The 288358-nt window shown below is 37.9% G+C and overlaps 1 protein-coding gene across 9 annotated transcripts; it reads left to right on the top strand.

Annotated features, from left to right (window-relative positions):
* The first annotated feature begins 108786 nt into the window (after nt 1-108786).
* Nucleotides 108787-257142, top strand: GULP1 (GULP PTB domain containing engulfment adaptor 1). 9 transcript variants are annotated; one of them, XM_087919822.1, is made up of 14 exons: nt 108794-109250; nt 110560-110688; nt 136292-136396; nt 168167-168293; nt 184890-184951; nt 203632-203693; nt 229240-229311; nt 234622-234720; nt 235354-235491; nt 236482-236598; nt 238292-238384; nt 250339-250477; nt 250975-251069; nt 254333-257142. In XM_087919822.1, exons 5-14 carry the CDS (start codon nt 184924-184926, stop codon nt 254402-254404), a joined length of 915 nt encoding a protein of 304 aa, XP_087775948.1. In that variant the 5' UTR covers nt 108794-109250; nt 110560-110688; nt 136292-136396; nt 168167-168293; nt 184890-184923; the 3' UTR covers nt 254405-257142. The 9 variants fall into 9 exon arrangements, with proteins under 9 accessions (XP_087775950.1, XP_087775954.1, XP_087775953.1 ...); XM_087919824.1 differs by lacking the exon at nt 110560-110688 and having other exon boundaries at nt 108787-109250; XM_087919828.1 differs by lacking the exons at nt 110560-110688; nt 136292-136396 and adding an exon at nt 251493-251503 and having other exon boundaries at nt 108793-109250.
* Nucleotides 257143-288358: the final 31216 nt, after the last annotated feature.

The raw sequence follows: 288358 nt of genomic DNA, 5'->3' as shown, positions 1-288358 counted from the left end.
TGTCCCCCAAGGCAGTGTTCTAGGACCAACTCTTTTCATACTCTACATAAATGACCTCTGTGATCATATTAAGAGCAACTGCATTCTCTTCGCTGATGACGTAAAGCTGTTCAATACTACAGACAATACTGCTACCCTTCAAAAAGATCTTGACTATGTATCAGAATGGTCAAACAAATGGCAACTTCAAACAAATAAATGCTCTGTCTTACATATTGGCAAAAAAAATCAGAAAATAAAATACAAGCTGTATAGTGAAGACCTTCTTGATGATCCAAGCTCTGTAAAAGACCTTGGAATACTCATCTCTAATGATCTAAATGCTAGAGCCCAATGTAACTACATAGCCAAAAAGGCATTAAGAGTTGTTAACCTAATCCTAGGTAGCTTTTTCTCTGGTAATAACACACTACTAACTAGAGCATGCAAAACATTTGCTAGAGCAATACTCGAATACAGCTCATCAGTCTGGAACCCACATTACGTATCTGATATTAACACAGTTGAGAAAGTCCAGAAATATTTCACAAGAAGAGTTCTCCACTCCTGTACTCGTTGTAGAATACTTTATGCCACCAGACTTGAAATTCTCGACCTAGAAAACCTTGAATTATGCCACCTTCGGTCTGATTTAAGTATGGCATATAAATCATACATTGCAATGATTTACCTGTCAATGAATACTTCAGCTTCAACCATAACAACACAAGAGCACACAATAGATACAAACTCAAGGTTAACCGCACCAAACTTGATTGCAGGAAATACGACTTCAGCAACAGAATGGTCAATGTCTGGAATACTCTACCTGACTCTGTGGTTTCTTCCCAAAAAACTTTAACCTTAGACTGTCTACTATTGACCTCACCCCTTTCCTAAGAGGTCTGTAGGGGGCATGCATAACTTTACCAACATGCCTACCGTCCCTGTCCTATTGTTTCTTTTATTTTTCTTATATGTACCCATTTCATGTATTCATAACTATGTATATACTTATACCTATTATCTTGTAAGCATTTAACAAATCAAAATAAATAAAATAAATAAATAAATTGACAAAAAAATACCATCAAAAATTGCAGTCACTACAAATGGCCACAAAGGTGAGCTAGTTGCCAAGTGCCCAAAATCAGACCATGTGATTAGGGGACTATGTGAGTTTGTGTGTGGGCATGTGTGAGGTTGTGATAACTTCAAAACCAAGTCATAAGTATCTTGGGGGTGGGGGTGGGCTGCTGTAATTTGTTGCGTAACTTAGTGAGCAGTTGTATGTTGAGGTCTGCCTATAAAAGAATGAAGGAGCATTAGGTATGCATGCTACTTTGAGTTATTTATAATAATAAAGATGGGATAAAAATAAATATTGAATGATGGTATGCCTAGTACACCTTTATTATTCTCGCCTGTCTCTTTGTGATGATTTATAACATCAAAGAAGGTTTCTCTCTTTTGTTTCTTTTGACTACTGCATGGAACAGCTCTTAAATTTCTGCTCACATTCAGAGTAACTCGTGGGATCTTGGCCCTGGCTATGGATCTTTGAATACTCATTGTCATGCAGATGTGTTCCTTGCTACATTTCTGTCAGTGTTCAGTTCCCCCTTACAACTGAAACAAGGCTTCAGAATGAAATTCCATTCATAGAAGACAATAGCTGTTGTAAGAAACCAAATGCCTGCACCAATTTAAGAAGAACATCAAAAGATTGGGCAAGTAAGAAAGAACATAATTCTCCTGTTCCAGAAAGTCCAATGAAAACCAGTTAGCTTTTCATATAACACTCACTGGTATAAAATTAATGATGGCATTTGGAGATAAACAGCATTTTAATATGGGACAATATTTTGCTTTCTATTATGAACTATGAACTATTATTTAAATTCTGCAATAAACAGTGGAAAATGTTATTTTGTAACACATCTAGTATTCATCTTCTGTTTCAAATCTAAGTATTTTTGGCTGCAATCGAAAAACTTCCGGTTTGTCGGCTTCGGTGACAGCAGGGATTCGCCTTCTCTGCGATCCCTGCTGTGCTAGCCGCCTTGGTGCCTCCGATCCTGACGGATTTGGAGGCTAAGGCTGCCCTGTTGGGGCAGCTGAAGAAAGGGGGGATCCGGACAGGGGGTGTGGGCTATCGCAACCCCCCCCAGCCGGCAATAACCCCCTTCTCTCAAGACAGTGAAGCGGCGGTCTTTATGGCCGCCATAAAGAAGCCGGCAACTGGATAAAGAATGCGCAGGAGGAAGGAGTTTTGAAACAAAAGTCTTTTCTTGGTCGAACTGGGACCTTAATGACATATTTAACACCTGGGAAAGTATTGGCTTGGAAGCTATAATGTTCCCGATTGATGTTTTCAGCTGCGAAGAAAAGTGACGAAAAGGGGAAGTTACTCTCCCTCCCTTATGGAATTAACAAATGGACAAGGGAAATCAGCCTTTTGATAGAAGGTAAAACCTAAACTCCTTTGTTATAAGTGGGAAGGGAGAGGCATGGGAAAACAAATTTTTACTCTAAGACTTTGCTGGAGGAGATGCCTTGAAGATAAAGAGAATAGAAATTAATTCTAAGAAAGACTTAAAGCACAGATTGGACGTTTTTTCTTTCCCTAATTTGACTTCACCCCTAGAAGAGAAATTGTAAAAAGAAGAAGCTTGTACTCTGCCTGGACTGTTTGATGACTGTGGGACTTTGGGACTTTTGGGAACTGTTTTAAGTTTGGAAATAACTGATTGGTTTAATAATAAGAGGATACAGAAAGAGAAGAAGAAACAGTTTAAAATGGCTCTATCTCTTGATGAACTAAAAAAACAATATTTAAAAATAAAGAAAGAAGGCAAAGATGTTATGGGAGAAGCCCTTTGTTTCCTAGATATGGTGCTTGTCATGTGTCAGCAAATTAAACAACAGCTGGAAGAAGCCGAGGAAGAAGAAGCCATTTTTAATGAACTAAACGGTGTGACTAAGAAAGAAAGGAGAAAGAGAGGAGCGAAAAGGAAAGACTTAAGAAATAAAAAAATGTTTATGAAAGAGAAAAAGAAGATGCAAAAACAACAGAATGCTAGAAAGCAAAAGGAAAGAGGAATGCAACAGAAAGGGGAAATCAAGAAGGCAGAGGTTTGGAGAGGAGAGGGTAAAAAGTTTAGGTGGGCTAACAAGGAAAGGGAAAAGGGGGAAAAAGTTACAAAGGTATAAAACAAGATAGAGAAAAGGAAAAAAATTTTTTAGGGATAATGGGTAATATAAGGGATTTTTTTTTTAAAAAAAAGGGGGATTCTGCAAAGTACACATGAGTATTGTAATAGTGGTATTTGTATTATAAGTAGATAATCAGAACTTTTTAAGATCTAATAAAAGACTAAAATATTAAGGTATAACTTTAAAAGGTTTAATAATGAATGATATTAAGTTTTAATAAAATACTAAAGGGAATGTTTAAAATATTAGTTTAAATATAGAGTTTAATGGACTAATGTGTTGACTGTTATGGATTTATTATTGTAGTATTGGTTTCTGAAATAGTAGAATGTACTAAGCAGAATCTGATTGGGATTTAGGTGTTATTTTAAATTTTAATTCAGGGGAATGATAGAAAGGCATCATACTCCGATTAGTGATTCCAGGGGAAACTATTCTTTTTTAAATTGGAAATGAGACAGATGTAAATGGAGAAATGGACAAAAGATATAAAAATATTTTTCTTTAAAGCAAGATTAAATATATAAAACAGAATTAAGATGAGTCAAAAGTGGAGAGGAGTTATATAATAGATATAGAATGGTAAATAAGAAGGGTAATGGTATATAAGAAGAGCATGAATTCAATTGAAGTCCATACAAAAAGAGGTAATCTGGGGCCAAGTTACTTTCTAGAAGAAAGTTTTATGTTTTTATGTTTATGTCTTATGTGTGTGTGTTTAATTAAGAATTAAATAATAAAATCTCGGAGGAAGACTAGATGAGAATAATTATAAACAAGCCAGAGGAAAATATAAATGTGATGACTGAATACCAGATAAATTAGAAAGGAAATATGATTGAATAATGATTAAAGAGAAACAATGTGGAATTTGGTAAAGGGAATTTATGTGTTTATATGGAAATGGGATAAATTATAAGTACGTGATATAAAGCAATGTGTTACCTGCCTTGTAAAGATCTACAATGGAAAGAGGTTTTATGTTTTTAATGTTTAATGATGTTTTGTTTTGTTTGTTTGTTTGTTTGTAAAATCAATAAAACTTGTTTTTTTTTTAAAAAAAAGAGCACCAACGTGCCTACCGTCCCTGTCCTGTTGTTTCTTTTATTATTCTTATATGTACCCATTTCATGTATTCATAACTATGTATATACTTATACCTATTATCCTGTAAGCAATTGAGAAATCAAATAAATAAAAAAAAAGTATTTTTGGCTGCAATCTTTGGTTAGAAGAATGGCACCATATCCCTTTGAGTCATCAAAGTCCAATAAAAAAACCTTAAAAAGGTTTTATTGTTACTAAAAGTGTTTACCTTTGAGGTTCATATCCTCCTGTATCAGTCAAGGTGCTTGTATATGAATTTATAGGTCTACAGGTGGCATAACTTTTTTGAACTTGCTAGTAAAAGTCTCTTGTTTAGGGGCTTCCCAGAGGTATATACCATATTTCCCTGAAAATAAGCCCTAATGCACAAAGCGTAGTCACCAAACCGGTAGTAACACCGGTTGAATCCCACCCCTGATACACACACACACACACACATATATGAGGGGGAAGATAATGATTCATGTCTTTAATCTCTCAGTTTAACCACTATAACTTACTTTACATGGAGCTGTCTTTGAAGAAAATCCAGAAGTTGCAGCTAGTACCAGATGCCGTTAGGAATCTGTACACCAATTAGTTGGGTTGGCAATACATAAACCAACAATGTATGTTTGTAGCTTTAAGACAAAATCACTGTATTGATTTATACTATATTCCAGTTGGTTGATTATATTGCAAATTACCATAAGAGGGAGCTAGAGATCATAGCTTGCTTTCTCTGACATTCTGTTGCTATCTAAGGTTCTCTGTTGTATTTATGCTGTGCTTATACTTTGATATCTTTGTTTACTGTAAATGACAAAGGCAACCAGTAAGAAGACTTTGTAATTGGATATTCTTTGGACTGTTAAATGTATATGACCTGGAACATTTATTGGACTGTGCTATTTCTTAAAGTAAACTTTAACTCAATTTAGTGTATCTCTGTGTGGCTGAATAATTATTCATAACTACTCTCATAAACGTTTCCATGTGCATATCCTTGTTACTCAAGAGTTATTCTGTACATATCATAACATTGGTCATGGGCCCAGAGAGATATTGAGAATCAGTGTGAATATACAGTTTCATATTCAGACAGCTGATTGCGGTGTATTGTTAAACTACCAATGGCACAAGAACAGTCAACCAGTATATCCCAGATAACCCAGTTGGATGGAACAAACTATGTTTCCTGGTCTATGAAGTGCAGCCTACTTCTGTGTAAAGATGGATTATGTACTGTAGTTAATAGTCCACCAGATGTAACAGCTTGGGACCCATTGAATGATGAAGATAAAAAGAAAATAGCTGACTTTAACCAGGATAATGAAAAGGCTCTTAGTATAATTGGACTGACACTGAGTGATCAGCAGTTAGTCCATATTCATAGTGAAGAATCTGCTGCTAGGTGTTGGGACATTTTGAAGAGGATTTATGTTCAAGATAGTGTAGGTGTACACATACGCCTTACACGTAAACTGTTTAGAGCTCGTCTTATAAAAGGAGGCAATATGTTAGCTCATTTGGAGTTTATGAAAAGGACTTTACAAGAGCTACAAGAAAAGGCGCTGATTTTCTCAGAGTTGCATCAAGTTTACATCATTCTTTCTTCTTTGGATGAAACATGATGATTATGTGTCTTCACTGGAAGTTTTAAACAGAGATGAACTTACATTGACTGGCATAACTGGAAGACTGTTAGAAGAGTCAAGAAGAAGGCAGGATAGAAATCAACTGAGAGAAAGATAACCACAGGAAGAAAAACTGTCTTCAACTGCCTATATTGTTAGGAAATGTTTTTCTTGTGGGGCTAAAGGTCATATAGCCAGATACTGTAAAAAGGGTAAGAAACAGAATGCTATTAATATGCAGAGAGCTTATAAAGATGTTAGTTAGGCATATCAAGTACAACTACAACTGTAAACCATGATATATGGGTAGTTGACAATGGAGCATTGCAGTGTATAACTAAAAGTAAAGAGAGGTTTGTTAACATGACAAAGAGTAAACAGCATGTATCATTAGCTAATGGATGGAAATTGAGAGCATCTGGAGAAGTACTGCATATTGTTCATGTATTAATGAACATTTACCAGTGTTATATGCACCTAAAATGATATTTAACTTGCTATCCGTAAGAGCAATGGTAAAAGCAGGATTTGTTGTAACCTTTCAGGGAGATAAATGTTTAATTGAAAAACAGGGTAAAAGCATTACTGCAAGATTGGATAATGGTTTGTTTATTATACATGATAATCCATTAATTAATGCTAACTCAGTTTATGAGAATAAAAAGCCTCATGATGAATGTATTCATCTGCTCCATAGACATATGGGACATATAAATTTCAAGATGCTAAAGAAAACTGTTGAGTTATCTAATGGTATAAAAGTAAAATCTTGTACAAAGTATTTAAATTGCAATGCTTGCAATCAAGAAAAAAGCAAGGTAACTCCTGCAAACAGGGTAAATGGATTCAAAACTAGTGAACCATTAGAGGTTGTTTCATGTGCACAGCATGTGATTTTGTCCATATAGGAAACAGCTTGCTGGTAACTGACATGATGTGGGAGAACTACTTAGCTTTCTCTTTGCTGACTTTCCATTGGAGGGAACTTTCAGTAAGAGGTTGATTCCCTTATCGGTTCGGTAGTTGTTCCCTTATCATGTACAGTTGCTTTCAGGACCTGCATACAGTTTTGGTACCTTAGGTTGCATTTATTGAAATTGGTTTCAAGTGTCATGTGAAACCATGATCATTAGACCATAATGGCAGGATTCATACAACACACCAAGCCAAAAGCAAACTTTATGATTTAGTGTAATTTATTAACCCAGATTTACTGGGAGATTTAAAGAAATGAGTGCAATGTCCATCTTAATTCACAGAAATAAAAACAAATTCAACTTTGCAACAATAATCAGATAGTGCTAGAATTCTGAAGAATGCTAAGGCAATTTCAATAACAGTTAACAAGAGGAGGTGTTCTTCATCTCTTTTCATAGCACTTGATATCTGTATATAAAATAAATGTATTTACAATATATGACAATCGTTAGGACTTTTTACTGATTTCTGTTGGTATAGATCTCTAGAGACAAGTCATGCTGTTCACTGAGCAGTGTCAGAGTTTCAGGCATGAAAAACTTTCAGATGTTTTGAACAGCTCATGGCAACCAGATCAATACTTGCAATTCTCGCATCCATCTTTCCTGGATCTTTACATTTATTTTTTCATTTGGAAAGTAAGGCATTCACAACTTCTTCCTGCTAAATCAAAAAGCAAGTACAGGCAGAACATTGTTTTACTGCAAATTGCCCCCCCAAGATGCTTTTTATTCATGGTGTAACTGATCCAGACAGCTGCTAAATTTCAGGGTAAATCACCACAGCATATGATCAACTCAATCTGCCCCAATTAGACTGAATTTTGATTGATACCTTAGCCTCCTTTGTAAAAATTAGCCAATTTTCTCTTTCTCTTTATTCTTCTTATAGCATTATCACCTTTTTATTATTTAAAAAAATCTCTACAGTGGTCTTATTGGGATGAGAGCTACGACTGATAGTAGAGTGAAGACTCTTTCACCCATTTTCTTTCCTGCTTTTCTCCCAATTTGTCTGCTCCTCCTATATACACCCTCTGGAAAATCAAAACAGAAAAGGGAGGCAGTGTGGGATACTAGTCAAGGTACTGGGTTAGGAATGGGAAGATATAAATTCGTGTTCAGCTCAGCCCTGGATGTTCCCTGGGTGATTTTGGAGCAGTCACTCAGTTTAACCTGCTTCACAGGACAGTTGTTGAGGGAAAATAAATGATCAAAGTAGACATTTTTAGGGAAGCCCACATTTTGTGGGTGCATCGCAAATTCCAGCCTGTGTCAACCTAGAGAAAAATAATGTGATTTTGAGTTAACCTATAAAACTGAGTTTATATTCAAACAGTTTGACAGATCAAAGGAGAAGAGTTTAGCACCAAACCAAGTTAGTTTTTTACTCTAACTCTCACTATTGACTGGGTTACTAGGTTCAATGACATGCTAATACTGTCAGTCAGCTGAATTAAGTTTCTCATGTGAATATAGTCACAGTTTGCAAAATATATTAAATTGAAGTTGCGTTGATTTCAGAATTCAAGCTTGTTTTTCTAGATTCTAATATTAGAAGACCTTTCCAAAAATCTGAGGGGACAATTTATACATATAATTTAATATTAGTTTAGAAAAGGTTTATAAAATAGCAGTACGCAACATGTCTTCACACAGAGTTTCCCAAATTCAGCTCCCAGCAACTTCAAGGCAGTTATATGTAATCAAAAATATGGGGAATAACAGAGATAGGCATTTTAAAAAAATTAAGTGAGAGCTTTCTGCCTAGAACCTGTGGTGGATAAGCAAACATAGAATGGGCTAGAGCCTAAAATGGATAGGATTATCCCTTTGCCCTATTTGGAGTATTCCTTTTCTTCCCATTCTTCCTGTCGTTCCTTTCTTCCCTACCTCTCTTTCTTCCTGATATCTCCTTTTATCTCTATTTTCAAACTCTTTTTTTCTCTTTTCTTCCAAATGAACCAGGCTCACTTGGATTGCTGAAGGTCTCTCTAAGTCGGCTCCATTCAGATAATGCTTTAAATCAGATCATAGGCTAGATGAAATGAGACAATGCAAAACCAGACAGGCAGTTTAATCTGACTTGGTGTGAGAGAAGCCCCTATAATGCTGATTTTTTTTTTTTGCTGGTACTCCTTAGAAATTCTATTTCTTAATTTGTTTATATCCCATCTAGGTTACATTTATCTAAGCATATTTTTATCCTACTACAGTCAGCAAGATTCTCAGAGGCATTCTCCAAATAAATAAAATACCCAAGGTACAATTTTAAAAACCCAACAGTCATAAACAGGAACTATAAAATAACAGTGTCATAAAAATAGAAATAAAGGTGGCAATAGCAAATCTGGGGAAGATTATCAAAAACAGCTTGGTTTTCAAGAGTTTTTGAAAAATTAAAAAAAAAAAGGACCAGCCTGATCTTCAGGGAGATGCTACTCCATGTTGTCGATGAAGCCACAGAGAAGCAGTGCTTCCTTGTTTCAGACCCCTGGATCTCCCAGAAGTGTGGGGCTTGTAGTAATTTTTCCCTAATAGATCTAATCACTCATATTGATAATGGTTTAGTACTTTAATGACTGTTCATAATTTAAAAAAATAAAATGGAGCACGAAACACAAAAAATGAAAACAGAAGGCAAAAATCAGTTCCACTAGGATCTGAAAGCTTCCTCCAGGAAGGATTTTTTTTAATAAGCTGATCACAGTGACTTCTCTGTTTTAATTTTTTTTTAGCTGTGCTAAAAAGCAGACATCCATGAAAAATCAATTGCGCACAAGAAGACAAGCAAAATAGGGGCAGATGTTGTCATCAGCCATAAAGTCACTTGTGATTTATTGGCAGGCTTGATTACATTCAAGAAAATACTTGGAATGCTGAAAGAAAGAAATTCATTTGAACGCGCTGTTTATTAAAATGAAGATAGAGAAATGTGTTTTTAAACATATAACATATAGTAAGGATTTTATAGTAATAATTAATATATTGTATTATATACATTATATTGTTCTCCTCCTTATATTTCAGTTTTTCACATATTGATATATTGTTCTCCTTTATATATGACAATACAACCAGAAAAAGCTTCTTGTTTTAGAGTAACATTGGAGTCTATTCTTCACAATCAAAAGAGTTTGATATTTGGAGGGCAATACAATGCCTCACTGACGGACCTGACATACAGTTTTTCAGATATGGAGTCCATCCTTCGCCATAAAATGCAAATAACAGTTATCTACTTCACTTTTTCTTTGATGACTTTATTATATCTTACAATGGGAATTAGCTTTAATAAGAATAAGTGCTTCATCAAATCCAATGAAGAAAGTTCATAAAGCAGAGAACGGTTCCATCTTTCAGAGAAATCTGAAGACTGGTACAATGTTGATTGTCATGTAAAGAGCATTTTGGAAGAGATTATAAACAACCAGATCTATAGACAGTCTACTGATGTGGTTATTATTACTGACACCCCCTCCCAAATGCTCCCTATAGTTTCTTTAATATCTAAAGCAAATAAAACAACTTACTATTATTTTTAGTTTTGTAAACTTCTGTGTTTTAACAGACTGTGACACAATCTGCCTGCCTACTGCATGAAAAATAAAGTCAGGGTCCTCTCCTATATAGCTGAAGGCAACAAGAAAGTAACATTCCCTGTAGGAGCTGAATCACTGCAGTTGTAATTTGTTATTGTTTTTGGCTTTCCCATTGACTTTGCTTGTCAGAAGGTTGCAAAAGGGGAATACATGACCCCAGGATACTCCAACAGTCATGAAAGTGAGTCAGTTCCCAAGTCTCTGATTTTTGATCATGTGACCAGATGCTGAAATGGTTGTAAGTGTGAAAAACAATTGTAAGTCACTTTTTTCAATGCTGTTGTAACTTCGAACATTCACTAAATGAACTGTTGTAAGTCAAGAATCTACCTTTACGTTGTACATATCTAATGGACTGGCATATCTTTCTTTTTATTAGAAATAGGAAAAAAGTGGGAATCAAATCCTAGATAATTTGATACCAAGAAGATTTCAATACTATATATAGACATAGTGTCCTAGATGCCAAAATCCTGGTTCATGCAAGACTACAGATGCATCTTAAGGATAAAAGCAACCAACAACAGAAGTTCTTGAGCTCAAACCCACATAGGCTAATCATTAGATCTGGCTTCAGATAGTCCAAACTCTTCTCTTGCCTTGTCTCTACCAAGAAGAAAAGGGTGTGATATTTTATTTATGGTATAGCAAAGTTGCCCATCATGACTGATGTGGAATTGTAAATGCAAAATGAAAGGTAATGCTGAAAAATGCAACTCTTTCAAACAGCATTTTTGAAGTGTATTCTGGGCAGTAGGAATAATGTTCCTTTCAATTGCCCTTGTAGTCTTTTAGCAAGTAATGATCAGATATTACTTTTAGTTGTTTGTTTGTTTATCACATTTATTTAGTTTCCCAGCTCACAGAAATGATTTGCGGGGGGGCATACAACAATCAATAAAAACAACAAATATATAAAAAACAGTCATTATAAAAAATATTAAAAGCATTATAAGAAAGCATAAAAAAATTAAAATCTACAGACCACATAGAAAAAGTATTTCTTCATTTCCTTGAGATCCCCCAGCCCTGGTGATATAACCAGGTCTTGAGAGATTTCTGGAATGAAAACAAGGATGGAGCTAATCTGAGTCTGGGGGAGAGCAGGGAGATGTTCTGTAAGACAGCTACCATGAAAGAGAAGCCCTCCTCCTGGGACATACCAAATGTGTCTAGCAGATGGTACCCATAACATCCTTTCTCTGAAGTTCCATTCTATACAGGTTAAAACTAGTATCTTGAATTGGAGGTGGCAGCAGATCAGCAATGAATGCAGCTTATGTATCAAGGGTATCATATGTGTTCTGCCCATAACTGCCCATGATGTTGCATTCTGAATCAGTTGGAGCTTTCAGATACACTTCAAGAATAATGGCAAACCATTTCCAAACTCTTGCCAAGAAAACTGAAGTAACTAGTCAAAGCAGTCTCCAAGAATTAAGCCTGACTCAAAGACACACACACACAATCATGTCTAACCAAATTGGTTTATTTAAGCATTGACATCAAGTTTAACAGAAGCTGTACTGTAGAATTGATAATTGGCATTGAAAGCACTTTCTAGTGTTGCATAGGATATCTCACCTTAGTATTTGGCATTTCTTAGGTATTGGACAGTGCTAATCTTACTATCATATTCAAGTCTTGTATGGTGGTCCTCATATACGGATAATTTATACAATACATATGGAATTCCATTATTTCTAAAATACATTTTCAGAAAGGTAATGAACCATTCAGAGATTTATTTGAGGAAGCTCTTTATTCTTCACTTTAAGCTTTATGGATTTTTTTTTAATTTGCTAGAGTTTAGTTTATAACATAAGGAATGCCTTTTTCAAGTTTCAAAAAAGCTGAAGAGGCATAAAGAATGTCCATCTAGATACTAATTAAAACTAATATGTGATCAGTTTTCATTAATTGAGCATATGAGCAGTGAAAAAAGCAGAGTGGTAATGTCTTCTCTTTAAATATTCTTTGATATCTAAGTGTAGGCTGATACATCTATAAGTGTCATTATCTCCATAAGAAATTAATATGTACTTTACAAAATAGTAAGGCTGTATTAACAATTTATTTTAAAAAATTAGACTATATTATATGTATTGCATCTATGTAACTTTTAGGGTGAAATATGGATTATTAATTAATTGGTGGAGATCTGGAACTTATGATATTGATATAATGCACAGTATTCATATGCTCATTTTTATTGAGTGATTGATTGGTTATGTCGACTTAATTCATTTTACATATTTATTTGGTTCTGGAAAGTTCATTGATCTTGTAGAAATAGATGCTCTTTTGAAATGCCATATCAATGAATTGGAAAACAACAAGAGGACAATGAAATTGGTATCATGCAATATAATTATTACACACAAATATTGATATTAGAGAGCTAGAAGGACTTACTCTGTCGGTTTTACAATAGTCTGAAGAAAGCATAACTCTTTCTCTATCGGACAAGATTTCAGCCCCAGTAATTAAATCAATGGAAAATAAGTTGTTCATAACTCAATACTTTCATTCTTTTTACAGCACCTTTCTGCCTACTATTTACCAAGAAAGAAAATATATCAGAACAAGTACCATGGCCTGGTTGCTGTCAATTTCAGAATAAAATTGATAGAATGGATAATAGCAATCATGTCAACTAGGTGAATATGTGTTCAAATTATGACAGAGAGATGAAATTCTAAGTTACTACAAAGGACTACGTGCTAGAAGAGTTGGTTATGAAAGTGATGAGAGAGTGGAAACTGTAAGGCAGAGCTGTCAAATTCCTGGGCCGTGGGCCAGATACATCACACATTGACCATACCCACACCCAGTTTAGTGAGAGGAAAAAAGTCCTGATACATCATATGACATAGCTATGACAACATGAATTTAACATCCCTGGTCTAAAGGTCTAAAAAGTTTGGCTCTTATTTAAAGCTGCAATAATAGAACTCCAAGCACAATGTATTTCTAAAATTAGGAAGATGGCCCAAAGTCCATGACTGGTTGACTAGTATTTCAAAGAAAACTATTAGGGACAAAAAAAAGAATGATTTAAAGCAGTGTTTCTCAACCATGGCAATATCCATATTTGTATTCCTCAACTGCCAGAATTCTTCAGCCAGCACAAGTTTTTAATAAATAAACCTATGCCTTAATTATTTAAAAGCAGAACAAATGTTTGCATTGTTTTATTATAGGCCATAACAGAAGTTAACATAGCAGAGATAAACTTGGAAAAACAAGCAATGGAATCCATTTTTCTCTTATGGCACTGCATTTTGTAAAGCTCTAAGGAAATGCTATTGCCAAAGAAAATCGCTGAACACTTTATAAACCTATCGGAAAGGACATGAAAAATTGAAGACTTTTTACAATATAAATTTGGAGTTAAAATCATCCTGGCCTCATTTATCTTACCCTAGTTATCAGCAGAACATTTTGGCATGTATGACCCAGATGTTATTAATTTGCAATATTTTGTGATATATTAATAGCCAAGATCATCTTTCTTTGTAACCTCAATTTGAACTGAGTCGTCAAATCCCATCCCATCCTTTTCCATTCCAAAATAATCCATCTCCCCAAAAGTGACTCAGATTTGAAAACCTGCAACAATTTTACCTGGAAATAAATTCTGCTGATTTCAGTGAGTCTTGTTCTTGAATAGGTTTGTGTAGCTTGCTTTATGTATTTGACAAACATCTGGTAAAATTAAGGCCATTCCAAATAAAACTGTACTTTAAAGTTTTCATAACTTCCTGTGATGAATCTTGCTATTCCAAAGTCTAAGTAACTTCTGAACAGCTCCCCGCTTTCATATATAGACAGGAATGATTATTACTATCTGTTTTTGAAAAAATAACATTTAATTTCTGCTTATTTGCCTTACTGTCTCTTTATATTTACTACATGGCAGGAGTCATCTAATTTATAATCCCTGCCTTCATTACTAGATGAGGGTCATTTCTCTTTTCTGCTCTATTTAGTCTTGAGAATTATTCAGCCAGTGCAGAATGAAGGAGAAGAAATGAAAGCATTTGAAAACAACACTTTGTGTTGTTGAAATGTATGAGACCATAACCTAAAAATCAGATAAGCATCATTGTTGCAATACAATAGAGAGCCCAGCTCAAGGAGAACTGATTCATGTAAATTCCCGGGGACTGATGTTTGTTCATATGTAAGTTCAGATTGTCGTCATCATCATCACACCACCACCACCATCATCATTTTAGCCACTGTCTATCCACTGCAGGATGAAGTTCTCTTCTGCATATTTTCAACCAACACAGTCTAGAGTTTTCTTTTACCAATTGAGCCTGCAATACTTGATGTCGTTGATCCATCTTGTTTTAGGTCCCTTTCATGGACTCTTTTTGTCAAATGGGATTCATCATAGGACTGCCTTGGTGCATCTGCCATCAGTTCTTTTTGCTATGTGGCCAGCCCATATCCATTTCAGTTCTTTTACTCTCTTGATGGTATTGTATACTTTTGTTTGCCCTCTAATCCATGTGCAGATCTTTCTATCTTATCTTCTAATGCCAAGCATGTATCTTTACATGGCTTTTTGCACTACTCGTAGCTCAGATATCATGGATATATCAAGCTTCTTATTGTCTGAAATTATGCTGTGCAGCATTCAACCAGAGATCAATGAAGCATTTCAATTAAGAACTATGTGACATTCCTGGAATTTGCCTGCAGGAAAAATGCAAGATGGCTATTCTCAACAGGCATTCTACATTTAAATCATGGTTGTTTCGGAGAAAAAAGTAAACAATTTTCTGATCTCTACAGACATACACACAGACATGCTTAATCACACCCCTTGGAAATAATTTTTGTTTGTCAAACCCACCTCCAAATGGTGTCAATAAATTCCTCATCATTATTTTTTTTCTACTGTTCCAGCTCCAGAGAGCAGCTGCATTTAAAACTTTCTTTTTTAGAAGCATAGACTTCATTACCTTGAAAGCCATCTCATTTAAATGCTACTATTTCTCCTTTTGCCCTAGGATGTATTTGCTTTGTTCCTATGTTTGTGAATTGTGCTTGGCTTCCTTTCTTGAAGCAAACTGCTAAATCTACAACCTGTTATTTACACAGTGACAATAGCTTTCTAGAACCTATTTTTAATGAAAATCAGAAATGAAGTAAAGTAAATGCTGCTATGTTGACAAGCACTTACAGAGTTTTGAATAGTGCTCTTTTAAATGTTAATGAAAAAAAACTTTGTATTTTGTTTGGTCTTTGACATGCTGTGGTATGAATAATTGCTTTTTTTCAGCACCTTGAATTCACCTTTCTTTAGAATTATTTCACTAGTCTTAACTCAAATTAATGTGATAGTTCACTATTTTTCTACTTTGCCTTCTTACCTTCTGTATAAAAAGTAAAAAGACTTCAACAGACACTTAAATTGGCTTGTTTATTTGCTTCCTTCCTGACCTTAAGATATTTGGAGGTGAGGGTTTTTTTCTCTTTGCTCAAACAAATAATAGACCATTTCACAAATACAAAAATGAAATGTGTATGAGTTTCTGTGTAACTTTTAGTAACAAAATCAATTCACAAACTTGAAATAGGCACAAATGGATTTATATTGCATTAATGAAAAGGCAAGGAAAAGTTATAGTTATATGATTTCTGGAAAGGAAGAAAGTTGAGTAACTCAAAGAACAGTCTGAGAAATGCACTTCATACTAATATTGCTCCTAAAGTAATATCCAGCCCTGATGATTTTATAGAACATTTGGAAAGAGTTTCGCTCAGTGCCTTAATACTTTTGAAATCTTTCCACAATTTCCATACATTTCACTTGTAATAAATAATTACAGATAAAACTAATGTTTTACTCTATGACTTAGAACCATGTTTTGTGTGAGTTGAACAAGAACATATGTGGAGTGAGATGGAGTTGTTAGAGATCAAAATGGCAGCCACAATCATTCAATCAAATCCCCACCCATTTTTATGTATATCACATGTGCAAGGCACATTCTAAAGTGTGGGTTGGGAGCTATTAGTAGAAGAGAAATTGGTCCATGTGGACAGAACTTCTGTTTGTCTGCTGTTATTTATTTTTTTCAAGTTTTTTATTTTATTTTACACATACAGATCAGTGAGTGAACAGTGTGGCACCTGGGTGTCATACATTTTAGTACAAATAGATATAGCAATGTTAATCATATTTGTTACATTCACCAAGCTTATATGGTTCTAATAGTAATACACATGTATTACTGGCTTTAATTATTTTAAATGTAATTAAATTATAAAAGCAGAGTTAACTTTTTAGGTAAATAATTCCAGCATTTTAAAATGCCTTCCCGATACAATACCTTTCCAAATTAAGAGTCCAATTTCCTGTATTTTTAAAAGGTTTTTTGTTTTATTTTTCTCCCCTTAATTATTTTCTTTCAGTTCTGAAATTTTCCTCAAAGTGCTTAATCACCGCTTTAGCAAATAGTTGTGAGCCTCTCTATTCCTGGATTCTTCTTTTTGAGGTTAGGGTTTAAATTAAAAGGAATCTTCTCACACAGTTTCAGACACTATTCTCCAAACTCCACTCCAGCACCAGTCTTAGCTCTTCCGTGGCTGTCCCAGCTTCATGACAGCCATCTTTAGCTGTCTTTTCTCCTCGTCATGGTTGAGAGGAGGGGAAAAAAACAGGTCAAGCAGGAGAGTTGCAGCTCTCTGCGACCTCACAGGGAGGTCCTCTTTGCTTCACTATTCCTCAGGGCAGCTTTGGCTCCTTCCAGAGCCCACCGATGGGGAGAACTCGGTACAGGAGCATGGAGACCTACTCATGTTGGTCTCTGCTTGTTTGCTGTTATTTTTGTGAATGGAAGAAAATCCTCTCTTTTCACAAGGGCAAACTGGGAACCAGTCTTCATTTCTTTTTTTTTAACTTTTAACATCTTGGAGTGTAGCTTATATTGAAAGCATTAGACTCTGCAGTGATCACTTTTTTCCCCCTGGAATTCCCAATTGATGAAAATAATATAACAAATACTATAAACCTTCTTGTCTTGGTAATGAATCAAAATAACAACTCTCTGCTATATTTGTTCTTGCAAATAATCATGCAATTTTTCCCATTTTGGTATCTGCAGGCAATATAACAGTGCTTAGCAACATTCAGATAATATATACTAGAGCTGCAATAAATCTGGATTGCTTAGATAATTTGCTACTAATGGTATCAAATATGTGCATAATACCTTGATTTAATGGGCAAGTATGGAAGAAAATGAGCAGTGGCTTCAACATGACCAGGGCTACATGGTCAAAGCCGTTCACTATACATAATTATTTTTATGCCTCCTTATCAATGCATCTATAGGCAAAACATTAAAGATACCAAAATAAAAGCCCAGCTATATTTAGATATTCCAAACTGCCTCAGAGATCTAGATGAACTAATGGTTTGAACACCAGATATACCCCTATAGCAACAGAGAGTTGAGTTTCCTGGTTGTCTGTATCTATTATTCTCTGCCTTACTAAAGCTAGTATGGCTTTCAGAGAGTAACTATAATGATTCAACTTGTCTAAGATGGAGAGGAGCTCAGGAGGACCATATTACTATGGGATGCAACTCTTTTTAACCAATAGTTCAAGAAATTAAACCATGCCATTATATAAATGTTAACAATGTTAAATATTTAGATGGCAGGGGTGCATTTATAGGGAAGCTACATTTAGCAATGCAACTTTAGCAATAAATAATTTAAGTGCAGCTGGAATACATAAGGCTCTGACATCTATAAAAGATTTGAATAGCCAAGGTTGATCTCTCAGCATTCTGTAGAGTGTATTCCTATGCTTTAAAATATGACCCCCAGGGTGCTTATATAATTTGAACTGTTGCAGTTCATGCCCATTCAGTCTCCATTTATGGACCTTAGGGCACACTTAAAAACAATAACTTTGGTCTTGTCATATTCAATCTCAAGAGTTTCCTCCAAGCAAAACTCTACAAGGGACTATAATGCTTTTCTCAGATCAATCTATGTTAATGCCAATACCACTATAACATCTGCATACAAGAGAGATGAAACATGCTTAGGTCCCAATCTTACTAGGATGTGCCAACTCATCCAAGGCTGAGACCAAGAGATTTAAATAATTTTTGAATACTATAAAAACCAAGCTTCCCTAACTCCCTTCCTCAGGAGGACGCCCCTAGAAAAATGACCCTAGTGGATTAACTTTATTACCTTTATTTTGGGTCTGACATGGAGTTTTTTGCAAAGGTAAAAGCAAATGTCTATCAGTAGCAGATCCTTCAATTGTTGCCACAACCTATTTTTGGAAATTGGATCAAAGACAGGCTTAAAATCTACAAATCCATATAATAGACAATTTAGTATTAGGGCTTGGTCTACAATACAAGGGAATGTCATGCTTTAAAACCAGCCTGTTCATCTGCCCTAATATACTGTATATGCCTCAACCTAATCTGGCAGCTTCTCTCTTAAATGAATTGCATATATTAGTTGATGATAGTAAGTATTCTAATAGATTGATAATTGGGTTTCCTAACCCAATTTCTTAGTTGGAAATATTTATTTTATTGAAAAATTATTATGAGAAGCAATATTACCTGGCATATTTAAATATGCATGATGAAGTCATCTGGACTTTCATGAATGTTACTATGCTGGCTGGTTTTTTAAAAAGGAAAAAAGAAGTTTTTTGAAATAAAATATCTTTTTTTAAAAAATAAACAGTCTATAAGCAGTGGCTGATTCAGAAGACATGCTGTACAATTTTACTTCTCCTGTAGTTTCAGCAAAGAAAATTATAGATTAACTGAACTGCTGTATTCCATCACACAAATGAAGCCCGACAAGGCAAAATAGCTGAGTTGGAATGCTGTGCTGTAAGATTAATCTTAATAACAGCACTAGACAGAAGGAGTACATCAATATACTTTAATCCTGATAGGTTGGATTTGAAGAAAGTGATCTCCCTCCCGAAGAGCTACGTGTGTATGTTCATAATTTATCCATCCAGGAAAATATTGACGCATATGCATGGAATTCTCTACAAATATTTTCAAAGAAATTTCTATCTATGATTTGTGTATATATTTCTAAACTTTCAGTATTTCATCAAAATACTGCTACAGCTGCATATTGTGAATATGATGACTGGAGATTTTACAGTCCTGAATGCCAGTTTGGAAATGGTGTGGTATTTAGTCTCTTGTAGTTCAAAGGATGGTCTGCAGTACCATTCAAATGGATTTTTGCTTTGTCTATCTCTTAGCTCCTGCTGGCATGATTAATAGCAATAGCAGGCTTAAATAGCAGTGCATATGCTTTTAAAGCCCTCTCTAAGTGGTTTACAGAGTCAGAAAATGCTTCCAATCATCTAAGTCCTCATTTTACTGATCTTGGAAGGATGGAAGGCTGAGTCAACCTTGAACGGGTCAGAATCGAACTTGACAGTTGGCAGAGTTAGCCTACAATACTGCATTCTAACCACTGTGTGCCACCATGCAAGAAAGTATCAAAATAGATAATTGATGTTACGCTGTTACGGTTGAAGGGAAATGAAAAATAATGAAGCTATACTGTCAAATATGGCAAATATAATACAGTGCCTGGAGGCTGTTAGGGGCTGGATGGGGAGCAACAGGTTGAAACTAAACCCTTGCAAGTGGCTGTGGGTTTGGGGTTTGTTGGCTCAAGGAGAATTAAAACCTTTGGTCTTGGGTGGGGTGGCACTACCACAAACAGCCCCTGTGCATAACCTAGGGGTTTTCCTGGACTCACGACTCCTGCTCGAAGAGCAGGTGGCGGTCATGGTCCAGGAGGGCCTTTGTGCAACTGTGGGTTGTGCACCAGTTACGCCCTTTCCTGGACCAACGGTCCCTACTTACAGTCACTCATGCCCTAGTCACTTCCCATCTTGATTGTTGCAATGTGTTCCACATGGGGCTGCCCTTGAAGAGCATCTAGAAGCTTCAGTGCAAAATGCAGCAGTCCACATGGTTTTGTGCATATGTGTCACCTCTCCTGCAGGGGCTGCATTGGTTGCCAATTTGCTTCCGGGTGCAATTCAAGGTGCTGGTTGTCACCTTTAATGCCCTTCAGGGCTTGGGACCAGGCTATCTGAGGGACCATCTCTTGCTGGTCACATCTACCCGACCCATTAGAGCAGAGAGGCAGGGAATGTTGCAGGTCCCATCCCTGAGGGAGATACACCTGGTGGGACCCAGAAGAAGGGCCTTCTTCATGGTGGCTCCCTCTCTCTGGAATATCATTCCCCCAGAGATTAGAATGGCCCCCATTCTAGCACTCTTCCGAAAGGCACTGAAGACCTGGTTTTGCCAGTGGGCCTGGGGAACCCCGAGTGGGATGGAGCCTATCAAATGGCTAGTGTGATCTGCTGTCGTTGGGGTGAGGGATGAGGGGGGGGGTGATTTTTTTTTCCAGATTTTGTTCTATTGTACTTTATTAATTTATTTGATTCGTTTTGTTAGTTTTTATTGTTTTTTTATTTTTTTGGTTTTAAATATGGTTTGACATTGTGTAAGACACTTCGAGTCACTATGGGCGAATAGGCAGCAATATAAGTTAAATAAATAAATAAATAAAGCTTTTGAGTGTTTTGAGTTGTGTTTACCATCTTGTTAGATTTTTTATAATTAAACTTCCTTTACACTGTTTTTTTCTCAGACTGCCTCTGAGATTTCTCCCTCTAAACAAGGAAATGTTGGCATGTATCTGTTCAAAATCAAGGGTAAAAAAGGAAGATATTAAGCAGTTTATTTTCCTTATGTAAGAATTGCCTCCACAACTGATTGTGATTCATAAGACTTTCATATACATTGTTATATATAAATCTGTTATGCAAGATTCCCATTACCTGGAGTTGGCCGAGATGGTGAAATTGATTGTTTTGCTTAGAAACCATAACCTGAGTAAATTTCTTGTGACTTGGAGACCATTGTTAGATATTTTTATAATATAAGAAAAAAAAAATTAACTTTTGACTTTGGTATTTGAAGATTAAATTTGATTTGACTAGATAAATACTGTTTTTCCAACTATATGGTTATTCATATTTGTCAATTTATTATGCGTTAGACTAAAATCATGAGAAGAATATAGAATGCATGTTGATCCTTTAGAATGCTTGTTATTAGTATTTTAAATATCAATTATTCAATTTGAGATTTTGTTATATTATTATCTCTATATCAAAAAAAGTTGAATAATATACTTTGATTATGTATTTGTTTAATGTATTTTTACATTAAACATTAAGCTGTTCTGTTTTTCCACTCCCTTCCCCCTCCTTTATGTTAGTTTGTATTTTAATGTTTATTTCAAAAGCTTAATAAAGCTATTTAGAGAAAAATAATTCTTAATTTGCAATGAAGAGATCTTACTGGTTCATCAAAAGGTTGTGAGGGTTAGTCTCTCCTTTAATGTGCATAGGAACATATGAATTGAACATTAAAAATAATTCAGATGCTGGAATTCTTGTAACTACATGTAGTTGGGTTAGACAGAATCTGTTATTGCCCAGTTTGAAAGCGGGGATTGCAAATGACCAGGCTGAACCCTGAGAGAGGGGTCAAATGTGTCATAAGTCATGAGTCCCTTCACATCCACAAGAGGTCTAAGTCCAGCCCACCATGCATTCCTGGGAGTTTTATCTATTGCCAATTTCCTTGGACTGTTAGTAGTTCAGATTTCTGTCAAGAGCCAGGAAATCAGGAGATCCAGACAATCCAAATGTGTACAATTGCTTAAGCTTTCTATAAGAATCTGAACTATTAATGGCCCAAGCAAATTGGTGGTAAGAGTCCCAGGAATTTGTTGCAGGCTAGACTGAGACCTCTTGAGGGCATGAAGGAACTCATGATTGGTGACTTGTTTGACCCTTCCCTCAGGCTCAGTCTGGTCATCTACTATAGGGAAGCAATGATTAATGAGGTAACAATTCTTACATGCACTGATTAGCTGATGGTTCTGTACAAAGTCAAGACTAACAAGCATAGTATAAGATAACTGATTCATGTTTCTTGTTATCCAAATTGCCAAAGGAGTCCAAATCTGTCTTAACTGTGTTGTAAGCTGGACTGAGAAGGGTCAGGAGATAGCAAGCTTTGTTATGTAAAAGAATGCTCCACTACATATTGATTAAGCAAGGATGTCTAAAAATGTAAAAATAATGAGCAGTCATCATATCAACTTTCAACATCAAGAAATGTTGAAATTTGTTAAAGTTTGTGATGGGGGAATCTTATAGGTATCATATTTCAGTTTCAACTAATAAAGATGCATTCCTGTCACTTACAAGGGCATAAGCAGAGCACAGGAGTTACTTAGGTAGAAGATACTAGTTTCTTTTGGCCAGATGTGGATAGGAGGTTGGTGGGAAAGGTGAATGTGATATGCCTGTATCTTTTCCCCAGTTTTGGCTTAAGTTTAGCATAAGATGCTTGGCAAAAGAAAAAAGGTCATTAGATTTGATCAAGACCATTAATTACAAGCCCAATGATGTAATAGCTGGACAACATTCCAAGTTCAGCTTCCAATTTTTGTGCTTGTCACAAAATTGTGTTCTACAAAGACAGAACAAAGAAGCACTGGGAAAAAAACTCTTTTTTCTCCTGTCCTGGTTTCAGTATAAAGATCCTTCGCTTGCATTAGCCCTGGAATCCCCAGAAGTCAATTCATTTCTTCATCTCTGTGTAAGAAATAAGGACAATATGTCAGAGAACAGGTTAGTGAAGTCTGGAAGGATGATCAGAATTGGGCTGCAATGCAGTATGTAGATGATCTGCTTTATTGCTGAAATTGTCACAGTATGTATTACTAATTCTGTGTGTAGATACTGGAAAGAATAATACAGCTTTTTGATATGGTTTGCCCAGAATGGGCACCCAGACTAGTGCTCTGCAAAATATCCAAGTGAGCCTGAAGGAGGGAAACACAATTGAGGTTGTTGAAAATCACAGTCAGAAAAATGTGTTGATAGGGACTGAAAGCAAATAGCAAAACAAGCATTGCATTGGAATGGCACACTCTCCACCCCTTTCCTATAGTTACACATTACACACGTGTATGAAAGGGACAGGGCTTGAGTTCTTCTGTCCTGATGCTCATGTCATTATTCTGACAAAACGGTCAGATTTCTGCATGTGCTTCTGGTGGTTTCTGAAGTGTGTGTAAGTGGGGGTATCAGTGTGCTGAAATACCTCTGGAATTGTTCTCCAGGAATCTTGTTCCTGTTAATTGACAATCTTTCTGAGTTGTGGAAGGAAAGACTCAAGATTGCTAATGTGAGTTTTCCTTCCTTGTGGTTTTGTGTTTTTTTTTGGGACTTTAAGAGCACAAAGGATCACACCTGTAATGCAGAGAGATAAAAAGAGAAAGATGGAAAGCACAGGATGTGGGTACTGGTTGAAGAGAGAAAAGAGACTGAATTGGAGAACTAAAGAAGATGCTAGCTGTGCATGGTGGACAATGAAACTGGAATAATTTGGTGAGATAAGCAAAAAGACTATGGAGTTATCATAGCAGAGCAAGGAGTAACAAGGCCGTACAGCCTTACAAGTCTTCCATAGATGCAGACCAGCAAAAAGTACAGATGATCCCCACTTAGAGATTGTCTTGTTCAGCAGCCATTCACAGTTACAATAGTGATGAAAAAGTAACTTTATGACCAACTCTTGAATTTATGATCTTTGTAGGGCTGTAAAGCAAAGGAAAACTGAAGTAAGGTCATCGGCGCAATTGCAGTTTCACTTAGTGACCACTTTGTTGGTCCAGTCACAATTGTGTGGTTGCTAAATGATGTCTGTATTTGTTTTCTCCCAGGTATGAACTAATAAGAATTGAGTGATAGAGAAGCAAATCAATAAAAGGGAGAAATTATCAGGTAGAATCTAGTAAAGCATAAGGGCTATTGGGAGGATGATTATATAGAGTTAAGTGTAAGCTAAAAGGATTTTGAGCGCTGGGTGAGAGGAACAGAATCCTCCCCCAATCTCTTTTTTTGCTAAGAAATTAACACAGGATAAAAGGGAAAATTGTAAAAAAAATATTGTTATATAAATATAATAATGTCACTTATGTTATTAAGTACGGAAAGGTTGTATATATTAAGCTCACACATTGGAAGTGTAGCACACATTTTCTAAGTGTATTTTGTATAATCTAGTTTGAATAAATATCGAAGGAAAACATTCAGACTCCTGGTCTGTGATTTATACCATAACTTAATTGTAATCGTGTCACATGACACATGCATTCCTGGCTAAGCATACTGTTTTTATAGATTCTATTACAATAGATATAATATAAATAAATATACATATTTATTTCACAGATTTCTCTCCTGATTGCCACATAAGGGGGGGGGGGGGCAGAAAATAAGGACATCAAGCAATAACAGATTCAAATGCATAAGATTCATCTTCATTATAAGAACCAATTCAAAGTAGCTACTGAAATGATTAGGCGCCTTCCTAAAGTAAAATAAGTGTTTAATATAGCAGATTAATTTCAGTTCTGTTCCAGTACTTGAAAATATATGTAGGGGCGGGGAGAGAAAATGTCTAGCTTAGGAGGCTTTCAGCATTCCATGAAGATGATTAAGGAGGAAGCAACATAAGCTTCCCTAGGAAAACAGAACTCAGCTACCAAAAAAAAGCCCTTCCATTGTCTGTTCCTTGGATGCTCCAAGCCAACCCAGAGCTGGCCCAACATACGTTTTGCTACCTTAAGCAGAGAAGACAACCCACTCACCCCACCCCAAGGCCACTAACACCATTTCCTCTGAGCCTGGCAGTAATAATTAAAATGTAGTAGCTGTAGGAATGACAACCAAAACAGGAACACTGGTGAAGTATTTGCAGCAAACTCTGCCTGCAGCCAGGACTTATAGGGCTCAAAGTTGACTCAGACTTTTATTCCTCCAAGATCAGTAAAATGGCGACCATGATTGTTGGGGGCATTATGCTGATATTATAAACTTCCCAGAGAGTGCTGTAAAGCACTGTGTATCAGTATATATGTCTAAGCACTATTGCTATTGCTAAAAAGAGTGCAGAGAAGAGCAACAAAGATGATCAGGGGACTGGCAGCTAAAACATATAAAGAATGGTTGCTGGAACTGGGTAGGTCTAGTCTGATTAAAAGAAGGACTAGGGGTGACATGATAGTGGTGTTCCAATATTTCAGGGGCTACCACAAAGAAGAGGGCATCAAGTTATTCTCCAAAGCACCTGAGGGCAGGACAAGAAGCAATGGGTGGAAACTAATCAAAGAGAGAAGCAACTTAAAATTAAGGAGAAATTTCCTGACAGTTACAACAATTAATCAGTGGAACAACTTGCCTCCAGAAGTTGTGAATGCTCCAACATTGGAAGCTTTTAAGAAAAGATTGGATAGCCAATCTTTTGTGTTGTGGCTCCGGGCTTGGATTCAGCTTCTGTGATTGATATGAGTTCAAGTGAAGAGGTCATGGCAGAACGATATGAGCCAGCCTGGCTTACTGATTGGACTGATAACCAGGATGAGGAGATGGACGTGACAAAGGACGACAGACCTGATGTATTAGAATTGTCAGGACCTTTGACCTCCTCTGGTTCCTTATCTGATCAACAGCCGGGAATGGCTGACAGGGAAGTTTTGAGAGAGTCTTCTAGTGGAGATGAGAACTTGGAAAATTTGTGGTTAAATGTAAAAAATAGAAGATGGTTGAAAAGGCAAAATCAGCTGGAGCGAATGAGAAGGGCAAGTCAGTAAATTAGCACGTTGCCTTAATGAGTATAAAAGGACACAGCTGGGCTGGTACATTTCACCAGGAACAAAATAACTATTTGAGTGAAGACGTTACAGCAAAGAGCTCTGAGGCTGAAGATTTATTGCCAGGACTGGTTTGCCGGACAGAGTAAAGATTTATGCTGTGGTTTCTGCCAGCCGTTATCTTGTAAGACTTCTTTCCATTTGATTTAATTGTGAAACGGCTGCTTTCTGTTTTGTTCGTTTGAATTTCGAAGGGGAGTCATAACACATTTGTATGAAGTGGTGTAGGGTTTCCTGCCGAAGCAGGAGGTTGGACTAGAAGATCTCCAAGGTCCCTTCCAATTCTATTCTATTTCTATTTCTAAAACTACTGACAATTTGCAGCCTTCTGCAACCGACATTCTGAGAAGAGATCTGCGGCATCATTGATTTTGATTGCTGGAGTGAAATGTCACAACAACTTATAAAAGTGAGGCACTTTACCTTGAATCAGCATTCCTTTTCATTTTAGCCATTTCATCTGCTTTGATGCAAATGTCTTCAGCATCTACACAAGAGCAGCTGTGCACTTCAAGGCAACCTGTAAGTGGGGTCCTGCTTAGCTCTACCAAATTGTATTGAAAGGGGAGTTCATTGAAAACTTGGTTAAAGGAAAGCAGCCTTTTGATGCTTCACCCAGGTCAAACTAATATAATATCAGCTGCTTCTTGACTATTCACTGGGGCTGTTCCATTTCCCTTTCTCAAAGAATAATTAATTATTGCTGAAGGTGTGAGGCTAATACAGGATACATGCCTAGAATCATTGTTCAGGGGTACAGGAAACTGGCTTACCTCAGCAAAGTCTCAGTTTCTTCATATATTAAAGCCTCTCATTCCATCTTTGATCACAGCCACTTTGAAACCTCAGCTATAGTGGTGAATATCAAATAATGAAGAAACAGGCATCCAGCATTTTAGGATATATCATACACAGTGATATTTTGTGCTAATCAACGAAGTGCTGAGCAGATGGTGTTCCATCCTTGATGGCATTATTTGTGAGTCTTTATTTTTAGATAAATACATTCTTCATGAGTTTTGATAAAACCTTTCAAAGTAAGCAGCAGCAGCATAATGTGATCTGATCTGACTGTTGTGAAAATAAACTTAGGGGAGTGAGAAGATCCTAAAGCAGAGTTGTTTGATTATAATCCCTGTAAGTTCCAAATAGATGTTAAGACTGACTCTGGAACTGTAAAAACTGAATACATTTCTGATAGCTTGCTTTCCCATTAAAATTCTAAAAGCTACCACTTTAAACTCACAGCAACCTCTGAAGTAGATTGGACTTCAAATGAAGTGAGAGCTGAGACTCCAAGAACCAAACTAGAGAGAAGCTAAACTTGAAATGTCAGGGCTATTTATGTGTATCTATATGTGAGGTATGTGTGTGAGAGAATATGTTATACACTACATTATTAATATTATATAAGGAACCAGAGGGGGGGATTTTTGTTTGGGTCCTGCAGAATTCCTTAACCTGATGCCTTCCTAACATGTTAAAAACTCCACAGTGCTGCGGTGGTGCAGTGGTTAGAATGCAATACTGCAGGTTACTTCTGCTGCCTGCCAGCTGCCTACAATTTGGCAGTTCAAATCTCACCAGGCTCAAGGTTGACTCAGCCTTCCATCCTTCTGAGGTGGGTAAAATTGTTGGAGGCAATTGGCTGACTCTGTAAATTGCTTAGAGAGGGCTGCAAAAGCACTGTGAAGAGGTATATAAGTCTAAGTGCTATTCCTAAGGCAAAATGAAGGAAGAGAAAATTATGGGTGCTCAGCAATCAGTACAGATAGTCTTTGACTTACAACCACAATTGAGCCCAAAATTTATGTTCTAAGCAAGACATTTGTTAACTGAGTTTTGCCCCATTTTATGACTTTTCTTACCACAATTATTAAGTGAATCACTGCAGTTCTTAGGTTAGTAACATATTTGCTAAGTGAATCAGGCTTCTCCATTAACTTTGCATGCCAGAAGGTGATCACACCACCCCAGGACACTGTGACCATCAGAAATATGAGCCAGTTACAGAATGTCTGAATTCTGGTCACATGACCATGAGGATGCTGCAATGAGTGTGTAAAAAATGATCATAAGTTACTTTTTTCAAATGCTGTTGTAACTTTGAATGGTCACTAAATTAACTGTTGTAAATCTAGGACTACCTGTAGCTGCTTTACCTCTGCTTTAAACACAGGGGGAACCCAACGCTGTGATTGGTGGATATGCATACTACTGTTGGAAGAGATCATAAGATACTTTCAAAGCCATCTTAGTAAGACATACTTCCCCAAATAGCATTAAATCATGAAAAGAAAAGGGCATTTCAGTCACTTGAGTTTTGCTGGGATCAGCCTTCCTTGTAAAGAAAAGCCAAAATATTCCCTCAGGGTCCTCTCCTAAGTTTATTGGCTAAAGGAAGGATTCATCCAGATGTACCCAAATCAGCTGATCCAATTCAACTGCTCTCTTTCTTGGACAGATCTGCATTATGAAATCCAAAAACCTAATTGCTTTCTTTTGAGGGGCAAACTAGAGCTGGGTCTTCATTAAGCTAAGCAGGCACGTCTCCCTCAAGGTTTCTTCTGGATGTTCCAAGATTAATGCCTGCTATTTCTATAGTGCTGAGAAATGCAAGAGGGGAAAGAGGAGGGGAAGTGGGAATAAAGATAGGTGGGTTGGGGCACATATGGGCCTCAGTGTGTCGTGTCCTCTTTCATCCAGAAAATCATACTGTCTCCCAGCAAGGGGGAAGGGATTTAAGAGGCTCTTTTTTTTTTTTTGACAAATTGAGTTTGAATCCAACAGATGAAAGCAGTTATATATTTCCTTTGAGATGCTTAATGTTACACGTTTATCATTCAAACGGTACAGGCTCAGCATCCTTAACCCACCAAAATGTGAAATGTGTGTGTGTGTGTGTGTGTTTGTGTGTTTTCCTCCTAAGAGAAAGCATTATTTCTAAAATGAGGTTGAAAATTATACATTTTCTTGTGTAATTTTTTTAACTTGCATATCTCAGCAGGGAGAAAGAACAAAAAAAAATCTCAGCAGTCTCTCATCTTTGCTTTATGGTGGATTTTTGTGTGTTTGTATGTGTGTGTGTGTGTGTGTGTGTGTGTGTGTGTGTGTGTTCAAAGGTCAACAGAAGAGGTAGCTTGAATTCATTTTGTCCATTTCTTTCTACCTGGAAGGCATTTGTTGCACAGCAGAAAAAGATGGAGAGCCCCAATAATGCGTGTGATTGGATAGTTTAAGGAAGAAAAACATTAAAGCAACCAGACCATTTCTGTCACATTACTTTTGACAGTGAAAAAAAAAAGCCACATTGTTCACAGAAGAGAGGAGGACTCTTAGTTTTGCTTTAATCTCAGTGGAACACCAGATTCTGGTCTGGTGTTGTTATTTTTCAATTACGTAGTATGTTCTGCTATGCCTTATTACTACGATGCTCAGCTTGATATTCCCAGATGAGTTGCTATTAGACAACTGTCAGCATTGCAATGCCTGCCAAAATTGTGCAGGCTCAACAAAGCCACAGAACTCTGCTTGAGGAGTTCATTCTAGTCCTCTCAAAGAAATTTCTGGCCCCAGAAAATTTGCTAAACAACAACAAGAAGTCTAGCATGTGTGATTTGGAGACTACCATTACATTAATAATATTTAGACATTAACATTGTTTGTGATAATCAGAGCTTAAATCAGGCTTGTATGAGGAACATCATGAGTCATTTTACAAAGTGTCCAAAAGAAGAGAGGAGGATCTATATCAAGCCAGAATCATTTGGTTCATATATTTTTTATTCCTCCCAACAACATCAATAGAAAGATGGAAAGATGAAAACAGGGTTTTTCCATCAAAGCTGCAAGCATTATACTATTGTGACCAGATACTTGTTTTATTTTACATCATCACGTAACAAAACAACTAACTAAGGGCAATGAACTGTTTACCATCTTTATAGATCATAGTGTAGCTTTTGATTTTATAGACAAACATTTTGTGGGAGAAACTGGCCAACTTAAATATAGAATCCAGACTCTTACTTTTGATTTAAGGCCCTATACTCAAGAACCCATTTGAAATTCCATACAAGTGTAAGTGGTTCTCCAAGAATATGTTTGCCCATGATACTGTTAGATAAAGTAGAATTCTAGCACCAGGTCTTTTTTTAACCTTTATGTTAATTATATTTCAGGATGCCTGTATGCTTTAGATACTCATATTCCAAATATTTGTGATAAATTTGTTAATATTCTTTTATATGTTGATAATATGATTCTAATGGCACACTCTCAAAATAGATCTTGAAAAGACTGTTGTGAAAGCTAAATACCTACTGTGCTCTTAATTTTTTAAACATCAATAAAACCAAATCTCAAGTGATAGTCTTCAGAAAAAGAAGTATGAAATGTAATTGGCAGATAAATGGGGAGTTTTATTTATTTAGCAGTGGTTTTTAGTAACACCGGTTTATGGGTAAATCATTTTAAAAGAAGCTCAGGAAGTACTAAATGTTTATATAAACTATTTAATTATAATGTACCTTTTCGCTATATTAAAAGTATTCAGTGCAAAAACAGTTCTAGTGCTGATTTATGGTGCAGAATTGTGAGACTTTACAAAAGCTACCTAACTTCAACATGTTCAGATTATTTTTTTACAGTTTTTTTTACAAATACTGGACACTGATAACAAGCCATCAGCCCCTGCGGTCAGAGCAGAAACAGGTATACATTCTATACATAGTCAACCAATAATTAAAGTTTTCACACACTGCCAGATGATCCATTTAATGAACCCTAGCAGGCTACCTAAAATATTTTTACCAGAACAAATAAGTATGGTTCAGACCAATTCATGGTTAAGCCAACTTATCAAAGTTATTTCCCAGCATGGGATTTTTCATCCAGTATTTACTCACAACTTCTTCCTAAGCAAGGGAAATATTTAAAGAGAGAGTTCTCAGTGTTCAAACAGAGAGGAGCTTATTGTCAAAAGAGAAAAAAATCTTTAAGTTGATTGTCTAAGAACAAAACTATTTTTTAAATTTGAAAAATACCTGGCAATGAGTTTGACACAACTTTCAAAAAGGGCTTGCTCTAGACCAACATTGGAGTTGTTGGATTCCATGGCCAAATATGGGCATTTCTACTACCTGCCATATGATAAGAGGAAGAATATATGTGATGATATTGCTCATGTTTTGTTAAACAAAACTATATGGCCATCTTAGACTAAAATATTTAGCACTCCTACTTGAAAGAACAGCTCACTGGGATCTGAATCACAGATTTTCCTATTTCCTTCTGGGCTCTAATGTGTACATTGTGAACAGATTTGCTAAATTTATGAGCCATGATGGCACAGTGGTTAGAGTGCAGTACTGCAGGCTACTTCTACTGACTGCTGGCTGCCTGCAATTTGACAGTTCAAATCTCACCAGGCTCAAGGTTGATTCAGCCTTCCATCCTTCCGAGGTGGGTAAAATGAGGACCCAAAATTGTTGGGGGCAATATACCGACTCTCTAAACAGCTTAGAGAGGGCTGTAAAGCACTGTGAAGTGATAAATAAGTCTAAGTGCTATTTCTAAGTGCTACAGTTAAGGCAGTTGAGCTAAAAACCCATTATATCAAATAGATTGGACTATCTTGTAAATATCTGGTGTTATATTTGCCACATATTTATTTTATTAGTATATTTTATTTATTTTACTCCACTGTTAGTCTTTTATTTTACTTTTTTATTTGGTCATAAGGCAAATGAATAAACTATCTGGTGTCTACCATAATGACACAAATCCTATCCCTTTCATATATGTGGCATGTCGACTCATGCGTGCATAAATTAGAAGGAATTATAGTAGAATTCTGCTTCCATCATTTGGACAAAAGCAGCAAGTTATGACTGTGCCCATAATTTATTCTCTCCAAACATGATATTTCAAGCAGTAGCCATCTCACCTGCATTGGGAGAAATCCAAAACAGTCTATCAGCTCATAATAGGCTCCTTTTGAATTCATAGAAAACCAGACTGAGTTTCGGCACATGGTTAAAACTGTCAGATTAGTCAACTCTCGCCCCCTCTCTAGCCCAGATTAAGAAATTGATTAATTGCTATTTTCCCATTGAGAAGGAAGAGGTATAAGGCCATTAGCATGGCCTGTGCATTATAAATAAGGATAGCTTTGTTCATTAGTACTATGCCTGGAACAGGCAAGAGAATGCCAGAGGGGACAGCAAATTCAGTACAATACCAAAAATGTATATGTGTTAATCATCAACAGATTCTCTCTTGGACTGGATTATTTGTACTTGCTGCTCAGGGCTGCTTTTTCACTGTTTTGTTGTATTTGCATTCTTTACCATAATATTATAAAAATTTTCCGATTAAACTGTATCCTTCTTTGGCTCATTCAATAAAAAGCATAAAATAAATTATTATTGTAAGTTAAGTGATATAAACATGTGATGAATAGTATGAATCAGAAATATAGCTTGGAAACTGCCTGGAGATCACCTCAAAAGATGCCAACTTTTGCCTTGTTTATTTTATTGATTCATCATATTTCTACATCACTCATCTCAACTTAGTGACTCTTTATGCCAGAGGAACACAACTCAATACATTAGGATTGGAAGCTGTTTCCAAAAGCTTTGGACATAATGTATCAACATTTGCAGTTATCTTGTACAAAAAGCACAAGAAGAATTGGAGATTAAAATATTAAGGAGTAGGGAAACCACAAAGCTGACAGATTTGTCCACCTACAGTTTCCTTCCTTCCTTCCTTCTTTCCTTCCTTCCTTCCATCCATCCATCCATCCACCAGATACAAAATTAAAAGAACTGAGAAAATCAAGCTACTGTTGATTCTAGAAGAGAATCAAAGACCTTTATTTGATAAAACTGACCTTTCCTATTCAGAGAAAGAATGTAATGCTGGTGTCCAATATTGCCCCTAAAAAGGTCATCACAATTGTGAAAGTTCTTGAATGGACAATGAAATCATACAGTGGTGTAAATACAGATAGAGTCTGCAGTACAACATCTGCTTTTTAATTCTTTCCCTTGGTAAGCTAATAATGTAGACCGCCTCCATTTGTCCACATATCACAAAGGCCTACACAATGAAGCACCTTCTAGCCACCTGGTGCAGGACTATCAGGGTCCTCTGACCCAAGAATTTACATCTCACTTAAGTGTGATTTCAATGTTTCAATGAAATAACTAGCTACCTTTAGCCAAGAGTAAGGCGAGCTAATGTGTATGCTTATTAATCCCAGTATGCTCTGTTTGTTTAGCTGTGTGACAACTTAATTAAAGCAGATCAAATGCAGGAGATGTTCTTCCCTTTAACCTTGAGCCCTAACACAAACCTGAACTGGCAGAATGCAGGGGGTAGATAAAAACAACTTGGAACAAAAGCCAAACAGCTGAAGACACACACACACACAACATACACACACACTTCAAGCTTAACAATACAAACTGTATGTCAATATTCCTGAATGAAGGGTGAGGGAAAAGATGTCTGGAGAAAGCTGAACATAGAAGAGAAGGGAATGCCACAAATTCCTCTGCTCTCTCAAATCTACAGCAACAAACTACAGCCTCACTTTGGGCAGCAGTGCATTGTTATGTTGGAAGAAATATCCCCCTGTTTCAGTTCCAAGCTGGGATAAAGGTACTAGAGACAAAATGGAGGGTGGAGTCTGATTGGAAAGAGGGTCCATTTATGATGAATCAGAAGCATGTGGATGATTCTAGACAGCTGACCACATGGATATGAGAGTGGGGGCTTTTTATACCTTCTCTTAGGGTTTGAACGTGAGCTTCCTGTTCCTGTTCAAGAACATGTACTCAATTGGCTGTTGTAGGGGTCATAGCTGGCTCTGTAGATCGTCTGAGCTAAGTTTGGTTGAAGTTTGGAGGGTTCTTAGGAGATTGTGCAATGTGGTGAGCTCTGCTGCTAGATGCTAGTTAATCCCACCTTTGTTCTGACCTTGCTGCAGGGAGTAATGGATTACCAAATCTGCATTTCTAAAAGCTGGCCTCAGCTTAGTAGCTGCTTGGGGCAGGGAGCTGGGGCTCTGAGTTTGTCTCCCTTAAGATTTTTTATTTCTCTTTTAGGGGAAATGTTTTATCCTGCCTTTTTAAATATTTCTCAAAATATTTCATTCTTCTAGAAGAGAGATGGATGCTAACTTTCTACAGTTATAAAATTGTATCCTTATTTCATTTCTCCGTGGGCTAAGAAATATTCCCTTCCAGAATGGGACTGGAGGCACATTACAGATCCTTTTTAGCAAGAAAGTTGTTCAGAGTAAAAAGTTGGTCTACTGAGGTGAGAAGGTGAAGTTTTTCAGAGTATAAAACTAATCACTGTGAACATCTGCACATCCTAGAGTGGTTAGAAGCTCAGAGGCAGTTTCTGATTTCAGCATTGGCAACCCTAATTTCTCTCCTGGGCTTGCTATGTAAATAGCCATCAAATGTGCTCTGTAACTTCTCTGCTTTTATGGTATACCTTTTACCAGTTTTTTTAAAAAAACACCCTACCAACTTTTTTTGCCTCTGCTTCTGACAGCAGCTTAGAGCCTTAAGAGTAATATTGGATAGCACAGGCATGATTTCAATCAGAGGCTGGGTCAAGAAGCCACACCCAGGGGAGCCAACTCTGCTTACTCTACCATTTATCTTAGCTGCTGCAAACAGCTCGGGGATGTAGCAACCCCCTTTATGCATCTATCACTCACACTCTTGAGCCATTTGGCCAGTTTTAGCAATTATGACACAGGGGAAGGAGAGGCTGTTCTTTCAGGATGGAGAAAGACTCTACAGAACAAACAGTAGCAATGCTGACTGCATGCTGGAGCTGAAATACAACTGTGCTCGTGTTTTCTGGACCGAGATTTCATACAATTTGGGGAAAATGAGAAATTTCTCTAATTCAATAGACTGCCATCTGAAACTCCTAGGAGCAACTTCAAGAGGCCTTCTAAAACTGCAGCTGAATCACTTAATTTTACAGATGGGAAGGGGGAGAAATAAATACTTGAGGAGTGATCACATTAAATGGATTTAATTCATTGACATCTAAATTAATCCCAATATGAGTTCTCTGCCACTGAACTCACTTGAAGGGAGGTTTTTGCCAGTTGTTCTAGAATATTTGCTAGATATTCTATAATATCCATTCTTGTGGTTTCACTTTGCTTTATTTTTTCTGATTCTTTTAGGACAAAAATTGATATACAGAAAAAGAAATTCCCCTGACTCACAACATAGGCAGAAAAGATGCAGTGAGTTTCTTTGCAGTCTCCATATTATAAAATAGTCTTAAGACACCTTTCACTCCTTTATTGTTCTAGTGGCCCAACCACTTTCCTGGCTGGTTTTCGGCTTTGATGATTTTTATTGTGCTCTTTATACTTTTGGTTACATGTTCCTCAATTCTGCATTCCTTACTTCTGTTCTTGAACTTTTTCTGCCAGTTTGTGATCTATTTTGTTTCCCCACTTTATATTTTACTGCTTCCTGAGACATAAAATAAAGGTAAAGGTTTCCCCTATTCAGTCATGTCTTACTCTAGGGGGCAAAGGTCATCTTCATTGCTTAGCCCAGAGAGCAAGCATTATCTGAAGACATTTCCCATGGTCATGTGGCCAGCATGACTATATACATGATATATATATTTAGAGGTACATATGGCGGGACCTAGAAGAACGGCCTTCTATTTGGTGGCTCCCTCTTTCTGGAACATCATACTTCCAGAGATTAGACTGCCCCCCTCTCTAACACTCTTTTGGAAGACCCTAAAGATGTGGTTCTGGTAGTGGGCCCAGGGAACCCAGAGAGAGATAGAACCCATAAAATGGTTGGTATGACTGTGTATTGTTGCTGGGGTAGAGGGTTATTATTATTTTTTTGTTATTTTTATTTCTTTTATATTGTGTTTTTATGTCCTTGTAAACCACCTTGAGTTGCCATGTGTGAGTAGATATCAATATAAATTTTGTAAATAAAAAAATTGAACTGTTACCTTCCCATCAAAGTGGTACCTATTTATCTACTTGCATTTGCATGCTTTCATACTGCTAGGTTGTCAGGATCTGGGGCAGAAATGGGAGCTCACTCCATCATGTAGTGCTCAGATCTTGTACCTGGGCTGTCAACATTCAAGCTGATAACTCATTAACTCCTGAGCCATCATGCCCCCACCCCTTAAGAAACCTCCTTGTGGCTTCTTGGTTATGGTTAATTCTTTCTTACATTGTGGGAAAGACTTTTGTTGAACTTGAATTACTCTGATTTTAAGTATTCTCTGAGCATTATGAAATGGATTTGTCCCTCTTGAGCTTTCTTTTTGGCATCTTTTTCACCAATCCTTCATTTTTTTAGACATTTTCCTTTTATAATAAAAAGCTGGCCATTTCTCACTTGTATGTTTCGCAACATTTATATCTTGCATGAGATCATGATTACCTTTTAGAATTAAACTAGGCTTGCCTCTCCTTTGGCCAATTCCAGGACTCATTCTTCTAAGGCCCTCCTATAAGCCTATAGCCATCTGATATTCTTTGGCTTCTGATGGAGATCTTCCTTTGTATCTTAGCTATTCAAACATTAGCAATATCATTATTCCAGATGCAAGGAGAGTCATGTTAAGTACCATCTCATTCATGTTTCCACAACCTGAAAATGGCGGGGGGTGGGGGTGGGAGCTCATTTACTCTTCTCATCATCCAGTCTGAAAGCAACTCCTGTTCTTAATCATTCTTCTCAGTTGGAGTGATTGATATTGACAGAGTAGAATTAGGAGGTTTAAATGGTTTACTCTCAAATGTTTGCATTTCACTGTTAGAGGCAATGCATGCCAAAACATTGGAAAGGGTTGACAGATTCAAATCAGCATGGTTGCCTACTGTTTTTTAAATTGATTGTTACCATCACAGTCCAATTATTTCTCAGATATCCCCTTTTCATTTAGATAAAGCTGGGCACTTAGCTGGAACAAGTAAATTTCCATTTTCTTGCACCAGTTATTATCCCAATCTGGTCACAAGATGCTTCAATTAAGTTCATTCAACAAGCCATATTAAGGATTATTAAGGTTTATGTACAGAGAATATAAATAAATCCTTAATTTTCAACACATTTACAAAAAAGTTCTTTGGTGCTGAATTTTCAAGCTAGTTCACAGTAAAAAAAAAAGATGCATTAACAAAACAGAGGTGTAAGAAAAAGATTATTATTAAAAAATATTGCAGGATCTTAAGATTTAGTGAATTTGAAATACAAACAGTAAACATCAATTAGACTATGTATAGCTTACAGGATTGCAGAATAAATATACACTTATGTGTTTATATCACTTTGTTATAATTATGTTCATACAACCTTCGAAGCTTTATAACTTAATCTTCCTTTGGGATGATACATAATATCTTTCTTTCCAAATTATTCCCATGACAATTCTTTCAAATTGATACAATTGATCTTAGCCAAAAGCTGAGAAGAAATAGTAACTTTTCCCATCTAGAACTGAATTCTGGAGAGATAAAAAAGAAAGAGCTCACATACCTAAAGGTGAAACAGAGAATCAACAAGAACTTTGTCCATCCATCCATCCATCATCTATCTATCTGTCTGTCTGTCTTTCTGTCTGTCTGTCTGTCTGTCTGTCTCTATCTATCTACCTACCTACCTAACTACCTATCTATCCATCCATCCAGGGGTGGGTTTCAAATTTTTAACAACTGGTTCATGTTATGTGCTAGGCATGGCCAACTCAATATCATTCACATCAAGGCACACATCTCCTCACCTGGCCTCTCATGACTGTGGGGATGCTGCAACAGTCATAAGTGTGAAAAATGATCATAAGTCACTTTTTTCAGTGCCATTGTAACTTTTGAATGGTCACTCCACACAAGCAAAGTACCAGCAAAGGAGGAAAAATAACTCCAAAGATGTTCCTGAAGCAGGAAGTCTAGTCCTGCCAAGAATGTAATAAGGGTTAACGGAGAGGCAGTTTCTGTAAGCAACACCAGAATGTTTCCTTCCTGCCTTCCTTACAGGATTAGGCCAGTAATTTCTTCTAACAACCGGTTTTCCGAACTGCTTAGAATGTTAACAACTGGTTCTTGTGAATAGGTTCTAACCTGTAGAATCCCACCCCTCTATCTACCTATCTATCTATCTATCTAATGCAGAGATGACAAACTCATGGCCCATGGACTGGATGCATCACACGCTGGCCACGCCTACCCCCAGTTTAGAAAAGGGGGGGAAAGTTGTGATATGTTATGTGACATGTCATCGCAAGTTTGACACCCCTGTTCTAACACATTATACTTTCCCAATGACAATATTTGAGCAATATTTAATCCACAAGACAAAATTTAATCAAAATTTATTTCAATATTGTAATGCAGAGCACAATGCAGTTTAAGATAAGTATTTTTATAGTTTAATCAAATTGACAGGAGGAATAAATATATGGTTGAATGTTTCCATAGAAAAGAATTGGCATCCATGACAGGGATGGAGGAAATAACAAAATGTGCACAGCGACATCGTGATGCAAAATCCTTCCCTTTTGCATTACAATGTCACACATATGTCATGACACATCATATCATTGTTGGAAGCAGTGCTATGAGAACATTACATAACATAAAGTACTTTAAGTTGGAAATGAATACATTTTTCATTGTTTTTCATTTTCCTTTTTTTAAATATTACAGATTGCACAAAATTTTTCATATACTTTTGTGCAGTTTTACTTAAGGACCTATATAATGCATTTTTGTGGGATTATATGACACACCTATTCAGTAATGCCAACTGCAGTACACATTTCTAAAATAAGATGATTGATGTACAAGTTCAAGGCATGAAACCAAGTTAAGTTTATGTAAGTAACCTGACTGAACAAAGGTCTCATCTGTTCCTAATTTAAATGTGGAATGATAATTGGTTTTCTGTACTGAAACCAAAGTATAATCATTTGTAGACTATTGTATGCTGCTAATGAGCATACCATTTAATTACTTTTCTGCTGATATCATTTTTCCTTAATTTCAGTTGGCGTTCTCATGTAAGATTTAAACACAGAGGTCCTCACATAACTTGCTATACTACCTAAATTTGCAACATTCATTATTCTAATGGAGAGATATCTGTGCACTACTGAGATGATAGAAAATATTTGCTTAGGAGTGTCCATAAGGCACAGTCAAAAGCTCAAGATGGCAGACACCAGGATAAAATAGAAACTACACTTGTTTTTTATGTACATCACACATATGATGCCATACCCTATGGATATCCTACATATGTGAGGTTAATATTGTGCAAGATATACAACTAGGCATTACCCCAACTGATTAACTAATTAACAGCCAATAGATTTATTTCTTGGAAGGATCTTCACAGAAAAAGCTGAATTTAGATGCACACAGATTGCTGAAAAGATAAATGGCCTTAACCTTTTATGTAGCTCTTTGTTCTTGGTCAGTATGATGAACATAGCATTAGTGAAATTTTATTTCTACTGCTTCCTTTTGGAAGGTAGTCTTTGAATTGTAACAACTTGTTTAGTGACCATTCAAGATTACAATGGTGGCTTATGACCATTCTTTACACTTAGAACCATTGCAGCATCCCTATGGTCACACAATCAAAATTCAGACACTTGATACATACTTATGAAGGTTGTAGTGTCCCAAGGTCAGGTGATCATTTTTTGTGACCTCCTGACAAGCAAAGTGAATGGGGAAGCCACAGTCACTTAACAACTGTGTTACTAGCTTAACAACTGCAGTGATCACTTACCAACTGTGGCAAGAAAGATTGTAAAATGGGACAAAACTCTTTCGACAAATATCTCACTTAGCAACAGAAATCTTGGGCTCAATTGTGGTTGTAGGTTGAGGGCTAAATATAATGATAAAACTTTTATAGCTAAAAAAGGGCACAGAAGAAGAAAAAGCCATGGAATAAATTAGAGAGCAATGCAGAGGGGAGAGAAATGCAGTCCAATATTTTGCAGTCAAATGATGAAAACCAAGTGAGAGAAAGAGTGATCTATGCAACGTGGCAGGATACAGTGATATTAAACAGCAAAGGTAGAGCTATATTTTACAGAATAAGATTTTTAAAAAACTAACTTTTTAGTTTTGCAAAAAGGGGGGGGGGGTTAAAAAGTCAGCATTAGGAAAAATGTTTTAAAAATGAAAATAAAACATATTGACACACAGTATTTTATTTGCTTAAAAGATAAACACCAATGTTAGCATTCAATATTCACAAAATCTAGTAACTTGATTTTTTTTTATCATATATACTGCATAAAGTTGCCATTGTTCAGATTGGGCAGTCATGTAAATAAATTATTCCCTCCCTATGCATGAAAATCATCCTCATCTATTTCCTTATAGGGAAAAAAATCAAGGGATAACTCATGCAAGACTGTTAACTAAATACAGTACATACAAAGATCCCATTAAATATGATAAGAGGTTAAATAAAAGCAGTTATTATATTGTATCTTTGCTACACTTGATATGATCAAACTCCAGTCCAATTATCCACTCAGGGTATATTTCTTTTTCTTGGGATTTATTCCCTGTTAATTATATTCTGATTCCATCATCTTTTATACAGTCTCCACCTTAGATCTATGACCTCAGTAAAGCTGGAGAAATGATTTTGCTCTCCCTTTATTCTCATTTTTTTTAAAAAAAAAACAATTAAACAGATTCTGTTGTTCTGTTTATTTCTATGCAACTTGCTGCTCACTACCTCAATTTACCATTCTTCTGTACAAGAATTAACGGAGATGCTTTGTTGGGATCAGTTTCAATGGTGGGAAATGAAGAGCAATAACTAATTTGGTCTGCCTAGTACTTCTATTTGTATCTAAATCAATAGCTTCCTCGTCCATAGATGAAGAATTATAAGAAGGAAAATGTTTTTTATATTGCTCAAACAAAAACAAATACTTAGAAACAGGAGTTAAGGTTTCTGCTTTCACTGAAACTTCCAGTGAATCTTGAAGCATAACAACATGTACAGAAAGCTGAAAGTAATTAAGTAAGGTGCATAATTGCAGGCATGCATCAATAAATCAATAAACAATCAGTAAAATAGTACCCACACAACAAAAACATCTGTCTGCCCTTTAATTTAACAAAGAGCAAACTGAAAGCACCAATCTTCTGTAGAACATGGTTGCAGAACTCAAATGGAAATTTAAACTTTTAGAACTCTCTAAATCAATTAAAACAATCAATTCCATCTTTTAAGCATCAATTCCTCCATTTGCAACAGAAAAAAAATATTATACCTTTATAATTAATATTAACACAGTCAACTGAATGGGTTAATCTGTGCCAATATTTTGTAGGGTGTACATATGTACACACAAAGGTCCCCAAATTCAGCAAGGGAGGCACCATGTCCTAGAAAATATGAAACTAAATGTCTGTTTGAGAAAATAATCAAGACAATTTGAAGAATGGGCTGCTTAAGAGGAAGTTGTTGCTCTTTTGGCAGAAAAGATGCTTATATTCATAGTGTTTGACTTTGATTTTCATTGGTCATTTGTGAAGACTCTTTGTGTGTTGTTTGACTAGGTAAGGGAGTGTTTAGGGGGGGAACCCTTTCTATAGTTGAGGGCAAATCCCATTTACAGAGTAGTGAGTTCTCTTCCAGAGAGGAAAATAGTTTTATTATTTTAAATGCCCCTACCATTTCTGTCAGAGTATATTCATGAACTGGAATAGAGCTTAGTAATAAGGTCAGCCAATGAGAGCCGAGTTGAAGGCTGAAACTTAAAGAGAGAATCTGGGCATGGTTTATCTCTGTTCTGTGCTCAGCTCTAAAGTGAAAGAGAAACTAACTTGCTTGCTTGCTGAAAACTAGAGCTCTGTTCTGAACCTGTAACATGTCTGCTTCTGTTTGGGTTTGCTCCATGTTGGAGAAATCTACAACTGGTATTGTAAAATTTACTTTATATGATTATAAAGAAGTTAAATGAACCATCAGCCATCTGTGTTTATTTTTCTGGCGTTGAATACACTGCATAACTCTGAACAATTTCCTCAAAATATATTACCAAAGATATTAACCAGGAACTGTAGTGGTTCAGTGGTTAGAAGGCAGTGGTTAGAATTCAGGATTGCTAACTCTGCCTACTTCTGGGAATTTGATCCTGACCACTCAAGGTTTACTCAGCCTTCCATCCTTCTGAAGTGAACAATATAAGGATTCAGATTTTGGGGGGCAATATGCTGATTTTGTAAATTGCTCAGAGAGTGCTGTAAAACATTGTGGGGTAGTATATAAGCCTATGTGCTATTGCTATTGCCATTAAAGACACATTAAGGGGGTTCTTTCATAGGTATTTTTTTCTGATTTTTAAAAGGAAAATTTGCAATATTGAAGACATTAACAAGTCATTTAATTTTAAGCCAGAGGCGTGAAAATCTATTTTCCTTATTTACTATCCAACTGCCCATTACTATATAGACATGTTCATTAAATGTCTGGGTTCTTTAGAACTAAACTTTGAATCATTAATTATAGTAATTATAGCAATATTACATGCCCACTATTTCAGAGTCATCCCCTTTCACTTTAGCTTCATTTGCCTTCTAACACTGAACCCAGTTTTTACCTATTGCATCCTGTAAGTTTACTCATTGACCTTGTACATAATTCTTTTATATGACATAATATGAGCCACTTTGCTGTAGTTATGTCTAAATTATGTTCTCAAATTCCTACCTCTGTTCCATTTGTTTCCTCAGAGTGTAAGGTGTTATGTCCATTTATCATAAGACAATGGCTATGCTCAGGAAAATCATAATTTTTCAGTAACATTTCCAATTCTGCAACCAATTAACCTTACTATGGTAAGACAGATGAGTTGCTTCTGTTAAAAATTTGAAAGTGAACTTTTATACCCAAACACAATTTTCAGCAGGGCTGATATTTAGCATTTTGAGTAAGTGTCATGAGTGGCATCAAAACTTAAATATAAAACCTTCATTGAATGGAAAAGCAAACTGGAGAAGCAAGAATACATGCCAACTTGCCAGAGAGAAATGCACAGTAAAGACAAAGGTCTGAATCCTAAATACATTATTTGAAATTCACAGCTCTCCATGTTTTCAGGATCACTTGCCAATTCTATTCTTCCTTTCAATTGCAAGATCCATTCAGATCATACATTTTAGCTACACAAGATTTATTTATCCTAGACATTCATTTTTCTTTTGCTTTCAGGATACATTCCAAAACTGCCCTTTCCCATTCAGATCTTTTCATATCTTCCAAAAGTATATACCCATAACCAGTTTAATTGAGTTTATCTATCTTTCTACGTTCATCATCTTCTCTTTCCTTCTATCTTTCCTAGTATTACTACATTATATGCATATTATTGAGTAGTAATTAGTACTAATATTCAATATAGTATAGTATACTATGGTCCCAGATGTGGACTATCACAAAGTAGTTGAGTCTTTACCTGATGTGTGTAAATTATTATAATCTAGTCATTATACCTTGAGTAAAAAAGCTGAGTCAATTTATTCTTGCCTTCCTTCCTTCCTTCCTTCCTTCCTTCCTTCCTTCCTTCCTTCCTTCCTTCCTTCCTTCCTTCCTTCCTTCCTTCCTTCCTTCATACCTTCCTTTTCTTGGCTATCTGTATTATTCTAAGGAGTATTCTCCAACACCAAAACTCAAAAGCATCAATACTTTCTATCCAGTTTCTTTAAAGTCCAACTTGTACTTCCACAGCATGTCACAGGGAAAATCATTGCTATAGTATATGGATGCATAATGACTATCTGAACTTTTTTTTTTCAAAGGCTTTCTCAGTTTCCCTAGCAAGTGCTAATTTATGCCTTGTATCTTAAGGCTAGTTCCATTATAATTTATAGTCAATCCTAAAAGGCTGAAGCTATCCATCACTTCAATAACTTCATTGTCAATTCTAAGACTGGTCGCTGAATCTGTTATTCATTTGAATTTCTTTATATTTAGCCTTAGCCACATCTCATTTTTTATTATGCTGCTTGGCTTTCATTACTCGAGGTTGCAGTTCATTTGCATGTTCAGCTATAAGATTAGTGTCATCAGCATAATGCATCTTACGATATTTCTTCCTCTAATTTCAAAGCCATGCTCATCTTCTTCCAATCCCAGCTCCCCAACTGTAGGTTCAGGAAATAAATTTAATAAGTAAAGAGAGAATACACAACCTTGTCTCACTCTTTTGCAAGCCTGCAGCCAATCTGTTTTATCATGTTCTGTCTAGACTGGGGCTTCCTCTCCTATTAAGTTTTGCATGAGCTTTTCCTTTTCTGCATGGCCACATCAGCAACTAAGTCTTCTAAATGTTCTGATCTAGTGACATTAAAAACATATTTCTGTACCTAACTTCATTTCTTTAATAATATTTTTAAAAAGGCCTTCCGGTTTGAGCTTCTTCAGCGATAGACCAAAACCTCATCTCTGCAAGGCTTCAATCCGTGCTCGCTGCTGGAGTGCTCTGAGCTGGCTGGTTTTGGGGCTAAGCCACCCCGTAGAGGTGGTGAAGAGGGGGGAGACTGCCAGCAGGGTTGAGGAGAGCTGCATCTCTCCTCCCCAGCTGGCCATTACTCCCTTTCCTGAAGGCGGTTGCAGCGGTGGTCAGAAATGGCCACCACAAAGAAGAACTCAACCGGAAAAGAATGTGCAGGAGGAAGATAAGAAGAGAAAGTTTTGGTTGACCGGGTCAAACAGCAAAAGCAACAAATAAGGTACCCTGGAATTGAAACTGTTAAAAAACAATAACATTGTTCCCTAAGAAGATTTTTAAGCTGCAAAGGAGAGAGAAAAGGGAAAAGATTTGGTTTTCTCCTTTTCCTATACTGACAGCTAAGAGACTTAAGCAAGAAATTGGAAAAAAATCCACTTTGACATCAATAGGCATTTAATGCTGAAAATAAAAAGTCAAAAGGATAATAAAGATTTCTGGATAATTAAAAGCTTTTGAAAACAGGAAAGGAGAGAGGAAGAATAAAAAGGCAGGATCTGGAAGGGAGGAGACTGCCTGGAATTAAAAAAGAACTTACAGCAAAATCTCAACAAGACTTCCAAAAGATACATTCTAACTGAAACATCGCAACAAATCTAGAGGAGAAGATAGGAATGATCCAACAGACATTGGAGAAGAATGAACAAAGAATAAAGAATATAGAAATCAAAGCTGAACAAACAGAGAAGAGATTGGAAGGGATGGCTAAGAAAGTAATAGAGATGAACAGCGATTTAAAAGATTTGATTATCCATCTCGAAATAGAATGTGCAGCATTCTATTTCAGGTCCCAAAATGTATTGGAATCCAAAGATGAAGATCTGGGAGCTATAATGTCCCACTTAATAGCAGAAGCATTGCAAAGGGACCAACAGGAAATAGTGAAAGAATTGGATGAGGTTTACCGAATCCACACAAACTATGCCAGATGAAACAAGCTGCCTACAGAGGTCCACATCAGATTCACCAGAAAAAAATGTAAGAGATATTGTATATAGAATCACAAGGACAAGGTGTATAAAGAAAAAGAGATCATGATCTTGAAACAAATCCTGAGGTGGGTAAGAGAGTTGAGGAAGGACTACAGATCTATGGTGATACTCCTGAATAAACTAAACACCTGGTTCCAATGGCTGGTCCCTGAAGGAACGCTGGTGAGGTGGCAAGAAAGAAGAGTAAAAATTGACAGTATTGAAAAGGTGCAAGAACTTTACGATCAAAAGATAGTCTTTTTTAATAATCAAAAGATTTCTTTACGATAGAAAAGTCAGAAAGCAACAGTCAGGAGGACCAACAAGAAGATCAACAACAGGGAATACAGGAAATGGACCAAGAAGAGAGAAGCAAAGAAAAGAGAGAATACCCAAGGAGAGAAGGACTAAGAGTAAGACCCCAAAGAGAAGCAAGAACCAACAGAAGATTTAGGTAGACTCAGAATCAACAATGGAAGAAGAAATTGAATTACTCTCAATAAACATCAATGGATTAAACTCCCAGATCAAGAGGAAACAAATATTAACTAAACTAACTAAACAAAATGTCAATATTATATGCCTGTAGGAGGTACATATCCAAAAGTAACATAAAAAATATCTAGAATATCCCAAGTTGTGTGTATTATTTACAGCATTGGCAGATCAAAAGAAAAGGGGGGTAGCAATTTATGTAAAAAAAAATGGATAACCCCAAAAGAATTATGCAGATGAACAAGGCAGAATTTTAATGATACAAATTAATTTACATCAAAAACAATAACTATTGGTGGGGATATATGCCCCTAACGATAACCAGAAGAAGTTTTATAAGGGACTATATGATAAAGTAATTAGTGTAGATGAAGAAAATATTTGCTTGATAGGGGACTTTAATGCCATTCTTGATGTTAAAAAAGACTATATTAGTATGGAAGGGACTATGAAGAAAAGAAAGAGAATTCTACCAAAACCTTTTTTTGATTTAACACAAGAAACCAATTTGGAAGACATATGGAGGAAGAGGAATCCAAATGAGAAGAAATTCATGTTTTATTCTAGTCCACAAAAATCATGGTCCAGAATTGATATGGTACGGATCAATGGGGCAATCGAGAAAGACATTGGTGAAGTAGAGATAATGCCCAATATATGGGCCGATCATAGCCTGGTTAAAATTACATGGAAAGGACATAATAAAAGGAAAAGGAGATGGATATTAAATTCACAAATAACAAAAGAACAAGAAAATATTTCAAGAATTAAAATGAGTTAGAAATATTCTTTAAGGTTAATTTAAAACAACATACTAGTTTACAAAATTTATGGGACACTACAAAGACCTTCATAAGAGGCATATCAATAGCCTATATAGCTAAGAAAAATAAAGAAAATGAAAGAAACAGAATGAATTACAAGAAAGGATTAAAAAATTTGAATATGAGCTCCAAAAAGACCCCCAAAATATGGAAGCTAAGAAAGAAATAGGGATGATTAGACATGAACTAAATTTGATAGATATTGAGGAAAATGCACGGAACTTAAAAACTTTTAAACATAATTTCTTTGAATCAGCAAATAAACCAGGAAGGTGGTTGTCCCATGAATTAAAAATAGAGAAAGAGAAAAGACTAATTCAGCAACTTAAGGATGAGGAAGGGACAATGTATTATCAGATGGAGGAGAAAAAGAGAATTGCACAAAGGTATTTTGGAAAGCTTTATAAGCAAGAAGTAGTTATGGAAGAAAACATTAGGGGGAAATGGTCTGAGCCCAGTCTCAGAAGAAAACAGAGAAACACTTAATAAAGAAATAACACTAACAGAGTTACAAAAGGCAATACAAAAACAAAAAAATAATAAAACACCAGGTCTGGATGGTCTACCAGGTGAACTATATTAAAATTTATCTGAAATATTTGAACCAATATTACTGGAACTATATAATGAGGCATTAACACAAGCTAGACTTCCGAGGTCCTGGTCTGAGGCATACATCTCCTTAATTACAAAAGATGGCACTGATCAACAACTAATTTTGAACTATAGGCCAATCTCACTGCTAAATATGGATTATAAGATATTTGTGACAATAGTGGCAGAAAGAATGAAACCAATTTTGAGTGAACTTATACATACAGACCAGAATGGTTTCCTGCCAAATAGACAAATCAAAAACATTATTAGGACAGTACTAAATTTGATTGAATACTACAAAGCTCACCCAGAAATATAGGCAGCCTTAATTTTCTTAGATGTGCAAAAAGCATTCGATAATCTCAATTGGAAATTCATGTTATATCAAATTAAAAAGTTGAATTTTGGCACTAATATAGAAAAAACATTACAAGAAATATACTCAAATAAAAAAGCAAGTGTATTATTAAATGGAGATCGCACTGAAGATTTTGAAAATGCAAAATGAGTGAGACAAGGGTGTCTGTTATGTCCTGAGGACTCAAGGAGTTCTCACTCAGGACCACTCACTTTACGTGGGCGTTATTCCCCCATTCCCATTGGTTGGCTCTTCCCAGCAGCCAGCTATAAAAGCAGGCTGCGGGGTCCAATCGGTTGCTGATTGCTGCGAGCCAGTTCCAGGCTTGGCAAGCACGGTCAGCCCTTTATTGTAAAATAAAGTATTGTTGCACTCATGCTCTGGTTCAGCCTCTCATTGCTCAAACAAAACACTGGCGACGAGGATGGGATGGCTACCAGAAGCACCTTGCAACCGCTGAGTCACTAGCCACCGATCCGCAGCCCAGAGAGAGCGATCGGCTGGCGACAAGGGAAACGCTGATCCGCAGCCAGAGAGCGGTCAGCCAACAATACGAGCGATCAAAAAGAGCAAACGCTGATCCGCAGCCAGAGAAAGCGGTCTGATTCAAAGTTAGAAGCGTCTGTAGCCGCTTGTTAGCCCGCTGCAGGGAAAGTGAAGCGCTGCGAGCCGCAGCCGCTCTGTATTTGTGCGAAATTCAAAGCGGGTGTCATTTGAATTTCGAGCCAGTAGGAGCACAGCACAGCGCTGTAGGAAGTCACTAGCGCCCACTTTTGGCGCGAATCAAGACACCTCCAACGGCTAGCAGCCAACGTGGTAACCCAGAGAGAAAGAGAGGGTAGCAAAAAACCTCTCCAGAGCTGATATCACTCACGGCGCCCGTAGTCCCAGAGAGATTTTTCCGCAGGTAGCCCAGCCGTTCCAGCACCATGAGTTCCAACCCAGTATTCCCAGCGTTTAAACCAGACGAAGAGAAGTCGGAGTCGTATAAGAACCGCTTCAATCATTACATCGATGCGGTCGGCTTGGCGGATGCGGGAGAGCATCGGAAAAAATCCTATTTCCTAATCTACTGCGGAGCCACCATTTACGATACCGCCGCAGCACTCGTAGCGCCGAGAGAATTGAAAAACGTTCCGTGGTCCGAGTTGCTTGAGATCCTCACTAACCACTACGCTCCCAGGCCTTCACAAATCGCCAGGAGGTTCACGTTCCGTATGAGGAAGCAATCAAGTAAGGAGACCATCAATCAATATATGGCCGCCCTCAGAACAGCAGCCCTGCACTGCGGGTTTGGAACATACTTGGAGGACATGCTCCTCGATCAATTAGTTTGTGGGGTCAAGGATCTCAACCTACAGAGGCGCCTGCTAGCAAAAAGACCTCAACCTCGCACAAGCGGTCGAGGAGGCCCTAGCAGCCAAGCTAGCAACGAACTCAGCCACCGAAATTCAGGGCCCAAGTGCCAAGCTAGCATCATTCCCAGTCCATTCCGAAGAGGTGGAAGCGGAGGAAACCCACAACGATGAAAACGACGTCCACCATCTCGCCAACGACAGACGGTCGCAGGTAGGGGCCAAACAAGAATACACCGGTCCTCCCAAGCACATCACATTGTGCCTAGCCTGTGGGGATCGCATCAAAGGAGCCACCTGCAAGTTTAAAGGAGCCACTTGCAACAACTGCCATAAGAGGGGCACATCGCGAGAGTCTGCCAAAGCGCTGCACACAGACCCCGTCCTCGCACGCGGGACCACAGAGGCAAGTATTAAACTGTCGCACGCACCGCCTTGCCAGGCGTACTTGCCACGCTGTTAGTAAAATTTCTCTCTCCGTTTCCCTAGAAGGTAAACCGTGCCACATGGAGGTTGACACAGGGTCAGCGCTCTCAATAATCTCGTGGAACACCCTCAAGAGACTCCACCCCAGCCTATCTACTACCCGGCTTCAGAGATGCCAGTTCGGTCTGAAGGACTACCAGGGAAGGCCATTCCCGTGATCGGCAGAGGCAAGTTCTTTGTCAGTTTTAGAGCTTTTAAAGGCCACCTACCTCTAGTGGTAGTTAACGGCAATCTACCCACCTTATTGGGGCTCGATTGATTTCCCCACCTCGGCCTAGGGTTAACAGGAGTCCATGCTGTCTCAACCTCAGACACTGACTCCTTATTCGCTGACTACGCAGATGTGTTCAGCGAAGAGCTGGGGTGTTATAATGGAACCCCCATCTCGTTCACCGTTGACCCCCAGGCAGTCCCAATCAGATTAAAACCACGTAGAGTTCCATTTGCTATTCGACCAAAACTAGACGCTGAATTGGATAAACTACTAAAACAAGGGGTCATTGAGCCAACAGATTTCGCCAAGTGGGAGGCGCCCATCGTCACACCCCTTAAAAAGATGGTAGCCTGAGAATTTGCTCGGACTACAAGACAACAATCAATAAATATTTACAAGTTAGCGCCTACCCTGTGCCCGTCATTCAGCACTTATTGCACACATTCGAGCCGGGCAGTATTTTTGCTAAATTGGACATGTCTCAAGCATATCAGCAGTTCCCTGTTGATAACCAAACAGCGGAACTTCAGACCATCGTCACTCACAGGGGTGCCTTCCGATGCAAGCGTCTCCAATTTGGCGTAAGTGTTGCCCGGGTATTTTTCAATCCCTCATGGGCCGGATTTTACAGGGCCTCCCTGGTGTAGTACCCTACTTGACGACATCTTGGTCTCGGCCAGGGACAGACCCCAACTCTTCCAGAGAGTGCGAGCAGTGTTAGAGAGGTTCAGACAGCATGGCCTCAAGTTAAAAAAAGAAAAATGCGCCATTGCCACTAGACAGGTGGACTTTCTGGGTTATAAAATTGACACCTCTGGCATTCACCCCCTGGAGTCCAAGGTTAGAGCAATCCACGAAGCTCCCACACCAACCTCCAAAATGGAGCTACAAGCTTTCTTAGGGCTGCTGAACTTTTATACATCCTTCTTGCCCCATAAAGCCTCAGTAGCCGAACCCCTACACAGATTACTAGACAAAAAGTCACCGTGGCACTGGGGGCACAAAGAAGACCAGGCGTTTAACGCCGTCAAATCACTACTTACGTCAGAGGCAGTGCTCATCCAATTCGACCCCAACCTTCCTTTAGTACTGGCAGCAGACGCATCCCCTTTTGGAATTGGGGCGGTCCTTAGTCACAGACTCCCCAATGGTGCCGAGGCCCCCATCGCCTTCTTCTCCAGGACGCTCTCGGCCACGGAGCGAAATTACAGCCAAATAGACAAGGAAGCCCTAGCAGCTGTTGCAGCCGTGAAAAAGTTTCACGAATTCCTTTTTGGCCATTTCTTCGAACTGGTCACCGACCATAAGCCCCTCCTGGGCCTACTGGCCGGCGACAAACAGACACCTCAAGTCCTTTCCCCTAGAATGACAAGGTGGACACTTTTCCTAGCGGCCTACTCATACAAACTTATTCACCGCCCGGGCAAAACTCTATCCCACGCCGACGCCCTCAGTCGCTGCCCCTTACCCGCTCCGGCTGAAGACCCAGCTCCTGTCAACGCCATTTTTGAAATCACCCAGTTGGACCTGCCCATCACCGCCCTTGACATCGCCGCTAAAACCAAGGCAGACCAAACGCTCGCCCAGGTGCTCGACTGGGTGAGGAGGGGGTGGCCGGGAGGCAACGTTGATAACAAATTCGCACCCTTTAAGACTCGCATGCAGGAGCTGTCCAGTTTGCAGGGTTGTCTACTGTGGGGCACTCGGTGGTCATTCCGACCTCGCTGCGTACCCGAGTCCTGGAGGCGTTGCACGAGGGACACCCGGCATTGTGAGAATGAAGGCATTAGCACGCAGCTACGTGTGGTGGCGGGTCTAGAGCGAGGACATTGTCAATTGGGTAAGTTCCTGCAGCATTTGCCAGGAATCCCGTCCTGCTCCCCCCATCGCCACCCCTACCAGATGGGAGCGCCAACGCCCTTGGTCTAGAATCCATATCGATCTGGCAGGCCCGTGCGATGGAAAGATGTTCCTAGTGATCGTGGAGGCTTATTCCAAATGGATAGACGTGGCACAGCTATCCACGACCACCACGCTAGCAATCACCAACGTTTTAACGCGCCTGTTCGTTACACATGGACTACCCGACTCCATTGTCTCCGATAATGGCCCACAGTTCGCATCAGTAGAATTCAGCCGTTTTGCTGCCAACCTGGGCATTCGCCACATTTTCACAGCCCCATTTCACCCTGCCAGTAATGGGTTGGCTGAAAGGGCCGTTAGGACCACCAAAGAGGCCCTCGCTAGGTTTGGCAGGGATGACTGGCACCACAAACTCGCACGGTTCCTGATGAGCCAGCACTCAACCCCCTGTGCAGTCACCAATAAGTCCCCAGCGGAACTTCTGATGGGCCGGCGCCTGAGGACTGTATTGGACAGATTGCACCCACAATACTGCCCTGACTCTCCCCTCGCTTCTACGTCAGGGGTTAGACATTTTTTGTTACAGGAACCAATATTCGCAAGGAATTTCGCTGGGGACCCACTTTGGATTCCAGGCGAGGTCATCGCCATCACCGGGCCGAGATCGTATAGAGTCAGGCTGGAGGATGGTCGCATCTGGAGGAGACATATAGACCAGCTTAGAAGGCGCCTCAGCACCCTTGCCAACAAGAATCCAGAGTCTCCAGTCGAAGGGGAACCGCCTCATCCGCCGCCCAGCCACATCGTACCCAGCGACCAGTCTGCACCAGCGGTCGTTCCGGTCAGCCCAAACTCGGACAACAGCGCCCAGAGAGTTGACCAGCCTGACCCAACCCACGAGAGCTCGACCCCTGTAACCAACCCGGTGGTTCCCGAGGATGCCCAGTCCAGAGAGAGTGTTGGCGACACTATGCCGGCTCAGCCATCACAGACTGGTACCGAACTGACAGACAATGTTCCCGAGTTGCGCCGTTCCGGGCGCCAACACAACCCCCCGCCCCATCTACCTCAAGGACTATGCATGTTCGCATCTGGGGGGAAGGGGTGTTATGTCCTGAGGACTCAAGGAGTTCTCACTCAGGTCCACTCACTTTACGTGGGCGTTATTCCCCCATTCCCATTGGTTGGCTCTTCCCAGCAGCCAGCTATAAAAGCAGGCTGCGGGGTCCAACCGGTTGCTGATTGCTGCGAGCCAGTTCCAGGCTTGGCAAGCACGGTCAGCCCTTTATTGTAAAATAAAGTATTGTTGCACTCATGCTCTGGTTCAGCCTCTCATTGCTCAAACAAAACAGTGTCTCTGTTATTTTTCTTGTCTTTAGAAGTGTTGCTAGCTGCAACCAGACAAAACCCAGAGATTCATGGAATTAAAATTAGAAACGAAGAATATAAAGTTCAGGCATTTGCCGATGATTTGGTATTTATAGTGGAAGATCCAATGAATTCAGGACCAATATTGTTGAAACAAATAGAAAAATTTGGGGAAGTGGCAGGATTTAAAATAAATAAAAATAAAATTAAGATGATAGTCAAAAACTGTACAACAAAACAGAAAGTAGAATTAGAAAACATAATGGGACTGCAAATAGTAAAAAAGGTGAAATACCTGGGAATTTGGATATCACCCAGATGCTCATCACTAAAAGAGGACAATTATGTTAAACTGATTAAGCAAATCAGAAAAGAATTGGAATTATGGGCCAAATTGAAACTGTCTATATTAGGAAGAATAGCAATGCTGAAAATGAATACTGTACCAAAACTAATATATCTATTCCAAATGATCCCAATTAAATTAGGGAAATCTTCCTTTATAGAACTAAATAAAATGACATCCAAGTTTGTCTGGTTGGGCAAGTGGCCACGTATTAAAATAAAACTATTACAAGATAAGAGGAGCAGAGGTGGTCTTGGACTACCAGAATGGGAGCTTTATTATCAGGCAGCGCTGTTGAGTTGGATTAAGGATTGGGTTAAATTAAGAGACAAGAGAATCTTAACATTAGAAGGGCATGACCTCCTGATAGGTTGACATGCATTTTTTTGGGATAACAAAAGTAATGTACATAGCTATTTCAATCAACACTTAATAAGAGATTCATTGATTACAACCTGGAAAAAAATCAAAGGCAAACACTATATGGAAATCCTACAATGGCTGCCAACCATGAAAGCCATAATCCATATTAGACCTACAGAAAATGGTAAGATATGAAGAATTATTAGATAGTCAAGGAAAATTAAAATCAAACCAAGAACTGAAGGAAAATGGAATCATAATTGATTGGTGGCCATATTTGCAAATTCAAAATAAATATAAAAAAGATTTAAAAGATTTTGGATTTGACAAAAGGCAGAACCAATGGGACCGGAACAAAAACTTATAACTAAAATATACAAATATTTATTAGATTTCAAAATGGAAGAGGAAATAGTCAAAAGCACAATGATTGCATGGGCACAGAATTTTGGATACACTATAGAATTAGAGGAATGGGAGAAAATATGGAACATAAATTATAAGTTAATGGTATCCGCAGCATACAAAGAAAATATGTACAAAATGTTTTATAGATGGTATTTAGCTCCAACGAGATTGACAAAAATCTATCCCAACATGAGCCCCAAATGTTGGAAATGTAAAAAAGTTGATGGTACATTTTATCACATGTGGTGGTTATGCCCCGAGGCCAGGACTTACTGGATTCAAATTAAAAATTGGCTACAAGAGATCACTGGGTATCAGATTGAGCTCAGACTGGAAACCTTCCTTTTAGGAATCATCAAAGAAAGATTACCGAAAGAAGTAAAATACTTATTGTTACATATTACAACAGCCGCCAGAATAGCCTTTGCGCAGGTATGGAAAACACCAAATACCTCTAATGAAGAACTAATAATACACAAAGTAACAGAAAGTACTGAGATGAATATGTTAACAATGAAATTGAAAGAAAAAGACGACTCTGAATTCTTTTCAATTTGGAACAATTGGTATAAATGGCTAACAAACAAAACTAAGAAGTGAGACAAAAAATTTAATTGAAACAACCCTTAAGAAAGTAAAGCAAAATTATGTAAATTATATACAGATATAAGGATAGAAATCATAGTTAAAGTTATTATTTAGTAGTAGACAAATGTAATATAATGTATTATGATATTTAAACCAAAAACTTGTATAGATGCCAAGAACGTTGTTGATATTATGATGTTTTATGATGTAACAAAAGAAATGTAATAAAAATATATTAAAAATAAATAAACAAACAAACAAATAAATGTGGTTGGCTGATCTGCATTGTGTTGGCTTAGTAAGCCAGTGTACAATTTGTTAGTACAATATGTAAACACAAGTGCTGTATACCAGTTTGGATCATATCTTCCTTAATTCCATATTTATTTTTTTCTATTAACCATAATTAGATACATGATTATATAGAGGAAGCCTTCTATTTCATTGGACAGAAGAGCTACTGGTGACCATGATATCACGGTTATATTATGAAAGGGGAATGGTTGACATTATGGCTGGATTCATCCATTACAGGCTTTGTGAAATATTTGATCCCAACCTATAGCTTTTAATTAATGGTGGTGACTTCTCATTATTTATTCTTCCAATGTATCCTATTCAAGTCCAGATTGCTATAGCAAGCTAATAAAAATATTAATTAAATAAAATAGCTGGAAGAAAAGAAGTATGATAAATATATGGGGCTGTTCAGTTTCACATATCACAAAATGTAACATCAGGGTTTTGTTTTATTTTTTGGTTTATAATTAGCAAATAAATCCCATACTTGGATCTTGATAAAATAATTTGCATGCTTAATCACCTTTCCTTGAAGTAATGTTGCCCAAGTGCAATACAACTTTATCTTTCTATCGATCGATCGATCAATCTATCGATCTATCAATCTACAATCCATCTATCTATCTCTATCTACACACACACACACACACACACACACACACACACACACAGAGAGAGAGAGAGAGAGAGAGAGAGAGAGAGAAACATGCAGGTGTGTGTTGTATGTATACATTGCTATGCATAGAACAGAATTGGCATCTTTGAAGGTGATGGCAAAAGCTATGCATTGAAGAGTGGTGTAAATATTAGTTCATAGACCTGTAAGGATTCTGGAGATGATTTCATGAATAAACACTTACAAACTCATACTTTATCAGTGTGAAAGATCCAGCTCCTGACCAGCTCACAGAAATGGCTTTAGAAATAAATTATGGAAAGCTTTGCCCTCATGTCTTTGGAGATAAATTGGTTCTAAATGGAAAATAGTTCAATTGCTGCAGTTCTTCAAACTATCGTTTTTCACTTAAATAAATCTTATTAAAAAAACTTTGTCATTCATGCCTGTAGGGATGGTTAATTCTGGTTTGAATCAACTGCCCAAGAGCTTGACAAACAATTTGGTTGCAGATATTAACAACGAAGAGCTTCATCTCAGGGCTTTGCAAATCACTTTCTAAAATGCAAATCCAGCAGTGTCATTCGATACTCCAACTCAAATCTAGCATTTTCAGCACTGCAATGATGAGCTAAACTCTTTACAGCCACTAGATATGACCAATTGATCTGTTATAGACTGAATGACAAGGAACCAACTTGTGCTTGGTTGACCAAGTGCTTCCTACAACCATATATTACCATGCTTTGGGGAAATACGAAAAGTATTTTAGGGCATTTATGCTGAAAAAAATTCTCTTGTTCTTGGCCTGATGTATACTAGAGGAAGCAGTAAAAAAAAAAAATTGTCTATCATCCTATTCCAGCTCTGAGCATTGATTATTTTGCCTGTGACTTGATTGTCAGCTATCTACCTGGTTAGTCTCTCAGGACAAGGCATACAATAATGCACAAAATATGATAAAAATCTAGTAAATGTAGCAAATCTAGTAAATATGATAAAATATTCTTGTAATACAATAAACAATTAGGGAAAAAAATAAAAGTCACTAACAATAATGTCAGAAAACTGTAGAGAAATAGATGCTGCTTGGCTTGGAATAAAAAACTAACACAGTCTGACTTCCTCAGCTATGATCTTTTAAAAAACATGACACAGAAACATGGCTAGGTTTTTATGTGGGCAAATAAGATGAAGATTTTGATTCCCAGTCTTTAAAAGAAACCATTACATATATTTAAATATATGAAAGTCAGAATCTTAGAGAACGTAACAGTGTTGACAACAGTATTCAATAAAATACATATTTTATGATAGATTCCACTTCATTTTATGGCATCATAAAATGATGATTGTCAAGGTATTGAAAAGGTCTATCTTTAAAATAGAAAATGGCTTCATTTAGCCATCAAAATCCATGCATTCAAAGATGTCTTTCTTATCTATACTCTGATGTAAGATGCTAATAAAAGATGCTATAAGCAGATTTAAAATAAAATACAAGGAAGTGATTTCAAATAAATAACAGAAGACATAAGTAATGAATACATACATAGAACAATTACCTTATCTTTTCCTGCCAAGAATGTGTGAGCTGCAGTCTGCTTTTGAAAAGACTATTCAACACCAGGATAATTTAGAATAAAGAATACTTAGAATATAAATGAATAAATGAAATAGAGTAACATTGTGTAATACTAGTTGTACGAAGTCTGGACTCACAAAGATTTTCTTACCTAGCAAGATTTGAAATGTAGCCCAATCTGCACAAAAATAGGTACTAATCTAGATGTTAAGAAGATATTTTGAGGTCATATTATGACCCAGTAAGATTTGTACCTCCAGGCTTGCAACTTCTGAAACTGTGAAGGATTTTGACAGTGTCTCAAGAATTCATTTCTCTATTTCTAAAATATCCTACAATATTCTTTTCAAATTTGCCCACCTCAAATACCTGACTCTAGGTGATTAGCAATACTTAAAAAAATAGAAACATACACAAAATTAAAAATAACAAAAATAGGAAAGAACCAAGGAAAGAACTCATCCACAGCACTAATTAATATAATCATAGAGTAGGCTCCCAGGCCATCAGATAACTTGCTTTTTCCAAACACTCCTGAAAGTGCTGCACAACCATCTTCTCCCTTTATGTTTCATGATGACTCCAGTGCTCATTTTCCTTTGCTAAGCCTTTTCTTTTTTTAATGGATATGCTCAGATAAATCTTGACAAAGAACCTTTCAGGAAGACTTTCCCTGTGACTAAGTCATGTGCTACATAACAAAGGTAAGAGTGATTTTTTTAAAAAAAAATCTTGACCTAAAATATTGGATTTTGTTTCTTAGACGTTAATCCTACTTCCAGGCAACTCTGTACTATGAAACTTCCAAACAAGGAATAAAGGCAACCCATTGGGTCACCCTAGCAATTGTCCCAGAAAATATCCACAATTAAATGTAGTTGTGCCCATTCCATCAAAAACAAACAAACAACTGACCATTTTTATTCCTTTCTCCTTCATTCTTTAATAAGCCAGTTGCACTGGAACAGCAGCTGAATTTATTTTTCTTGCCTAGCCTGAGAATACATTTAATCTGCGTGCCAAACTACTTAAGAAGATTAAGTAGCAACAGTGAAAAACAGCATATCAGGAAGTGAAGATTAATAATATTATTAATCACATGAATGGTGTTGCTGTACCCTCTCTGATATACATGCCAAAGCTAGCAGAATTGGAAGTTCGGTCCAATCTGGTCAAAAATAGGTAGTGATTTGAATGGTAGGAAGATATTTTATGAACATATCATGACCCAGTAAGATATGAACCACCAGGTATGCAGCTTCTGCAACTATGAAGGACCAGCTGAATTGCCTTTATTTGAGCATGTAGAAATGATCAGGTATCATCTCCATATTTCAAAGTTCAGTACGGTAATAGAAGGACCAGTCATGATTCATAGCTCTAATTGCTTGATCATTGTACTCTTTGGAGATGGGGCAGATCAGTACAATTACTTCCATTTTCATGATCCAGTTCATCTCCTTGATATATTAGTGAGAAAATTGTGATGAAACTGTTCAAGCACAAAGAGAAGCCTCAAAGGAATCATACTGTATACAATCAATGACTGGCAAAATCAACTCTCAGAAATGTCAAAATATATCCAAGTCTTACAAATTCCAGGAAATAAAATTTATTTCTCAGAGGTGATCTAAAAATGAAAATGCATAATAGTTCATATATAAATAATCATATACTTTAACTAGAAAAAATGTTTTAAAATTGTTTTATAAAGTCTTCAGGTAAAATAAAAGGCAAGTGTTTCTTTTTTCCTCTCTCTTTTTGGTAAAACGTACAGATGGTTCTTGTAGGAGCCTACATCTACAAGAACATTTCAAACTGATTGTTCTTATAAAGTGTCACTTTGATTAAAATGTTAATGTTCTTAAATCAAATGATTGCATTTTCATTTTTAAAATATTCATTTGCACGTATTTGTATGCTGTTTCAGTTCTGGGATGCCTGCAAAGCAAGAAAACTTTTTTTTCTGAAATGCATCAGGCTTGAATATATTTTGACACTTCCGATAAGTAGGGCAGCAGCTTGAATGCAGATGGAGAAAATCTCAGGCTGTGTCTGAATTCACTGTTAAAGCCAGTTAAAAACATATTCTGTGATGATTATGGCAATGAAGAGAAAATCACCGTCGTGTTTTCTCAGTGCCCACTGGAGTCTTTGTGATGATAAAATGCCTATTCAAAAAGAGATCAGATCAAACATTTAATACCTGACCTTTTTGTATGGATAAGCGTCAGATGAAATTAAATAATGATACATGGCAATAGATGGGAATCTTGCATGCGCTTGGTCCTATGTGACCTTTGTGTCACGTTTTTGCAGCCTCTGGCAATCCTTCTAATTGTAATGACTGAAAACTGATGTACAATTGCCTGTTCTTTGAAAATGGAAACAGATTGACAGCAATGGCACTTATACACCACTTCACAGTGCTTTACAGCCCTTTCTAGCAGTTTACAGTCAGCATATTGCCCCCAAAAATCTGGGTCCTCATTTTACCATCCTCAGAGGGATGAAGCTGAGTCAACCTTGAGCCTGATGGGATTTTAACTGCCAAACTGCAGGCAGCCAGCAGTCAGCAGAAGTAGCCTGCAATCCTGCATTCTAACCACTGTACCACCAGGGCTATTAAAACATAAGTACACATATTGATTCCATTTTAACATCTGTTTATTGACATCCCTTCAATAAAATGCCCAGGCTCAAACCAGTCTCTCCATTCAAATACTTTGGTTTTGATGTCATCCATGTGTGGGGATTAGGATGACTGGAAATGTAAGTTCCCCACACCCTTCTGTTACAAAACAGCTTCTCAGTTTCTCACAGGCCTCTGAGGGAACCAGAGGAGGATTGAAGGGGAAAAGGTCAGGCTAAACTGTTGAAGGGAAACCAAAGAAAACTTTTGGAGTCAATAACTCAACCAAGCTGCGGCTGGTGCTAAAAGACTACCTGTCAACTTCAGGATTCACTCAAATTGAGACAACCTTATTCAAGGTGACAAGTAGAATAACATTCCACACACTCAGCACACAGTAAAAAAGAAAGAAAAGAAAATACCAAATACCAGTGTGATTCTAGCTTTATGATCCTGTTGTAGAGCGGCGGAGATACGAGACTGAAGCCAGAGCGAACGTTTAAGGGCTTTATTCAGTTGAATAAAGGGTTGCCGCGTCTGCCTGGCTAACTCGGCAGATCAGCTGGCGGCAACAGCTGATGCCGTCTGACAGCTCCCTTTTATAGCCGGCTGTCAGACGGCTCAGCCAATGGGAGCGGTCGGCGCTCCCGCTTGAACGACGGACCTGGTTGGGGACTCCAACCAGTCCTATAGACACAACACTCCTTTCCCCCGGCCAGGAGCATGCGTAGTCCCGCAAGTATGTTGGTTGCCTGCGATGGCGGCTGGACCGTCGCAGCTCAGGCAGGTTGCTGGCTGGAACAAAGTCCTCAGTCCCCGGGAGCGTTTCAGAGGTCGTTGGCGAGCATGCTCAGTCGGCGTGGTCCATCTGTAGGTCGGGTAAGCCTTCCTGCTCGGTCTGTCTTTGGCGCGTCGTTTGGTCGGGGCGGTAGACCGGGGCCTGCTGGAAGCTTTCGTTGTCGGCGAGGCGAGTCGGGCCCTGCAGGGAACTCTCGGCTGGGTAGGCTGGGCCTTGCAGGGGGGTCTCGTCGTCGGCGTGGTAGATCGGGTCCTGCAGGGAGCCTTTGGTGCTGGATGGCTGGGCTGGGTAGACCGGGTCGCTTGGTTGGTTAAGGAACCCCTCAGCTGCGCCTCTCCATCACCTCCTTAGCTGATCCACATGTCTGCGCCACAGGCGTCCATCTTCCAAGGGGACTCTGTAAGATCTTGGCCCTGCAATTGACACAACCTGCCCAGGTACCCACAGAGGGTCCCCTGCATAATTTCTGGCATAGACCAGGTCATGCAGGGCGAAATCCCTGACCAAGCTGTCAGATCCAATAGGGGTATCCGGGCAGTAATGGGGGTGCAGCCTGTCCAGGGTGGTCCTAAGGCATCTCCCCATTAAAAGTTCTGCAGGAGATTTATTTGTGGTGGTGCATGGGGTTGTGTGTTGGCTAAGAAGGTATCGTGACAGTTTGGTGTGCCAGTTTTCCTGGCCAAACCTAGCAAGTGCCTCCTTTACTGACCTGACTGCCCTCTCCGCCATCCCGTTGCTAGCTGGGTGAAAAGGGGCTGTGAGGATGTGTCTGATACCCAAGTTGGCAATGAACATGCTAAACTCACAAGATGTGAACTGGGGGCCATTGTCAGACACCAGCGTGTCAGGGAGCCCATGGGTAACAAACAAACGAGTCAGGGCCTTAACAATTGCTTGAGTGGTTGTTGAAGGTAGTAGGGCCAAGTCTATCCATTTGGAATATGAGTCTACTACAACCAAGAAGGTCCTTCCATGTACTGGCCCAGCCAGGTCAATGTGCAGGCGAGACCAAGGTCCCCCAGCACTTTCCCACCTGGTAGGAGTAGCTGCTGGTGGGGCGGGTCTGGTTGCTTGGCAAGGTTGGCACGAGCTTACCCAGGTGGAGATTTGGGCATCCATGCCTGGCCACCAAACGTAGCTGCGGGCCAGGGCCTTCATCTTTACGATGCCCGGATGGCCCTCGTGAAGGACCTTTAGAATGGGAACACGGAGAGTGGCTGGGATGACCACCCTTGTCCCCCACAACAGACAACCCTGTAGGTTTGACAATTCTTGCTTGCGTATCTTGTAAGGAGTGAAGTCAGCCACCCCCTTCCCACCCAGTCCAGAACCTGGGCAATTACCCTGTCTTTTTTTGAGTGCGTTGCAATGTCTTCAGCTGTAACAGGCAGTTTAAGTTCATTTATTTCAAAAATGGAATGGATAGGTGCTGGGTCTTCGACTGGAACAGGTAGGGGGCAGCGACTAAGGGCATCAGCATGACTTAAGTTTTTTCCAGGGCGATGCACCAATTTAAATGAGTAAGCGGCTAGGAACAAGGTCCACCTGGTCATCCTAGGTGATAGTACCTGTGGGGTTTGTTTGTCCCCTGACAAAAGCCCCAGAAGTGGTTTATGGTCAGTTATGAGTTCAAAATGGTGCCCAAATAGGAATTCGTGAAACTTTTTTACTGCAGCTACTGCAGCCAAGGCCTCCTTATCTATTTGGCTGTAGTTTCTTTCTGCAGCAGAGAAAGTCCTAGAGAAGAAGGCAATTGGTGCCTCAGAACCATTTGGGACTGCCCCAATACCAAAAGGGGATGCATCAGCTGCCAGGACCAGGGGAAGTTGTTGATTAAATTGGATGAAAACTGCATCAGATGTAAGTAAGGATTTGACTGACTTGAAAGCTTGGGCTTCCCTTGGTCCCCAATGCCAAGGGGATTCTTTGTCTAACAGTCTGTGTAAGGGCTCTGCAATGGATGCTTTATGAGGAAGAAATGAAGCGTAAAAGTTCAATAGCCCCAGGAAGGCTTGGAGCTCCGTCTTGTTGGTTGGTGTGGGTGCCTCGTGGATAGCCCTGACCTTTGATTTGATTGGGTGAATGCCAGAGGCATCAATCCTATACCCCAGAAAGTCCACTTGCTTAGTGGCGATGGTGCACTTCTCACGTTTGAGTTTGAGGCCATGCTGCCTAAACCTGTCTAGGACTGCTCTGACCCTTTGTATGAGCTGAGTCCTGTTAAGGGCTGAAACTAAAATGTCATCGAAGTAAGGGACAACCCCTGGGAGACCTTGGAGAATCCTTTCCATGAGGGACTGGAAAATACCTGGGGCTACACTAACACCAAATTGGAGGCGTTTGCATTTAAACGCCCCCCTATGAGTGACTATGGTTTGAAGCTCAGCTGTCTGATCATCAACAGGGAACTGCTGGTATGCCTGGGACATGTCTAATTTTGCAAAGATGGTGCCAGGTTCGAAAGAGTGTAATAAGTGTTGGATCACAGGGACAGGGTATGCGCTGACCTGCAGATAACGATTGAGGGTGGTCTTGTAGTCAGCGCAGATTCTCACGCTGCCATCTTTCTTGAGTGGGGTGACTAAGGGGTCTCCCATTTTGCAAAATCAGTTGGCTCTAAGACCCCTTGCTTAAGTAGCTTATCTAATTCCAGATCTAGCTTTGGGCGGATGGCAAAGGGTACTCTGCGTGGTTTGAGGCGAAGGGGAATTGCCTGGGGGTCTACAGTGAAGGAGATGGGGGTGCCAGAATAACAGCCCAACTCGCTGCTAAAAACATCAGGATAGTCTTTGAATAGGGTGTCTACGTCTGAGGTTGAGACAGCATGGATCCCAGTTATGCTAAGGCCGAGGTAGGGGAACCAATCTAGTCCCAGCAGACTTGGGAGGGCACCATTAACAACCACCAAAGGCAAATGGCCTTTAAAACCTTGGAACTGAACTAAAAACTTGCCTTTCCCGAGGACAGGAATGTTCTTGCCCTGGTAGTCTCGCAGGGACAGGTGACACTTCTGTAGCTTCTTTTTTGACAGCCTTGGGTGGATCTTCTTCAGGGTCTCCCAGGAGATGATTGAAAGTGCAGATCCTGTGTCCACCTCCATCCTGCAAGGCTTACCTTCTAGGAAAACAAAAATACTTATTTTATTAGGGGTTCTGGAAATGTGGTCTGTGTGGTAGCAAGTATAACAGTCCTCCACTTGCCTTTGAAAATTAGCAGTAGGTTGAGGTTTCTGAGGGAAGGTTCGCCCTGCTAGGCAGACCCTAGCTAGGTGGCCTTTTTTTTGACAGTTTAAACAAATTGCATTCCTGAACCTGCAGGATGCTCTAGTGTGGGAACCTCCACAGCCTGGGCAAAAGGGAGGCTGTTTGGGGGTGAAGTTGTTTCTTTGCCCTATTCCTTCTTGTGAAGGTTTTAGTTGCCTGAGGCGGTTTATGTCTGTAGTGCCTATGGGATCTTCTTCAAGGGCGACTTCTTCAGAGTGAATAGTGGAGCTGCTGGGTCTAATAGGAGCCCCTTGTATTTCTGCTGCTGATTGGGCAGAGAGCTCAGCAGCTTGAGCTTCCTCTATAGCTAAAGCTAACGTTAAGTCCTTTTTGGCTAGTAAGCGTCTTTGAAGCCTGAGGTCCCTAACTCCACAGACAATCTGATCTAAAAGCATGTCTTCTAGATAGTCTCTGAGTCCACACTGTAAGGCAGCTGATCTCAGAGCTGCCATATACTCACTAATTGACTCCCCCTCAGCCTGCTTCCTAGTTCTGAAGGCATGTCTTCTAGCTATCTGGGAGGGCTTAGGTGAGTAGTGATTGGTAAGAATCTCTTGGAGTTCTTCCCAAGGGAGATTCCTGACAGAGCGAGGGGCAACTAGCGCTGTAGCGGTGTCAAAAACCGCAGCCCCACAGTAACTAAGGAAGAAGGCTTTTTTCCTGAGCTCAGCAGCGTCTGTTAGACCGATAGCGTCAAGGAAGTAGATGAATCAGTTTCTGTATGACTCCCACGTTTCTTCGGCTGGCTTGAAGGGTGGGAATGTCGGGTTGGTATTCATCTTGAGGCGGCAGGCTTGTCACCTCAGCAGCTGTGACTTCAAAAACTGCGCTCTTAAAAGAGCGTTTTGCGGCTGCGCCTATCAGGCGGCGTCTGTCTCCTCGGCTTGAGGCGGCTTTTAAACTTCGCGCTCTTGGTGAGCGCCGGCGGTGGCGGCTTCAGCGCCCGTGACTTTGCTCTTTTTGTAACGAACGTCTGGTAGCCTCTTATTGGTATCCCGCCCTCGTCGCCAGTGTTGTAGAGCGGCGGAGATACGAGACTGAAGCCAGAGCGAACGTTTAAGGGCTTTATTCAGTTGAATAAAGGGTTGCCGCGTCTGCCTGGCTAACTCGGCAGATCAGCTGGCGGCAACAGCTGATGCCGTCTGACAGCTCCCTTTTATAGCCGGCTGTCAGATGGCTCAGCCAATGGGAGCGGTCGGCGCTCCCGCTTGAACGACGGACCTGGTTGGGGACTCCAACCAGTCCTATAGACACAACAGATCCAGATTAAACCTGGGTTCTACATTTTAATCTACTATCCAATTGCCTATCTGAAACTGAAAACAATCTCTGTTTCTGATCCTTAGCTTAGTAACCTGCACCATCCAAGAATCCATACACTCCCACCTCCCCAAAATAGCTCTAATCACCCAAAACCTGGCAGGACCCACTTTTCCTTCTATTGACTCTCAAGGGTCTTACCTGAGAGGGACTGGATATATAAAAAAGTGTTATATGCTCCTCATGATAATCAGATAGAAAGATCTATGGCTAATTATGTCTAATGAGTCCCAAACAAGAAAAAAAAATTAGTTGTTGGCCACCTCCTAGTGGTGACTATGAGTAAAAACATCCTCCAGGATAGATACTGTGTAAAAATAACACAATAACAAAGTTAGGGGGGATCTTAGAAGTCTTCTAGTCCATTCCCTTGCTCAAGCAGGAAACTATATAACATTTCAGACAAATGTTTGTCCAATATTTTCTTAAAAGCCTCAATTGTTGGAGCAGACACAACTTCTGGAGTCAATTTTTTCCACTGATTAATTGTTCTGTCGTGACATTTCTCCTTAGTTCTAAGTTGATTCTCTCCTTGATTAGTTTCCATCTATTGCTACTTGTCCTGCCTTCAGATGCATTGAAGAATAGGTTAAACCCCTCTTCCTTGTAGTAGCCCCTTATATATTATTGAGAAATTCCCTCTTTCCACACTTAGAGGGGTACAAATATTTTGTAAAATCTTGTAGGTGAGGGCATGATGGAGAGAGAGAGAGAGAGAGAGAGAGCTCTGAGAAGTTAAGAAAAGGAAGGTGGATTGTATATATCATCAATAGTTATCACTAATGAGGAAAAAGTTTCCTAGCCATCATGTAGGATGTTCCTTTGACACACTCTCAAAATTGCTTCAATCAATTCCATTTGCTGGCAACCAGAATGTTGATACAGTTCTAGGAAATGTTTAATCTACCATTTGTACACTTAGTTATTTTCTGTTTTTCCTATTTCGAGATTTAATGGAGTAACTAGTTGGTCTCATGAGGTAAACTAATTCTCCTTGAGCAGAAAGTGCAATCCAGCCATTTTGCAGAAGATAGTTTTTGTGAGACAGTTTGCAAGAATATGTCATTAGATTTTTGGAGGATGTTAATAAACTCTAAATCAGTTCTATTTAAATGTAAACTCAATTAAAAAGCTAATTTTTGGAGGAATCTAGGCTTGTTTTTCACAGTTTTTAGACAAGCAACAAGGTATATACCTTTGTGTTAAAAGTAGTCTATAACTACAGGGATGAATTTGCTTTGCTTGCCATGTGATTAATTTTGCTGAAGTACTCAATAGATTTTACTACTATTCATCATGAAAGCCTTCAGAGATAGAAATGCAAAATATTATGCTCCACTAGTTCTACTCTTATTTGAATGAATGTTTTTACAAATGTGAATAGTAGATTTATTTATGTCTAGCATTTTACATTATGTGATTTCACAAGGTTTTCTTCCAATTTTCTTTATTCTCACCGTGGCTATGTATGTATGTATGTATGTATGTATGTGTACGTGTATGTGTATGTGTACGTGTATGTGTATATATACATATAGTGAGAAGCCTGATGATGGCAGATGAGATTCTGCCGAAACGTTGCTACAACTTTAAAAGCACAACTATAATGACGTGGGAAAATACCTGAACAAAGCCGAATACCATATCTATCTATCTATCTATCTATCTATCTATCTATCTATCTATCTATCTATCTTGGCAACGTTTCAGCAAGGTCCCACTTGCCATCCTCAGGCTGGTGCTTTTGGCTTTTAGATTAGATTGGGTAGTACTTACTTGGGGGTAGGGAGGAAAGGGGAGAGCAGCTATCATAGCCAACTATTTATATACTGCTATCAATAAAACTACAGAGGTATGTTCAATAAAAGCCAAAACCACCAGCCTGAGGATGGCAAGTGGGACCTCGCCAAAACGTCGCCAAGATACGCTTAATCTTACACGGGAAAAGATCCGAACACACCTAGACCTACATACCTGTACCCGTGAAAATCTACAAATATATATATAGAAAAACGCCCACACAGCATGAACAAACGAGATGACACCTCCCGCCTCCCAGCCATTTGGAAACCCGCCCTCATGAACAGACGAATACCTGCAACCTCACCACTGCCCACTCCAAACCCCTCCGAGCCATACATGAAGCAAGCCGACACCAACTATGGAGATACAGCGCGACCTCGAACTCGAAGCCGGGCAGCAAGAAATCCAGCCAATCAGAACACGGCCAACCCCCCCAACCAATCAAAACACAGCCAGGCCCCCACCAATGAGAAGACACCCCCACCCAATCAGAACACAGCCAAGCCCCCACCCATTCAAATCCCACCCCACTGACAGTTAGAAAGAAAAAAGCAGCTGCAACCTCACATCACTCTGAAAAGCAAGAGCCAAAGACAGAGGCCTGATGATGATGAATGAGACTTCATCGAAACGTTGCCTAGACACTTTGAATCTTACGCGGGAGAAAACCCGAACAACCAAAGATCCACATACAAATACCCATGAGAACCTCAGAAAACAAATATATATATATATATATATATATATATATATATATATATATATATAAGAGAGAGAGAGAGAGAGAGAGAGAGAGAGAGAGAGAGAGAGAGAGAGAGAGAGAGAGAGAGAGAGAGAGAGAGAGAGAGAGAGAGAGAGGGAGAATATAAAAATACTTCTTATATATCTATCAAGAAAAATGTTGCATTTTAGCAGCATTTTTAGCTGGGTTTTTTTTCAGACCATAGTCTTCTGAAAGCAGCTTATAATATAAAAGATACAATTCAGTATTTATATATTATATTCATAATCACACTTAAAGGCATTTAAGCTAAGCAGTTAAATGAAGCCTAATCCAAAAGAAATTAAGGAGCAATATTAAAAAGTACCACATTAACAAAACAAAACAAAACCTTTTCAGCCAAAAGTCAGTGAACATAAAGACCTTTTTATAATCCTTTCTTAACATATGAAGCCAAGTATGACTTTGCCCTGGGAGAAAAATAATAGCATAGACACCAACATTTCTGATTTCCACTTAATAATGTGATAGCAAGAAAGTCCTTTGAAAATTATCTTACCTCAGAGAACATTCAAATAATATTGGTGGATTTAAATTACACGGAACCAAAGCATGTAATCTGAAGCCCCAGGTCCTCACGTGATTCCTTTTTCTGTGAGACATCCTGCTTAGTGGTCAGAGTTGTTTCTAATATTTAGGAGGTGAAAAATAGGGGGGAGGGGTAATATAAATCCTAAAATGCACAGCTACATAGAAGAATTTAGAGTATATTGGGCTATCTCAGAATCAAATCAGAATTAGATTAGGTACTACTTACTTGGGAGTAGGGAGGACAGGGGAGATCAGCTATCAGAGCCAACTATTTATATATTGCTACCAATAAAACTACAGAGATATGTTCATAAATTCAGTCATACATTAATTTTGTAATTTTTACTGGTTTAGATCATATTTTTATTCTGTTAAATTTTCAGGAGACCTGCTGTTATTTTTTATTTATTTATCCCCCCCCCCCCAAATGTGAAATCCATGTTTCTAACACTATTCTACCCTTTTTGCATCTTCATTATCTGTGTGTCATTGTGGTCCTTGTTCACTCCCAATAATAAGAGCAACTCCAATCAACAAACCTCTGATGCATGACATGACATGAAATAATAATGATGATACTAAAAGCACTGTTTGAGCTGCAGTGAAATTAATGCAACTGGTAGAGAACTGATATGCTGCAAATGTAGAAAACTTATATGCATAACTACAAAAATATCTATGGATATCTTAGAATCATAGACTTCATTATCTTGGTTAGAAAATAAAATGGGTGGGTTTTTAAAATTCACAGCTAACTTTATGAATGTGTCTGCCTGCTCCAAAAATAGATAAAAGTAAAATGAAGTGATAGGACAAATATTGCAGAACATTCTGATTACATAGCCTTTTGGCAAATGCATCTTTTATAACTGCTATGCCCAACCTACCTATTACTGACAATGTACAAAGAATAATGCGGCCATTATTATTTGACACTGCACAAGTCTGCACATGACACATGCATTCCAAACATGCCCAATAACTTCCCAAGGTTGCCTACTGCTGAAGGAAAAATATATTTCAATATATTTGCAATAGCAAAGGGTTGAGCAAATATGTTTCTCAGTTGTATTTTCATCTTCAAAGGTCCCACACCAATAATGCCACAATAGCCCAAAGTGTATGGAAAACCTGTTCCCTGCTTTTTTGTGAAGGCTTGGTGCATAATAAGAGACAATAGGAGAAACAATATATCTAATTTTATTTAAGGGTTGGAACAATTATTGTTTTTATTTATACACAAATTTATTGTCAAGTGCCATAGAAATAAGGGAATCCATACAGCTCAAACTGCATAAAGATTTATTGCAAGCTTAACCTTCTACAAGAATCTGACCAACTGACTGTTAAAGGAAATGAGCGGGAGATAAGAGAGGCATTCAAGATTGGCTGGACTTAGATCTCTTGCAGGTACACATGGATTCGTGACTTATGACATGTTTGACCCTTCCTTCAGGATCAGCCTGGTCATCTCCTACATTTATATCCAACCTACCACTTCAGGTGGGATTTATCTAATCAATACTAATAATGCTACTATCACTAAGATAGTAGTAGGATAAATATTGCACGTATGCAATGCCATGCATCATGGTTGAAATTCTGTTCTAGTAGGAAGTATTGAGAGAGTTGGGTACTCACTCCCAACTGGTATTCAAATCAGTTATTGCATTTCTATGAGGATTATTAATGATTGAGTTCTTTACCAAAGTGGCAGCCATCTGTCTCATTTTTTTTTCCTTTGCTACATTCCCCACCATCCTTAGATTTTTCAATTTAACTTAATCCTCTTATATGTATGAGTTAGGCAAAGCAAAGAAATAAAGAATAACTAAATTCACCAGAGCCGATGTGAAATCTTCTGTACATTTCTGAGCAAGCAAACCTTATTTTATAGGAAGAAAGGTATTTTTGGCACTGAAATTAAACTTTTCCTCTTGGATAATTTTCCAAAAGAAGCGTGTCTATAGAATGCAAAATAATAATTTTTTAAAAAATAATCCTTCAAGGAAGATTTTTTTTAAAAAAATAAATAAATAAAGTCATACTGAAAGTATAAATATAAGCATAATTATGTGGAAAATGCAAACGTAAAGTAATATAAAATAAGTTGAACAGAATGGCTGAGCCTAGGTTGTTAGTTTTAATATACAACTGACCTTATATAGAATAAAAATACAGCTTTATTTATAAACAAATAAATAAATAATTACATATTTATTCTAGATTTTCTGTTTTATAAGCGGTTTCAAATATACAATAAAATAAAGAAGACTTCTTCTTGGGGCACTTTTTATTGGCAGGTGATTAATAGCTTTTCTAAATTAACAAATAATAAAAAAACATTCTATTTTATTAAGCTTTCTCCTTCAGACAGCAATAAAAAATACTCATTTGATCTATCTATTGCTATCTGTATCTGTATGTCTATGTGTTTGTGTGTGTATGTGCTCATACATATATTCATATATGCACTGAAAGATGTAACAATCCAGTGAAGACAAGAGAGGGAAAATGGCCCCTATTCCTTGCCTGGCTTATACTGGTAAGGCAGAAAGGAATGGGATAGGTAAGATGGTTGGTTGGTTTTTACTATTTACTGTTCCCCCTTTCAAAAAATTTTCTCCCAGTTCCCTTCTAAAGAATGTTTCCCCCTTGGGAGATGCTTCAGAAAGTTAAGATCCAGACTTTTAACTGGTCCATTCCCAGACAACCTTCAGTTTGTTCCTTTTGTCCTAAGAGGGCCAATGAGATCAACTCCTGGAAGATATTTCCAAAGGTGATTCATGGAATTCGTATTCCAGGCTCAGAGAAAGAGGTATTGAAAACAGTCCTTGAAAGTACTTTTGAGGTCTTTACTTCAGCCTTTTCTAATAGGTGAGTCATTTAATTAACTTGTGTTATAATTTCTATTTTACATCTCTTTTTCCCCCTAAAGGAACCCATGCCAATTGTAGCAATGAGGTCATTGCTGTCTAATAGAATTGAGGGTATGTGTGTGTGTGTGTGTGTTATTCAGCTTTGTTCGGGTATTTTCCCACGTCATTATAGTTGTTCTTTTAAAGCTGTAGCAATGTTTCAGCAGAATCTCATCTGCCATCATCAGGCTTCTGGTTGTGTTCGTCTGTGAGTCAGACTTTTACAGTTTTTCAGTTTTAAATTTGGGGCTAGCCTACTGCTGTGCCAGAATGGTTTTTTCTTCATCCTAATTGGTTGGAAGTGTTGGTCTGTGTTTATTGGTCTTGGAGTTTGCTGTGTTCTGCTTGATTGGTGTTTCTAATATCTTCTGTCTGTTTTGCGGCTTTTTGTGTGTGTCTTGATTGGCTGGCAACATTGTGTTCCTGTATTGGAGGCTTTTAGTGCAGCTTGGCTCCGAGTAAATGGACGGCTATCATTTGTTAGGAAGCTAGGTTTCATCTGGGTGCCTGGTTGGGGTGTGTTTGAGCTGGAGGTATCAGAGGGGATCTGTTTGTGCCCAGGTGTTTGCCTGGCTAGTGGTGTGGAGATTTGTGTGTTTGTGAGTGCAGGCTTCCAAATAATTGACAGTCTGGTGGAATCATCTCTTCTATTCATGCTTTCAGGTCTTTTTTCAATCTCTATGACTTCTCTGATAATTCTGTGGATGGAGTTTTCTATAGTGGCTAGGGTTTTGGTGCCATTGAAGTTGGTTATACTATACTACTATAGTTTGGGTCTTTTCCCATATAAGAATAAGAGTATCTTGGCAACATTTCAGCGAGGTCCTACTCGCCATCCTCAGGCTGGTGCTTTCGGCTTTGTGCCAGTGCAAACAGTGTGTGATCGGAGCTGCCGTCTCTCTACAAATACTGGGGGGCTGGTGTGCTGGGCTGGTTGGCTGCACTGCTGCCTCTTGATTGGTTGATGGAGTTGATGTTGGTATAATGGGCTGTGTGAGTTTTGTGGTGGAGATATCCTGGATCTTGTGCTGTAATCTCCTTGGTCGTTTGTTTTGTAGTGATCTTTATTCCATTAGCCTTTCATGTTTTAATGGCTTGGGTAATGGTTGTGTGATGGGCTTGCGAGTTCTTTTGTTGTGGTATCCTGGGTCCTTTGTTGTAATCTCCTGGGTCGTTTGTGTTTTGATCTCTTTTCCATTAGTCTCCTATGTAGTAATGGCTTGGGCAATGGGTTGTGTGATGACCTTGTGAGATTTATTGCTGTGGTATCCTTGGTCTTGTGCTGTGATATCCTGGGTCATTTGCTGTGTTGCAACTTCTTGAGTTCTTGTGGTGTAATTTCCTGAGTTTTCTGATGTGATGTCCTGAGCAGGTGGCTGTGATGTAGCATTCTGGGTTTTAGTCTGGCTTCGAGTTTGGGGTCTGGGTCTGTGTTCTTGGTGTGTGTCAGCTTGTTTGGTTTTGGGGTCAGGGGGTGCAAAGCTAGTGAAGCAGCTGTGGTCTGTTTTCTGGATGGTGGTTGTACTTTGACCTTTTATTAAAATAGTATGAGAAAACAATGGTCAGGTAAGTTACCTGTTCAAGAGGCTGCCAGTCTCCAATACCCAGATTTGTTGTTGGCGTTGTCACTGTGGCAGTAGTTCCAGCATCTGTGTTTTGTCTCCATTTTTGAAGTCTCTATACTATTGTGGTGAATATCTTTAGCTGGGATGTAGGATGAGGGTGAAATTTCATTCTCTGAGCTTGTCAGTTAATTTCTGAATGTTTCATTACCAAGCTAGATAACATCTTCAGCAGAATTTAGGAGAAGTCAATGTCAGTATTCTCCTGTTTATAAGGCTTCAGGTGTGGATGTGTCAAGTAACGATCTTGTGATGCATGAGGTGTGTGTCATCAGTGAGAGTCTTGTGATGGGTCTTTTGATAAGGAGATTACATCAGGTCAGGGTCAACAGGAGGTGAACTCTGGTGAGGAGTCCCTGGGTTGATTGAGAGTTGGGGCTGTCTCTGGTTAGCTGTGCAGTTGATTTGGGTTCTGAGCGGGTTGTAGGCTGGTTGTAGGTCAATGTGTCTGTTGATGGAATTGCTTGTGGAGTGCCAGGCTTCAATGAACTCATGAGCGTGGTGGGTGGTAGCGTGTTGATTTTTATGTTCCTCCAATTGAACTGGTGCTGTTTGGTGTTGGGGTGGATATGGATTAAGGATTTTTGCACTACATCATGTAGGATGCCATGACTGTTCTGCCCATGCAATGAGAAACAGTACAGTGATTCACTCTTTAATAAAAATCTACGGTGTGCCATAGATTTTCAAATCATGCTTGGCTGAGTGATGATTGAATATTCATTGACAGTATTTGGAGTCTTTCAGCAAAAAAAGATAGACTGTGATGCTAATGTGTGCTGCTCTAAGTACATAATTCTTTTCATCTTGAACAGGGTTTCTTTAAATATAATTGCTTCTTTTTTAAAAAATAAAATTTTATTTGGGCTTTCACACATACAAAATACAAATAAAACATCTTTTTTGAAAATAGCATGGTCCCGGGTTGAACTTCTTTATACAGACACAAAACTCAATTTCATGCTTCTTTTTGTGTTCTATTCCATATCTTATACTATTCTACATTTTATATATAGTTTTTCCCCTCTTTTAATTTTCTCAATTTTATTTTGATTATCTCATCTCAATTCAAATCATTATATTTATACTTTTGTCTGTTCTGTTTCAATTTCATATTATCTTTTCTCATTAAACAAATTTCCTCCTGTAGTGACTAATTGGAGTATGACACCTTTATATCTTTTAATTACTTCCATTCAACTCTCATTTAAACTTCAATATATACGTTAAGGTTATGACCTTCAATATAATACATAATACATAACTTCCAATCGAATTCTGCTTGGTACATTCTTATAATACACACTATATTCTTTTTTTAAAAAAGATTATAAATATATGTAATTATAAACCCTCATTCCAATTCAATTCAGCTCTATCATTAATAATCATTAAAATCTTAACATCTTTAACACTTCTTTTCAATTAAATATCATACTTCCTTAAAGACACATATAATCTCCATAATTAATTTTTCCCTTATTTTTCTTCATGTATGTTTTGTAAATCATTAGATATTCATTTTGTTACATTTATTTATTGACAAGCATTCCACTGAATTAAGATAGCTATTTTATCAAACATTTTAATCATTCATTGTTTCATATTTTCTAAAATTATTTGTTTCTAATATAACAATACTATCTTATGTACCTTTGCAGAATCCCTTTATCCATTAAATTTTCATCCATTATCTCTAAATAGGCCCCGTTTCTCTATATTTTGTTTCTGTCCTTTATAACTTCTTTTCCTTTCTTTCTTCCCTCTCTTCTTCTCCCTCCCCTTTTTACCCCCTTGTCTCTCTAGTTCTAATTCTCTCTTCTGCATTTCCCTCTTCTGTTGCTTTCTGATTTTATACTTATTTTTCACTCTATTTTTTTTTTGGGGGGGGGAGTTATTTTTCCCAATCTTAAACTTTCCATTTTCTTTCCCCCATTTCCTATTTGATTGCTTCTGATTCAGGATCCAAGCATACAGTCCTCAGAACATAATATATATTTTTTCCACAAACTATCTCTTCCATTATATCATTTCAATATAAAAATGCAACTGTCATCAACTACTATCACCTGAGAGCCAGTTTAATGCAGTGATCAAGGCACCAGTATAGAAACCAGTGGACCATGATCATTAATCCTGACTTAAATACAAGGACAGCTGGATGACCTCTGGCCAGTCCTCCCCTCTCAGCCTTATAAAGAAGGCAAGGGCAAACCACTTCTGAAATATTGCCAAAAGAACTGCAGGGATTTGTCCTAGCAGTCACCGAGGAATCAAAACTTGCTTGAAGGTATACATACACTATCACCTAATTTCATATGTACTCAAAGCATACTTTGAAATATACTGTATACAGAGGTGGGATTCTATCAGTTCGCACCTATTCACTAGAACCAGTTGTTAACATTCTAAGCAGTTTGGAGAACCATTTGTTAGAAGAAATTATTGGCCTAATCCTGTAAGAAAGGCAGGAAGGAAACATTCTGGTGTTGCTTACAGAAACTGCCTCTCCGTTAACCCTTATTACATTCTTGGCAGGGCTGGACTTCCTGTCTCAGGAACATCTCTGGAGTTTTTTTCCCCTCCTTTGCTGGTACTTTGCTTGTGTGGAGTGACCATTCAAAGATACAATGGCACTGAAAAAAGTGACTTATGACCATTTTTCACACTTACAACTGTTGCAGCATCCCCACAGTCATGAGAGGCCAGGCGAGGAGATGCGTGCCTTGATGTGAGCGATATTGAGTTGGCCATGCCCAGCCAATAACATGACCACCAAGCCATGCCCACCACCTAAGCCACGCCCACAGAATTGGTTGTTAAAAATTTGAATCCCATCCCTGACTGTATATATTATATATTTCCCTTTTTCCTGAATATCATAATTATTCAATTCATCTATTTTTCGTCTTGATTTAACTCACCGATTCATGTTCCTTATTACTGCTCCTCCTACATTCTATGTCCGGTCTTCTCTCTGCTGTGGGCATCACCACTTGCTACCCATTCTTGGCTACAGAAAGCAAGCTAAAGAAGGAGTAGACTAGGTTACCAGGCTTAATTGCACCCTTGCCATATGCAGCATCCCCTGCTAATGGTAAGCACAATATTAGCCTGTTTTTAGCACCCATTTTAGCAACATTGTAGTTTAGCAGCCATTTGAACTCAATCAAATTCAAGGTTTTTAAAGATCTGTGATCATTTACATTTGCTGACACCATTCTTTAAACCTCTTAACTGGATTAGCTGAGTCATAATCAAAGTTGGCACTAGGATGGTTTTTATTAAACTGTCCCAGAAGACCTACAAACCCACTGAATCCTTTGAAGGAAGATGTCACCTTCACTTCACTCTGCTTCCTCAAGTTGTAAAATAATACACTAGAAAAAATACGCAATTTGTATTTAGATTAACATTTTAAATAATTTTAAAATAAGAATATTATTAACAGAATAACAGAGTTGAAAGGGGCGGGATCTTGGAGGTCTTCTACAGCCCCCTGCTTAGGCAGGAAACCTTATGCCACTTCAGAAAAATGGTTGTCCATTTTTTTCTTTAAAACCTCCAGTGTTGGAGCACCCACAACTTCTGGAGGAAAATTGTTCCATTGATGAATTGTTGGGTCTGTAAACCTGTCCTTAGTTCTAGGTTGATTCTCTCCTTGATTAGTTTCCATCCATTGCTTTTTGCCCTGCCTTCAGGTGCTTTGGAGAAAAGCTTGATTCCCTCTTCTTTGTGGTGACTCCTAAGATATTGGGACACTGCTATCATGTCACCCCCTAGTTCTTCTTTTCATTAAACTAGACATACCCAATTCCAGCAACCATTCTTTATATGTTATATGTTTTAGCCTCCAGTCCCCTTATCCACTCTGTTGCTTTTTATTTTATTATAATAATTCAATAATTATTAATATAAATATTTACTAATCTAATTTTTAAGGAAATACTTATTAATAACTTTGTTTTATTATAATAAAAGAATAAAACACTATAAAATTTTGGAAATGTTTCTGCAAATAGAGTTTTGAACATGTCTTTCAGATGGGCAACATCTCATTTAATCTTTGAACCTAGGTAAGTCATGTATCCATGTACAGTGTACAGGTAGTTTTCAGTTTATGACAATTGGGAACAGACTTTCTGTCATTAGTTGTTGTACTCATATGTCAAACTAGACCTGATTTTACAACCATTTTTACAGTGGTTGTAAGCTGAGTCATTACAATTGTTCAGCCAATCACATGGTTATTCAGTGAATCCAGCTTACCTGGTGGTATTTTCTGCTGCTTTTTGCAGAAACTTGCAAAAATTATTGTAAAACCTGATTACATAACCACAGGATCCTGCAAGCAAGTTGCCAAGCATAGCAATTGCAATCATATGACTACAAGGGTGGATCAATGATTTGCAATGTCATAAGTGCAAATTTAAATTATAAGTGATATTTTCTCCCAAAGGCTATCATAATTTGTGGTCATTGTTGAAGAAACAGTTGTAAGTCGAGGACTAGCTATACCCTCTGCCAAACATAAGTACGCAGACTCAAAATGAAGGTATTCATTACTAATGTTTATGAAATTCTTTTCAAGTAATGGTGATAAATTTAGGGAATTGCTTGTTGACCTGTCTATAATACTGACATTTCCCAGATTCAATTTGCACATTATTTTTTTCCTGGAATAAAATTAAGTTTAGACATTTTTATGAATAACTAAGAGCAAAATATATTGTCTCCATGGGACAAGAAGAGAAATAGCAGATAGCAATATCCAGCTCTCCAGTTCACATCTGCTAACAAGTGGAAAACTCCAAGTAGGTTTATGCTTCCACCCTTTTTTCTCCCAGTGCAGCCTCTGACACCTAATACCTTTCCGCCTTTCAGCTTCAGATAGTTTCTTAAAGAACTCTTCTAATGAGAGGAAGAAAACTATGAAAAAGCATAACTGGATGGCATTGAAAAGGTCTGTAGTCTGTTATAACAATATGGTGGGTGTTGTTCAGTGGATTTAGCTTAGGGTACTTCTGGTAGTTTCAAAACCTTTTTGGATAGGATCATTCTCTTGGGAAAGATCATGTGTTCACTTTTATTCCAGCAAAACAGTTGCATATACCATGCAACAGTTGCATATACCATGCAACAGTTGCATATACCATGCAACTGCACAAAGCCCTTACAGCAATGATGCAAATGGCACCAGTACAAAAATAGATACATCCAATTGTCATGTCTAGTGGGGATGCATATGGATCAGGTGTCCATAGCACATACATCCAAGTGAACAAGAAATACATGATCAGCTCTGAATATGAGTCCTGAGACTTGAAGATAGCAGAGGCACAAAGGGTCGAGAGAGGAGTTTCCTTACATTTCTGCATTTCCTGCATTATTTTTATTTTATTTATTTATTTATATTTTTTAATTATTATTAAATTTATTTGCTGACCATCTTGCAGGATGTCTCCAGCCTGTAGATTTAGTCTGTGCTTCTCTCGAACTGTTTTTTTTTTCAAGGCAGCAATGGCCTAGACAGGGCAGCAGGGACAATGGTTCTTTACTTCTTCACCGATAGGCGTCTCTTCAAGCAGATTCTGGAAGGGTGGGTGCTCTCACCAATGGGTCACTATCTGGGACCTGATTACACCATTTGCCGTGCAGACAATGCTTTTCCAATGTTGCATGCAATGCCGTGTATGCAGGATGATTTGGAAAAATGACAAGCTGCTGGTGAAAGGATGTTTTCCAATAATTAAAACATTTTCTTACATAGTGATCAGGAAACATGAACTAACAAGGACAGCAGCAAAGCCAAAGCCAAGCCTCTTCTAGAATTTAGTTTGTAAAAACAATATTTCTATCTGTAAAATTGATGTATGGCTGTGGCCCAGTATATTCTTTGGAAAGATGCCCACCTGTCCAGAAAAAGGGGGAAATTGTAATCAAGACTTGTAGGGAATGTCTTCTGAAGGATGGATAGTATGTTTATAAATTACCTTTTTGCCCATGTTTCTGTGACAATTCTTATTTTGTGGATTAGCATGTCCATCATAACCTACAGCAATTGTAAATGGTATCCAAAAATATTTAAAATATTTAAGGATCCCATATGAGTTCTTTATTTGTTTTATTTATGTTCTGTCACCTTGCATAAAGGATAGTGTGAATATAGAGTACGTAACAGAACTTCAGTGAGAAAAAAGGAGTTATTTTCATCATCTGCAAACTAGAAGTGAACATTTGATTATGGAAGGAAAAATCCTCAGCCTGCTCTCAGATGGGGAATTCCAGGATCTCAGAGAAATCAGTCTTGTGTTTGTTTGAGGCAACAAAGCAATCCTTCAGCTAGACCAGTGTTTCCGCAACTTTAAAATGTGTGGACTTCAACTCTCAGAATTCCACAGCTGAGAGAGAGTTGAAGTCCAGACTTTTTAAAGTTACCAAGGTTGAGAAACACCGAGCTAGACTGATGGGCTGAACTTGGTCTTTTCAAATCACTGCATGATCTGTGAGCTTTTATATCAGGATCTGTTTATGAGTCACTCAAGCTTGGTCTTATCAAAATTCCCTTTGTAGTTTTCTTCTGTAATGGAATGATCAGAAAGTTTTATTGCTCTGCAGCAATTTATCTGTACAAAAAAACAGGATCAGATGTCATTATTTCTTGAAAGAATGAGTTTGCTAAAGAATACATCTGTCTCTGTCCTCTTTTCCTTTCCATGATTATTAGATACGGCATGGGTGAAAAGAGTTTTCAGCTTATTCTGAGTTTAAATTCATTTTTTATCTGATACCATTTGAAAATATTTTTAATGTCATCACATACCAACAGAATGATCAATCTGAAATTCCTGCGAATGGTTTTCTGTGTATTCTGGCTCCAGAATACAGATGCTGAGATAGAGATGAGCTAGAGACAGGGAATTAGCGCTAGAGCTAGAGCAAATAGAGATAGAGATGATCAAGACAGAGATAGATAGATAGATAGATAAATAGATAGATAGATAGATAGATAGATAGATAGATAGATAGATAGATAGATAGATAGATAGATAGATAGATGAAAGAGAAAGAGAATTGTTTTTGTTAGGGAAAGTGGCACTAGGATTTCTGGATATGATTTAGAAAATGGACAAGCATCAAACAGAAATACTCATGAAAGAAGGACTAGGGGAGACATGATGTCAATATTCCAATATCTCAGGGGCTGCCACAAAGAAGAGGGAGTCAAGCTATTCTCCAAAGCATCTGAAGGCAGGACAAGAAGCAATGGGTAGAAACTAATCAAAAAGCAATGAGTGGAAACTAATCAAGGAGAGAAGCAACTTAGAACTAAGGAGAAATTTCCTGACAGTTAGAACGATTCATCAGTGGAACAACTTGCCTCCAGAAGTTGTGAATGCTCCAACACTGGAAGTTTTAAAAAAGATGTTGGACAACCATTTGTCTGAAGTGGTGTAGGTTGCCTGCCTAGGCAGGGGTTTGGACTAGAAGATCTCCAAAGTCCGTTCCAACTCTGTTATTCTATTCTATTCATTGGCATAAAATTCAACCAATCCACAACTCCATAACTGTATTGCAACTTGAACTTCATCATTTCTCAAATTTGCTATAACCTCAGTTGGGAGAATGGGAATTTCCTTGGTTTTTTTTCCATAGCAATGGTGATGTTTTCAAGCATCCAACAACATAGACTTGGCTGCCTGGTATTGTTACTAAGATCCCAACACCAAATTTAATCCTGTAAAATTCTTCTATAGAACCTTCAGTTCTCTTGTTCATATATTGGGCAGTGTGGTATACTTATTTGCCAGCAATCTTTTCATAGTTATTTGTCAGCAACTTTTCATAGTTTATTTTCAAGTGACCCTTCCTGGTAATTAGCAAAAAGTTAGACCTTTATTTTTCCAATCCAGCCTAAAGAATGCCACACTTGTACACAGTATACCTCATCACAAAGAATAGCTTGTCTTTAAAACCATTTGGTTAGAAGACTGCAAGCTGTGTAATTGTTTTGCTGAAATTTCTGGAAGGCAATCAAGTGCAAGCTGAAACAGCTGGGTTGCGTGCAACTGCCTAATTACCCTTTTGCCACTCCCAAAATATTCCCCTTATCAGAATAGATTAAAATCAGAGATATTTTGAAGAAGAGAAGAAGGGAAAAGATGGAAAGTGCAGTTTAAGCCTTAAGAGATGTTTACTATGATTGAAAAAAACAAAAAAAGCAATGTTGTCTTCCTATCCCCAACCCCAATTAGGAAAATGGAAAATCATGGCAACTTCCAATTTCCTTTGTGTATGACACAGTACATTTATATCAGTGTCCTGCCCAGGGAGATCTTGGGTCTTCAGAAATATTTTAAATACATCCTCTAGCCACTAGAAGTTTACATAGCCCTATTGCAATATATCCTGACAGTATCTGAAAAATGTAATTTATGAACTGATTTAAATGTGTTAATAATATCACAGGGGAAATCAAGAACTAAATAGCATTGTCTTGTGTGAGAGAAGAATTAACACCCCCCCCAAAAAAAAACCCAACTCATGATAATCAATTAAAGATTTTTCAAATGACAGAGAAAGATTATTCAAATCCTCACCTATCTTGTAACTTTCCAGTGAAATCCCTTTCCTCATGCAATTTTTATTCATAATGAAAGAGCAAGTTTTTACGAGAACAACAAGGCTTTGTTGGCTTTGCATATGTTCAGATGAATTTCCTCAATAGGAATCTAACCTGTTGACTTTGAATTGTGGTCACTTCAATTTTGGAATTTCTATTTTTTAAAATATAAATATTTTGCACCACAGAAAAATGTACCTACTTTGAGATTTTTTTTTCCTAAAAGCTGCTGTGTAAATCTTTGTGTTGGGGTGGTGGTGGTGGTACACTGTGGCTGTTTAATCACAACAGGTTAGTTCGGAAATTTCTCTTGGAAATAAATAGCCATCTGTCAGCAATATTTTTCAAGGGATTCTATTGTTGTTCTGAGTGTTTAAAAGTTTAACATTAATCTCTTAATACTTGTACAGGTGTTCTTTTTTCAGCAACCAGTTTTGACATTTAGAACAGCTTTCATTTAATCGTAGAAGGGAAGCATTGATTAACTATATTTTCCCCAACTCAGATGTTCTCTAGATGTCAGGAAAGGTCATTCATGACATTTCTGGAAATTGAAAACCATACTTTTGAGATAGTACAGAACAATGGACAGTTGATATAAGATTTCTAAATATTATTTCAGAGCAGGTTTTTTTTTTGTTCTTTGTTTGTTTGTTTCAATGTATGAACACAGGAAGAGTAAAAGTATTTCAACTTATTCTATCCTATCATGGCATTCAGATGACCTGTGTTTAGTACTGTATAGGCAAAATCAGCACTTTTGAAGATCTTTGGACCTCCTATTGACTGCAACATTAGCTGTGGTCTTGTCTGGAGATTTAAAGCCTCATTCTTTTTCTAGGCTCACCTTTAGTAACAGTGCAATAGACCGGTGAGGAGCTAAAGGCTGCTTTTTCCTTCTGTAAGATATAAGGTAGATGTTAGATGCTATGGCTAAATGTCTGTAAATTAGCAGGCTTTGTACATTACTGTAAAGTCCTCCACATATACAGAAAATAATTACTTAGCCGAGCTTGGCAAATTGCAACATTTTATTGTAAATCCTTTTACTGCCTCTGTATTGCTACTTGTAACAATTAAATAAAGAAGAGTTCTCTAATCTGACACCTGTAGAAGGGAGGGAAAATAACAGTGTGTCAGGAATCATGTCTCATGCACAGATTTCTCTGGCAGAGAAGCAACTGTCTGAATTCCCAAATTATGGACAGTATATGTTATCCAATTATCCTCAGACATTGTCCACCTCCAAGCCTCTTACAGAGACTGGAGATGATATCAGAATGACAGAGTTGGGAGGGATCCTGGAGATCTTCTAGTCCAACCCCTGCTCAGGCAGGAAATCCTATACCCATGATGGCAAATCTATGGCACATGTGCCGGAAGTGGCATGCAGAGCCATTTGTGCCGACACGCAAGCTGCAGGCAAACTTACCTCACTGTGCATGTGTGTGCCTCACAGCTAATTTTTGGCTGGTTTGAGGTCTTTTTCGGCCTCCCAGAGGCTTTAGAAAGGCTTCTGCAGGCTTTTCAGGATGAAAATTAAGCTCGTTTTGTCACTTCCTGTTTTTCTGGAAATACCAGAAGTGACAAAACAGGCCTAGTTTTCAGCCTGCAGAAGCCTTCCTAAAGCCTCTGGGAGGCTGAAAAAGGCCTCAAACCAGCTGAAAATCAGCTGTAAGGCACAGTGCAGGTAAGGGGGCAGTGGGGGTGGGTGGGGATTGTGTGTGCATGCATAGGAGGCATGGGGGGGGCAAACATTGTCTTCTGGGTGCTGGCATGTGAACACAAGCGTGCAAGCATGCACACAATTTTTGTCACAGGAGCCCAAAAAGGTTAGCACCGCTACCCTATACAATTTCAGATAAGTGGTTGTCCAATCTCTTCTGTGTTGGAACACCCACAACTTCTGGAGGCAAGTTGTTCCACTGATCAATTGTTCTAACTGTCTGGAAATTTCTCCTTAGTTCTAGGTTGCTTCTCTCCTTGATTAGTTTCCATCTTCAAGTGCTTTGGAGAATAGTTTGACTCCCTCTTCCTTGTGACAGACCCTCAGATAATGGAAGATTGTCTCCCCTAATCCTTCTTTTCATTAAACTAGACATACCCAATTCCTGCATCCACTCTTCATATGTTTTAGCCTTTATTCCCCTAATCACCCTTGTTGCTTTTCTCTGATGATTAGATGACATTCAGCTCAGCCTTAGGTTCCACTTCAACATTTATTTTATGGGTTTTTTTTTTCTTCCCCTTTGCCAGAGGAAACATTTAGTAGCAAAGGCCTTGCTTTTCTTTTTTAAAAAATGAACTGAATGGATGTACTTTATATTTGCAAAAAGACTAAATCACCCACTCCTATATATGCAGCAAATGTTGTGGAAAATTTCTCCTACAGTGACGATATCTGGGAAACAATGGCAATATAATACTACAATGCCCATTATTATCCACCCATGAATACTGCTTAAAATACATTCACTCAGAGCAATTGTGCATTCCTTCATCTTGTCCTTTTTTTAAAATCAGCATGCAGCATGAGACTTGCTAGAATACACAGCATGTTTGATGAATATGCTTATAGATGCATTGCAACAGTGGTGGTGCAGAAAGACAGGGAAAGAGAATAGTAAAGAGGGACTGAATATGGCTTTCATTTTTCTGTAAATGGAAGCTAAATATTAATATTCATTTTCATGCCCATCTCCCATTGCAAGTGAAACCCAGCTGCCAAGTTCCCATGATAAACAGAAAATGGCATTTTCTATGTCTGAAAAAGCTACATATATCCATCAATGTGTTCATGAATGTCTCCTTTGTGCCTTGCTAAGCCCCTGCTTGACTTTATTTTGAACATATTGATTTTTACATTTTTTTCCTGATTGTAAACTGGAGTATGAAACAGATTGAAACACAAAACAACTCCTTCCTTTGTCATTAATTTCAATTTTTGGAGAAAAAATATTACTTCAGAAGCATGCTGAAGGGGAGAGAGAAGGGAAACAAAAGTAATGGGAGGTAATGAGAATCCCTCTGGATTGGATGAGGTAAGGCTTTCTTCTAAATGAGTATTTTGTGAGTAGCCATGCAGATTGATAATCCTTTTGTGAATGGGCAAATTTCCCTTTTCCCATAGCAGTCATTCCATTAAAATACCAATGGTACATTCTAGCACTTTTAGATGTATTGAAACTGTATTAGTATAACAGCAGTAATTTATTTTGTCCTTAAAAACTAAGTGTACTGAGTGCATCAAAAAGTTTTGAAATTCTTTTTTTTCTTGCATATTTTTTAAAAATTTTATTTAGAAAATTAAAATACAAAAGGGGGAAAAAAAGAAATTTTACAAAGACAAAATGAAACCAAACCAGACAAAAGGATGTTTTTTGTTTTTAAAGAAAAAGATGAGTTAATAGAATTCTTTATTGGCGAAGTGTGATTGGACACATAAGGAATTTGTCTTGGTGCAAATGCTCTCAGTGTACATAAAAGAAAAGATACATTCATCAAAAACCAAAAACAAATGTTATCCCCCCTTCAGTTGAACACAGAGGTGATATTCAGCAGGTTCTGACCAGTTCTGGAGAACCGGTAGTGGAAATTTTGAGTAGTTTGGAGAACCGGCAAATACCACCTGTGACTGGAGATTTTACAGTATCCTTCCCCTGCCATGCCCACCAAGCCACGCCCATGGAACCGGTAGTAAAAAAAATTGAATCCCACCACTGGTTGAACACTGACAAATACATTGCAACAATAAATTCTTATTCTATATTCTCTTGAGGACTTGCTCTGTTTACAAACAGTGCTCAACTGACAGTAACCCACTTTTAAAATGAGTTGTCAATGCCACTAATTATGGTTAATTAATGCGGAGTGAGGTTCCCCAAATTCTGCCTGAATTCAGAGTTCTTCAAAGCAGTCTTTACATGAATTAAAAGTAACAGCATTCTCTTCACATTTATTTGGAATATAATATTTCAATTCAGTTAGTTTATTTCCTATTTAGCTGTAAATTATTAAAGAGGGATCATCATCATACTCACAAACATTTTGTTTGGTATGGCAACCTTTTGGGCACTGGGGACCAGTTCTGTCCCCATGGACCAGAGTGGGGCATGGTTTTGTGTGCTGCCTGCATCCTGCAGAGGGGGCTTTGTTTGTTTACATGGACCCATTTGCTGGTATGCTGTGGCCTGGTGTCAGTCTAAGGACTGAGGATTGAGGACCCCTAGCTTAAAGTCATCTGACTTGTTTTGGAACTTCAGGTTGTTTTAGTTACTTTCTTATTTTAACAAAATCCCCAATTACCACATCAAATCCCTGATCTTTAAAGTTAATGACTGATTCAGCATGAGCAGAAGACCATTTGCTGGAAACTTTAATTTAGAATACCCTTTTGCATGAAAACAATCATTAATATCCCATCCATTGTATGTGACATCTTCTTATTAAAAACCATGCTGAAGGACAACTCTGTATCAACTCTATGAACATTTTTTTAAAGTGTATGGCCAAGTTTCAAAAACCAAGAACGATGCACTGAGGTTCATCTAAGCAGTTCTGCTTATTGTTGCTCATCTATAGACAAATATCTTGCCAAACTAAAGCAACTACTTGCATTATTAAAGATATATTCTGAGAATTCCTAGGGAAGAATGGTTTTAATTCTCTTCTCCCAACAAAAAAAAAATATTTTATTTTATTTTTTGCTGTCTTGCTCTTGTGGAATGCATTCCCTCTCTTCTGGAAATCTTTCTAGAAATCCAGACTACAAAACCTAGGACACTGCAACCATCATAAATATGAACCAGTTGCCAAACATCCAAATTTTGAACACATGACCCTGGGGATGCTGCAATGGTCATAAATGTGAAAAATGGTCATAAGTCACTTTATTCAGTGCCGTTTTAACTTTGAATAGTCGGTAAAAAAACTGTTATATGTTAAGGATCACCTGTACCAGTGGCGGGATTCATATATATTTTTTACTACCAGTTCTGTGGGCATAGCTTGGTGGGTGTGGCAGGGGAAGGATACTATAAAATGTCCAGTCAGTGGTGGTATTTGCCAGTTCTCTGAACTACTCAAAATTTCTGCTACCAGTTCTCCACTGAATACCACCTCTGACCTGTACATTCCACCAAATATAATAAGTCTACTGTTTTCCCCTATTAATATTTATTGTTCCTGTATATGCCAATTATGTCTGTAAAATATTTAATAAGATATTTAGCTGGTGATTTTGCATCAATAAGTAGATTTAACTCCCCCTTCCACTAGTTTATTATAGGTGTTAAAATTGATTTGGAAGAAGTTCTTTGATTTTTGTGTGAACATAGCACCTTTCATCTATCCATAAAGGCCCCCTTCTACACAAATTTAAAAAAAGAGTCATGTTAGATTAATGAATATACTTATTTTATTATAACAAAAAAGAAAGGGGGAAAAACAGAGCTGAAACAGATAGCTAGTCATTTGGCTTGACAAGTAGACTAGTAATGTATTTCCCTAAAAATAATTACAATGTTTGACATCATTTTTCAATGCCTTCCTGAAATAATTCTTATCTTGCTTGTTTTGTACTGTGCTGCCTTTATTAGAATTTAATAAATTATAAGTCAAATGTTAATTATGGTGGTATTTGAGCAGAGTGAAGGTGCACTCATCTGGCATTTACCTTGTTGCCATGCTATATGAAAGGAATGTAGTGTTCTCAAAACCAGTGTTGCCTTTCAGATTATTATAGAGTTAAAAATGCACAAAATGACATTCATTTCAACAGGGTATGTGTACCATAGATATATGTATCTAGAAATTTCAATCCTTCCTTCCCCTGTGGGAAATAAACCAATTTCACAGGAAATAAATGAAATCAAACTTTATCAGAAAAAGGAAAGGAAGAAAGAATTGGAATTTAAATTTACTATTTTTTAATAAACTGTTAAAATCCTAGATTGTTCTTCTGGGCCTTCGGTTAGGATGATAATTGAGCCCCTGTGGGGTTTTTTAGTATCTTTTTGTTCTTCCTATGTAATGGGATCAGTTTCCAGTTAATGGTATTTTCTTTCTTTTATATTCAAAATTGAGATATTACATTAAATATTTATACAGCTTGGTTTAAAAAAAAAAGCTAAAGAAAATATAATGCTCCAAACAGATCACCAGATTGGGCTAGTATGCTACTAATAAACAGTTGTATCTGGCTCTTGAAAGAGAGACTGCAGAAATCAAAAGTATAAATCAAATAACATAGTAATTATAAATAAAACTAATATGTCCAAATAGAAAAAAATGGATTTAAAAACTTGACAATAAACCAATAAACTTAAACAATTTAACACAGAAAAACAAATTAAAGTAAATGGAACTCCTAATTCAGCCATAGTAATACTAACTAAAGCATTTACTCCTATGTCTCAATTTCCCTTAATTTCTTCTTTTTCCCCTGGGAATTTATTTCAATTCAAGGCTCCCTGACTCTGTAGTAACTCTATTCCAAATGTTGACCTAACATTCTGGACACCAATATTGTCTTCCTTTCCCATGCTTGGTCTATAACTTCCTTCTTGGTGTTTTGTTTTGTTTTTTAGCAAGGATCCCCAATTCCTGGTCCCTGGACTGGTCACGGTCCGCAGCCCATTGGGAACCAGTCCATGTAAGCAACAGGTGAATGAATACATGATGCTCCATTTCTGCAAGTCATCCCATCTCCCTTATAGCCACCACCATCGCTGCTAGTCCACAGAGTGTGAAAATTTTGCAGGCCACTGTTTTAAAGGACTGAAACTCTTTGTCATGCCCCTGTCAGAATCTGATTCTGAGGGGGAGACTGAGCAGCTGACAGAGAGTGGGAGTATGGCTCCATTGGCTGTGGAAGAAACTGGGGAAGGGCAAAGTCCGACAGGGCAGAGTAGGGAGGAGATAGAGGTAGAGCAAGGCAGAGAGAATTCAGAGAAAGATCCAGACCCACCCCTGCTTCATCCTAGGCCACACAAGGAGGAACAGAGAAGTTGCATGGCTTACAGGGGAGGAAAGGACCCTGATTCCCTTCATTAGCTGCAACTGGGAACACAGTTTAAAAGGGGAGTTTGCACACAGCAACTTGTTGGAAGCAAATCTTGAATTATCTTTTATTGTCAAGACTTAGCTGGGTTCCTGGCATCTTCCCAACTGTGTGTGTTTTGTTGGCCTTTGAAGTCTGCAATTCCTTATCCTCCCTGTCCAGTTAATTGCTGCAGAGTAGTTTGTGTGGATTTTTATTTACAATTTATATATACTTTATTTTCGGACTGAATTTCTTCCACTTAAAGACTGTTCTTGGGAGAGTTTTTTCTCCAGCCAAAGGTAACTGGACGTTGGGGGCAAAGTTGAGGGTATTAAAGGGACTTTTCTTACTTATGTGACTGTGCTGCCTTTGTGCCACGCCCTGGGTCATCACACTTTTCTTCAGTATACTAAAATATAGCTGCCTGGTCAGTTTGGCAAATAGTCAATTACAGCCGCCAGTTGTTTCCTTCAGAAATCTGGATTACTGCTAGATGGTAGGAAGGACAGCCCAAAAGTTCTAACTTTTTACTGTGCAGCTCAGAAAATCCTAGATATTTCTCAATACCTCTGTTTTAAACCATTTCTATCTTCTCACATCAATAACATATTTTGAAAGGCACAGGCTGTTGTGATTCTGAATTAACATTTATTTTGCAGAAAGGACTGTTATACTATGCATTTTATGTAGTCATAACTGACTGCAGGAGTTCCTTCCTATTAATGTTCCCAATGGCCTTCAGTGAGTCTATAATTTTCTTGAAATGAAATAAGACTCTCGTTCTCATCTATATAGTCAAAGTATTTTATAAACACCTTGTAGTTGAGCTCCTGTCTATAAATCCATCCTTCATTTCAGGAAATCTGCATCTATCTATCTATCTATCTATCTATCTATCTATCTATCTATCTATCTATCTATCTATCTATCTATCCATCCATCCATCCATCCATCCATCCATCCATCCAAGAGCCTTTTCTGCTGTGGCTTTTGTCTTCTGGAACATTTTGTCCCTCAAGGTGAGATTCACCTCCATCTTCTTGGCTTTCAGAAAAGGCATCAGAACTTGACTCAGCCAATTGGCTTGGGGCCTTAATGTGGACGTTCCATGTTGAAGATGGTTAGTGGACTAAGAAGATCCTATTTCCACTTTGTGTCAACTGTCCAGTTGGTGAATTCAGAAAAAGAAGCTCCTGGAACATTATTTTACCAAGAGTAAAAACTTTACTGAATAAATCTACGTTGGCACAGAAGAAGCGAAACCAGCTCTGAGTGTCCCATGCAGACACATGCATAATTCATTTCCCCTTTCTCCATAGGCTACCCACAGTCAATTACATCCACCAATCACTTCTGTTCATTTTGTTTTGAGAACCAACTGATCACATTGTGGCATCTGCTCTGAGCATCCTTGAGGAGGGGAAGTGACATATGGGAACCATTGATGCTGGGACACCTTCCCCCCACCCCACCCCACATTCCAATTCACCACCATTCCATTCTTTGTCAAGCTGCGAGCAAAGCGTATTATAGGTGAAAGTTTGTGTCGGTCTGGACACCCTGTTAATATATTGGTTTCTAACTTTCCTAATTTTTGTCTATTTTTTAAAGTTTAATATTTTAATGTTGTTGTACTTTTGCTTTCATGAAGCAAAAGTACAGAAGGCTACCCAAGTCCCTTGACATATAAATGTAATAAACAAACAAAGAATGTGTAAATAAAATATCCTAATGTTTTATATATCAATATAACTATATAGCTAGTTCTTGACTTACGATTGTTCTTGATTTATGACCATTCTATAATAATATACCTATGTAGCTAGTTCTTGACTTATGACCACAATTGAAATCAGAATTTACATTGCTGAGTAAAGCAGTTCTTAAGTGAGTCACATCAGATTGCACAACCTGGTCCACTGTTGTTAAGCAAATCACTGCAGTAGTTAAATGAATCATACAGTCATTAAGCAGATCAGACTTCCCTGATCGACTTTGCTTGTTAAAGGCTGTTTGGAAAGGTCACAAATTATGACCATATGACCCCAGGATGCTGCAACCATTGTAAATACATGCCTGTGGACAAATGCCCACATTTCGATCCTGTGACCAAGGGGATACTGCAATGGTTGCAAGTGTGAGGAACAGTCTTTAAGTCACTTATTTTCCAATGCTATTGAAATTTGGAACAGCGATTAAAAGAATGGTTATTAATAAAGGACTATCTATAAACAGATGTCTATGTGCAGTATACTCCACTTAAACTCTAGGTATCCTCAGTTGATTTATAAGCTACATATTTTAACATGTAAGGGAAAAAGACCTGGAGATTAAGTGGTTAAAATAACTCTTTATCTCTTTCATACATGTGAACCCAAGAAATTGATTTAAAAAAAAAAAAAACTGCTGGTTTCCCTGGAAATTCATTTGTTATTCCATTTGAGGAAGGTTTTTCAATGAATGTCAAAGACATGAATTCTCCAAAATGGCTTTAAACATTGGTTAGATGTTCTGAAGACAGCATACTTATTTTTGCTCCCTATTTCCCTGTTGAAAGCCAGAGCTATGGTGTGGAAATCCTTGTCCTTGACATCAGGAGGATGCTTAAATTATGTATGAGTGAAAATCCAATACTTTATCCTGGCCCCAATCCAGACAACTTGTAATAGCATATTACCTAGACTTTGCTATGACTTACTCATAAATATTCCTCTTGACACTTACTGATCTATACTCAGAGAGCAAATTGTGAGAGAAAAAGCCACATTTTGAAAGTTACTCCATGTTAAAAACTGACTGGAAGTGGAAGAATAGAATGAGGAGGAGATCTCAACCATTGTCTTTTCCCTTGATGTGTTACTGCTATTGTTTCTTGAAACTAATTGAGAAGATTTGGTTTGGAGCTTATATAAGCAAAAATCACTTTGCTATTCATTAAAACAGACTGTGGGGGATGCAGCAGATTTGAATGTCATATCATAAAGGATAATCTAAAGAAGTCTTCTAAAACACTCTCTCTCTCTCTCTCTCTCTCTCTCTCTCTCTCTCTCTCTCTGTGTGTGTGTGTGTGTGTGTGTGTGTGTGTAAGGGGTGGAGCTGCTGCAGTGAAGATCAAAGACGTGCTGTGCTCATACCTTGGCCTATACTTGGTCTGAAATATTTATTCCAAATCATCTTCAGAGCATCTTATTAGAGCCTAACCATGATTTCTTTTCTTTCAGTATTGGAAACATTCATTGTTCTTCTCCCTTCCCATAGTCTAAAGGCACAGGTGGGGAACAATGGCCCCTTTATGATTTGTGGACTTCAACTCGACTATGGCTCAGGAATTCCGGGAGCTGAAGTCCACAAGTCATAAAAGGACAATAGTTCCCCACCCTGATTTAAAGCAATAATATCCATTCAATGAAGAACATCAGACATGAGGAGCAGGTCTTTCTTTTTATTGAAGCACTTCAGGAAAAGGGGTCCCAGCTAGCAAAATGCCAGGATCCAGAATAAAGGATTAAGAGAGTCTTATACAATTTCACTAAAGTAGAAGGAGGGATAAGGCAGGATATATAAGAAATATAATCTAATAAACATTTTAATAATGATCTAACACAGGGCTGACAAACTTATGACCCAGGGGCCGGATGCATCACGCACTGGCTGCTCCCATGTCCAGTTTAGCAAAGGAAAACTCATGATACGTCACATGATAATGCTGTGACGACACGAGTTTGACATTCCTGATCTAACAATTTTTTTCTATTAGTCTCTAACCCTCCCTCTTCCTAAGCCATGGCTAATGAATGCTCCAGGAGTAATCTAATATACATTCCATTTGCTCCAGGCCATCCTTATTTCTAATTTCGAGCTGAGGAATGTAGGATGTCTAACTCTTTGATACTGTAATTGTTAGACATGCATATTCTCTGTAAATAAACACTCTTTGTTCTTGCCAGAGAGCCTCCATAAATACAGACTTCCCGGTTTTCTTTCAAATATATGTTTTAGTCTTGCTTTGTTTTTAGCAGAAAGCCCATCACCATGGCATTTCACCCTCTCATTCTAGATAACTTAATGGTATCATCTGTCTCCCTGGAATTTGTTGGATCTGAAGTGAAACAAGATAATGTGGCATTCATTGAAAACTGCTGATCAGTGATGACACATTTACACAAACAAGTGTTCCAACTAATGTTTCATTGATCAAGTAGTAAAACTGATTGTGGAGTATGCTGTATATTGTGATTAATTGGATTAAATGGATTTAGAAAGGATTTTTTTTTTAAAAACCCATCTATTATAACAGGTAAAAGGAAGAATTTTTGCAATAGGAATAATTAAAGTTCCTAAGTGAGTATATTAATGAGACAGGAATAGAACCATAGATGTTGCCTTTAGTTCTCCGGATAAAGATATAATATAAATAAGGACAGAACTGAGCAGAAAATTTCCCCATCCAACATTATTAACACTTTCAGCTTTTCTATAAAACTGGCCTTCTCTTGTCTAGGAGGTGTGTGAACTTCAGTCCCCACAATTCTCCAGTCAATATAGCCATTGCTAAGAATTCTGGGATTAAAAGACATATCAAATTGGGGTAAATAAACTCTTCCATATTGTTAAATAATATTGATTAGTAAATCTATTTATGAGTTAAAAAACATGTGGCCAGCAGTTTCTGTAATGCTATAAGTTTACATCCCTATTTTCTTTTGATCCTGTCTCACAATGATTGATATTTTTTTTCTGATTGATGCAGCCTTTTGTTATGAGTTGGCTTTCATTTCTAGGAATGTTCAATTTCACATTTACTTATTTTATTAGCCAATGCTGCATTTGCCTGGAAAGTTCTGTTCATTTTCTCCTGTACAATATTTATGGTATTTTTTAAGATGATTCCAGTTATATGAATTAATAGGACAATATTTCCAAAATTCACCCATTATTATTTCCTCACTTGCACTTTAAAAATGAATAGCTAAAAACTCTAGAAAATGTTGCATATTTTATTGCATCATATAAAATGGAATAAGTAATGAAATAACTTTGCGTGCAATATTCCATTAAACATCTGTCAATTGATAGATGTGAGCAAAAGAAAATTAACATTGTTTAAAATTACTTTTAAAAATAATTGCCTGTTCTCTCATCTTTACACAAACAGTATCCCAAAAATCAGACTAATAGCAATGTTTTATCATTTATTTATTTTTCAGAGAAAATATCACTGTACTTAGGAATGTTCAAAGGTCATGCTTCAAATGAGTTAGAAAATGTTTAAAAGAAAATGGCAAGCAATTTAAATATTTAATGTAATTTATATAATAAATTTTCTATCAGACCCAACATTGGGTCGTGTGTGTGTGTGTATGTGTGTGTGTGTGTGTTTAAATTAGAACTTCCATGTGTACTTAATAGCAGTGTACCATTTTTAGGATCTGGAGTGGAAAACGTGTTTTGGAGTATATGTATGTGCTCTCTGCACTTATTTGTGCTTCTTAAAGAAAATGCAGACTTGCCACACTCCTTTAGTAAATGTATAATACCAGCAAAATGCTTATTTGAGTTCAAGAAGGAAAGGTGATCCCCCTTGGAGCATCCCCTTAATCCTACTTAACTATGTATTTTCCTGGGGAACATATATTTACTGTTACAATCCAGGAGAAGATGGGGTACCCATAAGGAGCCCGCCCCATGTATCCTCTGAATGCATCAACACAGGCAGAAGCTGAAATCATTCCCCAAAACCACAATGGTCAAGACTGAGGTCTGTTTTACTTGTACAGCTATATAGCCAATTATTCCTGGAAAAAAACATCATAAAAGAGGAGGTCAGAATATTAAGATGGGAAAAACAACTGGAAGATAAATTGGAAAATGTATTCTATGTCCCAGAAGGGTGGGGCTGAGATAAAGTATTTGTGTACTATGACTCTTTAACTTACGACTGTGCAATCTACATACAGTCTATGTTTGCTCAGAAATATTGTTCTCCTCAATTCTAGATTGATTTTCTCCTTCATTAGTTTCCATCCATTGCTTTTCTCCTGCCTTCAAGAGCTTTGGAGAATAGGTTGACTACCTCTTCTTTGTGGCAGGCCCTCAGATAGTGGAACACTGCTATCATCGTCACCTCTAGTCCTCCTTTAGACCCTAACCCTAACTTAATTCCAGAAAACATTATTTATACGTTGAAGCCTCCAGTCCCCTAATCCTTTCTGTTACTCTTTGTTTTATTAGTATAATTAAATATTTATAAATATAAGTATTTATTAATATAATTTTAATGAAATAATTATTAATAACTTAACAAGTTGCAAATAGTTGCTATATTCATGCTATCATATATTCTGAAGTACCTCTTGTAAATCAAAGCTGAAGCCTGGCACCACCCAACCAGATATATACACATTGTTTTCCTAAAACTCTCTCTGATGAAAGGCAGCCAATCAGAATTATTTCCGAGTATTTTTATCTGCATTGATTTCTAGCTAGTTAAGATTGTCTCTGGAATGTGCAGAATTTCCTTTTTGCCTATACCAACCAATATCACAGGCAGGGATATCTTTTTCCTGCTAATCAGGAAAAGGATAAGCTCAGTTTCTCAAAAGCAGCAGAAATCTCCTATTTCCAGAAAAAGTTATTTCAGAGATACAGCCTAAGTAGAAACATGATCTTATTCTCATACTGCATACAGAGCCTTTATAATTATTTACTTATGCTTCAAAAGGTATATAGATGTTAGATTGGTGATTTGCAACTCTTTCAGACTTCAGGCACCATCACGTTACCCTCCTCCCCATCCCAATTCCCAGTATTTCATAAATTTTATGAAGTTTTGGCAAAATCTTGTATGACACAATAAAAGTTATAGAGACTGCTGAAAGTGTGTGAGCATATTACAGCTATACAATGCTTCAGATTTTGTTTGGCTCCTGACAATAGGAAAGAAGCACTTGTGAAAGTCTCATTAAAATAGCTACGTCTGGAAAAAGATAGGTGCATTCACTCTGATTTGTGTTTCCAAGCGCTTCTTCAAAATTGAATAAAAAACATTGCAGACGCCTAAAGAATATATATTTATTTACTAAAGCAATGAAAAGATTAATAAAAATGGTCAGTAGTTCAAATTTAATCAAGGCTGATATCCCATGGGAAAGAAGTAATATGCAAATATTGTATAATGCCACATTCACCACAAATGTAATTTTTAGTTTCCATCTTCTAAAATATTTATTGAAAGATGGAAAATTCTCAAGTCCTCCCTAGATAAGGTTACAGGCACCCCAGAAATCACAAAACAAAAAGAGCAAGCATAGGCATATTGCACTTTGTATCAAGGTTGCAGCTGTGGAGGTATTCAATAGTATTAAGTATCTGGGGGTGCAGATGATTAACAATCTGACTTGGTCTCTTCATATATTATCTTTAGTGATGTGTGCAAACCAGAGTTTGCATTTCCTGTGTTGGAATTGGAAAGTGGTTATGGAATTATTGTTAAAAATTGTCAGTGAAAAGCTCAGATTGAAAGTGGTAAAGAAAAAGGAACAAAATATAAACAATATAACAAGTTAATAAAGTACATAAAATGAATAGTAATAAATAAGGAAAATATAAGGTAATATATTAGAAGATCAGGACAAAACTGATCTGCAAAATAAAATTGATAAATGATAGATATACTTAAATTCAAATACTAGAAGCTAAATATGCAAAAAGCATAAGAAACAGTGTGCATAGATCCTCAAATGCCAATATTCTAATAAATAAAGGAGAAAAACAACATTTAAAAACCTACATGCCTAGGAACTATATATGGAATGAATTTTTAATGATATTAAAGTATGATGGCATAATAATATAAACTTTGGTACATTGCTGTATGTATAAAGAAGTTACATAAGCAGTTAAAACATCAGAAATTGCAGATGCTGTGACCTGATAGCATCTCTGCAAAAATACTAAACAAATGAACAAAGCATAGATGTCTTATTTAAACTGGTTGATATAATCTATATGAATTATTCCAGCTGGCTAGCTGAATATTGCGAAAATGTAGTGAATACTATGCATATTTTTTAAAACATTGCATAGGATTTATCAGAAATGCAAAGCTGTTCTGAATACGAGATAAATTGTATATATATTCCATACAAAAAAATCTAGTAGAAAACTGCAGAGTTGTGAATATGGATGTTTATGCATATTTTGTTGACTATGAAAGGGCAGTTCATTATATGAAGCATAGTAAGCTTCCAACTATTCTGAGAACTATAAATCTGGATAATAAAAACAATAATAAGCATTGTTATAAATTTATACTAAAAGCAAAAATGAAGAAAACAAAACCTTTTCAAATATTACATGAAGTGTGGTAATGCTGTGTATTATAACCTTGCTATTTAATATATATTCTGAAGCTGATTTGAAAAAATGCTTACAAGAGTGTCAAGAAAGTTTAAATATTAATAGTATAATAAACAATTTAAATTACACAGATGACAATATTTTATTAGAAGAGCAAGGTTTACAAAATGTACTTAAATATATCACTTGAATAAATGTTGTAGGCTAAAAATAAATCAGAAGAAAACAAAAATAATGGAATCAATTACATGTATAGATACAGAACAGTATGTTTTGAATGATGGATATGATCAGCATGGAAATAAAGAGCAAAAATAGGTAAGCCTGTTTGCTATCATGATTGAAATTTACTACTCTACTGGAAAAGAATGAAAAGCCAGCTGGTAAACTGGCTCTTCGAACTTCCCCAGAAAAGAAGATAACTTGAAATTGGCCATAAGTGCTCCAGGCAGCAACTCCTTGTAAGAAGACAGCAAAGTAATTCTCTCCAGTGGGATGATAGCTCTGGGAGGTGAAGGAATAGCCATTCTGCTCAAATTGCAGTGCCTTTGAAAGGACGTTATGTCTGAATACTTCCTTTTTAATTACTTTCAGAAATAGCTTGTTAACTGCTTGTCAGATATTAGGAACCTTTCAGTACCACAAAGGTTTTGTTGTAGAAAGAATTTTTAAATACAAGTCTAAGACTGTTTAAAAATGGAGGGGGAGGAGGAATAAACAGTACAAGTCTAGCCCTCAAGGACCACTATATCTGCTGAGCATTTGGCAACGGCATTGTTGCAATGCTAGCACTAAGTGGATGCACAGATGACCAATTTGCAGGAACACCCAACTAACGCAACAGTAGGGGAAGAATTTGTTTCAAGCCATGGCAGTACAAGATGGCAGCTGAGCCAATGTACAGGTGTTCCAATGGGAGCTTGCCGAAGAAGTTAGGGAATGTCCCTTCTGAGCTTTACTTCTCCCATTATGCAGCTGTAGGCTTATCTGATAATTCCCTAGGTAGCATCTCTTCACTCTGATTCTCATTATACTTTCTCTTCCAATTTTACTCCAAAATAAGTGAGTGGGATCAGGGGGGGTTAGAAAGGAAAAGACTGACTAAAGCAGGGGTGTCAAACTCAAATTGTCCCAGTGGTGTCACGTGACGTATTGGGACTTTTCCCCCTTCACTAAACCAGGCGTGGGCATGGCCAGTGCATGACACATAAGGCCCGCAGGCCGGGAGTTTGACAGCCTTGGACTAAAGTCACTCTGCATAGTTCAGCTCAGGTGGAGAATGTGGGGTTGGTGGGGAAGAATTTGGATTTTCTAGATCTTATTTCAACATTTTAGCCACTATACCACTGACATAAACCAAAAACCTACACTTAATGTTTCTTTTATTGTGCTTATGCTTAGATCACATCAACTTGTGCTCCTTTGCTCTCAGGATAAATGAGATTTTTCAAATAAGTAAACCAAGGGATAGCACATGTAAGTTATAGTTGGTAGACGTGCATTATATATTATGAATAAACTATCATAATCTCTTATGAATTTCCATCTCTATGCAAGTTCTATGAACTATAAATATGATAAGGAGGAAGTAATGAATGGGATACTGGTTTTGCACATCTATTTACTAGGATCATCAATCACTAGTCTGAGAAAAATCTCTTTGACTAGCCTCCTAGGATGTGAAAATAAAATGTAGAAACCCTGAATTCCATAGAGGGTGGACAGAATTTAAAGAAGTTATAAAATAAGTGCTAATTTAAAGGAGCAACTGTCAACTTTTAACCAAATAAAATTCATTTGGTTTCAAGTTAATGGGCTGCTCTTTCCCCTAAAAGCCTGTTCTCTGGATTTGCTTTCTGAATTAATAAAAAGAATGGTGGCTATTACTGTAGCACTCACCTGTGAAAGGTGAAGTGGGGAAAGAGAAGTTAATTATTGTTCCCCAACTTATGAACAGTGCTTTTCCATCAGAGGATTCCACAAGGAATAAAAGAGATGTGACAAAAATTAGTTTCTTGTCCTTTCTGCGTGGAGACACTGTCTCTGCCCTACTAAACCTATGATTTTGTAAGCAAAAGCTTCTTAGCAATCCTAAAAGCATAGCTATACAAAGGATACGCACTTTGTGGCAAGAATTGTTTTAAGACAAACATAAAACCCCTCCCCTCAAACATTGTTCCTCTATAAATAATCACTTGAACATCAGCAGCATTATTTAAAAGGCTGCCCCTATGATATATTGAGGTTGCCACTTAAATTGGGTGGGGCTGGCAAAGCTCAGAGGTTTTCTAGTTCAAGTTCTAGTTTCATATTCCTATTAAGCTAAGCTATTTCACAGAGTGATCCTGGACCACCTCTTCTTTGTTAACTGTCATATATTAGAAGGTCCATGCAAATATGAACTACTTAAGGCAGGATTATGTTTCCTTGAGTTCTTTGAGGGAAGGATGGAGGAAAAAGTCAGTTTTGGCATAAGAAGGTGTAAGTGATTTACAGATCAGAAATAGATTTGCCACCTAGCCCTCACAGTGACAAGCTGGGATGGGAATCTAAGAGGTTTCCATCTGCCATGATAGGAAAAAGTCAAAATAACCATCTTCTCCTAGCTTGATCACAGACTCCTAAAAGTTAAGCCAGGGATCCAACTCCTGCTCAGTGTAGAAATCCAAATTAAAACATGCCAGTGGGATGACCTTCATTTGAGCACTTCCAAAGAAGAGGAATTTATTACCTCTGGGTAACTGGCTGTAGTATTGTTATTATTTTTTTAAAGAATCCATTTTTTGTAACTGAAGTCCAATATGTTGCATCCTGCCCTCTGGAATGAGTATTTCAGGTATCTGACTGTCACATATTTCTCCCTGTACATATATTTTATCAAGTCTAAACACCTGGATTGTTCACCACATCAGTTTCTCCTCTTTACCATGTTTGGATTTTTTTGCATACTAATGGTATGTGTCAGCTCCATTAGATAGACCAAACAGAAATCAACTTCATAGAAAATTAAAATTATTTTTATTATTCAGACTGTTAATATAACAGAATCATGTAAATTTGATTGTGCTGTACCTTCGTATACTTCAGTGAATTAGGGAGCAGCCTGTCTGAATCTTCAGAGCCACTTAGCTCATTCTCTGGAATTAATACCCCTCCCCCCACATATTTAGTCTCTGGGTAACAGTTTTTGAATATTCCCATCAAAGTCATCTTCGTTACTCATCACAGAAGCATTTTACCTAGTTCCTGCCAAAAACTCACAGGCTCCTGATGACTCATTCCATTTTTCTTGAGGGGGAATCAATTTATTAATTATTCTTTTAACTAACCTTTATAAGCAGCTTTAAGATTCTGTCTACTCACTTTTCCTAAAACCTTTAACAACATATCCTTTTGTTATCATAATATAATAAAAAGAGGTGGTGGGGAAGAGAATATTAGGTGTTCCTTTGGCCTATCGTTCTCCAGAGAGCTGAATCATATGCTATTATTAATCATCCCAAATTCACTTTTGTGGAAGAAAGAGGACAAGTATAATTAACATTTTGCTGTTCAATCTTTTGTGATCCTTTCTGAAATATAAATGCAGTAGTCCTACTTTTTTAGATCTTCTTTTAACAGATGACGACTATTTAATTATTATTTTTCTCTCAATAAAATGCTGTGTCTCCAGAACTTAATGGACTATAACTGAACCCAGCCATCATGGCCATAATCTGGAAACCTGAAAATGTGTGACCATGAACCACTGAAGAGTTACACATCTTATGTAGGTTGAATATACTTTCAAATTATATATATATATTTTCTTAGGATGGCTGCTATTTTTCTTTGTTTTTGTGGAAGCCGTTGGCAGTCAGTACTTTAGTCAGGGTGCATAGTTCAGTCTTTATGTGTGTCTGAACGATGCATCCTGACTAAAGTACTGACAGCCAATGACTTCCACAAAAGCAAAATCACAGGCCTGATCCACAAAAACACACTGAGACATAATAGAGACTTAGAAGATGAACAGACCTATGAAACAGCTGTCCTGCCCTACATAAGAGGTACTACAGACAAAATCAGTAAGATACTACACAGGCATCACATCAAGACTGCCTTCAAAACAGACAGAAAAATAGCAGCCACCCTAAGAAACTGCAAAGATAAAATTGACCTGGAAACCCAAGGCATATATGAAGTCCCCTGTGCATCATGCCCTGCCACATACATCGGACAGACCAGTAGAAGAATAAGTACCCGCCTGGATGAACACAAAAATGCAGTAAAAAAGCTGGAAAACACTTCCTCACTAGTCCAACACATGAAAGCCACAGGTCATAGCATTGACTTCAGTGGCACCAAAACCCTAGCCACTATAGAAAACCGCAGCTACAGAATTATCAGAGAAGCCATAGAGATTGAAAAAAGACCTGAAAGCATGAATAGAAGACTGTCAATTATCTGGAAGCCTGCACTCACAAACAAAAAAAATCTCCACACCACAAGCCAAGCAAACACCTGGGCACAAACAGATCCCCCTGATACCTCCAGCTCAAACACCCCACCCAGCCACCCAGATGAAACCTAGCTTCCTAATAAATGATCGCTGGCCATTCACCCAAACCCAAGCCGCACTACAAGCCCCCAATACACGAAACACAATGTTGCCAGCTAATCAAGACAAAAAATGCTACAAAACAGACAGAAGATATTAGAAATACCAATCAAGCAGAACACAGCAAACTCCAAGACCAATAAACACAGACCAAGACTCCCAACCAACCAGGATGAAGAAAAAACCATTCTAACACAGCATAGGCTAGCACCAAATTTAAAACAGAAACAGCTGTGAAAGCCTGACACACAGACGAACCCAATACACAAGCCTGATGATGGCAGATGAGTTTCTGCCAAAATGTTGCTACAACTTTAAAAGCACAACTATAATGACGTGGGAAAATACCCGAACAAAGCTGAATACCATACATATAAATACCCACGGAAACTTAAGAAAACAAAGATATATAGATATATAGATATAAATACAGATACAGATACAGATATATAGATATATATATATATAGTTATATAGTTATATACACTGCTCAAAAAAATAAATAAAGGGAACACAAATATAAGACATCCTAGATCTGAATGAATGAAATATTCTTATTAAATACTTTGTTCATTACATAGCTGAATGTGCTGACAACAAAATCACACAAAAATTATCAATGGAAATCAAATTTAGCAACCCATGGAGGTCTGGATTTCGAGTTACACTCAAAATTAAAGTGGAAAAAAACACTACAGGCTGATCCAACTTTGATGTAATGTCCTTAAAACAAGTCAAAATGAGGCTCAGTAGTGTGTGGCCTCCATGTGCCTGTATGACCTCCCTACAACACCTGGGCATGCTTCTGATGAGGTGATGGATGGTCTCCTGAGGGATCTCCTCCCACACCTAGACTAAAGCATCCCCCAACTCCTAGATAGTCTGTGGTGCAATGTGGCATTGGTGGATGGAGTGAGACATGATGTCCCAGATGTGCTCAATTGGATTCAGGTCTGGGGAACGGACGGGCCATTCCATAGCATCAATGCCTTCGTCTTGCAGGAACTGCTGACACACTCCAGCCACACGAGGTCTAGCATTGTCGTGCATTAGGAGGAACCCAGGGCCAACCACACCAGCATATGGTCTCACAAGGGGTCTGAGGATCTCATCTCAGTACCTAATGGCAGTCAGGCTACCTCTGGCAAGCACATGGAGGGCTGTGTGGCCCCCTAAAGAAATGCCACCCCACACCATTACTGACCCACTGCCAAATTGGTCATGCTGGAAGATGTTGCAGGCAACAGAAGGTTCTCCATGGTGTCTCCAGACCCTGTCTCGTCTGTCACATGTGCTCAGTGTGGACCTGCTTTTATCTGTGAAGAGCACAGGGCACCAGTGGCTAATTTGCCAATCTTGGTGTTCTCTGGCAAATGCCAAACATCCTGCATGTTGTTGGGCTGTAAGCATAATCCCCACCTGTGGACGTCGAGCCCTCATACCACCCTCATGGAATCTGTTTCTGACCATTTGAGCAGCCACATGCACATTTGTGGCCCGCTGGAGGTCATTTTGTAGGGCTCTGGCAGTGCTCTTCCTGTCCCTCCTTGAACAAAGGCGGAGGTAGCGGTCCTGATGCTGGGTTGTTGCCCTCCTATGGCCTCCGCCACGTCTCCTGATGTACTGGCCTGTCTCCTGGTAGCGCTTCCATGCTCTGGACATTATGCTGACAGACACAGCAAACCTTCTTGCCACAGCTTGCATTGATGTGCCATCCTGGATGAGCTGCACTACCTGAGCCACTTGTGTGGGTTGTAGACTCCGTCTCATGCTACCACTAGAGTGACAGCACCGCCAGCATTCAAGTGATCAAACCATCAGCCAGAAAGCATAGGAACTGAGAAGTGGTCTGTGGTCACCACCTGCAGAACCACTCCTTTATTGGGGATGTCTTGTTAACTGCCTATGCTTTCCACCTGTTGTCTATTCCATTTGCACAACAGCATGTGAAATTGATTGTCAATCAGTGTTGCTACCTAAGTAGGCAGTTTGATTTCACAGAAGTGTGATTGACTTGGAGTTACATTTTGTTGTTTAAGTGTTCCCTTTATTTTTTTGAGCAGTGTATATAGTTATATTTATATATATATATAAAGATAGTTATACATATAGAGTTATATAGATATAGAAATAGCCTTCGATCAGTGTTGATTCCTGGTGACTACCTGGACTGGCCCTTGCATTTTTCCTTGTAAGTTTGTTTGCTTCCTATTCAAGTTGAAAATCGTTAAAAGAAACTTACTTGTTATGAGACTGTGATCAGAGAGTTTGTTTAAGTATTATATCTTCCAAATATCTCTAGTCATGTGCAAAGGAGAATGGATGAAAGTGTAGTTCCCCGATGAATGGAATTTTCCCTACCAAAATTTAGAAGAGGAATCTTAATACTCACCATATCTCATTCTTTGATGGTTCATATTTTTACACAGCTAGGCCTCTCATTCAGTTGGTATTTAAAATAATGAATTGGTTTCAACAATGCCTGCACCATCTTATCTATTTATTTTCAGATGGGGTATGAATAGCTAGGGAGTTTGAGAAAAATTGCAGGAATCAGTTTCAAGTACATTCATTCATAGAAATTCATTGGGGGTCTTTGGGTCAGATACTATTTGCATCTGATCCAAATTGTAACTATAATATGTCAGATATTATTTGTTAAGATTTTCTGACATAGCCTGAAACCTTTTAATGTTTGTAAGTTCAGTAACCTCTTGCTCAATGATGGAGTTAAAGTTCTGTTCTGCCAAAAGAGTCACTCTGAGATTTACTATAAAGTGTCTTTGAAGATTAAAACATTCTGACAGTATTTTATCCTTATTTTGAATCTTATGTCCAGTAATTTTTTAATGCTAAGTTTGTCTTATATAGAATCAAGAATGGCATTGCTGGCAGATGATGGCATATGCTACATTGGAAAAGTAAATGTGAAGGCACTTCTAATCTTGTATGTGAAGTTGATGAGAAAGTGATAGTACTGGGGGAACTGTAGTCAACTGGGTTTGTTGCAGGACCTGATTCCTGTGTTTGCATAGTTGTTTGGTTATTTTAGATTGCCTACAAGAATCCACTTCAGGTTTGATGATATCTGTAAATTGCCATTTCAGTACAAAGAATATATGTCAGCTTTAGAGAACTAGTAAGACTGCTGAATTCATACACATCAAAAGATTTCAGAAGATCTCAACAAACACAATGGGTTTTTAATATATTATAATTGCGAACTGATGAAGTAATCTGTCTCACATATAACCGTATAGTTACTTTCTTCCTTTACTTGACTCATCCTCTCTTCAAATTCTACATCAATTAATCATTCCAGGTATTTAATCAAGTGACCTACACCAACAAAGCCTTATGCTATTTAATAATATTTGTTAGTCAGAGAAGCTTCAAACTCCTGAGTTTGAGAGTAAAACAGCTCTCTTTCTATAATGTCAGTCTTAGGAAATGAAAAATGGAAGTAGCTGAGATCTTATCCTAGAATAAGATAGGGAAAAGGGAAAAATGAATAATGAAGTTTTAGCTTGAGAATTCAAACATATGCATATTATCAAGCTTATATTTATTGAGGAAAAATGAGAATAAACATAGAATAAAAAGTAAGAGTCCCTGTGGATTTTATTCCACTAATCATTGTCGACTATGGGTGGTGGTGTTCATCTCCATTTCAAGGCCATTGAGCTGGTGCTGTCTAAAGAAATTTCCACAACCATGTGGTCATAATGTAACAGAGTGCTGTTACTTTCCCACCAAATTGGGAAAGTAGAACCCATTTATATACTTGCATTTGTATGCTTTCAAACTGCTAGGTTGGCAGAGATGGGGTGAAGACAGGAGCTCATCCCATCATGTGGAGCTCAGGTTTCGAACCTGGGCTACTGGCTTTCCAGGAAACAAGCCCAGCATCTTAAACGCTTGAGCCACTTTGTCACCTTGAAAAAGCTAGTACAGGCATATAAATAAATACATTTATCACAGTTTTCAGTTCTAAAGAAAACAACATTTATTGTTTACATAGTTACCATTTCGGGTAATTTGGACTGAATTTTACTAAAATGTTTATGCTAAATTCCTATCCAGTAAATAGAGAAAAATCCAACTGTAAGCTACTATTGCTGTCATCTTGAGGTTACACTATTTATTCTGATTACTCTTGAGTATATCATAGCCACTTTATCTTACTGTGAGCCACATTTTTATCCAACTATTCATCCCTCCCTTAAGGACCTGGAATGGGCAGATATTGTTGTTTGATGGTATTAAAGGTATCGCTTCAGGATGTAAGTTGTTCCAAGTAAAGCTGCCTTTCACAATTGACTGATGATGATTTTGTCAATGCCAATAGTGTTCAAATAGTACTCCAGATATTTTGGGATGGCACCCAATACTATTGGTATTATTTTTGCTTTCTTCTGCCAAAGTCATTCCATTCCTATTTGCAGGTCTTTGTATTTTGTGGTTGTGGTGATGATGATGATGATGATAGATCACTTTATTTATATGATTTGCTGAACATTGCATTCCCACAGAAGTACATAGGAAGGTAACCCTTAATTTCTGAAAGCAGTTTCTGTTTCCAGTACTTCCACATCTTTTGTTTCCACTACTACATTCTCAGGCTATTAAAATGACTCTCCCATTCCATTGATCAATTATTTGGGGAAAATCCATAGTCTTTTGGGTAAATATAGTAATTTGTTTGGCTGCACTCTGTTATCTGTATAGGATTTGAGAAAGGCTTTAGCTATTAGCTTTGAAAACATTGCAGCTTACATTGCCATCCAAATTTTTCCACAGACTGCCTCTTTCTCAGTTTTTGATTCATGGAATAAAAGGCAAAGAAAGGGTTTAATGAATTTGTCATATCTGCTTATAACTGACTCACTGTCATCCAAATCATGCTACTCCTTATTTTCTGAAAAAGAGAGGTGAGGAAAATATTGCAAAGGCTCTTGTAATTTAAACACAATAAGCTGATAGATGATTGACACATTTTACTTTTAACCACACTGGCAGAATTATAGTACCCATCACTAGTTTTCTACACATCTCTGATGCTATGCAGCCTAGCCAGCATAGCATAGATTCCTGATTTCAATGTGCAAGTCTGATCTAGCCCAAGGATAAATAAGGCTTACCGTAGTAGACATTAGTTCCCTCATTCTAATTTGCAGCATCTCAAAATGCAGTCACCAGGAGAGAAGCTCAACTTGAGGGTATCTCTAGTTTTAAAAGTAGGGTGACCTATGCAGAACAGCAAAGCAAGTTGTGATTTGCTTGGATTTTCTGCAGAACTATAAGATAAATACCTTCATATTGGAAATTAAAAGTTAAACATATTTTAACTTTTAATTTAAAAGATATTTTGTAAAGAGAACTGGTAAGTTATTTTCAGAATTACAGTTACACCAAAACAACTTGAAGGAAATTGTGGGAAGAATTATCCATCTGTTTCAGTCCTAGACTGGAAAGACTGGAAACATGGAGGCTGATTGGAAAGATGGTTTATTGATGAAGCAGAACTACATGGGTTTGTGGTTCTGGGCAGGTGACAAAATGGAGTGGAGCGGGGGTATACCTTCTTTGGGCTTTGTACTTGAGCTTCCTATTCCTGTGCAAGAACATGTCTTCTATTGACTGTTGCCAGATTCCTATGGGGTCATGTAGGAATTAGGTAGGGGTCATACTGGCTCTATAGGCAAAAGAAATGCAAATCCTAGGTGTTTGTCTGATCTCACAGGTTTGGCTGAAGTTTGGACTGCTCTGAGATGATGTCATAAATGAACTTGTGTTCTGAAAGGGTGTTGAGCAATTCCTATTGTGGCTTAATGGCTTTCTTCCTGTTTTGGATCTTGACTGAGAGCTAATCCCATCATTCTGCCTTTGTTCAGACTTTGCCGCAGGGAGTTTCCTGACTTGAATGGATTTCTGCCTGCAGTATTTGCTTTGCCTATGAATAGAACTATCTATATATGTGTCTTCCTTTTTCAATAAGCTCTTTATCACTTAAGTGCTGACATCTGCTGTGGGCTATTAAGGAAAGTGGGGGTTGCTTTCTGCCTCTAAAAAAACATGTTTCTCCATTTCTCATTTAGGGAAATATAATATTCTGCATTTTTAAAATATTCCTCAAAATATTTCATTCTTCTGGGATGGGGGTAGGTGCTGACTTTCTACAGTAAGTTGGACGGTTAGCTGAAGGATGAAAGATCCAGTTGCTTTTTTCTTTTCGTCCAGAGCTCACTGCAGAAAAGGCAGGATCAACAAACATCCAACCTGAGCTTCTACCTTTCCCTCAACATTCAGTTCAGCCCAGACTCAGTTGGAGTTGACTGAATTAAACAAACAAATAATACATTTTTGTTCAAGCTTCATTGATTTCAAAGTCAAGCCGAGATGCAGTAGTGATCAGCGCTGGTATCACTTTTCCCAAATCCGGCTGGAGGATGGTTGAGTTTATTACTCTTGGCTGAACTGAATGCCAATAATAAAATAAAGACCAATACAAACCAAAACCAAGGCGGGTGTTGTTTGGTTATTGTTTAACCAACGGACTCTAATCGCCTTAAAACTTTCCCTTCGCCCGAAAGGATCGAAAAGATCCGAGAAGAGAACCCAGGAACATAAAGTACTGTCTCCAGGTAACAGAAGGGGAAGGAAAGAGCCGTTACATTTGCTCGGGGCGGGGAAGCAGCCCACCCCTCCCAGCCCCACGGCCGGCCTTAGACTGAGGGAGCCACACCATCCAGCAGTTTCCAGCAGATGAAAGGGGAGGGGGTGGGAGAGCGAGGCGGGGGAAGCCAGCCAGCCCAGGGCCGTGACGTCAGGAAACTTTCCCTCAGTGGTTGAGCCCAGAAGGCTGAAGCCAAGGAGGCGACAGCGAGCGGCGCTTTTCTCTCACGCCGCGCGCGCGGGCGCGCGTGTGTGTGTGTGTGCGCGCGTGTGTCCGCTGTTGCGAGTCGCTGGGGTCGGCTCAAGGCAGGCGGCTATCGGGACTGCAAGCTTTGGACCGCTCCGGAGCCTTCCTCGGCTGACTCTTTCGCCGCATCGTCGCTCTCCGACGCCCTCGCGCCCGCTCCTTCGGCCCAACGCGCACGCGGAGTCCAGGAAAATTCCCTGGCTGGCTGGAATTCGGTGGAGTTGGACGAAGGGAGAACTTGATGACTTGGCGTTGGCTTCGGGATTCCTTTCGGCGACTGACAGCGGGAGGAGGAGGAGGAGGAGGAGGAGAACCAGGAGTGGAGGGGGAGGAGGAGGAGGAGGAGAAAGCGGGCGTCGAGGGAACTCTGGCTGGGTTTGTTCTTTTTTTTAACTTTTGTCTTCTTCGAGGAAGGAAGGAGCGGGGCGGGAGGGGGAGGGGGAAGAGCTTGACAAGAGACCAGGGAATGGCTCGTCTTGATTTTGTGGCGGCAAAGAGTGCGCGCGTGCGCTCGTGGCCCGAGGGAAGCCTGTTGAACGCCGGGTGGCTTTCCTCAGGATGCTGCGGAAGAAGAAGAGGAGGGGGGGAAGGAATAGTCCTCCCCCTCCACACACCGCGGGGCTTTCAGGTTGTTCCGCGTAGCCGCAGCCGCCGTTGAGGAGGGCTCGAAACTTTCCGTCGGCAGGCGGACGCGACGAACTGAAGTTGTTTTAATTATTATTATTATTGTAATTTTTCCTGGGGAGTGTAACTCGCTCCCGTTGGTCTCGGCGGAGTCCCGCGCTTCTTTTTGCCTCGCTTCTCGTGCTGCTTGTTGGCGTGGTAGCTACCCTCTCCCCGTTCTGATACCGGCATCTTGCCCTCCGTTTCAAAAAGCAGACGGAAAGTTGGCGCCGTACTTTTGCTTTCCGGGGTTAAAGAAAAGAAGGCGGCGCGCTCGGGCAGAGAAATCGAGATGCGTGCCTCGGAGCCCTTCGGTGGCCTTTGCTCGAATGTTGCCCGTCTCTCCGGTTCTTTTGTGTGACCCTACGAGTTCACTGACGGTAGTGGACCGCTGGGCCAGCGCTCGCCCACGTTCGTCCACCAGGAGCCGTTTTAGACTGCAGTTGGGTGGGTCTGCCTTCAAAAGCATGCCCCCGCCCCTCCTTGTGCTAAGAATTGTTTACTCTTGAGTAAACTTGCCTGCGACCGGAAGGTCTGGTGTGAAGTCGCTTTTTTTTTTTTTGCCCGATCCCCTCAACTTCGTAGGAGGCGCGAAGCTTCGGTGCGGCGCTTCTCCGTATGGCATTAATGAGGGAGGTGAATTCTGTTTTTCGATGTAGATCCCGCGCCAGCGTTTTCTCCAGCTTTGCTTTTACGTTTAGACTAGAAGGTGGGTGGCAGTTATCTGAAGGACTAATCAGTGGATTCCTGTGTTTGCAGGCTGCAGTCCAAAACCAGTGTCAAGCAAGTGTCAATCTGGTGGATTTTTCCGCCCTGGGTGATGTTTTGGTACAGCAGAAGTACAGCTGATAGAGCGAAAAGCTTTAATTGAGTAATACTGTTTCCATGTACTGCTCATGGGAAAAGATTAGAGGAAGGGAGAGGTTTCTCGACAGAAAGCTCTTTTTTAAGGTACTACTTTTGGATCATACAAGTATGTTTTTAAACAAAAAAAGTTAAAACAACTGATGTTGATTTTTAGGCTGCAATCCTATATTTACTTTCTTCAGAAGAAACATACAGAGATTATGTAACCTACTAATGCCTACAATTAGATCTACAGCTCCTTGATAGTGGACTGCCGGTATTCATTTTTCTCTTTTGATGAGTGGTGAGAATGACCCATATTTATTGTTACATAAATTTGCACTATGCCATCCTATCCCAATTTTTTTGGCAGTTTACAGCAATAAAACATAATAGAAGGACATCACAACAGCCCAGATAAACTAAATTCCCAAGTGTTCAGTTAAACACAACTATTTTAATAACTTTGTTAGCATTCTTCAAAAATCCTAAGAAAATGTTATGTTGTACAAATTTGTGTGTGTGTGTATGTGTGTGTGTGTAATGTTTTCAGTAATATAGTCTAACTAATTTGGAGATACAATTTACTGTACCTCTTAAACTTACTTGGAGACTTCAGTTCCTGGAAACTGAAAGTTGGAAGAATTATATTAATACAAGTCAAAAAAATCTGAACCAGAATTTAAAATAGCAAAGTTTCCTGTGTTTTCAAGATGCAAAGTTTATTTGAGAATCAAAAGAAAGATACATGATACTAGCTTTTGTAGTTCCACAAAAGATGATAGGATGCTGGTTCAGCTAAAACATTTCACTCTGAAGACAAACCTGGCATCATTGCAAAGATTAATGAACACAAGTTACTTTTGCAATGTCATTCGGTTTATGGATAAAAGCATACATGTGACTTAATTCCTTAAAACATAACCTGTGGGGGTGGGGCAACAGCATCAGATTTTCATTTAAAATGGGCTGCAGTAACAGCTTTAACTTTATTTTCCAAATTGCATTCAGAATAAATGAGGGAGAGGTTAAAAGAAAAAGTTCTGAAGCATAGAGTTTTGTACAATTTTTCCAATTAGTAGCCGGCATGCATTCTTCAATACTAATTATTTCTGATCTAGTGAATTATACACAATAGAAGTCTATTTAAATTTCAATTTTGGTATGAGAGATGTCAGGGTAGAGGAGTTCAGATTTGTTCTTGAATGCTTTGGTGTTAACTATTTTCCTCTATCTAAGGGCTAACACTGGAGAATGATAGTATATGTGTTGCTATATTATATAAGTATCTGGTTTATGTTTTTATGGTAATAGTAGTTGTCATTTTTATCATAATTATTAACTCTGTTGCCAAAGTGCCTGTAAATCTATGAACGCTGTCTTGTCTATTTTGAAAGCAAAAGTCCATGGAGTGTGCCAAGTTTTTCCAGAGAGAAGGTAGCCACTTCTTTGTGAAACAACATCTGTTGATGTTACTTTGGTTTACTACTTAATATCTTACCATGGAGACCAACTTCTTTTGGCTATAGAATTACCAGGTGCCATACAATTAAGTATTTGCAATGCTGCTAATTAATATATTTGCTAAATTAATAGGTAGTACTTCATTTATTTACATTTTGATACATGATGGTACTTAGTATGCATTTGGTCAAACATTTGTCATGTTTTACTATATGCTTGCCATTCCCCCACCCCCCCAATAAATTTTCAGATAAAAGGTTCATATAAAAGCTTTGAAGGCAGAATAAGAAGAACCATAATGTTTTATACTGCTTACTTTGAATAAGGGCAGGCAAGTATCCAGACACTAGTAATCGTTCAAGGTGATGGTGAGATTGAGGGTTATGTTTTATACTGGACAAATTCCAGAAACCAATATAACTTTCTGGTTCTGACTCAAGTAGATGAATTATTTTGCAGCTAGTAGCTGTTGAAGGAGCATTCATTAAGAAAATATATTTTCTAATAACTAAATTTTAAAAAATGGTAACCTTAACTAACGGCTTTGATCATGCTTTCTTCTTGCAGTGGTAAAACCAAAACATTAGTTGATCATTACAAATATGAAGCTGTAGTGTACTGTATCAAACACTGTTATTGGCAAACACATGGTATGTTGATGCAAATTACCAGTAGCCCCTTACTCAATTCAGCCTCTGTAGTGAGGGTTTCTCATTCTTGCTCTTTTCATTCTTAAGAAATAAATTTCTATGTTAATTATTTTTAGTGAAAGTAGGTTGATTAGTGGTGGCCTAATAATAGATTATCCTTGTTACTCAGCTCATTTTTGAACCAATTCCCAATTCTGTTAGACACAAAATGTACAAACATGTTTAAAGAAATACTCTTGAAATTAAATTATACTGATCAAACAATCAGGTAAAAACTAAATAAGTCATTAAAAAGCCACACTTCTCTTTTTCTCCTAAAGCTGTAGTGATTCTATAAACGTATTTAGGCCTAACTAGGAAATAGTGGTGAAACTTGTAGCTATGATTTATTTAAAAATGGCCCTTTAATTTGATGGCCTTTTGTTGAAGTTACAACCTTCACCACACCTTTGGAGTGTACACTTCACCTGTACAACTTTTATCTATTTCCCTCCGCCGATGCTGTTACTTAATTGGGTACTCAATACTTGCAAAGCCTATGTACATAAGCAAATTTCCAGCTCTTGTTATTTGCACAACAATGACTCTTAGGTAAATTATAATTTCTGTATATGGGATAATTCAAAGAAGAAGTCCCCTCCCTCAGATATATAGCAAGTCTGAGCACCAAAAGAGCTATTGATGTCTCAGCATTCAGAGAGCTCCAAGGACACCACAGTTCAACCAGGAGCTACATATATTCTCTTCCATTGAATAAGTCATCAATAAACACATAGATCTAAACTACATTTACATACCATTCAAAAGAAGCAATAAAAAGTTAAGGAAATAAAAAGACCAAAATACATTCTTTCCAGCAGTCTTCAGTTAAGCAGGGATTAACATAAGACAGACAAACAGAAAATAGTATCCTAATCAAGGAACTACCAAGGGAAAAACACTAATATTGGCAGGGCAAGCTACTGTATATAAAAAGGAAATAAGGGCTACACTCATTAGCACTGATTAAATGATGAAATGTCTGCAAACAAATTTCTCACAGCTAGCAAGCAGATTTCTTCAAGAGCACTGGAAGCTGGTCAATTCTGGACCATATTTTAATCTACCTAGCTTAATACGTATGCTATAATTTACAGTCTGAAGCCTTACTTAGATTGCCTATAGATGCCATAGATCAAATATCAATCTCATCTGTAGGTCTTTTAGCATGGGGAATTCTTGAAATGGAAAATCCATTGTGAATACATGAAATGGATACATATAAGAAAAATACAAAGAAACAATAGACAGGGACAGTAGGCACATTGGTGTGCTTAATACATCATATGAGCCCCATACGACTCGCATTGAATTCCCATTACTTGTCTTAGCTCCTGCCAAACTACCAGTTCGAAAGCATGCAAATGCAAGTAGATAAATAAATACTACTTTGGTGGGAAGTTAATAGCATTTCTGTATGACGACTTGGTATATAGTCATGCTGGCCACATGACCACAGAAGTGTCTTTGGACAACACTTGCTCACCTGGCTAAGAATTGGAGATGAGGACTGCCACCTAGAGTCAGACATGACTGGATAGGGGAAACCTTTACCTTTATGACCCAGTTATGATTCATAATTTATAGTTTGTGACTGGACATATTATAGGAAGGCAACCAAGAATAACTCATTCAAAAGACCCTGGTTAAATAAACTCTGGCTTAGTGAGATATGTGTATCAATTCAAAACTTTCTTGTCATTAGATAACTTGAAAAAGATATATTAGGATTTTTCCCTACTGCGAAATTATAGTGCTAATCACCCATTCTTGAACTTGGAGAAAACAAACTAATATTAAATTTACTAACCTCTTGAGTGAACCATATTCAGTCTCTGCTGGCAGTCGCTGCTAATCACTTGATTTCCTTCCTATGTTTCAAATGTTATGCACTGCAAGGCTGCTCTTGGACAAGGAGGGAATTGCATTGCAACTAAAGATGATTTAAATTTTAAATCATTTTCATTCATGGGCTGGGCTTAGACTGAAGGTTAAAAAATGTGGCCAGGACATGTTTGTGCAGGATTTAGATCCAAGTGTGAGTAAGGTATGGAGCAGAGAAAAACACATATGAACTGGAATGTTCAAGTGTTATTTTTTATTTTGGAGGGCAACTTGTTCACTCACATTTATTTTATTTCAGTTATGGTAAGTTATTAGCAGGCCAATGTGTGTTTATGCTTCTAGGTTACAAATGGAATTAACTCATAAAATTATTGATGAATGGATGAATGATTGTTTTCTTTCATACTATTACTACAAACAGGTATTGAAATTATTAATAGGCTCAAGACAAGCAAAGTTTCACTATTTCAATCAATGCATTCTTTACCAGATAATTTTCAGAATACGTGGCGGTGTTTTAAAGAAGAATTATTGGTAAGCATAGCTATCTGTTTGGCTTTCTGACATATTTAAATTTTTTAATGCCAGATCCTTTCCATTTTGCTTATGATACAAATTTGTAGTAATATTGATATTTTTTTAAAAAAAATTAAACATATTAAATACATTTCTCACCTACATGCATATACCTATTGACATTCATGAAGGCTAATGTAATCAGTAGGTGTTTATCTGAAGCCTGAAAAGAGAACATACTTATTCTCCTCCATGCTGCATCGAGAGCCCAGGATGGGTTGACTCCTTCCTATGATGTCATTTAGCTGAGTCTGTACTAAGATATAAAAGCCAGCCCCTGGAAGAGACCCCAGCTTTTGACTCAGCTCCTTTCAGTCAGAAGCTGTGTCTCTGAAAGCTTCTGTTAGATAACACTCACCAGCGATCTTCAGTGCCGTTTTTCCTCGTTTCAAGTAGCCCCCAGGATCTGGGTAGCTGCTCTTCCAGGAGAGCAGGGCTCTCTCTCTCTCTCTCTCTCCTGCAAGGTTGGGAGCAGCATTGCCAGAGTGCTGTTCAGGCAAGTTGGGCAGCGTCTGTAGACCTCCTCCATGCCTGCGGTTTGAGCGGTTGTGAAAAACGATCAGCAAACCAATACCAGCGTCAGCCAGCTGATTGTGTGGCCAGAAGCTGCCCTTTCCTTTGCTGACCACTCTGGGCTCTTTATAGCCTAAGGATAAATTCTTCGATCTCGGAGCCTGTTTCCCATAGTCAGTGGCCATCTTGGATTGAAGCTTTCCACCACGAGGTGAGCGGCCATTTTGTAAGCCCGGGGGCTAATTTATACCCTTAGGGGCTTAATCCAACAAATTTACAAACAGTTTCTTTCCATCGTAAGAGCCTTTATTCTGCAAATGGAGCAAGATAAGGGTCAGGCAGAGCCCCCCCGCCAAGGGGAACAGTCTTTTAAGCCAATAAGAGAAAAAGTTGTAGGCAACGCACCCAATCAGTCCAGAGGGAGGTGGCTGCTAAAATCAGAGCTAAGGCTCTAGCCCCTAAGAAGGCAACTCAGGCTGAGTTGAGGGCAGAAAAGTGCAGACATGCAGCCCTAGAGAGGCAGTTCAACAGAAGTATTCAACAGAAGGGAGTGCAACTACAGCATGTTTCAGGTGATACCTATGGGCACCAGCCAAGCCCTCCCAGGGGAGGAGAAGTTATCTATGAGCCTTTCCATCCTCCATCCTGGTCTCCTGAGGCTTCTGCAGTACAATGATCCTCAGGATCTAGGCCTTATTTCCAACAGGCTTCTGGGCCCTATGCTCCTCCCACTCCCTCCAGGCCTCGGACCTCTTCTCAATCTAGGCCTGAAGCCACCTTCACTCCCTCAGCAGCGGGCCTTTGGCCTTCTGCCTCTACCTTTGAGTATAGACCAGGGGATATCCAAGATGTTGTCTCTTTGGCCATTAGGCAAGGATTGGCTGAAGGCTTCAAGCAAATCCTTCGACCTCCAGAAAGGGTTCAAGCCCTTCTCTCTTCTCAATGTATAAGTTGCCTCATCACCCTGATTTACACAGACCCCAGGATCTCAGGGTCCATTCTTCTCTACCAGAATGGGAGGAGGTTGATGAGGAGGGAAGGGCTTCACCATCTGAACACAGTTACTCGTCTCGTTCAGAACGTGAAGAGGGTGAGACCTTTGACCAAAATCTTCAGAGGAAGAGGACTCTCGCCCAGAGTAGACATCCTCTGCATTGGTCTTCAATCCTTCTCTCTTCAGGCCATTACTCAGCATGGCCTTGGTCACTGCCAAGCTGTCGCCAGAGGAAGTGTCTTCTGAGCCACAAGGAATTCCCTCTAGCCTGGGAGACTCATTCTTCTCCAAGCCTGTAGTGTATTAAGGAGTTTTGCCTTTTCCCACTTTGTTCCTGGACATGGTCAAGGAACAGTGTGCTTTCCCTTCGGCAGGTCCTCGCCCATCTTCTCTAGATAAGCATTTCTACAATGTCAGCGCAGCCTGGACAATTCCCTGGCAGTGCCTTCTGTTGACATTCCGGTTCTGGCCTCGTCTCCATTTTCTGGCACTCTCACATGGGCATCCATATGGTGGCTGCACCAACTCCAAATTAGATTGCCTACTTCTGACCTTTGGTCTCACCAAGGCCTTAATAAGATTATCACAGCGGCAGAATTCACTGCAGATGCCACTATCAATTCTGCCAAATTTGCATCTAGGGCCATGGCATGTTCAGTAGCAGTAAGAAGACTGTTATGGCTCAGAAATTGGCAGGCGGAGTCACGCTGTAAATGGAAGCTGGTTTCAGTTCCATTCGCGGGCAATAAGCTTTTTGGCAATGCTCTGGAACCTAATCTCATCGAAACCAGAGGTAAACGTAAAATTATCTCTTCCTCTGGGAAGAGAGCTGACTATCACCCAGCTCCTTATACTGGTAAACAGCCCTTTTGGGAGGGTGGGGGTTGTTCCTGCCGTCGCTCTAAGTAATCTCTCATTCTCCCCACCCATCGGAGGTCGCCTAGCCTTCTTTGCCTCCAAATGGGAGGAGTCAGGCGGATGCACTATTAGGTTAGGATTACAATTGAACTTCCTAATGCAGCTCCCCCCCCCCAAATTGATCTGTCCTCTCGGGACATTTCAAGGCAAGACCTCATGAATCAGGCCATTCAACTCCTTCTTGAAATCCGAGCTATTCAAACCTGTTCCCCCCTCTCAATGGGGACATGGGGTTTATTCTCGCCTTTCATTGTTCCCAAAGCCTCAGGGGGGTAGCGAGCCATCCTGGATCTAAAATTTCTCAACCAATTTGTAAAATACAGGCTTTTTAAAATGCAGACTCTGCATTCTATTTTAGAGAGTGTTCGGGAGGGCGATCTCCTCTTTTCCACTGATCTCATGGAGGCTTACCTCCACATCCCCGTTTGGCCTCATTATCGCCAGTTTTTCCGTTTCTGTTATCAGAATACCCATTGTCAGCATCGAGCACTTCCCTTCGGCCTCTCATCGGCTTCAAGGGTCTTCACGAAGGTTCTGGCAACATTGGTGGCATCTCTGCTTTCTGTTCTAGTGAGGATCCAATGCTACTTGGACAACATTTTGATTCTGTCCTCTTTCATCCATGCAGCCCATCGGGATCTGCAAATTACCCTTTCATATCTCCAGAGCCATGGATTTTTCCACTCCTGTCCACTCTAATGGTTCCTGCTTCCCTACCAACAAGCAGGAACCATCCACTCATCCATCAAGGTCCCGCTCCTGCCACAGATCCGGAGATCTCTGAATTGGTGGTGTTCCCTGTTAATCTGGAAGGGACTTCTTTTCAGGGTCCCAGACAGGGTAGTGATAACCACTGATGCCAGCCTCCTGGGTTGGGGTTCCCATATGCAGGGCCAGATAGCTCAGGACCTTGGTCCAGGTCAGAGCAGGCCCTTCCCATAAATTGGCTAGAGCTCAGAGCCATTTTTCTAGCTCTCAAGCATTTCAGGCACTCAGTGACCAGCTCTTATGTTCTAGTCCTTATGGACAACATGGCCGCCATGGCTCATGTCAACCGGCTGGGGGACGACGAGGTCCAGAGCCCTCATGGGAGAGGCTTTACGGTTGGGGTTATGGGCAGAGCAACACCTGTTGTCGATCTTGGCGGATCACTTCTCCGGGATCAACAAATCCCAGGCCAACTGGCTCAGCAGGAGCCTAGTCGACCAGGCAGAATGGTCTATTTCTCCTTCTCTATTCAGGGACCTTTCCCTCAGATTCGGAACGCCGGAGGTGGATCTTCTCCACTCCTCAAATTGCCCAGGTCACCAGATTCTTCACCAGGTTTCCTTGCCAGGGAGCGGAGGGGACCAATGCCCTTCGGTGCAGATAGCCCCAAAGTCTCCTCTATGCCTTTCCCCCACTCCCATTATTCTGGCAGTAATTTGGAAGATGTTGGAGGAATGAGCATAGCTCCTCCTCCTGGCATGCTATTGGCCAAGGACACCCTGGTTTGCGGACCTGGTCAACCTGTCAGTGGCTTCTCCTTGGAGGATCCCAGCCCATCTAATCTCCCTTCATCAGGGGATTCTGCTCCACCCGGAGTCCCAATGGCTCAAGCTGACCATGTGGCACTTGAGCGGCAGCGGCTAGAGGTGGCTGATCTTCCTGAAAGGGTCATCATCACTATCTTGGCGTCTTGCAAGCCTCCCACAAGGCGACTCTATGATGCTACCTGGAAGGCCCTTCCCGATGGTGCCTTAGGGAGGGTCTCTCTCTCCTGCTTTAGCCCAGTTGGCAGAGGTTCTTAGATTCCTCCAGCGTGATCTGGAGAAAGGTTTGGCCCCCAACATCCTATGCAGGCAGGTTGAGGCCCTCTCCTTGGTTCTTTCATGGGGTTCGCTTCCTTCCTTATCCCATCACCCTTCAGTCAGGAGGTTTTCGAAAGGGGCTTCCAACCTGCACCCTCCGGTGGTTCACAGGTATCTTTCCTGGGATCTTCATGTGGTCCTTTATGCCCTTACAAAGCCCCCTTTTGAACCCCTTAGAACATTGTCTCTCCGTTTCCTGACTCTGAAGGCAGTGTTCCCCGTTTCCATCAATTCAGCCAGGTGGGTATCCGAGCTCGCTGCTCTTTCCATCAGACAGGACCTTTGTTCCTTTCATGATGATAGGGTTGTCCTCAGTCTGGACCCCTCATTTATTCCAAGGGTTAACACCTGTTCCACAGGTCCCAGGACATTATGTTGCCTGGCTTCTGCCCCCTCCCGCACCATGACTTAGAGCAGCAGTGGCACTTGCTAGATGTAGGTAGGGCTCTTAGACTATACATTAAGCGCACTTCCTTCAGGAAGTCAGAAGCCATTTTGTTTCCTTTTCCCTTCTCACTTGGGGCACAAGGCCTCTTCTCCTACTATTAGCAGGTGGGTCAGATCTTGCATTGAGCAGGCCTACAAAGCTGCGGCCCTTCCGGTTCCTCGAGGTCTGATGGTGCACTCTACCAGAAATGCGGCCACTTCAGGTGCCCGGGCGACCCAAGCACCTTTGGAGGAGATCTGTCATGCAGCCATGTGGATATCTCCATCTCCTTTCATCAGATACTACCATCTGGATGTCTTTGCCTCGGCAACTTCAGCCTTCAGCAGACGGGTGCTTCAACGAATAGTTCAACAGTCGGTGTGATGAGCCAGACGAGGACCCACCTGTGGACATGCAAGCTTTAGTATGTCCCATCCTGGGCTCTCGATGCAGCATGGAGGACAGTGGGTGTTGGTAGAAGTTACCCTTAACACCCTTTCTATCTATGCTGGGAGAGAGCCCAGCCCCTCCCTTGATTCGCCCGGAGAGAGTAAGCCATATTTCTGTATTCATTTGTGCTTTCAGAGACACCTTTCAGTCTGTCAAGTATCTTCGCCAAAGCTGGGGTCTCTTCCGGGGGCTGGCTTTTATATCTCAGTACAGACTCAGCTAAATGACATCATAGGAAGGAGTCAACCCATCCTGGGCTCTCTCGCAGCATAGATAGAAAGGACATTCAGGGGAGCTTCTACCAATGCCCAATTCAAAGCAGAGCACCTTTGTGAATGATTATCACAAACAAAACTCAACAGAGACTGTCTGAGACAGTCTCTCTCTCCACTGAAGGAAAACAGAAGCCATCTCAAAGATGTTTTGTCTGATGCAGGAGGAAGACTATTCTTAGTATTAAAAGAACAGTTTTTGGAGATGTTGCACTGAAGCTGTAGTGGTGTTCTTTATATCTTTGGGATTATAGTTTGCATATTTTTTGTTTAGCTTAGTCTCTTGCCTTGTGACTCAGCTGAGATGAGGCATACAGTTCTCCAAGTTGTAGCACGTGTTTCTAACCACAGTGTTTTGTCAAAAAACATATGTGACCCCAAACAGATAAGGCAGTCAGGCTTTAGCTATCCCCTGAGAATATTTTCTATGCTAACCTTGAATTCTTCATCATTTTGTCTGCTTTAATTCTTTCTCCCCCCCCCCCTCCTTTTTTTTGCTCTTAATGCTGGAATCCTTGGTTTTCTTTTCCTTGTTTACTGATGAGAAGAAAAGAAGCAGTCTTTTTTTAAAGTTCTCTACTAGCAGCTGAGTAGAAGTGGTGTTGAATAAACATAGCTTGGATATCTTAAGATTGGCAGCTTTCAATATGCTCACTAACTCTTCAGTAACACCATTTCTGTTCTTGCAGAATGTACCACAAGGAGATTGTTTTGATATAATGTCTGTTTTCATTCACAGCCTGTTGCAATTTCATTCAGTTCCAGTGAACTGAAATCTAGCTACTCACCAGATTGGTTAGTGTGTGTGTGTGTGTGTGTGTGGTGTGTGTGTGTGTGTTATTAAGGAGAATAAAGGACTGGATAAGTAATGGTACAAATGTAGCTAAGGAGACTAAACCCATAACAGTGCCCCTTAATCGGTTTCACATGTGCATAATTTAAAGGAAAATGCCTCTTGGTTTTTGTCTGTTTTTTTCCATTTCAGTTTTGCTCACAAAGAACCTCATAATGGAAGGTACACATTTCAACATTAATATTTGAATGCTGTAATAGCATACCTATTTTGCAAATGTAAGGAAATTTGTAGAAGCTACTTATTTAGCTAGAATGGTACTAATACTCATGTCATTGCATGCCAGACAATAATTGTTCTTAATTATTAACAGTTGTTTCTGCTCTCTGTTATGTTACAGTGTTAGAATGCATTGCTATATGACAATATATGAGTGCAAAATGTGGAGGTTCATAAATGGATAACATTTATCTATTATTCAAACAAGAATATATTATGAATATTGCCACTAATGGGTGTTTATCAATTCAGATAGCCTAATGTCAATGTACTTGTTTAATTAGCTTAATTTTCAAATTTGTTTTCACCTAAGATAATTTGAAAACAGTTTACCAGTAAATAATAAAACAGGAGTTAAATGAAACTATATAAATAAAATCATCACTCCTTATATTCAGTAAATACAAAAATTACAACAAAACATAAAAAGAAAGATATTCTAAAAGGATCTATTCCTGGGATAGTTTTTAATATCATAAATGCCTGGGTGAAAAAATATGCCTCCATTTTTTCCCTAGCAGGATATATTATTGATATTATTGTTGTTGTCTATTTTGTATAACACAAAGTGGCATATATTATGCTTCCCCCTCTTGTTTTTTATAAAACATCAATTCTGTGAAGTGGGCTAAGTTGAGAGAAAGTGACTGACCCAAAGCCACCTATCTACTTTTTATGCTTAATGGAGAACTAGAACTTTGCAAATATCCATAATAATGTTGATTAGAGTACATCTGCTGAATAATATAGTTTATAGATTAAAACCTGCATATGGAGATCCAAATGACCACAACCCTGTTAACCTTTTACAGGTCCTTAAAGATTTGGCTGCTCCTCTGGGAGTTTGGGCTGGGAAGCTGAACTTGATTAGTTTGTATTGTTCTTTTCTGTAATTGGAATGATTTGTGACCTCAGTCACTTGTTATTTGGACTGTTGATTGTTTGTGTTGATTTTGATCCTTGTATGCCACACCCAATCATTATCACGAGATGACCAGCTATATAAATCTTATACCTCAGTGTTTCTCAATTTTGGCAACTTTAAGATGTGTAGAGTTCAACTCCCAGAATTTCCATTCAGCAAGGTTGAGAAACACTGATATATATCAGTAGATAAAACATGCCCAACCAGTTTTGTCTTAGAGAGATTTTAGAAGTCTATAGTTTTACCACGGATAGAATAGTTAAAAGTCCTTGAAAACACTCGCATGTGATTTTAGCCAAAAGGATGAGAAGCAATGAAATAACTGAGATAACCAGATTCACTAGATTGGATGCATTATCAGAGTTACTGTTAATTTTAACCATAAAACAGTCCATGCATGAATGATATGCAACTGGGAACATCCCTCTTCCATAACTTGGCTTATCTTTTTGCATCTACAAGACAGGGAGCTAGTGTTAATTTTACATTTCCCTTTGAATATGAGCAATATGTGACTAAATCATTATGTTCTTTAATACACTCTACTAGTCTGCCTAAAAGCTGTTGATGATAGTCCCCAGTTTAGCTATAGTGTGAAAAGATGATTAAGCTGAGATTCTTGTTTGATTTTGCCACTTGAATGAAAGGAGGCATAAAATACTTGGAAATGAGATGTATGGAATGTTTATCCAGGATTAATAAATGAGGATTAGATTTAAAGAAGAAATGAAATTTGGCCTTTGGCCTCAGTACAACTCAAATGTTATATTACACTGGAGAATTTACTACAATTTGTTCAATGTGTTTAATGTTAATTGATTTATCAATTTCATTGTTTAAAGTGAATAGATAGGAAGATCACTAGATGCTTGTCTTGGAAGATCTGTATTGACTACCAGTTGCTTATCTGATGCTTTGTATTATTAATGTTCCATTTGAATAGCTTCAAAGCATTTGTCTTTTTCAGTACTTTTTTTTTTTGAAGTTAGAAATAAAGCTGGATTCTTTCAATGAATTACTTTTAGCTATGTATTTTATTTTTTTAGTGTGCATAGATGGTATGTTTGAGTCAGTTCTGAATTACAAAACTCTTAAGTCCAGGGGAAATAAGTAGATCCATGATGAAGATGAATGATTTGTTTTTGATACTCCATCCTTAGGAGATTGAAGAATCCAAAAGGCTTTCTTGTTTGTAATAGTTACTTTTTATGTGGCTAAGGCTATTATAACAGGGATGGTGGGTATGACCACTGATAAGATTGTCCCCATATTATTATTTCTTTAAATTCAATGGCTGTTCAACTTCATTGGACTCCTTAATTAAATCACAATGTAGTGTGCTGCAGGGATATGCACGCTCTGAAAATTATTTCGAAGAAGTGTTTCAGAACATGGGTCATCATAGCACATTTGTGCTAGTCACTGAAACTGCCAAACTCTCTTCCTAGTTTCCAAATGAGCCTGCTGCTATTAGATTGATGGAATCTATCAATTAAAGTTAATGCTACCCTTTTTCATCTGGTATAGAAGCCACTTTTTCATCTGGTATAGAAGCTTGAAAAAAGGCAGGTGTTAAGGACTTGTCAATCATGTTCAAAACTTGGGCAACCCTTGAGATGCTAACAAAATTGCACTTTAAATTTGGTGCTTAAGATGCTTTTAAAAAGTTAATTATATATACAAGAAAATAAAGCAAAGGTTCAGGTTTATTTTAGTATTTCACCACTAGGTACCTATAATGTTATCTAATGAAACATTTCAGATGGTGAGGGGCTTATCTAGATTCTACTAAAACTCTTCTGCCTGTAATCTTTATGTTGGTGAACCAGTACATCATAGAGCAGAACTTTTTTCAGTGAAGATACTTCAAGCAGGCTAGCTTATAGTCCAGAATCCGGAACCCATGATTTTGGTGGAATTGAAATTTGACACATTTTATAAAATGCTTTATTACATAAAATTATATTAAAACACTTTCTGGCATAATACAAATATCATAAAATATTTTGTATGGTCATATCCTAAGGTTTGACTGTGCTGTACAGTTCAGGTTTCAAGGCAGATATATTTCTAAATATCGCCCTTTTTAAGAACTTTTCAAGTACATTGCCATTATTAAAAACATTGAGGAATCTAGTAGGGAAATATTTCTGAAACAATGACCCAACGGATCACTGGCTATCTAGTTAAATACATACCTGGAAGTTCAGATCATGAAGATCTTGAAGATCTGCTGTTACAATTTATATTTTGTGAATTAAATATTCATATTTGTGACAATTGAATTATATTATAAGCAATAAAAATGATGTGTAGTTAGCATCCTTTCGATTCTACTATGTGTGCTATTCAGTTTGTGCCAGCTTGATGATGTGTACAGATCTAGGTGGAGCATTGTCACTGAACACTATGAACTATTAAGCGCTGAAATTTATCAGAGTTTATCAAACTTTATGGACTTCAAAGAAAATGGGCACTTCTCTAAATGAGTTGATAGTTTTCTTTTCTCCTAAGAAAGTCTCCTCCTGTAGAGTAAAAATGAGAACTTGATCAAAGAGGGTATCCAATTTTTAACATGCCCCTTTATATGGTCTCTCAATTATGATTGCTCTACAATAATAAGTTCCTCTTGTTATTTTTGACTTATAGAATTATTATTGTTTCATTTTCTTTGCTATCTTGCTTTGTAATGATTTAGATAAATATGATAAATTTATGCTTTTCTTCTTCTAAAACTTCTTCTTGTAAAACATTCTTCTATGTTGGAGAGAAAAATCTGTGTCTTTTATGTGGGAAAATAAAGACTCTGTATGAATTGTGTATTTTGAAAACGGATTTCTACACGCAATGGCTTCAAAGGGAAAGCCATGAGGGGAGAATAAATAGGAACATCATAATATTCCTCAGGTTGGGTTTCTAGTTGGAGATTATTTATTTATACAGTTATTTATATTGTTCACTTGCCCAAAGGACTTGAGGTGTTTATAATAACAATAATAACAACCATTAAAAGCAACTATCATTTAATCCAATCAGAGGCAGATTTATCAGCCGAATATTTTTAAGGCCCTCTTTGAGAAGCCACTGCATTTTGAAACAGCTGAACTTGCTGAGTCACCTTCACAGTGACCCATGCAGATTATGTTAGTCCAGTTTTGCTCATACTTGAAGAGTTACATTAAGATGATCTTATTTAAATATGTCTCAGTGTTTCAATTTACTGTTTCATTTATCGTTGTCCTCCTTAATTATGTGACAATGTATAAATTGTATTATCTCAGTGTATCTGTTGACGATGACTTTGTTTGAATGCCAGGATTCCAGGAATTCCATAGTATTTGATGACTTAGTTTGGTCTAGGATGCTTTTCACTTTCCCAATTGAAACTATGGTTAAGCTGGTCCTTGCATGAAACTTTTTCTATCAATAAAAATATATTGAGATAAACATATTTACACACCATTTAAAAGAGATAATAAAGAAAACCTAAGAAGGAAACAAAACGTCCAGAAACCATTTTCTTCAGCAGCCAACATCCAAATAAACAAATAATATCACTCCAGCTAGCTCAGGAGGAAAGATTGTTGGGCAATCTTTCCCAGCATGTTTGAATGAATGTTTCTATATTAACAGTATCCCAGCAGTATTGTGTATCCAGATCCAATAGCAATGGGCATACATGTTTGATAAAATAAAATTTCTGTAGACTGGTCACTTGAAGATAAAGCTGGAAGAGATTTAACTCCCTCCCTTAGTCCAGGACGATGGCATTGGTTGAATGTTGAGATGCACTAGCAGATATACGAATTTCAGAACAGACCAGGACAGAAATGAACAGACCAGAATAACATAGTTGGAAGGGACCTTGTAGGTCATCTAGTCCAACCCTCCTGCCCAAGCACAAGATCCTATACAATTTCTGACAGATGGTAGACACTGCAGTCTCTTCTTGAAAGCTTCCAGTGATGAAGCTCCCACAACTTCTGAAGACAAGCTGTTCCACTGGTTGATTGTTCTCACGGTCAGAAAAGTTCTCATTGTTTCTAGATTGAATCTCTCCTTGGTCAGTTTCCATCTGTTATTATCCATTATCGTTGTCATTATTAGACAACATTAAAATATGTGATTTTTCCTGGTGAGTTTAGGTTTTTTTTCCCCTTGTGTTTGTGATGATTGTTAAGAGTCTTTGAGGAGAAGTGGCATGCAAATATTGCAAATAAATTATCTATTTTCCTTCTGTATCTGCTTCTTTGATTTAAATACCAAATTCTTAGTTAGGGATTTCCAGCAGAAACCATTTTTATCAAATAACTTTTCCCAAAACAGCTTTACTATAGTTATAAACCAGTACTTGAAATGTATATATTTTAATTTCCTGTTAAAATGATTCTGGATTCTATGCATGATATGTTAAAATATTCCTTTTGGCAGAAATGCTCTATTGGGAGGATCTACTTGAATGCCTCAATAGACTGTTTTGCATAAACTTAAAACAGATAAGGTATAGAGTATGAGAACTGAGTGCAATAGCTTGCATTTGCATTTTTGTTTGCTCAGTTTCTGCAAGAATCTTTCCATCCACCTTTCGGTAGTCAGCAGAAACAGTGTCATCTGTCCCCCAGCTGCTCTCAAGCCAGCATTCTGTTGGAAAAGTTACACGCATCTGTACTAAGCATCTGTTTGGAGATGTCTCCAAGGCATTTAATGGTCTACTTTGTACCATTAAATCTGATACAGAAAAATAATGTGTTCATGGTGATTTGTCTCTGAATTATTACTTAGAAGAAAATTGATACACTGTTTATATATAAACTATAACTTCTTGTGAATTAAAGATAAACATTGTTATAGTAAAAAAAAAAGACAAAGGACTTTTTGGGTAGATGTGATTTATGAAAGATCATTTTATTTTTTTTCCTCTTCTGAATTCTATATTGTAATATATGTAGGTAATTCAAAGGGACAATATAATCTCATCAAACAATGATAAATTTTCTGAATGTTTCCTTTAACACAATTTATATTCCCCCATTATTCTTTTTTAAAGCCTTCAGTTTCATAAATATTGCCATCAGTTTTAAGGGAGAGAAAAAGGCTTCAAATATTTTTTTAAATGTCTGAAGAAGTATTCTATAACTGCAGTGCCCAAAAGTTAGAATTAGTGAGATGAGAGTGTTAAGTTTTGGGAAGAATCAAAATTTGCAAATAAATATAAATTAAAGAAGACAAATGTAGTTATGTCAATAGAAGGTTAACCAAAAGGATAAATACTCATTAAATGTAGCTATTGCATTTCCTAAGAGATAGTAGTATATAATGCAAGTAATGAACAATTGTGTTTGCAATTAGCATGTTTCTCATTTAATTTGCACTCTTGGGTTTGTGATCTTAAACATGGAAAGACTGTTAATATATTTTATTTTCTTGGGTTGCAGTAGTAAATTTCCTTCATTGTTGAGGTATATTTTCTGATGTTCTGAATATCTAATTTTTCACAGCTGAACTTCTTTCCTTATCTTGCTTCAGGATTGATAACTCACTATTGATTCTGAGATTTTTTTTAAGATTATGTCTCAAAAGAATCTTGGATCCCAATTATTTGGATTTATACAAAAGGAAAAAATATTTATAAATCATGAATTCATCTGTAATCCTTGATAAACTCCATAGTGGGAAGACAGATGCAGGAATGGGAGATCTTTTTAGGGGATCTGCAATTAATAGTAAAAAATATTCTACTTCAGTATATCAACATATAGATATAAGACATTGGCCTCAGTATACAGGTCAACAGCACCATTTACCTAGGTACACTTGTCTAACCATGTAGGTATGAATAATACTTATAAAAAGGAAGATGGGGAGAGTTCAACGGAGTTGCAAGTTCAATAACGAAGTTATTCAATTGTATTAGTTTAAAGCAGTGGTTCCCAAAGTGGGCGGTACCACCCCTGGGGGGCAGTGGGATGACTTAGGGGGACGATAAGAAGCATGGGGGTGACAGAGGAGTGCTGGAGGTGGGCCCCTTGCAGGGTGTAATTCAGCTTCCCCCACCCCACTTACCTGGCTTGCTGGTGGCCAAGAGGAAGGCGAGCCAGGGCTGACCTGTTGCTGCTTGGGTCCCGCCTGGATTCTTCGAAGCTGCTGGGCCTTGCCTCCTGGGGTGGGGGTGGGGGGAGTGACCAGGGAGCATGATGCTATGCCTCCCACATCACCCCTTGCCTGCTGCCCCTTCCCTCTACCACCCGCCAGCCTGTGTGCTTTGGCTGAATGCGGGCCGCCGCTGTGAGAATGACGCGAGTCAAGCCTCGCAAGAGCAGATCTTCCACCCATGGAGCTTGCATAGAAGCAGCCCACATTTGGCTAAAATGCTCGGAGGGGTGGCTGGCAGAGGGGCGATGCAGGCTGCGTAAGCCTTGTGCTTCCTGGTTGCTTCCCACATTCCCCCTCAGCAGCTGCGACCCGCGAGCCATAGCAGCTGATGAGATGTGAGCTGGCAGGAAGCCGAGTAGCGACAGGTGTGCCCTGACTGGCTCACCTTTCCCTCTGCCACCAGCCGTGGGAGGAAGGTAAGTTTGTAGCAGTTGGGAAAGCCCAAAACGCTGTGGAAAGGTGAGACAATCAGGGTGGGCTAGTTCACCTTTCCTGAAGCTCAGTTCTCCCACAGCTTCTGCGATGGGCGAGGCTGCAGTCTTGCTTGAAGTTCCCAGCCATTTCCCCCAAAGAGGAAGGAGTGGAAGTCTTGCCCATGGCCCCTTTGTTGGACTTAGAAGCCTTGCCTGCTGGCTTTTCTGGGCAACGGGGACCGGGCGTGAACAGACAATCTTGCCCAGTCCTTGGGACTCTCGTCATGAGTGATACTGCCAGGTGACTACCTTGTTGGAAGGTGTGTGTGTGTGTTTCAGGTGGGTCACCTAGCTTAGGAGTAGAGAGTAAAGGAGGAAGGGAAGGGATAGAAAGAGAGAGAGAAAGGTGAAGAGACAAAGTAAAGAAAGAAAAGGGAAAGAAAAAAAGGGAGAGAGAAAGGAAGAAAAGGGATAGACAAAGAATGGGGAATGGAAGGAAAGGACAGAAAGAAAGAGAAAGAAAGGAAGAGAGGGAGGGAGGGAGGAGAAAGTGAATGGTATATATGGAGGGAGGGAGAGAGAGAAAGAAAGGGAAAGAGAAAAAGAAGAAAGAGATGAAAGAAAAGCAAGAGAAAAGGGAAAGAAAAAAGGGAGAGAGAAAGAAAGAAAGAAAAAGAAAAGGGAAAGACGAAGAAAGGGGGGATAGAAGAAAGGGAAAGAAAGAAAGAAAGAAAGAAAGAAAGAAAGGGCAAGAAGGAAGGAAGAGAAAGTGAGTGAGATATCTAGTCCAACCACCTTCTCCAGCAGGGTTAGAAGGGTGTGTGTGTGTGTGTTTGTGCGTGTGTGTGTGCGTGGCTGTCAAAACTCCAAAAGCAGGTCAAGTAGCTCTGTGAAGGTCAGTCATAAATTAGAACACTTGCTAAGTAACTGGCCATTGAGTGAGGACCGCTTGTATTTGGTTTGCCAGTCACATGGCCACAGTTTTAAATATTTTAAGCTGATATTAAGACCAGAAATTCTGATCTGATGAATTCCAGATAGCAGCTCATTGTGAGAATACTTAAAAAAAAAAAAACACCTCTCTTTTCTATTAATCAAGTTATTGCATAAGTGAGAAGAGCCTTTGTTCCTGTACTTGAAGTGCAGATTTGTATGATGTTATGAATAAGAAACAAAGTATGATAACCTTTCAATAGTAGTGAATCTGTAAAATGTTATCAGCCAGCATAAAATTAGAGTTGCGATTGAATCAAACAATTGCATACATTAGTTTAAATTAAAATAGAATGACATTTAGGGACACGCTTTTGTACAAACACATTTAAGAGTAATTGCATTTATAATCAACATTTTAATACAGGAGCAATGGTGTTCTAGGCACCGATATCAAAGGTTATAGGTGGAAGAAAGGTAACAAGACATTGAGCTTGATAAGTATAACAATTGTTTGACGTAGGGCTGAATCTCTAATTCTTTCTCTTTTTATATAATTTTAGTAAACACAGATAACTAATATATATATCTCAAAAAAGAGAGAAAAAGTGCAGAAAAAATATGGATAGAAAATTAAAAAAGTAAAAGTAAAAAAAATATAAGAAAAGAAAAAAAATAGATTAAGTAACTTCCCCTTCACCCACAACAAATATAAATAATTTTAACAACTTATTACTTTCTTTTAGAATACAATATCTTCATCATCTATCTCACATCTATAAAAAGATCCTTAGAACTTTGTCAGTCCAGATCAGAAAAAAATCCATTAAGTTTTGTAGGAAACAACATATCAACCCAAATAAACCCATTTTATAATCTTTCCTTTTAACAGTCTTAATCTTTAATCCCTTCAAATGATGTCTTGGAGTTGTTTTCATTTTTTTAATTCCTTCTCACAAAATCGTTCAGAACTTTTAGATCTCTTTTGTAACTCCAATGTAAGAAACTTATCCAAGTCACTGTTTTGGTTTCCCATTTGTACATCCCTTTCAACTATTAGACATTTGTATATCCAATTTATCTCTATAAAGCTATCTACCTATAATGGCAAATACTTTTAAGATTAACTTCTGATCCATTGTACACAAATATTCTCAAAAATTCCAGTGTTAAAAGTATTTTACTCCATTCAGTGTAAGTCAGATTTAAGTGTTAATTTTAATATTTGGTTCTATAACTTCTCTAATATCCAAAGATTTCCATCTTTCATGTTTTTTTCCAGAATTCAAGCAGCACATTTTCTCATGGAAAGGATTCTCATGATGATTTAAAAATCTTATTTCAAATCCATCTGGCACCTTACTTCTTTTATAACTTTCCACAATCAACATTGTAATCACCCTTTTGCCACTTATTCCCCCCAAAATATTTCTTTAACGTCCTTAAGCATATATTTAAAACTTCTTTTGTTAAGGATTAAAGGAAACCCAAGCAGTGGATCCTATATCACTTGTCAATTGGAAAGATCTTAATAGTTGAAAGGCAATCAATAGACAATTTCCAAAGTAATTAAGAAATTAGGCTTGGCAGTACTTTGCATCCTTAACATTTCATTGTGGGTGAAAGTTTGGTGGAATCCCTTGACTCCAAGCTGCTTAACTGGTGAGCTGGCTTGAAACTTGCAGTTTACTCATGAGGAACTACTGCACTGTATGTGGGGGGGAAAACCTGGAATATGGGTGAAGAGATATTACCTGGGGAATGGCACATAAGAGATTATTGATCAGTCTACCACAGATAAGTTGTGGGCCCCATTTGGTTGCAGAGGCAGTTCAGGGTTTTCCTAATGCTCTGGTAAATGGTTGGATTGAGATCTTAGTTGCCACTTGGAACAAGAGGGCAACAACAGCCTTGGATTTGATTGTGCCTCTGTGGGCTCTATATGTTCTGGCGGGTACTTATTCTTCTATTGCTCTGTCCGATGTACGTGCCAGGGCATGATGCATAGGGGACTTCATATATGCCCTTGGTTTTCCAGGTCAGTTTTATCTTTGGGGTTTCTTAGGATGGCTGCTATTTTTCTGTCTGTTTTGAAGGCAGTCTTGATGTGATGCTTGTGTAGTATAAAATTGACCTGGAAAACCAAGGCATATATGAAGTCCCCTGTGCATCATGCCCTGCCACATACATTGGACAGACCAAGAGAAGAATAAGTACCCGCCTAGATGAACACAAAAAAGCAGTAAAAAAGCTGGAACACACTTCCACACTAGTCCAGCCCATCAAAGCCACAGGTCATAGCATCAACTTCAATGGCACCAAAACCCTAGCCACTATAGAAAATCCCAGCTATAGAATTATCAGAGAAGCCATAGAGATTGAAAAAAGACCTGAAAGCATGAATAGAAGAGATGACTCCACCAGACTGTCAATTATCTGGAAGCCTACACTCACAAACAAAAAAATCTCCACACCACAAGCCAGCCAAACACCCGGGCACAAACAGACTCCCCCTCATACCTCCAGCTCAAACACATCCCAACCAGGCACCCAGATGAAACCTAGCTTCCTAATAAATGATAGCCATCCGTTTACTCAGAGCCAAGCCACACTAAAAGCCTCCAATACAGGAACACAATGTTGCCAGCTAACCAAGACAAAAAAAGCTACAAAACAGACAGAAGACATTAGAAACACCAATTAAGCAGAACACAGCAAACTCCAAGACCAATAAACACAGACCAAGACTCCCAACCAACCAGGATGAAGAAAAAACCATTCTAACACAGCAATTTGGCTAGCACCAAATTTAAAACAGAAATGGCTGTGAAAGTCTGACTCACAGACGAACACTATACAGAAGCCTGGTGATGGCAGATGAGATATATACCCGAACAAAGCTGAATACCATACATATAAATACCCACAAAAACTTAAGAAAACAAAGATAGATAGATAGATCAGGCGTCTGTATGGTGTTTGTCTGTGAGTCAGACTTTCACAGCCGTTTCTGCATATATCAGCAGCCTAGCAATTTCATATAATACATGTAGATATAAGGGAAAAAAAGGAGAACAATCTAAACTACTAGATACTCTTAAGGAGTTAGAAAAAACACTAGAAAAAACACCACATAATAAGACAGCAAATATGGAGAGGATAATGATTAGACATAAATTGAATATGTTAGCACAAGATGAATGGTTACAGGACATGAAAAAGATAAAACAGAATTATTTTGAACACGCGAATAAGCCGGGAAGGTGGCTAGCCTTTTGACTTAAGAAAGAAAAAGAAAAAAGAGCAATTCAACAATTGAAAGATGCTGATGGTACCCTACAACACCAAACTGAAAAGAAAAAACATATTGTTAAAAGTTTTTTTGAGGAATTACATAATAGGGAAGACGTACCAGAGGGAAATATCCAACATTACTTAAAGGAAAAGGGCTACCTGTGATCCCGGAAGAGGATAAAGAAGAGATAAACAAGGAAATAACATTAAGAGAACTGCAAGAGGCAATCCTGAAACAGAAAAACAATAAGACACCAGGACCGGATGGTTTCCCAGGGGAACTGTATAAAACACTCCAAGAAAAATTAGAAATGAAATTATTAGAACTCTATAATGGGGTACTGATGACAGCAACATTACCTAAGTCATGGGGGGAGACATACATAACATTGATCCCAAAAGAAGATTCGGACCATCAATTAGTTCAAAATTATAGGCCCATATCCCTTTTAAATGTTGATTATAAAATATTTATGTCCATAATGGCAGAAAGATTGAAAAAACCCTTAATCAGATCATTCATAGTGACCAAAATGGATTCTTACCGAATAGACTAATTAAAAATAATACCAGAATGGTATTGAATATAATAGAATATTATGAAGCAAACCCAGGAAACAATTGGCAATGGTCTTCCTCGATGCACAAAAGGCATTTGACAACGTTAATTGGCAGTTCATAATACAACAATTAAAAAGTATGCAATTTGGCAATAAATTTATTAAATTGATTTTGACAATTTATACGACACAGACGGCCACTGTAATAATGAACGGTGACAGAACGTAAACATTCAAGATCAACAAAGGAATAAGGCAGGGATGCCCACTGTCACCCCTTCTCTTTATTCTTACCTTAGAAAACTTACTGGAAAACATTAGGAGAAATGTAGAAATCAAAGGGGCTTTAGTTAAAAGGGAGCATTATAAGGTACAGGCATTTGCCAATGATACAGCATTTTTTTTTGGAAGATCCAGAGGATACGGGAGTAAAATTAATCAAGGAAATAGAGGAATTTGGCAAGGTCACAGGCCTTAAGATTAATAAAAACAAAACAAAATTATTGATTAAAAATTTAAAAGTTAAGCAAAAAAGAAAAGAATTAGAAGGAAAATTGGGAATGCAAAGTGTGAAAAAGGTAAAATATTTAGGCATTTGGTTAACAGCAAGATGCTCTTCAATCAAAAAAGATAACTGACAATAATACAAATCAAAAAAGAATTCGAAATGGGGAAATTACAGCTATCACTACTGGGGAAAATTGCAGCAATTAAAATGTCAACCCTACCAAAAATGCTGTATCTTTTTCAAACTGTACCAATAAGATTGGATAAAACCTTTTTTTAGAGAATTAGACAAATAATAAGTAAATTTGTTTGGGATGAGAAAAAAGCTAGGATAAAAATGAAATTGTTACAGAGAAAAAGAGAAAGGGGTGGCTTTGGACTGAAGCTGAAGCTATGGTATGGATTAAAGATTGGATCAACCTGGAAAATAGAAGAGTATTGTCAATAGAGGGTCACGACTTGTAGAGAGGGTGGCATAGTCTCCTATGGGATGGGAAATGTAAACAGTATGCATATTTTCAGAGACACATGATTAGAGATTCATTAATTCGGATATGGAACAAGATTAAAAAGAATCATTATGCTAAAATACCGAACTGGCTGTCAACTATGGAAACACAAATCTACCCAAATGCAATGGATCTGGGAAAAAAGAGGAATAAATTGGTGGCCATACATGCAAATTCAGGCAAGATATCAGAAGGACAAAGAACAATTTGGTTTCTGCATGGAAAAGCATCAATTAGATAAAATTCTACAAGAAATGGAAAAGAAAATGATTTGAAGAATATATAACTTTCTACTAGATTTTAAAATGGAAGAGGAGGTGGTCAAAGAGACAATGGTGGTATGGGCAAAAAATGTTGGCCACAATATAGACCTGGAAAATTGGGAGAGAATGTGGGGATCAAATTACAAACTAATTACATCCACAGCACACAAGGAAAATCAATACAAAATGTTCTACAGATGGCACCTTCCTTTCGCAAAAATGTTTAACTCAGACCCAAATTGTTGGAAATGTGGAAAAGAAAAAGGCACTTATTTTCATATATGGTGGACATGCCAGGAAGTGAAAAAATATTGGAATACAATTAGACAATGGATAGAAGAAATCACGAATCAGAAAATTGAATTTAATCTGGAAACTTTTTTATTAGGTATAACACAAAAATGCAATAAAACAGATATGTTACATATGTTAACAGCTGCAAGGATTTCGTACGCACAACTCTGGAAGGAAAAAAGGGTTCCACCGGAAGGCATGGTTATAAAAAAAATAATAGATTGTATAGAGATGGACAGGCTAACAATGAAAATAAAAGACAGAGAAGATTCAATTTATTATAGGGCTTGGTATGCCTGGTATGAGTGGTTTAGAAATAAAAAGAAAATAAAATGGCAATTAGGAAAAGAATGAGGGAATATGTAAATATGTAAATATACCATGGAGAAGATTGAGATGTAAGGATAAAAAATATTGATTTATAGTAAGAGTAAGATGTAATGGTAAAGGAATAAATAAATACATATACTGAAAAATGTGAGGAGATTCAAAAGATGTCTTGATGTTGATAACAATGTATACAGTTTTATGTTTTTAAAATTTGGAAACTTAATAAAAATTATTTAAAAAAAAACAAAAAACATCTTGATCCAAGCTAAAGTATTCTTTGGTGAAACAGACCTTGGCTAATCTTTTAAAGATAAGCAGGTTAGGATTTGGTTAAAGCATGAAATGACTACTAGTACATTTCTTGACTTAGAAAGTGACAGATGTATTCTGGAAGAATTTTTATCTCTTTCGCTGTCTTCTTTTTTTACATGCTTTCCCCCCTAAATCAATTCTCCCTCCATTTCTTTATTATTTTGGAAGTCATAGCCTTCCATTCATGGGAGGATGTTATGGAAGTTATTGTCTCCTAGATGACAGTGATTGATCTTGACACCTGTTTTGTAAGGTGTACACTCTGTCATTGAGCTTGCAATCATGTTGAATAGAGTTGATTGTTTTGTTGGATCAATTCAGCTACAATACCCATTGTTTTACAGATACCTGGATGAAACTGAGACATGGATTTTGAAAAAGGAAGCCTGGACATTATTTCTGGCCATTTATCTGATACTGAAGGGAGATAATACTATTTTGTATAGCTGGTTAGTAATCAGTTTTATTTGTGCTGTTTTCATTAGTTCCAATTTGTAGGTATAATTGTATATTTATATATTATATCTTCTGTCAAATCTCTGGCTTTGTTTCTAAGCTGAAGCATAAAAAGCCTTCAATGTTTTCTGTACTAATTTTATGGGGTGTTCATAATAGCAAATATTCCTGTATGTGACTGCTTCTTTGTGAGTGAAGTTTATGTTAGCTTTATTTCATTCATTTCGAAATAAGCTAAAACCTGAAAAGTATAGATTGCCTTCTTCTCTAAGTGTACAAAGTAGTATAAAAGAATTCTAAGAGCACTACATCAAGTTTCCCCAAATATAGGAAACTTGGAAGTTACAGCATTATTTCTAGATTTTTTATAGACCCAGGAATTATTTAGATATTGGACAGGCAATACTTTCTGTTAGGCCTGTGATTTTTTTTCTGAATACAGAAGGACCCTTTGAAGTAAGATAAATTATTTATCAATAAAACATCTGGCAAACATTGAAGATTTATAGAAATTAGGAATAGTGATGTGAACTTTAAGGAAAAGAAATGTATATAATTCTTTAGTTATATCTTCAATATCCATTTGTAGAATTGATTAGTATTAGTTGAAAGGAGTTGAGTTGTCCTTTCATCTTGGAAAAAAAAGAAAAAACTCTCATACTCTCAGAAGTCTGGTCTGAGTTGGAAAAACAGATCTGGCATATATTGTAGTAGCAAATAATTGCTATTTTAATAACAACTCAAATATAGTAAATACAGCATGTTTCTTGTTCAATAAAAGACTGAGAACTAAGAATATGGAATTTTGACTGATAGTAGAAGTAAGAGGTATTTTGGGAAAAACTTGGTCAACTGCAAAATACATTAGCTTTGGAAAAGCACTGTTAGCTTCCCCACTGAATAAGGGAAGCTTGCACCTTCTGTTGTGTTAATCACCTATTACATAATTACTCAGGTAGTACTGCTGTATGCCCTAACTGTTTTCAGTTTCAGCCCAAGACATAGTGTCATACCCAGGGGAAAAAATTGAGGAGCGGAGCCAAGCAGTACTGCTGTATGCCCTACTGTCAAGCCCTTATCATGCAGGTCGTCTGTCTGCCATGGCTACTAGATAAATGATGGACTGCTAAATAAATCTGAGCTATGCAATGTTTATCAAAATAGTGAGGTTTTTTAGGTTTTGCATCTCAGGAGGAAGTGTTTCAAATTAAAGTGAAGGACCAGAATTCAGACAAGAAAAAGATGGAAAAGCCTCAAGAGCTAAGAGGTCATGAAAGCAACCCTTATTCTGCCAGAACTTCTCTAGTTTAGTTTTTCTTAGCTTAAATTTCATAAGGTCTGTACCAAGGGAACAGCAGTTTTAATCTTAAACATTAATTTTGCAAAGATAATTTTCTAGTTGTTGTTTGGACAAAGAAGTGGTTAACACCCAAAGTAAGATGGATCAAGATTGAGTTGAATTTATGGATTAGCTACTCCGTTCACTGTAGTAAGGAAGAGAATTATAAACATACTGTCCTTTGTAGTATCATACAGTTTACCACTTGAGTAATTCCATTAGTGAGCATCTTGATAATGATGATAGTTAAATAATTTCTACTGTGTGTATTGGTAAACCAAATTTAATCTCTTTACTTAGTATTTGGTAGCTAGCCCTAATTTATATTTCTGCAGGACAATGGGGTACGAGAATGGATTGTATTATTTCAAATGGAAAAAGTTTCTTTTTTATTTAAATAATAGCCTTCTCCAGAGGAGCTAAAGCTACAGTCTTCTGAGATGCAGTTTTTAGTTAACAGAAGCATGTATCTGTAGGTCAAGCTTTCATTTTATATAATCTGAAGCCTCATGATAAGTAGTTTTTTCTACTCACATTACTTTGCATATGTAAGCCACATCTCTGTCTCAGTTGCTAGGGATCAAGATAGGGTAGAATGAAGTGTAACAATGTCACAACAATGTCATTCAGGCCGTTTTAAATAGTACTATTGAAGTTCTAAGACCCTTGAAATGGTCTTGCCTGTCATAATGGTTATTTTCTAAATGGTATAATAAGCAGTTTTTGAACATGTTTCTCCACTTGGTTCAAAAGAGATTAATTACCAGCACTCTGACATCTCTATGTCTTCTAAAAACCATCTTCTTTTGCTGAACTCTGTTTTAATAATGTAGAAACATTGTTCATATTTCTCCTTCCTTTCAAAAGTGATTGTACATTGTGCTACAATCATCTTTCATAGAATGCATGCAATATTGATTGGCTGGACTCTTTCTTGCTGTAGAAAATTGCTTAAATTAAAAAAAATTAGGAGTTTTAATTTAAGATTTTCTAAGATAATTTTTTAACATAATGTTAAAAAGAGAATCCTCTTGAGATTTACAGTGTTTCATATTTGTAATTTGTGTTGAGAAAGCATTTGTAAGATTATATATCATTTTTCTAGTGAAAAATCTGTATATTAAAACAGCACGGGAACTATAGCTTTATGGCTTTTCTTGCATATGTATGTATGTTTGTGTGTATGTATATGTATATATTTGAAATCTGCTTATATCTCACTGTTCCTTTTGTACATTTTTGTGATAGTTGTAGGTTGGCCTTTTCTATCAGTTCAAATAATGCTAATTATACCAGTGGGATTTCTGGCAGTATTTTAAAAGGTCCAGATACATAAATGGTTGCCAAATTTGTAGTATACTTTAAAAGTGTTGTTAAGTTAATATTGAATTAGTCTAAATAAAACCTCATTATTTCATCAGGATAGCAGATTGCTTTACTTATTCATCATAGATTTGCAACCATGAGATTTTAAAAACTGATTTTACTCATTTGTTATTCAATAAAATGTATTTTACGTAATGAGTTTCCCACTCTTTTTCTTTTCTTTTTCAGTCGTGAAAAATTTCTCTTGAGACTTGGGATTCCTTCTAAACAATGTGAGCCTTGTTGCATAAAACTAAAATGCAAGAAGGGAAGTTGCCAGGAATGAAACAGAAGGAACTAGCACTAATTGACCTTTCCCTGTGCAAAATTTCTCTGCCTACTTTTGGCTATTTTTCTTCACTGTAATAAGGTGTGGTGTAATACACATTCATAAGGAAGACCTCTGACTTCCCAGAGATATATTTAGGGAGTACAGAGGAAGGAAAGCGGGGGAAAGAGTTTCTTATAGCTATAAAAATATTAAAGACAGTTCCTTAATTACAACCTGATCCGTTCAGAAGTTCTTACTGCAGTTTTCATGATTGCAATATACTATATCTCATGGATCAGCAAGTTCATGACAATTGTTTTCTCAAACTTTCTTTTTCCTTAGACAGAAAGTGCATTTTAATAAGAAAAATAGACGTGTTAATAACAAAATTAATTATGGTTAACATTTCATAACGTGCTTCATAGCTTCATAGTGTGCTCTCTGTGCTCGCTTACAAATAATGCTGCCTAAAAAAGTTAAACGAGTTATGAAAATGTCCTTAGCCAGTATAATGTAGTGATTAAGTTGCTGAACTGGGTCTAATCAGAATTGGGCTCAAGCCTGCAACTTAACTTCCCTTTCAACTCAACCTCATATAAAATAAAAGAAAGATGTACCTTTAGTTACTAGAGAAGGAGCAGGATGTAAATATAATAAATAAAATACTATAACAGATTAAATTGCAAATGACCTGGCATATATTACCTAGAGCTGACTGGATCCAGAAGGGATGACGGTGGCCCTTTTGGAAATGTGCCCAGCTGCAGATGTGTTTTGGGTATGGCATTAGCTGTGCCTCCAGGGCAAAGATGAAAGTGTAGTGATTCTCAACTGGGAGTCTCATAAGGCTTTTCATGGGCTCCCCTCCATAGGTTGCAAGTATGGGGCCATGTTCATTAAATTGCGCTCTACTGTACCAGCCTCACTGCTGTGTAACAACCTCCCTGCCTGAGCTACTTGACTCCATTTCCAGCCTGGTGATGGAATTTCCCAGACTTATGGTTCTGAGGGACTTTAATTTGGCTTTTTACGGTTAGGGTAAGAAGCATCTTGGGAGCTCATGACTACCATGAGAACCGTAGGCCTATCTCAGGTCATCCCCTTGTCAAGAAGGATGAAGCAGATGAACATCAAGAAAGATGGCACTTTACCATAATGGTATTTCACCTGTGAAATGCTTCCTTCCAGAGAAGTTTTTCTGGTGCCTTATATTGTTTCATTTTCTCAACAGGGGACATGGAATTCTTTTTATCCTCTCAGGCATTTAAGTCTCTTGCTATGACTGTTTGTGCTTGCAGAATTTTTCATTTTCTTTTAATTATGTGCATTCCTGCTTTTAATCCTTTACAGCTAACTTTATGTTGTGCTATTTTGTTGCATCCAATTATATGTATTTTATATTTTTGATTGATGTGTACCATTATACTTGTTTTTAAATATTTTTCAAAGTTGTTGAATTGTTCCTTATACAATAAAGATCAATATTGGCATTTTTTGTTATTTTTCAATATAAATTAACAGTATTATACATTTATGTATTAGACATGCATGTACATTTTATTAACAGTGAAATTGTAAGGAATGCATTGATTTCTGTCATTTAGGAATGCTGGATTTAATTGGTTTAATAGAAAGTATCTTAAACATGTTCAGTATTACCACAGTCTTCTGCTTTTTGAAAGGAATGTTGACATATTTGTGTCAACCTGAGTTTAGTTTTTAAAAAAGTTTATATAGTCTCTTTCACAATATGATCAAAGCAGTTCATAATAAAGGAGGACAAAAATGATACATTTCCAAGCAGTTAAGAAACATTACAAAACTATGTCATAATAAAATATTAATATCAAAATAATTTCATTACCAGAAGGAACTAGCTGAAATCTGTTCTAAAAGCAAAAGTTAAGTTTCAGAGGAAAGGGTACCTTCCAGACTTTTGTAAAAACAGGGAAAAGTATCCTGGGGTCTTGATAATAATAGCAGTCAGTTAGTGAGACTGGAATTCAGAAAGTAAAAGATCAAAAGAAGAATTTCTGTGGAAGAGGTGTTTCAAAAGTCTTCCATGAAATGTAAAAACAATGCAACAAAAAGATTGCATTTTTCTCTTCTTTTAAAAAAAGGCCATCCTAATTAGAGCAACAGCATACCACACTGAATCAAAAGATTGTGACTTTTTCAGTGAATAAAGGAGAGCCCCTAGGAGATCTGCTAAAAAGCATGATATATCTTGTGGTGGGGAAAATTCATTAGGAATTCTCCCAGACATACCGAAAACTGTCAATGAATTAAATCAACCTTTTAGAGCACAGGGAAGATACGATACAAGTTAAATATGTGGCCCTGGAAAAATAATCTTTGAGAGCTTTGGTTTATATAAAGAATGAACAATACTGTTAAAAAGAGTTTCTGTTAACAATGTGTTATCTACAGGTGAAACTTGAAAAATTAGAATATTGTGCAAAAGTTCATTTATTTCAGTAATGCAACTTAAAAGGTAAACCTAATATATGAGATAGATTCATTACATGCAAAGCAAGATAGTTCAATCCGTGACGTGTCATAATTGAGATGATTATGGCTTACAGCTCATGAAACCCCAAATCCACAATCTCAGAAAATTACAATATTGTGAAAAGGTTCAATATTCTAGGCTCAAAGTGTCCCACTCTAATCAGCTAATTAAGCCATAACACCTGCAAAGGGTTTCCTGAGCCTTTAAATGGTCTCTTGGTCTGGTTCAGTAGGAATCACAATCATGGGAAAGATCTGACAGTTGTGCAGAAAACCATCACTGAAACCCTTCATAAGGAGGGAAAGCCTCAAAAGGTAATTGCAAAAGAAGTTGGATGTTCCCAAAGTGCTGTATCAAAGCACATTAATAAAATGTTATGTGAAAAGGAAAAAGGTGCACAAGCAGCAGGGATGACTGCAGCTTGGAGAGGATTGTCAGGAAAAGGCCATTCAAAAGTGTTGGGGACTTTTGACTTCCGGTGTGAGTTTCTTTGCTAACAGACCGAAACCGCGATCGTGCAGGGTTTTGATCCATGCTCACCGCTGCAGCACCCCGAGCTGGCTGGTTTCAGGGCTAAACCACCCCGTAGAGGTGGTGAAGAGGGGGGAGATTGCCAGCAGGGTTGAGGAGAGCCGCATCTCTCCTCCTGAGTTGGCCATTACTCCCTTTCCTGAAGGCAGTTGCAGCGGTGGTCAGAAATGGCCACCTCAAAGAAGAACTCGACCGGAAAAGAATGCGCAGGAGGAAGATAAGAAGAGAAAGTCTTGGTTGACCAGGTTAAACTGCAAAAGCAACAACGCAAGGTACCCTGAAATTTAAAGTATTAAAAAAAAATAACATTGTTCCCAAAGAAGATTTTGAAGCAGCGAAGGAGAGAGGAAAGGAAAGGATTTGGTTTTGTTTTTTCTCTTCCCTTCCATATACTGATAGCTAAGAGACTTAAGCAAGAAATTGAGAAAAAATCCACTTTGACATCAACAGGCATTTAAGCTGAAAATAAAATGTCAAAGGGATAATAAAGATTTCTGGATACTTAAAAGCTTTTAAAAGCAGGAAAGAAGAGAAAAAGAATAAAAGGGCAGGATCTGGAAAAATGGAGGAGACTGTCTGGAACTAAAACCTGAGCAAGATTTCTAAAAGATACATTTTAACTGAAACTTGGCAACAAAATAGTAGAACCCCAGGAAGAGAAAGTGGAAAAAAGAAGCAAGAAAAAACAGTTTGGGATTATTTGGATTACTTGGTGATCTCTGGATTTTTGGTTATTGCATTTAAATGACTAAAATCAATCAGGTGGTTGTTTAAAAGTGTTTAAAATGGCACCACTTTTAGAAGAACTGAAAATGGAACTTAAAAAGTACAAAGAAGATGCACAAGAAGGGAGAGGCTCTTTTGGCTTCGTATTTCAACTCTTAGAAATGGAGGTCTGGAACTATGAGAAACAACAAGAAATGCTTGCAGAACAAGAAGATTTGGACAAAGAAGAAGCCATCTTTAATGATCAAGTAATTTTATGTGTGGGGGGGAGGAAAGGGGGGGGAAAGAGAATGAAAAGTTTAAGATTTGAAAAAACAACCAAAAACAAAAGAATAGTTTGAAAAATAAGTATAATATTAGAAAGCAACAGAAGAGGAGACTATAGAAGAGAGAATTAGAAGTAGAGAGACAAGGGGGTAAAAAGGGGAGGAAGAAGAAGAGAGGGAAGAAGGAAAGGAAAATAAGTTATAAAGGACAGAAACAAGATATAGAGAAACAGGGCAAAGGTATAAGAATTGAAAGTATAAGCCTGTTTAGAGATAATGGGTGAAAACTTAATTGTAAAAGGGATTCTGCAAAGGTACATAAGGTAGTATTGTTATATTACAAATAGAAATAATTTTTGAAAATATGCTTAAAATGATGGATAAAATATTTATCATAATCTAGTGGAATGTTTGTTAATAAACAAATTAAATCAAGTGAATGAGAGAAATTAGGAAAAGATGGGAACATTTTAATTATTATTAATGATTTATAAAGTATAAGTGAAGAGAAATACAGGGGAAAAATTAATTATGGAAAGTTTATAAGTGTTCCCAAGGAAGTATGATATTTAATTGAAAAGAAATGTTAAAGATGTTAAGATTTTAATGAATATTAATGATAGAATTGAATTGGAATGGAATGAGTGTTTTATTTACACACACACACACACACACACACACACACACACACACACACACACACACACATATATATATATATATATATATATATATATATATATATATATATATATATATATATATATGTTTTCTGAGGTTCTTGCGGGTATTTGTATGTGGATCTTTGGTTGTTCGGGTTTTCTCCCGCGTAAGATTCGAAGTATCTAGGCAACGTTTCGATGAAGTCTCATTCATCATCTTCAGGCTTCTGTCTCCGGCTCTGCTTCTCAGAGTAATGTGAGATTGCAGCTGCTTCCTCCTTTTAACTGCCAGTGAGGGTGGGACTTGATTGGGTGGGGCTTGGCTGTGTTCTGATTGGGTGGGGGTGTGTTCTCATTGGTAGGGGTTTGGCTGTGTTCTGATTGGTTGGGGGTTAGCCGTGTTCTGATTGGTTGGAGGCGTGTTCTGTTCAGGTGGGGGCTTGGTTGTGCTCAGGTTAGTCTTAGTTGCTGGGGGATTTGAGCTGGTGAGTTGTGATCTTGCTGTTTGGCTTCTAGTTCGTGGTCCTGCTGCATCTTCATAATGGGTGTCGGTTTGCTTCATGTATGGCTCAGAGGGGTTTGAAGTGGGTAGTGATGCAGCTGCAGTGCAGCTTCTGGTCCATGGTCGTGTCTCATTTTCTGAATGGGTGGGAGTCTGTTTTCTATATGGAAGTGTGGTGGTGGCTTCTTGTGTGGCTCTCATGGGTGTGGGTCTGGTGTCCTTCATGTTAGGTACTCGTCTGTTCATGAGGGCGGGTTTCCAAATGGCTGGAAGGCGGGAGGTGTCATCTCGTTTGTTCATGCTGTGTGGGCGTTTTTCTATCTCTATGGCTTCTCTGATTATTCTGCTGTTGAAGTGTTCGGTTTTGGCGATAGTTCTGGTATTTTTAAAATCAATTTCATGTCCTGTGGCTTTGAGGTGTTGGACCAGGGAAGAGGTCGTTTCTTCTTTTTTGATTGAGTTCTTATGTTCTTCAATGCGTGCACTTATTCTTCTGTTAGTTTGTCCAATGTATGTGGTAGGGCAGGCAGTGCAGGGGATTTCGTATACTCCTTGGTTTTCTAATTCGATTTTGTCTTTGGGGTTTCTTAGGATGGTGGATATTTTTCTGTTTGTGCAGAATGCTGTTTTGATGTTGTGTTTTTGGAGGATCTTGCTAATTTTGTCTGTAGTGCCTTTTATATATGGGAGGAGGGCTTTGCCGTTTTCTTGTTCTCTGTCTTGGATTTTGGTTGGGGTTTCTTTTTGGATTAGGTGGGTAATCTTCTTTCTTTGGAATCCATTGGCTGTAGCACGTTGGTGAGAGTGTGTAGTTTGGTTTTTTGGTGTTGTTCATCGGCTAAGCATTTTGTTCTGGAGATGAGTGTCTTGGCTACGGAATTGATCTGTGCTGGGTGGTGGTGTGAGAGTGCATGTAGATAGCGGTTAGTATGTGTTTTCTTCTGGTAGATGGTGTGTCCTAGGGAGCCATTGGATCTTTTGTATACCAAGACATCTAGGAAGGAAGTTGATTGTTGGCTTCTGTTTCCATGGTGAATTGTATTTTGGGGTGTAGGCTGTTGAGGTATGTGAGAAAGTTGTTCAGTTTTTCTTTCCCGTGTGGCCAGATTATGAAGGTGTCATCTACGTATCTGAGCCAGAGTTTGGGTTTGTGGTCGTATTTTTCTAGAGCTTGTGTTTCAAAGTGTTCCATGTAGAGGTTTGCGATGACAGGTGAGAGGGGTGATCCCATGGGTGCTCCTTCTATTTGTTTGTATTTTTGTCCATTGTAGGTGAAGTATGTATTGGATAGGCAGTGGTTGGTTAGATCTAGGATGTGCTTGGGGGGTTGTATTTGTTTTGGATGGCTGTCAAGGCTTCTTTTATTGGCACTTGGGTGAAGAGGGATATGACATCGAAGCTTACTAGTAGGTCGCTAGGTTGTAAGTTTTGTTTCTTTATGATCTCGATGAACTGGAATGAGTTTCTTACGTGTGAGTTGATGGATTCTGCATAGGGTTGTAGTTGTTTGGCGAGGAATTTGGCCAGGTTTTGTAGAGGTGAGCCTATGGAGCTGACTATTGGAACCCCACTCAGACCAATAGTCAGCTCCATAGGCTCACCTCTACAAAACCTGGCCAAATTCCTCGCCAAACAACTACAACCCTATGCAGAATCCATCAACTCACACGTAAGAAACTCATTCCAGTTCATCGAGATCATAAAGAAACAAAACTTACAACCTAGCGACCTACTAGTAAGCTTCGATGTCATATCCCTCTTCACCCAAGTGCCAATAAAAGAAGCCTTGACAGCCATCCAAAACAAATACAACCCCCAAGCACATCCTAGATCTAACCAACCACTGCCTATCCAATACATACTTCACCTACAATGGACAAAAATACAAACAAATAGAAGGAGCACCCATGGGATCACCCCTCTCACCTGTCATCGCAAACCCTCTACATGGAACACTTTGAAACACAAGCTCTAGAAAAATACGACCACAAACCCAAACTCTGGCTCAGATACGTAGATGACACCTTCATAATCCGGCCACACGGGAAAGAAAAACTGAACAACTTCCTCACATACCTCAACAGCCTACACCCCAAAATACAATTCACCATGGAAACAGAAGCCAACAATCAACTTCCTTCCTAGATGTCTTGGTATACAAAAGATCCAATGGCTCCCTAGGACACACCATCTACCAGAAGAAAACACATACTAACCGCTATCTACATGCACTCTCACACCACCACCCAGCACAGATCAATTCCAGTAGCCAAGACACTCATCTCCAGAACAAAATGCTTAGCCGATGAACAACACCAAAAACCGAACTACACACTCTCACCAACGTACTTACAGCCAATGGATTCCAAAGAAAGAAGATTACCCACCTAATCCAAAAAGAAACCCCAACCAAAATCCAAGACAGAGAACAAGAAAACGGCAAAGCCCTCCTCCCATATATAAAAGGCACTACAGACAAAATTAGCAAGATCCTCCAAAAACACAACATCAAAACAGCATTCTGCACAAACAGAAAAATATCCACCATCCTAAGAAACCCCAAAGACAAAATCGAATTAGAAAACCAAGGAGTATACGAAATCCCCTGCACTGCCTGCCCTACCACATACATTGGACAAACTAACAGAAGAATAAGTGCACGCATTGAAGAACATAAGAACTCAATCAAAAAGAAGAAACGACCTCTTCCTGGTCCAACACCTCAAAGCCACAGGACATGAAATTGATTTTAAAAATACCAGAACTATCGCCAAAACCGAACACTTCAACAGCAGAATAATCAGAGAAGCCATAGAGATAGAAAAACGCCCACACAGCATGAACAAACGAGATGACACCTCCCGCCTTCCAGCCATTTGGAAACCCGCCCTCATGAACAGACGAGTACCTAACATGAAGAAGGACACCAGACCCACACCCATGAGAGCCACACAAGAAGCCACCACCACACTTCCATATAGAAAACAGACTCCCACCCATTCAGAAAATGAGACACGACCATGGACCAGAAGCTGCACTGCAGCTGCATCACTACCCACTTCAAACCCCTCTGAGCCATACATGAAGCAAACCGACACCCACTATGAAGATGCAGCAGGACCACGAACTAGAAGCCAAACAGCAAGATCACAACTCACCAGCTCAAATCCCCAGCAACTAAGACTAACCTGAGCACAACCAAGCCCCCACCTGAACAGAACACGCCTCCAACCAATCAGAACACGGCTAACCCCCAACCAATCAGAACACAGCCAAACCCCTACCAATGAGAACACACCCCCACCCAATCAGAACACAGCCAAGCCCCCACCCAATCAAGTCCCACCCTCACTGGCAGTTAAAAGGAGGAAGCAGCTGCAATCTCACATTACTCTGAGAAGCACAGAGCCGGAGACAGAAGCCTGAAGATGATGAATGAGACTTCATCGAAACGTTGCCTAGATACTTTGAATCTTACGCGGGAGAAAACCCGAACAACCAAAGATCCATATATATATATATATATATACATACATACACATAATCTTTTTTTAAGAATATAGTGTGTATTTTAAGAATGTACCAAGCAGAATCCGATTGGAAGTTATGTATTATATTGAATGTTATAATCTTAAAGGTATACATTGAAGCTTAAATAAGAGTTGAATGGATAAAATTAAAAGATATAAAAGTGTCATACTCCAATTAGTAACTATAGGAGAAAATTTGTTTAATGAGAAAAGATAATATGAAACAGGACAGACAAAAATATAAATATAATGATTTGAATTGAGATGAGATAATCAAAATAAAGTTGAGAAAATTAAAAGAGGGGAAAAACTATATAGAAAATGTAAAACAGTAATAAGATATGAAATAGAACACAAAAATGAGCATGAAATTGAGTTTGTGTCTGTATGAAGAAGTGTAACCTGGGACCATGCTATTTTCAAAAAAAGATGTTTTATTTGTGTTATGTTTTTTTGTGTGTGAAAAGCCAAATAAAATTTTCAAAAAAAAAAAAGTGTTGGGAACTTTCACAAGGAGTGGACTGAGGCTGGAGTTAGTGCATCAAGAGCCACCACATACAGATGGATCCTGGGATCCATGGGCTTCAAATGTCATATTCCTCTTGTCAAGCCACTCTTGAACAACAAACAACATCAGAAGTGTCTTACCTGGGCTAAAGAAAAGCAGACCTGGTCTGTTGCTCAGTGGTCTAAAGTCCTCTTTTCTGATGAGAGCAACTTTTGCATCTCATTTGGAAACCAAGGACCCAGAGTCTGGAAGAAGAATGGAGAGGCACACACTGCAAGATGCTTGAAGTCCAGTGTGAAGTTTCCACAGTCTGTGTTGATTTGGGGAGCCATGTCATCTGCTGGTGTTGGTCCACTGTGCTTCATTAATTCCAGGGTCAACGTAGCCGTCTACCAGGAGATTTTGGAGCACTTCATGCTTCCTTCCATAGACGAGCTTTATGGGGATGCTGACTTCATTTTCCAGCAGGACTTGGCACCTGCCCACACTGCCAAAAGCACCAAATCCTGCTTCAATGACCATTGGATTACTTTGCTTGATTGGCCAGCAAACTCGCCTGACCTGAACCCCATGGAGAATCTATGGGGCATTGCCAAGAGAAAGATGAGAGACATGAGACCGAACAATGAAGAAGAGCTGAAGGCCGCTATTGAAGCATCCTGGTCTTCCATAACACCTCAGTAGTGCCACAGGCTGATAACTTCCATGCCATGCCACACTGAGGCAGTAATTGCTGCAAAAGGGGCCCAAACCAAGTACTGAGTACATATGCGTGTGTGTGTGTGTGTGTGTGTGTGTGTGTGTGTGTGTGTGTGTGTGTATATATATATATATATATATATATATATATATATATATATATATATATATATATATAATTATTACAGAAGCCTGATGATGGCAGATGAGATTCTGCTGAAACATCGCTACAACTTTAAAAGCACAACTACTATGATGTGGAAAATACCGAGCAAAGCCGAATGCCATACATGTAAGTACCATGAAAACTTAAGAAAATATATATATATATATATATATATATATATATATATATATATATATATATATATATATATATGGATCTTTGGTTGTTCGGGTTTTCTCCCGCGTAAGATTCGAAGTATCTAGGCAACGTTTCGATGAAGTCTCATTCATCATCTTCAGGCTTCTGTCTCCGGCTCTGTGCTTCTCAGAGTAATGTGAGATTGCAGCTGCTTCCTCCTTTTAACTGCCAGTGGGGGTGGGACTTGATTGGGTGGGGGCTTGGCTGTGTTCTGATTGGGTGGGGTGTGTTCTCATTGGTAGGGGTTTGGCTGTGTTCTGATTGGTAGGGGGTTAGCCGTGTTCTGATTGGTTGGAGGCGTGTTCTGTTCAGGTGGGGGCTTGGTTGTGCTCAGGTTAGTCTTAGTTGCTGGGGATTTGAGCTGGTGAGTTGTGATCTTGCTGTTTGGCTTCTAGTTCGTGGTCCTGCTGCATCTTCATAGTGGGTGTCGGTTTGCTTCATGTATGGCTCAGAGGGGTTTGAAGTGGGTAGTGATGTAGCTGCAGTGCAGCTTCTGGTCCCATGGTCGTGTCTCATTTTCTGAATGGGTGGGAGTCTGTTTTCTATATGGAAGTGTGGTGGTGGCATCTTGTGTGGCTCTCATGGGTGTGGGTCTGGTGTCCTTCTTCATGTTAGGTACTCGTCTGTTCATGAGGGCGGGTTTCCAAATGGCTGGAAGGCGGGAGGTGTCATCTCGTTTGTTCATGCTGTGTGGGCGTTTTCTATCTCTATGGCTTCTCTGATTATTCTGCTGTTGAAGTGTTCGGTTTTGGCGATAGTTCTGGTATTTTTAAAATCAATTTCATGTCCTGTGGCTTTGAGGTGTTGGACCAGGGAAGAGGTCGTTTCTTCTTTTTGATTGAGTTCTTATGTTCTTCAATGCGTGCACTTATTCTTCTGTTAGTTTGTCCAATGTATGTGGTAGGGCAGGCAGTGCAGGGGATTTCGTATACTCCTTGGTTTTCTAATTCGATTTTGTCTTTGGGGTTTCTTAGGATGGTGGATATTTTTCTGTTTGTGCAGAATGCTGTTTTGATGTTGTGTTTTTGGAGGATCTTGCTAATTTTGTCTGTAGTGCCTTTTATATATGGGAGGAGGGCTTTGCCGTTTTCTTGTTCTCTGTCTTGGATTTTGGTTGGGGTTTCTTTTTGGATTAGGTGGGTAATCTTCTTTCTTTGGAATCCATTGGCTGTAAGTACGTTGGTGAGAGTGTGTAGTTCGGTTTTTTGGTGTTGTTCATCGGCTAAGCATTTTGTTCTGGAGATGAGTGTCTTGGCTACGGAATTGATCTGTGCTGGGTGGTGGTGTGAGAGTGCATGTAGATAGCGGTTAGTATGTGTTTTCTTCTGGTAGATGGTGTGTCCTAGGGAGCCATTGGATCTTTTGTATACCAAGACATCTAGGAAGGGAAGTTGATTGTTGGCTTCTGTTTCCATGGTGAATTGTATTTTGGGGTGTAGGCTGTTGAGGTATGTGAGGAAGTTGTTCAGTTTTTCTTTCCCGTGTGGCCAGATTATGAAGGTGTCATCTACGTATCTGAGCCAGAGTTTGGGTTTGTGGTCGTATTTTTCTAGAGCTTGTGTTTCAAAGTGTTCCATGTAGAGGTTTGCGATGACAGGTGAGAGGGGTGATCCCATGGGTGCTCCTTCTATTTGTTTGTATTTTTGTCCATTGTAGGTGAAGTATGTATTGGATAGGCAGTGGTTGGTTAGATCTAGGATGTGCTTGGGGGGGTTGTATTTGTTTTGGATGGCTGTCAAGGCTTCTTTTATTGGCACTTGGGTGAAGAGGGATATGACATCGAAGCTTACTAGTAGGTCGCTAGGTTGTAAGTTTTGTTTCTTTATGATCTCGATGAACTGGAATGAGTTTCTTACGTGTGAGTTGATGGATTCTGCATAGGGTTGTAGTTGTTTGGCGAGGGATTTGGCCAGGTTTTGTAGAGGTGAGCCTATGGAGCTGACTATTGGTCTGAGTGGGGTTCCTTCTTTGTGTATTTTGGGGAGACCATAAAGCTTGGGGCATCTGGATGATTTTTCTCTGGGTATGATTCCTTGCTGGATTTCTTCACTGATGGGGGAGGCTTTTATTTTGGATCTGGTAGTTTTTTCTAGGTAGGTGGTGGGGTCTGTCTTTAGGGGTTTGTATGTGGGGTCTTGGAGTAGGTTGGTTAGCTTGGTTTGGTAGTCAGATGTGTTCATAACCACTGTCGCGTTGCCCTTGTCTGCTGGTAGGATTATTATGCTGGTGTCTTCTTTCAGGTTAAGTAGTGCAGTTTGTTCTTCTTTGGATAAGTTGCTTTTGGGTGGTTTGCTAGTGCAGAGGATGTTGGTGATTTCGAGTCTGATTTTGTTAGCATCATCAGGGTTGGTTTTGGTCAGGCTGGTTTCAACTCCGCATATGATGGTTTCTGTGGAGATGTGTTTGGGAGCGACAGCAAAGTTGAATCCTTTTGAAAGGACCTTGGTTTCAGCTTCAGTGAGGATCTTGTCTGAGATGTTGTGCAATGTTTGTTTCATGTGTGGCTGTGGGGGAGGGGGAGTTGGTTTCTGGCATTGTTGTAGTTTCCTGAGTTTGTTGGTGTGTGTGTCTGTCTTGATGTGGTCTGTGTTTCGGCTCTCCAGACAGCGAGTTGTTTGGATTTGTCCCAAGGTAGAGGGTGAATCTTGTTGCTGAGTCTGAGGTGGAGTGTGAGGAGATCTTTGTTGATTTGGTCTAGGAGAAACCTTTTCGTGTGAAGTTCATTTCTAATTAGGGCCAGTTCTGTTCTTTTAAGGATGCGTTTGGTGGCTGCTGTGTTGGTGTGGAATTTCAATTGGAAGCTTGTGGGAATTAAATTTTGATCTCGGCAGTTGCATAGGAATGCAAGGTCACATAAAATGGAGGCTCTTTGGACTTCAAGTTTTTCATAAGTCCTGGTCAGATGGTGGGTTTCCTCCCCGTAGAGGTGCAATATTTGTTTTCTGAGGTTCTCGCGGGTATTGAGAAGCACAGAGCCGGAGACAGAAGCCTGAAGATGATGAATGAGACTTCATCGAAACGTTGCCTAGATACTTTGAATCTTACGCGGGAGAAAACCCGAACAACCAAAGATCCACATACAAATACCATGAGAACCTCAGAAAACATATATATATATATATATATATATATATATATATATATATATATATATATATATATATATATATATTTGTATGTATATGTACTAATAGTATATGTACTAATATATATATAGTACACAGTACATATACTTAGTACATATACTTTTCAGAGGCCCGATATTGTTCTGTGTACAATCCTTGTTTTATTGATTGCATGTAATATTCTAATTTTCTGAGATTGTGGATTTGGGGTTTTCACGAGCTATAAACCATGATCATCTCAATTATGACACATCATGGCTTGAACTATCTTGCTTTGCCTGTAACGAGTCTATCTCATATATTAGTTTAACCTTTTAAGCTGCATTAGTGAAATAAATGAACTTTTGCACGATACTCTAATTTTTCGAGTTTCACCTGTAGTCTTGGCCTACAATCTTTGTTAGGTTAGTAAGAAGAACGAAGACTGAATGTGGGACAGGCAGAAAGAACTGAAATAGGCAAAAGATGGACTTTGTTTTGTTTATGTGTTGTGTATGTGTGTTCAGTGGCAAAGAGGGCTTGGGAAGTAAACAGGGTTGGACTTGTTTGGTATTAGAATAGACAACACCAGAAAACAGAGGACTTGGAGCCTAGACTGAGAATTTAAAATACAAACTATAAGAAATAGTGGTACTTCTGTATTGTTACCAAGACAATTTCTTACAGTCCTCACATTTTAAAAGATACCAACAATTCCAACTTATCACCATATTAAGAGTACTATTGCTTTTTATCCACTGATTTATTTATATTTTGGTCAGACCAAGCATTAATATATCTTATGCTTCCCCCAATCCATCTCTCTTCTTCCATTTGCCTTTTAGGAAGATATTGTGATTTATTAAACTGCAGCTTCAAGCAAAGTCTGAATTATAGTCTGATACTGATTTGATAATTGGTTATATAAACTTTTAAAGGATTTCCCCCAGTCTAAGTATCATAAAAATGGTGTTGACTTTTTGACTACCATCCTAGTAGGAGAGCTTATAGGGGGAAAAGAATAGAAGAGTCAAGGAGAAATCATTGTTGGCTGCCAGTAGCTTTCTCTAAACTTGGCTGTAGTGGAATTTTAGGATTTTTGGTGAAGACAAAGATGTACTAAAGCTTAAATGGTGTTCTTGGCAAAACACACATACACATATGTGTGTGTATAAGATATGTATTGTTATGACAAGCCAAGGAAATCAACATAACATCCTCACAAACCCAAAGAGTCTAACTAGGCACAACTGCCAGCAATGGTATATAGGTGGTCATTGGCTTACGAGTGCAATTGGGGCCTGGATTTTGGTTGTAAGTAATGATGGTCATAAGTTGAGGCATTCCTGTGACTGGACCTGATTTTATGACTTTTTTACAGTGGTTGTTAAGCAAATTGCCTAGTTGTAAGTCTGAATCCATTCTGGATGGGCGCTTTTGTGCCAAAACCCAGTAAAACATGCTGGAAACCAGCAAAAAAACCATCTCAAATCAGGATCACTTGATAGTTACTAAATGAGGACTACCAGTGCAGTAATTTTGAATGTGCATGTTTTTATATCTTATAAATTGAATTTTCGGCTGTGGCTCCCATCCTCCTGAAAATTCTCCTGTCAGAGGTGACATGGCCACATGGTGGAAGAGCCCAAAACCTTGGCTTAAATTGAATGCCACATGCATTCATGCAGTTTTAAAGTCAGTCTTATAATCTATATACAGTTGTGCTCATAAGTTTACATACCCTACCAGAATTTATGATTTCTTGGCCATTTTTCAAAAACTTTTCTTTCAGTATGATTGTCATTATGATTTAAAAAGAGTAAACACAGTTGATTGATAATACATGGCTTCAGCCAACCACTAACCATGAGTGAAAGAAAAGTTTTTGTGTTATCATTCATATTTTCTGGAAAATGGCCAAGAAATCATAAATTCTGCCAGGGTATGTAAACTTATGAGCACAAACTGTATACAAAATTGAAATTTACCAATCACGCATCATCACAAAATCTCCAGAACCGTAAAGCCTATAAACTTGAAATTTGGCATTTATGTTCCTCTTGGCTTCTAGATGCTCACTAAGAAAGGATTTTTTGAAATGACCATCAGAGCATTAGTATTTCATATATTATTGTTAACAGGCTCTTATTTTCCTCCCCCAAAACTAAGCCTGATCACATAGTTTCATAGCGAAGCATGGATATAGAGCTAGTATCTTAATTCATGTGTCAAAATGACTCCTAAACGTAGATGAAAGCTTTATATTTAGAGATCAACATTTCATTTAAATGCCGTCTTAGTATTTTGAAGGTTTAAAATGGACCTTAAGGTATTAGATTTTTTTCTTATCATTAAACTTATATTGTGAATTACTTATACTATGTCAGCAACCTGACCTAAAATGAGATCTGCATCACCTTATTCATCCATCTACACTGTCAAGGTTTCATAGAGCAAATATTACTTCTTAAATGCTTGAGTGAACATTTTTTCTGATTTATTTTATTTATTGTAGTGCTCAATATCTTTTATGAAGGTATGTTTCTTAAGGTATTTTAGATAAAACCACAACTTTCCATTTCTTTTCAGCATTGCAATCTTCTTCCCCCTGCTGCTGTGGAAGCTCATCCAGCCTGACCCTAGGTGAGGCAGCTGATGCCCACATGTCTGGACTTTATGCTGTAGTACTGAGGTAGCTGACCACAGCACATGTTTGAGGTGGCAGTCCTCATTGGCAGTGGTGGTGCAGGGGCTGAAGTAGAGGCCTGAGGGCAGTGGCAGCTATCTGTGGACAGTCTCTACTTCAGCCATAGCTCCAGCGTTACCACTACTGTTGAGGAGTACCACTGTGTAGGGTAGTCAAAAGGGCAGACTGGAGGAGATAGACTGGTGGAGGGATTTGAAGAACTGCTTCAATCATTAGCATGGGCGGGCAATTTAAGTGCCCAAATTTTGATCATATTACCCATGGGGGTGCCAGTGGCTTTAATTTTGGTTTAAGTACAATTTATTTAGTGTTGCCATATTTTCAGATATTGAACAAAGGGTTGTTAAGGACTATTTTCAGTGCAGTTTGAAATCTTGCACCAAGATACCCTGTTTCTCCAACAATACAGCCTCCCCCAATAGGAAGTCCCAGCATGTTTTATAGGCATGAAATGAAATTAAGCCCCTCCCCCCAAATTAAGGCCTATATTAAAACATGCGAAATGGTGGGGAATAGTGGGGGGGCTTGCCGTTAGGAAGTACTTTTGTTGCACACCCGGATATGGTGCTGCCTGCATTGACCCCGATACGCCGAGGTGCCCCACCAACGCCGAGGTCAACATCCAAACTGTTGCCTCCCGCCCGCCTGAAGATGCAAGGGGGGGAATTAAATCACCCCTGAAAAGACGGCCTAGCCATTTTTGGGGGGCTCAAAAAAAATAAGACCCGGCCTTATTATATGAGAAACACGGTAGCAGAAGAATACCTTAATATAAATCGATAGATTGGTTGATGATTTAACATCAAGTTGATGTTGAGTCTTAGCAATCACATACATAGATATTCACCATGACAGGCTGCCTCTAACCTGGTCCTTCAGATCTTCCAATGGAGCCATTGCAGTGGTGGTATTCAGCAGTTTCGCACCGGATTTGGTGAACTGGTAGCAAGGATTTGGCATGGGTTGCTGAACTGATAGTAAGTTCTGGCTGGCCATGCCCCTGACCCAGTCACCCTCCCACCTGATGTTTGCTTCACCCTGTCTGCCTGATATTCGCTTAAGGTATTTATTTCTTTTTTTCCCCTCCCGGCAATCAGCTGTACATACGAGCAGCTGTGCTGGGATTCCCCTTGCTGAGGCCCAGGAAGGCAAAAAATGGAGGGAGGGCCTCCAATTTTTGCCTTCCTGAGCCTCAGAGGAGCCTTATGGGAGCAAAAATGCCCCCAGAGGCTCTTCTGAGGCCAGGAAGCTCCCAAAACAGAGCGTAGAGGGGTGCTGCCTGCCCAACCCATGCTCTGTTTTTTCTTCCTGAGCCTTAGAGGAGCTTTATGGGAGCAAAAATGCCCCCCCTCCCTGCCAGAGGCTCCTCTGAGTCCCAGAAAGCCCAAAAAATCGAGTGGGGGGTGCTTGCAAAAAAGCAAAAAAAAATGACGCCTACCCAGTCATATGGCCACGCCCACCAAGCCATGCCCACAGAACCCATAGTAAAAATCTTTGAATCCCACCACTGACCCATTGCCACTGTAGATCCACCCAGTACTGATTAATCCTCATCTTCTTTCTTTCTATCTTTCCCTGCATTAAAGCCTTCCCCAGAGGGTTACATTTTTGAATAATGTGTCTGAAATAGGATAATTTGAGCCTGGTCATTTATGTCTCAAGTGAGAATTCTGGGTTGATGATTTCATAATCCATTTGTTTTCTTGGCTATCCACAGTACTTTCAGGAACATTCTCCAACACTAAAGTTCAAAAGGATAAATACTGTTCCCTATTCTATTTTTTTTAAAATGTAACTTTCACTTGCTACAGCCTCAGAGGGAATACCATTGCTTGCACTACTTTAATCTTTGTAGGTATAGACACATCATAGCATCTGAATATCTTTTCCAAGTCTTTCATGGCTGCTCTACAAAGTTCTAGTCTCTGGTGTACTTCCTGACTGCTCGTGACCTTACTATTAATGACTGATCCTAAGTGGTTGAAACTATTCACCATTTCACTATTTTCATTGTTATTTCTAAAGCCGGTAGTTATATCTGTTATCAGTTGTTTGGTCTTTATATTTAATTTTAGCTATGTTTTTTTTCCCCTACATACTCCTTGACATTTACTACTATAGCTTTAAGATCCTTTGCATTTTTGGCTATCGGAGTAGTGTCAGCGGTATAACACAGGTTATTGATATTTCTTCCTTTACTTTTAAAATTTCTTCTTTTAATATACACTGCTCAAAAAAATAAAGGGAACACAAATATAAGACATCCTAGATTTCAGTGAAGTATTCTTATTAAATACTTTGTGCATTACATAGTTGAATGTGCTGACAACAAAATCACACAAAAATTATCAATGGAAATCAAATTTAGCAACTCATGGAGGTCTGGATTTGGAGTTACATTCAAAATTAAAGTGGTAAAAAACACTACAGGCTGATCCAACTTTGATGTAATGTCCTTAAAACAAGTCAAAATGAGGCTCAGTAGTGTGTGTGGCCTCCACATGCCTGTATGACCTCCCTACAACGCCTGGGCATGCTCCTGATGAGGTGGCGGATGGTCTCCTGAGGTATCTCCTCCAACACCTGGACTAAAGCATCCCCCAACTCCTGGACAGTCTGTGGTGCAATGTGACATTGGTGGATGAAGTGAGACATGATGTCCCAGATGTGCTCAATTGGATTCAGGTCTGGGGAACGGGCAGGCCAGTCCATAGCATCAATGCCTTCATCTTTCAGGAACTGCTGACACACTCCAGCCACATAAGGTCTAGCATTATTGTGCATTAGGAAGAACCCAGGGCCAACCGCACCAGCATATGGTCTCACAAGTGGTCTGAGGATCTCATCTCAGTAGCTAATGGCAGTCAGGCTACCTCTGGCAAACACATGGAGGGCTGTGCGGCCCCCTAAAGAAATGCCATCCCACACCATTACTGACCCACTGCCAAACCAATCATGCTGGAGGCTGTCGCAGGCAGCAGAACATTCTCCATGGCGTCTCCAGACCCTGACACATCTGTCACATGTGCTCAGTGTGAACCTGCTTTCATCTGTGAAGAGCACAGGGCGCCAGTGGCGAATTTGCCAATCTTGGTGTTCTCTGGCGATCCTGCATGGTATTGGGCTGTAAGCACAACCCCCACCTGTGGACATTGGGCCTCATACCGCCCTCATGGAGTCTGTTTCTGACCACTTGAGCAGCCACATGCACATTTGTGGCCCACTGGAGGTCATTTTGCAGGGCTCTGGCAGTGCTCTTCCTGTCCCTCCTTGAACAAAGGCGGAGGTAGCAGTCCTGATGCTGGGTTGTTGCCCTCCTATGGCCTCCGCCACGTCTCCTGATATACTGGCCTGTCTCCTGGTAGCGCCTCCATGCTCTGGACACTACGCTGACAGACACAGCAAACCTTCTTGCCACAGCTCGCATTGATGTGCCATCCTGGATGAGCTGCACTACCTGAGCCACTTGTGTGGGTTGTAGACTCCGTCTCATGCTACCACTAGAGTGACAGCACCGCCAGCATTCAAAAGTGATCAAACCATCAGCCAGAAAGCATGGGAACTGAGAAGTGGTCTGTGGTCACCACCTGCAGAACCACTCCTTTATTGGGGATGTCTTGTTAACTGCCTATGCTTTCTACCTGTTGTCTATTCCATTTGCACAACAGCATGTGAAATTGATTGTCAATCAGTGTTGCTACTTAAGTGGACAGTTTGATTTCACAGAAGTGTGATTGACTTGGAGTTACATTGTGTTGTTTAAATGTTCACTTTCCTTTTTTTTTTGGCCAGTGTATATTCAGCACATAAGTTGAATAAATAGAGAATATGCATCCTTATCTACTCCTTTGCCAACCTGAAGCCAGGCTGTTTCACTGTGTTCTGTCCATATTGCGTCTTCCTGAGCTGCATGTTGGATAATGAGATGCTCTGGGATTCCCATTCTAATCCCATTCCACAGTGTGGCATGATTGACACAGTCAAAGGCCTTTCTTTAATCAGTGGAGCACATACTAACTTCTTTTTGGCATTCTTCGGCTTTCTCAATTATCAAGATAGATATTGTACAATAATTTATGAAGTAGCTGATATTAAGATTCCCAGGGAAGAGCACTCCTAAGTATATTGCTTGTTGAATATTATTACCATTTAATTTTGGTGCTAGAACAAAACGGAACTAATGAGGCTACTTTTCATATGGGCAAAAATATATTATTGATTTGATTGTTATTCTGCCATAATCTCCAAGGTGTCCCAGTAGCTAACAGCACAACAAAAAGCATAGAATAAGAGTTAAAGATATTATTGTATACGTGCATCTACATTAATAAAACAAAAGGGGACAAAAACTGCCAACAAAACACAAATTGTCAGTATCCACATTAATCCCCAAGTGCTTTCCAGAAGAGCTCTGTTTTTACTGACTTCTGGAAGGCTATCAGAGAGGAAACTAATCTATCTTGCAGGGAGAGGCATCCTTTTTCCCTTCCATTCAATCATATCTGATTCTCAGAGATTACCTGGACAAATCCTTTCCGTTTTCTTGACAAGGTTTTTCAGAAGTAGCTTGCCATTGCCTCCTTCTTGAGAGAAAATGACTGGCCCAAGGTCACCCAGCTGCCTTTGTACCTCAGGTGGGACTAGAACCACGGTCTCCCAGTTTCTAGCCTGCTGTCTTAACCACTACACCAAACTACACTCTAACATTCTTCCTAATAGTATCTTAATATAAATTATATTAAGAATATAATATAGCAGAAACTGTATCTAAGAACAACCATAGTAATTAAAAATGCATGCTTCTTCTGGGTTTTGAACTAGTCACGTTCTGCATATCATGCAAATACTAAACCGCTATGCTAGTAGAATGTTACTGATAATAATAACTACAGCAGAGGCTGGAACTGTACAGGTGGTAACCACTGGCTGGCTCAAGTTACTTTATTCCTGATAATATGGACAACAAAACTGCTGATCAGTCAACTATGCTTGAAGTAACAGGAGCTGGAAAGCACTACTTCCAATATGGGGCAGGAAAACACAGGTTACATTCAGATGTAAGCGTTAAGAGGATTGTTCCATTTCTTCTTGTCCTCCAGAATCGGTCAGAGGGCTGTACTCACCAAATAATCTGATAATAAATATTCTTAATTAACAATCTTAGTTACTGCAAGCCAACAAGCAGTTACTGATTCTGCATATTTTACTTATTAAAAATGCTTAAAGTATAACATTTTTATTTAAACCATTATTGATTACTCACAACACATTAGAAAACTCTGCATAATTTTTGAACATTATTATACACTTGATTATAAAGCTATTCTACCAGTATAATATTGGGAGAACTCATCATTTCTCTTGCTTTAATCTGTACCACACAAGAGACATGTGTATGCTGGAGTTAAAGAATTGTATAAAATAATAATACCATCATGTTTACTTTATTTTAGACAGTGCTAGGCCATCACAGTTCAACATGCAAATTGTATAGGTGACTTTTGAGAATATGAGAAATCAAGAGATTTCTGTAACTGTAAAATGTAATTCCCATCTAGATTTATCTGCCTAAATTTTTAATTAAATGAACACAGTTCTTTAATGATACCCTTTCTTTCTATTCTTTCTGGTTTTGAGGTAGTTCACATGAGAAATCCTTCCAAAATTGTACGTTTCTTTTCCTAAAGGGATATTTGGAATACAGCCTTCTACTTTTGGATTATATAGCTCCCTGAAAATACGTGGTTCCTGGCATATTCTGTTTAGTGATATGAAAAGATATACAGGAGGAAGAAAAATTGTCTTACTCCATCTAACTTAAAAAACCTAGACCCACTCATGGTTGGCAATAGGAACAAGATTGATTGGGTCCCAAAATGTTTTTGGGATGTTGTTCCATAGCCTTGAGGTTGTAAATATGTAGTGTAGTATAATCATCAGACATGATGATGTTAAAATTAAATTGCATTGTAACTTGTAAGATTTATTTAATTTGGCAAGTCATTGTAGGTTTGCAAGTTTACATGAAATGAAATACACAGTTTAATGATCTAACCTCCTATCAAATTTGTTTATTCCTGTTCTTCTTTATGATTTCAAAATGGCTGGCTCTGTTACAAAAAGTCACTGAAACCTGAAGGAAATTATTTTGAGATCTTTTCTATCTCCAAAAATTGCCAAAAATTGTTGGCCGCATTTTCTTCCCTATTTCCCATGAGTTTTTAGCTTTAAATCTCCTAGAAAGTCAATGTTGCTAAATTTATTTCATTTATTAAAGCAAACTTTCATAAGCTTTGACATTCCCTTCTTTCTTTGTCTCTGGTTCCCTCTTGTTGTTTTCTTTCTCTTCTTAGTCATCTTCTATCTAATGCTTAAGGACACCATCACATAGAAAACATTAGTTTAGAGGATAAGCAGTATTTTTCCATCACATCAGAATCCTTTTGATTTCAATTCAAAGAACTTACTTTTAAAATGGCTTAAAAAAGAATGTATTCATCTCATCAAGCATTCCACAACATAAGGGTGCTATGAAATGACAAACAATGGCTATTTCAGCTATCCTGAGATAATATCTGGACAGAGTTGATTAAAGGGGTAGCAGTCAGTTTTAACTTCCTTCTCCAGGTTTATATTAATCCACTCTTAAATCCTAATGCATCCAAAAGAACGGAGCTTTACACTTTATAAAAGCTTATATCAAATGCTGCATGTTGCAAGAAGAAACTATTATTGTCCCTATGGTATCTTTGCTCAAAAGCTGCTTTGTGTAAAAACCTCCCATTATATTTGTTGCTTCCATACTCTTTGTCAGCAAAAGCCCATGAAATTGAATGATTTGTAACATACAAAATTCTAAGCAGAACAAAAGATGCTGGAATAAGCTGCTGAAGAATTGTGTTTCACATTTTAGTTGGATTTATCTGGTTCTACGACATAGATTAATACTAACAACTTACTTTGGAACTAGAATTAGAAGAATTTATGGACAATTATTTCCAGTATTGAATATTCATAAAGATTTTGGTTGCTTGATATTAATTAGAAAAGTTGTGACATGTATTCACCTGGTCTCTAGAAGTAGTTAAGATTAAAATTTCAATAGAAATCAGAATAACTCCCCAGAATAATTATATTCTACCATCTATTAAACTGTGAAGGATAAAACAATATAACTAAGGAAAATAAATAATAAAATTTAAACTTATGGCAATAAATGTGACACTGACAATATGCTCAGGTTAGAGATAAATGGATTGTCATTCAATTCAATTGTCATTCTCCTTACTTATGATTCCTCAATCATGTATTCATTTTCTCTTCTTTTTATAGATTCTTTACTTATTTTATTTCCTGATTATAGGCTATAAAAGTACTTTATATGTAAGGAATATAGTTTTGTAGATTTAATATAAATCCTTTGTTCCAGGATTGAAACATGAATGGGTAGGACACTTCAGCCTAACTGATCATACCCCCAAATTCTGTTGCCATCTGTCATTCAAATAACATGATTCATGACATGGCTGTTTACAGTATGCAAATCAGAGAAAGAATGACTTAAGTGATTTCCCTTGCCTTTTACTACCAGGAAAGACACTTACCTTCTCTGGGACTGCGAAGCTAAACGATGTCCCATGTATTGGCCAAAGAAGCAAGATCAAAATCCTGTTTATGCAAGGCTTTCAGGAAGTTCATATTAGCTGCCATCCATCATTTCCAACATAATATTCCTTCCTAATAGCATTGAAATTTCCCCATCTTCTCTGATTCTTCCCTCTGTTTCTCATTCCTTGTTTGCCATGTCTTATAAATTTGGAGATAGGGCCTATTTCTTTACTGTAGGAGATGTACTTAGGAGACAATAATTGCTCTGAAAAATAAGATACACTGTAAATAAAGCAGTACATAGAAAGACTCAGTCTCCACTTTGGCCTTTTTGTTAAATATTTATCAGCAAGAAAAATGAGAAAAGTTTGGATTAAGTCAAAGTAAACATCACTATCTGAGGCACCATCACAATTGACCTAGAATAAAATTTGCAAGATAGGATTTATTACTAGAGTGATAGTTGCCAACTGGAAATACATATGTATTGCAATAAAACTAATTTAATGTATGCAGTTTCAAGGGAACACTTATACAAGATGCTGTTTACATGGTACTACATGCTTTTCAGAACTGTAAAAGAATATATTACATATATTTGAATATACTGCAGATGTAGAGGTAGAAAAGAACATATTCATATTAGGGGAGACTGTATTTAGCTTAAAATTTTTAGTTAAATATATAGTATAGTCTAATGAAAGTATACAATGAAATACAACTAAATCTATAAATATGCAATTAATGAGTAGGTTGATTCCAAATGCATGTAGCACTAATTTTTTAATGGCATCCTGGGTGCATTTTTAAACTTATGTCTTGAGCTCTGTCGATATTATGTACTGATATGCATTGCTATTGGTGAATATCAATAACTCTCTTGCTAAATTATTGTGGGTAATTTCCAGTTTAGTTTGCACCTGGAACCATTTCCTCCAAATTTCTATATTCAGATCCAAGCAAACATGCATGCCACTCTGCTCAGCTAGCAGAAAAATAGCTTGAAGATTGCCAGTATCCTTATCTGAATTCAGACAGTCTTGTTTCAAGTGGGAGGTCACCACGCAAACATGAAAAAAAGATGGGACAAAAGTTAAGCAAAAGCAGAGCGAGGCAGAGATAAATTAAAGCAAATTTGTTGCTTTTTCACCACCTATCAAAAAGTACAGAATTCAGTCTATTGCCTGGAATAAAAAATAATATTGAGCTTTGGATAGTGATCAGATTATCTTTTTTCAAGGTTCATTGGCTTCTATTATCTACTGTTCTACTGCCTCAAAATAAGAAGTGGTATTTCCTGAAGTCTGCAGTAATGCTTTATGGATTAAAGTTGCAACATGTTAAAGCTTACTTGGGAATGCAGGTATATATCCAATTGAAATTTATTTATTTTAGTAGAGAAATATGGCTCACCGAAAAGCATAGTAGTCCTCCACCTACAACTAGGGGGCAGAATTTCTCTTGCTAAGCAAAGTGATTTTTAAGGGACTGTCAGATTTTATGACTTTTTTGCCATGGTTGTTAAACAAATCACCGTGGTTAAGTTAATCTTGCAGTTGTTTAATGAATCCTGCTTCCCCATTGACTTTGCTTGTCAGAAGCTAGCTGGGAAGGTCAGAAATCGTGATTACATGATTCTGGGATTCTGCAAGGATTGTAAATACATGGGGATTGACTTTTGAAATACAAGCACCTAAATTTTTGATCAAATGACTGATCATACATTGCTGAGGGATTATTGAGTGAAACAAATAAGTTGTCTCCATGAACAAAAAAAATGTTTACAAAAATAATGAGTGCAAGACTTTGGTAAGCTTCATATCTGCATATTGTACTTATATTCTTGTGTGTAAGAAAAACATTGCATTCCTAATAAACCTATATTTTCATCTTTGCTCCAGATGGATCATTGAGAAAATATTTTTTCTATTTTGGTGTGTGTGTGTTTGTGTATGTATGTGACAGGAAGTGCATTTATAGTCCTGATAAGCAGCCAGATTGTTTCAGCCAAGATTAAAACTGGTTTTATATCCTGTTGCCTTTTTAATAAACCACTGATGTTGGTTTAATTAAGAACATGTGTAATACATCAAAATGATGCTTGGAAGACCTTAATGGAAAACAACTGATTCTAATATATATTATTGGATTAGTTACTTAATCCCTTTCATTCTTATTACTATAAAAATACATTTTACAACCATTGCTACAATTGCTCGCCTTTTTATGTATACCTGTTTGTACATTTGAGTATAGTGTATTTTAAGCAATGTAAAAAATAATTTATGTGCAGAAAATGTTAACTGTAGTTATGAAGGATATAAAGGAGTGGAACTTACTTGTGATGACCTGGGGTAAGGCACAGAGGCAACACAATCAGCTGATAGTTCAAATTGCTCCCTTATTGCTCCAACTTTCCCCCAAATGCTCCCACATTAAATCCCAGAGCGAAGTGATCACACACACACACACACACACACACACACACACACACACACACCTCCAACAGTCTCTGGCTGCAAGTAGTTCGGCAAAATGCTGTGAGCACAATGGATGCAAAGTAAGAAATCCAGAGGGGCAAGGGAATATGTCGATGAGTCCAGGAAGCATAGGAACACAGCAATGGTTTCAGGAAGCAAAGGAACAAGGCAATTAATCCAGGAAGCAAGAAATAAAGGAAGAAGTCCCGGAAACTCTAAACGTCGGCAACGGCACACCAAACTCCATGAATTCAGCATTTGTTCCTGACAAATGCCCTTCCCCATAGTGTCTCCTTAAATCTTAAGTCCCCAGGTGTACCTTGTGAGGAGGGACGTGGCGCTCTCCTCCTGAGTTGTCAGATTGGCCTGTGCTGTTCCCACCTCCTTTCCACTCTCGTGCTCATGGATCAGGAGAGGGCAGTCCTTGCTCACCGCCTGAGCTTCATCGCTCTTCATTTCCACTGCTTGCCCTCTCTCGGGCATCCTGCCCCGGTTCCTCCCTGCTAGCAAGCCGTCCCACTCCTGAGGGGCCCTGGCCTGCCTCCTCCCCACATTCTTCCAAAGCCAATTAAGCCCCCCTCGGTCTCCCTCAGTTCCAGCTCTGGCTCATCTTCGTCTGCAGATTCAGGCTCTGACAGGGACATGACATTACTTTTATTAGTTTGGACAATTGAATGTTGTGAAGATATTACTAAAACAGCTATACATGCTTTTAGGCATACATATATAAAAAAGGAAACTATCAATGAGTGATAACCAGGCATTGCACTTGAAATAGCAATAGCACTTAGACATATATACTTTACAATACTTTACCACCTTCTTTAAGCAGTTTACTGAGTTGGCATCTTGCCCCCAACAATCTCGATCCTCATTTTACCGACCTCGGAAGGATGGAAGGCTGAGTCAACTTTGAGCCAGTGAGAATCGAATTGCTAAACAGCAGTCAGCCGGCAGTCAGCTGAAATAGCCTGCAGTATTGCATTCTAACCACTGTGCTACCATGACTCATATAAATATAAATATATTTTATATAAATGTAAAATTTAGGCAAATGCTTTTTCCATTAACCAATGCCCTGCTTAGCAAGTATGCTGTAATGACGAGGCAGTCGAGTTGTTTGATCATGAACAACTGAATCATGATGATCTTTATTGGAGTATAGTCTTGTATTTATATACATTTTTAGTTATCCTCCATCATTGGTTAACTTTGGTTACTGCTTAACTTTCGTTACTGTTTAGTACAGTAATCCATACAATTAATTATTTCTAGTTAAAGTCTAACATGTGTTTACTTCCCCTCTCTAATCCTCTTTTATCCATAGATTAGTGACTTTGTTTGCCTGAGTTGTATTTGCTTGGAAACATTCTTTATCTGAGGTTTGCCATCCAAGATTGGAATAGTCCTGCAATTACAACTCTACACAAGTACATATCCTAACCCCCTTTGGCTGCTTCAGAGTAGAAAAGATGAGTCTCAGTCCTCAGGATGCTCAAGTTCAAAAGTTTCAGTTAAAATGTGAATAGACTTTGCACTAATCCCATCATCTGTTTTTCAGAATAATATTCTTTGGATCAGTATAGGTCCAAGTGACTTAATCTATAAATAGACCCCAGTGGCTACTGGTAGCAACCCAGAATCCCTCATTACCTGATATAGCTCTGTTAGATGATAAGGGTAAATGTCCTGAAATATTAATATGTCTATTGTTACCACAGTATAAAATTGTAAATGGATGTTACAAATATTTTGGTTTATTTAAATCTCAGCTGAGCAGAGTGACATGCATGTTTGCTTTGTTCTGAATATAGAAAGTTTATGCTTGTATCAATCACACAATGTTTTATTTAAATTGGAAATTTTTAAGTTAAAAATGGGTTTAACTCCAAACTGCTTTTTGTATTTTGTAAAATGTAAAATAATGTAATTCTGAGTCTATCAATACATATACGCATAGTTAGTATCTTTCTCATAGAAAATCTTACACTTGTAAACGCAAATAAATCTGGTTAGAGAAGTGATCTCAGAACTGATAAGATCATTCTTAAAGTAATTGTATTAAACTAGCATTTCAGATACCCTTGATACATTTATTAAGAAAGATACCTTGAGGTTTTTCTGTTTACTGCTGCCATTTAAATTTCAGAAGTGGATAGACAGGTATATTGCATTTTTACTTTGGATAATCAAAGAACCATATCCTTGCTCATCTCTAAGGGCTGTAAAGCTTATTTTCCTACAACCTGATTTCTTTCTACTCTTAAACTTGTTTAAGAGTAAACTTGTTTTCTCTCCTAGAAATTCTTTCCCTTTCCCAATGTTGATTCCCCAATACTTGACTAATGTAAGTGGTAATGTAGAAAAATGTTATTTGGTTCCATTCCTATTAAATCAGATATTAAACAAGGAAGCTTTGGAATAGTAAATACCCTCCCAAAAGGGGTGATACGCTGTAATTCACAATTGAAAAGCTGTATATTTCTAATATTTTTATTCTTTTGAATACAATTAAATAATTCTTAATAATTCTCCACTGATTACCAGTTCACTTTCTTATAAGCTGACTTTTCTATTTCTTTCTTTCAGCCTATTCATCCTTAACTGAAAATAGGAAACAATTACATAAAGTCAAATATGTGGACAAAAAAATGAAATATTTCTCCTGAAAACAAACAACCATTTTGATCCTTGCTATAAATCTGAGCTTATCACGGTAAGAATTTCATGCTTCATGTTGACTTTTTGTTAATATTTATACAGATAGGCCTTAAGAAGAATTCGTTTACTGACCATTCAAAGTTATAATGACACTGAAAAAGAGATTTATTATCTTTTTTCACACTTATGACCATTGCAACATCACCATGCTCACGTGATCAAAATTCGGATGCATGGTAACTGATTCATATTTATGACAGTTCCTGGGTCATATGATCACCTTTTGTGACCTTTTGACAAGCAAAATCAATGGAAAGCCAGATTCACTTAACAATCATTTCACTAACTTAATAGCTGCAGTGATTCAGTTTAACGACTGTGGCAGGACAGGTCATGAAATGAGTCAAAATTCACTTAACTGTCTCACTTAGCAATATAAATTTTGGGCTCAATTGTGGTCATAAGCTAAGGGCTACCTGTAAATACCAACGAATTGGAAATAATTGCACTGAGGAAATTTGCAAATGATTACTTGTTAATTCTATGTTTTCAGAGAAAACTGTTTCAACCCATTCTCATCTGACTGCACATGTGTATATCATTCAGTTACTTACAGCTGAATCTAAACTGTTTGAAAGAAATATTACATTTGCAGAAAAAGATATACAATGATTGGAAAATGATCTTCTGTGGTGTTGAATTTTGATGCTTGTTTTATAAAGTCAAGGCACAATTTGAAAATTTAAATGTGGTGTGATGAGTTTGTATGTATAATATAGAGAAGAGGAAACTGTCCCTCTAACTATTTGAGTAATTGTTTACAAATGCTGGGAGTCATTCAATATTTGTAAGGCCATACATTATCCATACTTGGTTTACATTTTTGTGTTTGTGCATGTGTGTGTGTGTGTGTGTGTGTGTGTCACAGCATCCAAAATATTAACTACATAGCCAAAATATTAACTACATAGCCATATCCACAAAAGTTAGAGAGAAAAAATGCATTGAAAGATGGTTCAAAAACTGAGTGATATTTCAGTTGGTGAAACTACTAATTAGTTTTATTTGTTAAGCCAAATTTCTTTTGAAGTAACAGTACATAACAGTTGGAATTATGCTCTTTATGTTTCCTTATTTTCTTTAAACACACCTTCTGAAAGATCATTTTCCACTGTCACCTCCTTTAATACTAATGGTTGAGGAGGCAATTCTAACCTACAGAAACACTTAAATATCTTTTGCATATATCTGGAATTCTCATTGCAAATTAGGGAAATTTTCTCTCCTTTTGCTTCTTATGCTTCCTCATGGTCTTCCCCAACAGCCTCCTCTGCCTATTTTGATCTGTGATACATTAATTTACATTAATTTTCAGATCCATTGCATCATATAGTCTATCTAATATTTGCTCCAATTACTGTGGGTTCTTTGTCAATAATACATACATTCAACAAAGAACACATTTCCAATAAATGTACCTTCTAACATTACCATAGGAGAATCCCCCTAATTTTCTTATTCCTTGCTCAAAATTGAAGTATTTGCTAAATATTCAATTTTTTTCTTGCCCATGCTAAACTGCTATCTATACCATACTTCCATTCTGAATTCATCCAAAACATTTGATAATTCAAGCTTATATCTTATCCTTTTAACAAAATAAATACACTTTTTCAGTCAGTGTTCTTTAATGCTAAAGAACTGCTTGGAATGCAGTTGCTGTGCACTTCCCAAATTCTCATAATTGTCCCCTTTTCTCCCCTTTTAATCAGGATTCATTCAAACATCTCTCCTGTCACACACCAGCTAAACCATTTGTGTTTTACATTTATTCTTGCTCTCTATGCCCTTGCAATAGGGAAAAAGCATTCCTCCAACCTTTGAGCATAGAGTATTTAACAAATATTAAACAAATTGAAACACAGTTCCATAAGGAAATCACATCAAATTTGCACTTTTTTGAACTACATAATCTTATTACTACACAACCGCTGCAATCTTATCATTTTTCAACATTCTCACAGCATATTACTTTATTTTCCCAATTCATTCTTTTATGGTAACATTTATAGCATTCTCTTCAGTACTACTCTTTATTGTATAAAATACATTTCTGAAACATTTTCTTCAAAACTCTTCCATTTCAGTTTCATCCCTAATGTATTTTATTTTTAATACGATTCACTCTTCTTGGTCTACATTCTTTGTAGCTACCATTTTCTTGCTTACAATCATAATCCAAAGCAAAATTTTTGAACTTCTAGTTACTTGGAAAAAGTCTTCTTAACTATCTTTGCATTATGTTGTCTTTTAATAATTAACTACACTGCAATTCTATATTTTCCGTTCTTCCTCAAATGATTTTGCACATGCTGTGGTGTTGAAGCACTTAGTACAAGAGTAACTCCATGGGTAGAAAACCTAAATGTGGTCCTAAATTCTTCTCCTGTTGTCACTGCCAGTTCCCCTGACTTTGCGATTGTAATTTCATCTTAAGTAAAAAAGTGCAAGATTGGAAGACAGGCTTGAAATTCAGGAAGATTTGAGTTCAACTTGGACACTTCCATTTTGTCGGCTTCGGTGACAGCAGGGATTCGCTTTCTCTGCGATCCCTGCTGTGCTAGCCGCCTTGGTGCCTCCGATCCTGACAGATTTGGAGGCTAAGGCTGCCCTGTTGGGGCAGCTGAAGAAAGGGGGGATCCGGACAGGGGTTGAGGGGTATCGCAACCCCCCCCCAGCCGGCAATAACCCCCTTCTCTCAAGACGGTGGAGCGGCGGTCTTTATGGCCGCCATAAAGAAGCCGGCAACTGGATAAAGAATGTGCAGGAGGAAGGAGTTTTAAAACGAAAGTTTTTTTTCTTGGTCGAACTGGGACCTTAAGGACATATTTAACACCTGGGAAAGTATTGGCTTGGAAGCTATAATGTTCCCGATTGATGTTTTCAGCTGCGAAGAAAAGTGACAAAAAGGGGAAGTTACTCTCCCTCCCTTATGGAATTAACAAATGGACAAGGGAAACCAGCCTTTTGATAGAAGGTAAAACCTAAACTCCTTTGTTATAAGTGGGAAGGGAGAGGCTTAGGAAAACAAATTTTTACTCTAAGACTTTGCTGGAGGAGATGCCTTGAAGATAAAGAGAATAGAAATTAATTCTAAGAAAGATTTAAAGCACAGATTGGACGTTTTTTCTTTCCCTAATTTGACTTCACCCCTAGAAGAGAAATTGTAAAAAGAAGAAGCTTGTACTCTGCCTGGACTGTTTGATGATTGCGGGATTTTGGGACTTTTGGAAACTGTTTTAAGTTTGGAAATAACTGATTGGCTTAATAATAAGAAGAGAATACAGAAAGAAGAAGAAACAGTTCAAAATGGCTCTATCTCTTGATGAACTAAAAAAGCAATATTTAAAAATAAAGAAAGAAGGCAAAGATGTTATGGGAGAAGCCCTTTGTTTCCTAGATATGGCACTTGTCATGTGTCAGCAAATTAAACAACAGCTGGAAGAAGCCGAGGAAGAAAAAGCCATTTTTAATGAACTAAACGGTGTGACTAAGAAAGAAAGGAGAAAGAGAGGAGCGAAAAGGAAGGACTTAAGAAATAAAAAAATGTTTATGAAAGAGAAAAAGAAGATGCAAAAACAACAGAATGCTAGAAAGCAAAAGGAAAGAGGAATGCAACAGAAAGGGGAAATCAAGAAGGCAGAGGTTTGGAGAGGAGGGGGTAAAAAGTTTAGGCGGGTTAAGAAGGAAAGGGAAAAGGGGGAAAAAGGTTACAAAGATATAAAACAAGATGGAGAAAAGAAAATTTTTTTTAGGGATAATGGGTAATATATGGGTTTTTTTTTAAAAAAGGGGGGATTCTGCAAAGTACACATGAGTATTGTAATAGTGGTATTTGTATTATAAGTAGATAATCAGAACTTTTTAAGATTTAATAAAAGACTAAAATATCAAGGTATAACTTTAAAAGGTTTAATAATGAATGATATTAAGTTTTAATAAAATACTAAAGGGAATGTTTGAAATATTAGTTTAAATATAGAGTTTAATGGATTAATGTGTTGACTGTTATGGATTTATTATTGTAGTATTGGTTTCTGAAATAGTAGAATGTACTAAGCAGAATCTGATTGGGATTTAGGTGTTATTTTAAATTTTAATTTAGGGGAATGATAGAAAGGCATCATACTCCGATTAGTGATTCCAGGGGAAACTATTCTTTTTTAAATTGGAAATGAGACAGATGTAAATGGAGAAATGGACAAAAGATATAAAAATATTTTTCTTTAAAGCAAGATTAAATATATAAAACAGAATTAAGATGAGGCAAAAGTGGAGAGGAGTTATATAATAGATATAGAATGGTAAATAAGATAGGTAATGGTATATAAGAAGAGTATGAATTCAATTGAAGTCCATACAAAAAGAGGTAATCTGGGGCCAAGTTACTTTCTAGAAGGAAGTTTTATGTTTATGTCTTATGTGTGTGTGTTTAATTAAGAATTAAATAATAAAATCTCGGAGGAAGACTAGATGAGAATAATTATAAACAAGCCAGAGGAAAATATAAATGTGATGATTGAATAGCAGATAAAATAGAAAGGAAATATGATTGAATAATGATTAAAGAGAAACAATGTGGAATTTGGAAAAGGGAATTTACGTGTTTATATGGAAATGGGATAAATTATAAGTACGTGATATAAAACAATATGTTACCTGCCTTGTAAAGATCTACAATGGAAAGAGGTTTTATGTTTTTAATGTTTAATGATGTTTTGTTTTGTTTGTTTGTCTGTAAAATCAATAAAACTTGTTTAAAAAAAAAAAGAAGATTTGAGTTCAACTTGTGAGTATTTATTTTTTCTTGCTTTTTCTATTTTCTGGTAGTGATTAGCACCCCGCCATTATTTTCATGGCACTTTAGTTTGAGAGAGTTGCATTAGACTTAGGGCTATACAATAAGTCTTCTGTCACCTCATAGGGAATACGGAAATTATTATCTATTATAAGACTAGAAACTTTTGACGCTAAATTAGTAAAGTGCTAATCAAACTGTAATAAATTAACTCTATTTACCTCAGACTGTGAGCAAAGTACTCTATTTTGGCTGCCCTAATTAGGGACTCTGCATGTTTTTATCAAAACATATTTATGCTTTTCCAATTTTGCTGCATATGTTCAGTATAATTTGACTTATTTGTTTCTCCAAATGATATTAATCAAAGTGTAACATGATCCCATTTTAGCTTTACTTCAAAACATTTATTCAAGGCATCTGCTTCTTTTGCTTTCCATTTTTTAAAAAAGATAAATATAACCTCTTCTCAAAATATTTTCCTAAAATGTAGAGCAAAACAAGCCTGGATGAAATTAGCACTGAACCACAGGAAGCCTTTGTACTTAGCTCTTTGCTCATTGTGTTTCCTCTTAGCGGAGACTTCATATTGTGTAGAATACCAGCTCTACTAATATTCTTAATTGTCTTGTATTATATATTTATGTCTGAAAGTTGAGGACTTGAATACAGTTGTACTCAACTTACAGACATTCATTTAGCAACCAAAGCTACAACAGCATGGAAAAAAAGTTAGTTATGACCCGTCCTTGCACTTAAACCATTGTAGCATCGCCAGAGTCACATGATCAAATTTGGGCATTGGCATGTATTTATAATGGTTGCAGTATCCTGGGGTCATGTGACTGTCATTTGCAGCCCTCCCAGCTGCCTTCCAATAAGCAAAGTCAATGGGGAAAACTCACTTAACAACCATGTGATTTGCTTAATAACTATGGCAATAAAGATTGTAAAATCAGGCATGACTCACTTAAGAACCACCCTGCTTAGCAACAGAAATCCTGGTCCCAATTCTGATCATAAATCAAGATCTGTCTTTATATACATTCTCTCCTTCCCTCCCTCTGACCCTCTCTGTCAACAATTATTATTGAGTCTGTGAAGATCAAATAAGTAAAAATGGTTTATTAAAACATGTTTATTGGAGCTATTTATTTATCCAATTTATACAGTAATCGTATTCAGGAACTCCAAGTGGCATATATCCAATAAAATAAGACAGTCCATAAAATAAACTATCACACTCAATAAATTTAATTAGATTTATATTTATGAAATGTAGACTTATGTCAAACCAGAGGCTCAGGAGAGATGTAAAGCATATTCTGCCTTCAAATGCAGAGCAAACAAGAATGATCTTGACTTTTTAAAGGCGAGCAAGATAGGGGTTACTTTCACCTCAGGAAGGAAGATATTTCGCAGGGTGAGGGCTGCGACTGACAAGGCTTATTCTCTGTTCCGCTCCAAAATAAAGTGACATTCTAATATAAGAGCTGTAAATAACATTTATATTGATTTTGTTCTTTAATGATTTTAAGAAATGCAGAACACCAATGGATCCATTTTATATAATTTCAACAGTCCAGAAAATGAAAAAGTACATTATGCTTTTAAGCTAATTAACGCTCATAATTTAATCAAATCAGGCAGGCTATTTCTATAATCTTCTGTCATCAAGTTGGCATTTTCATCTGTATTAAGTCATTTTAAGGTCTTGCAGGACTTTTCATTGCATGAACCTGAAAAATGTCAGAGCTCCTTCAAAGACTTAACTGAACTTATTCCTAAGAGTATTGAAACATTTATTTTAAGATATACACAACCATAAATACTGTTCTTTGGAAACCTTATCTGATATTTTCTGATTTATATTTCTTCTCATGTCCATCTTCCATCTCCAGTCTTCAAAGGGAGGGGATTATGCTCTGCTTCAATATATGTTGGCATTCATGGTTTCATGGCACAATATATGTTGGCATTCATGGTTTTCTCAATGAACTGTAACTCCCCAGTGCCGGCAGCACTCATATGCAGCCCCAGACCATGACATTCCCACAACCATGCTTGACTGTAGGCAAGACACATTTGTCTTTGTACTCCTCACCTGATTACTGCCACACATGCTCGACACCATCTGAACCAAATAAGTTTATTTTGGTCTCATCGGACCCACAGGACATGGTTTCAGAAATCCATGTCCTTAGTCTGCATGTCTGCAGCAAACTGTGGGCTTTCTTGTGCATCATCTTTAGAAGAGGCTTCCTTCTGAGACAACAGTCCTGCAAACCAATTCGATGCAGCATGCAGCGTATGGTCTGAGCGCTGACAGGCTGACCCTCTCACTCCTTCAACCTCTGTAGCAGTGCTGGCAGCACTGATACATCTACTTCCTAAAGCCAATCTCTGGATATAATGCTGAGCATGGGCACTCAACTTCTGTGGTTGACCATGGTGAGGCCTGTTCTGAGTGGAACCTATCCTGTTAAACTGCTGTAGGTCTTGGCCATCGTGCTGCAGCTCAGTTTCAGGGTCTTGGCAATCTTCTTATAGTCTAGGCCATCTTTATGTAGAGCAACAATTTGCTTTTTCAGATCTCAGATAGTTCATTGCCATGAGGTGCCATGTTGAACTTCCAGTGACCAGGTGCCATGTTGAACTTCCAGTGATGAGAGAGTGAGAGCAATAACACCATATTTAACACACCTGCTCCCCCTTCATACCTGAGACCTTGTAACATTAACAAGTCACATGACACCAGGGAGGGAAAATAGCTACTTGGGTCCACTTTGGATATTATCACTTAGGGGTGTACTCACTTTTGTTGCCAAGGGTTTAGACATTAATGGCCGTGCGTTGCATTATTTTGAGGGGACAGCACATTTGCACTGTTATACAAGCTGCATACTCACTACTTTACATTATAGCCAAGTGTCATTTCTTCAGTGTTGTCACATGAAAAGATATTCTTAAATATTTACAAAATATGAGAGGGTGTATTCATTTCTGTGAGATACTGTATGTCAATGCATTGCAACTAAATGAATAATTTTATTTAATTGTATGTGATATTGTATCTGTCAGAGATCAAAAAGGTCAAAGACCAAAAAGGCATTAAAAAAAACTAATAATAGATTGTATGGATGCTATTCAATATACATTAAAAGAGAAAAAATAAATAAAAATGGTATGTGCACAGACAGGTATATATGTGATTATGTGTATGATGGGTGGTCAGTAAGAGTGGAATGGAATTAGAGAGTGAGGGATTCACATCAAAACCATTGTCTTTTAAGTATGGTTTATAACGGAGCAATTTTTCACTTTTGAAATGATTATCTTGAATTGATCTGTCAACAGAAAGGATAAGATTTCAGATTAAGGCCGGCATCTGCTATTGTGGAAGAAAATTAACTCTAAATGCTAAGTATGATACAGGGAGAACAAGGGTGAGAAGTCTCGGTCATTGCATCTGAATAAACACAAAGGTGTTTTTAAAAGGAGATACTGTTAAATCTCTTCTCCATTGTCTTTGGAGATGGGGTGTCAAAACCAGGAAGGTGAATATCCCTTCTATGTGGGACAGGTAGTATTGTAGAGGTATCTGGGGATGGAATACGAAATGTCACTGTAATGGAGTGATGATATGAGGATTTCTTTTTGTTATCTTGTTAGTCAGAGTCAAATGCTTTTTGCTAAGCTTCAAGCATGACTGTCTTCAACCCCATCATTAACAGAGCATGAAGTAAAAGTTCACACTAAGCCACAATCAGTAACAAATGTATATATGTATGTATAAATGCTCTTGTGTGTATGCATACACTATTTAATTTGAAGTTTTCTTTGATAGTTTGGGGCAGTGGTTGCCAGTCAGTGGGCTGGAGACCACTGGTGGTTCATAAGAAAATTTTGGTGGTCTGCAGAGAAATGTCATCCCCAAAGCACCCCCCCCCCAAGCAATTAATCCAGGCTGCGCAGGAACACAAGGTTGCACCGCCCACATGGCTGCGGGAATGCGAGGCTTGCATTGCTTGCATTGCAAACAACACGAGGTAGTGAGAGGAGAGGGAAAGGGCGGAGGGGGAACTTGCCCCACTCACCTGGCCTGGCCACTGGGCTGCTTCTTTCCGCTTCTTTCTTCTTCTACTTTTGTCTGCAAGCAAGAAAAGCAGCAAAAATCTTTCTTTCTCCCCCCCCCCCCAAACTCCGCCACAAATGAGTCTTTGGGACCCTGCAAGACATCCTGCTCCAAGAGGCTGTACCATTCTGGTGGAGTTTGGGTGAGAGAAAAAAAGACTTCTGCCGCTTTCCTTGCATGAAGCCAAATCTCTCTCTCTCTCTCTCTCCCTCTCCCTCTCTCTCTCTCTCTCTCTCTCTCCCTCCCTCTCCCTCTCCTTCTCTCTCCCCTCCCTCTCCCCACCTCTCTCTCTCTCCCTCCTTCCCTCCCCCCTCCCTTCCTCCCCCTGAGAATGGAGTTGGAGACAGTATCCTGTGATCCCAAATAAAGAATGATCAATAGATATGAAAATGGGGTGGGGAATTTTCCAGCAGACTTTTTAAAAAAATTTTCCCAGGTCTCTGCTGCTTTCTGCAGAGATTCTGGGAAAACGTCAGCAAGCCACAGTCAGTCAAAATTCATATTAGTGGTCTGCAGGTTTTAAAATTATGAGGTGGTCCCTGAGGTCCAAAAGGTTGGTGACCCCTGGTTTGGGGCACTGTACATATATGATGAAACCTTCTACTTCTCAGTTTCACGTAGACCCCCAGAATCTTTTCTGGAAGATCCTTCAGTTTTCTAGATTATATTTGAGAATATTCAAGGTCCTATTCATATCAAGGGAAAAGTCCCCTTGTATTGATTAGAGAGGATATAAATTCAGTGAATCTAGGAGTAGCCACTATTATATCCCAGTATTAATCATGATATTGTCACAATGCAAAACCAGTTATTACCTTTATTGTCAGAGAACAACATGTGTACAATGAGATTGGCTGAGCCTCCCTTCATGCACTCCAAACAACACACAATGAGGACAGAAGTCCCTAACCCAGTCCCAATCTTATTACACTATGTGACCTTGTTGCACAACATGCTGACCCCGCAAGTCTATCATACTATGTTGACATGAAGTTAATTTCCGTTCAGAAGTGCTGACTGAGATGTGAGTCATCCCTGAGAATTTTCCTCACTCTTCTAAGGCAATGAGCCCTAGCGAGGTCAGCTAGTAGTTATCAGGGAACAGCCCACAATGTTTTGTGCTGTACTCACCACCCTCTGTAATGTCTTTCTGTCTGCGGCTGTCAAGCCAGCATACCACACCATAATGCAATATGTGAGGACGCTTTCTGTTGTGGACCGGTAAAAGGGGTTAAGCAACATTTGCCCAAGCTATTTCAATTTCAAGTAAAGCTATAAGGTATAACACGAATATTGCTTCAGGACAGTTATTCATTCTGATGCCTTTATTTAAGAAATTATTGTGATTGGTAAGTGCACTGAATAATCACTCTAAGATATAAGATTCCTCCATGTCCGTCTGAGAATTTCTCATCAGGATTGAGTTGACTATAAATGTCACCTGTGTTGCTATATACAGCTCCCCAAAGTAACTGAATTCATATCTTGCACACACTATATAGCAAAGAGATCCAGATTTTTGGATCTGTATAAGAGACCTATTTACATTGCTTAAATGGAGAGGTTTTCACACACACACCCATCATTTGCAGATAGTATCCTAAGCAAATCTATCATATACTGTAGCACTTTTATTCCATTTTCCCTGAGTGTAATTGCCTTCAGTATGCATCTTAAAAACACACATTTAATTATTAAATAAATATGGAATTTATATGAACCCTAAGGAAGAGATTATTTTCAGAAGAATCTTGTTGCAATTATAACTTAAAGAAAAGATCTTGCCAATAAATCAGCATTCTTCAGAGTTGCTTATTATATGTGGTTGCATTACTAATATATTTCCAATTTTAAACTCCTAGGAAACAGCATGACAACTTTTTTTAATGAGATTTAACTTCTTTATTGTTGCCTAGTAGTATACTCAAGCATGATGAGATTTATCTAGACATTTGATGTAAGGTGGAATAAACCAACTCTAATATCTTCCTCAACCATTTTTCTTTTTGCAGTTTTAGGGAAATGTGAGTGAGTTCTTCTTAGCTCTTCACACAATTTAGTACAGGGGCATGATGTAAGTGACCTTTAATGTTGTTCACCATTTTCATGACTGTCTAGCTCAGTTTTCAACTATGGCTGAGTGTTTTGGCAACCAGTGCTTCATTATGTAAAAGTCTCTGTTTACCCATTTCACTAAAATAGAAAACCTTGTTGAAAGAACAGCTTCTGTTCTGGATTTCTAGGACAGATTCTAAATAGTTAATTAAAAGAATGAAAATATCTTAGACTGCTGTTGTTGCCTCAAGCTCAACCATCTTAAAACAATTAAAATCATCATTGTGGTGAATGGAATGCCAATAATTAGGCTTTCCCGCAAAGATCTTTGAACCCATCTGGATTGTGTACATTTCCTCACTCCTCCTTTTTTTTTTTTTTTTGCAACTAGAAGGAAGATATTTAATAGTACTGTGTAAAAGAGTACTATTTATTCTACTTCATATTCTGTTACAGCACTGCAAGAAGGAATAGTCAAGAGTCTTCAGGGTCTCTGCAGTTGTATGAGGTTTTTATATTTTAGCTATGGGTTCTGTTACTAAAGGTCGGCTTCTTGACTTGAGCTGCTTTAGCAAATTTGAAGCTCTCTTCTTTGAATTTAAAAATTCAAACTTCTAATTGGATCAAGACTGATCCCAGAAAGACTGAATATTGCTGGGAAATGTCTCCTAGCTTGCTTCATTTGTTAAACCAAGAGCACATTCTGGACTAGGATGAAATTCATCACAATACCAGCTAAATCTCATTGCTGGGTAATTATCTGCCTGGTGGGATTTATTATTATGTATGTGTAATCTACATAATAATAAATTTAGATTTATTATTCCTCATGGATCCACATGCCTTTCCGTTGCAAATGCTTGAAATGAAACTTTTGTGGTGGACATGAGGGAATCTCTGTGGTATTCTGGGGAGATTTGCTGCCTTAAAGTGAGATATTTGGCAAGAGAAAGGGCATGGAAATGCAGTAGCTGCTCATCTCCCAAGTGATAGGGCCTTTGCAACTACTACTACATGTGCTGTTTTGTACTGTGTAGTATTAGGCCTGAGTTTTGTTGAGGAGTAGATATATTTTGGATGTTAGAGTTTGAATCAAGACTTTTTTTTCAGTGATTTGTAGTGTTTTGAGCTCTGCATTACATGCAAAAAGAGATATTCTCCAAATTGCACTTTTTTTGTGCTAGAAATACTGTATTCAGTAATTAAGTTAGTTCAGTTAACCAGATGCTGAATTCGAAATTGGGCCTCAAATAAAGATACATTATTTAAATATCAAGAATACTATACTTTTTTCAGGAAGAATCTGTTAGCCTTGACTTCTTGTACGCTTCATTGTTGTATTTCCTGTATTTGTACCACATAATTCTTTATTTCTTCTCTGTCTATTTTCCTCACTCTGTCTCCCTTTTCCTCACTCAGGCCTTCTTTGTTCTAAGATGAGTGTTACCTTTGGTTCCATTAGTGAAATTTGAAAAACAGTATCGCTTAGTAGATGTCCTTTTCTAATATTGCCCAGCTTCCACTTTCTGCCTCTTCTTCTCTACTGGCTTTACACTAAGCAGAAATAATGGTAGCTGATTTGCCACTCTTTATCTCACCCCTATAGCTATTCCTTTTTTTCTGCTCTCTCATTTGAGTTTCACAGGGTTTGGGGTAGGTAGTTTTTAAATCTACAGTTTTCCCTCGCCATTTGAATAGGATAATTTGTTTGCATAGTACAAAAAATAATAATCAAGCTTCCTTCCTGTTTCAAGGGAATCGCCATAATCATGGGCAAACCATTATTATTGCATTATGGATTCCGTGCTTTAAGATATCTTTAGTAAAAAGTTTTTTTTAAAAAGAAGTGCTGCAAGATAAATGCTTTCCAGATAAGTAAGAGATTCAGTGAATAAATATTATTCAACTTAATCATAGTGGGTAGGTTTTCACAGCTGTTCTTGATTATCAAATGACTTATGACATGCCGTGTGGGAAAATGAATGATATTGAATGATGAGGCAATGCTGATATTTCACTGGCCATGCTGCAAGCTTCTTCAGAATAAAGTACATTCATTATTTGCTTTATTTGGTAGAATATGTAGGCTGCCTGATTCCCAGAGAACCGAGGTGGCTTACAGTCTAATGTCTAAAAAAATATGAGCAAACATATAAACAACAACAAAAACCATTTGACAGGGCATCACCACATGCAAGTATTGGGAGAACAGCCACCTCTCTAAGGGGATCCATCCAGATCTCTGGAGGGATATCATTCCAGCGGGCAGGCACTATGACAGAAAAGGCTTGGGTCCCACGACATGACATGGCTAAATTAATGGGACCCCAAACACACCCATTTTCCTAGCTCACTGGATGTAGAGGAAGAACAGAGCAGCAGTGCCTCAAATAACCAGTCTCTACCTTATGCCATAAAGACTTTATGGTGATAACTAGCACCTTGAATTACATCTGGAATCTAATTAGTAATCAATTCTAACCACAAAGTGTTTGGCACCCAAAAGTATAAGGACATGCCTTTCGTTTCCTGCATTAGTATATCTGATCTAGCTGTAGCTTCTTCATGGATAACCCCATGTAGAGAGTCTTACCATTCAAGAGTTGACCAAGTTGGAGGTAACTGTCTGAAGAGCCTCTCAGTCCAGGGAAGAGTGCACTAGATATACTGTACAAAGACCAGCTTAGCTACAACTTTTTGAAAGGACCTGAGTCTAAGACAACTTCCAGATTGTGCACCAGTGTTTAATGAGGAATGTGCAATCCCATCCAAGCCCAAAAATAGAAAATCATTAGATCCAGTGGGCTCAAATATTCTGACCCCCTCTCTCTTGTCAGAATTATGTCTGTTCTTCTCCATCCAGACCCATAGAGTCTCTGCACACTGGGACATACTTCAATCTTATCCTTTGTTTGATCTGAAATTGTGATGTATAGTTGGGCATCATCAACCTATTAATGATACTTGACCCCAAACAGATGACTCATCCAGTGATTTCATGTAGATGTTAAACAAGAGAAATTATCAAGTCCTTTGGCACCCACAAGTGTCATAAGTTCCCCCCACCTCCCAAGTAAGAGATCATGGACTCAATCTCCTCCCTATTTACCATTGATTGAAACCAGAGACAAAAGAAAAGAGTAGAACTGCCACATAACAGTGCTGCCCACTCCAAATTATTCTCATCAGTCCTGAAAGATGCCATAATTGAGAGTATCAAAAATGGATAAATCATTCCAGACTGAATGCTTTATTCATGATGTACATAATGTGTTTGCTTATTCTGTTATCCTTTTATTTTTGTTCAGTAATTCCATTTGTCAGCTCTAGGTATTAGCTGTGTTTTGAATTAGTTACATTTTTATGATTCTGTCCAATTTTAAACTGGTTTGAGTAGTATCATATGTTGGTATGTCTGGATTTATAGATAGGTGCAACGGGGCAAGGTATTCAATTTTCTGCATAGTGAAAACACTTGCCAATCTCAGATAAATCATTCACAAGTAAACTAGGGATCTCAATATCCTATTCCTGATTTATGAAAAGCAGAGTGCCAGTTTGAATTCGCTGTATGGTAGAGCCTCACGGTGTTCTTCAATGATGGTCAAGAATCCTACTTCTTCCACTTTAAATCTTCTGCCAATTTTAAGAAGGATAGTGCCACTAATACTGTTGTATTAGTATCCAGACAGAAAGTAAGCTCTGTTCCCACAATCCTTTTCTTTTCCTGGCCTTGCCATTACTTGGAATACTGTGTTGCCTTTCCTACAGAAGGGAAGTTTCTGGCAGCTCCTAATAAATCAATCTATTTCTAGAACCTGTGAAACGTTAATAATATAAACACTATATATGATGCTACTCCAAGAATTGCCAAGATGCAAATGCAGCTTGTCCTTCAGAAAAAATTCCCACATTTAAGATAAGCCAGAAAGATCAACCTCATTCTACCTATATACTTTTTTCTTTCTTTCTTTCTTAGGGAAGAAGTAGAGACATAAGCAGAGGCAAACATTCTCATGATCTAAGGACATCATGGTCATATGTTTATCGTATCAAAATAGAAACAGTGACATTTTAAAAATGTTAATTGACAAAACTTTATTTCTGAAAAGATTTTTTTTAAAAAAAGTCATGCAATGTATAAGGATAGCAATTTAGAGCAGAGTGGAAGAGAAATTCTATTGTGTGCAGAACTATATACAGTATAATCTATCTTTGAATTATTATTGTGTACCCTTCTGATAATGGAAATGTTTACTTTTTATAAAAAGTTAATAAGGGAAATTCCATTCATTATAGGAGATCTACATAGATTATATTTGTCATGTAGTCATTAAACTCTTCCTTTTTTCATTTACTTGTTTGTCTATGAGATAACTACATGGAAAATATAGGAGAAAATATTAAACAGTTTTGTTTAAATAACGTTTTAAGTAAAATGTTATAAAATTAACTTAAATCAATTCACCTTGAACAAATGAGTTATTTGATTCTACAGTGTATCTATATTCAGTCAGTATCTTCTTACCTTGGCACTATATACTATATATTCCAACCTGAGAAATGATGCTTTATCAAGGCTAAGACTCTCTCAGATCTCTTATGAGACTTACTCATCTCAAATCTCTCTTCTTCCCATTTTTCTTCCAAGTGTAAACTAGGAGGAGATGCCCTGTGGTTGCCATATTTTGGGAGTTCCACCACTCAATCATTAGAGTTGGGTTCTTTATACTGTTTGTTAACAGTAATCTTATCTGAAAATATGCTTTTTTAATATGTACATCATTTTCTGCATTAAGAAACTGGTATGTTCCAAACTAATAAATAATTGTGTTGCTCTGGAAATATAAATGTGGCCTTTGTTGCTTAAAGACCATTCATTCAGCAACTGTTTGACGGCAATGAATGAAGAGATTTAGATTCATTCCCAAAGTTACAGCCACTGCAGCACCCCAGTGGTCATGTAATTGCAATCTAGGCTCTTGGCAAGTCATTTGTGCTTACGCCATATTGGCAAGACCCCCACAATTATGTGATCACCATTTGAAGTTTTTCCTACCAGCTTCCTCAGAAAGTCAACAGAACCTAGCAGAATTTAATTTGAAGGTTCATTTATAAATAAAACCTATGTTATCAGAGTTAATCGATGAATATGGTGGCAGAAATCCAGATAAATTTATTTGTGGTACATTTATCTTATAGAAGAAATAAAGCAAGACAAAACAAAACCCATCTCTAGAAAATGGGGCTGTAAGAGTAACTCCAAGTGTTGATATTGTCTTAAATTTAAGGAATTCACTTTTTATCCAATCTATATTTATCAATCTATATTTACTTGGCATTTTAGTCTTCAAACTGTAGGGGTCAATCTAATAGAGATTAGTGAGACTTTGTTGCACTTAGCAATCTTTTTTAGATTGCATTTCAAGTATATAGCAGAATATATGTGTTAATTAGTTCTTTTTTAAGGACATTTTTCATAGTATATATCATGAATCTAATAGTACTTGCAAATTAAATATTGTGAAAGCAATGTCACTTTTTAATCAAAATTTATATATGCATATATACATATATATATACTGTTTTGTTTTATTTTTTAGTTTAAATCATATGCACAGTGGATGATTTCTCATCATGAATCGTGCTTTTAGCAGAAAAAAAGGTAAGCCGTTTCAATTCAATGATATTGAAAAAGTGAAAAAAAGAAGCATTGAAAAAAAGACAACATTCAGAAGGACAAAACTTGAAATGACATTTGGCCAGAGCATTATGATAAAATGAATTGTTATTTAATTATTTACCATATGTAAGAGGAGTGGTTTATAAGATTTAAAAGATAGGCTAAAATTATATAATATTATCTAATTATTATCTAATTATATTATCTAATTACATTAATATAATCATTTATATTAATTAGTCGGGGAAAAGAAAAAGAAAAACTAACATTCACACAAAACCTGGAAAAAAATTAGAAATCTTCCAAATGCGCACCTGGCGAAGTGAGCATTTTCATGCACCTGACTTGTGAGGGCACTCTGGAGTATTCATCACACATAATAGAAACTCTCCTGATAATCTCATTGACTGACCAAATCTGTAACGATGAAAAAAGTCCATTAGGTATTCTGGTCTGAACGCTCAGGCTTTCCTCAAGTCAGAATGGAAATAGGTGTTTCAAGGACACAGAGTTCTTATAAATAGATTATAGAAAAGCTATTAAACCAATTACAAAAGGATTCCAGTGGCTTCTAGATATCAAATACAAACCCAATGTATAAGGACAACAAGGTTTAAATTCTTGTAGTTGTCAACTGAGGATTAGGCAAATGATTGTCATTTGTCCACTCTCTTAGCACCTGACAAGAAACAGTTACTAAATAGTGATTTACCACGTACAAAAATGGCCACCAGTTTTAGAAACTGAGATTAAATCTGAAGAACAATGAAGCTCCTGGCAAGCATTTTCTATCACACGACCTATTTAAAAAATATAATGACTGGTATATATGAGCTATTTACATGACAACATTCCATAATATGATGCAGACCATTCATCCATTACACTTGTCTTGACATGTGACTAATGGATACATTCATTTTTCTTGTTTCTGTGCCATGACAAATGTGTGTGTGTGTGTGTATACATACATACATATATATATATATATATATATATATATATATATATATATATATATATATATATATATATATATAGTACATATATATATATATATATATATATATATATATATATATATATATATATATACACACATACACATGTACATACATACATACATACATACATACATACATACATATATGTGTGTGTGTGTGTGTTTGTACAATGTATATATATGTATATGTATATTTATGTAATATGTATATCTATTTTCAGAAATTTGCATGTGGTCTGCTGGGGGAAAAATCCTTGATTTTCTTTTTTTAAAAACAGTATTAAAAACCTGGAATAAGGAACTCTACTCTTATATAAATGGCAATGTGTATTCAAAATATTTCTGGCCAATGAATTCACCATATACTTTGAATGAGCCTCCCACCTATAATACTATATATCATCTAAAATGCTAGGACAAAGTTCTGATTTAAGCTTTTGATTTGAGGTTTTAGGAATTATAATACTCAAATAATAGTTTGTAATAAGACAAACATTGCTTTAGTTTCTGCTTGTACACAGAATGATCTTTTTATATCCAATTTGGTAGAAACTATCATTATTTTCTACTGTGGTTTCCTGCAGTACAGTCCATAAAGCATGGTTAACAAAGACAAGGCAACCATGATGGTGCAATGAAAGCTTTACCTGTTTTTAAGTTTTTCATGGTTGCCATCTTGATTTTATTGATCAAACTGTAGTTCACTGAAATTTACTGAAACCAGTCAGGATGAGACACAATTCAGTTAAACTTAGTAGAATCTTTTCACCGAGATGGAATAATGAATTATGGTAATCAGTAGTTGAAAATGCAGGCAAATGCCTATCATCTCCTGCTAGCAGGGGAGAAGTAATAGGATTGTGTAAGTTGCAACAAATTATGATTTAGTGGTGCTCTAAATTAATGGTTTCATGCTTAATGTGTCAGAAATGAGCAGGAATAATCCTTTTGCTTATTTCTCTGATGGGGCTGTGAAGAGTAGATTGAAAGTGTTTGCTTCCATTTTAAAAGTAAGCGTAATGTGCTTTGCATTATGAAGATAACTATAATCTTGCAAGAATTCAATGAAGCAGCTCCTGATAGACAATCCAGGGGAAATTATGTCAATCAGTAGGGGCTTTCTTTGAAGGTTGGTTTTAGTGGCAACATTTTTTGCCATTGACAAAGAGAGTAGTGGCAAAAGTTGTTTGCCATTGACAAAGAGAGAGTAACTGGCACATATCATCGAGTTAAATAGTGAAATGAGCCACATTCATTTATTCAGTTTGTATAACTGCCTAAAAGTAAAAGAAGTCCCTGCAGATTTTACTCCACTAATCATTTCTGACTATAGGGAGTGATGCTCATCTCTGTTTCAAGGCCACTGAGCCCACGCTGTCCACATTTCTGTGGTTATGTGGCCAGCATGCCATCGTAAAGCGCTGTTACCTTCCCACCAAAGTGGTACTTATTTATATACTTGCATTTGAAACTGCTAGGTTGGCAGGAACTGGGGAAGGATGGGTGGCACTCAGATCTCAAACTTGGGCTGCCAGATTTCCAGCCAACAAACCCAGTGCCTTAACCGCTGAGCCACCGCATCTAAGCCAGGACTAAAACTCTGGTTTCCACATTCCTTCTCCAGAACCTTATCTATTAGATGAAGTTGACTCTCTGTTTTGTGTAATATTAAGTTCAGTTGCAGGTTTATTTGGAAGCTATTTGTTAATGCTGGTGGTAGCAGTAGTAGTGTGGAGAATGATAAAGTGTATTCTTTGATATCTAGAATGAGGATGATAATGTACAAATGCATGCCTTTATTTATTTTATTTATTTATCGGAATTTGTCAAACAAAAATGAGAGCAAGAATAAGAGAATAAAAATACAAAGACAGGGACAAATAGGCACATTGGTGCACTTATGCACACCTCCTCTACTCACCACTAAAGTATGAAGTAAGGTCCACGGAAGTCAATTTGTGAGTGAAACTGAAAATTTGTAGCTGAGACAACTGAATCAGGTAGAGCATTCCAGACTTTGACAATTCCATTAGAGAAATCATATTTTTTACAGTCAAGTTTAGAATGATTTACATTGAGTTTAAACGGTTGTTCACATACGTATTATTGTGATTAAAACAGAAAAAAGTCATTTACAGGTAAAAAATTACTACATATAATTTTGTATGCAATACCTAGGTCTGACAACAAGTGAAACAGTTCTAAGTATTCAAACTGAGAATGTTGAGCCTAGTAGCATAAGGAATTCTATTGTGTATAGAAGAATGCAAGACTTTTCTCGTGAAATACTTCTGAACTTGCTTGATTGCATTGATGTCAGGTATAATCAGTCTACAATAGCACAAAGATTAAAAAGTCTTAATTATGTTTTTTCCCCCTTAGGCCTACATACATTTAATATAAAAAAGAAAAAGAATGGGAAGAGGGCAAGAAAAACTTATAAATTAAGTCATAAATTATTTATCACCCAACCAAACCAAATGGCTTAAAAGTTAACTCTAGTAAGAATGGTTGTTTTAGGCGCTGTTCTGTATTACAACTCTAAACTGTATATTAAAAATTTAAAGAACAATTAACCTATTCTAAAATGAAATCTGTACAATGCCAGGTACAGTATTCATTTGGTGGTTGTTACAGTAATATTATCCTGGTGTTTCATTTTATTGCAAAAGCAAGTGTAACGAGGGAGGAGAATAATAAACCAAATCCAAACTTCTTTAGGAGATATTTATTTGCCTGGGAGTAAAAAGTAAATGTACATAATAAAAAAAAAGATAATTGCATAAGGAGGTACAGATAGACATCAAAAATTGAGCCAAGGCAAATATGCTAAATTTAAGAAATAACATAATTATATACTCGTATTTTAGCATTGTCAACCTCAAGGCAGATTGAGTTTATTTTTATGGATATAGTGATTGATTTTGAATATCATAATGTGGTAAAATGTTTCATTTTTATGTCTCAAATAGAAAATACAATTTTGTTTTGAATTTTATGGTTAAATAGTGAAATGAATAAGCAATAAATTGCTTCAACTAATGAGTAAGCTATACATTGTAATTATAGCTTGAAAAGGGTATACTTGCTTTTTAAAATAAAATGTAAAACACAGTGCAAAAATTAAGAGCTAATGGCTAGGAGATTTAGATATTGTAAATTAGATATCTCTAGCCTTTGAGGGTTGGAAGCAGAGGTGGTATTCAGCAGGTTCTGACCAGTTCTGGAGAACCGGTAGTGGAAATTTTGAGTAGTTCGGAGAACCGGCAAATACCACTTCTGACTGGAGATTTTACAGTTTCCTTCCCCTGCCCCGCTCACCAAGCCATGCCCACAGAACTGGTAGTAAAATTTTTTGAATCCCACCACTGGTTAGAAGACATAACTCAAAGACAGTAGGCACAAAATACTGCCTTGGTGAACTTATCCAGTGATAAAATACTCATTTAGTAGAAGGCAAATTGATTTGTACTAAATAAAGGTGGAGTATAAATCTAATAAATCACTTTGCTTCCTGTCCTTTCTAAGATGCTGTCCACTACCCCAGGCCTGCTATGTTTTGGTTGGGGGAGGGCAGGTAATTAGGCGTAATTCCAAGCAAACACAATATGTAACTTTACTGCATTTTTCCCCCCCAAAAGAATACCCCTGGAGTCTAGGTGAATTTTAGATATTTTCTTGGAAATACTGTATGCCATGTTTATTGTTTTGAATTGAAAACATCTTTAAAAAGTAAAATCAGATGGAACAAGAGAATCTAAAGTTGCCCTGTTGAACCTGTTCAACACAATATTTCTTAGCATTGCTTTGTGGGTATGTATTATGTGAATTCTGCCATTTATTTGCTCAGTTAATATAATTTGCATGTGGAAATCCATGATGTTGTTTCTGAAGAAAAACTAATGAGGAAAACAGTACCAAAGCTGCTGGTTCTTTTATAGCTTCTGCCAAAATAAAACACCTACAAAAAAACCAAACAGCTTATAATTAGCAGTAGAGCCTTCCCTTTATTTGATTGCGAAACAGGTATTAAAATAGCAGGAACTGCAGTTGAAGCAACATACCTTGAGGTCCTGGAAAAAAGGGACTGCAATCATGGTGTTCATCTCCTTTGTAAATATTAGTATTCCTAGCATTTTTTTTATCTTTAAAAAGCTAGATTTGCCATAAAAAATGGAAACATATCAACAAGCAGCATGCATGGACTTAGAACAGAGGTCTCCAAACTTGGCGACTTTAAGACTTGTGGACTTCAACTCCCATAATTCTCCAGCCAGCTATGCTGAGTTGAAGTCCACAAGTCTTAAAGCTGCCAAATTTAGGAACTCCTGACTTAGAAGATGTGCAGAGCTTGGAATTCAGCAACCAGCCAAACCCATGAGCCAGAGTGAAGCAGCCCACCATATTTTATTTTTCTTGCCTGCTTAACAAGAGGAAGGACTGCCTGCTTATAAGAGGAAGGACTGCCTTTATCTGGTTAGGCTGTTAATTTTGCACTGCTATTTTTAAAGTTTATGGCATTCAAAGATGCACTTGGAAAGTTCAAAACTGCTAAATGAGCTAAAGGACCTGTTAGAGATTGGCATAGCCTGAAAAAAATGTCAGAACTAAGTGAAAAAAAGTCAGTTCACTTACAGCTCCTATAATAGTCTCCAACTTTAAATGATATAAATTTGAAAAGATCTTGTAGCACAATGATTGTTAATTATAGAAACTTGGGAAAATAGGGGACAGTGACTACAATTTAATATAAGAAGTAAGGAATTATATAGGAAAGTATGGGCTATGCTTGTATAGACTGGTAATAAAATATTCAGAAGTACAGACTAAAAAAACCCGAAGTACTTGATTTATCACTTTGGGGAAACAATAGACCCTGGAATTTAAATTTTTAAAAGAACACTTCTCTTCTCAGGGGATAAGTCTAGAAATGAAAATAAAAAGCCTATTCAAAAGTAATTAACTTATTTATTTACTAAAGCCTAAAGGATATTGCAGATAGCTTACAGAGAGCAATAAAACAGCAATCCAAAAGGAAAACATTGAAATACAAAGGAAAGAAGATAAACATAAAAGTCACATGGAAATAAAAATATTTTTGAACAAATTTGTTTACAACAATTTTCTGCACTAATAGTCCTGCTTCTTCTTAGGGAGAACTGTTCAATGGACTTTCTGTAGAGTGGCGAGCCTTCCTATGATGACAGTAGCACTGGAATGTTCTCTGTCCTGAAATTTATTTAATTATCATTTGTGAAAAGGGAATCTCTTTTTATCCATGCCCTTCTGATCATTCAGTTATGAAAGGAGGTACCAGTGGCACTGGGCAGCAGTGACTTTCCTTTCCTTAAAGGAAAGTCCTAAATATCTTTATCCTTACTCTTTATCACCCATCCCCCTCCCACTTGTGACTATATGACTGTAACTTTGTGCTTGTATCCTTACAATTTATATTGACTGTTTCCTAGTATGATTTGATTGCTTAATCACACTTGGCCAATAAAGAATTCTATTCTATTCTATTCTATTCTATTCTGTTTGATCTTGCTGGAGAGACAAACTGAAGGAGATGGTACACAATTTTTATAAAAAATGAATTCATGATGGAAGAGGCCAACTACTATATGTGAAATATAATTAAGGTTGTTGGCAACATTTTGATACTACTCTTCTCTGACTCCCTTCCACCTATCCTTTACCGTACCCATTTTTATATCTGTGGAAAGATGAAGACTTGGAAAGATGGTTGGTTTCCTGTGATAAGACAGTACTGGGATTCATAAATCATACTGTAGTATGATTTCTTTGTGTCTCCCATATTGTCTGGGTGAACCAGCTGTTATAATTGTAGTGTAATATGCAAATCATTGTGACTCATTCCACCAACTCTGGTCAAAAAGGCTTGGTATTAGGTTTGAATACAGCACAGTTTTGCTGCATGGGATATTTTGGGAACATAGTGAGCAAATAGATCGACAGATGATGCTCTTAATATGGCTCTGCACTACACCCTACAACACGTTGAATCTCCAAATACCTACGCAAGGGTCCTCTTTGTAGGCTTCAGTTCAGCATTTAATACTATCTTTCAAGACACTCTTCTAAGTAAACTAAACCAGCTAGAGCAGGGTTGTCCAACCTTGGCAACTTTAAGACTTGTGGACTTCAATTCCCAGAATTCCTCAGCCAGCTTTGGGAGTTGAAGTCCACAAGTCTTAAAGTTGCCAAGGTTGGACACCCCTGAGCTAGAGGTACCTGAATATGCTTGTAAGTGGATCATAAGACAGGAAGCAGCAGGTGAAGCTAGGCAGAATCACATTTGATACCTGAAAAATTAGCACTGCCCCCCCAAGGAGGCTGTATGCTTTCTCCACTTCTATTCTCCCTATATACCAATGACTGCATCTCAAACAATCCATCTGTTAAAATACTGAAGTTTGCAGATGACACAACAGTGATTGGTTTCATTAGAGAGAACGATGAATCCGCATACAGATGGGAGGTGGTACAACTTGCCTCATGGTGTAACCGGAACAATCTGGAACTGAACACACTCAAAACCGTAGAAATGGTGGTAGACTTTAGGAGAAACTCTCCAATACTACCACCTCTTAAAATACTAGACAACACTGTATCAACAGTAGAGACCTTCAAATTTCTAGATTCTGTCATATCACAAGACCTAAAATGGATACCTGACATTTAAAACTTCATCAAAAAAGCACATCAAAGAATGTTCTTTCTGTACCAACTCAGAAAGCTCAAACTGCCCAAGGAGCTGTTGATACAATTCTATAGAAGAATTATTGAGCACCTCGATAACTGCATCTCGATAACTGTTAGTGTGGAAGAAATAGCTGCCAATTCTTCTAACACAGGATATGCCAATCCAGTTCTACAGAGGAATTATTGAGCCTGTCATCTGCACCTTTATAACAGTCTGTCAGCCTTCAAGATTTTCTCCCTTTGCTTTGCATCTTTCGGCTATCATAAGTAATGGGGGGGGGGGAGGAGGGGGAGAATGATTATGGGAAGTGAGCTGGAGGTGTTACAAACCAGAACTGTATTAATTGGGGGAAGTACATTCTTGCTTAGGTTTCTATTCTATCCTTAGGTTTCTATTCTATGCTATGTGCAGCTGCAACTTTTTATCAAACTATGTCAAGGTCAACGGACAGAAGCTTCATCACCACCTGGAGATGCCCACATGATGGGATACACAACTTTTAATTGGAGGAACCAATTGAACTATTGGGGGTGGGAACGTTGCCATTACTTTGTATGTGTGATTTACATGCCTAATTTCTCAGATTCAGAATTCTTTTGTTGCTACCACTTGACTTCCAGTAAAAGATATCTTTTCTCTAATTAAAAGAGTCTAAGTATTTCTTTCTTGGATTTTGAATGGAGCACCAGCTGACACTGTCTGGTTTGGTTCTGCAACCCAACAAGACAGACACAGACTTTGGAGAGTAATTAGGACTGAAGAAAAAAACAATTACTAACAACCTGCCTTCCATCGAGGACCTGTATCCTGCACAAGTCAAAAAGAGGGCTGTGAAAATATTTACAGACCCCTCACATCCTGGACATAAACTGTTTCAACTCCTTCCCTCAAAACGATGCTATAGAGCACTGCACATCAGAACAACTAGATACAAGGACAGTTTTTTTTTCCTGAATGCCATCACTCTGCTAAATTATTCCTTCAACACTATCCAACTATTTACAAAGTCTGCACTACTATTGCTATTAATTTTCTCATCACTCCTTATCATTCATCCCCTCCCACTTGTGACTGTATGACTGTGCGATTTATATTGATTGTTTCCTAGTATGATTTGATTGCTTATTGTACCCTATGACCATTATTAAGTGTTGTACCTTATGATTCTTGACTCTTGATGAATTTATCTTTTCTTTTATGTACACTGAGAGCATTTGTACCAAGACATATTGCTTGTGTGTCCAATCACTCTTGGCCAATAAATAATTCTATTCTATTCCATTCTATTCTATTTGAGGACATTTGGGGTAGAACCAATGTGGCTGTGGAAAACCCACAAATCTTTTGAAACAGAGGTAATTCAAGATTTAGAATTTGCCTGAATTTGATGCACATTGTGAAAGATGCTAATGCCTTGTGACCTCTTTATTCTTGTCTTCTTCTCTGGGTCTCTGACATATTTGATTGACTCTCATTATCACCTTCAATGTCATAAAGAGACTTTCCAAGAAGGGATATTATTATTTCAGACAGTGTGCTGCTGTTATTTGACAGATCAATGGGATGTAGCTCTACCTTACCTAACCTTCCTTACCTTACTTTACCTTATCGTACCTTATTTTTTACCTACTTTGTTTCTAAGCTATCTAATCCTGAATGCTTTGTGTAGCTACTGAAGGCTCTGCTTGATACAGATATTTTGAAATCTCAAAAGTTTGATAGGTATCTTATATATAATATCCTTCACATTCTGCACAGAAGGTAATTTGCATGACTAATTCATGTATCAGCAAAGAGAAGGAATTAATTTGGATCTCAGATAACAGATAACAGATAATCAGAGTTGGAAGGGACCTTGTAGGTCATCTAGTCCAACCTCCTGCCCAAGTGGGAGACCCTACATCATTTCTGACAAATGGCAGTCTTCTTGAAAGTCTCAAGTGATGGTGCTCCCACAACTTCCGAGGGCAAGCTGTTCCATTGGTTGATTGTTCTCACTGTCAGAAAGGTTCTCCTTATTTCCAGGTTAAATCTCTCCTTGTTCAGTTTCCATCCATTATTCCTTGTCTGGCCTACAGGCGCTTTAGAAAATAGCTTGACCCCTTTCTCCCTGTGGTAGCCCCTCAAATATTGGAAGACCGCTATCATATCTCCCCTGGTCCTTCTCTTTACTAGACTAGCCAAGCCCAGTTCCTGCAACTGTTCGTTGTATGTTTTAGTCTCCAGTCCCCTAATCACCCTGGTTGCTCTTCTCTGTACTTTTTCTAGAGTCTCAACACCTTTTTTATAATGTGGTGACCAAAACTGGATGCAATACTCTAGGTGTGGTCTTACTAAGGCTTTCTAGAGTGGTATTAGTACTTCCCTTGATCTGGATTGTATCCCTCTGTTAATACAATTTAGAATTGCATTAGCTTTTTTGGCTGCTGCTGCACACTGCTGGCTCATATTTAGCTGGTTGTCCACTAGGACTCCAAGATCCCTCTCACAGTTACTGCTATTGAGCCTGGTTTCACCCAGTCTATATGTGTACTTTTGGTTTTTCTTGCCTAAGTGTAGGACTTTACTTTTCTCTACATTGAATTTCATTTTGTTAGATATGGCCCAGTGTTCTAGTCTGTCAAGATCCATCTGGATCTTGAGCCTATCTTCTTGGGTGTTAGCTATTCCTGCCAGCTTAGTATCATCTGCAAATTTGGTAAGTTCCCCTTCTATTCCCTCATCTAAGTTGTTAATGAAAATATTGAAGACTACTGGGCCTAAGATGGAACCTTGTGGCACTCCACTGCTTACTTCCCTCCATGTAGACTTAGACCCATTAAGGACTACTTGTTGAGTATGGTTTGCCAGCCAGTTGCGAATCCATCTAGTGGTGGTGCTATCTATTCCACTTTTTTCTAGCTTACTAAGAAGTAGGTTGTGATCTATTTTGTCGAATGCTTTGCTGAAATCTAAATATATGATGTCCACAGTATTTTGCTGGTCTACTAATCTAGTCACTGTGTTGAAGAATGAAATAAGATTGGTTTGGCATTGTCTGTTTTTAACAAACCTGTGCTGACTGCTAGTTAGTGCTTTACTTGTTTCTAGATGTTGGCAGATCTGTTTTTTTATTATCTTTTCCAGTATCTTCCCGGGTATTGATGTTAGGCTGATTGGTCTATAGTTTCCTGGGTCTGGTTTTTTTCCTTTTTTGAAGATGGGAATCACATCAGCTCTTTTCCAGTCCTCTGGTAGTTCCCCGGTTCTCCAGGATTTTTGAAAGATATGGTGCAGTGGTTCTGAGATGACCTCTGCCAACTCCTTTAAAGCTCTGGGATGTAATCCATCAGGCCCCAGTGATTTGTTTTCATCAAGATCAGACAGGTGTTCTCTTACTATTTTTTTGCTTATTTTAACTTTTATTTTTGGTCTGTCTTTTACAGTTATGTTTTTGATGGGTTGAGCTATAGTATTTTTTTGCATGAAGTCCGATGGAAAGAATGAGTTAAGCAGTTCTGCTTTCTTTCTGTTGCCTGTTACTTCCTTGCCATCTTCTCTCTTTCGTGGACTGACTGTTTCCTTGATTTTTTTCTTGTTATTTATATGTTGGAAGAAACTTTTTTTATTATCTTTGACTTTCATTGCAAGTCTTTGTTCATTCTGAGCCTTTCCTGTCCAGACTTCATCTTTGCAGATTCTGGCTATCTGCTGATATTCTGCCTTAGTTGTATGTCCTTTCCATTTTTTCTACTTGTCCTTTTTTTCTTTCAATTTGCCAGAGAGATCTTTGTGTAGCCATGCTGATTTCTTCTTGGATTTCTTGTTTTTCTTTTTCAATGGTATTGTGCTGGTCTGGGCTTCTATGTTCATACTTTTTAGAGTTTCCCAAGATGTTGTTTTCCCCTTTAGGATTTTCATCCATGGAATCTTTCCCAAGTTCTCTCTGAGTTTATTGAAATCAGCTCTTTTAAAATCCAAGACTCTGGTGTCATTATGTTCTGTTGCTTGTGTTTGTGTTATGTTGAATTCTACTATGACATGGTCACCCTCACCCAAGGTTCCTGCAGTTTCAAGTCCCTCTATCACTTCTTCTCTGTTTGTAAGAATTAAGTCCAATATGGCTGTCCCTCTAGTTTCACCCTCTACCTTTTGGACAATAAAGTTGTCAGCAAGATTGGTTAGGAACTTATTTGATTTCTCACTTGGTGCAGAATTAGTTTTCCAATTGATATCAGGATAATTGAAGTCTCCCATTACTATTGTTTGTGATTCCTGGATATGTTTGTTTGTTGGCTGGCAAAAAGGACATCTATTTTTTCTGCTTGATTGGGTGGCCTATAATATACACCTATGGCCATGTCATTCTTTTTTTCTTTTATATTGACCAATATGCATTCTAGGAGGTTTTCATCTTTGGTTTCATGCATTTCTGTAGCAATATAGTGGTCCTTTACATACAGCGCAACTCCACCTCCTCTTTTATGGGGTCCGGTTTTTTTGAATAGTTTGTATCCTTCTACCAGTATGTTCCAGTCATGGGTTTCATCCCACCAAGTTTCTGTTATTTCAACTATATCATATTTACCTTCATGTATTTCGTAGTTTAGGTTCACCCTGTTTGTTCCCCAGACTTTGTGCATTTGTATATAGGCACTTGAGATCTTTATGTCTGACACTGTGTTTACTGTCTACATAACCTGTGTTGTGCCTGCCTGTCCCTACTTTCTTGCCACCTGTTTGATTCGTGCACATGGTATGGCACTCACTATTAAATGCTTGAATATTAATCAATATTAATATCAATATCATCAATTATTAATATATTAATATCATCAATAGGGTGCTTTTTTTGTATGAATTCATCCATCACTCCATATTTAATTTTGCCAGTGCAAGATTTTGAGTCTGTGAGAGTTTGTTACACATACAGATTTCTTTAAAAATTCGGCTGTAGCACTAAACAACCAGATGAGCAAGGAATCCAATGAGCAGTTGCCAGTGCTTAAATTAAGAACATTTTGTCATTTTAATAAGCTGCCACATAAATCCATTTACAAAAGCTAGCCTTCTGTAAAAGAAACAGATATCTGCACATGGAAGATAAGACTTTTAGAGCCTTGGCAAAAGGATGAGGCACAGGTCTCTCTAAAGTGAATGCATTGACGGGAATACCCACTGAAACCACTTCTCTGCAAATTGTTTTTAATTGGTGAAGTTGCCCATGCATACACTGAATCCCTACTTTCATAAAATTTGTGAAGTTGTACTTCTTTGCTGATAGTGTCATTAAAATACTTGTAATGAAATATGCTGTGGGTACAGTCTGCCTCGATGCTTTAAGACCAGAACCAGGGGGAAAAAAGAATAATAAACCGCTAGGGGATTTTGATGTTCCTGAAGAGATTTTTCACTATGCCTTAGAATATCCAGTAGGCAGCTGAATGTTTTCCACTTTTTGCAAATGGAAATGATGAGTTGTTTTTTAAGTGAATCAATGGAGAAGTTAGCAGTAAAATAGCAAGTCATGGTCACCTGGTATCTTTCTTTACGAATGCAGCAGAAGTGAAGTTGTAAATCCATTATGGTCACACAATGTTTTGCTTAGTGACCACATCACTGAAGGATAGAACTGCTAGTCCTACTTGTGGTCATTAAGTGAGGGCTATCTGCAGGGGTGGGATTTGAACTGGTTCTATAGAACTGGTTGTTATGATTCTGTGCAGTTCGGAGAACCGGCAAATTGTGCCCCTGGCTGGCCCTCCCCTCTTTGGCCGCCCCTCCCCTCCCCACCCAGTCAGTCCTTATCGCACATGTGAGACATTGCACACATGCCCAACATTGCTGACTGCATTCTCCCTCGCCCAGTCACTCCTCAAGGTATTTTTTTCCCTCCTGATGATCAGCTCTTCTGATGATCAGCTATGCCGGGATCCCCCTCTTACTGTTTTACCCAGGATGCCTCCCTGAGGCCCAGGGGACAAAAAGGGGTGCCCCCCCAGGCTCTGTTTTTTGCCTTCCAGGGCCCCAGGGAAGCCTTCTGGGAGCAAAAACTCCCCTAGAGGCTTCCCTGAGGCCTAGGAGGCCCCAAAATGGGGTATGGGGGTGCTGTGTGCCCCCCTAATTCCAAATTTTGCCTTCCTGGGTCTCAGGGAAGCCTTCTGGGAGCAAAAATGTCCCCCTGGAGGCTTTCCTGAGGCCCAGGAGGCAAAAACGCCTGGAGGGGGTCTGCAAAAAAAAGAAGCCATGTTCACCCAGTCACATGGCCATGCCCACCTAGCCATGCCCACCTAGTCATGCCCACAGAACTGTTTGTTTAAAAATTCAAATCTCACCCCTGGCTATCTGTATAATTTTTCAAATATTTATTTATTTAATTAATTATTACAATGGCTCAGTTTCCTATTCTGCTCAACCAAGAGAACTTTTTATCTAATCTACTGGTCAAAGTCACTCTTTACCAAGGTGGAAAGATGGGATGACATACTGGCACTTTGGAATGCAAATTTCTGCAACTTTGATGCAGAAATTATAATCTGGAATATTAATTCAGGATGCTGTTGGAAACATTAAACTACTTTCAACCTGTTTCTATATGTGACCAATTTTAATACATTAGGTTCTTGTTGTAAATAACATTCTTTTATAAACCTTTATTTAAAAAGTTGGTGCCTTTTATTTATGCCAGTGTAAGTCCTGTAAAAATGGGCAATGATTTATTTTCATGATTTATGTTTTTAAGTACATACTGGTAGTGTCATGCCCTTGTTGGAGTCTGGGAGCAACATGGCTTATAGGAGAGGAAAGGGCCCTGATACCCTTCATGGGCTGCAGCTGGGAAGTCTGTTTAAAAGGGCAAACCGCAATGTTGCTGGAAGCAAAGCATGCATTATCTTTGTCAAGGCTTATCTGGGTTTTGGCATCCTCCCAACTGTGTATGCCTAGTTATCTTTTGGAAGTCTGCAATTTATTATCCTGACCTGTCATGTTAATTACTTCAGCGTGGTTTGTGTTAGGTTTTTTTTATTTCTAATTATCTTTACTTTGGGTTCAGACTGTATTTCTTCCCTTCGTAGACTGTTTTTGGAAGAATTTGATTTCCACCTGAAGATAACTGGACATTAGGGGTCAAGTTGGAGGCATTAAAGGGAATTTATCTACTTTGGTGACTTTGTTATTTTTGTGCCACACCCAGGGTCATCTTAGGTAGTGAAGAGAGGAATACTAGCAATAGCAACAGCATTTAGACTTATATACCACTTCACAATGCTTTACAGTTTAGAGAGTCAGCATATTGCTCCCAACAATTTGGGTCCTCACTTTACACCTTAGAAGGATGGAAGGCTAAGTTAACCTTGAACCTGGTGAGATTTGAATTGCCAAATTACTAGTTCCCCCATAGCACAGAATAATGTTTAAATAATCATTAGTTAAGCAATAATGATTTTGTGAATAACATTAAGATGTAATATAAACAACAAGCACAAACTATAGGAAGTCTTGGACTTACAACCAAGTTTCAGCTAAGAACACAACTAGACTTTGTTTTATGACTGTTTGTAGGATGTGGTCAAATCAGGTTGTCAAAAGTCCAAATCCAGCTTAACCGATGGACATTTTTTTCCAGAAAGTGGCAAAAAAAATGCAAAATACAATCATGTGTTTGCAACTGGTTTTAAATATGAGCCTGTTGCTAAGAGCCTGAAATGTAATCATGTGACTGTGGTAGTAATGGGACAGTTGTAGCTTTGATAATGGGTTGTAAGTAACTATCTTTTCAATCCTTTAAGCAATCAATTGTAAGTTGAGGACAATCTGTTTACAAATTATACTTATCATTGATAAATAAACTTAGTCAAAGTTTGCTAACTGTATGGGTGAACTAAAGCAAAATTCCACAGGATGTTGTATATTTCCACCACAGTTTCACCAGCTGGAGACAATATATAATAGTAGTTTTGATACTTAATTATCTTAGCATTGTGACAGTAGGGTTGCATTGTATCAGACATTTTTATAGAAACATACTTATGGGTTTTTGGTTGGTTGGTTGGTTGGCTGGCTGGTTGGTGGTTTTTTGCAAATAAACTAAGGTTTTGTTTTATTCTTTTCCAATATAAGATCGATCATATTTGTTTTAGGGCTATGCAATATTATCAGATTAGGCACAATAGAACAGATCCATCCATATACATACATACAAGAACTTCCCGTACATTTAGATAAGTGTGAAATATACAATAGTTTCAATAAAGATAGCATATTTCATTATAATTGTCTCCTCATAATTTACATTTGTAAGCAACTCATTCATAACATTAATACGAAGTCTTTAAATCACTGAGTGATTGAAACTATACAATTTATCTTTCCATTGTTTGAGGACAAATCTTTTAGAAGAGTGGCATGGAGCATTTATTTTCCTTGTTCAGATGTCAATTTCCATTTATAAGATAATAGTTCAAAAGAATTTGGACATCCAAAAATATTAAATCTCATTTCAAAGTTAATTTAATAAAAGTAATCATTCCCTTTCAGAAGAAAACAATTCTTTGACACGACAAAGAGACATTTTAATGAAGCATTTATGCTCATTTCATCTCCACCACAGTGATTTATGATTTTTTGTGCAAAATAATGAAGGCCAGTATCCAAAGTACATTATATTGTTGCTGTTGAATGAACTATAGTGTAAGATCATTGAATTTTTTTACATAAATATTAAGACAGTTTTCTGTTGTTCATATAAAATGGGGATCTTCAATTCTTTGTCCCATTCATCTTCAAATATTTTTATATCAGACTAATTTCTGAATAAGTGCTATGTATAAAGACTAATTGTGGACTTTATTGTCTTAAGAGATAAAAATCACTTCTAATAATTTAGGTGTTTCTGAAGCTAATTACATTGTTTATGTAAATTCAGATGTAGGTATATGTTATAGTTATGAATACAGTACTGCCTATAGTTAACGATAGATAAACGATATTTATCTTTTACCATAGGAAGAGATAAAACACATTTAGATCTGGATTTAGCACAAGAAAAAAATCAAAATGCAATTTTCCAGATATATCACAATTTTGGAACCATTGCAACAGTATTCAGAAATAATACTGGACCATGATTTTTTCCAAAAGTTTTTCTTCCTTGGTGCATTACCTAGAAATCATGAGAAATATTAAATTAACTTTTAATGAATATAATATATTTAATCATGTAAAGGTTCTGACAAGGTACATGGCTTCAACAAGGCTAAAAGTGTTTTGCTGTTCCTTTTTGTTTGTACTCTTGTTGCAATGTCCAACAATTAGTCAGTCAGCATTGATGGATTCCAGTTGCCCTGATATCATTTTTTCATTGTGGCAATGTTTGGAGAAACCTGAAAGATCACCATATTATTTCATTGATCGATAATGGATTTCATTTGTCTAAATCAAAGTAGGCTATCAAAACTAAACCAAATTTCTACATTCAAATTGGTTGAAATCTATTTGAAGACTTGTATGTATGCAAAATTATAAAAAACAGAATAATTACAAAAAAATAAAACAGAATCACACTCTTAAATGTTTCATTTTCATGTCATGATTGCCTTGGCTCTGCTAATTCCTGGACAATATGTTTTATATTATTTGTTTATTTATTCAATTTATATAGCCACACATCTCAAATATATTCTTTGGGTGGTTAACAAGGAATAAAAGAATAAATAAACCAGGAAGCCAATAATTTAGACTTGGCTCTGTAAAATGCAGTCATCTATCATTTACACTGACCGCTAACCTTCCTGACATTACAGCTTTTCTAGAGAGATTTTATAAATTGCAGCCGTGCCATACTAGAAGATTTAGTGTTTTAGGATTGTATTCTATTAGAAATCAAGAGAATACTAAATCTACAAAGTAAACTGTATTCTGCCTGTATTCTGTATTAATGGCAGGCAATGAGATCTCATAGCATCAAATAGCATCAATTCATATTCAAATAATTTATTCATGAAAATGCTTGAATGACATAATGCAGCCATAATAAACTTAACTTTCTGTCTTTGGAAGATTTATCTTAAAACTTAGATTTATCTTTACTGGATTGTGAAGATAAATCTCAGTTTTAAGATAAATCTTCCAAAGACAGAAAATTGACATTGACATTCAAATGCCTCTTTAGCTGCTATTGAAATTGCCTTTCTTGTTTCTGAGCTGAATTCTTGTCAGTTTAAAATATCAGGGAGAACTAGGATAGTCTCAGTGGTAAAAGCTATCATAATGATAATAGTTGATTTCTATTTTCTATTTTTATTTTCAAAAGCTGCATCACACAATAAACAAATTGCAGGAACTGGTTGGAACTATTTGTTACCCAAGTACATGTATCTTAGTGGTTGGACACAACTGAATATAATCTGTTGTTTGGAAATTTTTCTTTCTTGGTCATAAGAAGCCAGTAAGCATTTGGCAGAATTCTGATTGGACAAGGACAAGAGTTAATCAGTGATACTGGACATATGGAGTAGAAATAAACTCCATCTATCTCCTTTCCTTCTCATAACAAAGTCTTTTCTTCTCTAACCTATCAGTTAGGTTCCAAAGAGTATCAGCTGCTGCATACAGGAAATGAAAGGTTGATTTATGTAAAGTCTCCAGAGCATTGGCATGACCTTTACTTAATAATTACTGCTAACCTCTTTTAAATATGTACCAGACAATTGAATACTCATGTCGGGAATTAGATATTGTGATGCATAGATGGAGATTGAAGATGGAATTATCTTTGGAAATCTCTGGGAACTTTCTGCGAGAGTAGGTGGATATAATTATATAGATACATAGTATGAAATAGATATCTTTTGTGCTTGGTATATATAGATGCAAATACCTATTGCATGTGTTTTCCTTGTGGGCATATGCCTAGTAACTAAGTCTTAATTATGTATATTTTTCCCTTTGCAGATAAGACATGGATGCATACTCCTGAAGCTTTATCAAAGCACTATATTCCTTACAATGCAAAGGTGAGGTGTGTGTCTGCTAACTTGTTTCTACTAACTTGATAGCTAGCAATTGTTTAAATCAGATTGTTACTGTAATTACTAAATACTTCATTTTTCAGGAGGTAATTTGTTGGGTTCTAATGGTAAAGGAAGAAAAACAAAGTGCAAGTGGTGTCTCTCTTTTTCCTTTAAACAATAAAAGAATATTGTTAATAATTCTTTGTGAATAAAAGAAAAAGGTTGAGGTAGCTCTCATCCGACTTTGGACTGATGATTTTTGAAATTAGACTGAAGGCCACATTTATTTTTGGGACCAGGAACTATCTATTCATAATATTCAGACATTTTTTCATTTTCTTTCATAAGATATGGAGTCCTTGGTGCTCTCTGAGTTTGGTTGTTTACTTGCAGACATTTCATTACCCAATGAGGTAACATCATCAGTGCTAGAAGGGAGTGGGGTTTGCTCTGTTTATATACAAGTGGCTTGCCCTATCAGTTTTGGTGGGAATGGTCTGAGTAGTTCCTTGTGTGGGAGGTTGTTTACTGTTTGATTGTCTGTCTGAGTTGGTAGTCCCTTAATTGGGGTGTTGTTTACTGCTTGAGTGTTAATCTAATATTAATCTTGGTATTAATCTCTGCTTATCTGGGTGTTGATTGCTGGCAAGGAGGTATAATGGGGGTTTTGTTTTCTTATTAGCTTTTTGTCTGTCTCTTTTGAATGGTATGTAGATGTTATTCATCCCTATGTGGCCATTTGATGTCAGATTTGTCCAAGTGCCACCTGAAAGGTTTGGTTTGAGTGGCTTGGTCAAGGATGCTCACAGTTTCCCAGTTGAAACTATGATTAAGTCTGATCATGTGTTGTGCAATTAAGGAGTTTTCAGCATCTCTTTTGACTGCTAGTTGCTGTTCATGGATGTTCTCAGCTAATTTCCTGCTTGTCTGTCTTACATAGTGGTTGTCACAGTCTTTAGTCTGTGTTGTAGATGATTCCTGTTTTTTGTTCTAGGCTACTGAGTGTTTTGGTTTACTTAAGATATTTTGTTGGTATGTGTGCTATAGTATTGACATGCAGTTATAATAGTCTGTCAGTGGTTTCTGAAATGTTTTAATGTATGGCAGTATTATTCAGCTTGTATTAGTTGTGCAGTATAGTGTTAATGGCTAGGCACTTTTATAGAGGCATGGGTATCCATTTTTCTGGAAAATGTATAGATGATTGTTTCTCTGATGTTGAGGATTGCTGCAGTATGTTTTTGCTAGTCTTGCACAGCTTCTCTTGGGGAAGTTTTGGTTGTTAACTATGGTAGTGGAGCACTTGGTTGGTGTGGGTGCTTTTATAATGTACTTATGTTTCTAATTTGCCATCATTGCTTCTGCTGATGAGGATATCAAGGGAGAGTACTGTTGTTTCTTCAAGGGAATTTTATTCCCTTGAATCTGCGGTTGATAGATTCATGTTCTTCTCTTTTGTAAGAATTACTAGTCTTCCTTTGACCCAGCTCTTCCTATTGCCTATCCAAATGGCAGAATGAGCAATAGTTTGCTCTTTCGTAGCATATAAATAATTACTCTGCTCAAAATCATCAGACAGGAGAAGGTTTAATTACTAACCTTTCCATTGTAGTTCTTTCCATACAATCAATAGTTTTCTTACTATTAATAGGAAAAAGTTCTATTGATCAGGATTATGGGAGTGGAGGCAGAACTTCAATTTCCTTTTTTGTTGCTGTTTGAAGCACATAAATAACTCTTATAATCAAAATTTGAAAAACAAGGAAGCTTCAATTACCCATCAAAGAGTCCATTAGAATACAGAACAAAAACTTTCAAGACTATTTGTTAGCTGGAAGAAAGTGCAGTCTCCCCATTTGCATAAGCGAAATTAACTTTCTCCTTTACAGCAGGGAGAGTGTCTTCAAAAGCCAGCTTTTAAAGATTCATTTCCAGTCTCTTCCTCCTTGTATGCTAGTTTGGATAGGAAAATGTCATGCATATATAATCTTTATGGACCTTTAGCTGATTATGTTGGAAATGGTGCTGCAATAAATAAAAACATGCATGACCATAAATAAAATATATTAGCACTGGAATACTACATGTTTGAAGATTAAGAAAAAAAATCTCATTGACTGCATTTTCTGTGGTCCACATATCATGAATATTAATTAATATCAATAGAAAGCTGCATATACTGTAGATCTATAACCTGATAGCTAACCACAGATATAGGATCAGCTAACAAGCTTGAAATCGCAAGAGTTCACAGAACTCTTCCTAAATTTGATTATTTCAATAACATGATATTTATACAATATTAAAATTGTTAATATTGTGTTGTTTAGATAACCTGGAGTTTTGGAAATAAAAGGGAAAGAAATATTGTATCAATATTATTTACAATTTAAGATATTGATTCAAATATTTGACTTTTTTATACAAAAGTGATTTGAGTGTGGCTGTTGACCAAGTGGGTGACCACAAGCTGAACATTGTGAGTGCATGTATGGTCTTGTTAAATTTTCTTGTTGATTTTTTTCTGAGACTATACCTAGTAAGAAAAGTTATGGTTTCATTTCAAATTTTAATTCCAAAATATTTTGCATTGTATTATATTTATCTTTCCACATGTGATAAAACGTTCCTTCTCTTTCATGGCACATCCGACATTTGTTATGTTAAATGCTTATAGAGTTGCATACATCTGTTGAACATTTTGTACCAATTTTCCTTTAGGTTATAACTTGTTGTATGTTTTACAGATTTGGTTCGCAATTCTTCCCATTGTTGTGCTCTAACTGTTTCTTAAAACATTTTTATCCATTGTATAATATGGCTTTTCCTTTCTTCTGTCTCTGCATCAGGTCTAAGTAAAATTTTGTATCTATATCCTCACAGTGATGTATGATTCTTTTTTTTTTCTTCAAACCCTTCTTCTTTTTTGGAGATATGAGGGGAAAATACGACAATATTTCATCTTTATCCACATTTTTAAAGTTCACATTTTGTGAGTCACTGAAAGCAATCAGAAATAGTATTACAGCAAAATGAGCAACTATTTTGCTATGGGGTACTGGATCAGGTACTGAGTGCAACACTTCTCCAGATCCAAGAGAATTAAAATACAATTTTAAATTCATCAAACAGAGAATTTCATTTCATGCGTAACATGCCTTTTCAAAATTACCAGTCCTCAAATTCACGATTTCTATTCAGGAGAGAAGAATAAATGAATAGGATAGAGCACTGTAATTAATTTAGGATCATAGGAACCTTAGATATAACTTCAGGAATATAGAAACACAGTGTCCAAATTAAATACAAAGGTAACATTTATATTCTCAATCGAGCTGCTCCGAGCATCCAGAGAGTGGGAGGTGCTCTAGTCTTCGCCAATTGCAGGCTGAGCTATAATTGAGGAACACTCCTCCCACCACGTGGCTTCTCCATGCGTTCCCCAGTTTTTAGCTCAGCCTCGCAAGAGACAGGCAGCTATAGATCATTCTCCTTGGCCGTTTCAGGATTTCTGTTTCATTTTCAGGTTTGATCTTTTCGTTTTGGCTTCTTTCCTTGGTCCCTGCGCTTTTGAGTTTTAGTTGTGTGTAAAGGAGCGAAGTTTCGCCCCTCAGGGGGGAGATAGAGGAGTTTTAGAGCCTTTGGTCCCTCCACGTCCCCTTCCCTCTTTCCTGCCTTTTCAAGCCGTTCCTGCTTTTAAGCAGTAGCTTGCGATTGTGCTCTCCTAGCGCGCGTTGTGTCTTCCCCCCACGAACGCCTTTTCCTAGCCCTCGTTTGTTCAGCTCAATCCTTTTAGCTGACTGCCTTTTCCTTAGGGCTATTCTGTCTCTGAGCCCTGCGTCCAGCCCGGTAGCCATTTTTAGGCGTGCCTCGTGGCGGGCGCCATTTTGCCCAGGCTCAAATTGCTGCGACATTGATAGAGCCCCATAGCAGACCCTACAGGCCTGTTGGAGCTTTTATTTCAGAAGGGGTGTTGTGGCTTTGTGCCCTGTTGCCCCATTTTAATTGTTGGCATTCCGCAGCCTGCTCAGAGGCAAAGACAGGCACCTACTTCCCAGGTTGTTGGGAGGCAGCCTCAGAGGCCTTTACAATTTCTTTCCTGGTATATTTTTTTGTGTTTTAAGTTTGGCCTCAGCGTTCATTTGGTTAAATTTGGTTGTTTAGAGATAGTTTTCTCATCTTAATCTTTCTCTATTTTTTTAAAAAAACCATTTATATTTTATTAATAATTTAGTTCCCTTTTTTGGTCATTTGGTGCAGTTTTTTATTGTATACCTTAGAGGTGTTTTTTTTTCCTTTTTCAAATTTTTTTAAAAATAATATATATATATTATTAAAAACGGTAAGGCAACAGGACCAGACGACATCCCTGCCGACTTCTGGAAAAAGGCACTACCGGGCTCGGCATTGTGGCTGTGCGAGCTGTTCAACAACATCGTCTCCACGGGAAAAGTGCCACACGACTGGTACCGCAGCACCACTGTTCCGATCTGGAAGGGAAAGGGCAGCCCAGCGGACTGCTCCAACTACAGACCGGTCAGGTTACTGTCACACACTATGAAGATCTTCGAACGTGTCCTTGATAAGCGCATTCGGGACATCGTCGACATCAGCGTTAACCAGGCCGGATTTATCAAGAACTGCGGCACCACCGACGCCATCTTCGGTGTGCGGATGCTGATGGAGGCTCACAGAGAGAAGAAAATCCCGCTCCACACCGCCTTCCTGGACTTGGAAAAGGCCTTCGACCGAGTCCCGCACGATCTCATCTGGTACGCACTGCGAGATCACGGCGTGCCTGAGCTGCTCGTACAATGGGTCCAACTCCTATACAGATGTCACAAAAGCCGTGTAAAAGCGGCAGCTGGGATATCAGAGGAGTTTAATATCACCGTCGGCGTACACCAGGGCTCTGCTCTCTCACCACTGCTGTTCATTCTGGTGATGGACACAATTACACACGACCTGTACACACCTGCCCCATGGACGCTGCTCTACGCCGATGATGTGTTCCTGGCTAACCTGTGCAAGGCTGAACTCGAGCACCTAGTCCAACAGTGGCACGACCGCCTCGAGCAGTTCGGGCTCCAGCTGAACCTAAAGAAGTCCGAATACCTGACCACTGACAATGAAATGACAGGCTCCATCCACGTGAACGGGCAGGAGCTACCGCGCGCCTCCACCTTCAAGTACCTGGGAACTATTCTTGGGGAAGAAGGCCTACTACAAACTGAGGTGGCAGCCAGGATCAACGCAGCGTGGGGCAAATGGAAGTCCGTCACGGGCGTCCTCTGTGACAAGAAGATGCCGATGCGCCTGAAGGCGAAAATCTATAACTCTGTGGTGCGCCCCGTGGCCCTATACGGCGCAGAGTGCTGGCCGGCGACCAAAGAAGTCGAAAGCAGACTCCAGATAATGGAGATGCGAATGCTCCGATGGTCGGTAGGCCTCACCCTACTCGATCGCGTCAGGAACGAAGAAGTGCGTAGACGGTTCAACGTCATGCCCATCCCCACGGTCATGAGGCAGTCCCGGCTACGATGGTTCGGCCACGTGAGCCGCGCCAAGGAAGAATCTATCATCAAATCTGCAATGAAGGTGACTGTCGGAAGAGCGAGACCGCGTGGTAGACCTAAGCAACGCTGGATGGACACGATCAAGGCCGATCTAGAGATCGCGAAGGCAGACCCGACATACGTGGTAGACAGAGAGGTGTGGAAGCAGTACTTAAGGACATTAGCGGACCTCGCCCGAGCGCGAGACAAACGCTGAAGAAAAAGAAGAAGAAGATATGTATGTGTGTATGTGTATGTGTATGTGTGTATGTGTATGTGTATATGTATATGTATATGTATATGTATATGTATATGTATATGTATATGTATATATCACTATCTAAAAAATTTTCCAAAAGGGGGACATGGCTCAACTATAGGATACCCGGCTCCCATTGTGGACCGCATTCCTAGGCGTGCCAACCGCCTTCATATTCAATATACCTTGTTTCTACCTTTTGGTTATAATGGCAGAGGAAAATCCCAGAGGGCCTTCCCTAAAGGCTAAGTCTAAAACTCACCATCTGCGCAAAAGGGCCAAGGAACCTACCACAGCCTCTGAAAGGGACGCCTTGAGGCGCCACAGAGCTCTGGAAAAGGAGTTTGATAGGTGCTCCAGGGACTCTCATTCTGTAATTCCAGCTTCTATTCCCTCTACCTCTAACCAACCTCCCCCTTTGCCAGAACAACCTTCTCTCTCCAGGCACAACACACCTGTCAGAGCCTCCGGGCCACTCGAATTCCAGAGGCGACCTTCACCCCAACCGCTGCTGGCCTACGCCCAGAAGACCCTTCAACTAGCATCATCCCTGACAGCGTTAAGGAATGGATGCAGCTTGCCATCCGCCAGGGGATCGCGGAAGGTATGCAATAGTTGTCCAAGACAGCCTCTCAAGCAATGGCACCCGAGATTGATTCTGCCTCTGGAGAACCTCTACCCAGACCGGTGGCTCTTCACAGACAGGTACCTTCCCAAGGGGACCCTCCTTTCCCAGAAGGGGAGGAAGAGGAGGACGAGGAAGAGGAAATGGCCTTTTCACCCTATGGGGCAGAGGAAGGGTCAGAGAGGGGGTCCCTCCATTATTCTGAGCCCTTTTCCGAAGTGGAACAGCTGGGACATGTCGGAGGATGAGGGCATCTCCCCCGACCAGCCCTCCCTTGTAGGCCTGTTCAAGCCTCATTTATTTAAATCCTTGCTGTTCAAAGCAAAGAATATCTCAGGCCTAACTCCCCAGCCATCTTCTGATTCCTCGCCAGCAGCTTCTGGGGCTCCAGAGGATGCCATTTTCAGGCAGCCAACGGTGGAGGCCGAAGTTGTGCCAGTCCCTCCAATCTTCTCCGATCTAGTGGCGAAACAGTTAGCCTCTTCCGGTCTCCCCTCCGCCCCCTCAGGGCAGGACAAGAGATTTTTTAATCTCGACGCAGACTTCTCCACCATGCTAGACACCCCCGAGGTGGATGACCCTATTATCAGACTGGCATCCTTGTCTAACCCCACAGACGCTCTGGAAGCCTTAAGGCCGGAGGACAAGAAAGCAGAGATGGCACTGCGATGGGCGCACCAGTTTGATGCTTGGGCCATTCGGTCTGCCACTGCCTCATCCTTTTTTACTAGGTCATCTATTAGGTGGCTTCGACAGCTGAAGCAGCATGTTCCTCCATCTAATACTAGGGCCCATCAAGATATTGCAAAACTAACAGCAGCAGCTGAGTTTGCGGCTGATGCAAATTTTCACTCGGTGAAGTTCTCCTCTCGGGCCATATCCTCTCCTTTTACAGCCTGATGGCTGCTTTGGCAGGCTGACATTAAAAACAAGTCAAAACTGGCCTCAGCTCCGATCTCCGGAAATAAATTATTTGGTCCAGCCATGGAACCATTGTTGATGGAGAGCCGGAACAAAAAGAAATTTCTTCCGGCTCTTTTTCGTAGGCAAGAGTCCAGATCCTTTCAGCCCTTTCGAAGGGGGTCCCTCCGTACCCCCTTTCAAACTCCCTTCTCCCCCCGTTATCAGAGATCTCCAACCTTTCGCCTGGCCTATCGAGACTGGGGCGATTCGGGAGACAGATCCAGAGGGGGGGGTAGTTACAGAAGTCCCTTCCGGGGTTCGGCAGGTAAGACTCCCTGCCGTCCAAGATAGGTTTTCAGCCCCCTTACCCATTGGCGGTCGCCTTAAATTCTTTGCGAGCCAGTGGGAAGCATCTACGTCTGATGCTTGGGTTAAAGACACGGTCCAATTTGGTTTTTCCCTTCAGTTCCAAGTCCTTCCACCCGAACACTTCATGGTTTCTCCCATTTCCAGGGATCATACCAAGCGCGCTCTCCTAGAGACTGCCATTAAACATCTGTTGGATATTAAGGCCATACAGCCCGTGCCACCTTCTCAACGAGGAGAGGGATTCTATTCCCTCCTCTTTCTAGTCCCTAAGCACTCTGGGGGTTGGAGGCCCATTTTGGATTTTAAAAGGCTCAATCGTTATATTGTTCATCATAAATTCAAAATGCATACCCTTCAGTCCATCCTACAAGGCACCAGGGAAGGAGACTGGCTCACTTCCATTGACCTCTCTGAGGCATATCTTCATATACCCATTCACCCTTCCTTTTCTAGATATCTGAGATTTTATTACAATGGCTGTCATTATCAATATGTAGCCCTTCCCTTTGGGTTAGCCTCGGCTCCCAGGACCTTCACCAAGGTTTTGGCAGCCTTAGCAGCTCACCTCAGACAACTCCCTGTCCGTATTTACTGCTATCTTGACGACATTCTCATTCTTTCTCCAGCCCAAAGCCAAGCTGAGAGGGACACCAGAACCACTCTTTCAGTACTTCAGGATTATGGTTTCCTTGTAAATTGGGAAAAGAGCCAGCTTACCCCTTCCACTCGAATAGTTCATTTAGGGGTGGTGATCGATTCAGTTGAGAGAAAGGTTTTCCTCTCCCCGGAAAGGTTTGCTAGCACTCAAAAATCAATTAAGGCCATCAGGCAGTCAAAGAAAGCTTCATTGCTGGACCTATCTAAATTGCTTGGGAAAATGATCTCATGTATATCCATTGTTCCCTGGGCCCGATTTCATTCCAGGTCCCATCAGTGGTTCCTGCTACCTTATCAACTTTCAAGAAGGAGCAATTCAAGATTCGTAGTAAGGATCCCTCCAAAGGTTCTCACCTCGCTACTCTGGTGGACCAGACCCACTACCAACAAAGGGCATCCATTCAAAGAACCCCAGAGAGTCACCCTCACAACAGACGCCAGCCTAACAGGTTGGAGGACCCACCTTCGTTCGCTGTCAGCTCAAGGAACCTGGTCAGTAATGAGCGCTCTTGCAGCATAAATTGGTTAGAGCTCCACGCAGTATATCTGGCATTACGCACCTTTCTTCCTCAAGTTCGAGGGCATCACGTCTTGGTCTTGACGGACAACACTACGACCAAGGCCCACATCAACCGGCAGGGGGGCACTCACTCCATCAGGCTCATGAAAGAGGCCGAACGGATCTGTCGATGGGCGGAGGCCAATCTGCTATCCATAAAGGTGGAGCACATCTCGGGGGCCTCCAATGTTCAGGCAGACTGGTTGAGCAGAACCGTCGCTGACCAGTCCGAATGGCGCCTGCATCCCTCCCTTTTCTGGGAGGCCTCAGGGAGGTTCAGGTTACTGCTAGTGGACCTGTTTGCGTCCCCATCCAATGCCCAGACACCGAGGTTTTTCTCCCGGTACCCCACCCAGGGGGCTGAGAACCACGATGCCCTGTGTTGTCCTTGGCCCACGGGGCTCCTATACGCTTCCCCCCCCCCCGCCGCTGCTGCCCAAGGTGATCTAAAAGGTAATCCTCAAGAAAGCGGAACTTCTTCTGGTGGCCCCATATTGGCCCAGGAGACCCTGGTTTGCGGACCTTCGCAACCTGTCAGTGGCTCCTCCTTGGAGGATTCCACCGGACAAGATTTCGCTGTCCCAGGGACCTCTTCAGCATCCGAATCCACAATGGCTTCAGCTGACTGTTTGGAGGTTGAGCGGGACCGTTTAAGGAAGGAAGGCATGTCCGATCTGGTCATCAACACTATTCTGGCAGCCAGGCGGCCTTCAACCACTCGCATATACAATGCCACCTGGAACATATTTTGTAAGTGGTGCCACAAGTTACACATTAATCTGATCTCTCCATCAATCGCACAAATTCTGGCCTTTTTACAAGAAGGATTGGGCAAAGGTCTTTCCCCCAACACTTTAAGAAGGCAGATGGCGGCCCTATCTACGGTTATCTCTGGCAACCTGTCTGGCCCGCTTTCCCAACATCCTCGCATTAGAGCTTTTCTTAGAGGTGCCACTAATTTGCACCCGACCTGGGACCTCAACAAGGTTCTCTTGGCGCTAACTAAGCCCCCCTTTGAGCCTCTAAGAGAGACGTCACTCCAACTCCTCGCGCTCAGGGTGGTTTTTCTTATGGCAATTACATCGGCTCGTCAGATATCTGAAATAGCAGCTCTATCCGTTAGAAAGGAGTTATGCATTTTCCACGCTGATCGGGTGGTCCTACGACCAGATCCCTCCTTCATGCCCAAGATAAACTCAGCCTTTCACAGATCACAGGAGCTTATCCTTCCTAACTCTTGTCCAAGACCTTCTCAAGAGAGAGAAAGGCAGTGGCATACTCTCGATGTTAGACGGGCGCTCCGTATCTATATCAGTCTCACTCAGCCTATCAGGAGGTCGGAGGCTTTGTTTTTATCTTTTCAACCAAAGACGCTGGGCTGCAAAGTTTCCCCGTCTACTGTTGGCCGTTGGATTAGAGCTACAATATCCAAGGCCTATTTGTCACAGGCGCTTCCTGTTCCCAGTGGAGTAACCGCTCACTCTACAAGGAGTGCTGCTACTTCTGCAGCCTGGGCTACTCAGGCTCCTATTCATGATATTTGCAGGGTGGCTACCTGGTCGTCTCCATCTCCATTTATTCGCCATTATAAAATCGATGTTTTTGCCTCGGCAGAAGCCTCCTTTGGCAGACGAGTCCTTCAGCAAGTGGTGAGAGATCCAGAACATGCTCTGAGCCAGATGGAGTCCCCCCGTAGGACAGGCCATGCTTTGGTATGTCCCACTCTCTGGATGCTTGGAGCAGCTCGATTGAGAATGGGCGTTGGTACTTACCTGACACACCATTTCTAGTTGAGCTGCGTAGATCATCCAGCCCCACCCTATTTGGTCCGTCTGGTGGGGAATCCTGTTTCGGCCAACGATTCATATTGTTTTTTTGTAGTTAAGTGTTGTTTATAGTTAAGATGAGGGGATAGTTGTTTGTCTTCTCGTCTTCGTAAAAACTGGGGAACGCATGGAGAAGCCACGTGGTGGGAGGAGCGTTCCTCAATTATAGCTCAGCCTGCAATTGGTGAAGACTAGAGCACCTCCCACTCTCTGGATGCTCTACGCAGCTCGACTAGAAATGGCCTGTCAGGTAAGTACCAACCCCCAATTTATGAAAGTGCATGTTTCATATGTAATCATGATCTGTTTCTGCGAAGTACACATTATAAATTTATATTGAGCCCCAAAATAGTTGGTTAGCTTCTGGTTTAATCAACCTATTATACTAACAATCTTCTTGGTTTTTTAAAAAAAGAATAGAAATCTGTTTTTTATAGAAAATTGGTTACAGGCAAACAACATCTGGTACTTGGAAAGCACTTATAAATAAAGCTGCAATTATTTTGGCAGACATGAGCACAGTATACACTATGATGAAAGGGAGATTAGATGGTAAGAACAATGTTAATGTACAATGAACATTCATTGGATGTTTTGCTGCCAAAGTAAAATGTAGTCATGAAACTTATTTAATTTTGAAGCTTAATAAAATTTATTCATTGCACAACTGTGCCATTTCAAACATAAGAGATAGAAGTAAGTATTTGAATGCATTGCTACATAAAATTCCTATTACTACTGATGTGCAAGAAACAGTCCAATTCAGTTCAGGGCCCTAGTCTGGATCTCCAGAAATAGCTCACTTTGGTCAGGTCACTTTGAAGATGTGTTGTGAAGCCCTGACATGATAATGAATTTTGAAGTAAGATAATGAAGAACAAAGAGCTTGATATTACACAGGGGATATGGATGCAGAATAGTGAAAACTTGTTTTCTTATTTTTCAGCGAGTTATAGGATGAACATTAAGAGAAAAGGAGATCTCTATATGAATAAGGAGTGCAAACATTTTTAGAAGCAGTATGCAGGGGACAGAATTTGGAGAAATTTGCAGTGATATTAGTTCCTAAGGGAAATAAGATCTATATGTTTTAGACAGACAGATTGAGTTTTTATTGCAAAGGAAACAATTGTTTTCACAAAGAATTGTTTCTTTGCATAAAGACTCCTCAATATTGTGCTGAAATATACTGTATATTGGAAAGAGAATGAGATGGAAATATAAAAGATTATGGTACCTTTTTAATAATGTACAAATGTTAATAGGTTAGATTAGCTAATAAATACAGCATACATTCATGAATGACAAACAGCCAAAAAAGTATGGATGTAGGTATTAGCCACAAAGATTTCTCCGTATTCTAATCTGCCATGATTGGTCATTCAACAATCACCCAGTCATTCTGATTCTGTGTTTGTCTAATATGTTCCTTTCTCACAATAACATTTAGTATAAATTGCTAATGATATATTTCTTCTTTTTGGTGAATTGGTTGTAGCTTCATTCTTTGCAAAGTGCTAGAGCATTTCATAAACAAAAGACTAGCTCTCACTGAGGTCCAGAATCAGAATATATGGTCAAGACCAGCAATTTTTCCATGGAAATATGGAAATCTGTTCCAAATTCTGTCTTTCCATTTTAGGGGCAAAGCTGGTTGAGTATTTTGGGAATAATCTATTTGAGTATCTATCTCCTGATTTACAATGGGATAGTGATGCTAATGTATGATTCAAATGCTTCAGAAGAGCCAATTTTTAGTAGGATATGGGTAAGGCATCACACTAAAGCTAGGAAATATAATCTCTAGTTCCACTTTAGGCATGAAGCCAGTTTGGGGTCTCTTTAAGTTATTCTCTCAGAGTCCTAGGAAGTGGACACTGGCCAACCATATCTGAAAAAGAAAAAGAAAAGGAGATCACAGCAGGACTACTACTCTAGTCTTTAAAGTATGCTTTTAGAATGGAATTAAATAAATGCTAGTTCCCATTTGTGGCCTATTTAGTTTCTAGCCAAAGACATTATCAGGACATTGAATAACTAAAATAAGCTGTTTTGGTGGCATCTTATACAAAGAAATGTGCACGTAATTCGTTTCTTCAATCCTCATTTGCAAAATCAATAATATTTAATAGTTGCAGGAAAAAGAACATTTTATTGTATATTTGTGTTGGTATATTTGTATTGTATTTGTGTATGTGTGTATTCATATCTCTATAATATTCAAGAAAATCCACAGACCTTCCATATATTAGCATAAATTAATGCAAATGATAATGTGTTTATATCTAAAGGGTTTTTATTTTTCAGAAGTAGCAGTTGTAAAGAAAAAAATCATCATGAATGGAGTTTCTAAAAACATTTTCATTTCCCATATGTGTTATTTCAAATACTACTGAAAGTTTAAACCTACCTTGTGAATTCTGAAATTATATTTCAGAACTTTTGGTATTTTTAATTATTTAAAGGCTATCTTTGTAGGCTATTGAATTTCTTTTCTTTTATTAGACAGGATTAAAAGTGAATTTTGTTATAGGAAATATTTCATGATATTGTATAATAGTCCAGCATTTTATCCACTCATAAATTAAAAGATGCTGTTTATAAAGTTCATTCCCGTATTTAGGAATTATTGCCTATTCCTCCACAAGTGGTATTCAATTGGCTGAAATTCACTAAAATCAAATGTGCTATGGTGAATCATATAGGTTATGAACTGCAATACAGGAAAATATTTTTTTCACTTTGTTCAATTGGTTGTAACTTTAAGCCACAAGCTGACCAATTAAATGCCATTAAACATCTGCTTCTATCTCCCATTAAGATCAATAGTGTGATAGGCTGTTATTTTGCTTCACAAAAACTAATACATCATAGTTTTTAATGACTTGGTAGCTTTCTATATACAGCAGGGCTTATTGAACCTGGCAATATCACAACCTGCCTAAAATGATAAATGTTTTTTATGCCCCCTCATGGAAAAAGAGAGAGAGAGAGAATGTGATAATGATAATGAAAAAGCTGTTCATGATAAACGGTCAATGTATGGCATCCATGTTTCTAAACTCACCTTTTTTTAATTTTTGCTTTCCTCTCTACTTTGTCTGCACAAACCTGTTGTGGGAAAATGCAAGGAAAACGAGAAATAATTTTACCTGCATAAACCTGATTAGATTTTTACCTGTAAATTTGTTGCAACTACCTGGGATGTCATCACCCAGTTAGAGAACCCATGATGCATATCTAGAGTTATCCAGAGGTGGCCTAACTCACTTTGAAGACCACATCCAAGACTCTGATGTTAGACCATATGTCCCAAAATAAGTGTAATTATTTGACTCATTCATGAATCTGGAGCTTAGCTCAAATAGAATAGTGCATTCTGTTTGGGAGGATTCTCCATGTGAGCTGTTAAAATCCCATCTCCTCTTAGACATGAGTTCCTCTCTTCCTTCATTTAACAGAGAAAGTGCTTTAGGACTCGGCTGATACACTGTAATCATAATCCTGTTTTTAATACACCAACTTACCAACAGGTTGTGCTCAAGCTTTATTTAATGGAGAGATGTACAGACACTCAGTTCAACAAACTCCTCCTACCTTATGACTGAAGAGGGCCTACTCCAAACTATTTGTAGAGTCGTGAGGTATGCTAGCCATTTGATTGGTTCCATTGTCATATTTTTCTGGCCTTCCCTTCTGGAAATAGCAATCTGTATATCTTACTCTTTTGACCACAGCAGCCACCTTACTCAGGCAGCACCCATAATATTCTCAAAATGCCGAGAAAACTTTGTACTCACAAATTAAAGGGAGTATATCCACAAATATTTCTGAATGGCCTTCTTTGTTCTTTAGTTGGTACCTGAAAGCAGGGATGAGATTCAAATTGTTTAACAACTAGTTCTGTGGGCGTGGTTTAATTGGTGGGTGTGGCTTGGTGGTCATGTGACTGGGTGGGCGTGGCTAACTCAACGTCACTCACGTCAAGTGGTGCTTCTCCTCACCTGGCCTCTCAAGACAGTGGGGATGCTGCAATGGTCATAAGTGTGAAAAACAGTCATAAGTCACTTTTTTCAGTGCCATTGTAACTTTGAATGGTCATTATATGAACTGTTGTAAGTTAAGGATTACCTGTACAAAATACAAAAAAGCTTCTTTGCTTGAAAAAAGCTGCTGTAAATACAAATCATTAGATTAAAAATACCTGCAAGCCGGAGTTACAAATCAGGTAGGGTGCCAGAGCACCTTGAGGAATTAAAATAGTTAAAATGCAATGATAACTATCAGCAGCCAACTTTACTCATAAAGTGAAACCCTTTAGCAGGCAGGTCATTTAAGCTTTCCAGAAAGAGCATACTCAGGAAAAGCAATCCTTAGATCCATTTGCACCATTAAAGATACCAGCTCACCTCACAAGATATCCTAAGAAGATTATCCAGATTTAAGGAAAGGTCACATGCCCCCCAGAAAAATCAGTGCCAAGCTTGTATCCTGCCTCTTGGAAATACACCCCAAAAAGACAGTGCCAGATACCACTAAAGCCGTGAAGGAAGACCCCCTCCCCAGATAGAAAAAGCAACCATGAGGCAGGAAAAAAATCAAACACAATACAAATAATTAAATCACAACAGTAGCTGTTGCTTATTAAACCAATTATCAGAACAAATAGACACAGGAACTAGCCAGATTTCTCAACCCAGTTTCTTTTCAGGAACAGAGATTAATCACCAAGCACAGAATTAAGGTTCACCAAACACCAGTTTTAGACCAAAACTCAGAAAGGGTATGTAAAGTCACGTTTGAATGTCAATCTTTCTAGCTAACCAAGAAGCTTTGCTGAATGTCACTCATCTTGATTCCTTGTCATTAAAAAAACTTCTTTCCACAGCTCTACTTCGTTATTTAATTATTTCTTCAAAGTGCTGATCATTGTATGCCTGCTGGAAGTATTTCCAGGGGAGTATTTCCTCCCAACAGCAGTGTAAAAAGCTTAAAACAACCCTTCCCCTTCAAGAAAGTATCAAGAAAGAAAGAAAACCTCCTTCAGAGACAGTAAGTCTAGGCATACTGCCAAGAATGTAATAAAGGTGATAAAAAAAACAAAAGGAGATTTCTTCTAACTACAGGTTCTCGGAATTGCTTAGAAAGTTAACAATGGGTTCTATAGAACCTGTCAGAACCAGTAGAATCCCACCCCTCCCTGAAAGGTCTGTGTCCATGATTTTCTTTTTTGCCCCACAGGTTTTGATTTGGATAGCATGTATAAAGAAAATGGTCGGTTACTAACCCAAGTGCTTATACCTTTCCCCATCAGAGGAACTTTATGCAAATCAGAAATAAGCATGGCAAAACTTTTTTGCTTTGTGTATTGGCTTTGCTCATTTTGGCACAAATAATAAAATGCTAGTCATAGCCTGACAATTTTTGGACTGGAGCTCCATATCAAGCCTCCATTTTAGGTTAATAGAAACATATCTCATTTTTGTTGTTGTTGTTCCTTGGTCTCTATTTTGATATAAGTTGCTGACACAGAAAGGATTCAAGAAATAACATTTTAGTATTGCAGTCATGTGGATTCCGTTCTTATGGTCATTATACTGTTTTAATAAGGAACCATTTAGTTCTTTTTGTATCCAGATTTTCTGAAACCCTTGCATCCTTTGGATTAATAACTTTATTTTTATACTTTATAAAATAATCCATATAGCTATAGTTATTCACTTAGAAAGTCAGGTTCCAACCTGTGGTCCTCACACCAAAGTTCTGGGAATGGACGAAGAGAATGCTGAACTTCAGAAAAAAAGTAGAAACTTGTTTTCTCTTTATATCCAAACTGTTTCCTCCATATTCTGCAGTAGTCTGGCACAAAATAAAGGATGTTCACTGTTCTATGCCACATTCTGTGCTATAAAAATCAAACTGTAAAATCATTACTTCTTAAAAGTTCAGCAAAGAGCTAACTGGAAATCTTAGTTCAAAATCAACTGTACTACCATTCATGTGTTTCAAGCATGGTAATGTTCCCAGATGAAACAAAGTTTAAAAAGCAACTGTCCAAAGAATGAAATTTAGTCTACTTAAGAAAGTTCAAAATATTCTCAAAGATCCATCTCATCCTGGGAACCCTTTTTTTTGAACTATTACCATCTGGCAGATGGTACAGAATAATAAAAACAAGGACAAATAGGCTGAAAAGCAGCTTCTATCCCAGGGCAGTAGCTCTTTTGAATTCTGCTGTATAGTGCAGTGTTGGTGTGGTGTCGGGGGGTTTCAGTTCAATGTATGGAGGGTAAAGGATGTGTGTTTGTGTTTACTTCATGGTCATGATGTGCACTGAAGATGGTGTTGTATGAAGTGCAAGGACAATAAAGTAAACTAAACTAAACTAGTCTGGAATTGAAGAACACAAAAACAGCAGATTTTAAAGTATCTGAAGACATGACAAGAATCAGTGGATGGAAATTAATCAAGGAGAGAAATAACCTAGAATTAAGGAGAAATTTCCTGACAGAATAATTAATCAGTGGAACAACTTGCCTCCAGAAGTTGTGGGTGCTCCAACACTGGAGGTTTTTAAGAGAGATTGGACAACCATTTGTTTGAAATGGTATAGGGTTTCCTGTCTGAGGAGGAGGGGGTTGGACTAGAAGACCTCCAAGGTCCCTTCCAACCTGTTATTCTGTTCTGTTCTTCTGTTAAAGGGGGTCATGGTGGCTCATGTGGTAAGATGTTAGGCCTGCATACCACTGTGGATGGTGGCTTGATTCCCATGAGCAAATAAACTGTGTAGGGACAAGAAAGGAGCCTCTCCAGATTGCCTTCCAGCATTCAGGCATCCCGCGGCTAAAGATAACACTGCCCGAAAAAATTCCTTTCACAGAGGCAGCCAGCCACTGATCCCTGGCTAACACATGCCATTTGCTTAAAAAAAAATCTGTTAAAATTAACACTATTGTTTCTCCTAGCTCTATTATGTTCATAATATAATGATTCTTTAGTAATTGTTTGCCCAGGGACTGGAGGAAGGAGCAACTGTGTTAGACAATCTATTTCTGATTCTGATGTTCACGTCCTTTTCTCAGCTGGATTGAGAGGGTTGAGTTCAAAATGTATTATGATCATTACCTAAATGATTGTTCATAATGATTTTACATTTCTCAACAACTCTCATGAGAGATAATTCTTTAATAAATTGAAGTAATCTTTAATATGTAAATGACATTTTTAAAATTAAGTTGTATTTTTAACTATTGTAACCTAATGTTCTATTGCAATTTCATTGAGTCTTGTATTTTTACAGGTAGTCCTTATTTAGAAACTACCTTATTTAGCAACCAAATGTGAGAAATCCTCACATTTACAACTTTTTCAGATTGTAAAACAAAGCAAACCTGATAAGCACAATCTCAATTTCACTTAGGGGCTGCTTATGTTTGCTAAATAAGGACTACCTGTACCTAATGTACCAATGATACATATTGTTGGAGCTTGTTTATACTTGACAAATAATATATGTGTGTGTGTGTATGTGTGTGTGTGTGTTTTCTTAAGTTTTCGCAGGTATTTATATGTATGGTATTCAGCTTTGTTCGGGTATTTTCCCACGTCATTATAGTTGTGCTTTTAAACACCAATCAAGCAGAACACAGCAAACTCCAAGACCAATAAACACAGACCAAGACTCCCAACCAATCGAGATGAAGAAAAAACCATTCTGGCACAGCGTAGGCCAGCACCAAATTTAAAACAGAAACGGCTGTGAAAGTCTGACTCCCAGACGAACACTATACAGAAGCCTGATGATGGCAGATGAGTTTCTGCCGAAATGTTGCTACAACTTTAAAAGCACAACTATAATGACGTGGGAAAATACCCAAACAAAGCTGAATACAATACATATAAATCCGCTGTGCCAGAATGTTTTTTTCTTCATCCTGATTGGTTGGGAGTCTTGGTCTGTGTTTATTGGTCTTGGAGTTTGCTGTGTTCTGCTTGTAACAAACAAGTACCTAACATGAAGAATGACACCAGACCCACACCCACGAGGGCCACACAAGATGCTACCACCACACCTCCACGTAGAAAGCAGACTCACACCCACACAGATGATGAGACACAACCATGGACCAGAAGCTGTACCGCAGCTGCATCACTACCTGCTTCAAACCCCTCCGACCCATACATGAAGCGAACGGACACTCACCATGAAGATGTGGCACGACCACAAACGCGAAGCCAAACAACAGGATCATAGCTCACCAGCTCAAATCCCCCGGCAACTAAGACTAACCTGAGCACAACCAAGCCCCCACCTGACCAGAACACCCCCCCAGCCAATCAGAACACAGCCAACCCCCCACCCAATCAAAACACAGCCAAGCCCCCACCCAATCAAGTCACACCCCCACTAGCAGTTAAAAGGAAGAAGCAGCTGCAAGCTCACATTACTCTGAGAAGCACAAAGCCGAAGACACAAGCCTGAAGATGACGAATGAGATTTCGTTGAAACGTTGCCAAGATACTTCCAATTTTACACGGGAGAAATCCCGAATAACCAAAGATCCATATCTATATCTATATATCTATATCTATATCTGTAGCTGCTTATCATGAGAAAGCTCAGTTTCTATATATACACTGCATTTGATCTCAGCAAAAACATTAATGTATTCCTATTTACCCTATCAAAAAAGTGTGGAATGTATTTCTGGTTTTAATTGCTGTACTGCTCCTTCATGTTTTTTTCCCGCTCCTGCTTATGGCAACTCCAAAACAGGCGTAGGCATGCTTTACGAGTTGACATTTATCAAATTTGCAGACAGTTCAAAGCTAGGAGAGATGGCTAATACTTGGGAGGAAAGGAAAGGCTATAATGGTAGGCATAAACAGAATGTAGTTTAAAGCTTGCAGAAAAGAAGTTGAGAGGACACAATAGCTGTCTTTGAATGCCTGAATAGCAATCATATTGGAGAAAGTTCAGACTCACTCTTCTTTGCTCCACAGAATAAGACTAGATAATGGGATGAAACCTGAAGGATGTAGACACGGATTAGACTTTAGGACAAGGTTCTCCAACCTTTTTGGGTTGGAGGCCCAGTACTGGCCGGGGGGAGAGGGAATGGTTTTGTGCAAGGAACAGGTGTGTCCGCATGTACGCACACAGCTTCATTTGCAAGCACCAGCACCCACCACTCTCATTAGGGGGGTTGTAAGCACCAGTGCCCACTGCTCACCCAAGTGGGGCTGCGAGTACTGGTGCCCACTGATTAAAGGGTAGTTATAAATGGCATCAAATCTACTTAGAGAGGCATATTGATTAACTGAAAATCATAGGAAAAGTTGATTTGACAACTAAGTTGAAGTAATGCTAAAGAAAAATAATGTATTGCATTTATATGAAAATCAATATAAAACCTAAGACTATCAGATAATACAATTCTTCTAAATAATATGTTATTAAGAATCAATTTGATGTGGTGGTTAAGGCACCAGATTAGAAACCAGGAGACTGTGAGTTCCAGTCCTGTCTTAGGCATGAAGCCAACTGGGTGACTTTGGGCCAGTCATTTTTTTTAGCCCTAAGAAAAAGGAAGTAGCAAATACTAAGATTTTGTCCAGAAAATACTAGTGTAGGCAGTGGTCAGAGGTCATCAATGACTCAAAGGAGGATGTGTTCCTGTGTCTGTAGTCAGTCCTGATTCAAAGGTTTGTGTGTACATGCACATGTGTGCTCTCTCTCTTTCTCTCTCTCTCTCTCATATACACACACACACACACACAGAGAGAGAGAGAGAGAGAAAGAGAGAGAGAGAGAGGGGGGGGGGGAGGTTTACAGTAGAGGAATGAAAAAAAAATGTGGGAATAAATTGTGGTCTTAGGTGTTTTCAAATTAAGGTCACCGGACTGAATTCCTCTGGTCAGGAAAATGACCTTAATTGCATCATAAATGTGTGTTGTACAGGAATCAATACAAACTCCTTATGGAATCAACAATAAGTGACTGGCTCAGAAAATAATGCAACCATGTTAATATAAATGATATTCCAAGCTGAACACAGAGAATTTCAGGCACCTTTTCTGCTGATTAGCAGAGAGAATGCCCTGCAGCCCTGGGTTGCTGGTACTTTTCAATTATGGTTATGATAAATTAGTTTTTAATCAATTATACCAAAGACATTGGCAAGGTCGCCCCCAGCATATTGTCCTAATATATCAGTAACTTTAGAAAAAATACCTTATTATCTATCCATTTTCACTGTAAAAAATAGACAAAAATGGGGGGGGGGGATGTGATTACTCATATATTTCCTACCCATTTAAAGGCAAAAATTTACTGAAGTTCTAATGAGGCTTTGCAATATTCTAAAGAAAATTTATTTTTTTGCAAGTTGGAGCACAATTTGATTAATAAATAATGTTTTAAAATTCTTGTGCTTAAGAAACTAAATGCCTAATATTATTAAAAACAGGATCTTATAGATTTGTAGCATTATGGGGATGTGAAGCCAAGAGAGATGCATCTGATAAAGTGAAATGTAGCCTACAAAAACATAGACTTAATAAAATTTTGGTGAGAAAAAGTGCTACCAGATTTCAGATTTTTTTTGCCATCATAGACTAACACACCTCACCTCCTATAATATTCCCATGTCACTTATACTTACTTCATTATTAATTCACCTGTATTGTCAGATTAGATCACATGGAAAAATTTTTTTTACCCAAATCTGCATTGAATTTTATATACTGATTATAATTATTTGTACAACAATTAAGTCTGTGGCTCTCTGAATCCACTGTTTGTATGACTTGATCTAGTCTTAAGAATTTATTGGTTTTTGTTAAAGTGGAACTAAATCAAAGACATTAACGCACATGAAAAAAAGCCAAATAAATGTCTTCACAGGGAGTAATAATTGGAGGATTCTTGTCAAACCACATATTCGTTGTTTCCTCCCTTGAGATGATATGCTTTCTATTTACAAGTATTTTAACAAACTGTATATGAACTAGATATATTAGCATGGTTTAGCTTAAGGACGCCAGACAAATTTAGATAATTTTTTCAAGTATAATGGTTTAAGACGATGGACAAATAACGTAAAGAATGTTAAAGTGGAAAATAAGTAACTTCATCAGCATTCATTTAGACAGAGACAACTATTAATGAGCTGTCTCTTAATATACATTTCTAGATTCCTTGGTGACTATGAGGTCTGCAATTAATAGCAGTTATTTCTCATCCAAAAAATATAGCAGAAATTTCAGCTTCATTTACCAAACGTATTAACTATTGTTTTTCAGAACTCAGAGCGTGCCACTTTCTAGCCTGGTGCCTTTACCACTGCAACAAACTGGCTCGTTAAACTACATCTTAAAATATAAGTAACTGCCTATTGATTGAAAGGAATGCTTGCTTACAGTGCACATTAAAAGATAATTCTTTGTTTCAGATTCCAGGATTGGTTTCTAACAATAAGTCATTTTTTTTTAGTACATATGCATTATTTTAGTATTGTACGAGTGAAGTATTCAACTTCTTTTTCAGTCAGAAAGTTATCTCTTATTTCCTGCAGTGAAGGGAGAGGGCATTTATCCATATTTACTTTTCTTGAGCAGTATTCAAACAGCTGTAAATTTTCAAGGATAGGTTTAAGCATTTACTTTCGTGCAACAGAAGATTCAAACAGCTTTCTTATCTATCTTAATCTCTCTTAATTATGAAGTAATTTTGCCCAGACTATACAGACATATCACAGCATTTATAATGTGTGCGTGTGTATAGGCTCCACTGTTTACATACATTTAGAAAAATAAATGGCATATATTTATGTCTAATTTTCAAACTGAAGATATTATTTTGTTCATTTGAATTCACATCAATTATTTTATGACATTCCAAGTATTTATTAGCAGTCAATTATTCAGGGGTATTAAAAGTCATGCATGAAATTTTTTAAAAAGTTGTAGGACAGGAATAAATTAAGAAAAAGATCTGCACAATAACAAATGCTATGCTGCTCTCTACTGGAAGAGAAAGGTTTACATGTCTTAGATAATCTGGTTTAATTGTTTAAAACATTTTTAAAAATGGATTTCATCAAGTTCTACAGTTTTTAGCATGAACATGGAAAACTATAATGTTATGAATAATAATGTATGTGAGTTCTTGCCTACAGCTATTGGCTCAACAAGATCGGTCCTGAATAAAGGACAAAATGGAATATGGAAATGGAAACAAGCTCAGTTCAGATTATATATGAATTTGACATCCTCTAACTTTGTAGCAATGTTACCAGTTACATTTAGATCAAAATGATCTATTTGTCAAGAGAGAACCTCTTAACTACTTTGTGTTTTCAGAGTAGCACGACAGTGCATTGAAGTGATTCCAGTATCTGAAAACTGGAGGGGAAAAAGGTCAAAATTAGCAAAAGTGAAATGATTATAAATGTTATTGAGCAGTTTCATTTTTATCCTACATCTCACCAGAGTACTAAAAAGATAAATGGGCTCAGGTATCATAACTTCTTAGGAGTTATGATCTTAATATATACTTTCTAAATTATTAAAAGAAAAGTAAAATGTGTTATGCCCCTAGAACTTTCTTATAGTCTCTGTGCTAATGTTTTTTCAAAGATTTTAAGGATAATGATATTGTCCACTACTTGGCCATTATTGTGTTGGATGCATTAAAAGTAAAAATAACTGATTCAATTATTTTCCAGGGAACATATGATTTCAACTTGAAGAAACAACTGTAATTTTGACTCCATATCCAAATTACTCATTTAATGTGGTTTTATTATGGGAGGCTATTTTATAAACCTATAAGTTTAAACTATGGTTCATTTTTGATCACTTTTAAACAATTTGAAAACCAATTTTTATACCATTCCTTCCTTATTTATTGGTGAGTGTTTTATGATGTGCTGTACAAATTTGTTGTTTCTTAACAGTTTTATTTTAATTAAAGGTTTTTTTGTTAAACAATGGGTTATAGATAACTAAGAAGATATGCATGTATGGTGTGGGAGAGTGTGGGGGTATGGGAGAGAGAGATTTCCAGATAAAAGTATTGAATATAAGATATATTGGGGTAGACAGTTCCAGAGCAGGGTGTCTAACTTTCCAAGTACTGCTGAGCTACAGTTCTCTTCAGTCCTAGTTAGGCTGACTAATGGTGAAGAAACTGGAAGTTACAACTCAGCAAAAGTCACTCACTTCTGCTTTGGTCTTTTAAACTGCTGTAAAATTAATCTGCTAACTTTAAGCAAGTAGCCAACATACCTCTGAGCACAGAAGTGGCATTTTCTGTACTTGTAAATGTGCTTAAAATTCAGTAGTTACATCCTTGTAATGCAAACTCACAGATTTAGTCCTGAGGAATATTCAATATGGTCAGGGTCTCTAACCACTAAAGCAGATTTAGGGACAAGAACCCACCTGTGGAAAGTGAAAAATACTAGTAAAAACTTACCTCTCAACATATGAAGGAACCAAGAATAGTGGGGCAACCTAGCTTTTCTTTTTCATAAATAAGTGGGTTTTTAGAGGGAGGAGCATACATGAGCTAAATTCCATGTGTTTGGTGTAAAAGAATGCTGTGCCTTTATTTACAGCACTTCTTCTTATAAAAACGTTGTAATGTCCATGTTAGAGTATGGTCCAAGCATTTTTCTTTTTCATCATCATTTGTATCAAGAGAAAGTTCTATGATAGCAGTGGCATTTAGGCTTATATGCCACCCCATAGTGCTTTATAGCACTCTCTGGGTGGTTTACAATGTAAACCAACAATTTGGGCCCCCCAACAATCTGGGTCTCCATTTTCCTGATCTTGGAAAGATGGAAGGCTGACTCAACCTTGAGCCCCATCAGGATCAAACTCCAGGCTGTGGACAGAGTTTGCCTACAATGCTGCACTTTAACTACTGTGCCACCATGACTCACTGTGATAGTGGTTGCCAGTCTTAGCGCAAATTTAGAGACATAAAAAGCAGCAAATTTTATTAGCTCCTAATATGGCCATCTCATCTTTATTGCCCTAGAGCTGGGAAATATTATCAGCGTAATATGTGAAAGACAAGTGGATGTATATAGCTTTGAATTTGTGCCACAAAATACCACATAGTCCTTTTTGCATCCTCTGCTAAATTTCTGCATGAATTGTTCACCAATGCTTCAGCATGGTCCCTCATTGATTAACCAAGTACAGCAGTTCTTATCCTCTGAAATGAATAACAATCATTTAAATGTAATACTTACATTTCTACAAGTCAGCATTACTATAAGCCACTCAGAGAGTATTGCCGAGGGCTGTTTGCCTTTTACCTTAATCCTGAATGTTTGTTCCAAAACAAATATAATAAATTCTGGCATAACACCATTATTTATGTTGAAGTCTTGCCCTAAATTCGATGCTAGTGCATCATATTTCACATTTGTCTCTTAATGTTCACTGCAAGTTGATAACATTAGAAAGAGATCAAATTGTAGGCAGAGTCTGAAATGTTTTTGCAAATATTGTGGCAGATCATTTGCGGCTGAAATTTTTCTTTAGTAAGGGTTAGGATTTCTCCAAGATTGATTTGCCAGAGCAGACAATTACAAAAGTGCACATTGTGCAGTATTCAAGGAAAGAAAAAAGATGTCAAATTAAGTAAAATATTTCAGTTTAACTGAAATTTAGTCTTTCTGATTTAAAATCACACAGAAATAAATTATTGGCCATTAAAATACTGTTTAGCTATTTCAAAGACTTAAAACTTTTTTCTCACAAATTACAATATTTCAGTTTCTTGGCAGTACAGAAGTGGAGCAGCCCAAAGGCACAGAGGTTGTAAGAGATGCTGTGAGAAAACTTAAGGTAAGGAAAATTTTAAAATACAGTATTTATGTTTGACAAAAAAATTCTGATTCTAAATGTATGTTTGTTACTGAAGTAAATTGTAGGATCCAATCTGAGTTGGTCATTGGGACCAAAGGTTTCTTTTTTCACGTTTTTGGATTCATGCTGGTGTCCATCTTGAGAAAGCTTTTCTCTCTCCAGAACGGAGACACATTTTGGAGACAGAAAAGTTCTCTGAGGATGGGCTCTACAACAAGTCCGAAAGTTTAGAAGAATAAACCTTTGGTCCCAGTGACTGACTCAGATTGGATCCTACAATATTAATCTGGGACGTATGTATTTACCTTCATTTGCAAAGTAGATTGTGTTCAGTTCCAAAATATCATTAGCCTCAGCTAACATCATCAGAGTGTAAAACTACCATTAATACCAATGGCTATTGTGTGCATGACTTTGGCAGCGTTCTCTCTAGTTCCCTCCCTCATCCCAACAGACTTCTGTCTTAAAGGCCCCTTTTTGTTTTGTCCACTAGATTCATTTGTTGCTTTGCTCGTTATGGGAAGCAGTCAGGACTCTAGCAAGAATGGGGACTGAAATTTCAATATTCGTCCAACTGGAATTATCCCACCCCATGCCTATGATATAGGCTTCAAAATTCACACACAATCCCTCCTTTTGTGAATAGCATTGTACCTATTTAGTTCCTCTAAAATGAATGTACATTAATGACATGGGCAAAATTCAAGAAGGGGAAGGGATCATATATACCACATTCTTGGAAGGAATTGTGTATTTTGTTCCAGACAGCAACTAGAGCAGCTATAAAAAGCACACACACACACACACTTTTTTTTTTTTTTGCCTTTTCAGCTGCTATTTCTAATCTCCTGTTTCTTCCCCTTCCTGACATGTGTTCCAGGGATTCCGACTGAAAAGCAATAATTGAGTTGGGGATCAAACTGCAGAGCCTGGTAGTCTTTCTAAACCTAAATAATCTTCTCCTATAACAGTGAGAAAAAGTCTGGGCAAAAATAATTTATTTTAAATCTTCTATTAAAATGATCAAGGGACATCACACTGTCCATCTTCTATGCTAAAGTTACCTACCTTTAAAAATGAAAGCTTTGCTGTAGATAATTTACAGTATTGGTATAATATTCCTCTATATATTTTTAAAATATATTTTCTGGAAATCAATTTAACTTCTAGGGAGTCTGGGAAGTTCTTTCCTCTGTTAGGAAGCTCCTGCTGACTCTTAGAGAAAGATATGTTAATTTTTCAGATTCAGTAAGGTATTATTTTCTGTCTCAGTTCAATGAGCTCGGTCATTGGAAGTGTACTCTTAGCTATCTTGGGATCATTGTTATCAGACATTCTTAGAAATGGGAGTCCCTTTGGGTCCAATTATTTGTAAAAGTATTGAATTCTTCTCCTTCTACATGAGCCATCAGAGAGACATCTACTTTGATTTTTATGGTCTGAAAGAAGTCATAGCAAAGCTTTGTAAATTGTAAATGGATCGCAGAATGCATACTGTTGATCAATTAGTTGCTGCAGCCTGTTTATCAGTTGAAAAAAAAATAACCGTGGAATTTTTTATAAATAAAACAATTTATGATGTCAAGATATTAGCCTTCAACCTAAGGGCTTCAGAACCACCTTTATTTGTAGTAATTTTAACAGACACACAACAAAACCACCCTAATAATTCCTTGCTTAAATTATACTATGTTAGTATTCAAATTAGACATTCAAAAAAATAAGCAAGCATGGAGTAGTGGATTAGAATATCTAACCCATTTGTGACAATAGAAAATTATTTTCACATTCATTAAGTCACTTTTTATAGGTGAACAATTATTATTCCAATAATCAAATCCATATTCAAATAAGCCATTTTTGTTACCTATTAGCCAAAAGTAGATTCAGCTTATTGTTGGAAATGTGGACTTAAAAAAAAAAAAAGCAGCAATGTTATTTATGATGTCTAGTGCTGTAGTGGCTCCTTTTTGGCTAGCAGTTACAAGTAGTCCTTAACTTATGACCACAGTTGAGCTCAAAATTTATGTTGCTAAGTGAAACTCTTGTTAAACGAGTTTTGCCCCATTTTACGATTTTTCTTGCCACATTTGTTAAGTGAATCACTGCAGTTGTTAAATTAATGACACAGTTCTTAAGTGAATCTGCTTTCCCCATTTGCTTGTTAGAAAGTTGCAAAAGGGGATCACATGACTCCAGGATACTGCAACTGTCATAAATGTGAGTCATTTGTCAAGCATCCGAATATAAACCACGTGACCATGGGGATCCTGCAACGGTCAAAAGTATGAAAAATAGTCATGAATCACATTTTTCAGTGCTGTTGTAACTTCAAATGGTCACTAAATGAACTATTGTAAGTCGAGGATTACCTGTATTTTAAATATTAATTTTTGTTTGGAAAATTGTTTGGCTTTTGTTTGTTTGGCACATGGGATTCTGTTAATTTTCTGTTTCACAATGGCTGTGAAATTTTGCATTTGCTGAAGCATTGTTCAGTTATGACTGCATTATGTTTATAATTAGGTGTGTCATAATCCCTTATAATTAATTTAGTTCTATAGTCAGAGATAAACAAGTTAATTATATAAAAACATGATGTTTGCCTCATTTGCACTGTTACCTCAATATAAAACATAATGCATAGTACATTTTTATTTTTACCAGCAGGTGGGGCTGGTGTTCCACAGGAAAAAAGAGTCAGGAATAATTTTTAAAAAATCCCAAATTTTAATTTATCTCAAATAATCGGCATTTCAGTTACTATATTGCTTAGTTCGTTGAAAAGCCTTATTGCATAGTCTACCATCATCCTGCTGGAATATTCAGTTTTACTTGGAATACTCTATTTTTTCTGTTCATAAAGAATTTTTTCTCTGTATTAAACTATAACTCATAAAATCAGGGGGCCATAGATGTTCAAAGTGTAGTAGCTCCATAGGTGTTTACAAAGTATTCCATCTTTCCGAAATAGAATTTTCCATAATTTTAAATATTAAAAACCTAAAACAGGATATCTAGAATCGTTTTCTTAAAATATTACCCCGGCCACAAATCATAGAGATTCTGGTTGCAAGTGATGTTTGGAAAAATACAGAATGGCACATTAGCCAACAGATTTAATCCAGTTAAAGGGCTACATTTTGAAACCAGCACAGATATAGACAAATTCTGAATTCTCCAGATGTTTTATATCACAGATTCCACCACCTCTCTGGGGCTGTTGAACAATGAAGTCCAAGGCAGCTGATTACCTCTAATTTCTTTCTCTTCACTGTTCTGCTATTTTTCAGAGACAACTTTCAGAAGCAGGAAGCCTGCTGATATGTTGCTTTCCCTCTTTTTTCTAAATGATTTTCTTTCTCCTTGCAGTATCAAAGAGGGCAGTAACATTTCTGCATGTTGTTTTACTTTCCACTACTTAAAGGAAAGGCTTGAAAAATAAATCAGCTTATTGGAAACAATAGAACAGGATCATAATAATAATAATAATTTGGCATCAGTTGTAACATCAAGTTTCCTTTGTTGGTAATTAATATAGGATGTTATAACATCTATGACATTAGAACATTTTTGTACTTTATTAAAGTTTGGGAAACATTTTCTGCAACAGAACCTTACCAGCGCAATCTTTCTTATGTACCAGACTATAAGGATGTTTGTACTGCCACCACAACCCACCAATTGGACTAAGCCAAATTCTAAGCATAGGGAAGTAAATTCAGCACTGATTAATTACTAAATTACAGAGACAGTGTTACAGGGACGGTAAACAAATTGAATGAAAACTCATGGAGATGGTCTTAAAGATGGAATTCAAAAGTCTAGGTAAACACAGGTTGTCCCTGGAAGCAGGAATAAGTAAGAAAGAAACTCAAGATTAATCCACCTTGATTTTCTTTGTTATGGGGGGCAGGGGGAGAAGAGCAAGAGAGAAAGAGAATATTAGGTTGGCAAGATTGTGTATTTATGCTCTTTAACAGAGTTCCAGTAATTTCCTGATGAGGCCAACCTCCCTTCTCTCATGCATCATCTACTGAGACATTGGAGGCATGCCTTCTCTGTAGTTACCAATGCCTTTGAAATAGTCTCCCACTTGAGATTTGGGTACCATATTCTTTTACCCTTCCAGAAGGTCACAAAGACCTGGCTCTTCCTGCAAACATTGGGCCTAGGATGGGATTAAGTCAAGTGGTGACTAATGTGTCTTGTTATGGTTTCTTGATGGGAAGACTACAATATGTAATAAGTCTTTCGTTGATTGTTGCAAGATGCCTATTATCACAATGGGATAGGTGGACATACTAGTTCTTTAAATAAAAAAATCCTGGAAGAGCTGACAGATTAGACCTAACAAATTATCTCTTATAAATGCTGTTGGGAGTTCTGGCTGATCTGAGGAATATAGTGATGGCCTAGCCAATCATTTCTTCTCTCATTTCTTCTTGGTTGGCTCCTTGATTTCCCAGAAATATCTGACTTACTTCGACATAGTCTTTCTCATCTATTGTCAAGATTATATTCATGAGGATCACCTGTCCAGAATGCAAACCCATTCTCTTCTTTTTCCGGAGACACTTCATCAACCAGAATTTGCTGTCTTGACTGTTGACCTTTGCCACAATGCCATTCCTGATCCTCGAGGGACATGTACAGAACTCACCATGAATCCTCACAAGAAGCTCCAATCATACTAAGGAATAATTCCTAAAGCATATGAACTTATATCACACACATGTATACCAACGCACATACAAACACCCCAAGCATATACATACTCTCTCTCTCTCTCTCCCTCTCCTTCCCTCCCCCCCACACTCTCTGTGAGCTTTAATGTCTTGAGATCCCTTGATAGTTCTGATAATCATGTTATCCTTCTAGAATATCTGGTAGGATTGAACCCCGAGCCCAGTATTTTTTAATAGTTCCAATCAATTCATTTTTGGCCATGAGATGTCCATAAATTTGGCAGTAGCCACTATAGGTTTGCAAAGTGAAAATTCTCCAAAGAGACGGTGAGCCAGTGAACTACCAATCCCAGGAGTTGGCAGAAAGGAAGAAAAAGAAAGACACACAACTAAACCCTGTTTCCTAAAAAAAAAATTCTTTAAAGAAATAAAGTATAAGATAATTTAGTAAATGTTGAAATAAACAGAAAGGCAGAATAGAAATTAAATTATGAATAAAAAATGACAAAAGTATCTGAATTTAGGGGAAACTACGACATAAGAACATAATATAAGTAAGATCTTAAAATATTCTTTATGATTATTTTTCTCTGATTTTCAGTTTGCAAGACATATTAAGAAATCTGAAGGCCAAAAAACACCAAAAGTTGAGTTACAGATTTCCATATATGGCGTAAAGATTCTAGATCCAAAAACAAAGGTAAGATTGTCTTCTTATTTCTCTTTACCCCTTAAAATTTTAGCCAAGGCAAGATAACCCATGCCATTTGGATTACTTTATAAATACTTAAACTGGGATGACTTGATTTACTTCTGCAATATTTTACATAGAAAAATTGTGTCAATTGGGAAAATATACAGTAATAATTGTATAATTATCAATGCAGAAACTTGAGTATCATACAGCAAAAACATCCTGTGACTGAAGTTGGATCTTCTCAAGTATTTATAATGGAGAATCTTGTGTTTTTGTTCCCTTGTCTAATGAAACTGAAAATTAGACCCAGATTACTTTGCAATTGTATCTAATAATGCAGCTGGAGTAACATTGACATCCACAGCTTCTGCTGTTTTCCTTAGGACAAAAGCAGAGTTGTTACAGCACAATCCTGTTTTCATCAGACTTACCATTTGACTCTCTGTGCAGACACCACTGTGTACAAAAATATATAAATTCAGTATTAAAATCAATATTGAGGACTACAAGAATAAAACATATTCTGTTTTGTTGTTTTGTTAAGAGGACTCTGCTTCATCCTGGGCGTCTTGAATAAATAATATTTAGCAGTCAAAAAGTAATTCCAAGAGGTAATTGCACATTTGTTATTTGCAGGAAGTCCTGCACAACTGCCAGCTCCACAGAATATCATTTTGTGCTGATGACAAAACCGACAAAAGAATATTCACTTTCATATGCAAAGATTCTGAATCAAATAAACACTTGTGTTATGTCTTTGACAGTGAAAAATGTGTAAGTATACATAGACTTTCAAACAGGTTGAATTTATTCTTTTAATATTGAAAAGTTGTATTGTTCCTCCTGCCTTTTTTTTTAATAAGAGCTCCTCCCATTTTTGGTTTGTTTTTTTTAGAAAATAGTAAGTAAAGTAAATTGATGGTTTTTCTTTTGATTAAAACTTATGTTTTCTAAGCTTTCAATTTCTGTTGTTCTTTGCCAATATAGTACATACATATACATTTGAATATCATAGAATCAGTCCAATGCTAAGAGGTCCAATTCTACATTGAATGAAAGTGACACATGATTATGATTGAAAGTGATAGGTGATTGTGCTTACTTGTTAGGAAACAGTCCAAATGCATGCACCAATTAGGCTCTTCGCCGTCTAGAATAGCTAACCAGTTATAATATTTTGATGTGCTTACTTGAACAATACTTGGTACAGGTGTAATAAATGTGACCAAATCTTTATCCCATATGAATATTTTTTAATCTGCACTTGAAACTTCATGAAGGTTATGTGCTCTTTAGTATGGTATCCTACCATAGACTTCTACCATAGACTTCTTAATTATATTTACAACAAGTTAATATTTTATAATTTTTGTATTGTATTTTTCCTCCACTTAAACCCCATTGTACAAAATAACCACAATGCAGCAATTAGTTGGTAAATTATACAAAAATCATGTCTTTATTTCTTTAGAAATATATTCCTCATATATTTTTATTTAATGTGAGAAATCAATTTATGACAGGGCCTGACTTCAGTACATCAAGCCCCATCAAGCCCCTTCAGTGGAATTATGTAATAATTTGGGTTTTTTTTCTATTTTCATTTCGTATTTTATTGATTCTATGGCATGAACATTTTTGAGCCAGCTGTGATTTTTTTGTATTAATAGTTTCCCTAATATTATAGATGGTGAATCAATACAAGCCTCTATTCTTTGCAACATTACCATTGCATGCTAATGGTAAGACTTGTTTTATTTCAAGGCAGAAGAGATAACTTTAACTATTGGCCAAGCATTTGACCTTGCTTACAGAAAATTCCTAGAATCAGGAGGAAAGGATGTTGAAACACGAAAACAGATTGCTGGATTACAGAAAAGAGTAAGTTCCATAGTCTGTCTCAGTTTAACAAATGTCTTAAAATTTATTTATTTCTTTTTTAAAAAAAACATTGCTATTCCATATATGGAATAAAAATCTTCGTCATTTTATATTTATTAATGGGAGATATATGATTTGAAGTCCCATTTGTAGTAACTACGTTATATTTGACTTATATTTAAATGGATTCAGCTGAATGTTAGGTGTTATTAAAATGTTAGGTGTTATGGCTGTAGATGTATAGCTGTCCCAGAAATAAACTATAAATCAGAAAATGGGGAACAGAGTAACTTGATAAAAAATAAAACAAAAATGGCAATAAGAAACCTTTGGAATGCTTCACTATAGGATATGGGAGAATAATCTGTTTATTTAAAAGAACATGGGCTAAATTTCAACTTGCACACAGAATGGATGGTACTGTATCTAATTCTCGCCCTTCTGCTGGTAGAAGTTTCTTCAGCCTAGTACGGGAAGGTGTGTTTTGATCATTTTCCTTCTTGCCTAGAAGCCTACTGTGTTTTTCCAAATTTGTCTCAGAGGACTAAAGAACTTTAAGAAAAAATGGAAAATATATCTTTCTGTCTGAACGTTCCAGCAGCAAAAGGATCCCAATAAGATAAAAACGGATGATTTCTGTTAATTTTGCTAAATATATTTATGTATCTATTTTGTGAAAAAAATGGTTTTATGTGAAGTCATTCATGAATAATATAATGTTATATATATATGTGTGTGTATATATATGTGTGTGTGTGTGTGTGTGTATATATATATATGTATATGTATATAATTTTGTTTTCGTAGATTTTCATGGGTACAGGTATGTAGGTCTAGGTGTGTTCGGGTCTTTTCCCATGTAAGATTAAGAGTATCTTGGCAAGGTCCCACTCTCCATCCTCAGGCTGGTGCTCTTGGCTTCATGCCAGTGCAAGCGGTGTGTGATCGGAGCTGCCGTCTCTCGATAAATACTGGGGGGTGGCTGGTGTGCTGGACTGGTTGGCTGCGTTGCTGCCTTTTGATTGGTTGATGGAGTTGATGTTGGTATAATGGGCTGTGTGAGTTTTGTTGTGGAGATATCCTGGATCTTGTGCTGTAATTTCCTGGGTCGTTTGTTTTGTAGTGATCTTTTTTCCATTAGCCTCCACACAGCCCAGCACACCAGCCCCTCCACCAGTATTTATAGAGAGACGGCAGCTCCGATCACACACTGCTTGCACTGGCATGAAGCCGAAAGCACCAGCCTGAGAATGGCGAGTGGGACCTCTCCGAAACGTCGCCAAGATACTCTTAATCTTACATGGGAAAAGACCCGAACACACCTAGACCTACATATATAATTTTATATATATAATTTTATATGTATAATTTTATATATATATTATTTCCTCTATTGTGGAAATAAATTTGTTACCCACTTTAGGTAACTTTAAAATATGGTTCCTTTTAATTAATGCAGTAAATGAATATTGCAGTTTTTTCCATCATACAAATATGATACAAATTTGGTATACTGATGATGATGATGTTAACACCAGAAATACACCTTATTTTTGTAGACTAATTTACTAATGATAAATGCTTTGTTCCATGCTGATTTATTTCTGTAGGCTTATTCAATGTAGTTCTGATAAGGTATGAATTTACTTTGACATTATTTCTCTGATTTTTTTAATACATGAAAATTCTTCAGATTAATGAATTAGAAACAGAAAATCTGGAGCTAAAAAATAAGGTGCAAGATTTGGAGAAGCAGTTAAGAATAAGCCAAGTACATACATTGCCAGTAAGTATACTGAATTTTATTTCCATCATAAACCAGCATTGAACTATAAGAAAAAAAATTATATATGTGTGTGTGTGTGTGCGTGCTTTTAAAGTTGTAGCAACATTTCAGCAGAATCTCGTCTGCCATCATCAGGCTTCTGTATTGAGTTTGTCTGTGAGTCAGACTTTCACAGCTGTTTCTGTTTTAAATTTGGTGCTAGCCTACTGCTGTGTTAGAATGGTTTTTTCTTCATCCTGATTGGTTGGGAGTCTTGGTCTGTGTTTATTGGTCTTGGAGTTTGCTGTGTTCTGCTTGATTGGTGTTTCTAATATCTTCTGCCTGTTTTGTAGCATTTTTTTTGTCTTGATTGGCTGGCAACAATGTGTTCCTGTATTGGAGGCTTTTAGTGCAGCTTGGCTCTGAGTAAGCAGACGGCTATCATTTATTAGGAAGCTAGGTTTCATCTGGGTGCCTGGTTGGGGTGTCTTTGAGATGGAGGTATCAGGGGGGTCTGTTTGTGCTCAGGTGTTTGCTTGGTTTGCCTGTGGAGATGTTTTTGTTTGTGAGTGCAGGCTTCCAGATAATTGACAGTCTGGTGTATATATTGAATTTCTCATCTCTCTTTACGAAGCAAGTCTTGCTGGTACTTGAGACTTTCACGAAGAGATTGGACTGCCATTTGTCAGAAATGGTGTAGGGTCTCCCGCCAGGGGGTTGGACTAGATGACCTACAAGGTCCCTTCCAACTCTGATTATCTGTATCTGTACCTTTATTACTTTATAAATAACTCCAGGTGACTTTAAGATATCTAATACTCCTTCCTTCTCTTGTTTACCCCAACGAAACAACAACCCTGTTGGTCTATGAGAGAGTGGTTGGCCCATAGTCACCCACTTAGTTTCATGCTTAAAGTGGAACTCGAACTCATAGCATTATTAATGTTGCAGCTATGTATGGAAAGCAAAGAAGGTTGTCTATGTAATACAGTGCCTTCTTTGATACTCACAATCAATGTTTCATTCCTATTGTCCATATTCGTATTCTGTCTCACAAACACATAATTATCTGCACAAGCACACAAACCTTGTCTCATAGGGTAGCCATGGAACCATTTTTTTTCCACATAGATAACTACAAAACTTTACCAAGACTTTCTGTAATTACTTTTCTATCAACATCTGAATTCAGCCCAATCTATTTGCTGTCAGTGTACTATTTAAGGGGAACCTCACTATAAAAGTTGTTATAGAAGGTAAGGATGGAACAATTACCTATCAGTTATAGGTAATTTCCACAGTTTCACAAGTTTAAAATGCATCCCTGTCCTAACTCTTGCAGCTTTCCCCAATCTTAAGGAATGTCTTAAGGGAGTAAAGGGTAGAGGCAGCTTATAAGATGTAAGTTTGGAAATTCTCATTACAAAACGTACATTACTACTATGCAAAACATTTCTGCTGAATGAGAGTTCTGATATTACATACATACACAGTGGGCTTGTTTTATAAAACATACCTCAGGGAACAGAGGGAATTTTAAATAAATATCTGTCATAAAAGTGGGGTATACAGCTCTAGGTGCTTAGAATTATTCTTAACCATGCAATAATTCAAATTAACCTATGTTTGTTGAAAAAAGAATGAGAGATTGATTTCCAGAAGTACCATTCTGATTGTGACAATCAGCAAGGTGCTTATAAGATATTTTGGTGGTATCTCTTATGGAGATACAGTATGGTCTGAAATTCCTATAGATAATAAGAGCTTATGGAATGGAGAGGTTCAGGAGATGTTATAGGTATGTATGATAGCTATAGATGGAAAGAGGCGTTATAAATAAAGTCACAGTTAAAACTTGAGGCCAATTGTCTTGATGGCAGATTAAGTGGCATTGTGGGTATTCCTTGAAGATGGCCTCTATCTTCTTGGTCATCTCCAGTTATGGATGATGGGCAGAGGACAGCTGGAAGTTAATACCCAATAATTGAAAAAGAGGTTTTCAAAAATATATCCTGAATTATGGACTCTGTCAGAGACTAGTTGATTGCAGAAACTTATATAACTTGTTGAATGAATAGGCTAGGGGATTGTGAAAGAACATGGCTTGGAATAATGTGGGCAAACTTTAAAAAGAGATCCATTAACACCGGGGTGGGATTCTACCGGTTTGGCCCTGTTCTATAGAATCAGTACTCCGAAGAGCAGCTGACACCGAACCAGTTCTCTCTGAAGATCTTCTTTTCTTCACTTGGGCCCACCCACCCGCCAGCTGGACTCCAGGCTGTCCTTTATTCTTACCTTAGTTGCTTTGTGCAGCACAACTGAGTGCCGCACGTTAGTGGGAGATGGTGATTGCTTTCAGGATAAGTTGTTTTGCAAGTACTGCGCACCCATGCACAGCACCCGTTTGGTGTGCACATGCACAAAGTGCACGCTTACCAAACTGGTTGTTATGAGGTAGGATCCCACCCTGATTAACACTAGAGTGATGTCTTGACTTTTAACACATGGTGTGTCAGTTATTAAATCTACATTTAGACCAATTTCTTGTGGGCAAATGACAGAATGCAAGAAATTAGAGGATTTGCAGATCTGAAGCTTGGTACCACAATAAGTACTGATAAAGAAACATTATCCTTTATATAATATTTATCACGAGGTTTTACAAGTTACAGAAAATGAGATCAGTATTTTCCCAAAATGCCCAGATTTCATAGCACAGGTGAATGGATGCATGGATACATACACACAAACATACATAGATACAAAGATAAATGATAAACACCTCAAATTTTCTGCAATCATAAAGATTTTAGAAATAAACGGAAGAACATATTAATGGTAGTAATTGGAGAAATAAGAGGCAATATGCTGGTCTGTGTATTTCATTTTTACAAAAAAATGCAAGGAGGATTGGCTGTGGAGGAGTTTTCAATAATTTCTTTATGCAGACTAATTGTGTATTTAATATTAGTAGCAACTTTTTTCTGCAACCTGGGTTCCAGGAATAAAATTCATTGTGCAGAACTCATGAAAGACTAGAGCCTGTGCCGTTACAAAGACAACAGGATAGTTTGCTTAGTTAATATAAGCTACTCAAAGTTTATGTAAAATGGAAGCAATAAATTGAAGGTGTAACTCTTGAGAGATAATGAATGGTGGGGGGTGTTGTTAACCTCTTAGACTCCTGGGAAGTTTATATTAATGTCATTATGGCCCCAGTGAATACATGGCTTGTAGTCTGCAGCCAGTCTATTTCCAGGGTTATTGAAACATGTCATTGGAAGACGATTTCATTCCAATTAGAAGATAATATAAAGAACCAATCTGCCAACTTATAGAAACAAGTAAAATAATAACTAGAAGTCAGCATCGGTTTGTTAAAAACAGATCATGTCAAACCAATCTTACTTCATTTTTCAACATAGTGACTAAATTAGTAGACCAGTGAAATACTGTGGATATACTATACTTAGACTTCAGCAAGGCATTCGACAAACTAGAGCACAACCTACTTCTTGGAAAGCTAGGAAAAAGTAGGATAGATAGCTACACCATCAGATGGATTTGTAACTGACTGACAAACCATACTCAATAAGTAGTCCTTAATGGCACTATGTCTACATGGAGGGAAGTAAGCATTGGGATTCTGTCTTAGGCCCAGTACTCTTCAACATCTTCATAAATGATTAGATGATGGAATAGAAGGGAAATGTATCAAATTTGCAGATGATACTAAGCTGGCAGGAATAGCTAATACCCAAGAAGATAGGCTCAAGATCCAGGTGGATCTTGACAGACTTGAACACTGGGCCTTATCTAACAAATGAAATTCAATGTAGAAAAAGATAAAGTCTTACACTTAGGAAGAAAAACTAAAAGCACACATATAGACTAGGTGAAACCAGGCTTAATAGCAGTAACTGTGAGAGGGATCTTGGAGTCTTAGTGGACAACCAGCTAAATATGAGCCAGCAGTGTGCAGCACCAGCCAAAAAAGCTAATGCAATCCTAAGTTGTATTAACAGAGGGATACAGTCAAGATCAAGTGAGGTACTAATACCACTCTAGAAAGCCTTAGTAAGACTACACCTAGAAAACTGTATCCAGTTTTTGTCACCACAATAAAAAAGATGTTGAGACTCTAGAAAAAGTACAGAGAAGAGCAACCAAGATGATTTGGGGACTGAAGGCTAAAACATACAATGAATGGTTGCAAGTACTTGGCATGGCTAGTCTAGTGAAGAGAAGGACCAGGAGAGACATGATAGCAGTCTTCCAATATTTGAGGGACTGCCACAGAGAGGAAAGGGTCAAGCTATTTTCAAATTACCCAAAGACCAAACAAGGAATAATGGATGGAAACTGACCAAGGAGAGATTCAATCTAGAAACAAGGAGAAGTTTTCTGACAGTGAGAACAATCAATCAATGGAACAGCTTGTCTTCAGAAGTTGTGAGAGCTTCATCACTGGAAGCTTTCAAAAAGAGACCGGACTGCCATATGTCAGAAATGGTGTAGGGTCTCCTGCTTTGGTGGGAGGTTGGACTAGAAGACCTACAAGGTCCCTTCCAACTCTATTAATCTGTATCTGCACACCAAGCTCAGAGACCACCAAGAATTTCACAGACTATTTAGTTTCAGGGATTCCAGGTGGTTGCCAGTACTGAATTATATAGTTTTGTGCATTTTTCCTAAACATAAAAACTGTTTATCAATAGTCTCTTCATGTTATATATTTGTGTGCAATAGAGAATTAAGTGAAATGTCCTGTGATGTGAAAGCCAAACCAAGGGCTACAGCAGTATTCCACTGTTATTTTGAGCTTTAGCCTAAACAGGAATGATTAAGTGTGGAATTTAAATTCTTGTTGATCCAGCCTCTGAGTCCTATTGCATGTTGCAAATCCCAGCTGCACTAATTCAACTTCTGATGTGTGGGTGGATATGTGAGAAGGAAAGGAAGAGAATGCTGCATCTTTTTTCCCCAGCCCATACTCTTCTACAATTCCTCAAGCCTTCCAACAAATTCAAACTGGATTAATGCAGGCAAAGTTGTTTGTGTGCATTGAAAACTAGCTCATCCTATATTTCATCTGTGGGTCCCCCTCAACTCATTCCTGAAGCCTTTTTAATTGCTTTCCATATCCTCAACTGTAACATAAGGGTATATTTTTGCATCAAAAAGCTTGATTTAGCTTGTGAATCCCCCAATTAGAGTCCCTGGCTTGATTGAATACTCAGTTCTCAGACTTTCCAAAATATTTGTGTATTTATTCATATTTGAACTGTTCTGGGTGTTTTTGATTTTTGATTCTGTAATTGGAATCAAATTCTGATTTCATTGTATCTGGCTGAGAAGAAGAGACACATAGTTGTTTTTCTTTTCTTCAAGTGTGTCCGATTCTTGGAGACTGCCTGAACAAGTCTCCAGACAGTTTTTTTGGGCAAGGATTTTCAAAAAGTGATTTGCCATTGTCTCTTTCCTAAAATTGGGACTAGAACTCATGGTCTCCTGGTTTCTAGTCTGATACCTTAACCACTATACTCAACTGGTTGCCATATGTTTATCTACAATGTGTTTTAAAATGCTGATGTGGACATTTGCAAACATATTTCAAGCATAGTTTTGTGTGTGTGTGCACTCGCCCCGAGGCTGCTTCTACCGGTCAATCGAAGTGGCTGGTGACTGCACTTGGGGAGCTTCCATCGCTCGAAAGAGACTGCCTAAAGGCAAGGGGACACGGGCAGCCATGCCTCGCCCCGAAGCGGCTGGGGACTCTGCGTTCAAGGGAGTTTTCGTCGGCTGATAGAAGCGGCCTCATGGCGAGGGGAGTGTGTGTGTGTGCGCTCGCCCTGAGGCCGCTTCTACCGGCCGATTGAAGTGGCTGGTGACTGCACTTGGGGAGCTTCCATCACTCGTAAGAGACTGCCTAAAGGCAAGGGCCCACAGGCAGCCACTCCTCTCCCTGAAGCGGCTGGGTACTCTGCCTTTGGGGAGCTTCTATCGGCTATCGGGGTATTCTAGCCTAGGCTACCTGCAGGGCACTCCTAAAGGCAAGTTTTCTCCCCACCCCACCCCCACCCTTCCCCCCCATTTCTCTTCACCTCATGTAGTTCCAACAAACTATGTGAGAAATGGTGGGGAAACGCATGGTTTAAATAGGCTTAAATTTTGGGGGCGGGGCTTAATTTCACCTCATGCCTAGAAATCATGCTAGGCCTTCCTATTGGTGAAGGCCGTGCTGTTGGAAAAACACGGTATCATGGGAAAAGCATAATTTAACTGCTATTACTTTTATGAAGCAAATATTAAACTGACTTTTATCAATACTGCATTACTTAATGTTCAAGCTAAGGAAATTTGTCCTCCCCCATGCAAAACATTATTACTTTGGGAGAATGGAATGGAGTGGAAGTGGAATAGCACAGCACAGAACAGAATGAGTTGGAAGGGACCTTAGCGGTCAACTAGTCCAACCCACTGCTCAGGCAGGAAACTCTATATCATTTCAGGTAAATGGTTGTCCAATCTCTTCTTAAAAACTTGCAGTGTTGGAGCATTCACAACCTCTGGAGGCCAGTTGTTCCACTCATTAATTGTTCTAACTGTCAGGAAATTTGTCCTTTGTTCTAGGGTTGCTTCTTTCCTTGGTTAGTTTCCATCCATTGCTTCTTGACCTGCACTCAAGTGCTTTGGAGAATAGATTGACTCCTTTTTCTTTGTGGCAACCCCTGAGATATTAGAACACTGCTATCATGTCACACCTAGTCCTTCTTTTCATTAAACTAGATCCAAGTCCAGCAACTATTCTTTATAATAGGATTAAAGATGAGGGTTGTTTGGTTTTGTTTTTTTTTAGAAAAAGTGAACATTTCTCTTTTCTTTCTACTTTTGAATCCTCAGAATATTTTTTCTCTTTCTGTGATTCCTTCAGTTGCGGTGCATGCAGTCTGATTATAAAAATCTCTTGTTACAAAGACTTATATCCTTTTCTGGGTATAACAATAAGGACTCTCCTTGCTTAGATAGTTCTTCTATTACATTCACTCCTGTGACTTCTCCTTATTCCAGGTAGTCTTCTCAAATATTTACACCACTGCTTTTTAAAACAGTCTTCCAAAGCCATCCCATGAACACAGAATCCCACCGCCACATGTCATCTTGCTATACAGTCTTTTTAATATTATTTTTCGTATTTTAATTGTATCAAAGTACTGCTTAATCCACAGTAGTTGAAAACAAACCAGATATTTTACATATATTTAAGAAAATATGAACATTTTGAAAATTCAAACCATCCTACATCTTAGGCCTAAAATAATATTGTAAAATGTGAACTTATTCTTAAAATGTTTATGGATTAAGGTTTTGTTACTCTATATTACTATATTTGGGTGGGCAGATTATGTTGTGGGAGTAAATGTAATTATTACACTTCTACCCTTACTCTACAGATATAAAAATAAAGCTCACAAAATCTAAGGCTAGTTACTTTTTAAAGTTTATGTTAAGGCCTTTGTCTCTGATAACGTGAATAAAAATAACATGTTTATATAAAAAGAAAGAAATATTTTTCACAAAATGAAACATAGTATGAGCCCTGCCCATATACACTCAACCTAAACTAAATCCCTGGAGAACTCAATTTGATAAGCATATATTTTCCTAGAAAGTCGGTAAGAGATGTGAATCTTCTTATTAGTGAAATTCATTTTATCTCTAAATGAAGAAGAAGGCATACCATTTTTCCACCTTATGAGCTGTAACATGCTTAAATAATTTCAAAAATGGGCTGACAGAAATGGGGGTTTCATTCATGTAAGTTTCATTTGCAATTAGCAATTGTCTATCCTTGGTAAATATTGAATGAATAACCAAAGAGAAAGAAACTTACCAAGTGAAGAGATCATAGCAAAAGACAAAAAGTTGATCCAGTCAGAAGTAATTGGAGCAGAAAAGCATCCGTTATATAATCAGATTTGTTCTGCCTTTTGAAATACAGTTTAGATCACCCTTTTAAAATAACATAAAATTGCAAATAAATCTAATTTCTACTATTTACTATTGATGTTCATGATAATATAATGCTAAGGCTTACACTTGGCTCAAAGGATCTGACTGAAATTTCATGTATTGGATGTATATCTAAGAATATAAGTGGATTAGAAGAAGCTTATTTAAAATGTTGTCAGCCTCATGGGATATGAGGATTAATTTGGATGAGGCTGGACCATTTTTCAGAAACTTGCTTTTCTGGAGGAAGGGAAAAGACATGGAAAAGTAACAGATTAGATCATACACATAGCTTTCATCAGTCTAACATTACAATTGAGATAAATGTAGCAAATTTATGATTTAGAATGCTTTGTGCATGTGTGCATGAATTGAGGTATATGTGCACACACACAAAATAGAGTTGTGCTTATTCTATTGGCTTGTTTTGTGTGGAACTAGAAAACAATGCTTATCAATTATGTAGAAAGAAAATCAGTTTTCCATGCTAGCTTTGTTAGATTGCCTATCAAGGGTTACTCAGTTTTTTTTAAGGGTTTAGAAACTACTATAAAATTGAAGCTTTTTCAATATTTGTTACAATTTAGATTGTAAATGTTAATTAATATGCTGCCTAATGAATCTGAATCTTTTCCCAAGACTCAAGTGCAAATGGAAGGTAGTTGCATAAACATTTCAGTGAAGAGTTTTGATACATTGGTGGATGTACACTTGTAAAATACATAATTCTCACACTATGTTCAGGAAAAACTGATGATTGTTGAAATCAACTCAAGGAAAGTCTTTGAAAACTGTACTTCAGATGCCAAACTAGTTAATGCTTTCAAATCATGTTTGAAACCTACAAGTTATTCTTATGCCCTACAAGTTCAGTGCCAATTTAGGGCAGAACAAATCTGGAAGAATATGGAGTATAATATAACATGTATCATGCTATGTACCATGTACATAATGTAAGACATAACATTTGATGTACCATGTATTTATAACATAGATGTGCAAAAATTATGGAAGTTCAGACAAATATCAAGGATATTAGAGATACTTTTGTCTAAACTTCCATATTTTTTGCTCATCTATGTTATAGATACATGGTACATCAAATGACTTCACTCTGTATTATGGAGTCCTGGGAACATAAATTTTGGGGTGGTAATCCCTCTTTAGTTCCAAAATATTAATGATTCAGTGGTTGTAAATGGAACCAAAACTAACTGAAGATTTTGTGTATAAATAGGACAGTGCCATTTAAGGAAATAATTTAAGGAAATAATGAATTCTAAATGAACTAGGAAACAATTCAAGTAGTCCTCGATTTACAGCCACAATTGAGACCAGAATCTTGGTCAATGAGCAAAACAATCATTAAGTGAACTATCATGTGATTGCCCATATGACTGCTTCGTTCAACAACCACAATCCCGGCACTCCTTGTGGTCTTTAAAAAAATCATGTGGGTTACTTAGCAGATGGAGTCTTAGGTAAAGAGCATGAGGTTCCTTGCGATGGGAGAGACTTTGAGAAGTTCTCCTGAGGAACTGAAAATCCTGCCTGCCGAAATCCAAGTAGGATTTTTATTCTAGGATCAAAGAGCAACTTCTGTCTACACCAGGCTTCCCAGGGTTTCCATCTCCCCTCACCCGTCACACACGCATACTCCTGAAGGACCCTTACCTTATTGGGACGAGTCTCTGTTTGAATTTTGGCTCCCTCTTGTCTCAGGGGGCTGGCCAAAAGAGCTGCCTGCTGAAAGTTGCCTTCCATGCATGGAAAGATATTTCTTCAAGGGGGTGTAGGAATAGAATCTTTTTCTTTACCCATCAAAGGAGTTCACACCTCCTTTATGCACAGAAGGGAACTCCTTTGGTAAGATACAGAAACAGCCAAAGTCTTTGCGATTTCAGCTACTTTTCTACACCCCACAAAAGACTTATCACCCCTTAGCTCTTTCATCCAGCCCCCAGAGAAAAAAGGGAGTTCTCTAGGCAGTTAGCAAAATGCAACCTTCCCTTTCAGTTCCTCCATTTCCCAGTTTCTGGGTATGCTGGCAGAGAAGATCAGAAATTGTAATCACATGATGGTGGGGTGCTTGGTAACCAGTCACCTTCAAGCAGGTTGTGAAGCTCCCAGATCACGATCATGGCATCAAAGAATGGTGGTGCAACATTGTGCAACTTTCAGAAGTTTTACAGGCTGTAAAGCATCCTTTCCAAAGCTGTCACAATTCCAGATTGTTATTCAATGTATAGTCATAAATTGAGTTCCTATTGTTACCTGCAATAGTAAATAGTGGAATGCTATGTTTATACTAGCACAAAAATATTACTCCGGAACATATTGGTACCAAGGACTGTAGAATTTTCTCCCAAGGTGGTTGTAACCAGCCTGTTTAAATTACAGTGGTATAAAATACTGGATTATAAACTGTTTTATAAATTCTAAATAAAAGTTTGTTTATTGTTTTATTGGGTTATTATACATTTTACTTAATGAATGAATAAAATAAAAAGATTCTCCCACTGAGTAAGGGAAAAGTGATTTTTTTTTCCTCCTGCTCCTTCCTTGCAAAAAATTGTTTATCTGAATAACATGAACTGTCATAAAGAAGTTAGAGGACTGAAGGAGAATTAATCAAAATCCATCAATCCAATGTCTTTCACCAGAAGCAGCTGTCACAATAATCATAAAGTTCCCAGAAGTGAAAAGATTCCTTAAACACACACCAAAGCACCATTGGATAAAATCGAGAGCTCTCTATAGCAATATGTGGGACCCACAAAGGAAAATCCCAAAGATACTTATAATGTCTAATCAAAATATAATTTATCTTCATCCCCACTTGGTAACTGGGAAGTTGCATGCATCTTATGTGTTCCATTATTATACAGATATTATAAATCCTGTAAGTCTTATCCTATTATGGAATTTATAGCTGAATGTTTTGCAAAGCATTTTGAAGAACAATTTAGGTGATTTCCTATTTTGTGTTTTAGACCTCTCTAGACTTTGATTTTCTGCTACACATTTCTTTCTTGCTTTAGGTTTATCATTATTCAAGGTGATGTTTGAGAATAAGGGGAAAAATAAATGCCAAATGTAATAATTCATCATAATGAGAGGGAGGGAGGAAGGAGGGAAAGAGAGATTTAGCTGAACCTAATTTAGCTGAACCTATATATGCCCTTAGGTTTTATGTAGTAATGATATCTTGGAATATTAAGCATAAATAAACAGATTCATATTTGCATTGACATTAATATGTAAGTCTCCAGATTACAGCGGCCATTCAGAATCGTTGGGAATCGGGTGATATCATTTAATATATTGTAATTGATTGCCCAGGCAGCTTGATATTTAGACTGAATTTGATATTTCTATCCACTTATTGAGTCCTTCCCAAGAACTTCCCATGATGCTGTTAAACATATTGTTTGTTGCTGTTCCAAGTAAAGCTGCCTTTTGCAAATGACTATCAGTGACTTTGGTCGATGTCAACGATTTTCAAATATTATTATTACTATTTCAACATAATATTTGCCAGCATTTAGAATAATTACTCTATCAGACTGGCAAAATATTAATGGTACTATTACAGAATATGGAATTAATAAAAGAAGATAGCTGTTCATACTGATTTATCATCTCTTGCCCCAATAAAGAGCGCATCTCTGTCTTAACTCCAAACATGTTTATACTCTCTCTTGCAACTTTTTTTTTATTTTTAAAACTCACTTCATTCAGGAAACCCAGGGCAGGTTCAAAATGTGAAATATTTTAATTGCTATTTGTGCAAAAAGGACATGTTTCATAAACCTTGGGCTACAAAAGCTATTTATTCAGTCTGTTTCCAATGTACCTTTATTGGATAATGTTGCCTTTTCCTTTCTGTATGTAAATTCAACACTGTTTGTTTGCTTAGTATTATGAAATATTGCCCTAATTTATTTTACTTATTATAGGCAAGCAGTGTTACACCAAAATCTCCTTCCACTGACATCTTTGATATGGTTCCATTTTCTCCCATCTCCCCAAAGCCATCAACACCTACTCGCAATGGCACCCAGCTTCCACCAGTGCCCAGTAGATCTTCAGAGATCAGTAAGTTCTAGAATGCCTTGATGTAGCTTAAAGGAATATATGCATACTGTGTTATCCAGGGATGTCAAATTCCCAGTCCGCAGGCCAGATGCATCACGCACTGGCCATGCCCGGTTTAGTGAAGGGGGAGTTGTGGTATGTCACATGAAGCTGCCATGATGATGTGAGTTTGACACCCCTAATGTAGTCATTGCCCAAACACACAAGCTAGCCAATGAAGACTTTCTTGCCAGAACATCTTACTAATGTTGCATCCTGGATATGCATTTCAGGGAAAAACAAGAAAATTAAAATTAAATCAATCCCAGGATCAAAGGCAGCGCTGTAAATTACAAGCTCAGCTTTTCAAAGATTGCCCTTTCAGAATACAGCATATTGTTCAGTACAAAGTTGAGTGTGGTGGTGGTGGGGGATTTTGCCAGTGGTTTGAGTAGGTCGAGTTTTTATGCATTCCCCCCATTATTTTCTGTTGACTAGTTATGTTTTATTCTTTCTAGAGAGAGACCTTTTTGGAGCAGAACCTTTTGATCCATTCAGCTGTGGAGCAGGAGATTTCCCTCCAGACATCCAATCTAAACTAGATGAGATGCAGGTAATCCCTAATGTTTACAACTATATAAATATCAGGTGTGAATGCTGGGAAAATGTGGTAGATTTAAGCCACAAAAATACTTACCCAACTATCTATAAGTTATACCTACATATATTTTAGTCTTTTTATACAAGAGGGAATATAATAAAAACATAATAAAATGTTTGTTACAAACTTAGCACTAAAGTTTGATTATCCATTAAATATATGTAATAATTCTATACATTTTTATATTACCTACATATATTTTATAGTGCTTTTATGATAAAAGCAATACAATAAAAGCACAATAAAATATTCCTTATATATTTTCCAGTGCTAAATTTAATTACCTGTTAAATGTATTTTATACTTCTGTACATTATATTGATATCACTAGCAATAATTCTAGAATTTCTTCTTTGTGCTTTCATGGATATGCAGCGTCAGCGATGGTTGGTATATTATTTTCTCTATATGTTTCAATTCATTTCTACTAAGTTACATCATGGTATACATTTTATTTTAATGATGGCAGTTCGTATTGAAGTTCTCATCTGAATACTATTAAATGTTTATCTTAAATATATATATATGTAACAAATTTATGTTGTTAACATTTTGGGTTAAATCACTTAGAAAATGTCTTGTTCATTCCCTTTTTCTAATATTAATTTTTTCCTTGACTGAATAAATAGTCTATTGAGACCTAATTTAAAAAATTATATGAAAGTTACTTGAGTAAAAGACCACTATGCATGTGTACATCTCAAATATAATGCAGCTTTTACTTACCAATATAATATCATTTTTAGAAGGCATATAGTATATTTTCCTGGGAAATATACTATATACTAGATAGCAGATAATCAGAGTTGGAAGCGACCTTGTAGGTCATCTAGTCCAACCTCCCACCCAAGTGGGAATCCCAACGCCATTTCTGACAAATAGCAGTCCAATCTCTTCTTGAAAGTCTTAAGTGATGGCGCTCCCACCACTTCCGAGGACAAGCTGTTCCATTGGTTTATTGTTCTCACTGACAGAAAGTTTCTCCTTATTTCCAGGTTAAATTTCTCCTTGTTCAGTTTCCATCCATTATTCCTTGTCTGGCCTTTAGGCGCTTTAGAAAATAGATTGACCCCTTCCTCCCTGTGGTAGCCCCTCAAATATTGGAAAACCTCTATCATGGCCCCCCCTGGTCCTTCTCTTTACTAGACTAGCCAAGCCCAGTTCCTGCAACCGTTCGTTGTATGTTTTAGTCTCCAGTCCCCTAATCACCCTGGTTGCTCTTCTCTGTACTTTTTCTAGAGTCTCAACACCTTTTTTATAATGCGGTGAACGAAACTGGATGCAGCACTCTAGGTGTGGTCTTACTAAGGCTTTCTAGAGTGGTATTAGTACTTCCCTTGATCTTAATTGTATCCCTCTGTTAATACAACTTAGGATTGCATTAGCTTTTTGGCTGCTGCTGCACACTGCTGGCTCATATTTAGCTGGTTGTCCACTAGGACTCCAAGATCCCTCTCACAGTTACTGCTATTGAGCCTGGTTTCACCCAGTCTATATGTGTACTTTTGGTTTTTCTTGCCTAAGTGTAGGACTTTACTTTTCTCTACATTGAATTTCATTTTGTTAGATATGGCCCAGTGTTTTAGTCTGTCAAGATCCATCTGGATCTTGAGCCTATCTTCTTGGGTGTTAGCTATTCCTGCCAGCTTAGTATCATCTGCAAATTTGGTAAGTTCCCCTTCTATTCCCTCATCTAAGTTGTTAATGAAAATATTGAAGACTACTGGGCCTAAGACGGAACCTTGTGGCACTCCACTGCTTACTTCCTTCCATGTAGACTTTGACCCATTAAGGACTACTTGTTGAGTATGGTTTGTCAGCCAGTTGCGAATCCATCTAGTGGTGGTGCTATCTATTCTACTTTTTTCTAGCTTACTAAGAAGTAGGTTGTGATCTACTTTGTCAAATGCCTTGCTGAAATCTAAATATATGATGTCCACAGTATTTTGCTGGTCTACTAATTTAGTCACTGTGTTGAAGAATTAAATAAGATTGTTTGGCATGATCTGTTCTTAACAAACCCGTGCTGACTGCTAGTTATTCCTTTACTTGTTTCTAGAAGTTGGCAGATCTGTTTTTTTATTATCTTTTCCAGTATCATCCCGGGTATTGATGTTAGGCTGATTGGTCTATAGTTTCCTGGGCTTGTTTTTTTTTCCTTTTTTGAAGATGAGAACCAGATCAGCTCTTTTCCAGTCCTCTGATAGTTCCCCGGTGCTCCAGGATTTTGAAAGATATGGTGCAGTGGTTCTGAGATGACCTCTGCCAGCTTCTTTAAAACTCTGGGATGTCATCCATCAGGCCCGGGTGATTTGTTTTCATCAAGATCAGACAGGTGTTCTCTTACTATTTTTTTGCTTATTTTAACTTTTATTTCTGGTCTGTCTTTTACAGTTGTTTTTGGTGGGTTGAGCTATAGTTTCTTTTGCGTGAAGATGGATGCAAAGAATGAGTTAAGCAGTTCTGCTTTCTCTCTGTTGCCTATTACTTCCTTGCCGTCTTCTCTATAAGCTGATATTCAAATATAACTATATATCTTTTTAGGATGAAGTTAAAAGTTACATCCTTTGTTCTTTCCCTTTCGTTGTGTAAATAATATTTCTGTGCTCTTTAGCTCTGGGTAGTATTTCTGTTGTAAAAGAATAGAACAGTTTTTCAAAATAAGATCCTCCATAATATCTTTCCTTCATGTATATTTAAAAAATATTGACATAAATGAATTGTTTCTGAATTGTCTTTATTGAATGATTTTATATCTTGAAAATTATTGTGCAAAAAAAATTCATTGGCTAATTCTAGTGCAGGACAATTTGCCATATTAGAGCATTGAGCAGAGGGTTGGCTACCATAGCAAATCATATACAGTAAAATTTCTGCCTTATAGTTGAAGAGCTACATATTTGGTTCAATATAATGGTCAAGTGGTCTATTATAAGGATGGATTCCAATTTCTTAAAAACGTTGGAACAATCTAGTCTTGCTTGAAAGCAAGCATAAATATCATGAAGTCAAAATGTACATGGAGAGATTCCACATTCTCTCCAAATGTGTCGTGCAAAATATGAGACATAGGTAATCATCTACCCAATAACCAGGAAAAACGTATATGTAGATCAGAACATTGCAAATGTTTTTAGACCTGAAATTACACAAGTTATTTTTTTAATACTGAGATATGGTGTCTTACTTTATTCTTTGTTCTTACTCTGTTCCAGGAGGGGTTCAAAATGGGACTGACTCTGGAAGGCACAGTGTTTTGCCTTGATCCTCTAGACAGCAAGTGCTGATTGTCAGGAATAGACATTTAAAAATAATTTCTTTTTACAAAAATTTAAAATGTATTACAAATATTATTGATGTGCCAAAAATGTTTCTCAACATATTATCTTCTGTGAGATTTGCTTCTTCAAAACTCCAGATGTTGCAGTATTATTCCTGTAAAATGAAAATTTACTCATATACAGAAAGCTAAAATGAAATGACACTGCTGTTCATTTTTTGTCTTCCATATTTTCAGGTCATCCTTTGTATCTTTTGGCAACTCACTTGTACAGCATGGGAACCCATCGAGAAGTCTTTTTAAACTTCCTTGCACATCACTTTCAGATAACAAACAAGCATTTGGAACTATGATTGAAAACAACAACTTTCAAAATAAAATCCCCACAATTGTTTTCTTAATTCCACACAAATACTGTTGCCAATATCAAATACCCAGAGTCGCCTCGCAGCGAAATGGGAGACAAACACATTTAATAAATAATAAAAATGTAACTATTTATACATTCCTGTAAACAATTACAGTGAGACTGAAAACCATAGTTCCAGTCTATATAATCTGAATTTATGTAACATACCTTCCTAATAAATTGTTATTAAAGACCATAAATCAAGCTAGGTTTCTAATGAATTGCAGTGCCCCCAATATATGTTAATTTTGTGAGTGCACAGCATTTCTGACTTAGAAGTAAATGTTAAAGGCAGCCTCTATGCTTTTTAGGTGCATTGTATTTAACATGCATCTACTAAATGAAATAGATTAATATTTTTACAATTGCGATATCTAATCTCTTAACTATACCAATTATTAATATACCAATTATTTTATATTATTTTGTAATTTAAAAAGCACTCCCTAAAGATGTATAAAACTTTGATTAGATTTTTCACATTTCAGAAGGTACTCGGAAATTTATACACAAGAACTGAATTTTTCAGTAAGTCATACAATAACTAGCTATTTTGAACACACACAAACACATCCATGTGTACATAGAAACATTCCCAATGTTACACACTATTTTTAGAATGGAGGCCCAACATGGTATTTCTCAACATAGTTATTTGAAAATCCTATTGTGAAAGTTAATTAAAAGTGTGCATGCTTTAAGGGCACTGCTTGTGGTGCATGTTAAATTGCTGTGTAAATGGCAACTTCTCACTTTAATTGCAAAGATTCCATTACTATAGTGATGGCATTCAAAAACCTAAACCACACATATTTTGGAAAGTGATCTGAGACCATTGATGCAATTGTACTGTTTGGGTTTAACCTGCCTAGGATTGTCACCTGATAATCCTGTTCAAACCACTTGGAATATAAGGGTGACAAATGGATAAACAATTTCATTTTGAATCCTAATGAAAAAATTACAAATTACTATTATACAAGAAATCAAGATAAAAGAATATAAGGTAGATTCTTAATGAAGGAAAATTAGGTTTATAACTTCTGCAAGGGAGCTTATTACTGAGATAACTTTGTCTCTGCATAGCAATAAATGAAATTTTGGTTGTGCATTTCTTTGTATTCATAAATTAAGTTGCTTGTTCATTTTTTTCCATTTTCCATTTTTATCAAAAGTGTACATGTACAAAAAATTGTTTACCTTTCTCGGAAAGTTTTTCTCTCCTGTAAGGAGCCTTTAACTGTAAAGAAGATGGGGGAAAATGCTTTTTTATATATAAAGAAAGATAAAGAGAAGTGCTCAGGAGAAATGGGAAAGAAACCTAAGAAATTATTTTGCTCGCTTTATTTTTCTGGGGAAAACACCCTAATGGTCCGGTACTTGGTTTGCAAAAGAGTAGTTTCTTACATTATATTGCAAGGTTTACATGTGTGTTCACAACATAAAAATAAAACATTTATGCAATGGTATTTACTTTTTAAAGCTTTGTTCCAATCTCAAAAAAATACTTAAGCGGATGCCTAGGAATTCTTTACATGCTTAAAATTAGACAGCTGTCTAGCTGTATAGCCTTACTGAGTCTTTCCTATATTCTGATTTGTGTTAAGCCTTCCTTTATTATTTGGTTCTTCTTTTGTATTTGCATGTGTATCTATATCTATGCTCTGAATCCAAAGAGGATGGAATGCATTTCTACAGTGCACCTGATTTCCTACTTCCCTTCTGGCTACAGATCCTCCCATCATATTAAAAGTCAGTCCAGAAGGCTCCATTATTTTATGGGGTAATGGGCAGGGTGAGAAGAAACAGGGCCATCGGCAATAAGAGAAAATAGAAAATGACTCTTTGGATATTGGCCCATGTGCCTGTCAATATAGATATATATGATATCACTAATGAGTAGAATAGGCTCTGTATCATAGAGACACACATCTATAATTTTGTTCATCAAATAGTATTTTGCAGTTTGTACAACAAGGATGTTTAGTAGCCATATTAATGGCTTTTTTAAACAAATAGAATTTGTATTTTTATCATAAAGAAAGCTTTACATAATAAGCATATATTTAGGGGCCATTTACAATGGATGTAGGAGAACATTCAGAAAATATTTGCACATTTTAAATCATTGTTTTACTGATTTTTATGGAAATTGATTTGCAAATTGCTAAATGTAATCTAACTGATCTAAATCAGTCCAAGAACATCTAAATTAATGCAGCAAGAAATTACATTTTTAATGAAAACAGTTTAGTGCTTTGGTTGAAATTTGTATTTCTATGTAATCCCAACTGTCTGTTTTATTTTGCTTCAAATAAATGGTTTAATTAAACTTGCATCATTGAACGGAATCTTTATTTAATATAAAGATAAGTATAAAGTGGCATGTAAAGAGCCAGCATGAAGCCAGAGGTTAAATTACTAAGACAGAGTAGAGAGATCCAAGTTCTTGTCATCTCTTAAGCATGGCAGCCATGTTGAACCAGTCACTCCTTGCCAGCCCAGATAAGTATCAGGTTCTTTGACAAGATGGCTGAAAAACAACACTCCCTCATCATATCATGCAATGGTAGCTTGGCTGTGAAGCCAAAGCAAGCACAGTGAAATACAAGGGGAAACTCCAAGCAGAAAAATACACTAGAAAAACAACTCCATGGGGAGATTGTGGTAATATCAATAGGATGTTTAAATCAATATGCATACACAATGTAATCATAGATGAAGTATATTAAAAATAAAGTGAAGTGTAATATTTATGAATGTGTGCTTATTTGTAAGTTCTTTGGAGCTATGCATAATAAGAAATACATATTCAGATTTATGTGGTTCTGCCTTTACACTTTAGTCAAAATAAACTTGCAAGTATAATCAAGTCCTAGTTGAAACACCCATGAATTCAGATAAACTACAGAACTTTGCAGGATACATAAAAGTAATGATTTAATTAGAAGAGGATCAATATATGTGTGCTTTTGGGGGGGGGGTTGGGGGGGAGGAGAGAGTTGCCTCATCAGCAGCATATTTTTTTCATAATTGAAATAATTAGTTTAATGTATTTCACCTAGCATATTTTAGATTATTAGTTTCTTTTACTACAAAAAGTGTGGTTTCTTTCTTTCTTTTTACTTAATTCCCCTGGAATGTTAAAAAAAAATAAGATGGATTTCACTCTCACACTCCTATTAATATGCCCAAATGATTCTGCCCTCCATGTGGAAAGAACTCTATCAGAATTCTTTTTCTGCCCTAGCAGACATGAAGAAGACACCATAATGCCCAGACATATTTAGTCAAGGCACAATCCCACCCCAAGAATAGCTACAACTTTGCATTTGGAAATTGGGCAGAAGTATCTGCCAATTAGTGTAGGAGATGACGAGGCTGAGCCTAAAGGTAGGGTTAACATGTCATCAGTCTTGAGTCTCTTCAGACCTACAAAACACCTCAGTCCAGCCCATCTTGAATTTCTTTCTGTTCTTAACTCCCAGTAATATTTCTTGACTGTTAGTAGTTCAGATTCTTGTAGAGAGCTTAAGCTTACAATAAATGTTTACACATATTTGAAATGCCTGGATCTCCTGGTGCTTGACAACTGACAGCTATTCAAATTCAGCAGTGGAGCCCATCAACACTCTCCCATGGAAACCAGCCTTTCTGATGCTTTAACCTCAGCCAAAAAGAGGAGAGAAAACCTATTCCACCAAGACAAGATAGTGCTATGGTCAGATTCTTGTTTTATGCCCAAGATTAGTTGAACATTTCATCACACGCAAGATGCTATATTTCAAAATTTTATGTCCAAACCCAGGAATGAATTTGGTACAAATTAGATATCTACAAGGCACTAAGCATCATCTTCATCTTCAGCCTAGAGAAATAGTGATCAAATGGTCTATTTGGCTCCATAAGAGTCAACCTGGGGAGAAGAGTAACATAATTTGCTATCCATCAGTGAGCCAGGAATACACACTGATTTATTCAGCCAGCAATAAATTGCTTCTTTCCAGCCTCCCAGCCCACTCCCATCAGAATGGGCTATTTTAGCAACTCTTTTCAGGTGGAATACTAGTAGGTATGACAAGGCACTTTGACTAGGCCACCTGGGAATATTATTGTAGGATATCCCTTCCAGTGGTGGGATTCAATTTTTTTTTACTACCAGTTCTGTGGTTGTGGCTTGGTGGGCATGGCAGGGAAAGGGTACTGTAAAATCTCCAGTCAGAGCTGGTATTTGCCAGTTCTCTGAACTACTCAAAATTTCCACTACCAGTTCTCCAGAACTGGTCAGAACCTGCTGACCTCCCTTCCCTTTCAGCTCTAACTTCAGTGACTGAGATTGGTAGTTGAACTTACTGCAAAGTTCCCTTCAAGTTACTAAAAGATGATCCCGATAGATTTCCTCAAGAGTAGCTAATTTATATACGAGAGTAAGAAACAATCTGTCTGTTGCTTCCTTAACATTAGTATTGTTAAGATTGATTTATCTTAGGATGTGCACCAGTGCTGGTATTCGACCGGCCCGGCCCAGTTCTGACGAGCCGATAGGAGCGATGAGTAGCGGACACCAAACTGGTTCTCTCCACCACTTTGCTGCTGGGCCCAGGGTCCCATACTCTCTTTTATCTGCTGAATTTGAAGTGCAGCTGCTTTGCGCGGCACAGAATAGTACCACGCAGTAGCTGCTGAAGCGACCAGGATCGTGCAGGCTTTCAGGAGGCAAGTTAGAATGCCTCTGTGCCTGCGCAAATGCCTCTGCGCCTGTGCAAACTGCATGTTTGGCATGTGCGTGCATGCAAAGTGTATGCACGCATGCAAAGCATGCCCACCAAGCCACACCCACCAAACTGGTGGCAACAATATTTGAATCCCACCACTGATGTGCGCGCACATTGCCTTCTGAGTGCTGGCATGTGAGCATGTGAGCGCACTTTTCAATTTTTGGCACGGGAGCCCACAAAGGTTAGCCACCACTGTCCTAGAACAAAGGCTGGCATTTTTTTTCTTATCTCCAGTGGCATGTCTTTATCTATATACTTGGGTAATGAACTTTATTGACTGAAATGAATAATGGGAGGAAGAGGTCAAGACAGTGTCAAAATGATTTCAGCAACATTGTGGCATTCAGATATAAGCTCCATACTTTTTTCTAATGTGCATTGCAATGTAACAAGCTCACCCGTAAGGGGTGGAGGTTGTGTCCCACACCATTACACTCCTGCCATTATGTTTAAAATAGCAATAGCTTGCAAACAGAAGTCAGAGCATGTACTAGAAGTGGAGAAATTGTTCCAGGGATGGTAAAATGACCTGTTTTCTGACTCTAAGAAATGGAATTAACTCCTTCCTATTGGGTTCATTTTTCTGGTGAACAAAATATTTCCTAATAAGATATGTAAGATAGGAGTGCTATTTGGGGTTGTTTACTTTTGCTTTACCACACATAGATTGTAGAATCACACATTAGTAAAATGTTGATCAAAAATTAATAGAATCCTGCTGATGTTGAAGTCTATATTAACAACCAAATGCAAATTGATAAGGCACCAGAAAGAAATCAAAGTGAAAAAAGGAACTGCACCCATTGCAATTTCTACTTGATTTTTAGTTGGCTTTGTTTAATCTACATTCATCAGCACTTTCCCCTATATTCTTGTTCAAGTTTTCCAGTATGGTACAATCTGCTTATTTCTATATCTTCAAGATGAAAGTATTATCAATAAATCAAAATTTGAAAAAGAAGTACGGGGGATGTTGGGTTTTTAAAAATTAAAGTGTAGAAATTCCTCCTCACCCTTACATCAAATCAGACCATCAGGAGATTAAACCCACATGTATATTTTAAGGTCAGTCTAAAGTATAAAGTGCAGCATGTAAAAAGCATGGTGGTTACTTTTCCAAATGATGGTGTAGATTGCCAGCTGTGAACATGCTGGCTTGAAAATCAACCTCAACTGTGGTTTTCTTCTCCCCTCAAGAGTTCTGGTGGCACAAAGATCTTTGAACTGCCTGTTGTCTGTAGGCATTGATGATTCTACAGTGCTCAATATTTTACTCTCTAATTATTAAATCAACATCACATGTTCGTCGTGTAACTAGTCCAGTCATCAATTTATAGCAGTCGAGGATATAGTTAAAAGGACCATGCTTCATTTCATGAAGTACTGGTATCTGCAAATCCCTTTTTTGACAGCAAGTTTGAAAGAAACTCTGAGGCTAGGAGTAACTCTGGCTACTCCTAGAACAATGTTATCAGAATCTTTACATCGAGTAAGACCTTCAGTACTTTTTAATACTTGAAGATCTTTATTAAAGTCCCAGTAATCTTCATGTCATTTAAAAAAATAAGTCAATTTTAAACATTTTTCACATGATGAAGATGTAAGTCAGGACTAAAGAGGAGAATAGTACATAGTTGGAAGTCACTGAATAAATTGCTAATTAAACCAAAAGTTGCATTGCGGAGAATTTAGTTGCATAGCCACTGATATTGGCTACATCAACTCTCATTCCTTCTTGCTCAGTCACTGCTTTCTTTAAGCAGGGGAGTCTTCCATATTTCCAATGTACTGTTGCCTTATTAGTTCCAAGCTATTGATAGATCAAAGTGAAAGTTTTACACCTTAGAATTAGAAACAAATACAGTAGAATTGTCATCAAATAGGAAACATAACAAAATGCAGTTTTCAGTTCAGCCAGATGTGCTTTCTTCCTGGTCACTCTATTCCATTCTATCCAATAGAGAACTTTCTGCTGAGCATGTTTGATTCATTTTAAGGTGGATTTTCTCTCTCTCTTTGGGAAATGCATTTGTTTTAGGTGCAGGGGTGTCAAATCCGCAGGCCAGATGCTTCACATGCAGGCTACACACCCCCCCCCCCCAGCTCCATGAATGGGGAAAACATCACAAAATGTGAGGGCAATGTGATGCCATGAGTTTGACACCCATGTTTTAGGATTTAAGGTTTTTTGGTCCTAGTTTTGGTAATTCTTTTTGCTTTACTTTATAAACCCACCCTTGTCTTCATCCTTGTCTTCTTTATGGATGATCCTGTTTTAATTAAATAAGAATTCACTATTTATGAGAGCTAGTTTGGTCTAGTGGTGAAATTGCCTGCCTAAAAAGCAGAAGACTGAGTTCTAATCTCACTTTAGGCATGAAAGCTGGCTGGTTGATTCTGAGCCAATCACTTTCAGCTTAACACACAGATTGTTGTTGCAGGTTTAAAAGGAGGCAGGAGATCTAGGTATATTCATTACTTTCATCTAACCAATAAGTCAAGGCTATAGCAAGAAGAAAATAGTCTTCAGTATTTATGGAGAAGCTCACTGCAAACAGATTGCTCTTTCAAAAGTAAATAAAATGTCACTGCTTCATAATGAATCTTCTAAAAGGGCTCAGCTTGGCTGAGATCACATCCCCAGAATAATTCCACCTGTCTTGCAATTGTGGAAGCAATGTGGCTTCTTTCTGAATTAAAAGGATAAATAATGTATAATTAAATACAAAATATGTTGCAACACTAAGGCCAAATTGTATGTCCAAGGATATTTGTGTACTAATAAGTCTAGTTAAAGGTATTGTAAAATAACAATATCCATGAAGATCCATGTATTGTCATAATAAATAAGAGGATATATATTAACAAGTGGCAATATGTTTTTCTTTGTTTCCAGGTTTTCTAAACAATTGTTCTTTTCCCTCATGCTCATTGTCAACAAGAAGTCAATCTTAACCTTAATCCTTGGTATGGATGACAGATAGATAGATGGATGGATGGATGGATGGATGGGCAGGCAGGCAAGCAGGCAGACTAGATGTTATGTATTAGCTGTATATTAGACTGATAGTTGAAGATATGAATGCATATTTTCACCTGACCATTTGACTAAAAGTATCTGGATGGTAACGGGACTGAAAAACATCTATTCCAGTTGTTTCCCAATAGTTTCAATAACGGGAGACTTCGAGACAGATGCTAATAAAAAGAACATTTTGGCCAACTAGGCTCTTTACACTTAGTCCCCTACAAAATGAACTAACAAATCTCATGCAATATCATCTTTGCTCGATCTACTGTCTTCCCAGGGAGAGTTGCAATGATCTGAAAACAGTTAAAGTAACTTGAATCAGCTTTTGGTTGTGTGGTATCAGAAGACTTGAGCAATGTAATGGCTTATCATCCGGAAGGGACATGAGATGAAAAATGTGTGTAACTTTCAGAATTGTTGTACTCAATGGTCAAGGAACTGAGTACAACATCAAAACCTGAATAGAGCATGAAGAGAATAGTAGCTCTAAGTATATTTGAGTAAGGGATAAGGGATAAAAACCATTAGTTAAAATAGTTTACTTTGGGAGAGTGAGTGAATTTAATAGATGATGACGATGATGATGATGATGATGACGATGACGACACTTAGTTGGGTAATGTCTGCAAGCAAACAACCTTGTTCAAAGAGCAGCAAGACCCCGCAGTTCAACCCCAAGCTACAGATATTCCCTTCTATTGGAATCAGTAAATTCTGTGAGAATACCTTTCAGTTTGATAACAATCGGCCTCTGAATAATTTACCAGCATTCTTTCTGTTAATGACAAGCAAAGGAAATGACAAATGCATATTCATAGCAAAAAGTTATCCTTTCTTTTGATTCCAAGTAAATCATTTTGACAACAAGATATTGCCTGCATCTGGACAAATGAGAAACAAAAACAATTCCCTGGAATAACACAGCATTCATAAGTAGTACAAACTATGCACTGGACTGAGATCAAAGCTTTGGACCGTGCTATGTATTTGCTTGTAGTTCATTTTCTTACAGACCTTGGAAACAGGATATCACTTCGCTCCAAGGAATAAACACAAGTAGAAACACACAAGCACTTGACTTTGTCATCAAGGGCAGAATCTGCTCCTCTCCCTTTTTTCCTAACACACAATTAAACTCCATTCATAAAAGAAATCTCTGAAATATACATGTATTTTAATATGGTATGTGTCACAGATATGCAGTGTATAAATACAGGTTTATTTAAAACTTATACTGCATCTAAATATTCTATGTGCTACAGAGAAATTTAAAGAAAAATCAAATAGAATGGTGAGAGGAATGATAATGATCTCTTACCATCAGTTTTTGCTAAGGTGTCATATACTGACTGCAGAAAAGCTAGAAAATGACTTTTATGAATAGGCTAAGTATGGGTTTCTTTAATACACAGAATGTTGTATGCATGATACTTCTGACTCAGTCATAACATGTTTATTTAAAAATCCTCAGTCTTATGGTCTTCCATGTAAAATCCACAGGAAGTCATTCAGGCTGAAATCTTTCAGATAATGTTCTTTTATATGTTCCAATAAAGGATTAGATTTCAAAGAAGAGTAGGGTGGGTCTCCCACCATCACATTTATGGTTCCGCAGTCTGAAATCACATCACCAAAATTTGGCAGCAAAATGGAAGAAATTCAATTGTTTGTAAATGATAATTTCCAGTACTTTGGGGGGTGGGGGAGTGGGGGGACTGCTTTCCCTCTTTGACAACATTTGCTCACATTTTTTTTTCCATTAAACCTCTTCAGAATCTAAATAGTAAGAATCTAAAATGAACCAGTTTGATGTTTTGGGAAGGATTAAGAAATAAATACAATTGCTTCTATGAGCTCATTTTCCATATCTTAAAGTTCATTTCAGAGGGTTCAAACGACTGAAAAGAAATCACATTCAAGAAGACCTCAAAAGTCCCTTTAGCCTTATGAGTCTATATTGATCACCTGATCACTCTCTAAAGCACTCTAAAAGGTCAAGAAGCTAGGTTCCTGAGTACACAAAGGTGCACAACCCCTGCCTTACAGTGTGATTCTGTCCATGTGTTCTTCTAAATCAGCACTACACAGGTGGACTTATTTTGGGGGGGGAGGGGAATTCAAGGGATGCTGTGACAGCTACCAAGGACTGCACCATAATGTAACTGTTACAAAAACAAAATAGGCAATCACTCTGTAGTCCTATAGTGCAGTGGTTGCCAACCAATGTGCTGGGGACCACTGGTGGTCCATAAGAAAATTTTGGTGGTCCGCAGAGAAATGTCACCCCCAAAGCACCCCCCAAAGCAATTAATCCAGGCTGCATGTGAACACAAAGCTGTGCCACCCACATGGCCCATAGGAACATTATGGCTTGCATCACTTGCATTGCGAACAACATGAGGTAGTGAGGGGAGGGGGGAAAGGGCAGAGAGGGGAAGTTGCCCCACTCGTCTGGCCTGGCCTGGCCACTGGGCTGCTTCTTTCCGCTTTTTCTTCTTCTGCTTTTGGTTGCATGCAAGGAAAGCAGCAAAAGTCTTTCTTTCTCCTCCCCAAACTCCACCAGAAATGAGTCTTTGGAACCCTGCAAGGCATCTTGCTCCAAGAGGCTGCGCCGGCACAAGTCTCATAAAGACTCATTTCTGACAGAATTTGGGGGAGAGAAAGAAAGACTTCTGCTGCTTTCCTTGCATGAAGCCAAAAGTCTCAGTCTCAGACTCTCTCTCTCTCTCTCTCTCTCTCTCTCTCTCTCTCTCTCCCTCCCTCCCTCCCTCCCTCCCTCCCTCCCCCCCCTCTCTCTCTCCTTGAGACTGGACCTGGAGACGGTATCCTGTGATCCCAAATAAAGAGTGATCAATCTGTAGGAAAATGGGGTGGGGAATTTTCCTGCAGACTTTTTGGGGGATTTTCCCAGGGTCTCTGGTCCGCGGGATTTAAAATTATGAGTTTGGTGAGGTCCAAAAGGTTGGCAACCCTTGCTATAGTGTGCAGTTGAAGAAAATACTTAGTGCCTTGTGCATATCTAATTTGTAACCAATTCAGTCTCAGTTGTGCACCAATTTAACACAAGAGACCAATTTAACAAGGCAAAAATCTGTCAACATAGTATCAATTTTTAAAACCTGAAATATCTTTTGGTCCAGCCTTCTAATCCTTTTTTTCTTTCATTCATTCATTCATTCATTCATGTCTGATTCTTGGCCTAGATAAATCCTTGGAATTTTCTTGGCAAGGTCTTTCAGAAGTGGTTTGCCACTGCCTCTTCCTAGGGCTGAGAAAAAAATGATTGTTCCAAGGTTAAGCAGTTGGCTTTGTGCCCAACATGGGAGTAGAACTCATTTTCTCCCAGTTTCTAGCCTGGTGTCTTAACCACTACACAAAACTGACTCTCTAGTGTTACTTACCTCCTATCAAAAAGAAAAAAACAACACATTGTCAGATGAAAGAAGCCATAGGATTTTGCAACATTTATGTATATACAGTACTGAATGAGGTCAACCTTTCATCATACTAAGAGCCAACCTACTGAAATCAACAGAAGTCTGATTTTTCTCTTTAAGTGCAATTAATCCCTAATTCCAAGCATGGCCAGATCTGGCTCCAACTTGCAGATGAAATACAGTGGGTATTTCCAAACCAAAGAGGCAACTACAATGTCCTAAGCTGCTTACAGGAAGAAAAGCTGGATTTATAAATGTCATTGCAAAATCAGTACAGCAGATGTGATCAAATTGACTTATGATAGAGGATGTCAAGGCAATCAATATTTGGGATTTGGGGACCATGCTTTATCTACTTTCACAAAAATACATGCTGGTGTGGTTGAAATGATTATATAAACATTGTTGCATCAAAACAATGTGATGTTTGTACAACAACACAGTAATAAAAAAAATGAAACTGGGCACAGCAAGAGGCTAAGCACATATTTGGCTAAAGCTAAATTAGCAGAATTCTTTCTCATCATTCCTTTGGTGTGAAAAATGTCCTCCTCTTGCTTTATTTTTGAAGAATATTCAAAAGTGAAGCCCAGAAGATATCATGGAAATAAAACATACAATGCTGCATGTTGGTATATTGCTCTCGCAGTATACTAACTTCTACTTGCCTATTTATTCTTAAGTATTTGTTTTTAATATATTGAAAAGTAAGAGCACCTTCCCCAGCCACACTCATAGTAATAAATTCCTACCCTTTCTGACCAGCACAAAAACGTTTGTTCTTGTCATCATCTTTATCTTAATTATGGCGTGTCACATTTCTCAGACAAGAAACAGGTTCATCGCCTGGACTTCTGTTGGAGGAAGGCTGAATTTTAAAAATGGAAATACCCATGCAGTATTTAAAAGAGCACATTGTCAAATACAACAGTTATGAGGTACTCTCTCTGCAGGGTGGGGGTGGGGAACAGATGGAATTTCAGAATTAAAATCAGGGATCCATCCATGGAAAGTCTCAGTCTACTAATTTCATGAAGTCATATTTCAGGTGTGATTTATGAGATTTATTTGTTTTATTCCACACACAAATACCATCATTTGTGGGTGTTTTGCATGGGAAATATTAAAAAGAGGTTGAAAGAGAGAAAAAGCTTTTCAAAGAAACTACCTTATATCATGTTTCTACTTCCTCAGGTCCACAGGAAACTACCACAAACTTTCAAAAATATTTTATGGAACTCAAATGTGAATTTTAAATCCCTCCTCCTGTAAATTATTTGGTTTTGTAAAGATGTATCCTGTAAAACACCATTCAAAGGCCTGACTGACAAACTTAGAGATAGATTGTCATAGAGAAAAACTGTTTATATGGTTGCTAGGAGTCAAAAATGTCTTGAAGGTTAATAATTTATAATCAATCCTGTAAAAAAAATGTTAAAAATATTATTCTCTCACTGTTTTAGAGTAAGAGGATCAAATGGCAGGAATAATCTCTCACACTTTTTAAAGTGCTAAAAGTCTTCTAAAACTCAATAAGGATCTTATATTGTTTTCTCTGTGATGTATTCCAGGCTTTGAAGTTGCCACAGAAACATTTTGAAGCAAAGCTATCCTTGGAAACTCAACTCTTTATTAAAGGCATGGAAATATCATTTTTCAACCATATTTAAAATTCTAGCCCCTTTGGGGGAAAAAAAAGCAAAGAGATACATTTCTTTATGTGTACTTATATATAATCACACAGTTTTCACAGTGGTTGAGTTTATCTCCTATTTTTTTCTCTGGCAGGTTAAGGTGTTCTACTGTGAGATAGGTTGGGCCACAAAAAGGAAGAAATGCTCCAAAAGCATCTATTGGATGACAAATTTCTGTGGCTTCTTCCATACTAGACTGCTTCTCCTTCCCTTTTAAGTATGAGTTTATGCAAAAGAATAAATCCTGCATATTCTACACAATCTAGAAGTTATTGTTATGAACAATTGGTTTTCATAATAACAATCTCCATCTGCTTTATTGAGCAAGCTTTCTCAACATACAGTATATGCTACCTATATACACACTGTTGAAGCCAACATTATTTAGAGCAGAACTCAAACACACTCAAGAAAATATGTGTCTTAATATTTCTCAGATGATCCTGTCTCAAAGTTGGGGATGGAATGAGCAGATGTTACAACCTAAAGGATTCTGAAATGGGAGTGGTTTTTGAACTTTTAAAGCTCAATTTAGTTCAGGATAACTAAAAGTTAGTTATGAAGTTGGTAAAATGAGGACACAGATTGTTGGGGGCAATATGCTGGCTGTGTAAACTGCTTAAAGAGGGCTGTAAAGCACTGTGAAGTGGTATATAAAGCTAGGTGCTATTGTTATTGCTATATCTATCTATCTATCTATCATCTATCTATCTATCTATCTATCTATCTATCTATCTATCTATCTATCTATCTATCTATCTTTAAATGACTGGTAGCTGAAGTGTGAATGACACCAATCATTTGGTTGACCTCACATATCCTTCTCCTGGCTTTGACCTAGTGTGGTAAGTTAACTCAGCTATACATCTGTAAACTGTGGCTTAAGGCGAAAAATTGTACAATCCAATCCAATCGTGGTTTATTCAAACCCAGCCAACTATGACTTACTCCTTAACTAGGTCATGGTTTGGCATAGCTGGGTCATGGTTGGGCATGAATTCACTTTCTGCATTTGTCATGGCCCATTTCTACCTACAGATCTCTAGTGACATCAATCAATACATGAAAATGTGTATTTGGTGCAGCAAGTAGCATTTTCTTCTAATTTTATTAGACAAAAGAATTAGAGTCCAATGATTTAGGACCTAGATAATGACGTGCCCACCATCCTAAGAGCCAAAGTTTTCTGCATGTATCACTTGATTCTATAAACAATCAGGCTTAATGTTATTGTGTGTAAACTCCATAAACAGATATGGGTCCAACAACTGTGTTAAAGAGAGAATTCCACACTTGTGTCTTAGTTTCTAAGCATCTCAGGATTTTCTTTCAAAGGAAAAAGATATTTCCAAAGGGCTATCCAATCCTGCTGCTGGTGGTGGTAACTTTACCTGAATACTTTAATCAGAGTGAATGCATGAAGCAACATGCTAAAATGTGGATATGTTATCTTTACTTTTCTGGTTTCTCTTCAGATCGTATAAATCTTTCGCCTTTTACTTTTTTTTTGTTTTGTATTTCTGATTATTAATTGTAACAAATGACAACGGATGGCCTGACTGCTACATCAATATAATATTTGTTACTGGAACTTTTTTTTAATAAAAATTAAAGCTCAGTTATTTAGAGTGAATAGACCAGAATAAAGTCTTATACACTGTAGATCAATTTATTTTACAATGGTAGTTTTCTTAGGAACCACAATTTTGCAATCATGATGGGACCGAGGCCTCAGTCTGTACATTTTACAGCTGGACTCAATAAAAACATTTTGGAGGGACTCATGGAAAATAAAGAGAAAATGTTAAATCCCCATTGCCATCAGTCTGGTAATATACTAATCTTGCAAAAGATGAATTCCTACACAGCATGGAAGGAAGAATCAGTCCAGCTGCCTCCTTAAATCACACAGGAAAGCCTTTATGATCTAATAAAAGAAACAACAATGATAGTGTTAGATTGTACAATCATGTCAGTGAATATGGCAGTGATGAAATATGGCTATGTGTCTTCCCAGCAATGAAATCACACAATGCTTCTTTCACAGCCTTTGCTTTGGGGTTGTTGGGATCCACAAAGTTAATACAATGTAGTTATTGAAGATCCAAAGGTATTTTTCCAAAAGGCAACTGGACATTCTTGGTATTTTTCCCCCTTGAAAATGTTTCTCTTCTCGTTCAAGAAGCCTCTTCAGTTCAAAACTTCTTGGAGAGAAGCAAAACATTTTCAAGGAAAAAAAACCCCAAGAAAATCCAATTATCTTTTGGAAAAATACCTTTGGGACAACCATGACCTGGATGATTGAGAATCTCTATAGACGTATTGAAGGCCCAGGACAAAAAAAATGGAATGATGTTCCTCACTAGATGGTGTACTTCTACTACTTTGCATTAGAGTCCCCAAGAGAGAGTAATAAGTGAAGCTTCCACATTGCAAAAAAAACCCCATGCTTTCACTAGCTGTGGTTTATTTAAAAGTTTTACATCTCATCTGCAGATGAACTGACCAGTGAATTGATTTGATCAGAGTCCAATCAAACAAAAAACAAAAAAAACCCACCATGTGATTTTTTTTTACATACAACCACATGAAGAGCTGTCTTAACATACAGCCATGTGAAGAGAAATAAGCTGAGGATAGCTTCCAAATAATGTGTTCTTTATCAACTGAGATCACAGAAGTTACTTCCAGGCTACAATCCCAGATGGGCTGAAGTGAGGGAGTTGATACATCTGCTTCTGGAAAAAAAGAGAGAGGGGAATGGCAAGCAGCTCCCAGATATTTTGGACAGTGTGGGAGAAGCCAGAACATCTGGGAGGTGTCTAAATAACTATTGTCAAACAAGCTAAATCAGCCTAAGCCACAGTCATCCATACAGCAGCCAACTGTAAGCTGCTCTTTGCTGCATTCATTAACTACAAGACAGTGTCCAGCTTCCTTGGTGAAATCTGACAGACTTCAGCTGAAATTCAACAAAGCAATTTCTCCCTCAGAAAAGGGACATGCTTCAAAGTGGAACTGGGCAGTGGCATCAAGAAAGACAGGCAGGGGTGACAGATAGATGTTAAGTAATTCCAGCCAACTGTGGAGGGTGGAGTGGTCCGAAGACCCAAATGTTACAGCTCCCAATGTCCTGCAGATACTTGCCAGTTTTCTGAATGGGTCTTTGACTTGGATTCAAAGGCAAAATGGTGCTTTGGAGCACCCATGGAGTTTTTGGTCAACGGTTCCTTAAACTGACCATGTCTTTTTCTAGTCATGAAGATCATGGTTGCAGAGGGCAGCCATGATAGCCCAGGACAAACTCAGCTGCTTTAAGGTGCTAAATAAATGAACACATCACAGGCTCCAACACAACTTTTCCTCTTTCAACCCAAAGAACAGCACAGACCTTGTGGATTGATTGCAGTGACAGATGGACGATACAGCATGAAAGCAACGGAAAATTCTTAGTAGAAGATATGGACAGCTGGATCCTTTAAAGGAAAGTTGGGGAATAGATAGCCTTTCAAAAGTTGCTGAACTATGGATCCCAGCTCCAAAAACAGCCAAAATGGTAGAGTAAGAGGTTTGACAGGGATCAAATTCATAGCTATGCCAGAATTTCCCCAAAGGACCCCATCTGCTTCTATGTTAGTGGAATGGATGGATTCAGAGACACATGGGTTGTGCAAGGCATTAGGAAAAGCAAGGGAGATCCAGAAAAAATAAGCAGTCTGAGAGCCCTTCGGAGAGAATTTAAAGAAGGCACTAAAGTGTACCTGTCCACAAAATACTTAAATTTCAGACAGCCCTGTAAAATGTTTGGCCCCAAATATATAGCTCTTTTCCCCGTTGTGTGGATCATCAATCCAGTGACAGAAGAGCTACAGATGCCAAGTAGTCTTAGGTGGGTCCATCCAGAGATTCCAGCTCCCAATCTCAGCCAAAATGGTAGAGCAAATGAGCAGGGAAGCCCAGATCAAGAGAGTTAAAGTCCCCACCCCCTTTAACATAGGGTAGCATGGTTAAGATGCTGGGCTTGCCAGCTAGAAAGCCAACAGCCCAGGTTCAAGACCTGAGCATTGTACAACGGGATGAGTGCCGGTCACTGCCTAGCTCCTGCCCACCTAGCAGTTTGAAAGCATGCAAATCACCATCATCTTTTAATGACTCCATAATGCCTTACAGAATAGGCAACTGAATGGAGCTGAGTGTTTATGGCCGGATGCCTTTTCTGTTGCCAATGCAGAGCTATATTCAGCAGATATATTCTCATTGTGCCCAGAGAGATATCTGCCTCTACCTAGAATCAAACTCACTGTTGTGGCCCACCAGCGGTGGTAAACTTGGACCGTGAGGAGGTTGGGGAGGAACATGGGCCAGTCCTGGAGTCTGAGGTAGGCTCTGATAAGTGCTCTGCATCAGAGGCAGAGATGGAGCCAGGGTCGTCTGACAGTTATCAGCTGCCTTCGGAGTTGGAGATCAATGGGGGCAGAAATACAGCTGTTCCCAGTGTGCACATGCACAGAGCTGCCAGGAGAAGGGAACAGTTAAAGAACAAGGGTTGACTCGGGAGTAAAGGCTCAGGTAGATGGTGAATGGCCCCTCCCATAGGGAATAAAGAGGAGTGAAAGGGGAGTGGTGTTTGCAGGAGACAATTAGTTCAATTCACTACGGTAAAGATCTGTTCCTGACTTCTTGCCAAGTAATTGCTGCTACAGCATGGCATTTGGAAGAGATTGGCCTGGCAACTCTCCAAGCCTGATAAAGGTCTGTAGTTGTGAAATTTCATGAAAGACTGTTTGCCGGGACTTTGCTGGAGAGGAATTCTCTTTAACTTAAATAAAAGGGATTTTATCGGGATGAGGATTCTGTTTCATGATCTTGGGAAGCCTAGGTCAGAACACTCCCAGCAGTGGTGGGATTCAAAATTTTTTACTATTGGTTCTGTGGGCATGGCTTGGTGGGCATGGCATGACTTGAGGGACGGGCAGGGGAAGGATACTGCAAAATCTCCATTCCTTCCCCACTCCTGGGGGAAGATTATCACCGGTTTTCTGAACTACTCAAATTTCCACTCCCAGTTCTCCAAAACTGGTCAGAACCTGCTGAGTACCACCTCTGACTCACAGCCTCCTGATTGTGAGGTGAGAGCTCCACCTCTAGGCCACCACACCACTCTTTTGAATGCATGCAAATGCAATTAGATAAATAAGCACCACTTCAGTGGGAAGGTAACAGCACTCTGAGACATGCTGGCTACATGACCATGGGAATGTCTTCAGACAGTGCTGGCTCATGGCCTTGAAACAGAGACGAGCGTTGTCACTTATAGTCAGCAACAACTAGCAGAGTAAAATCCACAGGGTCTCCTTTCCTTCCTTTTCCTTCTTTAACATAAATTCTAACTGATCAAGCCATGATTTTGTGCTGTAAAATTCCAGTTAGGAGCTGGAGTTCATTTATTTATTTATTTATATTTTTAAAAATATAAAGCTGCAAATTCACAAATCAAGCAATAGGTAGTGTTAACAGAAGTCTATTAGATCCTGAAATAAGGAAATGCCTCTCCATGTCAGATCAGCAATGGAGAAATGGAGCAGTGCAGAAGAACCATTTAATTATTTTGTATCATCAATTTCATCCCTATTTCATATACACACACATATACATGCACAAACTTCCTTATTCCATGCATACACACACACATTTTTTCTCCACTTCTGACTCTATGGCTATGAACCTCAGGCGTGCCCTGAGATTTAGCTACATTCTTTGACAAGATGTCATCCAGAAGGCAAAATGGAAGTAAAGGAATGTAGGGAAAGGTCAGGAAACAGGAGAAGATAGGATTAAGAGCTCATCAACCTACAGACACACACTTTTAGAAGAAGCAAAAATCCCCATAAAACATTCGCTTCATTTCTAACCTCTCCATCTAGAGTTCATTTTCCCACACTGTTAATTGCCTTTCTCTTAATATTTAATAATAATTAACAGGAAACTAAGTGCATGTGGTGGATTAGATGTTTCTATGGCTGTTTTTAAGGTTGATGAACCTCTATAGACTTCTTTCAATAAGCTTTACAAACATGGTGTACTGTATATTTTTCAGACCATGAAGATGACAGATCACAGATAATCTTCTGTACTGACTTAAGGAAAAATATTTCCTTTCATTTTGGAAGATGTTGCTTATTTATTCCTTTTTCAGTAGAGCAGAACAATTTTGAATGCACCTTATTCAACGTCCTGTGTTATTATTTAATACAAATAAATACTGTTATTCTATTTAAATGTATTAAGTTAACAATGCCATCTCAACATAAGTGCTTGTTCTCTGGAATGAAGCTACTCAGTGAGATCTCAATGGTGGTGCTCCAGATGTTTTGAGAGTCAACCAAGGCAACTACAGTATTACTATTGGTACTATCTTTGCTTTCTTTTGCCACAGTCATTCTACTTCTATTTTCAGGTCTTTGTATTTTGTTATTTTCTCCAGTTCTACCTCTTCTATTCTGAAACATCCACTATCCAGACTTTTTAAAATCTTTCTTAGCAATTATTGTTGGTAAATGTCTTCCTTCATGGAAGCTGGCTGGGAAATTTTGGACCAGTTACTCTCTTTCAGCTCAATCCACCTCATAGGTTTGTCACTGTAGACAAAATAGAAGGTGGGAAAATTATATATTCTGTCTTGAGTTGTACAAAATAATGGCAGGATAGAACTCCAATAAATAAATAACATGCAATATGTTTATATTGGAAACAGAGGAAACCCTCAAGCCATAGAAGAAATTAGATCTAAATAAATGAATAATATTGAAGAGTTACTTTTCAAGCAAGAAGTGCCAGAAAAATATTCCAGGAAACCATTTGCTAATCTTTGCATAGCAGAGTCTATAAACTGGTCAGCTTTCAAATGCATATAATTTTATGACAGTGAGTATAAAGCTTCATGAAGCTTGGTGAAGCCGAGGGGAGGAGAAATTTTGGATCAGTGGCTTTCTGGACATGAAACATCTGTGTACCGCATCAGAACCATTCTCCCTTCAAGCTTGTTCCTGGGGTTATACAGCATATTCTAAGGTTCAGTCCACCTATGCGATCACTAAGGGTTGATATCAACCTGATGGTACATAATCAATCAATTATGTTATGTGCATTCATTCTCTTCCCAAAGTATCACTGATGTAGTCTGTCCCCCCAAAAGCATGACAACATTCCTAGAATGAAACTCTCTCTCTCTCCAAATACACATCATATAACGCACACGTAGATACACATTATATGTTAAAAACTGCTTTGAATCAAGTGACTACATGGATATGATTAATTGATTATGGGCCATCAAGTACTTTTCAACTCTTAGTTGAACCGAGAATTTGTCTATGACAATCTGTCCCTTACCTGGACTTTCAGATCTTCCAATTTATCCATATTATTTTCTTGATAACATTGCAGATTTGATTTGCCGATGTCTTCTTTGTTGGGATCCATGGTGCTCTCTGAGCTTGGTTGTTTTCTAACAGTCATTTCATTACTCACCTTGGTAACATTATCAGTGCCAGAAGGGAACAGAGTTTGCTCTCTGTTTATATACAAATGTTTTATCCTGTGACTATTGGTGGAAGTTTTCTTGGTGGTTCCTTGATTAGGTTGTTGTTTACTGTTAACTTGGTTGTCTGAGTTGGTAGTTGCTTGATTGGTTATTGTTTACTTCTTGTTTATAGGTCTAACATTAGTCTCAGGTTTAATCTCTGCTTGTCTGACTCTTGATTGCTGATGAGGAGGTGTTTTAGGGTTTTTTCGTTTCCTTTTGTTTAGCTTTTCTGATTGTCTCTTTTGAATGATATGTAGATTTTGTTTTTCTCTATGTGCCTGTTGATGTCTGTCTTCTTTCCAGCCTAGCTTGTAGACTTGGTATTTTCTGGTAGTTCCCCACCCCTGCCAATTGTTCTCAGGCCTACCCAGCTTAGCTTTTTAAAATCATCTAAGGCCAGATAGCCATGGCTAACTATGGTCATCTGGTGCTATGATGTTCATGTACTGAAGACTTAGAAGATATCTTCCGAAAATGCCATGAAATAATCCATGAATCTTTCAGAGTACTTTAAAAACCAGAAAAAGTTTCAGAATACAATCACAGAAACCTTTTGATGAACAGTTACTCATTTATATATTGAGGATAGACTTTAGACACGTGTATTACTTCACTTCAAGGCAATTCTATACTGTATAATTAAGCATATAATTTCAGAGTCTCATTACTTACCCTTGTATTTTTCCTTTAATTTCCTGTAAGATGGAATTGCAGTTTCATCTTATTTCAAATGTAATATCTGATCTCTATCTGGTAAATAATGGGACAATCACAATGATAAACACCTTTGTTCATCTGCTTTAGGCAACTAGAAAGAAAAAAAAACATTTTTTTCACAACGAATTAAAATATTTTGCAGTTTGATTGTCTTAGAAAGCCATAGATTTTTCACAAATGATTTGTTCATGATGCCCCTTAATAATGTAGTATCACTCCTGTAAGGGAAAATATAACATTATAATATGAACTGGGAATCAGGGAATTGTGTGGAAAAACATAGTACCAAGGCAAACTTGAATTAAAATGGGAGCTTTGAGTTTTGGATTAGATAGGCTTTTTATAGGAAAGACATTAGTTCAGCAACAATGCCTATAGGCAAAGACAGAATGATATAACTCTTTCTCTCAGTGGGCCCATCTTCTGATATACGGAGGATTATGCTAATAATGAAACACTTGGCACTGATTGTTTCCAGCTGTGACAGCAAATTCACAGCAAATACTACAAGGAAAAACATTGCCATCTGCATGCATGGCTGAATATTTTTCTTATTCCAGGTTTTACCAAAGGAGTTATTCTTCCCTTTTTATCCATTTTTATGTTAGTTAATTGAAAGTGATTAAGCAATTGGGACTACCATGCAAAAGGTTGAGGAAATCTGATCTTTGCTGATCCTTATCAGTAGGAAAAAATAAATTGCAATAGTTAAATATCTATCTAGTTTGGAAGGAGGTGTGATTTTTTTTCCCCCAAAGAAAGGATAAAGAAAAAAATGAGACTTTTTATACTCTGCATGAAGAAAATTTATCTCTTCACAAACCAAAAGTAAACAATGGCCATGATGGTTTCATTCTTGCTGCCTGCAATTTTGCACATCGAATAAATGTAGCCATTTGTCAGTGCTGAACAAAAAAGAAAATATGAATTGAGAAACTGAATATGCTTAATATTCCTTTGGGATTTCCCATTATTTTCTCTTTGCAAGAAAGCCCTGAAAGAGCACTGAGTTGTATGAATATCATACATTAATTCCAAAAATGGAAATACATTGGCACTCATTAAACAAATAGCTTATTGAACCTGTCCCCAAGGTTAAGGCAATTGAGAAAGCAACATCACTGCCCAATATAGATATGGATTCTCTTACAAGGGGAAGAGGATCTAAAATATGTATTAATCAAAGATAGCAAAAAGAGTGAGACTCCATCTGAACAGGTTGCCCACTTCCTTGCTTCTCAGTGAAGTTGCCATTAAGCAACTTTGCAAAAGCAAAATTGGGCACGTAGATGGATGCTACATATCCATACCACATAGCCTACAGCTGCATTGGCCTTGAGGGTTTACAAGAAATATGTGTGGACAGAGTCAAGAAGGCAGGAAGAGTTCAACTTAGTCATTCTTGGCTCAAGGTCTTTTTGCAACTTCCAATTAGAGATGTGGAAATTCCAGGGAGAGAGAGGGGGCCTCAGTTGGCTATCTGGAAGGTCAGCTGGAAAATATAAAAAAGTACACATGGCCCTTTAAAAAAAATGATCTGAGATTATTGCTTGCAAAGTTGAGAACTGACCATTCTGCAGTTCTTGATGTGGAAGGGTGTTCAAAGCCTTTTCTTAACCATGTGGTAGATCACTTGTCTTCTGAAGCTATACAGTAGCCTCAGTAGAATAAGCTCTCAATGTAGGGGCACATCAAGCTGATCTGAGATTTATATAGTCTTCCTCTAATTCTAAGAGATACTCCAAGAAAGCAGTGAAAAGGAGTCTTATCTCCACTCTCTATTTTGAAGACCAGTCAATGATGACATCTGAGTCTTCAAAATTTCTCAAACCAATTCTCATACCATAAGATGAATGTTCATTATTTTATTTGGCAACATGGAGGATCCCCCTATTTACCCATGTTCTTAGAAAAATGCAGAGAATTAATATCAAACTTATATTTATGACCTCATTGACTAGGCTCCTGAGCATTGGTCAAAATATTGAGAATAAAGATTCACAACTAGATGGTAGCCATAAACATTGACTTTTTAGAAAATTTGGAAAAATGTGATTTTGGCATGCATGTAAATTATAAATTCTTTTCTCAAGTGGGCAACCCAAATTCTAATAATAATAATAGTATGATCATTTTTTTCGTATGTGCGTTTTCAAATAAAATCTTCCTTGAATTGAGCCTGATTCTTGATTTCATTTCACAAGTTAAACAAATAGTATCAGAAATGCTCTGCTTATAAGCTTATTTATAGATATTTATGTCATTGTCCATCATCATCTAAGCTGGTTCATTTCATTAATCTTATCTCTAAAGATGGGGGAGATCCATTAATGCATTCACTCTGATTCATATTGACTTCCCAAAATAAGGCAATTTTACAAGATAGTTACCCTAAATCAGGGGTATCAAACTGGAGGCCTGCAGAACGGATGAGTCATACTCAGGCCACATCCACCCCAGCTCCGCAAAGGGAAAAAAACATTGCAAAGCATCATGTGATGGCAACATGATGCTGCAAGTTTGACACCTGTTCACTAAATAATTTCTCTCCCTCCCACTCCTGTCCCCTCCATACACAAACCACACACACACACACACACACACACACACACACAGTTTTAAAAAACATAATCTTCACTGTCTTGTCTCCAACCTTTTGTAATTATCAGTGGTATCCCATTCAAGTATTAACCAGTCTGTCTCCATTTAGCTTCTCAAGATCAGCTAAATTTGACTAGATACTGCCCATCTAGCTGAATAATTATTTACTTGGCATGGTTGGTAAATCTATCAAATAGATATATGTATCTAGCCTTGCGAAATGGGGTATTTTAAATTTGAAAATGAATTGTTGATTCCATATGAAACATATCAACTATCATTCATCATAGTGTAAAGACAGTAGGTTTTATCAACTGTGAAGAAAAATATCTTCACAAGAATTTTTGGCTGGGCATACAGAACAGGCATGTTAACATTTTTAACATTTAAAAATGTTAAAATAAAACATTTTACTCTGAACCTCCCCCATTAATAAAATCTATTACAGTTACTGGGCAGAAACTTCAGATTCACTTCGTTCATCTTGATTAAAATAATTTGTGGGTAACTGACATCGTTTCTGAGGTGATTGCTTGTGGTGAAATTATAGCCATTTTTCTGTCTCTAATATAATGCTAAAATATTCTTCTTAGGAATATTTCATAGAGTCCACGAGGCCCATATTTATTCCCCTGAATAATTTGAAAACTGTTATAACCCATTTATGAATGTTTACAGCCTTTTATAGTTCTTTTTTTGCAAACATAACATTTCTATGAAAACAATACAGGTAGTCCTGGATTTACAATAGTACAATATTTGGTGACATTCAAAATTACAAAATGTGACTTATGCCTGTTTTTCATACTTGCTCTTCTTGCAGCACCCCCACAGTCATATGATCTAAATTCAGACACTTAATAGTCTTTCTTATGATGTCATAATGTTATACAAGTGGTCCTTGGCTTATACCAGTTCACTTAGTGATTGTTCTAAATTACAACGGCAGTGAAAAAAGTGACTTTTGACTGGTTTTTACATTTAGGGCCATTGCACCAGCCCCATTGTCACATAATCAAAATTCAAACCCTAAGCGGCTCATATTTATGACACTTGCAGTGTCCTGGGATCATGTGACCTCATTTTGTGACCTTCTGACAAGCAAAGTCAATGGGCAAAACCAGATTCATTTAAAAATATGTTACTAACTTAACAACTGCAATGATTCACTTAACAATGTGGTAAGAAATTATGTAAAATGGGAAAAATCCTCACTTAACAAATAACAATGGAAATTTTGTGCTCACTTGTGGTCTTAAGTTGAGGACTACCTGTAATTAAGTTTTTTATATAAGGTCTTTGCTGTTTATCCTCATAAATATATTTTATAACTTGTATGTCCATCTCTAAGGATGTCCTTATCAAAGAGGAAAAATGAAGTTGTCCTCTGCTATACACATAGAATATGGCTTCCTTCTATTGAAACCAGTTTGTTTTTTCCACTTTTGTTTATCCAAATGCAAAAGATAAATCTAGGGAAGTTTTTAAAAACAAAAAATGAATGAGGGTTGATAACCTCAAATATCTTGTAGAGAAATTGCCTATTTTCCCACCCAAAAGTTTCAGAGAAATGACTCAACGGTTTCAGAGAATTGTTGGGGGAAGGAGGACTGTCACATAGAAACAAGCTTTCTTTCAAATTCCATAAGAAAATTTGGAATAATCAAGTCAGTAAAGATCTATTTATTCCACTGAAAGAATTATGCTTGGGTGATAGGATCAATCTCTTCACAGTAATTTCTAGAATAACCTGTTAAGATAAATATTGATACCAAGCCACTGTGTTTCGTTTCCTTCCTTCCTTCCTTCCTTCCTTCCTTCCTTCCTTCCTTCCTTCCTTCCTTCCTTCCTTCCTTCCTTCCTTCCTTCCTTCCATAGTGCACTTAACTTATTTCAATGAAATCAATATTTGATCTCACTGTTACCTCTCTGTGTTGAAGGCCAAAGCAGGAAGTTTTATATTTCACCCCATCTTTACTGCTGTATGCCATTTAGAAGAGACAGATGGGGGAGTTGGCCTAGTTACTAGAATGGCATGTTGAGTTGGCCTAGTTACTAGAATGGCTTTCCTCTTTGTCTTTTTGCACTATGCCCACTCTTCAATTTTCAGAAGGTCCCCTCATCTTTAGAGACTATAAGTAAATCAATGGGGAGTAATTTGTGTGAAGAATTCTATTCTGCTGGTGAATATAGGGTAAAACCTACTATAAGAAATAAGTCATTCAATTGTGTATGGCTTATTTACATCTTCCAACATTCAAAAATGGTCTGATATGCAACTGCTGGACATCTTTTTGATCCTTTAAACTCTGGTATATTTAATATATACATACATACAGAGATGGAAGGAGGGAGGCAGGGGTGGGATTCTACCAGTTCGAACCGGTTCTATAGAACTAGTTGTTATGATTCTCCATAGTGCAGAGAACTGGTAAATTGGACCTCTAGCTGGCCATGGCCCTCTCCTCCCGCTTCTCCGCTGCCTGCCAGTCAGTCCTTATCATGCATGTGCAACACTGCTGCCTGCAGCCTGCTCTTGTGCACCTGTCAGGCCAGCCATTGCTGCCTGCCTTCCGCTGTGGCCCTTCCATTACTGATCCCCCTGGGTTAGTGAGGAAGCCCCAGTTGCCTTCCCCCTCATTTGCCTTTTGTTGCCGCTACCAGTCATCTTCCCCCTCATTTGCCTTTTGCTGCTGCCACTGTCAGTCGCCTTCCCTCCCCACTTGCCTTTTGCCACCACCACCGGTCGCCTTTCCCTCACCACTTGCCTTCTGCGGAGAGGTTCGTATAGGCTCCTGGCAGGTTAGCGGCTGTTTCTCTAACCTGCTGCTGCACAGCAGAAAGTTTCCCAGTCCCATTAGAAATGGCTCCCAGGCAAGCAGAGAAGCAAGCCAGGTTGAATCCTGCTTCTCTCTGCTTGCCTGGGAGCTGTTTCCGATGGGGGTGGGGGTGGACTTGGAAGCTTTCTGCTGTGCTTGGAAACTTTTGCTCTCCCAAAAACAGCAGCAGGAAAGAACAAGTGGAGAGGTTTGTGTCATCAAGGCACCCTTTGATCAAGTCCGGGACAGCTGACAGTGGCTGCAGAGAGCAGAACTTGGAGGCCCTGATGCATCACATGTGCAGTCGTATGGATGGTGGGGGAGGGAACTGGTCCCAGGAGTCCCAACACCACTATAATCGCCATTGCCACCTTGCTGCTGCTGCATCCCCCACCCCCTGCAAGTATGGTGAGCGTGAGCCCCAGGACAGGTGACCGACCGCCTCAACTGCTGCTCCCACTGACTTTTTTCTGTGCCAAGAGTGGAGGAGAAAGAGAGAGAGAGAGAGTTGCACATCTCCCCATATTTCTCTCTCCACGAGCAGCCTCTTGCAGCACCTTTAAACTTAGCACACTTCACAAATGAGGAGGAGGGGTTGAGGCTGCTTGTGGAAGAAGGAATATGGGGATACGCACAACTTTTCTCCACACTGAGCTGCTCTTGCCAGTGACTCCAGACTGTTTTGCCCAGCTAAGACTAGATCAGGGGTCCCAAAACTTGGCAACTTTAAGACTTATGGACTTCAATTCACAGAATTCCTCAGCCAGCTTTGCTACAAGTCTTAAAGTTGCCAAGTTTGGGGACCTATGCATTAGATTATCAAGGAAGAGAGTAACACGCAGCAGATGCCTAGCAAAATTTTGTAATACTGCAGATTGGCTGTTTACATTGAAATCAGGTGCAAGAGAGTGATAGTAGGTAAATTATTGGGCAGTTTAGTTTAGTATTTATTTCAGTAGGCTGATTTTAGAAAGCTAAACAGGATCAGACCTGGTAAGTACTTGGCTGGGAAGTGAACACAAAATAGGGTGTGGGGAGGAATGGAGTTGGGAAGGAAAGAAGGAAGATAGGATAAGATGACTTGTATTGTCATTTTTTACTGTAAGTACACTGGCACACATTAAAAGTGAAACATATATACATATCCATACACATACATAAAACACATATACACATGCTACACACACACACACACACACACACACACATAATCATTGCCTATTTTGAATACATAGTGGAAAGGAAGAAAGAGTATTGGATACATATACACAAATGTGTGTGAAAAAACCTGCAAAGAAATAGGATTATAAAAAAAACAGCTTCCAATCTTAACAGTTATAAATGAGAGAGAGAGAGAAATGAGAAACAGAGAGAGAGAGAGAGAGAGAAAGAGAGATGAGGAAGAAAGAGAAAGAGATGACAAAGAGAGAGGGAGAAAGAAAGACAGAGATACCTGTTTATAAGAAAATAGAAAAATGGCTCTTTGAGTGTTTACGGTTGCAGACCCCTGGGTTAGGCAAACACCATGGTTGTTAAGTGAACCTTGTGGTCATTAAGCAAACACTAGTTGTTAAACAAGTCCATTTTCCCCAATGGACATTTTTAACTGGAAACCAGAAGGAATTGTTGGAAACTGGCAAAAAACATAGAAAATCTCAGTCATAAGACTATGTGGGTCATAAGTGTGTGTGTGTATGTAGGGCTGTCAAAACACCAAAAACAGGTCAAGTAGCTCTGGAGAGGCCAGTTGTAAATTAGAACACTTGCTAAGCAACTGGCCATTAAGTGAAGACCACTTATATTTGGTTTGCCACTCACATGGCCACCTAGCTATGCCCACCCCAGTCACATGACCACCTAGCCACACCCAGTCAGCAAGCAGTGCCCAACCAGTCACATGACCACCTAGCCACACCTACAAATTAGGCCACACCCACAGAACTAGTTGTTAAGAAATTTGAACCCTATCCTGGAGGAAGGGAGGGGAAGAGAGAAAGAGAGAGAGATCAAACAAGCCAATGAAATAAGTCTTGTTATTCATTGCCAAATGAATTCCAAATACTTTGGAATGAAATAAGACATTATATGGGGTGAGTGGTAAAACTTGCCCAAAGATGGAAAATTGGTAGTAAAAGACAAGGGGAATAAGATAAAAACTAAGATTAAAAAGTGACATATTCTTGAAAATATATATCTGAAATACAGCCTGTATTGTATCTGAGGGTTTTATTATCTTGGACACTACAAATTTTTTTCAACAGGAATCTCACTATCTCTGGCTAGTGATTTATAGGTATTAGGTTTGTTTGACTCAATTTCATAGTTCTAAAGTAACACTGGAATGAATCCCTGAAGAACAAGGAGGATTTTATGCCCCTCAAACAATTTCACATATTCTCTGTTGGGCAGCATTATCTCTGCTTGGGTTGGTTCACTCTATAAACTGAACAAAGGGGGATGGATCCCTTTGATGGAGATATCCCACCCGCCTTCGGGTGATTTCCTTGGGGCAGCTCAGGAGTTCATGGCCATCAAGCATATCATGAACCTGATACCACTTGTCCATTACTGTCAAGTTGATTGAGGCATGGTGCTGGGGATGTAGATGAGGATGAGTTTGAACCAGAGATGGTATTCAACAGGTTCTGACCAGTTCTGGAGAACCAGTAGGGGAAATTTTGAGTAGTTCGGAGAACCGGCCAATACCACCTCTGACTGGGGATGTTACAGTATCCTTCCCCTGCCATGCCCACCAAGCCATGCCCACAGAACAGTAGTAAAAAAAAATTGAATCCCACCACTGGTTTGAACCCATGCTTCCAGAGGAGGACAAGCCCAGCTTTGACTCTCCTGGCTTTAAAGGCTGCTCAGCTGGTGAATTAAGAGTCCATACAACAGTGTTATTCTCCTTGAGGGGAGGACAGTCCTGTAATCCTTGAAAGAAGTAACACTTCCATCTTTAATTTGAATGTGATAGCACTTCTCTTTTTAGGATTGGCACATAAGTTGGAGGTTTTCCTGAACTCACAGTACTTGCTCCAAAACCAGGTTGCAGCTGTGGCCAGAAGAGTCTTTGCAGAGATTTGTCTGTTGCAGCCCTGGACTGGAAGGCCTTTCAGACAGTTACTCATGCACTAGTCACTTCTCATTTGGACTTTGCATGGCAGGCCCTTAAAGACCACTCAGAAATTTTTGAAGTGGCATCAGTTCCAGTTAGTTTTCAGGTACAATTCAAAGTACTGGTTACCATCTACACCAAGAGTCTTCAAACTTGGCAAGTTTAAGACTTGTGGACTTCAACTCCCAGAATTTCTGAGCTAACATAACTGGAGGAGGAATTCTGGGAGTTGAAATTCACAAGTCTTAAAGCTGTCAAGTCTGAAGACCCCTGACCTACACAGCCCTCAAGACTGGCTATTTAAAGGACCACCTATTCTAATAATCTTTGCCCATCCTGAATGATATCTCTGTCTCCTATTGATTTAATAATGTAAACTCTGCTTGTCATTTGTTGTTTCTGGAACAACATATCCCAAGAGATCCATATACATACACACACACATACCCTCACTATACTTTAAAAAAAAATCCCAGGCCTTGGGAAAGCATGGTGAGGAACCCATTTTAGAATTATATGTGTTAGTTGGATTTTTTTTTTCTGAGATGTACAACATTTTTTTAATTAATGTTTTGATTTCTATTGATTTGAAGATTGTAAGCCACCCAGAGTTTTCTGGAGTTGTGCAACTATGTAAATGTAATACATAAATCAATAAAACAAACTATGGGTCATATTATGTTCTAGAAATATCCTGTCTAGACAGAGCAAGTTTTGGTCTGTGGGCCTGCAAGCGATAGTGTTTCATCTTGCCTTTGCATTTTGTTGGAAGTTCTTGAGTCTGATAGTATCTTGGGCTGATCAGGTGACCTCTAGGTATGTTTTTTGCTCAACTTAGAGTTCCATGCTGTCATAGTCATATCTATGGCTGGAGAATGTAGACTTTGTCACATTTGAACATACAGTACCAATTACTTTGAGACTAGGGCATGAAGCAGTGAAGCAGGGCAAACTTGGAAGAGGCCTTAGAAAATATGGGTTGATTAAAAATGATGTGACAAAATTGCAAAGCAGAGGGAAGGGTTTTGGTTGCAAGGAAAGAGAAAGAGACAACCTTTTCTTTATATGATTTTTTTTATTTAGTCATGCCATTTAAACTTTACATATTATTTTCATGGTCCTAAAACTTTAAAATCAGATTGCCAATTGAATTCTCTCTCTTTTACCTGACTTCTCCTACCCCTAAACTAACCCTACCAGCAAAGTCCCAGGAAGAACATTTCCTAATGGACATATGCCATCTCTATTGGAATTTTGAGGCCCAGGACATCATTATTGACTATTTTTGAAATATTATTTTTTCTTCTTCTTCTTCTTCTTCTTCTTCTTCTTCTTCTTCTTCTTCTTCTTCTTCTTCTTCTTCTTCTTCTTCTTCTTCTTCTTCTTCTTCTTCTTCTTCTTCTTCTTCTTCTTCTTCTTCTTCTTCTTCTTCTTCTTCTTCTTCTTCGTCACTCATGTCTTTTTTAAAAAAAATACAAGATCAAAATGATTTTTTTAAAATATGAGGTTTATATTCCATCTTTTTAGAAATAGCCCAAAGGCTCATTAAATTCTTACATCCACCAAACCACAATCAGAACATAAAAATATTTGGAAAAAAAGTTGTTCCATGTTAAGTTTCCTGTCAAAGGAATCGCTTAACTGTTGCATCACTGCTCTAAGTCCATCAATTCAATCTCCCTCCAGATGTTTCTTTTGAAGCACAGGCTGTTGCTCTGTATTCTTTCCTAAAACATATTTACATTTTCCCCTCCCACCCATGCACTGTAATAAAAGATGTACTTCTAGATGTATCATTTACTTTCCAGCAAGCATTCCCCTTGCAAAAGTTGCCGTATTGGATGAATTCAAATGTTCTTCTTTTAACATGGATCTCCTCTGGACTACAGTGTGATGCTGGAGTCACAGTATGATTTGCTTTCCCATGCATGACTAGCCATTGTTATGGGCAATTAAATTCAAATGGCCATGGCTTCTATGTGAAGGGCTGTCAAGCCGAATCTTGTCTTGAAATAAGATGATGGGAAAAGAGCAGAAGTGTGAACTGTTAAACACAGTTTCCAGACAGCTGACAGATCAGCTACATGGATTTCCTGATTTATAAAGATATCTGTGATTGCATTATACTCCGTTCCTGGGAGCTACACAGCTGCATCCATACAGTCTCCTTGGCAAAAATATGTAAGCAATTTGCCTTTGCCTTCTTCCAAAATACTTCCTACTCCAAGTTCTTAGTCAAATACATATAGGCATACATTACAAGACCAAATTAGATTGCAAGAGTTAGTCTGGCACTTGTAGTAATTGATAATGTGTAAAAGCCCAGAGTTTTTGCCATCTGGCACCCGAGGATACCTGATTGGGATTATTCCTGCTAGGGAGGTCTGCAGTGGTGCACTGTTGAATTCTCAGTGAATTTATTGTTCCGCTTTTAATTCTTGTATGCCCAAAATGGAGCTTGTATGATAATAGTGTGGCCACCATAAAGGCAATTCTCAGTTTTATTTTATTTACAGTGCAATTGAACAACAGAATTTTAGGTAAAAGAAAGGTGGCATCATGTGCACCTACCCACTTTTCAGTCAGTGGGAGCCTAAAGTAGTTGGGAGTATGAAAGAAGAATTTTACATTAAAAAAACAGAAATCCTACCCAATTCTGCCTTTAGACTTTGATCATGTTGGAAGACAGGATCTTAAGTCTTGATACAGCATTTACATGATTTTACATCTAATTGAGAAAGGGCCATACATTTCTGAATTGAAGTTTCTGTGGGGAACTTTACTGTGCCATGCAAACAAAACTACATGCAAAAAAATGTTTCCTTTTCTTAGTCTCCCCATCAGAATAGTGTTTGCTGTTCTTTTTATTTTTAATTATTTATTAGTTGCCTATAATTAAAGTTGTATACATTTAAACTTGTGGAATTTTAAAATCAACAAAGAGATAATTTCATAATTTCCTCTCCTGATAAGTTAAGCTACATGTATGTCTTTTGAAAGCTTATGATTAATCATTTTAGGCCAGATGATTTGGGGAATTAGGCGAACATGGATCAAATATGTGATCTGTGCAAATTGGGTAGGTGTACAAATACCCCAAATTTCAGATTTCTTTTTTTTTTAAGTGCAATCTATCTTTGAATCCACTGGTAATATTGCAGGCAGGCAAAAACACATTAAAAACTCATTATTTACATACTTTCCAAGTTATTAATCTGTATTTTATTTTTCATTCTAATAGTGCCTACCATTTTAATAGTGCCTACTATTTCCTGCTTTCTCTTTAGCCCATTCTTTGTTTGAATTTCTGTTAGTGAAGAACTTTGGCTGGTGGATCACATTTAATCTCCAAATCATCCTGGGTTCAGTTAATAGCATAATGGCCAAATTTATGTGGCACAGTTTTCAGATAAAGAAAGAAAAATCAAAATCAAATAAGCATTTCAAAATGCTTTAGAACAAACATTTGGGTTTGGTTTCAGGCTCAAGCTTGGCACAGAAAAAACACTGAGATCTTTACTTCCAATATATAATTGTTCTGTGGGCATTGGGGGTGATTTCTTGAGGACTAATATTCATGTAGCACATTGTTGGCATGTATCAGAAGTTAAGGAAAACTGAAAACATGCCGACAGTATAAAATAGTGTGGCATTCCTATAACTTTCCTTCCCAGGAGAGAAAAGAGCAATAGGATTTGGAGTTTGGGAATGTTGATTCCAAGAGAAGACACTGAACTTGCAATGAGATTAAATTATCTGGCATCTTTTATAC

Source organism: Pseudonaja textilis, chromosome 1, assembly GCF_049901715.1.
Source record: "Pseudonaja textilis isolate UNSWEBS1 chromosome 1, rPseTex1.2, whole genome shotgun sequence".
NCBI classification, from domain to species: Eukaryota; Metazoa; Chordata; class Lepidosauria; order Squamata; family Elapidae; genus Pseudonaja; species Pseudonaja textilis.
Note: the sequence above shows the minus strand (reverse complement) of the source record. Positions and strands in the feature narration are given on the sequence as shown.

Bases quoted from the DNA above. Each gene is read 5' to 3' on its own strand.
- GULP1 (XM_087919824.1), top strand. From the start codon at position 184,924: ATGAATCGTGCTTTTAGCAGAAAAAAAG. The intron at 234,721-235,353 runs GTAAGATTGTCT...TGTTATTTGCAG, and splicing joins TTCTAGATCCAAAAACAAAG to GAAGTCCTGCACAACTGCCA. The intron at 251,070-254,332 runs GTAATCCCTAAT...ACTCTGTTCCAG, and splicing joins CTAAACTAGATGAGATGCAG to GAGGGGTTCAAAATGGGACT.